The following is a 252,804-nucleotide window of genomic DNA, read 5'->3' as shown; positions in this document are numbered from 1 at the left end:
CACGTTTAGTGATCACCTAGAAATAAGGTTTATTTAATTGCTGGTTAAAATGCTACCGTACGGAATGGAGGAAAGAACTTGGTGCCTCAGCAAATCTGAGTTCCAATCCCAGACCCGTCACTTGGCAGCCTCGGTTTCCCCCAAGAAAACTGAGGATCGCGACATCTATCTTCCAGGGCTGGGGGAGGATACAAGGAGATGTGTGGACAGTACGTGGCCCGCACAGTAGGTACCGAATTAAACTCGCCTTCTCAGCACCTACCGGGGGACGGGCGCTACATTTAATCACCCTACGACTTTTGAGTCTCCCCCCTCCCTCCGAGCTGTGCTCTCCGGAGGTCTGGCTTGCGGTCCTCCCCCAGTAGAGGCCACCCCATCCGCAGCCGCGTAGGGGCCAGCGACCTCCTGCTAGCCCCGCCTTCTCGCCCGCGCAACCAATCAACACGAGGCTTTTAGGCCACTGCCCTCCGATTGGCTACGGCTCTGGCACCGCCCACCACCCGGCGTTGGCGTCCGGCGGGAAGGCGGTGGCTTCCGGCCTGGGACTGCGAGGTGGCCGCAAAGGCACTGTGGTCCAGAGCCGCGTGTGTACCGGCGGGGGCGTGGCGGCGGGAAGGGCCTCTCGGCCGTCACTCAAGGTCTCCCGGTGGCCGCGGCTTCCCGGGAGCCGGGCTCTCAGGGCACCGTGAGAAGGAGCGCAGCGGAGGGCAGGAGCCGTCGGGGGCCGGCGAGGTCAGGCGCGTGGCTGGAAGGACCTCCTCATCCTCCTTCACAGGCCCTGGAAGTTAAACCCCGGTTGGTCTTTTGCTGTGGTTGTTTAGTTCTTATTTCCTTGGTGGGGGAGTGCGCGGGATTGATCTGCGGAAATCGCCACTGACTGCAAAGTTTCCACATGTTGGGTTGGGGAGGCGAGTGCTGTGTGAGGAGACGTGGTTCCCCTTACCCAGAGCTTCTGTGACCCCCGTCTCTTTCCTCCACAGCCTTCGTCCCGCGTGGGCTCCGCCCCCAGCCCCTCATCTCCCGTATTCGATCCTCTGGGATCTCTCTTTCTGAGGAGGCCATATGGATACCTCGACGCCTTTGCCTCCCGTCCCCCCCTCCCCGATCTGCAACCCAGCCCCGCGGACGATCCAGATCGAGTTCCCGCAGCATAGCTCCCTGCTGCTGGAAGCCCTGAACCGCCACAGGCTAGAGGGCAAGTTCTGTGATGTGTCCCTCTTGGTGCAGGGCCGGGAACTTAGGGCTCACAAAGCAGTATTGGCTGCTGCCTCTCCTTACTTCCATGACAAACTTCTTCTGGGGGATGCGCCACGTCTCACTCTGCCCAGCGTCATTGAAGCCGATGCCTTCGAGGGGCTGCTCCAGCTCATTTATTCCGGGCGCCTCCGTCTGCCACTGGATGCTCTCCCTGCCCACCTCCTCGTGGCCAGTGGCCTGCAGATGTGGCAAGTAGTAGATCAGTGCTCAGAGATTCTTAGAGAACTAGAAAACTCAGGTGGTGGAATTTCAGCCCGGGGGGCGACCTCTTACCACACACTTCCTTCCACCACATCCTCTCCAGGAGGCTGGTGCATTCGCTCTTCCCCTTTCCAGACCCCAGTTCAGTCTTCCACTTCTACCGAGAGCCCCGTTTTAGGGGAGGGGAGCGAACTGGGCGATGTGTTACAGATTCAAGTTGAGGAAGAGGAGGAGGAGGAGGAGGAAGAAGAGGAGGAGGAGGAGGAGGACCAGGCATCAACAGCACCCTCCCAGACTCCTCAGCCCCCGAGAGTATCAGGGAGTTTTCCCTGCCCTCATGGATCTCACTCACTGCCCGTATCCACTACGCCCCGCAGGGTTCCAGAGGGCGAGAGTGCACCCCTCGAGCCTCCTGCCCCTCATACTGCACTACCCCCCAAAGTCTTCTACATTAAGCAGGAGCCCTCTGAGCCTAAAGAAGAGATATCAACAGGTGGAACTCAATCTGGAGGAGCAAAGGAGGAGACCAAAGTGTTTCCTGGAGGAGACGCTGAAGGGAATGGAGAGCTGGGGTTCTTGCTGCCCTCGGGAGCAGGGGCGACATATGGAGGAGGAGGAGGAGGGGGTCCATCCTGGAAACCAGTGGATCTTCATGGGAATGAAATCCTCTCAGGGGGTGGGGGACCTGGGGGGGCAGGACAGGCTGTGCATGGGCCTGTGAAGTTAGGAGGTACACCCCCCGCAGATGGAAAACGCTTTGGTTGCTTGTGTGGGAAGCGGTTTGCAGTGAAGCCAAAGCGTGACCGTCACATCATGCTGACCTTCAGCCTTCGGCCCTTTGGCTGTGGCGTCTGCAATAAGCGCTTCAAGCTGAAGCACCATCTGACGGAGCACATGAAGACCCACGCTGGAGCCCTGCATGCCTGCCCCCATTGCGGCCGTCGGTTCCGAGTCCATGCCTGTTTCCTTCGCCATCGGGACCTGTGCAAGGGCCAGGGCTGGGCCACTGCTCACTGGACTTACAACTGACTGCTGAGGCCATGCGCTAATTTCTAGTGCAGGAGAGCCACTGCTGCTGATGGACACTTTCCCCTCACCACCATTGCACCCCACTCTCGGATCTTGAAATCATGCCAAGAGAATAGATATATCTTGGACATCTTGTTCTTAAGTGTGGGCGTCGACCTGTCAGATTCGGGAATTCAGTTTTCTCATCTCAAGGTTTGCTAACCACCCCATCAGAAGGTGGTGTATAGGGCATACATAATTTGATCACTTGCCCATAATAGACCTTTCATACAGTAAACCAGATTTCAGATTAAGAGTTTGCTGAGAAAAGAGAGCAAAAAGACGTGACGATTAAATGTTTGGTCTCCACGAGGAGTTAAAGGAGCTGGTCTCCACGTAGGGATGGTCTCCACGTAGGGATGTTTGATTCTAAGGTCTAGTGATTCCAAAACTAATAAGCTCTGTGTTTTCGCCCTTGTCATTGCTGAAATGATTTAGGTAGAGTTCTTTTTATGTGCTTTCTTTTGTTAGATCTTTCCAGAAGCTCCTCAGATCATAACTTGCTCTCTCACCTTCCCAACACTTCTATTTTTAATGTGGTAGTTGAGCACTTTAACAAACTTGAGCATTCCAGGTGTCATTCCTAGAACCCTCTTTTTAACAGAGGGTATTCCCTCAACAGTCTGTGCCTCTTGTTTACCTGTGTCCACCACTGATCACCCATATATTGATCACAGTGATTGGAATGTGACCAGTGAACTCAGGAGGTGGCCACCGACCTAAAATGCTCTCAGGGTAGCACCACTGTTTTGAACAAGTGTCTGTGGTCAGAGGCTGAGACAGCGCATACAGAAGGCTGGAGAGTAACTGCACAGTAGGACCACACGCTCTTCCTTTCCATCCCACTCACACGATAGCCCCTTGAGAGAGAGAAGAGAGAAGAGTAGATACTGGAATGGGGAGATTTTCACAGTTACTTAATTTCTTCAAATAAACTTTGCCCTGAAATCTAAGCTGACAATGGACTGGATTGAGTAATTTATTGGGAGAGACAGCATGAAAACAGTTGCAAAAACTTGAATGTGTTCCTTATGCAGCAGGGCTATGTTGATGGGGGAAGAATGGGATGGTTTCACATTGGTGCAGAGATCATTGTCCTCGACCTCAGTGGGCCAGGTTCTAGGCCTTGACCTGCCACTGAATGATCTCTAGTAAGTTCCCTTATCTTTCAGAGTGTGAACTGGTCATTTTTGTTTTTTGTAAGGTGGTATATATCTCCTAACTGGTTCCCTGTCTTCTTACTTTTGAAGGTGTTGGTTCACATGATCTTTACCTGTACTCTCCCCTGACTTTTTGTATCATCGATAACATTTGGTTGTTTGGTTTGTTCTACATTTAGTGCATAGCACTGTGCTAGACCCTGATACCCTGACCTCCAAAAGTTCACAGCTACCACCAAAGCTAGACAAAAATGACAATGTAGTATGACACATCCATCAAAGGGGGCAGTGCAGGCTACTGTAGTGGCATAAAGGAAGCTGAGAGAAGACCTCTTGCAGATGAGCAGAGGTTTCACAAAGATCACTCTGTACCAGAGTATAGTGACGGTGTGGGTGGCTGCAATGATGTTGAAACGGTGAACGTGAATTGAAGTTAGAACAGTAGGGCCAGGATTGATGGCTTTCCCCAAGGCATGTTCCTTAAAATCTTACTGGGTATGGCACCCAGAAGAGGCTGAAAAATGTGACTTTATGGCTGAGAAGGTGAATTCGAGCAGTGATCTGTCAGCCCCTCTAAAGAGCCACGCCATGGTACCATCCCCATGGTAAGGACTGTGAATACATTGGGAAGGGGGTCAGGGAGAGGGCTACCAATCTTGGATCAGTTACAATCCCACCCACCTGCCATTCTTTTGGCACACATTCTGTAGGTGACTACAGACATACCTCAGCGGTATCACACGTTCGGTTCCAGACCACTGCAACGGAGCAAGTCAGATGAAATTTTTGGCTTCTCAGTGCATATAACAGTTATGTTTTTATGGTAACCTGTTAAGTGTGCAGTAGCATGAGGTCTAAAAAAATGTACATACCTTTAAAAAAATACTTTATTGCTAAAAAATGCTAATGATCATCTGAATTTTCAATAAGTGGTAATTGCTGATCACAGACCACCATAACAAATATATTAATAATGAAAAAGTTTAAATATTGCAAGATTTACCAAAATGTGATGCAGAGACCCAAAGCGAGCAAATACTGTTGGAAAAATGGTGCCGATAGACTTGCTCCAGACCTTTAATTGCAGGCTTTCAACAGAATTGCTACAGACCTCAAGTTTGTAAAAAAAACCTTTAGTTTGTGCAGTATCCACAAAGTGCAATAAAGTGGAGCGCAATAAAATGAGGCACACCTGTGTATCTATTGAGCAGGATCCTTTGGTTGCAAGCAAGGGAAGCTGGCTCTGACTAACCTTATTAAAACAGAAATCTGGAAGTATGTGGGGTGGCTCCTGGAATGGAAGGAAGGGCTCAAGGACCAGCCTTTGGAAGGATAAGACCTGGATAAGGATAAGCCCTGGGCGTTCAGGGAGCAGGAATTCCTGGAGGATTTTTGTAGGTCGTATGTTTTGGGATGATCCAAGAATTCTTTTATCTTTTATTTTTTAATATCTTCGAAGGAGAGAAAGAGAGCGGGGGAGGGGCAGAGAGAGGGAGACACAGAATCCAAAGCAGGCTCCAAGCTCTGAGATGTCAGCACAGAGCCCGACCTGGGGCTCGAACCCACCAGCTGTGAGATCATGACCTGAAGTCAGATGCTCAACTAACTGAGTCACCAGGGCACCCCAATCTAGTCCTTATTTCTTGTGTTACTTATCTCAAGATAAAAATTCCCGGAAGAGAACTCTGAGCCTCAGGTCCACCCTCTGGCCAGAGCACCCTGAACATATGTTCCATCAAGGCAACAAAGTGGGCATGTGCAATCCTCAAGGGGAAATTGAGGTACTGGAATAAGAGTGGGGAATGGTGCTAGTCAGCCCAGGGGAACAGAGGCCCACCCCAGGTAATCTTCACCTGTTGCCCATCTTGGGATCCTTAAGGTGTCAGATACCCCTGGCAGTTAATAGGTATTCAAGAAATGGTGAATCTGCCCAACTTCCACCTCTGCCCTCTGAACTTACGGCAGAATTGCTTCCTCCCTCTCCTCAGTCCCCATAGAACTTTGTTATTACTACTGCAAGCAAATTAAAATGCCATCTTAGAGTTTTATCGTTTTTAAGTCATTAGGAATTACACAAAAAACAAGTTCCATAACAAAAGATCTGGATGTAGACCCCTCGCCGTGCACGTGGAGCAGCCTTCCTCGGTCTCCTATGTAAATGGACTCCCTGGCCTAGCGTCTCAGTCCCTGGCACCCAGGATCGCGGGCCCAAGCCTACAAGGGGTTGCACAGAAGCTTCCACCAGGCCACAAGTGACAGCATGGCAACCATCCCTCCAGCAGCTCACTCACTCGTGGCCACCCACGACTATTACCAGCGCCACCTGGGTTCCACTTCCAGTAACAGCTTCTGTGGAATTGCCCAGTGTACTGGGGAAGCCATCCCTCACCACCCCTGTCTCCCCAGGGCCGACCTGGTGGGCACGCTTCTTTGGGAAGCCCCCTCTCCCAAAGTAGTTCATGGCTAACAGTGTTGGAGTCCCCAGCACGCTTGGAATCTCCCCCAGGCCTCCAATGGCACGATCACCTGTGACTTGACTCTGGAAGCCATGAAGAAGCAGCCTGGTGGCCAGCCTGGCAGAGCCAACACCAGGCCCCAATCCTGAGTGGCCACCACCAGGAGGTGCTAGGCTCTTCAGAACCCCTTCCCTCCCCTTAGGCTAGACAGGCTGCCTCAAGCAGAAGTGATTGGTTTCTTTTACAACAAAACAGCAAAACACCAAAAAGGAAGTTGACAGAACCCCAGTCTTTACTATCCAAGCCACAGGCAAGCCTTCCTTACACCCTGTAACCATGCGCCTTGCACCAAGTGGAAAATAAACTCCAAGCAGCCTTGGAATTTAGATCTAAGCATTTAGATTTAAGTGTTTAAAGATTTAAAACTTAAAAGCCTACTTCTCTGCCTCTGTCCATTCCTCCATGTAGTGGAAGAGGTGTCCCTACTACTGTCCAAGGCTAGCCCCCTTCCCAGAGCCCTTGCTCTTTTAATTGTCCCCTCTGTCCAGTTATCTTCACTCTCTGTCTGGAGTTCCTCATTAGCATTTAATCGTGCTTGCAGGTTTGTAAGAATTAATACATGTAAAGTGCTTACAACAATGCCTTGCACTCGGTAAACTCAATAGATGTTAGCTGTTATTATGAGTGAGAACATTAGTTCCCCACACCTTTACCAGGATCAGTGCTCTCAGGGAAGGGTCACATATATAAAGGGAAAGTATTTTCAACTGAGGGGGAAATGAAACATTACGGTACTCAGTAAGGATTAGATGTGAACATTATTTTTTACCTTTCTCATAAAGGTGAGAGTTCTTCAGGGTTCTCTTCGCCCTCTTCCACCTTTATATATTCCTGGGTGATTTTTATCCACTTTTCTGAGTTAAACCACTTAAATACTGATGACGCTTAATTTTATATCTCCAATTTTCCTGACCCCCAGACCCACTTAGATTTCCTTCTTTCCTTCCTTCAGCAACAAGGCCTGCTGTGTACCTGGCACTGATGAGAAGGGCAGGATTATCACCTTGAGAGGCAGATGTTTAAACCAGCTATGTAGGTACTTCATAGACCTCTCAAGCTCAGCATGCCTAAAATACTCTACCCCAGCTCAAGTCAGCTGCTCCATTGTTTCCGGGTTTAGTAAAAGCTCCCCCATCCACTTAAATGCACAAGACTGAGACCTGGAAGTGTTCCTGGGCACCTGTCTCACCTCCCATATCTGTCCTACCAATGCCATCCCCTGAATGTTTCAAATCGATGCATTCTTTTACTGTTACTGCAACCTCCTGTCTTGTCTCGCTTCTCTCTACATCTCCACACACACTATGGCCACAGTGTTCTCGCTAAAGCATAAAGTACTGTTTCGCCAGCTCTCCAGCTTAAACCTCCTGCTCTTTGATGGAGTCCAAATGATCTCCCTATTACTGCACTCTTGCCGTTCATGTCTCCCCCGGGCCTCTGCTTTTTCTGCTCATCGTGCTCATCTCTCTGCCTAGAATAGTTACCTACCTGGAAACAGTCTTCAGTGGGCTAATTCCCTCTCTCTTCAGTTATCAGCTGACACATCACTTTCTTTAGAAATCTGACCATGAGGCCCAGGTGGGACTGCTGCTGCGTGTTCTACTAGCTCTTATTTCACCTTGTCATGAAACTTTCCTGGCATTTCCTTTTCAGTAAGTATATGCCAATTATCCACTATTACCCATTATATGTGGGTACTATTTTAGGCATGATGGACAGTGCTTGCCCTCATAAGATTACATTTCAGTGCTCTAAAGGAAAATGAACCGGTAATAAGGGGGAGTGTGCCACAAAAGGAAGGCCTACTGTACACATTGATCTCGTATTCCAAAGGAGAGGAAAGACCCAGACAAGCAAAGCAGGGCAGGGGAAATGGTTCTAGTACAGTGTTCAGCAGATGCAAAGGCCAAGAGAGAGAACGAGGTTGGTATGTGTGACAAGGAAACCAGTGGACTTGGGGAGGAATGAGATGTCTTAGTCTGTTGGGTCTGCCATAATAATACCACAGACTAAGTGACTTATAGGCAACAGAAATGTACTTCTCACTGTTCTGTAGGCTGGTAAGTCCAAGATCAAGTGCCAGCAGACTCTGTCTGAGGACCTGCTTCCTGGTTCATAGATGGTCATCTTCCCATGTCCTCATGTGGTGGAAAGAGAAAGGAAGTTCTCTATAAGGGCACTGCCTTCATGACCTAATCGCCTCCCAAAAGCCATACCTTCTAATGCGATCACAGTGGGGGGTTAGGATTTCAGTGCATGAACTTTTGGGGAACACAAACGTTCGGTCCATTGCAGATGTGGTTGAAGAGGTGGGCTGGGACTGGGTTATATGGAGCCTTTCAGATCACGTTAAGGAATTTGGATTGTATTTGAAATGCAATGGGAAGGCAATAAAGAGTTTAAAGTAGAGGAGCAATGGCCTTTTAACATTTTAAAGAGATTCCTCCAGCTACAGAGGGCATATTGGATCATTAGGGGCAAGAGTGGAAGCAGGGAGACCAATTAGACTATTTCAGCAGCACAGACAAGAGGTGGATAAAAACAGCAGGTATGGAGAGAAGTAGATGGATTAAAAGCTATTATTACATTTGGAAGTAGGACCAACGCAAGAACATTCTAACAGATTAATATAGAGATTGTGGGAAAGTAAAAAATCAAGGAAGACCCCTAGAGTTTTGTCTTGATTAATTGAATTAGGCCATTTAATGAGTGGAAGACAGGAGTAGAAGGACTTGGGAGTGGATCAAGGGTTTTATCTGAATGGCTAGAAGCAGCTGGCTGTACTTGTCCAATGTTCTTCTAGACCGGGGGTTGGCAAACTTATGCTATAAAGGATCAGATAGTAAATATTAGGCTTTGCATGCCAAGAAGCAAAATCAAGGATATTATATAAGTACATGGAAATTAAAGAAAACAAATTGCCACAGGTTTTTTTTCCTGACAGAACTCAAAGTATAATGATTGAGTACATTTTTTTTTTTTTTTTTTTTTTTGGTAATACAGGTCTACTGCTTTAACTGGGGTACAAAGTTAGTGTTCCCTGTCATCAGAATCAGTTGCAAATGTTCATTTGCTAATGCTGATCTGTAATGAGATTTTACATATTTCATCTCTGAAAATGTCTTCACACAGATAGTACCGCCAACTACTGATATTAATCCAAGAGCATGTAATTTTAATTGAGCATATTCATCACCTGAAAGGCATTTATAGAATTCTATTATATTCTTCTCCTGATACTTGCCTTTTATCATGTCATTACATCTTGGATTAGTCACATCCAAATGAAGATTAGGTGGAAACTCCTCAATTGCACAATTAAATGAAATATAGAAATTTTCTTTGCACTTGCATTGAGGTTTGAAAAACACTGCTGGAACTGTGGTTCAAGCTCAGAAATAATATATGCTGCAAATCTGTGTGGGAATGGAGATCTTGCTGTTTGTTGTAACTTCTAATAGTGCAGGAAGTGTATATAGCAGCTTGACATTACCCGAGATTCAACAACTTTGATGACTTTGCTGCAGTATATGTTACTGTTTCATGGATACTGAGTTTCAGTTTGGGGAGATGGAAAGAAGTTCTGCAGATAGAAGGTGGCAATTGTACAGCACTGTAAACATACTTATTGCTCCTGACTGTACACTTGAAAACGATTTGGGGGCACCTGGGTGGCTCAGTCCGTTAAGTGTGTTACTCTTGATCTCAGCTCAGACCTTGGTCTCAGGGTCATGAGTTCAAGCCCCACATTTGGCTCCATGCTGGGTGTGAAGCCTACTTAAAAAAAGAAAAAGAAAATGGTTTAAATGGTCCATTTTATGTTACATGTATTTTACCACAATTAAAAAAAAATGAATGAACCACGAATGAATTAATGGATCTAGGCATTGGGCATCAGTGCAAACACCACAAAAAAGAAACAGCCAGACCATATGTGCCTCTATGGAAAACCACCACCACCACCTATGAATTAGTCTGGCCCCAAATATTGAACGTGGATGTGATCAAGCCTCAAAATATTAACTACAAATTCGCAGAAAATGCAGAGGGCAGGGGAACATGTTAAACCACACCACAATGATGTAGTCAGCAAAACTGAGACTGCAAGGAATTCTAAGAAAAAAACACCCCATTTTTTTCACAAGAAAAACTGCAAAGGGACAAGGGGGAAGGAGGGAAACCTGTAGTTTAAAAGATGTTATGTCTTGGGGGCACCTAGGTGGTCAGTCAGTTGAGCATCTGCCTCTTGATTTTGACTCAGGTCAAGATCTCATAATTTGTGAATTCAAGCCCTGCAACAGGCTCTGTGCTGACAGCACGGAGCCTGCTTGGGATTCTCTCTCTCTCTCTCTCTCTCTCTCTCTCTCTCTCTCTCTCTCTCTTTCCCTCTTTCTCTGTCCGTCTCCTGATTTCTCTCTCTCTCTCAAAATAAATAAACTTAAAAAATTTTAATGCAACAAATTCATGTTTAAACAAAATTTTTATGCTTTTTACATTTATTTTTTTAGTAATCTCTACACCGAACGAAGGGCTCAAACTCATGACCCCAAGATTAAGAGTCACACACTTCACCAAATGAGCCAGCCAGGTGCCCCCTAAAAGATTTTAAAAGACATATTATTAAGCAATCATAATGTGAGAATCTTATTTGGATCATAGTTTTTGTATTTGTTCCCTTTTTCCTTTTAAAAAAATTTTTTTATTTAAATTCTAGTTACTTAACATACAGTGCAATATTGGTTTCAAGAGTAGAATTCAGTGGTCCATCACTTATATACAACACCCAGTGTTCATCACAACAGTGCCTTCCTTATTTTAACTATCACCCATCTAGCCCATCCCCACTCACCTCCCTCCATCAACCCTCAGTTTGTTCTCTAAGAGACTTTTATGGTTTTTTTTTTAAATGTTTATTTATTTTTGAGAGAGAGACACACACACAGAGTACGAGCAAGGGAGAGGAAGAGACAGAGGGAGACACAGAATCCAAAGCAGGCTCCAGGCTCTGAGCTGTCAGCACAGAGACCTACGTGGGGCTTGAACCCAAAAACCATGAATCATGACCTGAGCCAAAGTCAGACGTTCAACCAACTCAACCACCCAGGCACCCCTATAAGCCAGTTTTATTTTTTTAAAGATTGAGAAATAAATTGGGGAATTGCTAAACACTTTAAGGATGTCTAATCAGAAATTTTATATTACAAACACAATTCTGGTTTGTGTGCTGGTCCAAGTTAATAAAACTTTGTGCTTGACTCTTAAAACCATCAATTGCTCAATGTATTGATGTAGAAAGATCTCCAGTATATTTTGTTGGATGAAAGAAAGCAAAGTGTAATATCCTATGTTTTGTATGAGACAGTGAGGGTGGGGAGGAAATAAGAAAGGTGTATTTGCTTATATTTGCAAAGCGAAGCACTACTAGAATAAATAAGAAAACAGTAAATATGGGAAAGAAGTTGAGGTAAAGATAGAAACATGACTACGTGGGGGCGCCGGGGTGGCTCAGTTGGTTGAGTGTCTGACTTCTGCTCAGGTCATGATCTTGCGATCTGTGAGTTCGAGCCTTGCATCGTGGCTCTGTGCTGACAGCTCAGAGCCTGGAGCCTGCTTCAGATTCTGTCTCCCTCTCTCTGCCCCTCCCCCGCTCATGCTCTGTCTCTCTCTCTCTGTCAAAAATAAATAAACATTAAAAAAAAATTAAAAAAAAAGAAACAAGGCTACATGTACTTGACTCCTCTATGTGTACTTTGAATCATGTAATTCCACTACATAATCAAAAAATAAGAGATTTTAGAAATTCTTTTGAGAATAAATGAATTAAACCATATTAACTTGGCAACATAATCACAGAGAGAATGAGTTCTAAAGACTACAACCTTAAGGGGATGTACTCTAAAGACAAAAAAACCTCCAGCTATAATTTTAAACTTTATTTATTTTAAAATATTTTAATGTACTTTAAAAAATTATTTTAAGTAGGCTCCGCGCCCAACGTGGGGCTTGAACTCACAGCCCTGAGATTAAGAGAGGCATGCTCTATTGACTGAACCAGCCAGGCACTCCTGTTTTTAAACTTTAAATGCTTAAATATTAAATTCTCTTAAAAAATTTTTGAGAGAGAGAGAGAGTGAGAGAGTACGAGCAGGGGAGAGGGGCAAAGGGAGAGGGAGAGAATCTTAAGCAGGCTCCATGCCCAGGGTGGAGATGGATGTCAGTGCAGAACCCCATGCGGGGCTCGATCTCACAACCATGAGATCATGACCTGATGCGAAAGCAAAAGTCGGCTGCTCAACCGACTGAGCCACCCAGGTGCCCCTAAACTCTCTTAAAATGTAAACTTTTCTCAGAAGTTCTATTGTTTGTAGTATTACCAGTAATAGAACTTTGAAAATATAGTATTTTCTTATAAATAGGTTAAAGGACACAAGAAATTATATTAATGTAAGAAATCAGAATTCTTAGGACAAGAGAAAAGATATGTAACCGAAGGAATGAAGTGAAAACATACCAATGTGAAAAATGAAAACTCAGTATGAATTCATGAGTTTTGAAATATGTATTTTTCTGTTTCTGTCCATGGAAATGGGTTAGAAGCAATGAGCAGCCCTAGTGCCCATGTTATGATCTCTAATACCATCCCCCATTCAAACAAAGCATGGCCTTGGACAGCATGGGGAATATAGTAAATACTAGTGTAGCAGCTTTGTATGGGGACAGATGGGAATAGACGTATTGTGGTGACCGTTTCGTACTGTATATACATATTGAATCACTATGTTGTACACTTGAATACAATATTATATGTCAACTATTCTTCAATTAAAAAAAATTTTTAAAGACTAACAGTGAAAAATAAGACAAACAAAATGAAAGTATGGTTTCTTTAGGAAACTGCTGATTCCAGGTCTAAAACAGGCATTTTTCAAGGTGTGCCTGGGACATGTTTTTGTGTTAAGAACAAGAAAGCTGGACACAGGAGCCCATGTGAAGGTGTCCCCACTGAACAAAGTTATGACATTCTGAACAACTAAAAGAATAACGGCTGTGGCACCTGGGTGGCTCAGTTGGTTGGGTGTCTGACTTCAGCTCGGGTCATGATCTCACGGTTTGTGAGTTGGAGCCCTGCCTCTGGTTCACTGCTGTTAGTGCAGAGCCGGCTTTGGGTCATCTGTCCCCCTCTCTCTCTGCCCCTACCTCACTGGCTCTCTCTCTCTCTCTCTCAAAAATAAACATAGAAAAATACTAATTGTATTGAACACACTGAATCAATGAAAATTCATTATTTTATAACAATACCCAAAATGAGAGTAGTCAAGGAGGCTCATTTATTATCATTTAAGGCAGCTATATTTTTTTTTAATTTTTAATGTTTGTTTATTTTTGAGAGAGAGAGCCAGAGCATGAGCAGGGAAGCGGCAGAGAGAGAGGGAGATACAGAATTCAAAGCAGGCTCCAGGCTCTGAGCTGTCAGCACAGAGCCCGACGCGGGGCTTGAACGCACAAACCGTGAGATCATGACCTGAGCCAAAGTTGGACGCTTAACCGACTGAGCCACCCAGGCCACCCAGGTGCCCCTAAGGCAGCTATTAGAACAACTTGGGGCACCTGGGTGGCTCAGTCGGTTAAGCGTCCAACTTTGGCTCAGGTCATGATCTCACGGTTTGTGCGTTCAAGCCCCGAGTCGGGCTCTGTGCTGACAGCTCAGAGCCTGGAGCCTGCCTTGGATTCTGTGTCTCCTTCTCTCTCTGAACCCCCCTCTTGCGCTCTGTCTCTCTCTCAAAAATAAACAAACAAACAAAAAAGAACAACTTACTTTGAAAGTTGGTAATTAAAGGGAAAATATTAAGCATTTGTTTTGCTCTTCCAGTAAAAATTTATTTTAGGATAACCGAATAGTTCTAGATAATGAAGAGAACATTCACGGAATGTTAAACAAGTAAGCGAAATAAAAGAATTAAAAAAACATAATTTCATAAACTCCAACAAAACTATTGACTCAGGCAAGGATTATCAATTGGCATTAAAACCAATAGAGGATTAGTTATTGTAAAAATTCATATAGAGCCAAAGTAACACCATGCAGATTACTTCCTAGTTTCAAGAGGGAAATCATTAACTATAAATCGGGTGATCATATGTTGCAATCCTAATCTAGGCATTCAATCTCAGCATCACTAAGGGTTAATCATAGGTGTCTTCTTTTTTTTTTTTTAATGTTTATTTATTTTGAGAGGAAGAGAGAGAGAGTACAAGTGGGGGAGGGGAAGAGGGAGAGGGAGAGCATCTTAAGCAGGTTCCGGGCTCAGCGTGGAGCCCGATGCAGGACTCAGTCCCACAAACTGTGAGATCATGACCTGAGCCGAAACCAATAGTTGGACACTTAACCAACTGAGCTACCCAGGCGCCCCAATCATGGGTGTCTTCTAGTGAAATGCAGCATTAACTATACAGCAGTATGATAACTATATGACTTTATTCATCCTAGTAACTTTTATTCTAGTTCAGGCATCCCTCAGAGAATTTTTAAGAATCCATTCTTAAAAACATGTTGGATAGTGAATTTTTAGGTAGTGGGAGCCTGTATGTCATTATTTTAAATTAAAAAAAAAAAAAAAGAAAGTATTCCCAGCACATTTAAAACCTCAACCAATTTCCCTCAGCGCTTGAAACACTCTAAAAATATATATATAACAGTCAACCAGGTTTTTCTGCTTAATGTAAACACCAGCTACTTGTTTAACACTTAATTAACTCATTAATGAGTTTATTTGTGCAGTAACATAGGATACCAACATTTTCCTTTTAACTTCAACAAATACATACTATAATGTAAATGAACAGTGAAATGATATGTTAAAGACACATAATGGAGGCAAACAACACTCGGCCAAGAGTGAAATAAGCAAGGCAAGTTTTAAAACATGGTTACTGGGGCGCCTGGGTGGCTCAGTCGGTTAAGCCTCCAACGTTGGCTCAGGTCCTGATCTCGTGCTATGTGGGTTCGAGCCCTGCCCCTGTGTCAGGCTCTGTGCTGGCAGCTCAGGGCCTGGAGCCTGCCTCAGAGTCTGTGTCTCCCTCTGTCTCTCTCTACCCCTCCCCCTCTCATACTCTGTCTCTCTCTCTCAAAAATAAATAAATATTAAAAAAATTAAAAAATAAAATAAAACATGCTTACTGAAATCGCAGGGTCTCCTGAGTGAGGTTGGAGATGAGAAGGAAATAAGGAGGTTGTAGTCACTGTTGCTGTTTAGTGGTGGATGAAGCTGAAAAAGAATGGACTTCAGAAGGAGTGAAACAGTAAATGTCTGAGCTTCATCCATGTCCGGATCCAAGAAGCTGGTGGAAGCTGCTCATTTCCTTGGCAATGAGTCTTCAAAAGTGGATGGTTGTGGATCGTCCTCCGAAAGTATTGACAAAGCACGACAAGAAACTTGCCCATTTTTAATGGGCAAGTGTCACATTCCCTTTGCCTGTGTTATGCAGCTTCTGATTACCCTACACTATGCTGGAAATTGCGTTTTGAATGTGATTTTTCTGCTCTTGTCATGATCATGATCTCTTATAAGCAACAGTGATCATTCTGTCTACATGATCTAAGATTTCCTTTAGGGGGACCTGGCTGACTCAGCGGGAAGAGCATGCGACTCTTGCTCTCGGGATCGTGAGTTCAAGCCCCATGTGGGGTGTAGAGATTACTTAAATAAAAACTTTTAAAATAAATAAATAAATAAATAAAGTTTCCTTCAAAGACTTCTCGTCAAATATTAGTGGCTCCTTGTATTAACGTGCTAGGGCTGTCATTACAAAATACCACAGGGCGTGTGTCTTAAATGACAGGTGTCTATTTTCTCACAGTTCTGGAGACAGGAAGGTCAAGATCAAGATGCCAGCAGGTTTGGTTTTTCCTGAGGCCTTTCTCCTTGGCTTGCAGTCTCTGCTACCATTCTCACTGGTTTCCTCACGTGGTCTTTCTTTGTGTACAGGCACTCCTGGTGTCTCTATTTTTATAAGGACACCAGTCATATTGGGTTAGAGCTTCACTCTTATGACCTAATTTAACCTTAATTACCTCTTTGAAGACCTTATCTTCAAATACAGTCACACTGAGCATTAGGGCTTCAACATACGAATGGGGGCGAATGGAATTCGGTCCATAACACTGCTCTTCCTCCAACTTAGTTCCTTCCAGCATTATTCCTTCCAGCTGAATGTGTTTCTTGGAAGACACACGGTAAAGCTCTCCAGAATGAACAACGCTTTAATAATTTGTCGTTTTCTCTCACACAGGAAATAAGGTATTCACAGTAAGTGGAAACATGTGCATGGGGGCGCTCGGCTGGCTCGGTTGGTGAAACGTGGGACTCTTGATCTTGGAATTGTGAGTTAGAGCCCCACGTTGGGTGTGGAGATTCAAAATAAAATCTTAGGAGTGCCTGGATGGCTCAGTCAGTTAAACATCTGACTGATTTCAGCTCAGGTCATGATCTCATGGTTTATGACTTCAAGCCCACGTTGGGCTCAATAAATAAACTTTTTTTAAAAAAATCTTAAAAAAAAAAAAAAGGAAACAAGTGCATGCATATATCTTTTTATGCTTTCACCTCTTAATACACTTTATCACTTCCAATATACATGTTTCCCTAGGTTCACCTGCTTTCTTGACAGTTTTTCCACTGTGGTCATTTTCTTTTCTTTTTTTTAACCTTTTTTTTCTTTTTAATTTTTTTTAATGTTTATTTATTTTTGAGAGACAGAGACAGAGCATGAGCAGGGGAGGGTCAGAGAGAGAAGGAGACACAGAATCTGAGGCAGGCTCCAGGCTCCGAGCTGTCAGCACAGAGCCTGATACGGGGCTCAAACTCACAAACCCTGAGATCATGACCTGAGCCGAAGTCAGACGCTTAACCAACTGAGCCACCCAGGTGCCCCACTGTGGTCATTTTCATTTTCTAATGTGAGGAATTGATACAGAAAACAGGTAACTGTCCCTGCACCAATGCCACACTGTCTTAAAGATGACAATATCCTTATGGTAAGTCTTGATGTCTATTAGTATAGGGTCTCTAACTTTGCTCTTTTACTCCAAGATTGTATGTGCTAGCCTTTGCCCTTTGCAATTCCATACATTTGAGATTCAATCTGACACTTTTCACAAAACACCTGCTGGGGTTTTGCTTGTGACTACCTTGAATCTGTTGATCAATTTAGGAAGAACTGATATGTTTATAATATTGAATCTTCCAATCTATGAATATTATATAGTTCTACATTTTTTCATCTTTACTGATTTTTTTTAGTTTATTTATTTATTTTGAGAGGGGGGAGTGCATGCATGAGCAGGGGAGGGGAAGAGAGAGAGGGAGAGAGAACCCCACGTAGGCTCCACACTGCCAGCACAGAGTCTGACGTGGGGACCAAACCCACGAACCCCGAGATCATGACCTGAGCTGAAGTCAAGAGTCTGACACTCAAGACTGAGCCACCCAGGCCTCTGGTAGTCTTTACTAATTTCTATGAAATTTTTATTGTTGTAAAATGCACATAATAAAGATGATGGCTGGGGCGCCTGGGTGGCTCAGTCGGTTGGGCGGCCGACTTCGGCTCAGGTCACGATCTCGCGGTCTGTGAGTTCGAGCCCCGTGTCGGGCTCTGTGCTGACAGCTCAGAGCCTGGAGCCTGTTTCAGATTCTGTGTCTCCCTCTCTCTGACCCTCCCTGTTCATGCTCTGTCTCTGCCTGTCTCAAAAATAAATAAAAACATTAAAAAAATTTTAAAAATTAAAAAAAAAAGATGATGGCTTCAGTAGTGAGGGGTGCTGTGGAGCCGCAGCGAGTACTAGCCCGCTGTGGCTTTTGCAGAAAACTTCCCTAGACAGTGGCCTCAAGAGAGCTGAGAGAACACTGCACATTCTGGCCACGTATGAAAGTGTACTGTACCCTTTGACAAAGAGACTGGATTTCACAGAGGCACGGATTGGATTCAGTTTTCTTCGGAAGAACTTCCCAAAGCACTACAACGAGAAAATTGTATTTTTGATGCAGTAAAGCTCCATATTCAAGCTCAAAGACCAAAAATTTTTCAAGAGGATCAAACATTTGATGAAGAGAAAGGTTCTTGAGACTATTATTACCCAGAAAATAAGCAAAATTGAAAAAAATACACATAACACTTACCATTTTAACTGTTTTAAAGTAATGTAGTGGTGTGAAGTACATCTAAGATGCTGGGAAAAAAAACAGGGAAACGTGTATATTGGAAGTGATAAAGTGTGTTGAGAGGTGAAAGCATCAGCACTATCTAGCTCCAGGAATTTTTCTCATCACCCCAAACAGAAACTCTCTACCCATTAAGTAGTTACTCTCCATTTTCTCATCTATGCAGTTCCTTCAATCTGCTTTCTGTCTCTATGGATTTGCCCAGTCTAAATACTTCATATTTTGGAAGCATACAACATATAGCTTTTTGTGTCTGGCTTATTTCACTTAGCATGTTGTTGAATGTATTGGTATTTCATACATTTTTATGTCTGAATAATATTTCATTGTATGTATATACTATATTTTGTATATCCAATCATGCATTGATAAACATTTGGGTTGTTTCCACCTTTTGGCTATTGTGACTAATGCTATGAGGAACATTGGTGTACAAAGATCTGTTTGAGCCCTTGTTTTCAATTCTCTTTTTTTAAGTTTTTATTTATTTTGAGAGAGAGAGAAAGAGAGAGAGAGAGCGCATGCATGTGTGTGCACAGGCATGTGCATGCACGCAAGCCAGGGAAGGACAGAGACGGGGAGAGAGAGAATCCCAAGTAGCCTCTGCAATGTCAGCTTGGAGCCTGATATGGGGCTGGAGCGCACAGTGAGATCATGACATGAACCAAAATCAAGAGTCAGATGCTCCACTGACTGAGCCACCAGGTGCCCCTCAATTCTTTTGACTGTATACCCAGAAGTGGAATTGCTGGATCATAAGGTAATTCTATTTTTAATTTCTTGAGGGACTGCTGTTCTGTTTTCCACAACAGTTGCACCATTTTACATTTCCACCAGCACTTTGGCCATTTTTCAAGTTGTGTTGTTTGTCTTTTGGTTGTTGAGTTGTCAGAGTTCTTTACATATTCTGGATACTAGACCCTTTATATATATATATATATATATATATATATATATATATATATATATATTTAGCAAATATTTTCTCCCATTTTTTTTGCAAGTATTTTCTCCCAGTCTATGGGTCATGTTTTCATGCTCTTGATAGTGTCTGATGCACAAAAGTTTTACATTTTGATGAAGTCCAATTTATCTATTTTTTGTCTTTTGTTGCCTGTGTTTTCAGTGTCATATTTCAGAAACTAACATATGCACAATGGGGCACCCCAAACTCCATCAGCTTTTATCTGGGAATGTCTTAATTTCTTCTATATTCTTGAAGGATTCATTTTGTTGGATATAGAATTCTTGGGTTGACAGGTTTTTTCCCAGCACTTGAATTATGTCATCCCACTGCCTCTGTCCTCAACGGTTTCTGATTAAAAATCAGCTATTTTTTTTAAAATTTTATTCATGGGGTGCCTGGGTGGCCCAGTCAGTTAAGCATCCAACTTCGGCTTAGGCCATGATCTCATGGTTTGTGGGTTCAGGTCCTGCGTTGGGCTCTGTGCTGGGCTCAGAGCCTGAAGCCTGTTTCTGATTCTGTGTCTTCCTCTCTCTGCCCCTCCCCTCCTCATGCTCTCTCTCTCTCAAAAAAAAAATAAACATTAAAAAAATTTTTTTAAGTTTATTCTTTACTTTGAGAGAGAGCAAGTAGGGGAGTGGGGGATAGAGGAAAAGAGAGAGAGAGAGAGAGGGGAGCACACTGTCAGCAAGGAGGCTGATTTGGGGCTTGATCTTATGAACCATGAGATCATGACCTGAGCTAAAATCCAGAGTCAGATGCTTAACTGACTGAGCCACATAGGTGCCCCCCAAATCAGCTATTAATAATTATTGATCACCCCTTGCACATTATGATTCACCTCTCTCTTCCTGCTTTCAAAATTTTTTACTTATCTTTGACTTTCAGCAGTTTGACTGTTTGTCTTAATGTGGATCTCTTTGAGTTTATCCTACTTAAAGCTTGTTGAGCTTCTTGGATATGCAGAGTCATGTCTTTTTTTCAAATTTGAGGGGGTCAGACATTAATTCTTCAAATATTCTTTCTGCCCCTTTCCTACTTTTTGGGACTCTCGTTGTGCATATCTTAGTATGCTTGATGGTGTCTCACAGTGTCTTAGGCTCTGTTCATTTTTCTTCATATTTTTTTCTTTCTGCCCTCAGACTGGATCATTTGACCTATTCTTGATTATTTTCTCTGTCTGCTCCAATCACCTGTTGAAACCCACTAGTGGATTTTTAAATTTCAGTTATTGTACATTTCAGCTCCAGAATTTCTATTTGGTTCCTTTTTATCATTTCTATCTCTATTGATGTCTACCTTTCCTCCTTCTGTGAATGGGCCATACTTTCTCGTTTCTTTGCATGCTTCATATTTTGTTGTTGTTGAAAACTGGACATCTTGAATATTATGAAAAAAGAAAAGGAAAGAAAAATTACTCTCTAGGTCTTTCCACATTGGCTCTGGGTTGCAGTAACTCCTTCAGTGCTTAACCATTTATGAGGCTTTCTTAGCCTTCTCGTCCTGCTGGCACTCAGCCTAAGGACCAACCAGAAATGAGTTCCTATGGTCTTCTCAGTTCTTCTCCGAGCATACATTCTGCACCAGACATACACGTGTGTGTATTTTAAGGTTCTCCAATATACATGAGAGCTTTTCATGACCCCTGCTCCCCCCAAAATCTCCCTAGCTTTTCCTCCCAGGTTTTTGTTGTGTCTATTGTTTGTTCCAACAGCTATAAATATATAACCCCAGGAGAGAGCAGCTTGTTCATTTGTCTTTCAGTATTTTTTTAAACATTTATTTATTTTTGAGAGACAGAGTATGAGTGCAGGAGGGGCAGAGAGAGAGGGAGATACAGTATCTGAAAGCAGGCTCCAGACTCTGAGCTGTCAGCACAGAGCCCAACATGGGGCTCGAACCCACAAACTGTGAGATCATGACCTGAGCCAAAGTTGGCACTTAACCAACTGGGCCACCCAGGCACCACATTGTCTTTCAGTATTCTTAAAGAATGTCCTCTGCATACCTTCTCTGCCCTGATAGAGTTCTGAGATAGGGCAACAAAGGTAAAGCTCTTACATCAATCCTTCAGAGAAACCCCTGTCAGGTCAAAACAAACAAACACAATTCCTTGGGAATAAAGTCCATTCTGTTCCCTCTGGAACCAGGTACACTGGGAAACAATCTGCCGTCTTCAAGACTGCCACCATACCAGGGAGAGAGTGGGCAAGACTAAGTTAAAACACCTCAAAGCTCCCTTGCCCTGTTACAGTGGACTTTCTCCTGGTTAAGCATTCACTTGGTTGCTGTAAGCCTTTCACTACCTTCCAGAATTTTATAATGTTGATTCTGACCAGTTTGGGGAGGTTTTTTTGGTGGTTCTGGGAAGAGCTGGCCCTCAGAGGTCCCTCCTCCTTTCTTGTGTTATTCTCAGTGATGTTTTGAAGTTTTAATTGTAAAGATCTTGTACATCTTTTGTTAGATATTTTTCTGGGTATTTTATGTAATTATAAATGTTCTTTTAAAAAAATGTCATTTTCAGGGTGCCTGGGTGGCTCAGTTTGTTAAGTGTCCAACTCTGGCTCCCCTGTGTCGGGCTCTGTGCTGACAGCTTAGAGCCTGGAACTTGCTTCAAATTCTGCATCTCCCTCTCTCTCTCTGCCAATCCCTTGCCCACACTCTGTCTCTCTCTCTCTCTCTCTCTCTCTCTCCCTCAAATATAAATAAGTGTTTAAAAAAATGTGATTTTCTTATTGGGTGTTACTGGTATATAAAAGTGCAATTTATTTTTAAATATTTATTCAGGGATCATACTAAATTTACTAATTCTAATAGTTTCTGTATAGATTCCTTTGGATTTCCTATTTCATCTGTGAATAATGACAGGTTTGTTTTTTCTTTCAAGTCCTTTTAATTATTTTTTTCTTGCCTTATTCTAAAGGCTAGGACCTCTACTACAATGCTACATTGATGTAGTGATAGTGAACATTCTTGTCTCAAATCTGATCCCATGGGGAAAACTTTCAATGTTTCACTATTGACTATGATGTTTACTGAACAAATTTTTATACCCTCATTTTTTAGGTTCTTATAAGTGCCCTTGATATGCTGGATGGAGAAAACGACAGGCCACAAATTCAGGTAAGCTGTGAGAGCCAGAATGTTGCAGCAGCAGTATTACGAAAGACTTGCATCTTCTGCAGCTAGAGGGAAGATTGAGCTGAAAGCCAAGCACAGGACTTGTTTGTGAGAGTAGCAGAATTATAGAGAAGGCTTAATTCACAGCCCTGTTAAGGCTCCTACATCAAAATCAGTGCCCTGATGAGGAGAGAATGACACTCTGGTACCTGGGATGGGGATAGTGTGTGGACATGCTTGAGAACCCTGATTTTTCCTAAACTTGCTAGACCTAATGAAATATCTCATTTCCCCTTTGTTGGAGGATAACAGCTTCCACATGTTCAGAAACTTGTGGAGGCAGATGCCTTGTAAGATGATACTTGCTCTCCTCAAGATTTGCCCCCAGCCTCCCATGGTTTCTAGGCCAGTAATTTGGACTATTTTTCATCATGGCCCAACTGGGGAAATCCTGACTCCACTTTAGAAGAAAAGAACTTATTCATGGATCTGGATATTATGTACCAATAGTAACTGGGAAAATATGCCTGGGTATGGGGATCTTGAAGGTGTTGGGCCAAGGGGATTGGGATATAAGACTGGATAAGGAGGAGTATATTAATATTAATATTTTTGAGAGAGAGGGTATGGGGAGAGAATCCCAAGCAGGCTCCACACTGTCAGCACAGAACCCGAAGTGGGGCTCGAACCCACAAACTGGGAGATCATGACCTGAGCTAAAGTCAGACCCTTAACCAACTGAACCACCCAGGTGCCCCTGCCTGGGGCTTTTTTTATTCAATGCTGAACATTTTGTATGAACAACTGTTGAGACTCTGGATGAGGTGACCTCTCTCCAGAGAAGACTTATTTTACTTAGCTTCTCTAGGCAGGAAGTTAGAGGTATGACAGATTAATTCAATCAGGAATTGAGCTTATTGAGCTTATTTGTGTCTGGTGTGCTCTGTAAGGCTTTTATCTATTTCTGATTTCTGGTCTTCCATTACTCCTAGGATTTAGACCTTATTTAACTGACAGCCTGGGGTTCACAGGGAACTCTCCTCCTTCATCAGCCTGAGCTCTGTGTTTTGTGTCCCTGGCACCATGAGACAGCCAAGAACTCTGTTAGATTCTCATTCTCTCAGTTTATGCTTTCCTCTCGGCTCCTATCATTTTTTAGGACTCCGCTTTCCAGGCTCTCGGCCCCTCAAGTCCTGGTTGTCTCAGGAGCCCCCTCAGCCCCACAAGACCATTGAGGGAGGTGCTGAGTTTCTTGACCTCTTAGTGGCCATTTTCTGACAAGCTTCTTACCCCTCACCCTGTGCCACTACAAACTAGCAGATACTTCTGGGTGAACAGTTGAGTAGAATTTGGACCTACCTCAATTATTTTTCATTCTTTCTGGAAACTCAGTCCCTCAAAATCTGGCTGTCTTGGTAGCTATCTGATGCCTGCAAATAAAATTTGTTTTGTGTCGTTTGATTTTTATCTAGGCTTTCTTGTTCTTGGTGGGGAGGTTAGCGTCCTGCTAGCCAAGCCATCACAGCTGAGAGAGGGGTATCTTCACTTGGCAGTCCTTTCTTGCTTGATTTTGCATATCATTTGTGGCCAGTTGACATCTTTTTAAGTTTGTTTAGTTTCTGTCTTCCCTCATTACAAGGTGGGCTTTGTGAGAGCAGGCAATGGATCTATCTCGCTCATGATGTGATGCTAGGATCTAAAGCAGTGCCTAGTACATAGTAGGAGATGAATGAATAGTTTTAAATAAATAAATGTTACAGGAGCCTTGCAAAGGAGTTGTAAAGATGTTCCTTTTTTTTTTCTGGCCCTACTTTTTTTTTTTTTTTTTTTTACTTTTTTTTTTAACGTTTATTTATTTTTGAGACAGAGACAGAGGATGAATGGGGGAGGGTCGGACAGAGAAGGAGACGCAGAATCCAAAAAAGGTTCCAGGCTCCGAGCTGTCAGCGCAGAGCCCGACGCTGGGCTTGAACCCATGGACCGGGAGATCATGACCTGAGGTGAAGTCAGACGCTCAACCGACTGAGCTCCCCAGGCTCCCCATTGGCCCTGCTTGTTTTTAAGCGCTATAGCAAAGTGATGAACAGCATTATGCCAGTTCTCAATGTATGAACTCTCAGGTCCAAATTCATCCTTCAGTCCTAGCTCGGCAGTCATGGACTGGACGACTTAAGTATTTCTTCTGTACAGTGAGCATGATGTAGAGGGCACAGGAGGACAGAAGAAAGAGGGCGTTTTTCTTCCTCGTTCCAACGTGCTGCATTCTGTCTTTGTTGCCCCTGCTCCATGGCCTAGCAGCAATGTGTGGACGTGTGTGTTTGTGGTGGCCGAGGGCGGGACCATCTGGGAGTGCTCCGCTCCAGCCATGAGTCTAGAGAATGCAGCCCTTCAGCTACCACGAAGTCCCAGTGGGCCCAGGGACTAGTTTGCTGCTGTCCTCCCGGGGCAGATACAGTATATCCAGGCCTCATGGCCCGTGGCAGTGCCCTGACCCCCTCTGCCTGCCCGCCCACCAGCCTCGGCTCACTTCGCCCCAGGGTTATTTCCCACAACCTTCTTGTGACCACCACACACTCCACATGCCTCGACTGTCTCTACATGTCTGCCCAGTAGCCTCCGTTCGCTCACACCCTGGAGGGTTGTCTCCCGCTTGTCTGGTGATTGCTGACTAGCTCTGGCCTGAGCAACCCAGCAAGCTTCTCTGCCACACAGTGGGTCAGTAAGGTCTGAACCAGAGGCTGGGGCACTCTCCCTCGGCTCTAGGACACTTCTGCACCTCTTTATGGTTACTAACCTACCATTGTTTAATAATTCCTTATCGTAAGCTACCCTATTTACATTACTGTGTGGCTTCTGTCTCTTGACTGGGCACAAATTAATGAAGAATTGGTACCAAGAATGGTCCCAGGAAGTAGGCCGATATAGGTGGGATTTGGGCGTTGGTTGGGTCACAGGCTCTGGCTTGATAGCAGTGCTGACCTCTTTGTCAATGACAGATGGGCTGCTAGTGGCCCACAGCATGCAATGGCACCACAATTAATCGGACTGTCATCTGTGGTTGATTGTGAAGTGCCAACTGAGCACATGCCTCGGGAGCCCATGTGGCTGTGGCCTTTCGCCGTTAAGCCATTAACAGTGATGATAAGGGGGCGCCTGGCTGGCTCCGTGGAGCATGTGACGTTTGATCTCAGGGTTGTGAGTTCAAACCCCGCATTGGGAGTAGAGTATACTTAAAAAAACAAGATCTTTGTAAAAATGACTTGGTTTCAGCTCAGGCCATGAACTTTCAGTTTGTGAGTTCGAGCCCCGTGTTGGGCTCTTCACTTACAGTGTAAAGCCTGCTTGGGATTCTCTCCCTTCCTTTCTTTCTGCCCGCCCCCCCCCCCCCACCTCTCAAAAATAAATAAATAAACTTAAAATAAAATGATAAAAAAATAAATTAAAAAATGACTAATGGGAGGCAGCTCTTTCTGCCCATGGGTCTGTCACTGTCACCCTGTGTGCTTTAATAAAATCACCTTTATCACCAAAAAAAAAAAAAAAAAAGACTTTAGGGGCATCTGGGTGGCTCAGTCAGTTGAGCATCCAACTCTTGATTTGGGCTCAGGTCATAATCTCACAGTTTGTGGGATAGAGCCCTGCATCAGTCTCCACACTGAGCATGGAGCCTGCTTAAGATTTTCTCTCTCTCTCTCTCTCTCCTCACTCTGCCCCTCCCTTGCTTACTCATGTGCATGCTCTCTATCAAAAAAATAATAATAATAATGATGACTGTAAGGACTGTGGTGTGAGACAAGTTGTTCTGAGTGTAAAGAAAAAATAATAGTTCAGGACTGTTAAGTCATGGAATGAGAACCAGAAAGCTTCCAGGATAACCCTAAAAGAACTTATTTCTTATAGTTCCAGGGCTGATATAGCTAACAATCAAAATCAAAATCAAAATTCAATTGTGTAGGTTGCTGAATTATAATGACTGTTGAATTAACAGTCTTGCCAAGGTCTTCATGTGAAAGTTAGGGCCCTGAGATCTGGAAAGAATGAGATCTGAACCTTGAAATTGAGACATCCCAAATGAATTGAGGCATCCAAATAAAACTGATAATCTTGAACTCCCAGGTCATTCTGAGCCCCCTTGCCAGTGCAAGTAGTTTGCCCTCTCGTGTCTGAAGATAATTGTTTTCCCCTACTTGAAAAACTTGTGATAACCTTGCCTGAGGCAGATGCCTTGAAAGAGGATGCCCCTTCTCCTCAGGATCCACCACAGCCATCCGCCTTTGCCACTAGGCCCATAAATAGTGTAAAACCTTAGCACACTCCAGAGGTACTCGAACACAAATTGGAACCCAGGAGAAAGTAGTATAGACATCAAAAGAATTGCAGGAATTTTCTTTTTTATTTTAATTTTTTTTAACATTTATTTACTATTGAGAGAGAGAAAGAGAGAGAGAGAGAGCATGAGAGAGAGAGCAGACACAGAATCTGAAGCAAGCTCCAGGCTCTGAGCTGTCAGCACAGAGCCTGACGCGGGGCTCGAACCCACAAACTGCGAGATCATGACCTGAGCACCCAGGCGCCCCAGGAATTTTCTAACATATATTGGTACTAACCTGAGGAACGTGTGTGGGAATGGGTTCTTAGGTTGGTAAGTCAAGGAGGGCGAGATAGAACACCATATCCAAAAAAAAAAAAAAAATGTTTTTAACACTCTATCAAGTTTTTTACGTGAATAAGCTTACCAGAATTCCAGATGTAGTCTGTTAGTTTGTGTAGCTAGAGGTGGCTCTAAACGTCTTATTTGATTGGCTGACTGAAACTTGTACTCAATATTCCAGTTTAATGAGGTCTAATTTAATGGGGTCAAGATGCCAGAGCTTTCCTGGCATGATGTGGAGGAGGAAATCCAGATGCGTAGGGAGATTGCAATGTTGGATTGCATCCATCATGTGTGACCTATCCCCTTACTATATTCTGTGTGAAGGGCCAAGAAGATACCCCCTTTACTAAGGCACTGTGAAATGTGTTTGTGAGGGGAGCACCTCTATGCCGGAAGAGTTCTGTGGTTTCTCTCCCTTGTGGGCCACTTATGACTGTAGGGGATGCCACTCTTAAACTGCACTTCTGATTTCAGTGAGAAATCAGATGATGATACTATTCCTTTGTAGCAGAGGCCAAGTGGAAGCACTTAACCATCAAACACAAGGTGGGCACTTCCACCATAGAGGGCATCAGGGATGTTTCAGTAATCAGAATGCCTTAGCCTGCAGAGATCTTTAGTGGTAACTGATCATCATCGTGTCCTTGGGAATGAAATAGATAATCAGCCTACTAGAATTACTTGATCCATGTAACAGGAAAAACTCTAGTCTGGTAGCCAAACACCTAACTTGAGTCACCATGGTAGAGAATCTCAGTTTCCAGACTGAAATCAGTTCACAGACCCAAAGCCCTTTCAAAAAGCCAGGTTCCCTTGAGCAAGGACCTTGCTCCACAAACACCTTAATCTTTCTGCAAGCATTCCCAAAGGAACCCACAACTATTTACTAGAGGAACTGTGCCACCGGGTAGAAGGAAAGACCTAGACCTTTCAGGGATTACTAGATGCTGGCTCTGAATTGATGCCAATTCCTTAGGATTCAAAATGCCACTGTGGGGGTGCCTGGGTAGCTCAGTTTCCAACTCTTGATTTCGGCTCAGGTCATAATCTCATCATGTGGGAGTTCAAGCCCCATGTTGGGCTCTGCACCAACAGCGTAGAGCCTGTTTGGGATTCTCTCTCTCCCTCTCTCTCTGCCATTCCCCTGCTCATGCTCTCTCTCAAAATAAATAAACATTAATATTTTTTCCCTTTAAAAAAAATGCCACCAACTCAAAAATGTGGCCTACCATTCAAAGTAAGGGTATATGGTGGACACATGATACAAAGACTCTCAACTCAAGTGTGACTCACAACAGGCCCAGTTGGCCCATGCACTCATCCTGTGGCTATTTCCCTGGTTCCTGAGAGTATGAATGGTATAAATGGAATAGATGTATTGGGCAACTGGCAGAATCCCCACATTGGCTCTCACCTATGGAATCAGTATGGGGTCTTTATGGTAGCAGGGCTAGGTGGAAGCCTCTGGAACCTCTACCTCCTGTCAAGAGAGTAAACCAGAAGTAACACTGCATCTCTGAGGGAAATACAGACATTAACATTCTCATCAAAGACTTGAAAGAAGCAGGGCGAGGGACTCCTAACCCTTCCCATTTAATTCACCAGTTTGGCCTGTGCAGAAGTCAAGTGTAATCTTAGAAAAATGACTGTGGACTACTATCAGCGTAACCTGGTGCAATTTCGACTGCAGTCACTGTCCAGATGCAAGCTGTAGTCCCTTTACCGTGGGATCTTTTACTGGACCTATGACTCATCCAGAAGTTGTGTGTGTGTTTTCAATGTGTAAAAACAGGGAGCCTTAAAAGTCTTCTTAAAAAATTGATTTCTGGGGCGCCTGGGTGGCTCAGCCGGTTAAGCGGCTGACTTCGGCTCAGGTCATGATTTCGAGGTCTGTGAGTTCGAGCCCCGAGTCGGGCTCTGTGCTGACAGCTCAGAGCCTGGAGCCTGTTTCTGATTCTGTGTCTCCCTCTCTCTGACCCTCCCCTGTTCATGCTCTGTCTCTCTCTGTCTCAAAAATAAATAAACGTTAAAAAAATTAAAAAAAAATTGATTTCTAACTTGATTGCATGTGGTCTAAGCATATTGTCTTATATGATAATAACCTTTGCAATTTGCTAAGACTTACTTTGTGTCCTGGTACACAGTCAATTTTTGCCATTTTTGCACTTGTTATGATGAGCACTAGGTGTTGTATGTAACTGATGAATCATTGAATTCTACTCCTGAAACCAACGTTGCATTGTATGTTAACTAACTAGAATTTAAATTAAAATTTTAACCCCCCCTTTTTTTTTTGCCATTTTTGCAAGTGTCTCATATGTACTTGACAGGATAATCATATGCAAGATTGCATACCTATGGTGTGCTAATATAGTTCTTACTTTGCCTACTTAATCTAGAAACTTCTGAGATGTTAAAATCATTGGCAATTATAAATATCTCCTTATAAATCTGTTAGCTTTTGCTCTTACATTTATAGACTATTTTCCTTTGTGCATATAATTAAGAATTTTAACTTCTTCCTTGTGAATATATCGTCTATGATTATATAGAGATCCCCTTCATTTCTTTTTAAGATAACTAGGTATTTTATTTTATTTTATTTTATTTATTTTATCTTATTCTATTCTATTCTATTCCATTCTATTCTATTCTATTTTCATTGAGATACAGTTGACACACAATGTTACATTAGTTTCAAGTGTAGAGCAGTGATTTTGACAAATTTATATGTTATGCTATGCTCACTACAAGGGTAGCTACCATCTGTCACCATACAACACTATTACAATACCACTGACTATCTTCCTTGTGTTATGCCTTTTATTCCTGCGACTTATTCATTCCATACAAAAAGCCTGTTTCTCCCATTTCTCTTTACCCACTTTGCCCAGCCCTCCCCCCCCCAGCCCCCCCACCCCGCTTCCCCTCTGGCAACCGTCTGTTTGTTCTCTGTGTTTATGGGTCTGTTTCAGCTTTTTGTTTATTCATTTGTTTTGTTTTTTAGATTCCACATATAAGCAAAATCATATGGTATTTGTCTTTCTCTGACTTATTTCACTTAGAATAATACCCTCTAGGTCCATCCATGTTGTTGCAAATGGCAAGATGCCATTCTTTTTTATGGCTCAGTAATATTCCACTGCATATATGTACCACTTCTTTATTTATTCATCTATTGATGGACACTTGGGTTGCTTTCATATCTTGGCTATTATAAATAATGATGCAATAAACATAGGGGTCTATATATCTTTTCAATTTAGTGTTTTCATTTTCTTTGAGTAAATATACGGTAGAATTAGTCATAAGGTAGTTCTATTTTTTATTTTTTTAAGAATTTTTAAAAAGTTTTATTTATTCATTTTGAGAGAGACAGAGATAGCACAAGCAGAGAGAGAAAGAGAGAGGGAGAGAGAGAGAGAGAGAGAGAGAGAGAGAGAGAGAGAGAGAGATTGAGAGAGAATCCCAAGCAGGCTCTACGCTGGCAGTGCAGAGCCAGACATGGGGCTCCAACCCACAAACTGTGAGATCATGACCTGAGCTGAAACCAACAGTCAGATGTTCAACTGACTGAGCCACCAGGTGCCCCGTTTTGCTTTTATCTGTTTTAAGAATTTTTTTTTTAAGTTAGATCTCCTGGGTGGCTCAATCGGTTAAGCATCTGACTGTCGGTTTTGCCTCAGGTCATGATCTCACAGCTGGTGAGTTTGAGCCCAGAGTGGGGCTCTGTGCTGACAGCTCAGAGCCTGGAGCCTGCTTTGGATTCTCTCTCTCCTTCTCTCTCTCTCTCAAAAATAAACATTAAAAAGGGGCACCTGGGTGGCTCAGTCGGTTAAGCATCCAGCTTCCACTCAGGTCATGATCTTGTGGGTTCGTGGGTTCGAGCTCCGCATCGAGTTCTGTGCTGATAGCTCAGAGCCTGAAGCCTGTTTCGGATTCTGTGTCTCCCTCTCTCTGCCCCTCCCCCACTCGTGCTCTGTCTCTTTAGAAAAATAAATAATAAACATTAAAAATTTTTATTTTAAGAATTGTTTATTTTTAATTTTTTGAAGAACCTCAATACTCTTTCCCCTTATGGGGTATATGATTTGCAAATGTCTTCTCCCATTCAATAGGTTGCCTTTTTGTTTTGTTGATAGTGATCCTCTTCATTTCCTTTTTTTTTTTTTAGTTTATTTATTTATTTTGAGAGAGAAAGAGAGTGTGCACACACATGAGCAGGAGAGGGGCAGAGAGAGAGGGAAAGAGAGAGAATCCCAAATAGACTCAGGGCTTAATCTCACTATGAGATCATGACCGGAGCTGAACTCAAGGGTTAGATGCCTAACCGAGTGAGCCACCAGACACCCCCCTCTTCATTTCTTTCTTTGCTTTTTAAAATGTTTTTATTTATTTATTTTTGAGAAAGAGAGAGATAGAGAGCCAGAGAGAGAGGAGCAGAGAGAGCAGAAGACAGAATCCCAAGCCCGATGTGGGGTTTGAAATCATGAACCATGAGATCATGACCTGAGCCAAAATCAAGAGTTGGACACTCAACCGACTGAGCCACCTAGGCACTCCCCCGCCCCTGCTTCATTTCTAATAATGCTTTCTTTTGGTTAGTTTTTGTCTGATATATATATATATATATATATATATATATATATATATATATATATATATTTTTTTTTTTTTTTTAAGTAGGTTCCATGCCCAACGTGGAGCTTGAACTTATGACCTCGAGATCAAGAGTCCCATGCTCTACCAACTGAGCCAGCCAGGCATCCCTTGTCTGGTATGTCTTTTTATATCCATTTATTTTAAACTTTTCTGTGCCTCTTTCTTTTATATCTGCTCTAGTAAATAGTATATAGCTTGATATTTTAAAATCTTCCAAACCACCAATCCTTGGAAAGATGGGAAAATTGTATCTATTTTGATTAGTGATACATTTGGACTTACTACTATTATCTTGTGTTTTGTGATTTTCCTAGGCTGCCTGCATTTCTGCTTTCCTTCTTGGATTTGGAATGATTGTGTTTTCTTTTTTCCTTTATTTCCTCTCTAGTGGTTTGGAAGTTATAATCCTACTTTTATTCTTTTAGTAAATATCTAATATTTTGGGGCACCTGGCTGGCTTAGCTGGTAGAGCATGTGATTCTTGTAAGTTTGAGCCCCACGTTGGGTGTAGAGATCACTTTAAAAAATAAAGTCTCTAATATTTTTTATGTTTATTTATTTTTGAGAGACAGAGAGAACATGGGGGAGGGGCAGAGAGAGAGGGAGACAGAGGATCTGAAGCAGACTTCATGCTGACAGCAGAGAGCCCAACACAGGACGTGAACCCGTGAACCCATGAACCACAAGATCATGACCTGAGCCAAAATCGAATGCTTAACCAACTGAGCCACCCAGGTGCCCCATCTTTAATATTTTAACATGCATACCTGACAGTTCAAAGTTGCTTAATTTCCGTACCTCCTTTCAGAACAATAAAGGGCCTCTGACAGCTGCTACACCGACACTTCCCTTCCATCTGGTGTGTTACAGTGTCCAGCATTCAGCTGTATCTTATTTTATATATCCCATATTTATGCTATTATTATTGCTTTACAAAGTCCACACCTGTTGAAATGTACTCAAGTCTTCAGCTGTACACTTTTCTCTGTTGTATCTCAGTGTCCCATTTCCTTCATCCTGAAATACATCCCTTAGGAATCTTTCACTCTGAGTTTTTCTTTGAATGAAAATTACTCTATTTCACCCTCATTAAAACAACAACAAAAACAAACTTACTTCATATTTTAAAAATCCAGAATTTTAGATGTCTTGATATCTCAATCATAAATATTTGTGTCTACATTTTAAAAAGAACCTTTGCTCACACAGGCCAAATGAACACAAACACATCTAACACCAGAAACAGTAATTCCTTAATATCAAGGAATGTCCATTCCATAATCTGATTTCCCCCATTATCCCAATCATGTGTGGTTTTCCAAATCAGATCCAATCTAGAACCAGACACTGTGTCAGTTTATTTATTATGCCCCTTAAGCCTCTTTTAATGTCAGTTCCTTTTTTTGTGACACTGATTTCCTGAACAGACAGGTCCGGTTGTCCTATGAAATATCCTACCTTCTGGGTCTGATTGCTTCCTTGTGGTGTTTAGCCTGTTTCTCTTTCCTCTATATTTCCTTTTAACTGTAGGTTAGAATCCCAGGGCTTGATTAGATTTAAATCAAGCATTCTGAGCTAGCTCATATCACAAGTCATGCACTATTCCCATCAGAATACATTACCATATTATGGGTCCACCTGCTATATGATAAGCATTCTTGTACAAAGTTCTACGCTAGGACTGTATCCCTCATTAATGGTTTGTTTTGGACTTTTTCTAGATAGGACTTATGTGTGATAGATTCCAATCACAAAATGATAAACAAGAGGCTGAGAAGTGTTGAAAACTGCACCCTGAGGATGGAGGGACATATACATTTGATGGATAATCAGCACACAGTGCAGTGGGACCATCTAACATATATCTCTGTACATATATCTCTGTACATCTAACATATATCTCTGTAAATTTTCTAGGATATAAACTTAAAAAGTCGCTATTGGTTCACAATCTCAGGAACTTTCCCAGTGTAATCTGAAACTGGCCCCCATACACAGAGGGCGGGGAGAGACCCAAGAAAGAGGCAGGCCACCCCAGATTGGTAGGTGTCAGTTTTAATAAGCAAGGGAATTTACTTACAAGGCTAGTCTTGGCAAGCAAGTAGATTTCTGGCACCAGCCCAACAAGTCTTAAAAGTTTATAGGAACACCTGGGTGGTTCAGTCGGTTAAGTTTCCAACTCTTGATTTCGGCTCAGGTCATGATCTCACAGTTCATGAGTTGGAGCCCTGAACTGGGCTTTGCACTGACAGTGTGGAACCTGCTTGGGATTATCTGTCTCCCTCTCTCTCTGCCCCTCCCCTGCTGGTGCTCTGTCTCTCTCAAAATAAATAAATAAATAAACATTAAAAAAAATTAAGTTAGTCCCCCCACCCCAATAAAGTTGATATAGAGGCCTTAACCTGGTTCAGTCACATATCCCATCCAGATGGTCTCAATAACACATGATCTCTCAAGGCTTTGTGTTTGAAAAAGGCTCCCACGATGCATACATTCCAAGCAGAGGGGAGTGGGTAAGGAGCCTTGAATTGCTGGGTCCAGCTCAAGGGTCAGCTGCCTGCCACATCATCTTGGCTACATCCTCCAACAGCAGCATCGATGGGTAGGAGGAAATTGCATATTGCACTTTACCACCCGATACCAAATCACTCTCCACTTAGCCAATTTATGCCTCTACGAGCAGTATATAGACCTTTCCTTCCCCCAGCACTTGGTATACTTGGTATTGTCAGATTTTTCTTTTTACTTTTGCCAATATGATCAGATGAAATACAAGCTCATTGTGGTTTTTGAAAAGTTATTACACACATTATGAAATTTCACCCCTAAATTCTTGAGTATTCATCTTATGAAAATAAGGACGATTCCTACTTAACCACAGTATCATTTTTCACTAACAACATAGTAATTCTTCATACAGTCTAATCCTATCTATATCCGTATTTCTTTAATTGTCTAAAAAGTTCGAAAGGATTTAGGTCAATCTAAACAGGAGCTGTGTACTGGTGCTTTGTTCAATTCACCTTTATTCTCACATGATGAACTAGCTGGGTGTGACAGTCCAAGTTTCCAGGTATTTACCCTAAGAACAATGAAGACAACATTCCTCTGCCTTCTAGTTTCTGTAGTTGCTGTTGGGAAATTTGCTATTTGTCTAGGCATCGTTGCTTTGTGGAAAACATGTGTTTTCTTTCTGGTTTCTTTTTTTTTTTAATTTTTTTTTCAACGTTTATTTATTTTTGGGACAGAGAGAGACAGAGCATGAACGGGGGAGGGGCAGAGAGAGAGGGAGACACAGAATCGGAAACAGACCCCAGGCTCCGAGCCATCAGCCCAGAGCCTAACGCGGGGCTCGAACTCACGGACCGCGAGATCGTGACCTGGCTGAAGTCGGACGCTTAGCCGACTGCGCCATCCAGGCTCCCCGCTTTCTGGTTTCTTTTAACATGTCCTCCCACCCTCACTCCCCTCCCATCTTTGAGTTCTTCAGTTTTTCTCTGATTTATTTGGATGAAGATTTAGTGTATCTTGGGATTGACTTCCTGAGACTGACAGTTCTTGTCCAAAATCAGCTCTGGAAGATGATCAACCACGATCTCTTCTCATCATCTCCTTATTTGTTGTTGAAAGAGCCTAAAATAGTGCCTGGCACACTTTAGGTGCTTATAAATAGTTGTTGAATGAATTTGTAAATAAATGAGCATTTCTCCATTCCTCCTCATTCTCTCTATGCTCTGATGCTCTGATTTTTTACAGACACCTCACTCTCTACCCACCATGCCTTTTCCTCTTTTATACTTTTCATCTCTTTATTTTTCTGTGCTACATTTTCTTAAGATTTTTTAAAAGTAATCTCTACAGCTAATGTGGGGATCAAAACTACAACCCCAAGATCAAAAGTCTCATGTTCCATCAACTAAACCAGACAGGTGCCCCATTTCTGTGCTACATTTTATTTATTTTTTAATTCATGATTTTAGCCATTTAATTAATTAATTAATTTATTTATTAATTTATTTATTTTTAAAGTAAGCTCAACACCCAACTTGGGGCTCGAACTCATGACTCAAGAGTCACACTCTCTATGGATTGAACCAGCCAGGGACCTCTTTTTCTGTGCTACATTTTATATAATTTTGCCAGATTTATCTCCCAGTGCCTGACTCTAACCTCAGCTACTTTTAATCCATCCACTGAGTTCATAATAATCATTTTAAAATTAATATTTCTTTCTTTCTTCCTTTAGAGAGTGAGCATGCTCACGAGTGGTGGAGGAGCAGAGAGAAGGGGAGAGAAAGGGAGAGAGAATCTCAAGCAGGCTCTGAGCTGTCGGGGCAGAGTCCAATGGCTCAGACTCACAAACCATGAGATCATGACCTGGGCCGAAATCAAGAGTTGGATGCTTAACTGGACTGAGCCACCCAGGCGTCCCTATAATAATCATTTGTAATTATTGATACCTAACCTTTTTTATAGCATTCTGTTCTTTCACATGCTTTTGATTCTTTGTCTTATGACTTCAATTATTTTTATTTTTTAATTTATTTTTTAATTTTTTAAAAAATATAATTTTTTAGTGTTTATTTCTTTTTGAGACAGGGAGAGAGAGAGAGAGAGACAGAGTGCGAGTGGGGGAGGGGCAGAGAGAAAAGGAGACACAGAATCCAAAGCAGGCTCCAGGCTCTGAGCTGTCAGCCCAGACCCCGACGCGGGGCTTGAACTCACAAGCAGTGAGATCTTGACCTGAGTCTAAGTCAGACACTTAATCAACTGAGCTACCCAAGTGCCCCTGACTTCAGTTATTTTTAACATACTTATAGCTTGAATCTTGTTATTCCATTGTCTGGGTCTAAACTTGCTCTTTGTTACGTAGGCAAATTCTCATTCATGGTGGATTACTTCCTTGTGGATTTCCCCATTTTGGATTGTGAGCTCATGTTCATGGCCTTGAAAGAGACCTTCACAGGCTATTGTGAAGATCAGATCAATGAACTTACATGAAGAAGGTATGTCTCAAGTTCAGGTGAAAATAAAATCATATTGTAAAGAATATACAGAAGGACAAGAACAGTCCACGAGGTCAGACTAAGTGTAAAAGCAAACAAACAACACAAAACCCCCACAAGACTGACATGCTTAAATCATTAAATCCTGGCAGGAATCACACTGGGGAGGGGCACCTGGGTGGCTTAGTCGGTTGAGCATCCTACTCTTGATTTCAGCTCAGGTCATGACCTCACGGATTCTCTCTCTCCCTCTCTCTACCCCTGCCCCACTCGTGCGCATGTGCATATTCTCTCTCTCTCTCTCAAATAAATAAATAAACATTTAAAAAATAAACTTATAAAATAATCATACCAGGGAATAATATTAAACACTTTTTCTCATGTGCCAGACACTTTACTCATATCTTTAACCTTCATAACAACGGCAAGGGTGGTGATATTCCCATCGGACAGAATAGAAACTGCAACAAAGGCATCAATTTAGAGCTAATTGGGGAACCCCAGTTAAAACCCAGGTCTGAATGATTGTAAAGTTCATGCTTGTTCAAATTCACCCCATTGTTCTTCAGAACTATTACTGGAAAAATACACCATCATTTGGACGACATATTTTTTCCCCGTTCCAATTTTAATTCAGGCCAGTTAACCCCACGGATCATAAAAACGTGTTAAATAATTCATGAAAAAGGAGAAAGAATGCATAAAATTACAAAAGAATTGCATTTTTTTAAAATTGCATTTTAAGTAAAGAAATTTTAGTTCTTCATTTTCTTTCATTTTTCCAATTTGGGATTTTGTTTATGCACAAAAAAGGCAATTAACAAGAAGCTTACTTGTGAGAAACCCCTGGAGCTCCCAGAAGATAATAAAAATGTATCTGAGCATTCCAAATACAACAAAGCAAACCAGTGTAAATTTAATCTCTTAATAAGGAGTTTGCAAATGTAACTTCAACATAAACAATTTTGCATCAGTAAACCAGGACACATTAAAGCCAGTTGGTGGCAACACATTTCAGTCGTCAATCCTTCATTACCCAGGCCCAAGCTGCAACGAGCCTGCTCACAACATGGGTTTCAGGAGACCCCTCGCCAGTCCAGCTCTTCCCAGGATCATCATCTAGGGACCAGCTGGAGTGTTCGAGAATTGCCATCTATCTTAAATATTATCAGCATAAGTTGTACCTAGTCATTTGGAGTTAGGGGATCTGATTTTAATGAGGTAGATTGACCACTTATTTAAAATGCTGGTCTAGGTTTCTTGATTTAATCAACTTTCAGCAAATAGTGTTTGTCATTTTGTGTGCGTGTGCCTGTCATTTGATATAAAATTTAAGTGTTTATTTATTTATTTTGAGCGGGGAAGGGCAGAGAGAGACGGAAAGAGAAAATCCCAAGCAGGCTCCTCACTGTCAGTGCAGAGCCCAACCAGGGGCTCAATCTCGAGAACTGTGAGATCATAACCTAAGTAAAAATCAAGACGCAGACACTTAACCAACTGAGCCACCCAGGCACCCAATGATATAAATTTTTTTTTCCTTCTAACTTTGTATCATCTTATTTATGTTTCTTGAAAGAGATTTTTTTTTTAATTTACATCCAAATTAGTTAGTATATAGTGCAACAATGATTTCAGGAGTAGATTCCTTAATGCCTCTTACCCATTTAGCCCATCCCCCCTCCTACAACCCCTCCTGTAACCCTCAGTTTGTTCTCCATATTTATGAGTCTCTTCTGTTTTGTCCCCTTCCCTGATGTTTATCTGTTTTGTCTCTTAAAGTCCTCATATGAGTGAAGTCATATGATTTTTGTCTTTCTCTAATTTCACTTAGCATAATACCCTCCAGTTCCATCCACGTAGTTGCAAATGGCAAGATTTCATTCTTTCTGATTGCTGAGTAATACTCCATTGTGTGTGTGTGTGTGTGTGTGTGTGTGTGTGTGTGTGTGTATACCACATTTTCTTTATCCATTCATCCACCGATGGACATTTGGGCTCTTTCCATACTTTGGCTATTGTTGATAGTGCTGCTATAAACATGGGGGTGCATGTGCCCCCTTTGAAACAGCACACCTGTATCCCTTGGATAAATGCCTAGTAGTGCAGTTGCTGGGTCATAGGGTAGCTCTATTTTTAGTTTTTGAGGAACCTCCATACTGTTTTCCAGAGTGGCTGCACCAGCTGGCATTCCCAATTGATATAAATTTTATACACGATCTTTACGCTTCAGGTTTGGCTGTAGGCTACATTTGACTATGGGGACTTTAAAAAATGTTAATCCCATTAAATGATTAATTAAAATCAATCATTAACTTCACAAATGTATCTAAAGAAATATGGAAAGATGATTTTGTTGATAAATTTAACAAAAATAGAGGACTTAAATAACTGGAGTCATTGGGAGATGAACCCTCTCCAGCTAATTGGTCAGTTTTGCATTTTGACCGAGAGTTTATTTTTGTCAGATTCTGTGAAGAGACCACCATTACCAAAAAATATACTGACATTATAAAAGTATTTTAGATTTTATTTTCCTAATAATCTGGATTACTTCTTCTATGCATTAGACTTTAACAAATTAAGTGATTTTTTTTAACACTATGACAGCAATACAAATAAAATAGTTAAAATTGTAATCACCTCAACATGAAAAATCACTTTGCCTTCCTATTTAGGGCCCCTTAGGGATGCCTGGGTGGCTCAGTCGTTTAAGCATCCCACTTTGCCTCACCATTTGTGAGTTTGAGCCCTGCCCCAGGCTCCTCACTGACAGTGCAGTGGAGCCTGCTGGGGATTCTCTCTCCCTCTCTCTCTCTGCTCCTCCTCTCCCCTCTCTCCAAAAATAAACTAACTTCAAACAAACAAACAAACAAACAAACAAACTTCTGCTCTAAAAAAACCATGCTGGTGGCACACACACGGTCACCCACTCACACAATCCCTGGCCACCAGGGCACATGGGTGCTGATGGCCACACGCTTAGTCAGTGGCACCCCAGCTCCCAGGTGTCAGGTTTGGAGTCTAGCAGCCACAGAAATTGGGCTTCCAGGGCACTGGACTGGAGCCTGATTTCCTTGTTTCCCAAGTTATCTTTGATTATATGCTGGTTGTTATATTTCAAAGATTATTTGTAGGAATAATTTGGGATGAAGGTAGCTTTCTCCACAGAGAATTTGTGTTTGCTGCTTTCAAGAGCCTGGGGGCATTGCCAGTGCTGAGCTATTCAAAGTTGAGGCTTGGGATGCCCTGCCGTAGCCCAGGCAAACAGAACCAGGCTGTGATTCTGGCAGATTGGTCCACTTCTAGTTTACCCTTAACCGGGCATATTGCGGGGAATGGGGTCTCCTGTTAGACTTTCCACCCGGAGCAGGCCTGGGGACATATTCATCTCAAGAGGCCATCAGTAGGAAAGTTCAACCCTCCGCTTCAGTGCAATCCTCAGGAAGGGACCAGCCTCTGGGCTCCTCACTCCTTGATCCCCGTGCCTTAGGATGCTGTCCTACCTCATCCCACCTTGTCAGCTCTTTACAGAGGTTATTTTCAACATTTTATCCAGCTTATTTAGCTGTTTCAGCAGGAGGGTTGCTGGGGAGAGTTATCCTATTACAGGAGAGTCCTGTTGTTTTAATTTGAGTTCCTTTGATTAGTGGCGGATCCCAGCCTCTCTTCTTACACCGGTGGCAATTCCAATTTCCTCTTCTGCAAAATGCCTGCTCATCCCCTGGGCCCTCTTTTCTCCTAGTTTCCTGCTTTTCTCTTGTTGATGTGAAGGTGTTCCTTAAATACCCTGGATGTTAATTCTGTGTTAATTGTATACATCTTTTCCTAGTCTGTTATCCAGCCATTGAGTGCCTTTCTGGTGTTTTACTGAACAGAAATCCTTGATTTTGATGTGGGCAAATTCAACATATTCTCCTCTAGAAGGTTTGCAATGTGTCAGTATCATCCTTAATAACTGCTGTTCAAAGCCAGCCCTTCCAGTGTCATTTGACCTGCACGAAGTAGAGGGGCCCTGACCTTCTGCTATTTGTTCACTAAGCTTGTATTTTCACAGGCTAAGTCTGCAGTGTTGGCTGGTGACCTTGCCACATCGCTGCTTCATTTGTTAGTTTCCAATATAAACCACAAGTCCCTGACGTATGTTGCTGTTAAACCGTATATCCCCTCATCCTGCGCTAGGGAAGTTAAGTCTTAGACCTACAGGCAGAACACAGATCTCTATTATTTTTCATCTTGATTCGGCCCACCGTTCCCGGCTGCTAAGTTATTTTTGGACCCCGATTCATCCAGTGCTTTGGCTGTCCCAGTTTTTTGCCACCTGAAACTTTGGTAAATATGTCATCTGTTTCTCTGTCCAAGTAACTGGAGAGAATATGGAGCACAAGAGGACTAAGGCCAGGACCCTGGACCGTGTCCCCAGAGTCCTCTCTCAGGCAGATATTGACTAATTAATGATAACATCCCCTGAGAGTTCTTGAGGAGCATCTAAATGTCTGAGCCTGGGCTGAGTGCTGGGGATGCAAGATGGCGGAGGAAACAAGTCCTCCACCCTCACAGGGCTCACACCCTAGTGGAGGAGGCAGAGGCAATTAACATATACAAATTACAACTTCCCCTTGTTCTTTTGTTTTTACAAAGAACTCCCTCACAGATCGTCTCTTTTGAGCCCTGTTCGGGATAGGCAGTCAACCAGGAATAAGTTTACTTAACCACACACCATCCTCAATCTTCCAAGTTATCCTTGGGGCTATTAGGAGATCAAATGCTTTGCTGAAATTCACGGGCATGGTGTCTGCCGTACTAGTGAAATGCATCAGACAGGACACAGGTCAATCTGGCAAGAATTATTCTTCACGAATGCACCCTTTGTAATCGCTTACTAATTATTTGTTCATAATTCACTGAGTGTCCCCCGGGGGCATTTCCTGAAAGGTCCATGAGGCGCATTCTTGCACTGTGCTGATCATCAGGCCCAGAAGATTCGAGAGGATTTTACAGTCTGCACTGTTTACCCTTCAGCCCAGCAACTCAGGGGGGCCGGTAAAGCCATCTTCTGGGTCCAATGTACCCCCTCCCACTGCCAGGAGGCGGTAACAGTGTTCCTCCAACTGTGTGGGGGGATTGGGGTCCTCTCCCATTAATGAATTAGGAAATGCATTTAGCAAGTCGTGACTAGCATTTCCTTTTAAATAAAATAGAATGAATAGAAAGTATCAGAGAGCATTGTAGGTGGTAAGGGTACATGCTGTTTTATGAAATTTTTCTTTCAGTTATATATTATACGTATGCATGCTGGGTTAAGATCTGTGGGTCTTGGTGGAAAAAGTTCGAAAGCTACCGGCAGTGATTAAGCCCATCCTCTTGAGTCAGCTAGAACAGGGTTCAGCTGTGACTTTGGGCGAGTTACTCAACCTAAGAGAATTTCACCGATAAAACAAGATTGTAATACCTATCTCCTTGGGCTTTTATGAGGATTAAATGAAATAATAAGTGAAAATTGCTTGGTTCAGCACCTGGAATGTAATGTGTTCAGAAGATGTGGTTATTTTCTAGCTTTGAAGATATGCACACATGGCCTGGTTTCCTTCTCATTCCCAGCGCTATTAATTTCACTTCCTCCTTTCTATTTTCAGCAGTTTGGAGAAGCAAGTCTGTGGCTTTCTAGCAATCCTGGATTTTATGGATATTATCTCTCACATCTCAGAGGGTTTCAAGGCTCATAAACCTGCTTCTCCTGCGGCTCGATGCCTGTGTTGCCTGCTGTTTGGGGGTGGCTCTGCGCGCCCCAGCCCACCCTTTTCCATCGGAGGCCAGCCTCCTGGGCCCCTCTGGTTACCAGCAGGGGCCGTGGGTGTTTTTAAAAGTAGGCTCTCTCCTTCCTTTTCCTCTGAGGAAAGGAAACCTTTTCCTGCTTGTCTCCCCAGGGTTGTAACCTCTCTTCCATTCCCCGGGCCTGGGCCTCTTCTTTTCCCGCCTCAGGTCACCCCTGCTCCTTGGCCAGGGGTGCGCTCAGCCCAACCGCTGGCCTCATTGCGGCTGCCCTCACTGTTCTCTCACCCGGGGTGCTGGAGCCATCTGCCGCAGGGGGTTTGTGGGGCCGCTCATCTCTACCCCCTCTCCCTGAGCTGGGGCCCAAGGGTCAGGGGGTGGGGGGCAGACTGCAAAGCCCACCTACTCCCAGGAACAGGCACCGGGCTGATGACTTTCTGGCCATGTGAAAACTCCACGCGCCTCACTAGTTCACATCAAGTACTGGAGGTGCTGAGATGACTAAGAAATGCTCCCGGAGTTCAAAAATTCAGTCTAGTCCTAGGTCTTTAATGCCACCCTTCAAAAAAGCAGCAGGTGCAGGGGTGGGGGGGCACCTCTAACAGTGGAAACTACCTACCTTAACGGTAGGTAACAGCTATGTAACAGCTTCTAGAACAACACAATCAGAATCAAAGAAATTGGAAGGCCGAAGCCAAGTTTGCTTTTGAAAAAAAGCCTGTTCCCATTTCAGGGATTTTCCTCCTCAAGTGTCTACAAAACAGATACCATTCTTGTTTTTCTTTTTAGATTACGTATTTAGTGCCATGGGTCAGGAGGGAAGTGGGACACCAGAGCATTGCTTCCGGGCCACACTGAACACAGCATCACACGGAGCAAACCCAGAGTCACAAAGTCCACTCCACTTCTGGAGACAGGTCCCTGAGTGACCGTGGGACACTCCCCTCTGCTCACAACTAGCAAATAAACATCACTTAGAGAAAAGTTTGTGATCAGTGCACCAGCAGGCAACAAAATGGATACTTTTCAAATATTCCAAGATTGTACACCCTTATCAACAATCAAATTAGAACTAGGCTTTAATTTTTAAAAACAGCTAAGATAGGAACTACTTTTCTACAACTTTCCTTTGGCCAAACATAGGTTATAAATGGTTTTTAATCTGTGCTTTACAAAATGGGGAGCTGATGTGTCAAAATTAAATTTCAAGAGAAAAAGATGTATAGAAAGATCAAGCTGAGCAGAGCCCTAATACTGAAAACAATCCTTAAAAAAGATTCTAGTAACTAATGGTTAGTAAACAGCCACACACATATTTTTTCAGTTTTTTAATTTCTCCTTCTGATTACAAAATACATTAGAGGCACAGGACATAGAAAATGAGTTTCTCCAGTAATTCCATTTCCAGTGTCAAACCTCAGAAACAGTTGTGTGTCTGACCCACCTTCTCACAGGGAGATGCCTGTGTGTGAACACCCCCAGAAGCGTGTGTAGAAGTAGAAATGTCTGCTTCCATCCACTCGTTTGAGGTACTTCTGCCTGGCGAAGGATGGGGAGCAGGGCCTCAGGCCAGTGCTGGGGGTAGCACACCTCTCGCCCCACCGTGTTTTCTCAGCTAGGGTTGTCCAAAAGACAGGGGAACATTGCGGGGGGGGGGGGGGGTAGAGGGACTCAAAGGAAACACATCAATGTGGCATTCTGCAGTGTGGGAATAAGGACATGGGACAGGAAGAGCTGGAAGTGGGAGGCAATGGCAACAGTGACAAAAGAGGCCGCTGGAGAGGCAAAGGTGCAGGGGGAGGGCGGCACCCCCTCCACCCTCAGTGAGTGACTTCAAGGGACCCCACCCCCACGCTGCACACCCTACTCCTGGTGGCTGTGCACAGAGCAGCTCCCACAGGCGGTGAGCGGTGGCGGTGCCCCTGGATGTCACCAGGCAACTGCTCAGGACAAAGCCCTCCCCAGGAGATGTGGGAGCCAGACGCTCTGCCTCCCCCTCTCCAGTTTATTCAGTCAGAGTTAGGAATGCTGGGCCAGTCCTTACCATTGTAGAGCTACACTCGCAGGCGGATGACACAGGAATAGGATGAGTTGAAATAGGGAACACAATTTACTCAGGGATGTCTTTCTGGAAAAGTTATGTTTCAACTGAGACTTGAACACATCCCCCCCCACCCTGTACCTGACCATCCTCCAGGCACTATCCCTCCAGGGAGTAATTTCATCCAGCCTGTCACCGTCACCGGCTGTCTACATGTCGCAACATGGCCTATCTGGCTATGGCCCCTACCTAAGACCCTCTGTTTAGTTCTCTTTTGCTCAAGGCTGAGATGACCTCAACTCACTATCCCCTCAAGTGCACCATTTGTGTTGCTGTTTAAGAAAGCCATACAGAGAAAGACAGATACCATATGTGTTCACTCTTATGTGGATCCTGAGAAACTTAACAGGAACCCATGGGGGAGGGGAAGGAAAAAAAAAAAAAAAAGAGGTTAGAGTGGGAGAGAGCCAAAGCATAAGAGACTCTTAAAAACTGAGAACAAACTGAGGGCTGATGGGGGGGTGGGAGGGAGTGGAGGGTGGGTGATGGGTATTGAGGAGGGCACCTGAACTGGGTGTTGTATGGAAACCAATTTGACAATAAATTTCATATATTTAAAAAATATAAATAAATAAATAAATACATACATACATACATACATACCCGGGGGGCAGGGGGAAGAAATCCTATGCCAGACAGCTGGGGTGAGCTTTTACCACCAGAGGTCTGGGTACCAGCCTGACGCCAAGTCTAACGAGGGCACCCTGCATACAAGACTACCTCCTTCTCCTGGAAATCTGGGGAGTGGGTTTCCTATGCAAGGACAAGTCTCTTGTGGCAATGGAGGACATGCCACTTGTTTTCTGGAGAGCTGCCTCAGTACTGCAGGTAACCTGGCTTCTGCGAGCCCTCCACACAGCCTTAAGGGCTTCCAGAAGTCAGGCCACTACAAGTTTCATCTCTTTTATATCCTGCCCGCCCCCCCGCCCCGCCGTTGGTAACGCTCCTCTCCAACCTCCAATCAAGCTCATGTGGCCCCTAGACTCTGATGCGACGCACCCACTGCAATGGCTGGTTCCAGAAAGGTCATGGCTGTGTAACAGGAATACTGTGATATAACTCCCCACCTCCTCCGGCCCCTCCTTCTGAGAACGTGTGTGCGGGGGTGAGGCATCCGACGCGGAGAGTAGGGTATAATAGGATCTTTGCTTTCATCAGGCAAGTGTGACTCAGTCTTACCCTCCAGCTCTAGACCTGCTTGCCGTCTGCGCTCTGCCCCCACTCTCTCCAGAACCGGCTCACATGCTTTGCTACTAGTGCTTCACCAGCAAAACCTGGAGTGCTGTCCCACAAAAGCTACATCCACATCCTAAACCCTGGAGCCTATGACTGTGAACTGATACAGAAAAAGGGAGTTTGCAGATGTAGTTAAGTGGAGAATCCTGAGATGAGTCCATCCTGGATTCTGAGGTGAGCCCTAAATCCAAACACAAGTGTCCTAAGAGACACAGGCAGCATAGCGGGCCTTGTGAAGACACAGGCAGAGAATGGGGTTCCACAGCCACACAAACCAAGGAGCCTCTGGAGCCCCAGAAGCTGGCAGAGGCAAAGCATTATCCCTGAGGGCCTGCGGAGGGAGCACGGCCCTGCTGGTACCTTGATTTTGGACATCGGGCCTGCAGAACTCTGAGAATTCCTGTTGTTTCAAGCCAGCCAGCTGGCGGTGGTGCATTAGGGCAGCCCCAGGGACCTAACACACCACCCTTAACAGACCCAGGGGCCATTCCCAGTCCCACGCCCACTCACCCCGCAGCAGCACTTGGAGGTGACCGTTCCGTCATCAGACACTGCCTTTACCCTGATTTCCTGGCTCCACCATGCCGTTTTCCTACCTCACAGGACACTTTCACAATCTTTTATGCTGAGTCCCTCACTTCTCCCCACTGCTAAATGTTGGACGCCCCTAGCTCAGCCATGAATCCTCTTCATGAAGCATCCTGTTCCACGGCTCTAAACACCATCCACACACTGACACTCCCAATTTACCTTTGCAGGATGTGGGCACAGTAGGGGCTCCAAAACTATTTGGGGAAAGAGTAAAATCTTTTCACATAAATCACCATTTCAAATGTGTTTACCATACTGGGGCACCTGGCTGGCTCTGGCTCAGTCAGCAGAGTGTGCGACTCTTGATCTCAGGGTGGTGAGTTTGAGCCCCGTGGTGGGTGTAGAGCTTACTTAAAAAAAAAAAAAAAAAAAAAAAAATTTAACAAATGTAATAAATGTGTTTACCACACTCACTTTGAAAGCACTTTCAGATATACTCTCTTGCTCTTCTCATAAAAGCCCTGTGGCTCCTGGGGCTCCTGGGTGACTCAACATCCAACTTCAGCTCAGGTCATGACCTCGCACTTCACAAGTTCAAGCCCTGCATCAGGCTCTCTGTCAACGCAGAGCCTGCTTCAGATCCTCTGTCTCCCTCTCTGCCCGTCCCCCACTGGCATGTTCTCTCTCAAAAATAAACAAACGTTAAAAAAAAAAAAAAAAGGCTTGTGGCTCTTAGGTGACTGGGCGCTAGTCCTTCAGCTATTCTGTGGCAGAACGCAGGTTTCTGGATCTTTCATGCCTCTCCTGTTGACCCTCTCACAAGGCTGGAGTATCCCCTGAAGGTTCTGTTCCATGGTCATGCTGTTCCAAGATTCCTCTGCAGAAGGAATCCAGTCTGTGACCCCACCCTCTGATTATTAAGGCTTCTTAAGAGGTTTTTCTCTCTAGAACAGGGGTTGGCAAAGTAGGACCTATGGGCCAGATCTGGTCAGCTCTCTGTTTTTGTAAAGAAAATCTTCCTGGAATACAGCCACATTCATTTGTGTACGTACCGTCTAGCTGCTTTTGTGCCCCAACAGCAGAGCTGAGTAGCTACGACAGAAACCATAGAGCTCATGAGCCCAACATATTTACTCTCTGGCCCTTTACAAAAACAGCGTGGCCACCCATGCTCCGGAATTAGCCACAGCGAAGGTCTCCCCTCCTTAGCGTGCTTGCACAATCTGTCTCCTGCGTCCATTCTGGGGTAGTCAGGTGTGATCTTTTCTGCTTTCCCACTCATCACACTCATGGGATTGGAAATTGTATGAAACCTACTACGTTGATGGTCCTCATGATTATCAACAACCTTTCTTCCTTCCTCCCTCCCAGTCAATGCCTCTTCCCAAAGTGGAGTCTTTAATGATCAATAAGGTTGGTATTCCTCATAAAGGCCTTCCCACATTCGCGATACTCCCAGGTTTTTCTCCTGTGTGGACTCTTTGATAGGCCCTTAGATTCATTTTGGCTTTTTCACACCTCTGGCACTCTTAAGGCTTCTCTGCAGTCTGAATAGTCTGATGGGTGATGACATGGGGCTGATTTCTGAAGGCCTTCCCACAATGGCCACATGTAAAAGGCTTTTCCCCAGAGACTACTCAGAGGCACCAAGCTTTGGGAGCTCTGATGTTTGTGGGGCTTCTCTCCAGTGTCAACTCTACAGCGCACAGTAATTATGTAATACATAAAAGCTCTCCCACCCTTGTTGCACACATATAGCCTACTAGGGGTGTGAACTCTCTGATACGTAATGTGGTATAACCTATTGCTTTACATCTTACGCAGCTTTTCTCTAGTGTGGACTGTGTAATCAACAACAAAAAGCAGCCTCCTGAGGAAAGGCCTCTCTGCACTCCTTACAGATATACATATACTCCTTCTAATCAGGAAGAAAGGGAAAAGGGGCCTCGTTGTCTTCGAAGGTTCTTCCACGCTTGGAGCCTTGTCTATTACGAAGAACTAATGAGCAGCTTGAGTGATTGGTTCCTGGTGATTCCTGGTGCTATCTCTCCACCCTCAGCTCTCAGGACACTTCTTCCCATGTGTCGGAAGCTGGGAACTAGAGCTGAAGGTCTTGCCACATTGCTTACATTCACCTGCCTTCTATCTGCTGCGGACAGTCACAGCCCTGGACACACAATTTCCCACACTTGCTGCAGGAGTGGGCTCTCTCTGGTGTGGGCACACTGATACACAAGAATCTTATTGCTTTTCGGTGCTTTCTCATACTCTGTATATCGATCGCACTCTCTTGCCAGTGCAGTTCCTCTGGGCTGCAGAACGGGACAGTGCAAACCTCTCTCCACTACATTTTCTGATACGCAGTAAGTTGTGACTTCCCAGTGGATCTCTAACTGCACTCACCATACTTGAAGGATCTTTTCTTCTAAGACCTCTGGTCTTAGAGACTCTAGGAAAGTCTACCAAATTGGATCTCTGGGGCCCAGCCTTTGGGAGTTTTCCCCACACCTTCCCTCCATACTCAGTGTGGTCAGAAAGACCCTGCTTTACTGCTGACTCCACCTTCTTGGCTCTGCTCTTACCATCTGACAAATAAAAACATGGCATGACCTGATAGCCACTGTGAGCAAAAACCAACCCGAGAACAGAACAATCAAAGAGAGAATAGGAGGGGCACCTGGGTGGCTCAGTCAGTTAAGCATCTAACTTTGGCTCAGGTCGTGATCTCACAGCTCGTGAGTTCGAGCCCCTCATTGGGTTCTGTGCTGACAGCTCAGAGCCTGCAGCCTGCTTTGGATTCTGTGTCTCCCTCTCTCTCTCTGCCCCTTCCCTGTTCATGTTCTGTCTCGGTCTCAAAAATGAACATTTAAAAAAAAAGAGAGAGAGAGAGAGAATGGGAGTGTGCAGCATTTACCCTCCCACCCCTTCACAGTAAGGTAGGGAAGGGGGCTTGAACAGGGACAGGAGCCAGCAAAGAAGGCCGAGTGGACTGGTAAACACAGAGCATAAGAGGGAAGGGACAAAGGACAGAACAAAACACCTAGGGAATAAATAGGAAAGTCAGCCAATGTATGAAGATGAAGTCAACCCCTTGAATGTAAGGGGTGAGAAAACAAAGAAGCAGGCAAAGGGGAATGGCTGAGGGCAGAGGTCCTCAGTGTCGTCACAGACAGACCAGGCAGAGGCATGGCATCAGCCGTCGTCCTCTGGGTGCTGATGGCCAGCCCCAGAAAGGAATGTGTGCCGGGTATTCCTGTGCCCATCAGATTTCCACCCGGCGGCTAAGAGACCAAGAGAAAATGAGGAATCCCCTAGATCCATGTTCTGCCTTGGGTGCAGCCATGTTTCAAAAGGCACGAGGCAGGGGTCACAACAAGGAGGGAGCGAATGGCCCCCCTCACTCACTGGTGCAAATGAAGTCCTCCGTCCCTCAGTGGCCGGCAGACCTGGTCCCCGCTGCGCTTCCCTTTGTTCTAGGAAGATGATCAGATTAGGCTGGGAAAAATGAAATTCTGTTCATAGTACTGAGATAGGAAAGGGGACATGGTAGACCAAAACCAGCCTTAGCCCTAAGCCATGAAACGGATATGGCAGGGGAGCCAACAGGCAGGCTGCTATCTAAGGGGATGACCATCTCATGACAGAAGTGAAACCCCCACGGGCAGGGTCTTCAATACAAAGGCAGATCACCTGGGTGCTGCAGAGGGTAGACTCGGATCACAGAAAAGGTGCCCATTCCCAGTGAGGGAAATATCAGAATCCAACATTAATGGGAGGCAGAACTAGCTCACGTTTCATCAGGAGGAACCACGGAGCTTACAAGGATCCAGAAAGTAAAACCAACTAACCTGAAATCTTTAGAGCATGCTGCTAGCAAATGGGTGGCAGCAATGACTTAGTTATAGCAATGGATGAACTGAGTCACACAGATTTCTGCCCCAGTCATATCACATTCCCCAAATTCTCCATCACATCTTAATGGAGACTCCTCTCGGAAGGGTCAGATGATGCCAGTCCCCATGAGTGAAGTGTAGAGCTGTGGCCTCACACGTCCTCGAAGGTCACCAATCCTGAAACACGTGATTTCTACTGCCACCAGAGGAATAATCCCTGAGGGGCACAACCAGATTCAGCAGGGTAAAGGGAAGGCTTTGAATCTATGTTTATACCTGACAAGCAAAGACAGCTATGGAATAAGACAAGGGTCAAGTTTAGGAAGACCCTTCCAGCAGGGAAGCGGTGGTCAGGGCTGCCATGGTTAGCAAATGTCACAGCGATGGAAGTGCAAGGGAAAACTGCGTTTCTCTCCCCTCTCCCAATACTTTTGGTCACCAAATGTGTGTCTATTGGGGGGCCAATGTGGGGAGGAGAGTGTTCCTACACCAAGCAGTTCTCTGACACCAGCTGGGTGTCCCACAGTTTAGAGATTTCAAGTAATCTCTATACCCAATGCGGGGCTTGAACTCACAATCCCAAGATCAAGAGTCACGTGCTCTACGGACTGAGCCAGGCAGGCACTCCAAGCGTGTCCCACAATTTAACTCAATTTTGACACTATGTGGAGAAAGCATCAGATCCTACAGGTTAAGGGCTCAGTTCCACTGGTCTGTCCCCACTTCAGACACCAGTCTTAAGTCCAAGTTGTCACCTGCACTAACTGACTGGCTATAAATCAGGTTCCTGTGACCCTCTCCTCAGGTTCCATTAATTTGCTAGAGGCGCTCTCAGAACTCAGGAAAACTGTACTTACTATTGCCAGTTTATTACAAAGGGTATTAAAAGATATGAATAAACAGTTAGATGAAGGGATACATAAGCAGAGCACAGGTGCCTCCTCCCCTGTGGACTTAGGATGTGCCACCTCCTGGCAAATGGACACGTTCTTGTTCATCAACCCGGAGGAGCTCATCAAATCTCACTGCCCAGCAATTTTTACAGGGCTTATTATCCAGCCCTCTTCCCTTCCCACAGATTGGCAGGTGGCGCTGAAAATTGCAACCCTCCAATTACTTGATCTTTCTGGTGATCAGCTCCATCCTGAGGTTATCAAGGGACCCTACCTTAAGTGCCCTTGTTAGCATAAACCCAGTGCACTTGGAAAGGGACTCCTGAAGAGTAGCAAGAGACAATCCTATCACCCAGGAAATTCCAAGGGTTTTAGGAGCTCACTGCCAGGAATCAGGGACAAGGACCAAATATATTTATTATACCACAGGAAGGAATGCAAACTTTAATTAATTAGGTGGCCAGCCAAGGTCTCAGGAAGGACAGCAGAGGGAAGCAAGGCTTCACAGACCCAAGTGGTAGGGCTGTGGCTGCCATGACTGGGCCTCAGGACTTTCCTCTGCAGAGGGTGAGTGCTTTAGGGCCACAACTGGCAGAGGATGGGGGAAAAGTTTCTGAGGGGACACACACACAGGCAGTCCTCTGCCTTGTGCCCTGACCAATTCCCAATGCCCAGGGAGGGAATATTTACAAGGCAGGAATGTTTACCAAAGGCGGAGTGCGCACAGCCCTGTAGTTCTGACCCTGCAACCAAACCTACTTTGGAAACCAGACTCTCAGGCAGCAATGGACAATACCCAACATCTCTTGTGTGGGAGAAAGACAGGCAGACCTCACTCTAGAATTTAAGACTTGTACAAAGTCTGGATGAAGGTATTCCAAACTCTTGAAGGAAAGGATTAAGAGGGGTATTCATTCACTCTCAACATTTTTTTTTTTTTACACAAAGAGCTTTATGAAAAACATCTCTCTCAAATTTTTGTATCATGTAAGATATAAATATAAAATGTACTTATTTATTGATGTTTAGAACAGTACAAAGATTTATTTCTCACTTGTGTTATAGAAGGGCTGTGGCTTTGCTCCATGGCACCCAGGCTGAAAGGACAATCCCCGAGACTTCCTCGTGGCTGAGCCCAACCAGCAACCACATTTTTTCTTTTTAAAATTGTGGTGCGATGTATAGAACTTATTTGCCATTGTAGGAATTTTTCAGTGGATAGTTCAGTGGCATTAAGTACATTCACACTGCCGTGCAGCCATCACCACCATCCGTCTCCAGAACTTTTCTCATCTGCCCAAACTGAAACTCCATGTCCGTTAAACAATAACTTCCCCCCAGCCCCTGGCAACCACTGTGCTACTTGCTGTCTCTATGAATTTGACTCCTCTAGGTACCTCATGTAAGTGGAGTCGAACAGTATTTATTCTTTGGTGACTGCCTTACTTCACTAACATGTCCTCAAGGTTCATCCATGTTGTAGCATGTGTCAGAATTTCCTTCATTTTCAAGGCTGAATAACAAACATTCCGTTGTATGTACACCGCATTTTGTTTACCCAGTCATCCCCTCGTGGATACCTGGGTGGCTCCCACCTTTTGGCTATCATCACTAACGCTGCTACAAACATGAGTGTGCAAATAAATACTGGAGTCCCTGTTTTTAATTTTTGGAAATATCTTGAAAAACAGAATAGCTGGGTCATATGGTAATTATATTTTAATTATTTTGAGGAACTGCCACACCATTTTTCACAGCAGCTGCAGCATTTTACATTCTCACTGGCAATGCACGAGGGTTGTGATTTCTCTATAGCCTCACCAACCCTTGTATTTTCTGTTTTTCTGGTATAATAATTGTAAGGGGTGTGAAGCGGTATCTCACTGTAGGTGTGATTTGCGTTTCCCTAATGATTAGGGATGTTAAGCATCTCTTCCTATGCTTATTAGCCATCTGCACATCTTTGTGAGAAATGTCTATTATTTAAGTCTTTGGCTCATTTTTTAATGGAGTCGTTTAGGATTTATTTATTTATTTATTTATTTATTTATTTATTTATTTATTTATTTAAATTGTAGGACTCCTTTATATATTTTGGATCTCTTTCAATTTTTAAAGACTTTCTAAAAAACTTTTTGCATGGAAAACATCTACAATTCAAGAATTTCTCACGGGGTGCCTGGGTGACTCAGTCGGTTAAGCGTCCAACTTCAGCTCAGGTCATGATCTAGTGGTCTGTGAGTTCGAGCCCTGCATCGGGCTCTGTGCTGACAGCTCAGAGCCTGGAGCCTATTTCAGATTCTGTGTCTCCCTCTCTCTCTGACCCTCCCCCATTCATGCTCTGTCTCTCTCTGTCTCAAAAATAAATAAACATTAAAAAAAAAAAAAGAATGTCTCAAAAATATCATTTACAGTTGGATCGGGATTTTCGAGATTATTTAGCTTTTTATTTTGAAATAACGACAGATCTACAGGACCTTAGATATTTGTATCTGGAGTTAAAATAGCATCACAGAACGAATGTAAAGGCTGAATAAATATGCAAAGCCAAGCAGGAGGGTCTCTCTTAGCCCATCTCTGCCTGCCCTTTCTCCCGCCGCAAAGGTCACATTTCACAAATCAGAATGGGAAAACTATAGTACACAGAATTTGTATCTGGGAAGGGTGACAAGGGCCATCAATTCATATATATTACTAAGTTACTCTGGTTTCACTGAGAACATCCCCAGAAAAGATTTTCCATATAGGCTAGGCAGTGGAAATCATTCTTTCTACCAAAAATGAATTGTGACAATTAACAGGACAGACTTTCAAAAAAGCTTTTTCAATGTGATCTGACCACTGTCAGAGGGTGCCAGTCACCTACCAACACCACTCTCTTCTTTCCTGCTAACAGAAACACATTTGTATCCAGGGTGACAAAGTGCTCAGCTAAAAAGGCCACATCTTCCAGCCTCCCCCATAGCCAGGGCTGGTTGGTTACATGAGAGTTCTGGCCAATGAAATGAAAGCCAGAAGTCACTAGATAGGGCTTCCAGAAAGCTCTTTAAAGCCCCGTTATTTAAAAATGTGACACTTTGTTAGAAATACGGAATATTGGGGGGCGCCTGGGTGGCTCAGTCTGTTAAGCATCTAACTTCAGTTCAGGTCATGATCTCACGGTTCGTGAGTTCAAGCCCCATATTGGGCTCTGTGCTGACCGCTCGGAGCCTGGAGCCTGCTTCAGGTTCTATGTCTTCCTCTCTGCCCCTCTCCTGCTCATGTTCTGTCTCTTTCTCTCTCTTTCTCTCTCAAAAATAAGTAAAACATTAAAAAAATAAATATGGAATCTTGGGTCCTACAGAATTGGGATCTGCGTTTTAACAAGATCCTCTGTTTATTCACATGTGCATTTAAAGTTCTGAGAAGTGCTACTTTAAGGGGAGTTTAGTTAGCTTCCTCTTTTTTCCAGCCTGGAATGTGAAGGTGGTGGCTGGAGCTACAGTGGCCATCTTTTGACCATGATGTGACCTCACAAAAGCCACATGCTAAGGAAGATAGTGAAAAAAGCAGGAGGGGACTGAGGCACTGATGACATCATGATCATGGAGCCACCACACTGCCTGGAACTGCCTGCTCCAGATTTTTCTTTTTTTTAAGTAATCTCTACACACAACGTGGCACTCCAACTCACAACCCCAAGATCAAGAGTCCCATGCTCTGCTGACTGAGTCAGCCAGGCACCGCAGCTCCAGACCTCTTTAACACAAGGGGAATAACCTCTACCATGTGTACTTACTACTGACAAGGAACCACTCCAGATGTACAGACTAGAAGAGATATCAGAAAGCCCGAAGCAAGAAAAAGGCACAGTCAACCGTTACTGGATCATAAACCATATAGAATCTTTTCATTTCAAGTTAATATATAGAGGCACATGTAAGTGTATGAAAATTTCCACAGGATGGAAGTATATACATCAACTGGGGAGCCTGGGTGTCTCAGCTGGTTAAGCATCTGACTTGACTCTTAATTTTGGCTCAGGTCATGATCTCACGGTTTGTGAGATTGAGCCCTGCATTGTGCTCTGCACCTGCTTGGGATGTTCTCTCTCCTCCTTCCCTACCCACCCCCCCCTCAAAATAAACTCAAAAAAAAAAAGTTCTCATCACAAGAAAAAAATTTAAAAAAAAAGTATATGCATCAAAATGCTCAGAGTGTAGGTGGTGGAATTAGGAGTAAATTTAATTTTCTTCCTTATACCTTCTGTTATTGACTGAATTTTTTACTGTGCATGAATTTTATGATAAGAGACATTGTTTAGAAAATACATGTACCTTACACAAAAGGACACCTTAACATGAAAAAAGGTACAATATTGAACAGGATAAAGAACTGCCAGGGTGCAGCACCTGGCTAGCTCAGTCAGTGGAGCATGCGGCTCTTCTTGATCTCCAGATTGTGAGTTTGAGTCCCACGCTGGGTGTAGAGTAACTTAAGAAATAAAATCTTAAAAAAAAAAAAAAAAAAAAGAGTTGCCAGGGTGCTTGGCTGGCTCAGTTGGAAGAGCATGCAGCCCTTGATCTTAGGTTGTGAGTTCAAACCCCACACTGGTGGCGGGGGTGGGGAGTTAGAGACTATTAAATAAATAAATAAACCCCTAAAAAAAAAAAAAAAAAAGAATTGCCTACTCTTGGGGGTGGGAGTGGGCTACCAAGAAAACAGTGAATAAAGTGAGAGAGACCTTGCTTGACTAATAATGACAATGGGCTTCAAACTGAGTATAATTTGCACAGTCTCTACTCCTACGGGCCAAAAAACTCCCAGGTCACATCACATACATTTTTTAATTTTTTTAATGTTTATTTATTTTTGAGAGAGACAAAGACAAAGCATGAGCAGGGAAGGGGCAGAGAGAGAGGGAGACACAGAATCTGAAGCAGGCTCCAGGCTCTGAGCTGTCAGCACAGAGCCCAACACAGGGCTCAAACCCACAAACTAAAAGATCATGACCTGAGCCAAAGTCAGACACTCAACCGACTGAGCCACCCAGGTGCCCCACATCACATATATTTTTGAATAAACATCTGTTCACCAGCTTGATTAATTCCTTGGGTTTTCAGACTCTACTAAATTAATGTCTGGCTATATTTCAAAATAACATGATCCTCAAGAGGCAACGAGCAGTCACACCTGAGGCCTACGTACATGTATCCACTTCAGAGGCAGCTCAAAAAACTCTTGTACAAGCACAGTAAAACTAAACTAAGTACAGCTTTCCAGAATCCTCCCTTTAAGGGGAAAATGTTCAAGCACACATTTAAGAAGCACTGAAGCATCTTATTGTGTGCACTTCCTTCTTACTGGACTCTCTACACTCTACATATAAGAACATTTCAAGAATTTAAAAACCCACTATTTAAGCTGTCTTTTGAATACAGTTAAGTTAAAATGTGAATACAACAATCCAAATAGGCAAAACTCACCCTAAACTAAAACTATAGCACAAGAGAGTGGCTCAGCAGAGATTACCATACTCATGCCACACAGTGAAATTCAGTAATACCCAATACCCTACTTCACTAGCACAGAAATTCACAAGGGAAGGGATTTTTTTCTTATTTGTTCATTGATGATCTCAAGCATCTAGAACAGTATCTGTCACATTTGAGGTGTGGGGGGAAAATGTGAATGACTGTATTAGCAATAAACAAAGTCTTCACTTAAATTAAAATACTACACACAGGGGTGTCTGGGTAGCTCAGTTGGTTAAGCATCCAACTTTTGATCTCAGCTCAGGTCATGATCTCACTGTTCCTGAGATCGAGCCCCAGCACAAAGCCTGCTTGGGATTCTCTCTCTCTCTCTCTCTCTCTCTCTCTCTCTCTTTCTCTCTGCCTCTCCTTCTCCTCTGCTTCTGCTCTCTCTCTCAAAATAAGTAAATTTTAAAAAATTACATTCAGACACACATTAAATCAATTTGCAAATGTCTCCAAGAGAAAAGGATGTTGAATAGTTTCCCACTAATCTATGCATTCACCTAAGAATATAAAGCTAATACAATTTTGTTAATCAAATACTTAGGTGTTACAAACACATGGCAATGAGATGTAAATTATGGTGAAAAGAGGGCAAGGTAGCATGTATACATGATAGATATCCATGTTAGATGTTCAGGCCCCATCCATGGGGATGAGATGACAGGCACTTAGGACCCTAGGAGTGGCAGGAGAGACAAGATAAATCACCTGCAGAACCCAGACACCACAGGCTAGCTCTAAAGGTGAGGATGAGAAGACTGACACACATGATTTAGGTTTTGTGTTTAATGTAACTTGGAAAGCTATGATGCAGACAACCTGATCCAAACATCTTCAAATGTGTATTAACAGACTACCACGTAGCTTGCTGATACTGATTATTAAGATCAATGCCCTTTTTTTGAATTCTATGACATAGTTTGACTTTCTATATCCTTTTTATAGGGAAAAGATGTGTGACCAACTTGCAGAAATAGTCTTGTTTGCTTGCCAGATATATTTCTCATTGTAAATTTGCATGCTGGCTAATTATAACAGCTTGAAAGTTACATAAATGTCCAACAATAGGGAATCAGTTAAGAATAAAATTCATTATAGTGCATATATATATATAAGACTACACAGCCATTAAAAAACATGATGTAAAAGTAGAGATTGCCATGGGAAAATGTCCACAAATAGAGGACATTTAGAAAATCAGGTTACAAAACAGATGTATCAAATAATCCTGGCTATGTTTAAAAAACTAAATAGGAGAGAAAAAAACCTGGCAGAACCCTACTAAGCATGGGGTTGTGTCTCAGGGTACAGCTAAAGACGCCTTGTTTTATACTGTAATTTTGTAAATTTAGGTCTCATTTTTCTGCATTTTCCAAACTTTCTATAATGAAAAATAATTGCTTCTATAATCAGAAAACAAGCAGCAATAATTTTGTTTTTCAATTTTCATTCAGATGACCTTAGGCAAGTTAATCAACCTCTCTTTACCTATAAAAATGGGGATAAAAGGACTCCTGCCTTTAGGTTACCAGGACATGTAAATGCTTACAACAATCCCTGGCAAGTGGGAGTTGCTCAGTAAAGGTTAGCTATTAGCTCTGAAATTCTTTCGAGTATGCATGTGTCCTGGAGGGCCAGGCCTGTCTCACGGGTAGGGTAGAGCCAGCCTGAGAAGCCAGCAGGCCTCTCCATCTAATTCCACAACAACTAACAAAGGTAGAAAGGGAAATTTAGGGCTGAGTTCACAAATTCCCAAGTCTTTAGACACCAGGGAAAAAAAGTAAATGTGAGTGAAGCAGCTGGGAGGCTGACAAGGAGCAGGGTGCTATGGCTCTGCAGAAGTGGCAGCGGGAGGGGGGATGCTCCTCAGAAGTACCTCAATTTGGCCTCTTTTATTAATCTCTATAGCCAACATGAGGCTCGAACTTACAACCCTGAGACAAAGAACTGCATGCTCCTCCGACTGAGCCGGCCAGGAGCCCCATTCCACTTATTTTAAAAGCCTGCAGGCGTGCCTGACTGGCTCAATCAGTTGAGCGTCTGATTCTAGATTTTGGCTCAGGTCATGACATCCTGGTTTGTGAGTTCAAACCTCACATGGAGCCCCTTGGGATTCTCTCTGCCTCCCCCCACTCCCATGTTCTTTCTCTCCCTCAAAAGAAATAAACTTAAAATTAATTTTTGAATAATAAATAAATAGCCTGCACTGGCCTAACAGCCCCCATCTACCCTGTAGCTGCCCTGATTTGTGCATTAAAGTATCCACAGAAAAGACCAATTTAAAGTGATAGGAATTTACAGGTTGTTGTACAGGCCATCCCAGTCAATGCTCCTCTTTCTTCAGAGTGTTCACAACTGGGTTTCAAGTTATTTGTCAGTGTTCCCTCAGGTAGGATGTTGTTAAAACACCAGCAATGAACAGGTTTGTTTGTTTAAGTAGGCTCCATGCACAACACGGGGCTTGAACTCATGAACCCAAAATCAAGTCACATGCTCTACCAGCCAGGCACCTCAACAATGAAGTTTCTATGCTCACGTGTCAGTCGCTGTTATCAATGATGGAAACCAACTGCATGACCAACCTGTGGTAAGAAAGGGATTCCAGTGTTGGGGGCGTCTGGCTGGCTCAGTTGGTGGCGCGTGCAACTCTGATCTTGAAATTTTGAGAGGTCCACGCTGGGTATAGAGAGATTCCTTTAAAAAAAAAAAAAATCTTAAAAAAAGAAAAAGAAAGGGATTCCAGGGTTACACAGTTGAGGGGTCCCGTAGGTAAGTTAGTCTGACTGCTTCCAGTCCAAATGACCAGGGAGGGAATTCAGAGAGTAGGAACTAATACTGGACCAAATGTAATCTGTCCTAGAATTTCAGGGACCATACGATTTATTGTCACAATGGGGATACTTCTTACTTCTGAGACTGGAAAGGAATGCTATTAATAATTCCACCAGAGGGGTGCCTGGGTAGCTCAGTCGGTTAAGCGTCCAACTTAAGGTCAGGTCATGATCTCACGATTTGTGGATTTGAGCCCTGCGTGGGATTCTGGGCTGACAGCTCAGGGCCTGCTTTGGATTGTGCCCCTCCCTGGCTGATGTACTCTCTCTCTCAAGAATAATAAATATACTTTAAAAATAATAATTACACCAGAGGGCGCCTGGGTAGCTCAGTCAGTTGACTTTTGATTTTGACTCAGTTCTTGGGATCCATGTCAGGCTCCATGCTGAGAGTAAAGCCTGCTTAAGACTCACTCTCTCTCCCTCTGCCCCTCTCCCCTGCTGGTGTTCTTTCTCTGTTAAAAAAGCAGGAGGGGGAAGAGGGCTGGCACCTGGGTGGCTCAGTTGACTATTGACTTCAGCTCAGATCATGATTTTATAGTTTGTGAGATCAAGCACTGTGTTGGGCTCTGCACTGACAGAGCTTCTCTCTTTCCCTCTCTCCTGCCCCTCCATTGCTCGCGTGCTCTCTCTCTTCAAATAAATAAACATAAAAAAAAAAAAATTGGAGCAGGACATTGGGTCTTGACTAGAATTGTCTCAAACAAATTGGGATGTATGGCTACCCAATTAAAATCATAGTGTTCCCTAAGGCCTAGGGTAAATTCCAGCTCTTCACTTGAAAACTATCTACTTTTTTTTTTTAAATGTTCATTTATTTTTGAGAGAGAGACAGATAGAGGGCGAGCTGGGGAGGGGCAGAGAGAGAGAGGGAGACACAGAATCCAAAGCAGGCTCCAGGCTGAGCTGTCAGCACAGAGATGGGGCTCAAATTCACGAACCACAAGATCATGACCCAAGCCCAAGTCAGATGCTTAACCCTGAGCCACCCAGGTGGCTCCACTCTCTTCAAACTACTGTGTACTAGTAAATAACCCAGTAGACTTATTTAAAGGGTTTACTACTCACAGAGGTTTGGGATCTTCCTTTCTGGAATGCTTGGATTGAAAGCCAAGAGTCTCTACAGCCAGAATGAGGACCCTGGGTCCCAGAGTTGATATACTGAAAAGCATTTCAGAAGGCAGTAGTGATTAGTTGATCTCTCAGTTACTGGTCCCTCCCTAGATCCCTGACACCACATCAGCCTCAGGGAGGAGAGACTAAGAGGACTACTCTGAGCAGCAGCTCCACATGAACACAGCAGGGTCAGGAGCTGTCCCACCAGCCACCCTGTTCCCTTTTCCTCTAGGGGTTATAGGTCGGCCACTGGCTCAGAAGCCACCAGGGCAGTAGTGACAGGAGACCATGATTACAGTCCCAAGACCATGTCCATGGATGAGACCAGCTAGGACTTGTACTTCATGTGCGTTCTACCTAACAACTATCTTCCAGATTCTACTGGAAAACAGGACTACATTACATTCCCATAGTCTGTTTGATAATTATCCTATTCAGCTCTTTTCCTTTCTACGTTGTGAATTTTTAGCTTCTCAAGTTTGCTTTCTTTTCCCTCCTCTTTTACTAATTAACAGAATTCCAAGTCTGGCTTTGAAACTACAGACCTTCCCACCTACTGGTGAAAAAAGTCTCAGCTAGATCAAAGGAAAAAATATTTCTCTGTTCTCCTACAGCTGCAGAAAAGCACGTACTATTCAATGTCACAAAAGTGTTCTTGTTAAGGTTGTTTTTAAGGAGTCCTTCAAGACTCTTGGACTTCAGAGATTGCTACCACATCCTGGGAAAGTAGTCTTTAACTTTTAAAGTCTATAATTCTGACGGACTTACTTAATTTGTAGTCTTGGTAGCACTATTTAAATAGATATGCTAGGTTTTTTGGCTCACTCATGACCACAAAGTGTGTGATTTTTCATTCTTAAACCAGGAGAGGATCATTATTAGCAACCTTCTCTACTCATAAGAGCATGGAAATAAAAATGAACAACAACGGCTTTATTGGATTTCGGTGTTTTGGTGTTTTTTTTTTAATGTTTGTTTATTTTGAGAGAGAGCGGATGAACTGGGGAGAGGCAGAAAGAAAGAGAAAGGGAGAGAATCTCAAGCAGTCTCCATGCTCAGCACGGACAAACCATGAGATCACGACCTGAGCTGAAATCGAGTGGAACGCCTAACTGACTGAGCCACTCAGGCATCCCTTATTGGATTTCATTTTCAAATAGAATTTGACAATCAAATGTTTGAATTAATTTTATCAGCAATAAACCTCCAACTACTTAAATGTCTGGTGGTTGAAGTTACTCTTTTTGCCCTTAGCAAATCTCTAAGATGAGTGACCCCACCTGTCTGGATCGGAGGGAGTACATCAATCCTATACTAGGGCCAGGGCTCACTCACTCAGCAACCAGGAGAGTAGAACAGGAATGGGCTCCTGGCCCTCCAAGCAACTAGGAAAGGTCTTCATCTTCTAGAGGCAAAATGGTCTGTCCTGTCAGCATAACTTTCCAGTCCTCTTCCTATTCCCTGGGATGAGAGGTCCCTATGATTTCACTAAGGGGACAGAGGGGAGAAAGCAGGGTTGGAGGTCCCATTGCCCATCACCCAGACACCTTTTCTCAGTCCAACCTCAGAAGAGGGGCCACTGGATTCAGACTGGAACTTATTTGAACATGAGGGTTCTGAGAATTTGAGGGGATCCAGATCCAAAGTCCTGTTCTCTACTCGGCTCCATTTCCAAGCAAACATGAAGATGCAGATTCTAAATAGGACACATAAAAACTGTAAATGCTAGGGGGGCCCGGCCAGCTCAGTCAGAAGAGCATGTGACTCTTCATCTCGGGGTTGCAAGTTCGAGCCCCGCTTTGGGTATAGAGATTACTTAAAAAATAAAAAAATGATTAATTAGTAACATAGGAAAAAAAATAAAACACCTGCAAATGTTACTACACTCTGCTCACTTAGAAATCCTAAGTCCACGGGGAACTGAGGAAGGTGGAAAGGAATCCACCTTAAGCCTTCCTTCACAGTACCTCTGAACCAGAGTTCAGACCTGGGAGAAAAGGCTGCATAACATTGGTAATAGTAAAATAAACCAAAAATAAATAAGTAAGATAAGGTAAGACAAAATAAAATTAAATTTAAAAATAAATAAATAAATAAAGTAATTAATTAATTAAAATAAGGGGGTGCCTGGGTGGTTCAGTTAGTTTAACGTCAAACTTCAGCTCAGGTCATGATCTCACGGTTCATGAGTTGGTTCCTGAGTTGGAGACCCACATCAGGCTCTGTACTGACAGGGCAGAGACTGCTTCGGAACTTCTGTCTCCCTATCTCTCTGTCCCTCTCCCACTCTCGTTCCCTCTCTCTCTCAAAAAAAAATTTAGAAAAAAATTAAATTAAAAAAATAAAATAAACCAGGAGAGAACTTACTAGAATGAATCTATATTCTTAACAAAAGAATTCAAAAGCCTTTAGAATTACTATGTAACAGGTACAAGTTGCAGGCAGAGCAGGACAGGGGCTCCTAAGGCCTTCCTGCACTCACCACACTATGGTTCTTTACCCAGCCCAGATACACAACACCTCCCCACTTTCCAAATGGCTTATCACTTCAGTTTTATAGACTGAAAATCCTATTCACAGGCAAGGGAAAAGAGTCAGCATGTTAAGGAATCAGGATATCAGGGCAATTCTCTGCTGATGAGCCCTCTAATTTCATGGCTGCAGTCAAGCTAACTGTCCTCCTCTGTTCCTGCCTCTTGGCTCCTTCCCACTGGCTCTAGATACTCCATTTGATTCCTTCTTTCCTCTCTTCTCATGACCAACTGTAGACTTTCCAGCTTTCCACTATCTTGCTGTCCACTCTAACCTAAAAAAAAAGCTTAGATAAAGGTTTTTCTGCTAAAAACCACAGAAATACAGAGAACCGGCAGTTAAAGCCTGGTCTGTGTTTCTGGTTTTCCTTTTTAGGTGATATTCTGGGAATCCCTTTTCTTTTGTTTTTTTTTTAATTTTTTTTTCAACGTTTATTTTTTTGGGACAGAGAGAGACAGAGCATGAATGGGGGAGGGGCAGAGAGAGAGGGAGACACAGAATCGGAAACAGGCTCCAGGCTCTGAACCATCAGCCCAGAGCCTGACGCGGGGCTCGAACTCACGGACCGCGAGATCGTGACCTGGCTGAAGTCGGACGTTTAACCGACTGCGCCACCCAGGCGCCCCTTTTCTTTTCTTTTTAATATTTTAATTTTTAAGAGAGAGAAAGCTTGGGGGAAGGGCAGAGAGAGAGGGGACAGAGGATCTGAAGCAGGCTCTACACAGAAAGCAGAGAGCCCAATGCGGGGCTTGAACTCACAAGCTGTGAGATCATGACTTGAGCCAAAGTCAGATGCTTAACCAACTGAGCCATCCAGGCACCCCTGGGAATCTCTTTCCTACCACACTTTCATTATCAAGGGTGGATTTCTTTTCTTTTTTTTTTTTTTTATTAAAAAAAAATTTTTTTTTCAACGTTTATTTATTTTTGGGACAGAGAGAGACAGAGCATGAATGGGGGAGGGGCAGAGAGGGAGGGAGACACAGAATCGGAAACAGGCTCCAGGCTCTGAGCCATCAGCCCAGAGCCCAACGCGGGGCTCGAACTCACGAACCGCGAGATCGTGACCTGGCTGAAGTCGGACGCTTAACCGACTGCGCCACCCAGGCGCCCCCAAGGGTGGATTTCAACTCCATCCCATTCATACATACTTTATCCAACACTTATACTGGGGGCCTCCTTTTTTAACTACAAAATATGGGGGGCTGGCAAACTCCAGATTGGAGTCTTCCACCTTAATGCCCCCCCCCATTTAATATAATTAAATCATTCTGATACAGGATTATAATGACAAAAGGAACTAGACTCATTTCACATATTTGGGGGAAGCTGGAGGAATATGCTCTCTCCGACAGACAGAACCTACTCTGAGGTGTGGATGGGCCCAGTGGGCAATTCCTTTTTGTGTGTCTGGGATGGAAAGATGACAGTGGCAGTGGGCATTCACCCTAGATACCTACCAGTCAGTCCCAGGCCTAAGATCCTGCTGTGGGAATGCTTACACAGAACTCCAGGCAGGAGAAAGGCAAGAACTGAGAACACTTAGAAAACTGCGCATTGTTAATGAATCTTGGGGTCCGGAGTTTCAGCCCCACATGGGGGGGTAGATTTTACTTAAGACAAGAAAAGAAAGAGAGAGAGAGAGGAGAGAAAAGAAAAGAAAAAAGAAAAGACAGAAAGAAAGAAGAAGGAATCTCTTGCCTCAAGGCCCAGCAGCACGTCAAGGCTCTCTCTGTCAAAAACACTGGGAATTAGGACCTGTACAGCTCCATCCAACAACACTTGCATCAAAAAAGGGCTTGGCATACCAATAAGGGACATTTCAAGCCAAGTCACACGCAAATTCCAAGCCTTTCGTCGGGCATAAGCATAAATACTATAAATTAGAAATAAATAAATATTGACTAAAACAAACACCAAAAACAGAAGAAGCTTGAGCTCAGCTATTCGGAAGGTCTGAAGCTCTGGAGGCTCTCCAGACCCTGAAGCGTTCCACCACACACGAGCGGGGAAATGTGGAGAAAGACGGAGCCACAGTTAGTGAGAAAACTGCAGTTAAGCCTTCCAGTCAGACCAGTCGGGTCACAGGAAAGTCCTTACTCAGCGCGCTGGTGTTTCCCTTAATTCTTTAGCATCAGTCCGTGTAAAGAGCCTTCTGGGTGCAGTCCAGGCGATTCCACTCTTCGTTTCCGAAGCCCACGTCCACATCATCGAAGGTCACCGGCCCCTGCAACAGGAGGTTTGTGCACTATGGTCCGGGGTCATCCCAGCACCTGCTCCTCGAAGGAGAAGCAGGGCTGGGAACTTGAGGAGCGGGGGAGACACGCGCTGAGAAGACGCGGTCGGGGGGCACCGAGAGTGGCAGGGCCCAACGACCCCGGGCAGGGGGAGAGACAATGCCGAAGTGGACCCCCGCGAGGGGGCTCGGGACCTGCACCGACTCACCTTAGGCGCTGGGGATAACAGAAAAGTAAAGTACACGCCATCCGCCCTCAGCAACAAGCTCCCGCCCCACACTCACTAGAGCAGTAAAACTCCGCGCGCTCAGCCCACCACGCGGGCCCCGCCCCTAGGCAACTTCGTGCCCTCTCTAGGCTGCGCGGAGGACCTTGCGTCTCGGTGGGCCGCTCCGTAGCTCGCTTGGGGAGCGCCGGTCCCGGGTTGGACCGGAAACATGGCGACCCGGGCCTCGGCGATTCTGCGAGGCTTGGTCCCCTCACTCTTCACGTTTCACGCGAATCATCTTTTTTTTTTACTTTTTATTTATTTATTTATTTTTCGATGTTTATTTATTTTTGAGAGAGAGAGGGAGAAGGAGACACGGAAGCCAAAGCGGGCTCCAGGCTCCAGTCTCTGGAGTTGTCAGCACAGAACCAGATGCAGGGCTCCGACCCAGAAACCGTGAGACCATTACCTGGGGCGAAGTTGGCCGCTTAAGGGACTGAGGCACCCAGCCGCCCTGCGAATCATCTTTAAAACTGCTTTTCCCCATTGTATTTCCTAGTGGACCACTAAAGAGGAAAAAAAAAAAAAAGGCGGTGTCACCCCTAATATAAGGAAATGACCACTGTTGCCATTTTAGAGACTTTTACTCCTATAATTTTCTACATAGAGTTTAATATTTTTGTGTTTTTGTCATCTCCAATTTTCCTACTTGATTTTGTCACGTTAAGCGCTCGCCCCTCCTTCCCACACTGTGATACCCATTGTAATACTACGTTGACTGGATTATCATCGCTTATTTATTCATTCTGTATCAAATCACCCACACTGAGCCCAGGAATACCAGCCTTCCACTGAATAGCACCACCGAAGTGGATCTCAGCCTGTCCTTAGGGAAGTGCTGTGAAGCTTGTTACCGTTTTCACCCCAGGGACGGTGCTCTTGTTACACAGTCCCTCTCTATAATCACTCAAAGGAGGACATTTTTATGGTCTTGGTATCAAGAATAGAGCAACGGGTTAGTTTTGGCCTATGGACCCAGGGAGTTTTGAATTTGAGTTGAGCTGGTTGTTAGAAAGCTAACAGCAAATCTTACCAAAGGATTAAGGGGACCAATAAATGCAAAGGTGACTTTCTACTCAAATCTGTTTATTCTCTGAATGCAGCCTGCTTCCATGTTTCTAGAGATAACATTCTTGCCTGGCCTAACAATAAGAAAATGTTGGTTTCCTTATTTTGCAGAATCAAGGTTTCAGTAGAAACCAGCCAGAACCGGTTAAGACAGCCAGCCTTCTCTTTGAGCATGCACCTGTGTCTGACGGATGAATATTTGATACAGAAGGGTCTAAAACCCCACCCTCGAATCATACCAAGGAGGCCATTCTCTGATCATAGAAGAGGCATACAGAAGATATGTGAAGGTACAGCCAATGAAATCACTTCAATCCTTCCCTTACTTAATAATTACCTTTAACTGATTTTGAAATCATGTAGCTCCTTTTCCCTATACCCAGATCCTTTTTCATTTACCTTTAAATATCCCTGACTCTCCCCCTTTGAGAAGAGGAATTTGAGGATTGCCCTCCCTTCTCCTTTGGTTTCCTCTTTTCTTTTTCTTTTCTTTTCTTTTCTTTTCTTTTCTTTTCTTTTCTTTTCTTTTCTTTTCTTCTTCTTCTTCCTCTCTTCCTCCTCCTCCTCCTCCTCCTCCTCCTCCTTCTCCTTCTCCTTCTCCTTCTCCTCCTTCTTCCCTCCCCCTCCTCCTCCAACTCCTCCTTCTTTTTTTTCAAGTAAGCTGGATGCCTAACCAGGGGCTGGAACACACGATCCTAAGATCAAGAGTTACAAGCTCCAGCTCATCCTGAATAAACCCTTTCCTTGCTGCATACTTGATGTCTCAGTTGATTGGCTCTGCTGCACATTGGTCCTACGAACCTGGGTTTGGTCACAAATTTGGTGAGCCAGCCAGGAACTCTTTGACCTTGGTTCAGTGGCCCCAGCTATTAATGGGAGTCTGGTGGTGAGTCTAAGCAGCTGCCTAGGCTCTTTGTCCTAGAGACCTTACTCTGGGGGCCCCACCCCACTTCAGCTCCACTGACCTTCAGGTGCTTAATTTAACTCTTGTGGCAAAGGAAACAGCTTTTGGTTTCAGTATGGACAGATATCTCTTTGGTGAGCAACCTCAGTACAAGTGACTAAATTCTTATTTCTTCCTCTCATTTGGTGGCCTCCAAATAAGGGGTTTTTGTTTGGCTCTCATAGCCTTTTTTTTTGTTGCTTGATTAAGAAAAGGTTGACTGGTTGGGGGGGGGGGGGTCGGTGCCTGGGTGGCTCAATGTGGTTAAGTGTCCAAGTCTTGATGGTCATGAGATTGAGCCCTGTGTTGGGCTCTATACTTGATGTGGAGCCTGCTTAAGATTCTCCCTCTCTCTCTCTCTCTCTCTCTCTCCCCCTCTGCTCCTCCCCCCCCCCTCAAAAACAAAAACAAAAACAAGTGGAAAAGAGAAGATTGGCTAGGAAGCCATTTGATTCAGTTGGTGAAGCCCTGACTTTTAGAGTGGAACTAGAGAACCTTTGTTCACAGAGGTACTCTTGGCTTCATTTGGCTCATTTGTTGCTGCAGCTTTTGGTATCTTTGCATTAAACTGGCTGTGTTCTAATTGGAAAATAAGAAATGACAATTTGATCCCTGCATGCAGCCCTTTGGGCTATATTCTCCAAAACTGGACAATGTTTAGTTATGAATCTATGAAAAGGAAAAAGATGATCTTTTGCAACAATGCTTGGCCACAATATTCATTAGACTCTGGAAAAAAAAATAGCCAATTAATGGATCCCCAAAGTGTAATACCATCTTGCAATTAGATTTGCTTTGTAAAAGGAAAGGTAAGTCTTTTTTTTGCTTTTGTATCAAAATAAGCCAGCTCAGAGAAGATGTAAAATTCTACTCCAACAAACCAGTGACAATAAAAAGACTGTGTTGCCTGATCCTCACCAGGGTGAGGAGGATGATTTATTGATTACTTTAATTAAACTCCTGTACAGCTCTTCCTCCCTATGGGGGCACTGGAGCTACTGTCCCTTCTCAGCAGCCCCAGTCCCAACAGCCTGAGCCCCTACAGGGCCCTAAACCAGGACCCTCAGCCTTAGGGGGTCAACAGGTAGGAATGGTCTCCCCTTCTCATACCCTGACTCAATTTGTTCAGTGAGCCACTCGTTCCCACGGAAGACAAAATCTGCTAAGGCAAGTCCCAATTGGAGGCTTAGATGCGGTGGGGATAACCTATAGGAATGATTTGGGTCCACTCTTCACTTGAAATTTTTTTTAATGTTTCTTTATTTGTTTTGAGAGAGAGAGAGAGAGAGAGAGAGGGAGAGCACAAAGAGAGGGACAGAGAGAAAGGGAAACAGAGAATCCCAAGGAGGCTCCGAGCTTTCAGCACAGAGCCCGACACAGGGCTCGAACTCACGAACCATGAGATGATGACCTGAGCTGAAATCAAGTGTCGGACACTTAACTGACTGAGCTACCCAGGCACCCCTGAATTTGTTTAATTGGAAAAACAGCATGCCTACTTACAGAGATGACCCCAAGAGGATGGAAAATCTGTTCCCATCTATTTTTGTCACCCACAACCCCACTTGGACAGGTGTACTAAATTTGTTAAATATTCCCTCATTTCTGAGGAATGCCACATGATGCTAGGAAAGGCTAGGGAAGAAGTTAACTGGCTACATGCTAAAACTCTAATAACTTCCTAAGAGCTAATGCCATACTGCCCACTCCTACTGTGGATCCCAACTGGAACATCAAGGTGGAGACTGAGGTAAGCTTGAACACTATCACGGTGATATTTTAGGTGGATTAAGAAAAGGGGTCCCTACTCTGTGCAAAAGTTTTTTTTAATTTTGATGTAGTCCCAATAGTTTAATTTTACTTTTGTTTCCCTTGCCCGAGGAAAACATATCTAGAAAAATGTTTTTATGTCTGACGTCAAAGAAATTACTGCCTCTGTTTTCTTCATGTCTTATGGTTTCAGGTGTCACATTTAGGTCTTTAATCCATTTTGAGTTGTTTTTGTACAGTATAAGAAAGTGGGGGCACCTGGCTGGCTCAGTCGGTGGAGCATGTGACTCTTGATCTCGTGGGGAGTTCAAGCCCCACGTTGGGTGTAGAGATTACTTAAAAGTAAAATCTTAAAAAAAAAAAAAAAAAAAGAGTGGTGCCTGGGTGGCTCAGTCCGTTAAGCATCCAACTCTTAATTTTGGCTCAGGTTATGATCTCACAATCGTAGGATCAAGCCCTGTGTCGGGCTCTGTGCTGACAACCCACAACCTACTTAGAATTCTCTCTCCCTCCCTTTCTCTCTCTCTCTCTCTCTCTCTCTCTCTCTCTCTCTGCCCCTCCCCAGTTCATTCTTTCTCTCTCTCTCTCTCTCTCAAAATAAATAAATTAAAAAAAAAAAAAGGAAGAAAGCATAAATGGAATGAGGACCCTTCAGACTTTCTTGAAAGAATTTTTGAGATCCTGGGTCAGCATAGCCATGGTGGCTGTGTCCTTTCCACTTGTGTCCGCCGACTGCCTGTGGCCTTTGTGCCGCTGCCCCGGGTCCCCATGCTGGCCGCAGTCCGGCCGCTCAGCAACACCCTGTACCCGCGGGGGCCCAGGGGAGGCCTAGGTTTCCGCGTCCTGCCTTGATGCCCTGCCTCAGTGCTCACACAGGTTCCAATAACACATTTGTGCCGCCAGTATAGTGATGCGCCCACTTTGACACTAGAGGGAAATCGAGGACCGTGTTCTTTACATCTGAAACTCTATGACAAGATCGACCCTGAAAAGCTCTCGGTAAATTCCCACTTTATGAAAGACCTGGGCTTAGACAGTTTGGACCAAGTGGAGATTATCATGGCCGTGGAGATTATCATGTCCACGGAGAACGAATTTGGGTTTGAAATCCCTGATACAGATGCTGAGAAGTTAATGTGTCCACAAGAAATCGTAGATTACATTGCAGATGAGAAGGATGTTTATGAATAAAATATCAGACCCCATTTTTTCACTGAGAGAAGACTCAGAAGATGCTGGCAAGTGTCTGGAAGTGAGAACGCGTTTTGGCATTATTGCTGCCTTTGACAGAGTAATTCTGTTTAGACTTGTATTTAAATTGCCTGTTTTGCCCTTTGAAAATAAATCTATAAAACCAAAAAAAAAAAAAAAGAATTTTTGAAAACATTCAACATGATGTTTTTTGGGCAAAATGCCCCAGCCATTCAAAAGAAACTCCAAAGGCTGGAGATGCATTAGGAATATCTGTGTCACAATTGGTTGAGGTTGCTTTAAAGTTTTTAACAGCAGAGACCAAGTGCAAGAAAGAAAAGAGCATTAGAAAATGAAATAGCAGGCTACCTTGCTGGCTGTTGCCCTAATTCAAGGGAAGCCAAGACCAGACTGAGGACCACGGAACAGGTCAAGGTCTACCCCAGAGAAGAAATTTGAGTTCCTTGGACCCTAAAGGATGCCCCAATTTGGGGCTTCAACAGTGTGCCTGTTGCAAAGAAGAGGGCCATTGGAAAGAGGAATGCCCCAAGCTCACAAGGTATCTTGAAGAGACAGAGCAACAAACCACCTGTCAGATGCCTGAATTGTCTGGTGACCAAGAATGAAGGGGCCCAGGGCTTCCTTTGAAACTTGGAAACCTGTCATCATTTCCCATGAGGAACCCTGGGTAACAATGGAGGTAGAAAAACAAATTTACAGACTTGTTGATTGATACTGGGGCCACATATTCAGTACTGAACTCCTGGCTCTCTCTGCTACCAAATCAAGCCATGGCTATAACGCGAGTATCTTACTAAACCTTCTTACAACCACTAGCCTGTCAAATGGGGCAAACTCACCTTAAACGTAGCTTTTTGTATATGCCTGAATGTCCCATCCTTTTACTGGGATGAAACCTATTAACTAAATTGAATGCTGAATCTACTTTAGCACCTGCACATCGATGTAAAAGTACCACCAGAGCAAGCTTGTGCCTTTCAAGCAGAGGTACCACATCAAGGTGGAGAAGTCCTATAAGAGCTGCCTGAAGAAGTTATCCAAAAGATAAGAATCAGATGTTTGGATAGATGGGAAGCTGGGGCGAGCAAAATCAGTGACACTTGTGTATGTTAAATTTTGTGATGGGATAAAGATTCTGAACTTCAGTACCTATCAAAGGAACAAGCCAAAAGGGGGCGTTCAGCCCATTCTCTGTGCCTTCTTGGAATTTGGCCTCATCGGCCCTTGCTAATCCCCATACAATTCACCTATTTTGCTTCTACAAAAATCAGGCATCCAAAACTGTTCACTTTGTGCAAGATTAAAGGGCCATGAACCAGACTGTGGAATATATCCACTCGGTGCTACCCAATCTATATACTCTCTTAAGAACCTCTCTCTCTCCCCCTCTCTCTCTGCCCCTCCCACTCTCTTCCCTCTCAAAATAAATAAATAGACTTAAAAAAAAGTTTCTTAAAAAAAAAAAGGCGGAACTCATTGCCCTAACAAGGGCCCTTCATTTAGGTAAAGGAAAAAGGGTAACTATACATACTGATTCTAAATACACTTTCTCAGTGATTCAAGCACATGATACCTTACTGAAAGAAAAAGGATTGTTAACTATAGGAAATAAAGAAATTAGACACACCCAAAAAGTTCTAAACTTGATAATTGCAGTAATGAAACTGAAAGAACGAGCAGTAGTTCATTGTCCAGGGCATCAGAAGCCAAGTAATTATATAGCTCAAGGAAATAATCAGGCTGATCAGGCCACCAACCTGGTAGCCCATATGAGGACTCCAAACCCTCTATGATGCCTTTAGTGGCAGACATAGACTTAACTAAATACCAACCAAAATATTCCTTGTAAGACCTAAGAAAAGCTAGGGAATGGGGGTTTGGGCAAAATGCTGGCATGAAAGTCAGCTGGAAATATAATTAAAAAGGAATATTCCTTATTCCAGAACATATTATGGAAGAAATAGTTATATTCACCAAAGCACCCATCATGGATGAGATGCTACTCTTTAGTGGATCCAAAGGTAAATTGTGGGCCCCAAACTCCAGATAATTATCCAAAAGATAGACTAGAAATGTGAAGTTTTGTGCTAAGGACACTCCTAGGACTGGGCCCCACCAGTTCTAAAAGATATAAAACTTGGGGGTGCTGGCTGGCTCAGTCAGTAGAGCATCCCAGTCTTGATCTTGGGATTGTGAGTTTGTTGGGTGGACATTACTTTATATACATATATATTTTGGGGCACCTGGGTGGCTCAGTCGGTAGAGTGTCCGACTTCAGCTCAGGTCATAATCTCGCAGTCCGTGAGTTCGAGCCCCATGTCAGGCTCTGTGCTGACAGCTCAGAGCCTGGAGCCTGCTTCAGATTCTGTGTCTCCCTCTCACTGCCCCTTCCCCAGCTCATACTCTGTCTCTCTCTTTCAAAAACAAATTAACATTAAAAATAAATAAATAAATTACATACATACATACAAACATACAACTTAGAGGCAATGAACCTGGAGAGGACCAGCAGATATTCTTCACCATTATGCAGAGAGTAACAGATAATTTTCAATATTTGCTAATATTTGTTGAACTTTAGAAGTTGAGGCCTTTCCATGACATTCAGAGAAGGCCTCAGAAGTTGTCAAAACACATTTTTTTAAAGTATGTATTTATTTATTTAATCTCTACACCCAACGTAAGGTTTGAACTCATGCCCCTAGATCAGGAGTCACATGCTAGCATGTATGGCTGGCTGAGCCAGCCAGGTGCCCCCTGTCAATACACTTTTAAACAAAATCATACCTAGGTCTGGATCACCACTGACACTTCAGAGTGACAATGGAGCAGCATTTGTGGCAAAAGTCACACAAGCAGTGTCCAATGCCTTAGGCTTTCGATGGAAATTACGTGTTTCCTAGAGACCCCAATAGACTGGGAAAACAGAAAAAATAAACCACACATTTTAAAAGACTTTATCAGAGGTCTGCCAAGAAACCATCTTAACTTGGGAAAAAGTCTTGTCAGTTGCCCTACTTTGGGTAAGAGTGGCCCCTAGAAGTAGGCATGATTTAAGCCACTATGGAATGTTACATGGAAGACCCTTTCTACACTCTTTTCATGGCTTAGGAGTTCCTGATGTTGCTCACATTAAGCAATTGGATACTATCAGGTATGTCCCAGCTTTAGGAAATACTCTAACTGCTGTACAGATTTACTTCCAGCAGTTCGATGTATCCCACAGATGTGCCCTTATACCACCCCTGGAGACGTGGGGTTGTTAAAAACCTGGGAGAGCAAGCACCCGAAGGACCAGCTCAATCCTCAATGGACGGGACCTTAGGGGGTGGCGTTGACCACCCATTCTTCAGTGAAACTGAAGGGAAATTCAGCTGCAGATTCCCACACTCCCATTGAACTGGTTCCACAGGAATCCACAGGTCCCCCACACTCTGCCAGCAAGGAGAACATAGAGGAGAACCTTACTACCAGCAAGCTTCTGACAGACCTGAAATTGCTGCTTAGAAGAACTGGTCTGAGAAACCAATCAATAAGGAACAAATAGCCTGTGACCTGCTAATAGCTTATATGTTATGAATGTTATTCCTTTTTCCCTTCCATCTTTCTATTGTTCACAGCCTCTTAAGCTTGAAACAACAGTTCCATGATTAGGATTTTTCAAACTTGGCCAAGGTTGGCAATCTTTTTCACTGCTCGATATGTTGCCCTAAGTCCCACTCAGTACATGACCATAGCAACCCAGTAGTAATGCCTATAACCAATCTTGCTCTGGTCATTAATTTTTTAATACATCTAAATCAACACACTCCATTAGCTTATAGAGTCAGGTTAATCAGGCCTGGCTCCCTCACTGCTCCCATCCCTTGTTTCTTCTTACCTATCCCAAAGCATGAGTATCTCACATTCAATGACTGGAACTCACCACCAGAAGCTTGCAGTTCCACTTATGCTTAAAATATAACCAGAACAATTATTCACCTCTTGTAAAATTAATTGAAACTTTTTCCTTTCACCACCTTCCAGAGACTTTTGGGAAATATGCTGTTTTCACAATAGTTACTCATCTTTTTCTACTCTTCTCTATACAATACTGAGAACAGAAAGAACTTGGCAATATGGCCCCCCCCCCGCCATTTCTCCCCGAATGCCCTCTTACCAGTTACACTAACCTTAACCATACTTCTTATTTCAAACAATACCTTCAGTGACCCTGCAAAAATGAAAGTCCTGACTCCCATAAATTAACAGGAGTGCTATGTGTATCCCCAGGTTATTTGTGTGTGTGAGTGAGTGTGAGTGTGTGTGTGTGTGTGTGTGTGTGTATTGTATGTATGTATGTGTATATATATATATATATATATATATATATATATATATATATATATATATATCACGGTCTCCCCTGGGGATAATGGTTGAATGGCTGGAGCATGGGAGGTATGTCTTTTAGGACTTTCGGTCACCTCTTATTCCATATATAATTCCAATGAAGTCAGTCATTGGACCAGTTCTCTCAAATTGTTCTATAGGTGAAAAAGAGAAGCCACAAGATATTCTGATTATCCTCCCCCAAATCAGGAAGATGTAATTCAGTACTTGTTCAAGAGAACCTTATTGCTATGGCGGGGAGTGGCCTTGCATGAACATATGATTGGAAACGTTTCAATAACTTTAGGAATCGTATCAAATGAAACTGTCCAAGCCACACCAGCCCAATAAGAAGCCTTAGACCCTTTGGCAACAGTAATCTTAGATAACAGAATTGCTTTAGATTATATTTTAACAAAACAGAAGGTGTTTATATGGTGGCTAATTCATCATGCTGCACATGTATTAATACCTCCATGGAAATTGAAGTTCATCTTAACAAAATAGGGCAAGTTACTTGGCTACAACAAATCTCCCCTAAAGCCCTAGACTCAGATTTTGACTGTTTTTCAGGGTTATTTTCGCAGAACTCCCAAGGAATTAGATCAGTTTTACAAGGATTACTCAGATGTGGATTATCCATATTTATTTTTATTGTTTTTATTTTTTTTTATTTTTAAGTAGGCTCCACACCAAGCATGGAGCTCAACTCAGAACTTGAACTCATGACCCTGAGATTAAGAGTTGGACACTAGGGGCACCTGGGTGGCTCAGTTGGTTAAGTGTCTGACTCTTGGTTTCAGCTCAGATCATGATCTCATGATTTGTGGGTTCGAGCTCCCCTTTGGGCTCTGTGCTGACAGTGCAGAGCTTGCTTGGGATTTTCTCTCTGCCCATCCCCTTCTCACTCCCTATCTCTCTTTCTCTCTCAAAATAAATAAATATTCCATAGGAATCTATCCCCAAAACCAAGATCACACTTTACCTGCTGTATGTTAGCCAATTTGACAATAAAAAATAAAAATAAAAATAAGTAAATATTAAAAAAAACAAAAAACAGGGGCGCCTGGGTGGCTCAGTCCGTTAAGCATCCGACTTTGGCTCAGATCATGATCTCGCGGTTCGTGGGTTTGAGCTCTGCATTGGGTTCTGTGCTCACGGCTCAGAGCCTGGAGCCTACTTCTCTGCTCCTCCCCTGCTCATGCTCTGTCTCTGTCTCTCAAAAATAAATAAATTTTTAAAAAAAAAGAAAAAAAAAGACGCTTAACCGACCGAGTCACCTGGGCACTCCAGATTATCCATATTTCTAATTCTTCTTTGCTACTTAATCATAAACTATGGTATAACATGTTGTACAAGAACTCTTAACCAAAGTACAAACATTTTGGTAATGCAGAATGTTGGATTTCAACCTGAAACTAAGGGATATTTCAAATATTTCAAATATTTCAAATATGCAAATAAATGCAAAAGGTTTCCTTCTTCTAACCCTGATCTCTGCCCCATTTTAGCAAGAAGTAGCTAGAGCGGTTCTCATCCCAATTCCCTTGAGAGTGAGGAATGGTCAAAAGATAGTATTGAAACCAGTAACCAAAGGGATAATGGGACTCATAAGTGCAACTGTTAGACTCTCTTAGATTCTTATTTCTTCTTCCTATTTGGTGGCCTCCAAATAGAGGGTTTTGGTTTGGCTCTCTTAGCCTTTTTTTTTCTTGCCTGATTAATAAAAGTTTGACTAGGAAGCCATTTGGTTCAGCCTGTGGAGTTCTGACTTTTAGGGAGGAGCTAGCACTCTCAAAGGTTCTCTGGGCTTCATTTGGTTTGTTTGTTGCTGCAGCTTTTGGTATCTTTAAATAAAACTGGCCATGTTCTTTTCTTTTGTTTTGGGTTTTGTTTTTTTGTTTTTTTGTTTTTTTTTTTTTTTTAGAGAGAGAGAGAGAGAGAGCGCACAAATCTTAAGCAGGCTCCATGCTCAACACAGAGCCTGATTTGGGGCTGGATCCCATGGCCCTGGGATCATGACCTGAGCCGAAATCAAGAGTCTGACACTCAACTGACTGAGCTATGCAGGTGCTCCTTTTTCTTTTTTAAAAATATTTTTATATTATTTTTTGTTTTAGAGACAGTGCATGAGCAGGGAAGAGGGGCAGAGAGAGAGAGCGAATCTTAAGCAGGCTTCACGCTTGGCAAGGAGCCCAGTGTGAAGCTCCCTCCCACCACCCTGGGATCATGACCTGAGCCAGAATCGAGAGCTGGATGCTCAACTGACTGAGCTACCCAGGCACCCCAAAACCAGCCATATTCTCATTGGAAGATGGGAAATGAGAATTCGATTCCCGCATGTAGCCCTTTGGGTTGTATTCTCTAAAACTGGGCAATGTTTAGTTATGAACCTATGAAAAGGGAAAAGATTATCTTTTTTTGCAATACTTCTTGGTCATAAGACTCTTTAGACTCTGGAGAAAAATGGCCTGAAAATTGATCCTTGAATTATAATACCATCTTGCAATTAGATTTGTTTTGTAAAAGGGAGATGTTTGGAAATTGGGTTTTTGATGTCCTTTCCATAAAAATTAGTAAAGCAAAGACTGTAATATTCTGTTTGCGTCTTGGTTATGTATCTCTGTGTGTTCCTATATGTTGTAAATGTGAGATATTTTCTCTACCTCTGAATGGTATTGCTAAAATTAATTCGTAAAAGAGCTCTATTTAGTTGGTTTAAAGACAAGTGCTTGTAAGAATTAGGCATTCTAAGACTCAGAAAGATAGAAGGTAACCCAGGGCACCTGGGTGGATCAGTTGGTTAAGCATTTTTTTTTTTTTAAGATTTTGTTTTTAATGTTTATTTGTTTTTGAGAGACAGAGAGTGAGTGGGGGAGGAGCAGAGAGAGAGAGAGAAGCACAGAATCCAAAGCAGGCTCCAGGCTCTGAGCTGTCAGCACAGAGCCCAATGTGGAGCTCAAACTCAGAGCAGTGAGATCATGACCTGAGCTGAAGTGGGATGCTTAACCAACTGAGCCACCCAGGCACCCCTAAGCATCTGACTTTCACTCAGGTCATGATCTCACGGTTCATGAGTTTGAGCCCCACTTCAGGTGAGCTCATGCCCCACTTTGGATGAGCCCTGCTTCTCTGTCTCTCTCCCTCTCTCTGCCCCTCGCTCACTTGTGCCCTCTCTCTCTCTCTCTCTCTCAAAAACAAAACAAAACCAACCAACCAACCAAACAACTAACCCAAATGTTTTTCAAGTTCATGTGATCTGGGAAAATATCTGTTATTAAAGCTAACTTGAGGTTGTTAGTTTAATTAGACATCTCTTTAGAGTTATCCACATTAAATATAAAACTTTTATGCTGCTGTATTTACTGAAAGTCAAATAAAGTTCATGTTATCTCCATTGCAACATTTGTCAGAAAAGAAAAAAACACTTAGAATCATGATTGACTTTGTCTAATGCGTCACAAAGTTTAACAGGTAATCTAAACATAAATGTTGAGAACAGATGAACAGATATAAATGAGATAAAAAGGTTTATAGGTAAACTTTTAGAAATGTATTTCTTTTCTTTTTTTAAGTTTATTTATTTATTTTGAGAGGGGGGGAAACAAGGAGAGAGGGAGAGAGAATCCCAAGCAGGCTCCTAGCTGCCAGCCCAGAGCCCAGTACAAGGCTTGATCCCATGAACTACAAGATCATGACCTGAGCTGAAATCAGTCAGGTGCTCAACCACTGAGCCATCCAGGTGCCCCTATAGGTAAACTTTTAAATAGCTTCCAAAATCTTTGCTAACTTGAAACTTTAAGGTGTTGCTCTGTTAAATGATAAGTAAAGTTAGATTCATTAAATATCCAGATCATTTCTAAATAAGATAAATTAATAAAACATAAGTTTATTAAAACATTGGTTTATCTGCTTTTGGCTTCCTATTACACAAAAACAAATGATATTTGGGTCTATTACTAAACATGTTTTATGTCATGCTGAAAAATTTACTATGAGAAGGTGCATTTTTTTAAATGTTTCTTTATTTTTGACAGAGAGAGAAAGAAAGAGCGCACAAGCAGGGCAGGGGCAGAGAGAAAGGGAGACAGAGGATCAGAAGTCAGCTCTGTGCTGAGAGGGGAGAGGGGGCTTGAACTCACCAACCATGAGATCATGACCTGAGCCAAAGTCACATGCTGACTGAGCCACCCAAGCACCCTAAGAAGGTGCATGTTTCTAAAAATTATGAAATGTATCCATAGATTAGCCAGTCTAAAGAACTGGTAAAGAAAAAGAAAAAGAAAAAGAAAAGAAAAGGGGAATATTAGGAATGGGAATACATTTATTTTTAATATTTTATTTTTAAACTGATAAGAACAGATACTACACTTGATCTTAGCCAAAAGGCCGAGAAGCGATAATATTTTATTTTTAAGTAATCTCTACACCCAATGTGAGGCTCAAATTTACAACCCCGAGATCAAGAGTGGTATGCTCTACCGACTAAGCCAGCCAGGTGCCTAGGGATAGGAATACATTTTTGTTGAGGGAAAAGAAAATAATTTTGTCCTAAAGTGAGACTGGTTATTAAAAATTTTTTTTAAATATTTATTTACTTTTGAGAGAGAGAGACAGAGAGACAGAGTGTGAGTGGGGGAGGGGCAGAGGGAGAGGGAGACACATAATCCAAAGAAGGCTCCAGGCTCTGAGCTGTCAGCACAGAGCCTGACTCCGGACTTGAATTCATGAACCCTGAGATCATGACCTGAGCTGAAGTTGGACGCTTACCTGACTGAGCCACCCAGGAGCCCCGAGACTGGTTATTTAAAGAGGGAAAACTTAGGACAAAATCTGAAAAAAAAGAAAGTTGTAGAAAGTTTGGAAGAAGAGAATCTTTGGAAAACAATTTTATGTATGGTCAGGATTGACTGAGACTGGAGTGAATGAATTTTAATATTGGAAGTACACTGATATAAGATTAGAATTTGTTTTTCCTCTCTGTTAAAATGACAAACTTTTCTTGGGTTAGTTGTCTGTTCTTAATAAGCAATCATAAGGGCACCTGGCTGGCTAAGTCATTGGAGCATGCAACTCTTGATCTTGGGTTGTGAGTTTGAGCTCCACATTGGGTATAGAGATTACTTAAAAAAAAAAAAAAGTAAACAAAGATTTTTTTCTTTAAAAAAATTTTTTTTAATGTTTATTCTTGGGGGGGAGGGGCAGGGAGAGAGGGAGACACAGAATCCAAAGCAGGCTCCAGTGGCTTGAACCCACAAACCATGAGATCGTGACCTGAGCCAAAATTGGATGCTTAACCGACTGAGCCACCCAGGGGCCACGATTTTTTCTTTACGTTTAATGCAATTGGTCTAGAAAAACAAAGTATGTTTTGTCTTCTATGTTCCGTGTTTGATCACTTAAGAAAGTTGAATCTTCTCAATATTAAAAGGGCTAAATGTTGATAACAACTACGTAACCTTCTGTATTTGCCTTTAGAATCTCTTATTGCCACCTTGGTTAAATAGATGATTAAGTATTAAGTTTTGTAATGATCTGTAATCCTATTTAGGCATGTGCCTAAAGCTAATATTTTTGAGATATTTGCCAAAATTCAAATTTTAAATGAAGTCTCCTTGACTAATTAGGCTTTTTTTTTTTAATTTGGTATATCAAATTACATGGGAAGCATTGTCAAATACATGATAACAAACCTTCTTGGGTTATATGAATGAATGCTATAACAGTTCCAGAAATTATGTAACATTGCCAAGGTTTTGATATGTCCTGGTATAAAGTCATTGCTTGTAATTCTAATTATTGAAGTGTTATGTGTCACAGAAATAGACAGATTTCCTTGTCACCTGCACCTGAACTCTCTTCAGATCTTTAACCACTTTAACCATTTTTGAGTCTTTTATCATTTCTAGTTATTATTTTACTCTGATGCTCTTGCAAATATATTCCAGCTGTGAGGAGATTCATGGAGAAGACTTTTGACAAATAAAGGTTTGTGATACCTTTACAATAGTAAATGAAACTGAGTAAGAATTTCCAGAACTAATGGGAAAACTGCACTCAAACAGAACAAGAATTAGTAACATGGGACTGAATGAATTGAGAAAGATGTTATATTTTTATGACTCTTATTTGAAACATTGCTGTTTCTCTAACGTTTGCTCTTCCACATATAAGGAAACTCTTTCTCTTATCTATGACTTAGAGATATTTGGTGAAATATTCCTTTGTAAGCAAATATGAAACATTTTTCTCCCTTTCTGATCCCTCCAGAATTTGGGAACTCTCAATGAGTATTTTTACTTTCATGGCAATTACAGTTCAATAAGAAATTGTTCTCCTTGTAACAGGACACCAGTGGAAATATTGGTCATATTACTAAAGGTTTGACTGGAATGTCACATTTGAGGGAGACATGCATAGTCTCAGATATGTCCAAACAGCTTTAAGGAACTAAGATAAACTTTATGGAGCCATTGATGTCCCCTTGGAAAAAATAGGGCTTGTACCTTGCTTACAGGGTTCCCAGTAGCTCTATGGGAAGTAGGGAAGATCACTTCTTGGCAAGCTCAGGAACCTCGGGATATTTTGGGGACCTCAAGAAGAGAGGAATTCACCCAAATCTATAGGTATTACAGGCAAAGTCTGATGGCAAATATTGGGCTTGGCTTCTTAGCCTCAAGAGGCTATTAAAAGTTCAATCTGAAATTTCTTATAAAAAGTTCCAGCAAAACAGATTTAAAAGAACCTATGTGGCTGGCCAATCACTATTGTTGCCGTATTTACATAAATAATTAGGCCAAGTTTGTTAAAACTGGACTAATTTTACAAATAAATTAGTCTTAATTTGGCCATCTTTAGTGGAAATGAGGGTGATTTTAGAGAGAAAAATTGTTTCAGTAACACGCCTTTGTGGATGTTAGATTCCAGTTCTAATTGTCTTTGAGTGTTTGTTAAACGACTGGGCTGGATACTGAATTCTTCTGGTTTCCTCAAATATCTGACTATGATTCTCCAAACCAAGGTTTCCTATTTTCTCCCATTCTCTTGAGTTGGAATCATTGAGAACTAAAACTGCCCTTTTTCCTAAAGTCTTGCAAACTGAAGGCAAACAGCGTGATGTAAATTTTAGAGAATTTGCCACAACGGTGATGTGTAGATGAACTTAGTGCCTGTTGCTGTATGGGCCACTCAAGAAGATGACCAGAGGGACACCTGGGTGGCTCAGTCGGTTAAGCATCTGACTTCAGCTCAGATCATGATCTCGTGGTCATCAGTTCGAACCCCACGTCGGGCTCTGTGCTGACAGCTTGGAGCCTGCTTCTGATTCTGTGTCTCCTACTCTCTGCCCCTCCCCCACTTGTGCTCTGTCTCTCACTTTCAAAAGTGAGTAAATGTTAAAAAAAAATTTTTTTTTAAAGAAGATGACCAGAGACATCCAAACTGCAAACCAGGAAAGTCTATCAGACAGCCACCGCCTACCCTCATTCCATCTGAAGATGCTTGAAGCCTGACATCTAGAAATCTTCTCACTGGCTTCTCACTGTCAGGACTGAGACACTGGATTTATAATTTGCCCCAACCATTAACCTGTGTTTTTCTTTTGTTTCCATAGAAATGCTTCTTCTTTTTTTTTTCTTTAAGTTTATTTATTTATTTTGAGAGAGCAAAAGAGAACCAGCAGGGGAGGTGAAGAGAGAGAGGGAGACAGAGGGTCTGAAGCAGGCTCTGTGCTGTCAGCACATTGGGGCTCAAACTCACAAACTGTGAGATCATGACCAGAGCCAAAGTCAGAGCTTAACTGACAGAGCCACCCAGACACCCTCCACAGAAGTGCTGCTTATTCATTACCTGATTGCCTCCATATTATAGGCCTGAGAGCCCCCACCTGCAGGACCACCTCCTGAAGTAAGACAGCTGTTTAATCGAACTAACCTATTCTCAAGACTAAGACTGGTTCATGAGATATGGATCAGACTTTGTATGTAAGGTCCAGAACAGAGCAGTTAAACTCTGGCTATGAGGGAATAATGTTGATCTGTGATGTTTTTCTAAGAAGAAAATCTTGGTCAAACAGGGGATCTTGCCATTACTTCTAACCAGCTCTGGGCTTGTCTATGTCTTGGCAGTTGGAGAGTAGGAGAGGTCTACTTGCTAGGGAATTTGGTTCCCCCTCACTCTGTTTACAATTCCAGTGAACTTTTAAACTTTTTATGAAGCAAAAAGGAAATCAACACCAGATAGGGATTACTTGCCTGGTTATCAAAAGGATGGATCTTGGTATTCATTTGGGAGAACATTTTTAGTTGGCCAACAAAACTGTTCTTGCCATTGTTGCCCAACAATAAGAAAGTAAATCTGTTAGCCAAGGTAGTGCTTGCTAAACACATTGCTTTGGACCATATTCTTCCAGAACAGGGTAGAATGCCACTGCTAACACAACTTGCTGTGTTTATATTAATGCTTCTGAAGTTTTATTTATCTTTGAGAGAGAGAGAAGAAACTGTGTGTGAGTGGGGGAGGGGCAGAGAGAGAGGGACACAGAATCCAAAGCAGGCTCCAGGCTCCCAGCTGTCAGCACAGAGCCTGATGCGGGGCTCAATCTCACGACTCGTGAGATCACGACCTGAGCCGAAGTCGATACTCAATGGACTGAGCCACCCAGGTGCCCCAGAAAAGGTGATTTTATTAAAGCATGGGGACAGGACCCATGGGCAGAAAGAACTGCACTAGGGTTGTGAAGATTGGCTATACACTGTGGAGGTGGGGGAAGTAAAGTTAAGAGGAAGTTTCTTAAAGCGATTTCCATATGCTAAAGAAGACTCACAGATTACTGGAGGTCTAGCTATTGTCAAGCTAAGGTTGTTTTTCCCTCTAGCAAAGCATTATCCTTCAAATAGTAGGAAGTTCCTGGAGATTCGGCTGTTGATAAGATTGCCCTTTTCATGTAATATTACTAAGATATTTGTAAACTGATGGAGACTCTTTAACCGTTTGTTTTCTGTCCTTTCCTTTGTTCTTGGGCAGCTAGGAGTGCCTGAGGAATGTCACACATATGGGGTGGGGGGGGGGGTGGTTGCTAGCATATGCTTTGTCCTCAGCTTGCCCTTATCACTTTTCATTTATTAATTGGATATGTACTAATCAAGTGTGGTTTCCAATGTTGCTCCAAAATGGCCAAAGAAGGAACTAATATTTTGGTTATGCAGAATGTACATATTAAGCCAAGTACCAGGGAATATTTCCAACAAAGTACAAAGTTGTTTCATCCCTCAGACCCTGAAACTGCACACTTTTCCAGCAGGAAGTAGCCAAAGCGATCGTTGTCCCAATTCCTTCAAGAATGAGGAATGATCATAACTTGGGGGGAATAAAAATGTGCCCCATAGGATTAATGAGGTTAAGACTAACAGGAAATTTAAAGCTTGTTTTTCAGAGATCTGTCTCTCCCTAATCAGCTATTATTTCTTTACAGATCCCACTAACAAACCCACTAGCTGTGTCCATAGAGGGCTGGACTGACATAAATGAAGGTCACTGATACGGTTCCAGCCCGAGAACAAGCAATGCCCTGCATTCTGTCCCTGAGATAATAAGCCCAAGATCCCATCCAGTGTATACCGGCTTTCAGAGCATGTGCATAACCCCTCTTGTCCTACAGATGACCTCCTGACATCAGGGGCCAAATTTTGCTTCATTGTAATGTTACATCTCCACCCCAAAGTGAACATGGGATGTATGTTACATGTACGTGTGCTCAGTGCACATGCTCCATCTTTCCTCATGAATACTCATGAGTTTACCTGCTGTTTGCATCGATATGTATGTAATCCCAACCCCTAAGATTATAAAAATTTATTCTACTCTGACTTGAAGGAGGCAGAGTTGAGCCAGTCTCTTCTGTCTCCTCCTTTTGCTGCCTCTCAAGCCATTTCCTTGCTGCGTACTGGACATCTCAGTGCTTGGCTTTGCTACGCGTCAGGCAGATGAACTTGGGTTCAGCTATACTATTTGCAGTTGCTTATGTTTAAATCAATTTTCAATTAATTAAAGTGGTAAATTTACAAACAGATTTTCTTTAAGTTTTTAAGTTTAACTTGCATAACTTGGATGTTCTATTTAGAAATCTTGTAATTTTTGTATAAAAATAAAAGCAATAACTTGTTCCTTGATTAATGTTCAATTAGCCCATGGGCTTGACATATTAAATTTGCTTGAACATTACTCTTGCCACTTACAAAGCTAGCTAATTAAATTCTCTTACATATTTAAGCTACATTTATAAATTTAATATACTGGATTTTTTCAAGCAACTCAAATTCCTCATAGGGCAAATTTACAAGTCAAACAAGAAAAAACCTTAAGCATGTAAATGACTCTCATAAGCCTAATAATTCAAGCTTCTAAATGTAGCAAATCAAGTTATCTTAAAGATTTCAATACTGTTTACAAACATAATCAAATTACTGATACCTTTCAGCTTCAAATTACAAGTCTAAGATAAATTACATGATTCAATTTGAAATCACAAGACTGATCTATCAGATTCTCTAACATGCCAACTTCTTTTAAATATTATACACATATTAAAAACACACACAGACTATCTCAATCTTCAAAAATCTTTTTCCTGACCTTACACAAATGAAGTAACATTATGGACTTACTTTACTTTTTTTTTTTTTTATTTAAAAAAAATTTGGGGGGCGCCTGGGTGGCGCAGTCGGTTAAAGCGTCCGACTTCAGCCAGGTCACGATCTCGCGGTCCGTGAGTTCGAGCCCCGCGTCAGGCTCTGGGCTGATGGCTCAGAGCCTGGAGCCTGTTTCTGATTCTGTGTCTCCCTCTCTCTCTGCCCCTCCCCCGTTCATGCTCTGTCTCTCTCTGTCCCAAAAATAAATAAAAAAACGTTGAAAAAATTAAAAAAAATTTTTTGTTAATGTTTATTTCTGAGACAGAGAGAGAGCATGAGTGGGGGGGGGGGGCAGCGAGGGAGGGGGACACAGAATCCGAAGCAGGCTCCAGGCTCTAAGCTGTCAGCACAGAGCCCGACGCAGGGTTCAAACTCACAGACTGAGAGATCATGACATGAGCTGGAGCAGCCGCTCAATCGACTGAGCCACCCAGGCGCCCCTGGACTTACTTTTAGTCATTTCTATTTTCCTCCTGGAGGTGGTGGTAGAATAAAATGTTTTCTGTTCATATTTTTCTTGCCATAATTCTACAATCATCTTATTGATTTTTCCCTATAACTAAAGAAAAGTCTGATAATTGTCCTTCTAAATGTAAAACTTGGTTTAAACAAAACTAATAAATGTATTAATTTATATTATTTATCTATGCAAAGTAACAAAAATAACACTTATGTTAGAGTGAATGATGCAACTAACCATTACTTTATACCATCCTGTTCTTCCTTTAGTAAACTTTTTTTTCTTCATCTGTAAAATGGGAATAGTAATTTCTGTCTTAGAGAGCTATACAGCCAAACGAGACATCTGTCATAAGTATAATAACTCAACACATGTTCATTTCCTCCTTTCTCCTTTTTTGCCACTACAGCATTTCCCGAAAACTCAGATTAATGTGGAGAAATCCCAGGGTCTCTCTTTCGTCTAAGTGTAATGGGTAGGGGACATATCTAGGAGGCGTTTTGTGAGACGGAAGAAAAACGACTTTCTCTGGAGAGGAATCCCTCTCCTCACTCTGATCCCTCCACTGTCCACAATGGGGTTTTGAGATGATTTAATGTTTTAAAAAATAGAAATAGGGGTGCCTGGCTGGCTCAGTTGGTGGAGCAGTGACTCTTGATCTTGGGGTTGTGGGTTTGACCCCCACGTTGGGCATAGAGATATCTTTTAAAAAATGAAAATAATGTGGATACGGTATTTATATCTTTGTTTAAAGGATGTGTTAAGGATTCTAAGTCCATATGAAGACAGTCTCTTCTATTACACTACATGTTATACTATACACTATATTACATATCACTATATAAGGGGGGGGCGGGGAGGAGGGATTGCCCCACACCCTCACTAGGGTAGCACTTTGCTCTGAACCTACACAGAACTCTTCTCTCACACAGCCCAGCAGCATTGTTACTCAGGATCCTAGAAACCTCGTTCTTTTTCAGTAAACACGGGAACCCATATCTCTAAGCCCAACCCAGAGCTTCCCTTGCACTCTGATTCACAACACCCCCAATTCAGAGATGCTGGACGGTGCCAAATTCACCCCATCTTTCCCTGGTGTGGTCCACCTGAGAATTTTACCAAGAAAATGATCCCATTCTAGAGGAAGCCTCACTGCCTGCCAGAAATGAATTGGAGAAGTTTCTCTCAGTAAAGTCAGAGGTCAGGTGAGAAAGGGGTCAGATCCAAACATGAGAAGGTTGGTGAGTGCAGCCTGTGTGGGGCCAATCATCACAAAAGTCTGAATGTTGCGAAGTAGTTTCACTGTGTGATGTGGTGAAGCAGGCAACTTTGAAGAACTGTCTTCCTGCTGTGTTCTTAGACAAAGCTGGGAAAAGTTGAAGCATTAGGCACCAGGAATGATTCCAAGATTGCAAAGCAAGAGTTGAGATAAGTGGAGCAGAGAGTTTTTCTGATTTGCATGTTGATTTCAACAATGGATGCCTACTCAGATGTTACTCTCCAGATGTCACTTGCACACCTTCATGCTCTCCCCTCCATTTGGTTGCCAAATCCCATACTCCAGGTGGAGGGAGATTCTGTGGCTTTAGCCCCTTCAGCTATTAAGTGATTTTCTCAGAAAAGTCTGTTTTCTGCTCATATTAGTTCATCACCTGACCTTGGTCTTGTGAGGCTGCCCCTCTACTGGATCATTCATACAGTTTGCTGGGGATCTGCTACCTGTCCTATGGTCAATAGGCCAGATCACTGCTTTTTGTTCCCTTATTATCCGGTGGGCTGAATTTCACCTCCCCCACATCTTTGATATGCCATAGTCTGGTGTTTACCTTTTTAACATGTCCAGCAATTGGTGAACATGCCCCAGAAGCTGGGTTTGCTGGTTTTCTGGTTCCTGACCTTTGGACACTTCCAGCAATCTTTGGTAACTCCATTCCATCTCTCCCTGTCAGGCACGCGCGTGCGTGCGTGCGCGCGCGCACACACACACACACACACTCACACACAGGATTAGAGATTGAATTAAATCCATATTTTACAAGTGTCTTTGATCGGGGCCTTTACATCTGAGGTGGGTACAACTGGAGAAGGATATGGTGGTGGTTTTATTTTAATTAATGAATTAATTTTAATTTATTTCAAAGCTATTCAGATGGTTAGGTCATAAACTTATTCATTTCACTGAGTGGTTTGGGCAAAGGAAGGATTTTGTCTGGATGGACACCTAGTGACCTGAAATAAACTTTTTTCAGACGAGGTAAACTAGCAGACACATGAAGGTAAACTGTGGGGTGGGGCGGGGAGGCAGGGAGATGCCGGGTACAAGGCCAAGGTGGATTTCATACCCACACCGCTCAACTGAGCAGACGACACCCAAACACGCTTCTCTCCCGGGGCTGGACTGCCCCAAATCACTGGCCCCAAAGACTCAGGAATCTAGACCTCTTTGATGGAAACGAAGCTACGATTTCAGAAGAACCACCATTTTGAGAATTTAACTTCCTTAATACCTGCCTATCCATCTGCTCCCCTGCACCCCCATAAACCCCTGCCTTATCCTATGCCTCCCAACTTCTCACGCCTTCCTTTCGGCAACCCCGGAATGCACTTAGATTTCGGTTTTGGAAACTTCATTCTGGAGGAATAAAGGGTGGAGTGGAGGGGACCAGGGTAGACTCCAGCCAAACGTTTTGGGGCTCCTCATGCCTTACAGGATAGAGTTCCAACTCCTTCCTTACAGGGGCAGAGACCGCCACAGTTCGCGCCACTGCCAGCCCGCCTTCTTCCAATGAAAGTCTTCCAGCGGTTCTCAAAACCCAGTGGGGAGGTGCGCCCGGGGGCCCCGCCCACCAGAGGGCACGCTGGCGTGCTCGGTGCGGCGACGGCCATCTTGAATTCGGGCAGCCCGCCCGCCTCCACGGTCTTCTGAGCCTTGGGGCGGTAGTGCGGCGGCTGCGCGCGGGGGTTAGGGGGAAGGATATACCCCCTCCCCGCTGACCCCTTGGCGGGCCTGTGCTGCAGACCAACGGCCCCGTTCCCCACCTGGTCGGCTTCTACGTAAAACTTCGAGCCAGTACCCTGGTGGCAAGTGCCAGCTCCCGCCCATTCTACCTGGTGACTCTGGGCAGGTACCTCAGTTTCCTTTATATAACTGTAAAGTTGGGAGTTTAAAGCCCCAGCCCCACCTCCCAATCCCCCAGGTCACCAGCTATAAAACCTACTGATTGGGCGTGGATGATAAATTCTCCGCATAAGGCGTGGCTCGTAGTATGTGTTCGGTGTAGGTTGTCTGTGAACTTTCCCTGCAGATTGCAGGCTGCTTTGTAGCCACCACCCTTCCAGCTGCAGGGGGGCGGGATATCCAAAGGTGCAGTCTGTACTTGGACTGTCTGAAGACCAAGTCCAAAGGGAGAGGGGATTGGCAAGACCCCCTCAGAGAGTGCAAGTGAAGCCCCTAAATCCTTTAGGACTTGCACGTGACCATTTTGGAAAGGTGTCAGAAACACAGACCAGGGTGCCCAGGACTGGAAAGACTTTGGAACATTTGAACGACCCCGTGCTTGTTATTTTTATCACTCCTAGCTGCCTTTTCCCATAGGGACTCCTATGTAGCACAAAATTCCTGGAATCAAAAGCCCTGTGTGTGCTGGTTGTGGGGGACATGGGGAAGAGAGGACTGGGACACTGTGTCCCAGGCAGAGCCAGGTGTGGGGGTGAAGGGCTTTTTGGGCCAGCATGGATGGAGGCCCCAGGGAGAGAGGCATTCAAAGCAAGCCTAAGGTGGCCTCTAGGAGTCCCCAGGCATATGCAGAGGCTCTACCAGCCAGAGCCCAGCAACTTGGAGTCTCCCAACTTCCTAAAGGGTGGGAAACTTGCCTGGGACACAGAGATGAGAAGTGCCTGGAGAAGGGGCCAGGAAAGGTGGGGAGGGGCCTAGGCCTTGTAGGGGGCTGGGGCCTGGGAAAACCACACCCAGCCCTCTACTGGATTCTGGAGGCCTAATATGAGCTTTTATCCAGTAATAAACCAGGTAAATGCGAGGCTCGCCCAGGCTCCCCCAATCCGAGGGACGGGTAGCAGAGGATATAAAAATTACCAAATGGGAATCAGAGATTGCAGTTTATTTCAGACACACTCAGAAGGTGGGGGCTGGCCAGTGGGTTCCGTCTGCATCCCCTCCCTGCATTTGGCTTAATCTACCCCCAAACCCCTAGACTGTGCAAGATAGACAAAGCATTCCCACCGCACCCACAGGAGGGGCTTAGGCAGGTGAGGAGTGTGGAGAGTGGGGGGTCAGGGGGGTGTAGAGTTCAAGTATTCACAGTTTCCCCATCCACACCCCCGGATTACACTGTGCCCAGGCCGTGAGGGAAGATCCCAACCCCAGGGTTCCTAGTGGCATTAACAGCTCTTTTCTCAGAAACCTCAAGACGAGTTCCTTACCCCCTTTCCCTGACAATAACAAACCAGTCCTAAATTCTGTAGGCTGGGCAAGGAGGGAACCTCAGCACTCCACTTACCCAAGACCCCTCCTTCCTTATTTGGAGTGATGGGGGCAGGGTGGACTTCACTTGTAGTGAATAGGTTGGGTTTAAGTGGTAATAGATGAGGGGAAGGGAGAGAACTGAGGATCTTGGGAGGGGGGCTTGGGGGCTGCTGATGAGGTTCTGACAGCTCTGGTCTGCACCCTCAACTCCATCTCTACCCCACACTGAGGCCCAGAATCCCTGAGAGTCCACTGCAACGGTGATATGGGGTGGGGGGGAGTGGAGCAGGGGGAGAGCTTAGGAAGGGCCAGGGCTGGGCTCCAGGCCCAGCAATCAAGCTCTGACCTTCTAGAACACCTAGCTGAATCCTGGGGAACACAGGGTAGTCTACTAACTCCCACACCCAGACTTCCTGGCGTGGGGAGAATGGTGGGAATGGGTGGGGGGAGGGTCCTTCCAAGGGTATTACATAAAGATATAACCATTAAAAATTTTGAGGGAGAGTGACTCTTAGCCTCTTGCTTCCCCAAGTTGTAAATCTCCCCAGTGCCCAATAGATAGGGCTGAGGGTGTCCCAGAGAGCTGAGGAAGAAGGCTATAGCCCCTCTCTGACAGGATGGGGCCCAGAGAGGGGGCCCATTAGCACCATGCAATGTTGGGGCACCCCTGGCAGCCTAACTGACCCCCATGCAGGGGCCCTCCCAAAGCTGGAGTGTCCACTTGCTAAAGCTTCTGTATTCTTGAGGGGGGACCCCTGTAGAGAAGGGGGGGATGGGAGACGGCTTGGCTAAAGCCCAGGCAGGGGTCTCAGCTAGGACCCCAAAGGGCCCCTCTGGGAGTCATGATTTGAAGAATCTTCGTACCACAAACTGGCCCAACAGAACCACAGACAGAACTATCAGCACGTTCACGATGGGGCCATTTCCCAAGTTCAGGGCTGCCACCTGCCAAGAGACAGAGATAGAAGGGCTGACGGCACATACAGGCACTCCAGGGCTGGGGTGGGGCTGGGAGAGAGGCAGCCCAGCAGCAGGGAGGAGGCTGCCGACGCTTGGGCACTTACCCAGCCGCCCCTCTGCGCAATCCACCGGGCAATGCAGTGACGCAGCATGACGTCGACCACCAGTTTGGTCACCTGGCCCAGGAAGCCGGTCAGGCCGTGCTGGTAGATGTGTAGAGCCAGGCGGTAGCCAAAGCCCAGGAGAGCCACCACTCGGCCCCAGTTGATGCCGCTCTCAAATAGACTGCAGGTAGAGTGTTGATATTGTCAGTGGAGACCCCCAGAGGGCCCTTCAGCCTGCTTCTTCTCTCCCACCGTCCGGTGGCAACCCACCCCGCTCCCAGCTGGAAAGCAAAATGGCTTAGCTGTGACTCAAGGTGGCAGAGGTTGCCCCAGCCTGGCCTCAGTTTGGGAAGAACCTGCATCTCTGTGAAAAGAGGAAACTCAGAGGGCGTCTGAGCGGGGTGCTGCCGCCATGTTGTGGCCCCAGCGCCACAAGTGCAGAGGGGCAGAGAGCAGGGAAGGCAGAGCAAGCGGACGGAAGCAGCAGGGAGATTACCTGTGGGTGTTGCTGCTGGCCTGGCAGCCCGAGAGACAGCAGAGAGAAAAGGACAAAGAGGAGGTTAGGACAGGACCTGGAATCAGAGTGGAGTGGGGAAGGCCTCGAAGGACAGGGGCAGGATGTTTCAGCTCTGGGCGCTAATCCTCGATCAGTTGCCTCCTCCTACCTTCACCCCAGCTTCAGTCACCTCGACGCTGACTCCTAACCCAGGCGTAACAGCAGATGACACCTTTAAGTCTGGACACTGTTCTAAGCGTCTTTCCTCTATTTTACAGATGTGGGGACTGAGGGCCATAGATTCACAAAGCCGGTAAGTGGCAAAGCTGAGATTTGACCCAGGCATGTGGGCTCTCTAGCCACACCAGATGGCCTTTCGGACACCACACTGTAGCAAAGGGAAGCCATTTCCAGGGCATTAGCAATCTGACCATTTTTGGTATGAAATATGGTTCCAGATCAGAAGGCCAGCTGTGTCTCAGCTGGGCTGGGGAGCTCTGGGGACATCCCTACTCCGGCATCTCTATAGTCCTGATCTATCTGGTCCAGTCCCGAGTGCCCAAGCTCACAAGAGCTGTGAGCTTATATACCAAAGAGGGGCAGTCTGGGGCCCAGAGAGAGAAAGACAGGGCCCGAGGCCATGTGTGAGTCAACAGCAGACAAGGGGTGGTGCACATGTCTCTTGACACTGACAGAGAAGCGTGTATCTCCCATCCCACGGGCAGGGCACAGTGCGGGGGTGACAGCGCAGCACAGAGGCCAGGGCCAGGGCTACCTTGAGGCAATCTTGGTGAAAAGTTCATAGGCGTTCTCTGCTGTGGGTTGCAGGCGCTGCAGCATGGCCTGGAACTCTGAATCGTAGCGCTGGTTGATGTTGTCCCCAATGATGGCGAGCTGCCGACCCACCTGCCCCATGGTGCTGGAGAACAGGAGGCAGGTAGGTGAGCAGGCAGAGGGCGGGCAGGGCTGGGGCCTGGACTCGGGGAGAAGGGGTTCTGCCCAAGATGCCCCTGGCCTTGTGGACCCCTCCTTGGAAGTTCCTGACCGTGTTCTCAGACATGAGGGCAGAGTGCAGGATCACGGGACAGGCATATTCTATAAAGGGTCCAAGATCCCCGATCGGGGGGGGGGGGGGGGGGTGGGCAGGGGCAGGGGGGAGCCCCAAATAAAAAGGGCCTCCCCAGTTCCCAGGACCTGCACAGCGGCCCCATGTGAGCCTCCGCCTCCTTGAAGATACCCCCGTGGGCCCAGAGGGCCATTGCTCACCTGCTAGGTTCTAGGGGCAAGGTGACTATTTCTGGGTCAGTAGGCGCAGCTGCCCCCTCAGCCTCCTGCTCCTGCTGATAACGGTGAAAAACATAGCTGCGGAAAACCTCCTCGGTGTCCCGGGCTACCTGCTCCTCTGAGGATCAAAGCCAGGAGTCAGGGAGGAAGGGCTGGACGGCCCCATGCTTTGTGGATGGGTCTTTCTTCCTCAAGGCCTCGGCTGTCCTCACCCGTGAACAGAAGTGTCCCTACTCCAGCCCTTAGTTAACAACTAGTGCTTATCGCGTATAGGATATTTTTCTAGCACGTTTCACTGAAGCCTCATAATAGCCTTGTGAAGCAGACGAACACCCCAGTTTACAGGTGGGACACTGAGGCACGGGGTGTTTACATAACTTGTACAAGGTCACACAGTCAAGAATGAGCAGTGGAGCCAGGACATAATCCCAGGCATGTGGGCCCCTGAGTTTTAGTGTGTACAGGCTGGGTAGCCCTTATGGCTCGGGGAATGTGGGAAACAAAATTTAGAATTCCAGCTTTGGGTCCAGAAGAGTTACATAGGGACACAGTGACATACAGGGGACTGAACCCAAAGCCCAGGGAGCAGTCTGTAGTGGGCTGGGAATCGCAGCCCTTTGATGGTCCCCTTGGAAAAGGGAAGAAAGGCAGCCATCTTACTTCCTCCCCAAAGTCATAACAATCGCTTTCACCAGTCAGCAGGGCTGCCGGGGTGATAAGCCTAGGAACTTCCTTCTTTCTCCTACTGTAGGAATAGAATAGCCACGCCCCACTCTTCATTCTTCTCCTCACCCCGTCCTGCCTCTCTTCCTGGAGATGGCGTGGTGCCCACCTCACGCTCACTCCCAGGCCTCTCCTAGCCTCTGCCCCCCACCCCCAGGCCCAGACTCCTCCCCACTTCCAGGGCTTAACCTGGACGGCACTGCAGCTTCTGAGGTCACCTGCACACACCTGCACTGGGTGGGGAGATGCTTTCTGCTTTACCCAAGGTGAGTGAACGGGGGGCAGGAGAGCCTGCCTGTAAGTCTGGCCTGGCCCTGTCCACTCCTGCTCTCTCCATCCTCTCAGACAGCCCTGGTGGCTGTGGGATGGGGGAGGAGGGCAGAAAGACCCTTACCAGAAGTAGCAGACGGGGCAGTCTCTTCACACTCCTGCCTGGGAGGACCTGGGCCTTGCCCGGATGCCATTTCTCAGGTCCCAGTAGAGGGCAGCGCTATCCTGTGGGGACGGGTGAGAGACAGCAGAGATGGGGACTGGCAGGGCTGTTGATGAGGGGGAGGGTCCCCCACTCCCCCAAAAGACCCCTCCATCCTAGCTCCAGCCAAGTCTCATTTCACCACCCTGGGTCCCTGTGGAGTCTGTCGGCAGAATCAGAACTTACTGAGCATTTCACTAGCAAGAGAGGGCGAGAAAGGCAAGGCAGTCAGGATTTGTACCTAGGGACCTGGACCCCGCAGCCAGGGCCCTGGGGAGGGGTGGTTGGAGTAGTGCCCTCGTGGGTCTCAAGTCCTCTTTCACCTCGCTCCTGGGTAAATGAGGCTGGTTGCAGAGGCTGGGGTTCCTTCTGCTGCTCCTGGGGCCTCCTGCACCCTCCCTAGCACACCCTTACCACAGGATTACCACCTTCTAGCCAATGACCCATGAAACTTGTGCTCGGAGGTCCCACTTCCCCTTGGCTGGTCAGAGCACCCCTGTTTTCCAACTCAGGCCTGTTAGCTACGAACACTTCCTGAGCACCTATGGTATACTTCTACTGCTCCCCCAGGGGTGTCAGACACTGAAAATGCACATTAACCCAGCAAGGTAAGCATCATCATGCCCCTTTTACAGGTGGGAAAAGTGAGGCACCAAGAAGTTGGGGCCCGAGGCCACATAGCCACTCAGGGAGTCAGGGTGGTAATCTGAATTTCCATGAGTTCATACGCTCAATACTCACATAAGATTTACTTTCCAGTTTGTGGACCTCAGAGGTTACCCTTTCAAGACAATCACCTGTTTACATCCTACCTTGGCTCTTCCCATTCCTGCCTTGCCGTGAGCTGAGGAAGTCTTCTCCACAGCTCTCCCACCCCGCCCCCCACCTGACATATGTATCCCCACCACATACCTGCTGTCCTGTCCCTGGCCCCAGTTTTCCTCTTTGCTCAATCCTGGCCACAGCCCTGATCTGCTCTGTGAACCCTCAACAGAGGGAGTATTTCCTGGACGTGAGCTGTTTCACTTTCAATTCTCACCCCTTCATACCCACCCCAAAGCTGCCTCCATCACTCTTTGGGGGAAGTGGCCTTCCTCCTGCCTCGGGGGAAGGCCCGGTCCCACCCTGGGCTGAGCACAGCCACCGCCTCCTCAGTCAGGGAGGACCTGACTACCCTCCTCCCCGCCCAGTCCTCCTGCCTCTCAGGCCTGGGGCCATTTTCTAAAGTGCCCCAAGGCAAGAGCTCTCCGGAAGGTGTGGAGGAAGGCTCTCCACCCCTCCACTTACTGGGGGCAGGGATAGGGAGAAGCCCGACCCTCCCTTCCTCTGTCCCTGGGCGCCAGCTTGAAACAGATCTTTGCCTGGCACACCCCCATCCCTGCTCCTTCCGGAAGATGCCGTTCCCTCTCCCCTGGTCCCTGAACGAAACCTGGAACTCCCAGAACAGCAGGGGGGTTGCTGATTGCACCACCAACTCTCTCTGCCACTACCTCAGGGGCTCACTGCTGGGGAGTAGGTGAAACATCAGAATGGCCCCCAGGGCCAGAGGCCTATGCTGACCTGGGCCTACCCTTGCCCTCATCCAAGTGGCCTGACTTCCTGGTAAGGGGAGTCCATTGCTCTCTACTTGCTGGGCTTAGAATATTCCCCAGGGGGAGATGCCTGGTTGGGCTGCAGACCCAGTCTAGGGCTCCTAGGGCAGCAGGAAGCACCAGGAAAGTTCTCTCCCTGACCTTGACCTTGGCTCCGATCTCCACTCCCACCCCCCACCCCACCCCGCCCCAGACTGCTAAAGGACCTGGTTCTTTGGCACCCGATTTCTTTGACAGGAAGGGCAATGGGGGAGCTGTCTGAGGGGAAGCCAGAGGGAGCCCCGGCTGGATCAGGCCCCGAGCAGACGTTGGCGGAGCTGCCCAGGCAAGTCTCCAGGCCTCCCTGTCCCCACCTGGCTGCCTGCAGGCTCCTTGTACCCCCTGGGCCTGGGGCTGCCGAAAGCTGGGAGGATGGGCAAGACCCTCCCACCTTACCTGCCAGGACCCTCGCCCAGGCCCGGGATGGCTCACAGGGCCAAGGCCAGAGATCCTGAGGGGCCAGCGGCTGCTCCTGGGGGTCGGGTGCCCAGGCCCAGCTTCCTGGAACAGGCGTCAGTACAGTCCCGATGTCTGGACGCGGCTTCTGCTTGCCCCAGCTTGGCCCTAGGGACCCGCGAGGCTGCCCGGATCCTAGACGTGCCGGCTCTTCCCGGCTCCAATTAGCTCCCTCTAGAGGAAGTCGCTGTGTGGCCGCCGGATGCTGATGAAGGGCCTATAGCCTGGGGGTCGGTCTGGGCTCCTCCGCAGAGGAGGTGCTCCACCCTTTACACTTGGCCCCGGCCAGGTGGCAAGGCTCCCCTTCTCCCACTTCTGATTTCCAGTCCCGGTCTTTGATCTTTACCCTCTTTCGTGAATCAATACCAATAAAAAAGGCAGGATGGCTTAAGCACCACAGTGTGCCTTGCACTTTAGTTACCATTCTCTCATTGAATCTTTTTTTTTTTTTTAAACAGTATGGTACTAGCTTTATTAATTTATTTGGGGGGGGGGCGTGCACGCGCGCACATGCACACACACACACACACACTCACACGCAAGCAGGGGAGAGGCAGAGGGTGAAGGACAGAAAGAATCTTAAGCAGGCTGCACACTCAGTGTGGAGCTCAATGTGGGGCTGCATCTCACTACTGTGAGATCATGACCTGATCCAGAGTTGGATGCCTAACCCATCAGGCCACTCAGGTGCTCTTACTGAATGTTTTCAATAACTCTTGGAAGTAGACGCTGTCCACTGCACCCGTTTTACAGACGAACAAACTGAGGCTCAGTGAGTGGGCTGAAGGAACTCGCAGGGTCACTAAGCTGGGTTTATAATCAAGTCTATAGGTGTCGTGGGAAATAATAATACTAACTTGAGATTCAACGTGCAATTAAGACGGGCGCACAGGCACCCTGGTGGTCTCTAGAGATTTGAAATCCTAAAGGTGACAGGCAGATAAACAGAGATGAAAACAGGGGTGTCTGGGTACCACCTGAGGATGTGCAAGTGGATGCTGAGAGGCAAAAAAAGAGGGAGGATAGACACTATCTGGCTGTGAGGAGTGGATTTGAAAGACAAGCCAGGTGGAGAGAGTTGTGTGCAGAGGCCCCAAAAGCCCCTGCCCCATTCCCAGTCCAAGGACCCCCAGCTTCCTCTGCCTGCTCCCCACCCCCATGCCTCCTGGAGCCTCATTAGCCACCTCATTAGCCTCCAGTCTGCCTTCCCGTACCTTTTCCCCCTGCCTCATCGACCTCCTGCCCTCTCTGCCCCCAACGAATCCCCTCTACCATGTCTTCCTCCCAGGCTCCCCATCACTCCCCTGCCCTCCCCCCGCCACCCCCGGCCTTTGCCTTCTAGAACTCTTGGAAGTTTCCAACTGGAAGTTTTAATTTGAAAACTCCTCCTGTTCTTAAGCAGTTGGTGGGGTGGCTGTGACGGCCCCACCCTTCGAGTCAGGGTCTCTCTCGGGATGGAGGCCCCAGCTCCAAACCGTCAATCCCGAATTTTGGGCCGCTCCTCCATGTTCCGCTTTTTCCGTAGCCTGGTGGGGAACAAGGGCAGCCCAAAGAGCTCTGACAAGACCCCGATAGGGAGTCGGACATGCCCCTTGCGAGAGCAAGCCGCCACCCCATTGGTGATGAACCGTCATGGAGGGGTGGGGAGGAAGGAGCCAAAGCCATCCACCACACTACCCTACATGCTGTCTGTGGCCTTGCCACGGCAGGACCCCTTGGGGCTAGGGATGGGGGACACAGGGGCCCAGACCCCTACCCCCACGGAAGTCCTGAGGGTGGGGGCCCAGGGTGTAGAGGTGAAGCCTGTCCTGCCCAGGAGAAGCCAGGAGGTGCTGGGCAACCTGTCTGGGAAAGAGGAAATGGAAGAAGAGAAGGAGGAGGCGGTAGGGGAGGCCTCCGGGGATACAGAGACCTCAGACAGGTGAGGGACCGGGCTGTGGATGGCGGGCGGGAGCCTGGGATGGGGGTACTGGGGCAAGGATATGGGAGGACCCCAATTGAGGAAGGCCTGGGAATGTGGGTCTTCAGAGGGGTAGAGGACTGGAATAAGGCACGGGGGTTGATGGAGGGACAGATGTATCAAGGATGGGAAGGAGCCTGGGGGTGAGAGTATTGGGCGGGGGGGCAGAGATGGGGTGGGTCTTCCCACAAGTCAGGGGATGTGGGTGGAGGCCAAAGATAGAACAGGCTGGGGACTGGGACGAGAGAGTGCCAAGGTGAGCCAGGCCACCATGGCTTCCCAGCTCCTTCCTGGTCCTCACTCCACCCTGCCTTCCCTCCCCACTCTCTCCCTCCTCATTCCCACTCCCGTGTGGACCTGGCACCACTCCCTGTAAGGAAAGGGCCCCCCTCCCCCTCTGCTCCCCACCTTCCTCCTCACTCTACCTTCAAGGGAAGATAGCCCCCTGTATGATGAGGACCCCAAAAGGCCCAGCAGGGAACTGTTGGAGGCAGGAGGGTGGAGGGGGCTGAGCAGGGCCTATAGGAGGGCCCTTGGGGACTTTGGGGGGTTTAGGGAGCCTTTGCCACATGTCTGGGCTCCGCCTGCTACCCCCATCTGACTATGCTTTGGGATCAGGGGCCACTTTGCCCAAGTTTTGGAGTTGGAGCAAGGATGCCTGCAGAGGGCCATGGGGCCACTGGAGGTCAGCCCCGAGACCTTCACCAAGGAGGAGGAGAAGGAGTGTCTGCTTGACGGTGAGTGTGGTGGCCACAGCCAGTGCCAGAAATAGATCCTGTTCCTCAGACTCCTCAGGGGTGTGGGGCCTGGAAGGACACAGGATAGTCTGAGGGAATGCTGAGGGCAGGCTGCGTGGATCGGAGTCCATTCCATTCCCTTATGCCAAGTCGTGTGATAGTGGCAAGTTGCTCCCCGCTTCTGTGTCTCAGTTTCCTCATCTGAAAGGAATGAGACCATAACAGTATCTATCTCAGAGGGCAGTTGCAAGGAGTCAATGAAATGTCCTTTGCAAAGTGCCTGGTACTGTGCTGAGCACATAGTAGGTGTTTGCTAAAGAAAATGAGGGAACCTCCCCCTCACTTCAGCCTGCTCAGTGCCCTTGCCCTCCTCGGCCTGGGCCTGGGCCTGGGCCTGGGCTGCCCCTTGTTCCTGTCAGCCTGTCAGTGACACTGCACCTTCATAGGAGACCTCAGGCTGGCCTCTTCGAAGGTGGGGACAACTCCTTGGAACCGCCGCCTCCTCACCTTGTACAAGCAGCTTCAGAAATCAGCCGTCGCCAAGGTCTGTAGAACCAGGCTGGGGCAGTGGGGGGTGGGTGAAGCCTGGTTGGGGCTCCTCCTCGCATTTGGCTGGGCCCCAGGATTTGGGGCTTGGGCAGACCCCTCTTAACCTGGTGGGTTCCCTCCTGCTTTTTGTTTTATCTGGGGGTGGGGCTGCACACTTGGGTCCCTGTCATCCTCACCTGCTCAGTGGCCTGGCATGCCCTCAGTTTCCTCTCAAGGAAGGCTTGCCTGATGAGGAGAAAGGCAAGGAAGAGGAAATGGAGGAAGAGGACAGCTCATTCAAGGTCTGTGTCCCAGGCATTGTCACCCTGCAGTCACCGCTGCATAAGACTTTTAGGTCAACAGATACAGTGGGTAAGTGTGGCGCCCAACCTGCCCTCCTCAGGCCAAGGGGGCTCCACTCTGGCCCTGACTCATAGGTGTGATACCAGTTCTTACCACCAGGTGGTACCAGAGGACCTAAGATGACCACTGGCGAAGGGGTTGCAGGGGGACCAGTGGGTGGCTCAGCAGGAGCTGCAGGCTAGGTCTAGCTAGAGTCCTCCTTTCTCAAGGTTTGGGGGGCAGTGAGGTGGGGATTGTGACTAAGGCTTGCGCTCCAGAAGCATCACCCACTCCCAACCCAGAATTCTAACTTGTTCAGTGGGCATCTCCATCCCCAATTTTCCCATCACACCCTGCTGTTGACGGTGCCCCAGCACTACCCAGACATTGTGAGCAGATGACTCAGTGGTAGCGATATGACATGATAACATCACATGATCATTGTTGACATTCACATAGCCATTACTATGGGCCAGACCCCCTTCTGAGCACTTTTCGTGAAATACTACTTCGCAACTCTGAGGTAGGTCCTATTATAATCTCTACTTCGTTGTGAGGAAACTGAGACACAGAGAGGTTAAGTAACTTGTCCAAGGTCATACAGTAGTAGGTGGCAGAGCTGGGATTTGAACCTAGGCAGTTTGGGTAGTTCCAGATCCTTGCTCTTGAGTCTGTGGCTGGTGGAGAGTGGAGGCATATATCTGCCCCTTGCACGCTCTCCCCAGGAGGGGAATAAACTCACACTCATGCAGGTGGGAGAGAGCGCTTGGCAAGTGAGTTTGCTGGCAAAGTCAGGGAGGTGGGCGGGTAGTATCTGGCTGGTTCCAGGTAATGGAAAACATAAGGGCTGGGGCTGGGGGTGACCAGGGACTGCACACGGCTGGGATGAGGTCTGGAGAGCCGGAGCCGCCTGCCTGTCCCATGCTCATCTCTCTGACTCTCAGGTTTCGTGGAGTCGGAGTTAAAGAAGCTTTTGGTAGTACAACGGGAGTCCCGCCTCTGGAAGATGGGCAGTCATGAGGGCCGGGAGCTGCTGACCCAGCCAGAGATCACCCTGGAGGAGGCAGGCATTGTGGACGGCCAGGTAGGCCTGGCCTGTCCCGACCACCACCCCCTGCGTGAAGGCACTAGAGAGAGCGGGGCCTCCTACCTCCATCGGCTCCTGGCCCTGGCTCCAGCCTCCCACTGTCTGGGTAGGGAAGGCACAATCCCTTCTTGGTGGTGGTATTTCTGAGTAGGACCTTGAAGCCCTGTGCATACACACACTTCTCCATCAGTCTCTCTGTCTCTCACTTGACCCAGAGTCCCAAAATCCATTAAAATTAAAAAAATAAATTTTAATGTTTATTCATTTTTTGAGAGAGAGACAGACAGACAGAGAGACAGAGTGCCAGCGAGGGAGGGGCGGAGAGAGAGAGGAAGACACAGAATCCAAAGCACACTCCAGGGTCTGAGCTGTCAGCACAGAGTCTGACAGGGGGCTTGAACTCACAAACCATGAGACCGTGACCTGAGCCAAAGCTGGACGCTTAACCCGACTGAGCCACCTAGGTGCCCCCACTAAAAAAAAAATTTTTAATGTTTGTTTATTTTTGAGAGAGAAAAGAGAAAGAGTATAAGCAGGGGAGGGGTAGAGAGAGAGGGAGGCACAGAATCCAAAACAGGCTCCAGGCTCTGAGCTATCAGCACAGAGCCCGACACAGGGCTTAAATCCACAAACCATGAGATTATGCTTGAGATGAAGTTGGACACTTAATTGACTGAGCCACCCAGGCACCCCTAAAAGTCCATTTTTTTTTTAAGTCTTAACTTTGCCGTTCACTTGCTGTGTGGCCTTGGGCAAGTCTCTTCCCCTCTCTGGGCCTCAGTTTCCTCATCTGTACGATGAGGCGTTTTGTCTAGGTGGCTTTAAGTCTTCCTTGTACATCTGTAATTCACATAATGTTGCTTTTATTATATTGCTTTCTCTCCCATTCACACCCACACTTACTCCCACAAACACACATATAGGTTACCTGTCTGTCACACCAAGGACCACCCACTGCCCACCTTCCTTGACACTGGCCTTCGAGGTCAGGCCTGTCCCAGACTCTCTTGAGCGCACATGGATGAATCTGTTGTGAAAAAAATGTGTCCATGTCCTTTTTGAATTAATTTTCATTCATTCATCCACCCGTTCTTTCATTCGGTGGACATAGGCCCCTGACGGTCTGTGTCGTTTACTTTTGTGGGAAAGTAAAGGAAAGAGAGTCAGGTTCAGAGGCCAAAGCCTTTAGCTGAAGCCCTCCTCCGGCACTGACTTGCTCTGTGACTTTGAATGCAGGCTTTGGCTTCCTGTAAGGAAGGGGACACTGGTGGAAGGATCAGACAAGATGGAGAGGGGCTGCCTGCCAGCCTCCAAGGGCACTCCAGTGTTAGGGATATGACTTACCCCCTTGGGGGAATGAATACCAGAAGCGCATGCCCACCAGGCACTGAGGGGCAGCCCTCTCACTGTCCTAAGCCCGCATGCCTGAGTTACAGGAGCCCCTGTGTGCTGTGGGGAACAAGGCCGTGCACCTCACCCTAAAGTATACAGCTGGTCAGCTCTGACAGGGGCTCTTGCTTTCGCCTTTTCACACTACAGGGATCTCATCACCCTTCCGGCCCTCTTCTCCTCCCTCTCCCTTCCAGAACCACCCCTGAGCCAGGGGCCACAGTCCAGGGGGTAGCCTGAGCAGAATTGGGGGGCCCTAGGGAGTTTCTGGGTGGTGGCAAGTTGGGTCCCAGCTCAGTCCTCACTTTGGGGACAGAGCTGCCCCAGGAATATCTTCCTCCTGTGGGTGTTTCAAGGGTCCTATCCTCATCTCCATCCCCCACTCTCTCCTTATCTGTCCTCAGGGACACCAAGCCGAGGGGGAAGGAAGCCGCCCCCCAGCCTTTGGGGAATGCTGGGGACCTAGGGGAGGGGCGCTGAGGCAGCTGAAGCACCACCCTAGGCTGGAGGGAAGGGTGCAGCCCCCCTTGGTGTGGTGGCCAGGACAGAGGTGAGGGAAGGGAGAGGTTCGCTGGGGTGCCTGACTTCTGGGGCTTCCAAGGATCCCCCCCAAGTTGGAGGGAGAAGGGTCCCTCATTCAGTGGGAGGGAGGTGGCTCAGGGCTGGTGGACTGGGGGCCAGCTGGGCGAATATGAGGGAGGGCCTGGCATGGCCTCAGGGTGCTTATCTCTGGGGATATGAAGGAATGTTCTGGGGATACAGAGCAGGAAGGGAGAGCCCAAAGATGCTGAGGCACCTTTTTTCACCCACTTCTGCCCCCTAGCACCTGCTCCTGGAGGAGATGGACGAGATGGGAAACTGGCCTCCAGAGTGAAGCTGGTGCTGGCCCTGAGTCTGCCCTGCTCCCAGATCCCTTCAACCCGAATAGAGCTTTAGCCTCCCTCTTCTGAGGGCACATCCAAGGAGCCCCTGGGGCCAAGGGGTCTTGATATAAATGGAATCCATGTGTCTGCAGGGTGGGCCTGCCCAGCAGAATGTTCCTACCCATCAGACTCAGGCCTGTGATAGTAATAAAACCCACTTTGACTTTTTGGCTTCCTTGGCTATGTGTGGAACCCTCCCTCCCCCCCCCCCCCCACCTCATCCTCAAGCTAGGAGCAAGCTCACAAGCTCAAGGCTATCCAGGGTCTCAGTCTAGTCCCCAGTGTGGCAGCCCCAACTGCAGAGTCCTGGGTTCCAGTGGAGGGGCCCCAGTGGGGCATCTGAGCTGGAGGGCAAGAGGATTGGTGCATCTGCCCTGGGGGTGGGGAAGGACTGGTGGCCCAGAATGCCAGGAGAGCCCCTGCTCCCACAAGACCAGACCCTGTTGGTAGGAGCATCCCTGACTTCCCTCCCTCCTAAGTTCCCAGGCCAGGCTTGTGGCCTCATGGGGAGGATCCGGGAATTCTCCAGCAGGAACTTCCTGCCCAACCAACACAGGGACAAAGCCAGGAAAGCGGCCCTGGGGCCACAGGGACCCGCTTGGAGGGCTGGCTGGGGGACAGGTAGGAGGCCCTGGGATGATGCCTGAGGGCCCCTGCTACAGGGGTGGGGGTCAGGGCCTCAACCTGCTGCCCCTGGTCATGGCCCCTCTATGCCATGCTCACTGCCAGGTGCCTCTGGGGATCCTGGTCAGAGGGAGGTCCCGACATCTAGAAGACCCAACTCTAAATCCCAGAAGCAAGGATAGGCTTGAGTTGGGGGTGCACGATCCTGTGCCCTTACTGGCCATGGAAGGGCACACCCTCATACCTGGCTTTTCAGGGATCCAGCATCAGGGAGGGCGAAGCCCAGTTTGGATACCAGGAGGTGTTGCTCACCTGGAATCCTTGACTCAGGCTCTGGGCTGGGGAAGATCCTGATGGAAAAGCCCATCTGACTGCCCCTGCCTGAGTCAGCCAGGAAGCAGCCTTGTGACCCTATGACTCACCTATGCCCTAATTATTTCCTCCAGAGTCTTGGCTATGGGGAAGGGTGGGGGCCTTAGACAGTGGCCTGTGGGGGTCCCCTGGTTCCACCTGGACCCCCGATCTCCCCCGGCACAGATGTAGCACTCCTCACTGACCCCATGGAGAGGATATTTCCTCTCCCTCCCCCATCCTAACAGGCCATGACTTTGTTCCAGGCCATGCCCAGGCTTGAGTGGGGAATCCCAGGGCCCAGAGCGCTGCAGGACAGAGCTCCTGCCCTCCCCCGTTGCCCTGTGGGTAGGGCCAGCCAGTGGAGTACACAGGCAGCCCCACATTCGGTTGGGGTAGGCTGGGTCCCCACTGACAGCTCAGGCTCCTTGGCTGCCTGTGTGAGCCAAGTGTCCACTCATAGGTCACCTGTGCTCCTGGGGAGGGAGCATTTCCTTCTCAGCCCCCACAAGGGTATGGCTGCTGGGGATTGAGGCGGCAGGAATCTTGATTTAGTATGGGAGACTCTTAGGTGATGGCTCCCCTCTCTGCTTCTCTCTTGCCCTTTCTGCTGAGGGAGGGTCATGCCCCCACCCGCCGGGGACGGGGGCGAAATTCCTATGAACTACAGAGAAGAAGGTCTATGATGCTAGGAGGTGGCCTATGCGAGCAAGAAGGGGGTCTGTGCACTGGCACAGGCATGAGGGCCTTGTCCTGGCCCCTGGGAGTCCTGGGCTGGTTTCTGTGGGTGGGACTGGTTTAGGCAGGGGTGACATGGCCCAAGGACCTGCTGTTAGGGAAGCGCCAGGGGGGAAGTGCAGAGGGCTGGGTTCAGGCTCACGGCCCATGGGGAGAGATCCTGAAGTGTCTGAGAGGCTTCCAGGGACCACTGTATTGACGCATCTGCGGGTCAAACCTGAGGACCCGGTGTCATTGAAATTTGCCTTCCCTCCTTGGGCAGATGGCAAGGGAGGGCTGCTCTGCACTGCTCTGTGGGTTGGGCCCTGTACCAGTGTGCTTGGCTCAAAGGCCAGAGGGCTCTGGAACTCGACCAGGGTGCATCTCTCTAATTCACTCAAAAGGCCCTATTGGGTTGGCAGTGGCCCTGGGTTGGGCTGCGGGTTTGAGTGGAGCCATTATTTTGGAACTTGTCAGGTCTCTGCTCTTTTGGGTTTCTCATCTTTCCCATCTTCTCCTGTCTCTCTCCTGTCTCTGCATGTGTATCTCTGGCTTGTGCTCCCCCACTCCCCCACCACGCTTTCTTTCTGTGTCACTGTCTCTATCTCGCTGTATCTCTGGGGGGATAAAGGTAAGATAAGCAGCCCCCAGATTATTCTGAGGGTATTTGGGGGGCCCACAGGTGGCTGAAAAGAAGGGGAGAGGAGGTAACTGGGGGAGGGGGTAAACAGATGGTCCCAGGGAAAAGTGGTCAGGTCAAAGCTGGGCCTGCCTTCCTGGGGAGATGGGGCGGGGGGGGGACTCTCTCCCTGTGGGCTCCTGGGCAGGTCCTTTGAGGAGAATGCTGCCTTGGGCTCTGAGTCACTGGTTGTCAGTCTTGCCTATCCTGGGACAAGAGAAGGGTGAAACCACCTGTATTCTTTTCCAGGTAGGACACGAAATGGAGAACAGAGAGGCAGAGAGGAGAGACTCACTGGGTTGGAGCCTGGAGCCTCAGCTCCAGTGCTGGTGGAGGGTCCCATACCCCTCTGAATCTCAGTTTCCAATTTGCACAATGGACAAATCACAGGGCTTCTCTTGTGGGCCGAATGAAGTGCTATTTGGCACAGAACAAATATTTATTAAGCTTCTACTACATCCCATTCCTATTGTAGGCACTGGGGAATAGAGCACAGAACAAGATGTACAAAACCTTTTTTTTTTTTAGCATTTATTATATTGCTAGTAGGAGAGACAATAAACAGATAACACATTAGGGAGCGACAAATACTATGAAGAAAGATGACGCTGGGAGCTGGGGAATGGGACGCTGTTTTAGATAAGAGTGTTGGGGTGGGAAAGGCAGCTCTGAGGGGATCACGTAGAAGCAGGGGCCAGGAGGAAGTGAGAAAGAGGGAGCCTTGGGGGGGTGGGGGTGGGGAAAGGGCATTACAGCAGGGGGAACAGCAAGCGCAAGTGCCCTGAGGCAGGAGCAGGCACAGGTGTTTGAGGAACTGGAAGTAGACCCTTGTGGCTGAGCCAGAGAGGAGTGAGTGGGAGGGGGAGTAAGAGGTGAGGTCAGGAGTTAAGGAAGTATTTTGCCCATCTGGGTTTTTAGGGCTTATTTGGTCAGAGCAAGGAGTGACATGATATGGTTTACAGTTTATAATTTATTTTTTTAATTTTTTTTAATTTTTTAATGTTTATTTATTTTTGAGAGAGACAGAGACAGAATGCGAGTGGCTTAGGGGCAGAGAGAGAGGAAGACACAGAATCCAAAGCAGAATCCAGGCTCCAAGCTGTCAGCACAGAGCCGGATGCGGGGCTCGAACCCACCAGCTGTGAGATCATGACCTGAGCTGAAGTCGGACGCTCAACTGACTGAGCCACCCAGGCGCCCCTATAATTTATTTTTTAACATTTATTCAGTTTTGAGAGACACAGAGAGACAGAGCGTGAGCGATGGAGGGGGAGGGGCAGAGAGAGAAGGAGATACAGAATCCGAAGCAGGCTCCAAGCTCTGAGCTGTCAGCACAGAGCCCGACTCCGGGCTTGAACCCACAAACCTTGAGATCATGACCTGGGCTGAAGTCCCTCGCTTAACCATCTGAGCCACCCAGGTGCCCCAATGTGGTTTACAGTTTTTAAAAGTCTTCCTTGGCTGCTGAGGGGGGAAGAGACTATAGGGGGCAGGGACTGAAGCTGGGAGGCCACTTAGGTCGTGAGGCAGGTGGCCTCACCGGCTGCTGTAATTATTACAAGGGTCCTGGGCGTCGCTAGGGGTGGGGGGTGGGGGTCTTTCTCACCAGGGAGCGCCCCCTGGCCCGCACCTCCGTGCAGTGTTCAGCCAGTGGCTCCCGCGGTGGCACCTCCCAGCCCCGCCCCAGAGGGCGGAGAGGGGCGGCCCGGGCATGGATCCGGGAAGGGCCTGCGGAAGGCAAGGAGGCGGCCCCGGTCACGTGTGGGCGATTGCAGCGCTAGGACGGGAGGAGTCCGTTGGCGCGGGCCGCGCGTTCGCGCACCGAGGCGCATCAAATGCAGCCCGGCCACGACACCCCTGCCATCTGGAGGCCCCGGGGCGCGCCGACCGTGCGCACCTGGGCCAGCGCGGGAGCCACTGAACCGCAGGGTGTTTCCGCTCCCTGAGGCCTCGAGGCCTGTCCGGGCTACCTCTGCTGAAGGCAGTTTGATTTAATTCATCAGGAGACCAAGGATAAAAGACACCTCCCTGGGGCGCCTCGGTGCCTCAGTCGGTTGAGCGTCCCTCTTTGGCTCAGGGCTTGATTTCACGGTTTGGGAGTTCGAGCCCCGCAAGGGGGGCTCTCTGCTGTCAGCGCAGAGCCGCTTGGGATCCTCGTCTCCCCTTTCTCTCTGCCCCTCCCCCACTCGTGTGCTCTCGCTCGCTCGCGCTCTCTCTCTCCCTCTCTGTCTCAAAAATAAATATAAAAACAAATCACTGTAAAGAAGATGCATAATTAATAGGTAAAGGACTATATCTTGGAGAAACTTAAGAAGAAAAAAGACACCTCCTTGCCTACATGAAATTCACAGTCGGAAGTGTGGGGTAACATCGGACCCCTGCCATAAAATCAGATGATAATATTCCTGTAACACCAGGTTTGGAGAGCACAGAGGAGGGAGATCGTAATTCCTTCAGGGAGGAATCCAGAAGGCTTCAAGGAGGCGGCAACCATTTGTGATTTGGGCTTGCAAGAGGAGGCGAAATTAGATAAAGCAAGGGGGGAAGGGCATGCCTGCCAGGAGAACCCTGTGGTGAGGGGAAGGTGTTCAGCCTGCACCACAACCCTGCTTTCCACCTCCCGGAACCACCCTGGACTGCTCTCCTGGGCCTCCTTGTTCGGTCCACCTGTTCATGCTTAGTCCTTTGTTCCTCGCCATCCATCCCTCTTCACACTGGCTCTCTCAGGGCCTTTCCTGGGGCCCCACATCACAGACACATCTTCCCCATCCTCTCAAAGCTTCTGCCCCACGACTGCTGGGTCTTTTCTGCTTCCTCTTGACAACTCCTGCCCATCCTGTACAGCTCAGCTCCAACACCTCTTCTCCTGGAGCGCTCACATCTCCCTGGCCAGGGACAAACAGGACCCGCGAGTTCACCTGCTCTCCCCAACCCTGGACACATATACAGTGAAGGCAGGGGTCTGGTCTCTCTGTCAGCAGTGCCCACCATGGTGGCTGGCACACAGTAGGCTCAACACACGCTGCTAGACTGAATGGTGGGGGCCAGTGGGAAGAGAGGGTTCAAGGATATTGCCAGAGAGATAGGCAGGAGCCGGATTATATAGGACCATGAATACCATCCTAAATGGCTTGGCGTTTATCCTCAGGGCACTGGGATTCATAGATCGCTGAAAGCTGGGAGAGTGGTATGGCAAGATGCACCGTGGGGGATGGAGTGGAGAGGACAGGGGGCCGCCTGGCCAATTAGGAAGCTGTCACAATCGTCACAGTGAGAGGGGTGTGGGCCTGAGCTGGGACAGTGGCAGATGGGGTGGACAGGAGGACACTTGGGTAGTCGTTCTGGGTTGGGGGCAATGCTGTCTGCCAGGAACCATTTGGCAACGTCCGGAGACGTTTTTGGTTTGTCACCAGTTGGAGGAGGGTGCTACTAACATCTAGTGTGTAGAGAACTCTCTCTGGTCAGTTTCCTCATCTTTAATAAAGGTTATTAAGATTAAATGGGCTAATACATGTTTGGTGTTTAGAAAAGTGGCTGATACATATTAGACACTATGTAGCATGAGCTATTGTTATTTTGAAAGGTAAATCCTCTGTTCGGAGCCCTGCACTGGCTCCCCATCACCTGAGTGTGAGCCAGAGTCCTTTCCCCAGGCCGATGAGGCCCCTCCTCATTCGGCTGTCTGTTGGTCTCTGACCCCATCTCCTGCTGCCCTCCTTGCCCTATGTGCTCGGGCCTCACTGGTCTCTTTGCTGTGCCTTGCGCAAAATCATCTTGCTCTGGCTTCAGGGCCTTTGCATTCGCTATTCCCGCTGCCTTGGAGGATCTGCCTCGAGGAATTTAGGTGAGGAACTTCCTTACATCCTTGAGGCCTTTGCTTAGCGGTCACCTTCTCAGGGGATATTTCTTTAAAAAAAAATTTTGGGGGCGCCTGGGTGGCGCAGTTGGTTAAGCGTCCGACTTCAGCCAGGTCATGATCTCGCGGTCCGTGAGTTCGAGCCCCGCGTCGGGCTCTGGGCTGATGGCTCAGAGCCTGGAGCCTGTTTCCGATTCTGTGTCTCCCTCTCTCTCTGCCCCTCCCCCGTTCATGCTCTGTCTCTCTCTGTCCCAAAAATAAATAAACGTTAAAAAAGTTAAAAAAAATTTTTTTTTTAAACGTGTTATTTATTATTGGGAGACAGAGAGAGACGGAGCATGAGCATGGGAGGGGCAGAGAAAGGTGGAGACGCAGAATCTGAAGCAGGCTCCAGGCTCTGAGCTGTCAGCACAGAGCCTGACACGGGGCTCGAGCTCATGAACTGTGAGATCATGACCTGGGCCAAAGTTGGTCACCCAACCGACTAAGCCACCCAGGCGCCCCAGGGGGAGGGAGGGAGGGATATTTCTTAACCACCGTATGTTGAAAAAAAAATCATCTCTTCCCCTTCATCCCCTGCACCTGGCTCTCTCCCTGTGCTCCTGCCCTGCTTTATTTTCTTCAGAGCACCTTCATCATCTAACATATCGCATATTTCATTTATCTTTGTGCTTATTGTCTCTCAACTGGGATGTAAGCTTCATGAGGCATGGTTGCCTGTTTTGCTGGCTGCCATGTCCCCAGGGTCTAGAACCTTACTAGCACCTTCCAAGTCGTCCTTAAATGTTGCTTAAATGAACCAATGGAGCGAGTAAGTGAAAAATCTAATCAGGAGTCAGAGAGGTAGGAGACAAATGGAGAGAAGGTAGAATTGCAGAGGGGAAGGGAGGGCCTGAGTGGACCTCTGAGAGGGGCCCCGAGGTCCTGGCATGGCCTGGGGCACAGAGCCTTGTGAATCTGCCCTCTCCAGGCCTTCCATCCCCGTCTGTTTGCTGGGGTCTGACTACCGGGAGTGCCTTGCTCTGCCTGCCAGGCCTGAACAAGGCGCCCCCAGCCCAGGCAGATGGCCGGGCCTGAACAAAGTGTCCTTTCCCCTCTGATAAGCTGCCTCCTTCCAGAGGCCTGTAGGGCTGAACATGTCTGCTGCCTGGGAAGTGGCTGAGGACCTGGGTGGGTCTCTGGAGAGGGCTAGGGAGTGGCTGCAGCAGCCACCCTGCCTGGAGGCTGAGCGAAGGAGCAAGGGCCAGGGGCCAGGGCAGACCCCAGCCCCACACCAACTCCAGCATGCACCTACTCCCCATTCAATCAACAAATGTCTGTTGAGAGCCTGTTGGGAGTCTGGCTGTGGACAAGTCCCTGCCCTGGAGGCGATGAAAGAGACTGGGTGACAGGCTGCCACACACTGGGACACTGGTCTGCCTTGGCTGCTTCGCCTTGGGCTACTGTGGTATGGGCTACTGGAGGCCTAGAGCAGCTTTGGGGACAGGCAGGGTACTGAAGAGGTGTCTCACCTCTTGGCCTCAGGGTGGGGGCTGAGGACCATGGGCTTCTCCAGGCCTCCCTGACCCCTCAAGTCTCCACCCTCTCCCAGCAGGTGCTTCCCTGTGCTGCCAGGAAACTGTCAAGGGTTTCTGATGATTAGCTGTTGTCAGCTTCTTGGGAGCCCTGAACCCTGAGACCCCAGGACCAGAGTCTTAGCCCCTCTGACCCCCACAGGCCTCTTTCTTGCCCAGCACACACTCTTGACTTGGCCCCTTCCTCCTGAAGCCCTTTCCTCCCTATGGTCCTGCCTCACCTTTTCCACTGCACTGCAAAATCTGGGTCCCTAGAAGAGGGGAGTTTGCTAACAAGGCACAATAGTAAGTAAGTGGAGTGATCCTCCCCTGTTCATCCACACATGCCAGTGCTTGTACACACGCATGCACACTCTTACATACCCCTTGGGCATATGCATTCCCCCACAAGCCTCTCCAAGTCCCTGACCGGGCCTGGGCCTCAGGGCCTGAGCACTCCTTGACCTTCACTGTCAGAGACAGGCAGGATGGGACCAAGGCACGTGCTGAGAGCCAAGCTCTGCACTCCCAGGACCCCAGTCTTCAAATCTGTAGGATGGGTGCTGGCCTAAGGTCTCTTGCTATCCCTCAGGGCCTATAACCTGTGAGGTCCCAGTTAGCACAGGGAGAGACCCATTCTGAGATGTTACCTCTAGTAGTTTAAAAGCATGGTCCCTTTAAGAAACAAAACAGATGAATACATGGGAAGGCGGAGAGAAGTGGAGAAGGAAACCACATGAGGCTCTTAAAGACAGACAACAAACGGAGGGTTGACAGAGGGAGGGAGGGAGGTAGGTGGGAGAAGGACGAGATGGGTGATGGGTACTAAGGAGGACACTTGTGATGAGCACTGGGTGTTGCATGTAAGCGATGAATCCCTGGAGTCTACTCCTGAAACCAATATTGCACTGTATGTTAACTAAAATTTAAATTAAAAAATACATAGGGGCACCTGGCTAGCTCAGCTGGTTAAGCAGCTGGCTTCGGCTCAGGTCGTGATCTCACAGTTTGTGGGTTTGAACCCTGCATCGGACTCTTTGCTATCAGCTTGGAACCCACTCTGGATCCTCTGTCTCCCTCTCTGCCCCTTCATTGCTTACACTTGCACGCACGCTCTCTCTCTCTCTCTCTCAAAAAAAAAAGCATGGTCCCAACGTCCTTTGGCACTCTTCCCAGGGAGTGGTGGGACCTATGTCCTTCTCCCCTTGAATCTGGGAGGGCTGTGGCTGCTTCCACCAATAAAACACAGTGGAAGTGCTGCTCTGTGACTGTGGAAACTACGTTATAAAAGGCCACCTAGGTTCCTCCTGCTTCTCTTAGGACAGTTGCTCTGGGATAAGCCAGAGCCCATGTGAGAAGTCAGACCACCCTAAGACTGCCAATGTGGCTGGAGAGGCCACATGGCAGTAGCCTCATCCACAGCCCCAGCTGAGCTCCCAGCCATGGGAGGGAACTGTCCTGCTCAGCCAGCCCAGCTGAGCCTTTCAGATGCCTCCAGCCCCAGCCAACATCTGATAGCAATCATATGAGACCCTAAGTGAGAGCTGCCTAGCAGGCCTTTCCCAAATTCCCGACTCATAAAACTCTGAGCAAAATAAAATGGTGGTTTTTTTCACGCTACGGAGTTTTGGATAATTTGTTACGCAGCAATAGTAATCCAAACGTTACCCTTAAATTGTTCCTGATCCTTCTCTTAGTCCCCTTCCCACCTTGTCACCCAGACTGAGCTCCTCCTCCACTAGACCCAAAGCCAGGAGGTGACTCCCTGGGCTCTCAGAATGCACTGGGGAAGCTGAGACAGGATGGCACCCCCTCCCTCTGACCCCAAGAGGTAAATAGGAACTACTTGGCTTAACCTCATGGCCATGACCAACCAAGCACCTGACAGATGAGCTGCTGGGTGTCACCTCCACCCTGGTCCCTATATGGCCAGGGCCAGGGTATCCTTGGTGCCTGCCTCATCTGGGTCCTGCCCTCAGCCCTCGGCACTCCATGTCTCCAAGACCCAGCCTCCTGATCCCCCGTCTGTTGGCCGAGCAAGTCTGGAGCTGGATGAAGACAAGAGAGCCCGTTACCAGAGCTCTGAGCTGCAGGAAGCTGGGGCCTTGGACATGAGTCAAGGGTACATCAGAGATGTCTGTCATCTTGGCGAATGCTCACCACCATCCCCTATGGTTGGTACTTCATTATCCCCACTTGACAGATAAGGGAACTGAGGTTTAGGGAAGTTGTCTGTTCAAGGTGGAGAGCTAGGAGGTGGCAGGTTGCCCTGGAGAGCCTGGTGGTGGTCCTTGTGCATTGACTGCCCTGCGGAGAGCAGAGGTCCTTGGTGTGACCTGTTGGGGAGGGGGACACTTAAGCTGAGCCCTGAAGGATGAACAGACATTGGGAAGATGGAGAGTTCTGGAAAAGGCCTTGGGCCTTGGTTTCCTCACCTTTTAGGTGGACATAATAGCAGTGCCCCTTCCCTAGGGCCACTTGAAGATCAAATGCATTGATAGAAGCATAGAGAGACCGTAGTAAGGTTCAGGAAATGCTCATTCTTATTGGCTCTGAATGTGAACAGTGTGAGCTGCTGGGTGTGCCCTGGTCAGAGGTCTGAACAGGTTCTGGAGGCAGCCTTCCAGTTCCCATCCCATCATTCAGGCCCTAAGGGGAGGGAGCTGGAGAAGCCAAAGGAAGCTAATTAATTTGGAACCCCTGAATTTGGGTTTTTACTCGGGCAGCCTGGCATATTCCTCTTTTAAAGAACTCCACAACCTCTGTCATCCGGGGTCCCTGCATCTTCCATCTGTGACAACCTGGAAGTCCTCCCTGATGTCTAACTTCTTTCCCTCCTGCTGTGCATTTTGTCTGTTGGGACAATGGGAGAGCTAATGCATCATGGTGGTTGGTGCTGGAGTCTGCAGGAATCAGGGCAGGTGCCGCCTGCATGTGGCCCACAGACGGTGGTGCTCAGAGAGGGCCCATCCTGGGGCATGGAGGCCCACCTGGCTCAGGATGGAGGGAGCCGGACCAGGCCCGCTGGACGGTGAAGTCAGAGGAAAGATCTAAATGGAGGGACAGGCCTTGGTAGGGTCCCTGTCCCAATGGCGAGAGGCTCCTCCCAGCCACCACTGAAAAGGAGTTCCAGGCAGGGTCTGTGAGGGCGTAGGAACCACCCTCTGCTGAGCAACACTCATGAGTGAGCAGATTCCCCTCCCAGATTCCTTCTGCAAAAGGAAAATTAAGCCAGGATGCTCTGGGGGTCAGGCAGGCCTGAGCTTGGGTCCCAACTCTGTCACTTACTAGCTGTGTGGCACTGAGAAAATCCCTCCACCGCCCTGAGCTTTCCTTATCTGCAACATGGGGACACCTTACCAGCTGTACAACCTTCACCAGCCACTTAGATAGTCGAGTTTCCCCTCTATCTGTTGAATGGGAATGATCCATTAGCTGTTTGATTGCCTTGAAGTCCCCTTGGCTGTGCAAGCCTCAGTTTTCTCATCTGTAAAATAGGGCAGGGAGGAGGCCGGAGTAAGTGCACTCATGCAGCCATAGCACCACCTAGGGGTGGGCAACAGGTGTTGGCAGCAGTCTGTCAATAGTTTCCCCTTCCTGGCTCCTGCTCCAAGTGTTGGGAAAGCCTTCCTCTTAGCTACCCCAGCCAACCCTGGACAAATACTGAGGGCTGACTGATGTGCTGGGGGCTGCTCCTGGGTGTGGCTACGTTTAGAAAGAGGGTATAGAATCTCAGCAATGCCTACCAAAGAAGGAGCTGCTGAGGTTCAGCTTGCCCAGCCCATGTTTGTCCAAGGTCTGCTCTGGGTCAGGGGCTGGGCAGGAGCTGGGTGCCATGGCGACCAGGGTGCTTAGGCCCTCAGGGAGCTGTCAACCTGCTGCCCCTGTAGAATGGCCAGCACAGAGCACAGACTCAACAAGTATCTGTCAAATGGCTGAACGCAGCCCTCCTCACCAGCCTGCCCTGAAGGTCTGAGACTGGGTTTGCTCCCTGCAGACCAGGAGGGCCCCTTCCAGAGAAAAGCCTGTCCAGCTTTGACCACCCAGACCCAGAGAGTTTTACAGCATCGGTGCCTCAGGAAGGCAGCACCTTGCTCAACAACTTGGGGTGCTTCTGAGCACCCTGGGACTGCCTCCAGATGTTCTGATGTCTGGGTGGGAGTGGGGGCTGAGCTTCAACAGGCCTCAGTAAGGCTCCTCTCTTCCTTTTGGGCTGGAGAGGAAGAGAGTCCCGGGAGTTCAGTGGGGGTGTGGGAGGAAGAGGCTGATTGCTCAGCCCAGGAGTCCCTCCTCTCCCCCGGCTGCTCTCCATCTGGCCAGAAGCCTCCCCCGCTGCCCCAGGACAAGGGCCCTAGTGTCTGCTCAGCTCCTGGGCAAACAGCAGGCCTTTCTGTCCCTCCCCTCTTCAGAGCGCCTCAGCCTTGACCCTTCCCTACCCCCTTGGGAGGGCATGGCACACCCCTTGCTGCAGGACCTCTTCCTTCTGAATGATCCAGAAACAGAGGCCGGCAAAGCTGGCATAGGAGCAGGTGAACCCCTATATTTCAGTCATTCCCAGTTTTGGCCAGGCAGCCCAGGCAAGGGCCAGCTCGCAGGGCCTGGGTCCTGCCAAGGTGGGTGTGGGGCGTGGCTGGAGGCCAAGACCCAGCCCAGGTGGACTTGACGTCATCTTGTTCATCTCCTGCCAGACAAAGGCCGCTCCTGCCTGGTCCTGGCCCCCGGGAGATTTTCCATGCTGGCCCCCTTTCCCAATAGGATCACTGGGATGATGTCCCCCCTCTCCTTCCAACCGGCCTCCCTTGTTGGCAGGTGAAGTGCGGAGGCCCGGGCATACTCACAGAGGCCTGTGCAGCTTCCCCACAACGGTGTGGGGCCCTTTTCCCAAATCTGGAAAGAGGCAGAATTGCCAGAGGCCTGCCCTCTTCTTGGGGGCTCCAGCATGCTGACTTGGTCATACGGATGGGGTGACCTGGCAGAATGACTGGGGATTGCAGTCAGCCTCCACTGTAACGTCCACCACTCCCGACTCTGACTTCAGGAGGTTTTGAGCTCAGTCCAGCCTCCTGTACTTCCTCCTCCGGGCCAGTGGGTGTGATGGGTACTCATTAACTGATTATTCAGTTGGGGAGGGGACTCAGGCATGATTTGTGGAGAGCTTGATGAAATCTTCTGCCTTATGAATGTTCCCTCCTTGGCAATCCTGTAAAACAAAATCCACCATTAGACGGTCATTTCTCTGGATCCACAAGCACTTCTCTTTATTAAGACCCTCAGGACGATGCAAATAAAGACAGTTACAGAGAATATTTGCTGACCGCACTAAGGGCTTTACAAAGTAGTTCTTTATGCTAGATATTCTCCATTCACGCCCTCCCCCCAGGGCCACTGACCACTCTTCGGTGCTTGCTCTGTGCCCTGGGAGGCTGACCTCTGTGGCCTGAATTACTTAGGCTCCCTTTCCCTCGGAGCAATGAGGGGCACTAGCAAAACTGGAGCACAGGAGGGGAGAGAGAGGTCTGGGCGTTTGTTCTGTCGGCTACTGTTCGGGCGTGGAGTGGTAACAGCTCTCTGCCGTTGTTAGCGTCCCTTCTTGGGGCCCTTGACCCTAGTCTCACATCCATTCATTAACTTCTCTTTAGCCCCTCGTCGGGGATGTTGGGGATGCGGTGGCGGTTTCCTGCCAGGATCTTACTGATACGGTGCTGTATTCTTACTTTACACACAAGAACACGGAGGGCCAGAGAGGCCGACGGCTTCTCTGTACAGCTGGCGAGTGGTTCCAGCGGCCTTGCTCCGGGACTTGTGCTCTTCGCTGTTTGTGAAGGTGCCCGGGGACGCCTCACACCTTACCTGCCAGCACACCTCGGGGCAGAGGAGGAGGGAAGACCTGGCGTAGGGGCCCCTCAGTTTCAGGGCTGCAGAACCAGGGTGCTTCTCCTGCAAGAGGTCAAAATTAGAAGGAATCACGCTTCCTTCTGTGACCCGCAGGAATCCCAGAGCAGATTCTTTTATCTCTCCCTTCAGCAGCCCAGGACCACGTGTTAGGGTTAACTGGCCGCATTCTTACAGCCGGTTTCCTCTCTGGTCCCTTGCATGTCGTAGGTGGTCTGAGACAAATAGATATGGCCTCAAGGACTGGGGCGTGGGGGTGGGGTGAAGGCAGACAGAGCAAGTATTGTTTCCTTTCAGGCTTCCTGAGAGGGTGAGTGCGTGAGTGTGTGTGAGCGTGTGGATGAGGGTGTAGGAGTGAGGGTGTGAGCGTGTGAGTGTGTAAGCATGTGTGAGGGAGAGTACGTGACTATATGAGGGAGAGTGTGAGTGTGTGAGGAAGAGTGTGTGACTATGTGAGGCGAGGGAGGGAGAGTGTGTGAGTGAAGGCTCCTGTGAAGGCCCCCGGTGGTGGCTGAGCGGTTACTGTGGGCCGGGGTGCCCGCCCAGGGCAGCTTATGGCATGGGGAAGGAATTCTCTGGGAACCCCAGAGGGCTTGGGCTGGCACCCCACCCACGGCGGGTGACTGGGCTGGGTGGTTGCTGCATTGAGTCAGTCCTTCTGGCCCCTCCTCTCCTGGCCCTGCCTCCATAACAGGAGTGAGAGGCAGAGGAACCCCTTAAGAACTACCTGTTATTCGCTCCAAACCACAAGATGGCACAACTAACGTGGGGGGTGGCATTCCTACCCCGCCCCCGCACCAACTGCGGTCCTGGAGGGCCAGAACAAAGTTAAAGAACAATCAGAGCCAAGGGTGAAATCTGGGAAGGCGATGCAAACTCTGTTTACAAGAAGTAACCTGAGGCCCAGAGAGGTCTGTACCCTATGCAAGGTCACACAGCAGAGCTGGGAAGGAGTCTCCAGGAGGCAGTTGAGGTGGGGGCATATGGGTGAAGGAGGACTAGGGTTCACAGCTGGTAGCCAATTGTCTCCCTGCCCGCCTCTCCAGTGTTCCATCTGAGTCCAGGGAAAGGGTCTGAGCATCACCATCCTTTCTTCCCTCACCTCTTCAAGCCCAGGTTGGACAGACAGTGGAGATAGGGCTCCTGGAAGTCTTCCTGCTGGCTCTTGGGGGTGATGCCTTATTTTATAACTTTACATTTTATCATTATAATATGCTTTATTTTAATAAATAGCATCTTTATTCTTATATTAGAAAATGTTTTATTTGTTTTGAGACAGAGAGAGAGAGAGAGAACACCCATGTATGCATGAGCAGGGGAGGGGCAGAGAGAGAAGGAGAGAGAGAGAGAATCCCAAGCAGGCTCTGCACTGTCAGCTCAGACTCTGGGCTTGACTCACGAACCGTGAGATCATGACCTGAGCCAAAATCAAGTGTCAGATGCTTAACCGACTGAGCCACCCAGGCGTCCCAAACATCTTCATTATTATTTATGTTCGCTTATAGGCTATATATCCATGTTGTCCGAAATTCAAAAGTTAAGAAAAGAGATGGCAAAAGGTAATTTCCCCCAACGTAGCCCCGCCCCCCAGGTCCCCCTGGGAGGTCCCTGCAATCACTGGCTCCCTGTGCAGCCTGAGTTTGGGATTTCTGACTAGAGTATCTCATCCACCCTGTTTTCCCTCTAGGAGAGGCTCCCATAGGAGGTGGGTGCAGGTCCCCACCTCCACTGAGGTTGGGGCCTGGACTAGGCAGACCATTTGCCTTGGGGACGTGCTGGTCTCCCTCCTGGGCATGAATTTGGCCCCAGCTTAATAGAATCCTGCTCAAGCCACTCAGGAAGGGTGGGGCCTGTTGCTTCTCCTTTTCAACTGCTTAAAGCATCCCCAGAAGCTCTGTACCCTCCACCCATGGGATCCAGGCACCTGACACCCTGAGCTGGGGCTCCCACAGTCTCCTTTTATCTCCTGGTGTAACTTAGATACTTTCCTCACCTTCCTCTTCCTTGACAGTTCAAATCTACACAGACTTGTGGCTGGCTGGCTCAGTTGGCAGAGCATGTGACTCTTGATCTGGGGGTTGTGAGTTCGAGTCCCACCTTGGGCGTAAAGCCTACTTAAAAAAAAATCCACACGGACTTGTCAGGCACCTACTATGTACCTGCCCTGGTCTGGAGACACAAAGTGAAGAGCTCACAGTCGGCTGTGGGAGGCCAGAAAGGACAGAGATCATTACAATTCAAGGTAGCCCGTGATATGTTCCATGGTAGTGGTGGGGGAAGTTAAAAATTCCACATTAAAGAGTCTGACAATACATAGTGCTGGTGAGGGTGTGGTTCAGCGGGCACAGTCCCAGTGGCTGGTGAGAGGGTGAGTTAGAACAGCTACATTGGTGGGGCGCCTGGGTGGCTCAGACGGTTGAGCGTCCGACTTCGGCTCAGGTCATGATCTCACAGTTTGTGAGTTCGAGCCCCGCGTTGGGCTCTGTGCTGACAGCCTGGAGCCTGCTTTGGATTCTGTGTCTCCCTCAATCTCTGCCCCTCCCCCGCTCACACTCAGTCTCTCTCTCTCAAAAATAAACATTAAAAAATATTAAAAAAAAAGAATTTGGCAATTCTAGGAAGGACATACCCTGTGACCCAGCAATTCCACTTTTCAAGTTCTCACTCTAAAGTAGAGTTTTTGAAAATTTTGACAGTATTCTCAGTAAGCGTACACTGAGCCAGAACACAGAGACCACATGCTCAACTCTACCTGCTGTGTGACGCACACTATTTTCTTTTTCCTGCTATGAATATATAGTTGCAGTTTAATGCACGTTGTTTTCTAATCAATTTTGAGTTTTATTTATTTGTTTATTTTATTACTAATTATTTTAAGTAGGCTCCACGTCCAACATGGGGCTTGAACTCACGACCCTGAGATTAAGGGTTATGTGCTCTACCGACTGAGCCAGCCAGCCAACCCTGATTTTGAGTTTTAAAAATGCTGACCTTCAGCCACGAAATTGATCTGACCTGTTAGTAGGTCTCAAGCCATAGTCTGAACAATGCTCTCACGTGTATGCACAGAAGAAGGCTGAGTGCAACATTGTTGTCATAACAAAAACTCAAGTGGGGCTTTCATGATCCACGAGCAAATGGATGAACAAATTGTGACATGGTCAGAAAGTATCACACTGTCACACCACAGCTACATGTATCAAAAGATAGACACAGGGTGAAACCATCTATATAAAATATAAAACCCTACAGAGTGATGGCATATTATTTTATGATTATGATATACCCACATTATTTACGAATACATCCTTATGTAGCATAAGAACTGCACAAAGTGATACCCACATCAGGATAGTGGTTATCTCTGGTGGGAGAGGGAGGGGAAATGGAGTTGGGGTGGGGGGAGCATAAGGAACTTCAATTTTTCAGGTTCAGTTCTTTAAAAAATATATTGGAACCAAAATTTGCCAAATATTAACATTTGATAAAGATGAAGGAAAGATACCGACCCTCACTCTGTTTTTAATATTTTATTTAACATTATTATTTCTTAAAATATTCTGTGGTAATACTTATAGGACATCAGGAAAGGAGTTTTATTCTGACTGTGGGAATAGAGAGAGGGAGTGTAGAGGGAAGCGCATGAGCCCAGGCGCAGGGGTAGGAGTGGATGAGGTCCTGGGTAATGAGAATGAACACCTAGTCCTTCCTAACTGGGGACCCTGTGCTGATGGATGGCTTTATCCCACTTCCCTCACGTGTCGGCACCACACTCTTCCCATTTAACAGATGAGGAAACAGGGGCCTTCCTATTGAACAGATGGAAACAGAAGCTGGGATTCGAACTCAGGCCTGTGAATCAGAGCCTGCGCTCTTGAGCAGTCTGCACCATGGTTCCTCCTTGAGGAGCCATCTTTGTGTCTGCCCAGGGGGCAGGGGTGGGGAGGGGTGGAGACAGACAGGGTCTGGTGTGCTGAGCTAAGATGTGTAAGCATTATTCCGTCAGGGATGAGGAGATTCAGGAGGATTTCAAGCAGGGGAGCAGCAGAGTGAACTCACTGCAGCTGTAGCATCTTCTTAAAAAAAAAAAAACCTTTTGGGGGGATGCCTGGGCAGCTCAGTCGGTTAAGGGTGGGACTCTTGATTTCTGCTCAGATCATGATCCCAGGGTCTCAGGATCAAGGCCCGCATTGGGCTTCCAGCATCTGTGGGCTCTATCAGTGGAGGCCTGACTTCTGGAAGCAAGAAGAGCTGTTCCAGCAGGGCTCGCTCCAGGGATGGACATCTCCAGCTCCAGTGCTGTGTGGGGGTACTGGAGAGACTACTGGGCTGCCAGTCAGGGGCTGGGCTTCTGGCTCCAGCTGCCATGAATATACGTGTGTGACCTTGAGGTTTGGTGCTCCTTCTCTGGGCTTTTGTCATCTCTTTTTGGCAGAGAAGTCTGGATGAGGTTTTTCCAAACTGCAGTTAAATGTTTGGTTACATCAAAAAAAGCAATTAAATGGGTCACAATCAGTATTGAAAAACAAAACAAAATACAGAAATAGAACAGAAAATATCAGAGTGCATCACAGGTCACAAGGGTAAGTATTGTTTTGTGAAACTATTGTTTCACTTACATATAGGGGGTAAGGGGGTGGACTGCTCTGATGTAAAATGTACTTATTACTATGGGTCCTGATAAGAAACTAAAACACTGAACTCAGCAGTCCTGGAGGTATTCCCCCCCACCCCCCAATTCTAGGGGTCTTTGTGAAAAAGCCACACACCCAGGACTCTTCTCTTCATTCCCCTGGGTCAGCAGCTGTCTCTTTGCTCTTAGCTGCCTCCACCCCTCCCTGGGTCTCTCTTCTTCCTGCTTCAATCCAGTCCCCTCCTCCCTTTCTCCCAGGGACAAGCCCCCCTTCACCCCCCTTCCCAGGAAGTCCGGGTGGGGATTTCAGAAGAATAAATGTGATCCAATGGGGGTGGCTGTTGGCACTCTGTGCCAGGAGTTAAGATAAAAGGACTAAGAAGCAAACACCCAAGCACCCAGGAACAGAACAGAAAGTAGGCGAGCTGGGGACGTGGGTTTGAGGGCAGGACTTCGTGAGCAAGAGCTCGGCGGCGACACCGCAGCGGGTCACTCCCAGAGGGCCAGCACCGGCCTTGTCATTGTTGGCACTCGGTGCGCTATTAGCGAGAGAAGGTAGCTTTCTCTTTCGCCATTTCCCCACCCCCCTTTAAAAAGAAAGACAGAAGGAGCCAAGAGTTTGGGAGCCAACTCCTGGAGAGGGAGCGGCCGAACTGATTCGGAAGTTGGATCTCTTTGTACACAGGAATGTGGAGAGAAAAAAACAAAACCCACCCCATTGCTTCATTTCCCCTCCAAGCCCAAGCACTTTCTATTGTGCAATGAAAAGGCTTTTCACGTTGAGAAAAATGAATCCCGATTTGCGCTGCAAAGGAATGAGCGCGCCTCTCGGTGCGAGACGGCTCTCAGCTGGGACGCTCCCGGGTCCTCTGCGCGCGGTTCAAGGTAGCGCCCGCAGGGGCGCTGGACCCCCTTCCGCCGGCGCCCGCACTGGCTCTCACCGACCCGAGGGCAGAGGAGTAGAGAGCCCGGGGAACCCCAAGGGGAGAGAGCCCCCATACGGCTGGGCCTCCCAGGGATGGCGGTTCCGCGAGTCTGTCTAGGGAGTCGCTGGAGCTGGAACTCCGAACCCGGGAGCCAGCGGGAGCTCCAGGACTCCTCGGAGTAGCGCAGGGCAGGCGGCTGGTTCGGCGCCCGGGAGGCCTGGCCCCGGACGCGCGAGGGGCGCAGGGCGCGGGGAGGCGGGCAGGCGCACATGGGTGCAGACGGGCCGGCGGCGGTGGGGTGCGGGGGGGGGGGGCCGGGGTGTGGCTTCCCCGCCTCCCGGGCGGGATTTGCATGTGTGTGTGGCGGCCCCAGACTTCCTGCTCCTTCTACACTGCAGGTACGCGCGGGCCGGGCCGGGCGGGCGGGCGGCGGGCGCGCCGAGACGCGGGCACCTCCTCACCCGGACGCCACCAGCGGCTCCCGGGCCGCGCCGCCTTCCGCTCCGGTGGCCGCTAGCCCGCCCTGGCCGCGCCGAGCGCCCTGCTCGCGGGTGGGGGCGCGCCCCTCCGGCCTCCACGGTCACCTCCGTCCTCTGCACCGAGCCTGGCCTCGCGCCCCTTGGCGCTCTCACCGCCCCGGGTCCCCGGAGGGCCGCAGCCATGAGCGAGATGTCCAGCTTTCTCCACATCGGGGACATCGTCTCCCTGTACGCCGAGGGCTCCGTCAATGGCTTCATCAGCACTTTGGGGTGAGTGAGCCGAGTTCGAGGGGGGCGCGGGCAGGGAAGGGGCGCCATAGGCCCTGGTACCAGTTGCGTGCGTCCTGCCGCCGCCCCCCGACAGAGGACCTGGAAGTCCCCAGCTTCAAGGAGCGGGGTAACGGCTCGCCTCCTTCTTTTAGAGAAAGGAAGTGAAATGTTTGCCCAGGTAGAAGTCGGGCACGCTGCGGGAGTTGGTAGGAGGCGCCCCTTAGGCGAAGCCTCCACCCTCGCGCGCTCGACTTTCTTCGGAGCCGGAGGAAAGGTTGAGACTTCCTCTGCAGGTGGTCCCGGGGCGGGGCAGGTGGGTGGCTGGGGCCTGAGTTGGGGAAGGCATCCGGGCCTGGACGTGACTGGCTGGGGGGAGGGGCGGAGCTGTGGGGGAAGGCGGAGGCAGCTTGGAACCCGAAATCCTCTTGTTAGGGTCCAGTCGCACCTTTGAAGGGTCGCATCTTTTCCTTCTAGCTCTGTCCTCCCCTGCCCCCCTTAAGTAGGAGTGCCTTCTCAGCCCTCCCCTACTAAGAATCCTAGGTCCTGGCCCCTTCTCTCCGCCTCTCCCGGTCAATTTCCTGCGCGGCTCATCTGGCGCCCCTTGGTCCCCGGTCCCAGGATCTCCCGAGCTCTCTACAAACATTAATTAATTCTGGCCATCACCCCCCAGGGTCTGGATAAGCAGGGAATCTATTCAAGTCCCTGGAGAGGCCTAGGCCTGAAGCAGGCATAGGGCAGGAAAGGAATTAGGCAGAGCCAATAGGTTTATCTTCAAAGGAGTAGTTGGGTGAGTCGCAGGGGCGGTGGGGGCGGGGGGCAGGGGGGGAGTGAGGAGGTAGAGTGGTTTCTCCACCTCTCCAGCCAGGCTCCAGGGCAGGTCTTGCTCCCTTTGTCCCATGTTCAGTCTGGGGACTTGTGTTAAGTTGGCTCATCTTCCTACTGCCCCCCCCCCCCCCAACCCCTGGCTGCCTTTAGGATAAACGCACCCTCCTCTGCTCTCCCTACGCATCAGGACACCCGCCAGCCACAAGGTGCCTCCTCTCTGGGGGTTTTGGAGGACAGCCCTGGAGCCCTCAACCCAGGTCTGGCTCTGGACCTGGCCTGGCTCACCGCTAAGTCTGGGAAGTGGGAGTCACCTGGTTCTCTTGATGTCTCCCAGGGTATTTGGGAGTTTGGCTTTAGTCCTGTAGGAAGGGGAATCCAACAGGACTGGGGCTTGGAGGGCTGGCTCTGCCAGCAGAGGATTCTGACTGGGAACTCCAGCATACCGGCTCTCCTTATCCTTCTTGGTGCCTCTCTCGTTCCCCTCCCCGTTCAGATGTGGAATCCCCAGCCACATGTCCTCACCCTCACTAGATTTGACTTCTCTTGCTCCTTTCCCCAGAGGATGGGGGTGGAACCACATCTGGGCCAGCATCTGTGCAGGCCTCCCCCAGAGAGCACGGGGGGGGGGGGGACCCCTTGCTGCTGCTCTGGCCAGGGCTGCTGTTTGAAACTACTAGCCTGCACATAGTGTGCACACAGTAAACACCTCCCATAATGCTGAGGGAAGGAGGAGAGAATGTGGGGGAATTGGGGGCAGACGGAAGCCCCCCACCTTGTGTCTGAACATCACTGGGAGCTTTTGGCAAACGATCATCTCCACTGTTGCTTAGTGCCTGGTTCAGGGCTGAGCACAAAGTGGGTGGGGTTTAAAAAAATTTTTTTTAACATTTATTTATTTTTGAGAGACAGAGAGAGATAGAGCACAAGCAGGGGAGGAGCAGACAGAGAGAGAGAGACACAGAATCCAAAGCAGGCTCCAGGCTCTGAGCTGTCAGCACAGAGCTGGATGCGGGGCTTGAACTCATGGACTGCAATATCATGACCTGAGCTGAAGTCAGCCACCTAACCAACTGTGCCACCAAGGCATCCCCCCCTTTTTTTTTTTAATAAATGTTTATTTATTTATTTTGAGAGAGAGAGTGCAAAGGCAGAGAGAAGGGGAGAGAGGGAGAGGATCCCAAGCAGGCTCCAAGCTGTCAGCACAGAGCCTGACCCAGGGCTTTGATCCCACAAACTGTGAGATCCTGACCTGAGCTGAAATCAGGAGTCGGATGCTTAACCGACTGGGCCACCCAGGCACCCCCGAAGTGAGTGGTTTTTAAGTATCTATGAGATCTGTCAGAATCAGGGGAAGGATCTTCTGCCCTCCACACAGCCCTCATCCCCTCAAAACAGATCTGTCACCTCCCAACACAGCTCCCTCCTGCCTTGGCCCTTCCTGCCCCCAGGAGCGCTTCCTCCAGTCCATTTTGACCCTGGGGCAGGACCTGGTGACCTCCGATAGCACTTCTACTCCAGGGTGCCTGTTCCCTATGCAAACACCTCCAACAGCTCCTGACTTTCCACCGATGGATGCCCCCCTCCCAGCTTGGCATTCTGGCGCCCTCACTTAATTTCCTATTTTTTTCCCCCATTCACACCCTCTGAAGTTCTAGGTGCACGATACTACCCTGATTCCTGGAACCTACCCCACGCTCTAGGTCTCTTTACCTTTGCTCCTGGGTTGCCCCCGCCCTTCAGCCAGTCTCCACCTGGGTAAATCTGACCCACCCTTAAGACCTCATGCGAAGTGACCTTTTTTGAGAGATCCAGCTCCTCCTCCCCCAGCCTGGCAGAATTAACCCTTCTTTCTCTGTGCTTTGCACTGCTTAGCACAAACTCCTCTCTGGGATTGTGTTGCTTCACGATTAGTTGGGGATTTTTCTGTAGGGCCATCTAATGCTGGGCAATTTGCCAGGATTAACTAATTCATTACACCATTCATCCGCTCAGGCTGTCCGCAGGCACCGTACTGGGCACGGGGGGCCTCTGTGGCGAAAGAGGGAGCCTTGTGTCTCACCTTCTTGGAACTCAGTCAATGAGAGAATGATTTCTAAGCACTGCTAAGTCCTCCCTACTCAAAGTATAGTCCTTGGTACAGCAGCAGGAGCGTCGCCTAGAAGCTTGCTACAAGTACAGAATCTCTGACCTCTGCCTGTCCCTCGGAATCTGCCTGCTGATCCCCATGGGATTTGGTGCCTTAAAGTGTGAGCTGCACTGCTTTAAGTCATTCTCTCTCTGCCCCATCCTCGCCAGAATCTTTCTGGTGGCCCCAGAAAGGGGCCCCTTGGCTTTCACCCTGGCTGTGGGTGCCCATGTCTGTGATTTGAGTGAGTTCCCAGGCTAGTCCAATGTTTGATATCCAGGAGGTGCCCAGTAAGGGCTGGATGAAATGAATTTGTTGAAGACAGGGGCCCCCTTGGTGGGCAGAGGAGCTGGTCAGCTGGGAGATTGGGGGGTGGGCGGCATGGGTGGAGGAGGGAGTCTGGGGCAGCCTTCAGTTTCTGGCCAGGCACTACAGGGCAAAGTGGAGGAAGCTAATTAGAGCTGCCTGAATAATTAGAGCTCCTGGTGAAGATTGTACATTAACTCCAGGTTGAGAGGATGGGAGGGGTCTGGGCAGCAGATCCTGGAGCAGGTCGGGACCTTGGCAGGGAAGGGAAAGCAGGCCCATACCTGTTCTTGGCAAGAGAGTGTGGCCAGGACCACTGCCTTGCACCTCACCCTGGGTGGAAGGCAGCAGAGGCCAGGACTGGAGCGACTGATCAGGGCCAGTGAAAGGTGGAGGATTTAATGCGACTCCTGGCCAGTTGCTGTGGGGAACTGGCCCTGAGTGTGCAGGGTGGGCCCCTCAGTGTCTGACATCCAGTTCCTTGCAGGTCTCTCTGAGTGGCCAGAGGGGTGGGCCTTGGCCCACAAGGAGTAAGTTGGGGAGTGCAGGTGAACTGGGTCTTGAAACTGAGCTCCCAACGTTTGTCAAAGTGCCTTCCTTGCTTGGAGTTCCATTTGGGGGCTTTCAGGGCCTCCGAACCTGTATTGCCCAGGGCTGGGTGATCACAGGGAATAGGGTCAAAAGACACCCCCCTTGGGGTTCTCTGTCCACCTTCCAGCCTGATTCACTTCCCCAGAAGGGTGGGCACTGGAGGTCAGCACCCAGAAAACATGGAGGTAAATATGGAGGAAGTCCCAGGTCCCCAGGGTCAGGACCCTTACATCAGTAGTCCCAGGGGCAGGGTTCTCCTGCTTTGTCACTAACTCTCTGGTTGATTTTGGCAAGACTCTGCCTTCTCAGAGTGTGTTTCCTTCAGCCTGATGTTCTCTAAGGTGCTCTGCACCTGAGAATCCCCTGGTATCTTTAATTGTTTTTTTCTTTACATCTTATTTATTTTTGAGACAGAGAGAGAGAGAGCACAAATGGGGGACGGGCAGAGAGAGAGAGGGAGACACAGAATCTGAAGCAGGCTCCAGACTCCGAGCTGTCAGCACAGAGCCGATGCGGGGCTCAAACCCATGAACCGTGAGATCATGACCTGAGCCGAAGTCAGTTGCTTAACTAACTGAGCCACTCAGACACCTCTCCCCTGGGATCTTTAAGAAAACATTTTTTTTTCCAGCTTCCAAGTCCCATGTCAGACCAACTGGGGTCTAAGGGTTGGATTTTTTAAAAACTCCCCAGTGATTTTACCTGGGGTGGGGATCCCTGATCTAAGGGCCCTCCTAGACTGACAGGCTGTAGGGAAGCCTACCTGGTCCAGAGGACCCATCTCTTCACCTTCATCAGACTTCTTTTTTTTTTTTTTAATTTTTTTTAACGTTTTATTTATTTTTGAGACAGAGAGAGACAGAGCATGAACAGGGGAGGGTCAGAGACAGGGAGACACAGAATCTGAAACAGGCTCCAGGCTCTGAGCTGTCAGCACAGAGCCGGATGCGGGGCTCGAACTCACAGACCTCGAGATCATGACCTGAGCCAAAGTCGGCCGCTTAACCAACTGAGCCACCCAGGCACCCCTCATCAGACTTCTTTAAGCCATTTAACAAACCTTTATTGAGCACCTACTATGTGCCAGGCACTGTTCTAGTCACTGGGGAGTCAGTAGTAACCACGATAGAGTTCCAGCCTGTTCCAGTCTATACAATGGGGAGCTGGGTGAGATGGTTTATAAGGGCCCTTTGAGCCTTAAGTCTCTGAGACACATGTAATTCCAGGGGGGAGGGCACTGCCCCTCCCGTGCAGACTACATTCCTGGAGCAGATTTCAGACCTGCCTTTGGCTTTCATTTAATTGTGATTTCACTGGAGATGCCGGACTCCTTTCACCTGGAGATGCCCTGGGGCACAGGGCAGGGTCTGGGCCTCAGCTAGGCCAATTCATGCAACTCGTTTTTTGAAAATACATATTTTTTTGTTAAAAAAATAATATATGGGGCACCTGGGTGGCTCAGTCGGTTAAGCGTCTGACTTCAGCTCAGGTCATGATCTCAGTTTGTGAATTCGAGCCCCACATCAGGCTCTGTGCTGATAACCCAGAGCCTGGAGTCTGCTTCGGATTCTGTGTCTCCTCTCTCTGCCCCTCCCCTGCTTGTGCTCTGTCTCCCTCTGTCTCTCAAAAATAAATAAATAAATTTAAATTTAAAAAAAAAGTTAAAAAATATATATATGTTCCACAGAGAACACTGGAAAAACTCAAAAAAATGATCTGTGATACCACTGTGACTTATATTAACATTCTGCATGTGAATCTTCAAACCTTTTATTTACACAAATAAACAGTTACAAAATGATGTCAAACCACACATATGGCTTTGTATCCTGTCATACACGGGGGTGGGTATGTTAAGCTGTATTTTCTTATGCCCACACGCCATTGTTATAGCTGCATAGTGTCCCTCGGTAAGATGTATCCTCATTTATTCAAGCAACTCTAGTATCGGGCATTCAGGTTGTTTCTAAAGTTTTGCCCTTATAAACAATCCGCACTGAACATCCTAGTCCATACATGCCCTAACACTTGTCTGGTTTTCCTCTCAGGCTAAATTCCCAGAAGTGGAATTCTGAGATCAAAGAAAAAGCGCATCTTTACATCACAGGCTCTCTCAAAACTCTGCCTGTTTCTCTGGCGGTAGAGGTACTGAGAAGGTGACCCTGTGCCTCAGGGGCTCTATCCCCCCTTCATGTCCTAAGTTTGGGGGTGTTGTACTAGGGAGTATGGGGAGAAAACCAGCTTCCACCCTCAGAGTTGGGCGTGGTGACCGTGATGGAGAGAGGAGGGATGAACTGGAGAGAGGGGCTGTGTGGGGGTTGCCTGAGGGCAGAATCCAGGGTTCCATGGGGAGGTGGGGGCAGGGACGCCAGGGACCCAGGCTGCATCCAACTCTCAGCCTTAAAGAATCCTGCTGTAGACACTTGCTCACACTCTGCCCTGCCCTACATTCCTGACCCTGCATCCCCTCCCGACTTGGCCCAGTGGGGCTATGGGGTGGGTGGGGCAGTGGCTTGGGTTGGGGGTGGGGTGATGTGCTGGATTTTAGGGTGAGGCCACACCAGCACTCTGCTCTCAGCTCAGGGGGAAGTTTCTGGGTTTCGACTGCCCCTGGGCCCGCATATGGAGCCCCTGCAGTCCACCCCGGGCCTGTTGTCCACGCAAACACCCCATGTGGAGCTGGGGGGCTCCTCCCTGGAAGTGGGGGCTGTGAGAGGAGGGAAGGAGGTCTGGGAGAGGGGAGGTGGGCAGAACCCAGACCTCCAGGAAGTTCATCTCAGGCCTCTGAGTGTGAGTTCCGAGTCCCCCTGAATGTGTCATGCTGGCAGTGGTACCCAGCACAGAGCCCCTGCAGTCACAGTTCCCTGCATGAAGGCCCCTGGTTTAGCAAGGCTAAAGGACTTGCTCTGGTTCCCGTAGCAGGGGCCTTTCACACTGGAGACTGGGCACAGAGATGAGGCTAGGCCTTGACTACACAGTGAGCCCAGGGTGTGGGTGGGGGATGGGGCTGGGGCGGGGTGGGGGATGGGGCTGGGGCTGGGTGGGGACACACTGCAGAGGGCTTTCCACCTGGGGAGACAGGCAGGAGGGACTCCTCAGGGGACAGAGCAGAGGAGCACAGTGATCACAGTGGTGTGTAAACGTAGGTATTTTTTTTGGCTATCAGGTGGGCAGAGCCAAAAGAGGCAGTGAACATGAACCTCAGCCCTGGGGGCAGCTGCAGGTGCTGGGGCAGTATATTTGGTTCGCAAATCCCTCCCATTACTCAGCCAGCCAGCCGTCACCCGCTTCCCCCAGCCTGTAGGAGAGCTGTCCTCTCCAGGCTGGGAGTCTAGAAACCGGTGACGGGAATGATCTAGGTCATGGAAGGCAGAATTCAGTCTGTGTCTCAGAGATGCTGCTGCTGCTGGCAACGGGGAGACTTTACAGAGCTTTTACAGTGGGTGGCCTTGGCCTTCACTTAGGCTGTCACTTTGGTCCCTCACCTCCAGCCAGAGGCACACATATAATTCAAAAAAAGTAAAAAGAACCATTTAGAATACCCATAAGCCCGCTACTTAGACGATAATTGCCCACATTTTGCCATATATGCTGCATCTATTTTTTGCTGAAGTATTTTATGGTAAATTACATAATTGCATGTTTTCGCCTCTAAATACTTCATTACACATCTCTAAGAAATAAGGGTATGTTCCTGTGTAACCATAGTACTGTTACCACACCCTTCAATAATTTCCTAATAGCATCCAATGCCCAGTCTGTAGTCAGATGTGCCCCATTGTCCTCAGTCTGTCTTTGACCACTGGTTTCTTTAATTCAGGATCCAATCAAGGTCCACATGTTACATCTGATTCTTATGCCCCCACCTCTTTCTTTCCCACGATGACACCGAGTTCCTGACAAGACAGGGTGGGTTATGCTATAGACCGTCTCACTTTCTGGATTTTGCGGCTCTGTTTCCCAGAGAGCTCTGCGGCAGTCTGGAGCCAGGCAGGCCAGGCCTCAGGGCCTGCCCTGCTGAATCCTAAGGCCTCAGTTACTATGTCAAGCAGGACAGGACAAGTCCAGTTCCGGGTTATGCAGAGCAGGAGAAAGGCTTGGGCCAGCAAGGCCAGTGGGTGAGGTGAAGGCCGACCAGCGGGACAGCCCCTGTTTAAACTTTTCTGTCTCTTCTCAGCTTTCCCTCTTGTCTCTCCAGCTCTCCATCCCTCTTCTTAGCCTAACAGATACATCTCCCTGTGTACCGAGCAGCATTGTTGAGACCCTGGGACTTACCAGAGTCCACCAATCCTGAAAGCCAAAACCCCAGGCCTGTGGGCAGAGGCAGCGCCCTGAAGGCTTGCACATTTGCCCGGGATCGTTCTTTCTTTCTTTCTTTTGTTTTTAAAGTGTTTATTTATTTTTGAGAGAGAGAGAGAGAGCAGGGGAGGGGCAGAGAGAGAGGGGGAAAGAGGCCCCAAAGCAGACTCTGCGATGATAGCAGAGAGCCCGATGCGGGGCTGGAACTCACAGACTGTAAGATCATGACCTGAGCCAAAGTCGGACACAACTGAATGAGCCACCCAAGTGCCCTGCTCTTTATTTCTATTGGACCAAATTTAGTCATTTTTACCACCTCCATTATCTCTGGAAATATTCTTGGAGTTCACTGAGTGTGTGGCTCTCTGTCCTTTTTAGACTTATGCTCTCTGAAGAGGAAGCCTACCTTGCCTGCCCTTAGGTCCAGGGAGTCTATCTCTTAGCCTTCATCAGACTGCATTAAGTCATTCAACAAACATTTACTGATTCATGCTTGTTTTAAGTTCCATATACTGGGCTCTCTGGTGATACATGGTGGATCCTTCATAAAGAAAGATATGTAGAGGTGAAGTAAATGGATGTTTTTATAGGGATGCAGAAATGAATTTCTTTTCTCCGATGAGCCAGAGATCCGAGCCAGAGATCCATCCCAGCCAGTGAACCTGGTTTCCTCTTCCAACATTCCTCCCCACCCCCACCTAGTGGGTGGGACTTTGCTGCCTATTTGGAGAAAGGGATTCTAAGGCCCTCATCCACCACCAGCCAATCCCAGTATTCCAACAGGGCCTGCATTGGGAGAGGGCTTCCATGGATCTGGCCTAGATTTTTGGGGTGGTGGCCAGTGTCCTGGTCTGGGAGTCAGAGATCTGGGGTCTGGAACTGGCTGTTCCTTTAACTTGTTGTGTGACCTGCTGCTCAGTTTCCCCTCCATGCCTCAGTTTCCAGGCCAGATTGGGAGGGGCTGACTAGAGTCCCTCAGGCATTTCCCAGTCTATGATTTCCCCCTCCTGTGGCTTCTGTGATAGTGGCCATGTTGGTAGGTGCAGGTTTTGATTCAGGTTCTTCTGATAGTCACCTGACCCACTTCTAGGTCCTTTCTTCCTCCTCCTTATCTAATCTTTCCAGAAAGCATTGACCCGCCCCACTGCCTTTTCTATGACTCCCACCTGGATCTCAAAGTCCAGCCAGGGCAGAATGGGGCCACTCTGGTCCCTGGATGCATTTGCCTTCCTCTCTTCCCTTAGATTGAGGTCTGGGGGTGCAGACCCCATGGACATTTCAGGGACGGCAACCTCCGCTACAATTGTGTAGAGCAGAGTTTTCAACCATCTCTTCTTCAGAGGGTCCAGGGCAGCCCTGAATACAGGCCTCCGGCCAGACCCCTCCCCACTTGTGCTCATCTCTCTCTGCCCACTTGGTGGATGCCCTGTTGGGCCCTGCATGGTGCAGGCTCAAACTGGCTTTGTGCCTCCCAGCAGATGGAAGGCTCACAGTAGGGACTGTCTTCAGGGCTGCTGAGTGTCCTCTGGGCTGGCCCTGAGGTGGGGAGATGCAGGGGTCTAGGACATGACTCCTGTCTTCAGGTCACTCAGCATGTTGGGTATGAGCTTCCTGATGGTAGAGATGACACCCAGCACCTAATGGCTTCTCTGTAAGGTTTTGTTGAACCCATGGAGACCTCGGTTGTACACGTGCCACCAACTGACCAGCTGTGTGTGTGTGACTGGAGCGGGTAGGGTGATGGTGGTGTTTAATTTCACTCCTTGAACCACACACTGGACTGTCGTAAGAACAGAATTAGGTATTGGATATAAAATATACAACAATTTACAACGTGTTCCGCACACTGGAAAACTAGTTTTTCTAACGTGGTCGTGGCTGGGGTGTCACCTGCTTTTAGATGAGGAGCGATGTGGTGGGAATGGGCAGGGAACTCTGCAGGAGTCTAAGCACAGCCTTGAAAATGGCAGGGCTTGGCAGGACTCGGACAGGGACAGGGATTCTGGTGTGCAAACGCCTGGAGGTGGGACGATGAGATCAGCGGGCTGGCGGAGGGTGGGAGTCAACCCTTCCCGGGACCTCAGGCGGAGACGGAGACGGAGACGCGCTCGGGAGAGGTCAGGGGTGGGGTGAAGCGACGCCACCGCCACCTCCCTCTGGAGAGCTCGGCTCTCCTTACAGCGCCAGGTGCGCACGCTAAGCCGCGCACCTGTGATCGGTGTCCGGCTCCTTTAATCAACGCAGATTCCCCCCATGAGGAGAGTGCTGGGGTACGGCCCCCGGGCGTGGGTGCCACCGGCCGGGGAGGGGTCCGGGGGCAGCCGGGCAGCACAAGGGAGGAAAGCGCGGACGCAGCGCACGTCACCATCCCGCCCCCGCGCGCGCCTGCGGTCGGAGGCAGGCCCGGGCGAGGCGGCGCGGCCGGGTGACGGCCGCACGTGGGGCGGCGAGTTTCGCCGGGCGGTGGGGAGGGGGCGGGGCCTGGCGGCGGGGGCGGGGCGCCGAGAGCGCACTGCAGACGCCGGGTAGGCGGGTTCCGGGGGAGGGGCTGGAGGGGCGCTCGCGACCACCGTCTGGCCGGCGCCCCCGCCCGGACTGCCCTCTGAGGCGCCCCCTCCATCAGAACTTACCGGTCGTGGGTCCCGGCCCTCGGGCCTCCTTCTGGCCTCAGGTCTACCTGCAGCCCATCTGATAAGGACTTTCCTGCTTAATCTGTTGATGGTTTCTCGAGGCACCCCTCCCGCCCCTCCCGACTGATAGCCTGTTCAGGGGTTGCCTCAGTTTTAATGAGTACACACAGAGGAATGGAAGGAGGCTTTCGCGGGGGCGCTTGGGGACATTGGAGACGCTAAACATTCTGTTGACAGCTTACAGGCTAGGCGGGGAGCTCCCCTATGCATCAGATGGGAAATAAAATGCTGAGTAGGGCAAGGTGCCATCCCTTAGTTGTTCCTGGGGAGGGGTGCGGAATGTAGCCCAGCGTTCCCAGGAGATGTTGATTCTGCTACTCCGGACCCACACTTTGAGGACGGACCCACACTTTGAGGACGGAGGGGGTGGAATGTGAGAGCCAGGAGGAACCTCTGAAAGTCCGTCCCATCTACTGACCTTGTTTTCTTGATACCTCCCGGGAACACCCCTGCCTCTTTTATCCTCCCACATGGCTTGCCTCTCTGCTCTGGTCCCTCCTACAGACCGCTCCTGCCCTCTCTCAGCTGCAGGTGGAGGATGTTTTCCTTCCCAACCTTGTTGAAGTTCTCCTCCTGGAGGCCATGCTCCCCTCCTGATCAATCCCTCCCTTTCCCTGTGTGTTTTTAGCCTGCACTCCCGCACTCCATGGGGCACTGGGGAGGGGCTGAGTTGGAGAGATCAGGGCTTCAGAAGCTGTGCCAGAGTGGGTGGGGACAGAAGGACATCCGCGTAATGACAGGGCAGATTTGTGCCAGGGGGATTAGGAAAAGCACGCCAGGCATCCGAATTTACATGTGTTTTTCCTGCACGTGTGGCCCAGACAAGGAGTCCCCAGGGGAGTCATGGTGGGGTCAGGGCGAGGGTGGACTTTCCTCAGACAGAATCTCTGAGGAGGGGACCACCCCAATGCCTTGAGCACTGGACAAGATCGGGGCTGTTGGGGGCTACCCCAGCCTCTCCTTAGCCACACTGACTTCCATGACGCCCTATGGCTGTCCGGCACCCCCTGGCCCCCAGTCCTGGCCAGTGCTTCCTCCCCTCCCCCATCAAAACATATCCATCCTGTGTCCCCTTCCTTCAGGGCTTTGCTAAGAGGCAACCAGATAATCTGATTCACTAATGTCTGACAGGAAATTCTATGAATTATTCAAGGCTCTGTACAGCTCCTGCCTCTTCTTTCACACCTCTGATTGGCCAAGCTCTGACCTGTTCCTTCCCTGAATTTGGACAAAATCCACAGTTGGTACCACCAGTTGGCACTCATACATATTCTTTATATCATTAACTCCTCTGAGTATGTGCTTTGTCTTCCCAATGAGAGTTTAAACTCCCTGAGGCAGGGACCTTATCTTTTGCTTCTTGTATACTTTCCCTAGCAGCTAGCGAAACGAATTAATTCGCTCACTATGTAGTCCATGTGTGCCTGCCCTGTGCCCGGCAGTGGTCTAGATTCTGGGGATACAGCAGGAAGCAAAACAGACACATCCCTGTCTTCATGGATCTTCCATTCCAAGTGAGGGGGGTGGTGACCAAAATAAATAAGTAAAATATAGAGCAGGCCAGGTGGTGAGAAGGACTATGGGAACAGTGAGGCAGGGAGGTGCATAACGGGTGTGAGAAACAGCAGTTTCCAGTTTTAAAAAGAATAGGGAGGGAGGGAGGAAGGGTGTTCAGGGGAATGGGTCATTTGAGCCGCCATCTGAAGGAGGTGAGGGAGGGAGACAGGAGGGTGTCATCTGGGGGCAGACAAAAGAGCCAGTGCCAAATCTCCTGGAAAGTTTGAGGAGCCTGGAGGAGGGCCGTGGGCTGGAGCAGAGTGGGCAAGGGGCAGTGGGAGGAGATGAGGTCAGAGAGGTGAGGGCTGGGTCATGTGGGTTTAGGCCCGTGTGAATTCTAGGCTTTTACTCCGAGATGGGTAGTTCTGGAGGATTCTGAGCAGAGGACTGCCCTGATTTGACTCACCTTCTCAAGTAAAGGTGTGTGTGCTGTGTGGGGAACAGGAATTAGGGGGTTAAGGGGGGACATCAGGAGATCAGTGAGGACGCAGTTACACATCCAGATGACTGCGGGTGGTGGCTTGGGCCAGGTGGTGGTGGCAGTGATGAGAAGAGGTCATAGTCTGCACGTATCTTAAAGATAGAGCCCACAAGGTTTCCTCACAGATTGGGTGTGAGCGTGGGTGGAAGAGGAGCCAGAGATTGGTCCAAGGTTTTTGGCCCAACCAATCAGAAGGACGGAGTTGCCATCAACTGAGATGGGGAGGACTTTAAGAGGAGCACGTTCAGGTGGCAGACCAGGAGTTCAGTTTTGAACATGCTGAGTGTGAGGTGCTATGGGCATCCAAGTGGAGGTGTTGGGTGGGCAGTTAGATCTGCGATCTGGAGTTTGGGGGTGAGGTGGATATGGGAGTCATTGGTGAGTGTCTAAGTGGTCTTTGGAGCCCACGAATGTGGCTGAGATGCCCAAGGGTGTGCGTGCAGATGGAAGAGGAAAGAGGGCCAAGCCCTGAGCCAGTCTGGGAGCTAGCGAGAGGGAAGAAGACCAAGGGGTCCTCACAGAGCAAGTTGCCTTCTCCCCTCCCTATCATGGCGAGGTCCTGCACAGCATCCACTCTGACACTGAGCGGCCTGGCTTCAAAGCTCAGCCCTTCTGCTTGCTGGCTGTTATGTTCCTGGCCAGATTGTTTACCTCTCTGTGCTCTGGCTTCTCGGCCCACCAAATGGAAATAATAATAAAGCAGATTTAGAAAATTAAATAACAACATATGAAAACATTAGAAACAAAATCCTGCTTGCTTTTATTATTCTTATGGATCACACTGTGCAAAGTGCTGGTGATGCCAAAGGAAAAACTGGGGTCCTGTCCTCAAGGAACCCATAGTGTAGACATGGCAACCAGTTGCAGTAGGAAGAGGCATGGCAGTAGGAGAGACCGGGACCAGGTGCTGTGGGAACACGGGGGGTGGGGGGGGGTGGGGGGGTGGGGTGGGGGGGAAGGAGGCCCAGGGGGAGGGAGGGCGCTGGCCAAGGAAGGTTTCACAGAGTAGAGAGAGGGGCCAAGGGTGGAAGAATAAATGAGGTCTGCTAGGCCTGGGTCTTGGTGAGGAGCCAGGGAGGGCTGAGCATGAAGGGCATTGCAGGCTTCCAGGACCACCTATTTAGAGATGAGAGCTCCAGGGACCTTGGGATCAACTGGAGGTTTAGCATGGTTGGAGCAGAAGTTGTGAGGCCAATTAGGGAGTGGGTGGAGTCAGTCCACAAAAGGCCTTGTTAGCCAACCTAAGGAGGGGAGGAGAAGGAGGTTTTGGAATCAACTCTGTGACTTCAGGCAAATTATTTCGCATTCAAACTCAGTTTCCTCCTCTGTAAAATGGAGTTAATGAATAGCCCCTTGTGGGGAAGTTGGTGAGAATTCAGAGGTAACAGTTGTGAAACGCTGAGATAAGATCTGGCTTCTGAAATGATGGATCATCATCATCACTTTATCCTAGAGGCTAGGATGGCATTGAATAATTTTAAATGTAGGAACGGGTGGGTGGATGGATGGATGTATGTATAAGTGGGTAGTTGGACGGATGGGTAGATGGATAGATGAGTGGGTGGATAGATGGATGGTTGGATGGATGGATGGATGGATGGATGGATGGATAATTGGGTAGTTGGATGGATGGGTGGATGGATGGATGGATGGATAAGTGGGTAGTTGGATGGATGGGTAGATGGATAGATGAGTGGGTGGGTAGATGGATAGATGAGTGGGTGGATAGATGGATGGTTGGATGGATGGATGGATGGATGGATGGATGGATGGATGTATAATTGGGTAGTTGGATGGATGGGTGGATGGATGGATGGATGGATAAGTGGGTAGTTGGATGGATGGGTAGATGGATAGATGAGTGGGTGGGTAGATGGATAGATGAGTGGGTGGGTAGATGGATGGATGAGTAAGTGGGTGGATGGATGTCCTCCAGAGATTCAGGATTAATCACAGCTGTGGCTTAAGAGATTTTAGGCCCCAGGATAGGCCAAAAGGGAGGGTATGGAATGGGGCCTGACTGAGGTTGAGAAGGTGCAAGGTTCATTGTCCTGTCTTTGAGACCAAAGGATGGTCCTCCTAGTTTGGTGTCTCATAAGCTTTTCCCATTTGTCCATCTGTTTCTAGTCTCTCTCTGTCTCTGTTTGTATCCTGCTTATTTTTCTGACTCTATCTTTTCTGCTCTGCTTTCTCTGTCTCTCACTTCCTCCCTCTCTGAGTTTCTCTGACTTTGTGTCTCTGTTGGTCCTTTTCCCTTGCCTTCCTACACTGCCCACTGTCCCTTAGGTCTGGGCAGCAGTGTCTCACTCAGGGCTTTCATAGGATTTATATCTGCAGTGTGCAACAGCCCAGACTGGAGGCAGACCCCCTACAAGACAGCTCCAGCCCCGTGAAGTGAGGGGTGGGGGTGGGAGGGTCGGGGAGCTGGATGTGTCTCTGTGCTTCTTCTGGGGTCTCCCCATCCCCACCCCAAAAGACCTTGCCTTTTAACAGCGGTGCCAGGAAAGGGAAAGACTTGATGGTGGGGGGGGGGGCGGTTGACAGCCATGGAGAGGTTTTTTTGGAGGTCTCCCCAGTGCCCTGGAATCCCCTGCCCTGAGGGAGGCACGCCTGGGGAGATGGTCTCTTCTGTCCCGCTGATGGAGCTGCCTTGTCCCTCAGGTTGGTGGATGACCGCTGTGTGGTGGAGCCCGCGGCAGGGGACCTGGACAACCCCCCTAAGAAGTTCCGAGGTAAGACCTCCGCTCTCGCCGCCAGCCTCCCTCCCAGGCTGCTGAGTCTTGGCCCTGGGACAGAACTCACTCAACTCCATCCAGCCCCAACAGGCCGGGTTAGACCAGGAGCTGCCCTGCAGCCCTCCTACTACTCTCTGCGGAACCCCCATCAGGCTGTGCTGCTGCTACCTCGGCCCAGACAGCTTCTGCCTTCATTTCCGGGGGGCCACACCCCGCTTCTCAGGGGCACACCCGCATCTGGCTGGGAGCCGTTCTCCCCCGAACTCCCCACCGGCCACAAGGCCTTCTTTGTTTGCATGACTGGGCATTTTCTGAGGGAGCAGGGGAGGGGAAGAGAATTTCCCCGGGCTTTAGGAGGCCCAGGGTGAGAGCCCTTCCGGGTGCCGCAGTCTCCTTATCCTCGTGGTGAGGGGATTGGAGCCAGTGATCTCTGGGTCCCCGCTCCTGACCCTGGCGGTGTCCCCAGGCCCGGGCCTTGTGGAGGACTCCCGCCCGAGGGGAGCTTGTGGAACCCAGACCTCGCTCTGCTGAGTGACTTAGGCAAGGGCCTTTGCTCTCGGGGCCTCTGTGTCCTCTGTGGTCAGTGGGCTCCTCAGCCCCACCCCACAGGCCCAGGGGCGCTGAGAGAATGAAATGACACCCTGCTGTCACGGTGCCCAGCCAGGGTAAAGTGTTATTGTTGTGATTACCTGTGAGGCTGAGACCGACAATCAGACAGATCCTGGGTGTGGTGGGCAGGGTGGGAGCAGGTAGGAACAGGCCGGGCTGCTGCCGCCTGGTCTGCCCACGTGGCTGCTCCTCTGGGGAGAGATTAGCTGGGATTGTGCTCGAGGGGGATGCTGGGAGGCGAGCGGGGTTTAAGATAATCCTGAGGCATCCTTGACCGTCTGTCTGCCCGGGCCTTGCCCATCCATTGAAGGGTGGAGGAGATGGAGGGGGGCCCTCCCAGCTGGAAGAAGGGCCCCACACCTGTTGTTGTGCTTCTGCTTGTACTGGGGGCCTCTGAGTGGGGGCTGAGTCTGGGGGTCTTAGGCCAGGAAGTGCCCTGGTATGTGGGAACTGCCTCTGGCACTGGACATTCCTCACCACCGTAGACTCTGCGCTGCGGAGTCTGGCCCCGCTGCCTCTCTCACCTCATCCCCCACCCCTTGCCCCCCTCTCATTCCCTCCAGCCACACCACCTCCCTGCTGTTCCTCATATTTATCAGCCAAGCTCCCCCCCGCCCCCACCTTTGTACTTGCTGTTCCTCTGCTTGGAAGGTTCTTACTCCGCATATTCACCTGGCTTGTGCTTCAGGTCTCATATCCTTGGTGGGGCATTCGTTGACCACCCAGTATCAAATTGCACCCCTCATCTCCCTTCCCTGCTTTCCTTTTCTCTACAGTGTGAATCTGATGCCCCATGCATTCTAGTTATGTGTTTATCGTCTGTGGAGCTAGAATGTCAGCTCCGCCAGGGCAGGGATCTCTGGTTGTTTTGTTCTCTGTTCTGGCTGCAGCGTCTGCCACATAGCGCGTGCCTGGTACACATCTGAGGAATAAATGCAGGCATCAGCCCCTCCTCAGGCTTCCTCCCGCCCCTGCTGCCTCTCTCAGGCCTGGCTGCTCCTGTTGCTGTGACCCGTCCAAAGTCCCTAGGTTGAACCCAACCTCGAAAGCATTGAGCCTGGGCTTTGGGGGTTTCAGGGTGCTGGTGCGGGCCCCCTGCTTGGAGGCCCAGCTCTGACCATGCCTGCCCCTCAGTCCTGAAGGTTGAGAGTGAGTAGTGATGGAGCCTGGGCCTTTCCTGGAGCCAGAAGTAGGAGAGCTTTGGAGCGGCTCATGGAGGGGCGGATTTCTACTCTAGCTGGGGGATTTAGGTAAATTCTTGGGAGGAAGTTAGTAAGGGTGAGGGTCCCCAGGGTGGGCTGTGCCAGGGCAGGGAGGGCACTGGAACAAAGAGGGAAGGTGTGCACAGTCAGCTTTGTGGTGTGACAGGTGGTGGCAGGCAGGTGGGTGTGGCCGAGGAAGATTTGCTCTAGAGTTCAGTGGACAGAGTCTGGGGCCAATTTTTGGCAACAAAAAAATCACTACTCCCTCCTTTCTTTTCCTCTCTGTTTTCCCAAAGCCTGTGAGTGGGGCCCTCCCCAAGATCTGGGGGTTGCCCTGTTGTCCCTGTGGTCTCACTGTGCCCAGCCAGCTCAGAGAGGGGGAAGGGGGGACTCAGCCTCCAGCTTCTTCCGTGCCCTCTCTGCCCCAGGTCCTGGCCCGGGGTGTCTTGATGAGGCAGGCAGAGGCCCCTCTGAACTCCCTGTGGCCCCATTTGAACCTGAGAAGAGCCGACCTTTGGGACAGAACCAGGTCTCTGTGCACCCCATAGCTGGCAGGTAGTTGGGAGTGTGAGAACTTGGACAAGAGACATGGCCTCCCACTACTTCAGTTTTGAGACTAACGCCCAGAGAAGAGGAAAGCATAGCTTGGCCTCAAACCTGGGAGTCCTAGTTCTCATTGTTCCACATCCCTCCTGTAAACACCCTGTAAGGCACTGGAAGGAGGTCCCCAGCAAGGGTGTGGGGGCCATGGCAGGCATGTTAGAAGTTGGCTAGATGTCATCAGAGATGGCCGCTTCCTGAGGCCCCACAAGTGCAGTCACAGCATCCTGGGTGGGCCCAACCGTTGCTGGGAACTCTGGTTTCTCCCTCTGTCCCCCAAAAGCTTGGTTATCCTCACATGCTGACCCTGGAGGCCCCCAGGCCGGGCTGGCAAAGCCCAGTGAAGCTCCCGACCAGCCTCCACCAGTCCCTCATAGGCTTCTTGTTTGTGGTTTCAGCTCTAGCCATCTTCTGAGGCCATTCCAAGCCCTAACACGTTCTGGGAATTCTTTCCAGACTCTGCAGGGCCCTGGAAGGCCCAGGTTGCTGGTGCCCCAATGTGTAGGGCACCCCATGCCAGCCCACCCTCCCTGACCTTTGCTTTGCCGTAGGGGTCTTGGGGTTATGGCTGCTCTGAGTCTCACACTGCTGACTGGGCCTGGGGTCTGAGCAATTCTCTCCTGTGAGCCCTTTTTCTATCTCCATTTCCACTTGGGGGCCCAGTACAGGGCTTGGGGAGCTCTTGTCTCCCAGTCTACCTTAGGGAAGCTCAGAGCCCACATACCTAGCTATGGCAACCCCAGGAATGTATGTAGTGGCCACTTACCCACTTACCCACCCAGACTGGGTGGAGCCCATGCAGGGGAGAGGCTGATGAAGTGACCTCCCCGTGCTTATATGGCTGGGGGCCCCCCACCTCCCCCAAGGCTATGCCTCTGCTCTCCCTGTCCCACCTTCCAAGCCCAGTTTATTGTTATTTTTGTTATTATTAAGACATATTTCAACTCTACACAAAAGTCAAGAGAGCTCTATCAGATCCTTCTTGCCACGTTTATTTCAGACCTTGTCATTTTTAAAGCATCTTATGCCTGTAGCTGAAGCCCTTTGGGTTTTTCCCCTGATCCCTTTCCCCTCCCTCTCTCTCCAGAGGCAAACACTCATCAGAAATTGGTGTGTACCATTCAGGAGCCTGTTTTTATACTTTTGCTATTAATACATAGGGCTGTATTCATGAACGATACAGGGTACGATTTCCCATTTTTATAACCCCGCGTATTAAAATCTTTCCACACATTTTTAATTCAGCATGGTTTTTGAGGTTTCTCCATGTTGACACATTTGGCTTTAGTTCATCTGGTTAATTGCTATGTAATATTCCATCGGGTGAATAAACTGCAATCCACTTATCGGTTCTCCTGTTGATAGACATTTAGCTCATTTCCGGCTTTTGGCAGCTGCCGGCCATGCTGCGGTGGGCACTGCCATACCCGTCTCCTGGGGCTCATGTGCAGCAGTGTCTTGGGTGTGTCCCGAGGTGGGGGACACCTGGTGCAAGGGAGCTCTTCTGAGCCTTCCTGCAGGGCTGTGCATGCTCACCCCCCCCCCCCGACTATGGGTGCGTCCCCCCTTGCTTCCACCCCCCCCCCCCACCCCGCTGCACTTGGTTCTGTCCCACTAAATTTCTTCCAGCCTGCTGGGTGTGAAATAGTTTTAATTTGCGTTCCTCTGACTACCAATGAGATGGAGCATCTTTTCATATGTTTATTGGCCACTTAAAATTTTGTTCTTATTCCCTCCCCCCCATTTTATAAAAGTAATGCGAATACAGGCTCCAGGTTCAAGATGAAAGCAACATTGCCCCCCCACCTCACCCTCACTCACCTTCTGCCCCCTTTTCTGGGGGCAACGGTATAGAAAAACAGACTAGGAAATTATTCATATATGGAAACATCAAAACATTGTACAAATAGGCATAGAGAGTCTACTCCCACCCGCCTTCTCCCCCTGCTTCGCTCCTCTAGTGTGGTCCCTTCAGGGGACCACTTTCCTGAGCTCCTTATGCATCCTCCAGGGTTCCTTTGTCAAATACAAACATATACACTCTTCGGATTTCCCCCCTTTTCTTAAAAGTAGCATTCTGTATACACTATTCTGTTTTTTTGTTTTTACTTTACAAATCTTACTATGGATCCTACTGGGGACCTTTTCATATTAGTATATAGAAACCTTGAAATGTCTCTGTTTTTTTGTTTCACTTAGAAACTCATTTTTGGGTGCCTGGGTGACTCGGTTGAGTGTCTGAATTTTGATTTCGGCTCAGATCGTTCATGATCCCAGGGCTGTGAGATCGAGCCCTGTGTCGGGCTCCGAGCTAGGTGTAGAGTCTGCTGAAGATTCTTTCTCATGCTCTTTCTGCTCCTCCCCAACTTGTGCTTGCGTGTGTGGGCGTGTGTGTGCACGCGTGTGCACACGTGCCACACACACACTCTCAAAAGAAACAAACAAACAAAACAAAAACCAACTCATTTTTGTTCTGTATCCTCGACAACTGTGTGAAAATAGTGTTTCTACTACTTACATATATTTAAAAAAATTTTTTTTAACGTTTATTTATTTTTTTGAGACAGAGAGAGACAGAGCATGAACGGGGAAGGGTCAGAGAGAGGGAGACACAGAATCTGAAACCGGCTCCAGGCTCTGAGCTGTCAGCACAGAGCCTGACGCGGGGCTCGAACTCACGGACACTTAACCGACTGAGCCACCCAGGCGCCCCTACTTACATAGTTTTAAACGTTAAAAAAAGTATTTATTTTTACATTGTGGTAAAGATCCATAGCATAAAGTTCCCCATCTTTAGCCATTTTTAAGTGTACAGTTAAGTGTCATTAAGCACATTCTCACTGTTATGCATCCATCACCACCTTCCGGCCTCAGAACGCTTTTCTTCCCAGAAAACTGAAAGTCTAACCTGTTAAATAATCACCACCACCAGCCGTTCTCCACCGCCCCCCCCTCCCCGCCCCCCGCACTGTGCTGCTTTCCAACTCTGTAAATTTGACTGTTTGAAGTACCCACGTGAGCGGAATTACCCAGTATTTGCCCTTTTGTGACTGGCTTCTTTCACTTAGCATAATGGCCTCACGGTTTACGCACGTGTGGCGTGTATAGCGTGTGTCCGAAGTTCTGACCTCTGTCTCTTACACCTGCAGAGCATTCCATTATGCGGTTCTGTTGGGCAGTATTTAACCAGTCCCCTCCGATGGACACTTGGGCTATCCCTAATCTCCAGCTTTCCCGCCAGTGCTGCAGCGAAGACCCCTGTCCCTTGTCATTTTGTGCAAACGCAGGTGTGCTCTTGGAAGGCTGGACCAGTGGCGAGGCTGCTGAGTCGGGGGCAAGGGCATCTGGGCTGCTGATCGAGTCTGCCAGCTGTCCCCCACTGGGTTGTACCACGTTATGCCTCCTCAGCCACTTCGGAAGGCAGTCCCTTTGAACTCTTCGATGTTTCCGCTGTCGCTCCCAGGTCTTTCAATGCTCTGCTTATTCTAGGAGAATTTAGCTCCCCTGGGCCGCTCGTCCACTTCCTCTGCCCTATCCTCCTGAGGGCAGCCTGTCTCGACTCTCGACTGTCACCTTCATAAACCTGATGATCATGGTTCCGCCTTCATTTCTCGGCCACCAGCAACCCCAGCGCTGACCCCCGCCCCCTCCCTCCTCTGCCAGGCTCACTTTCAGTTTTACATCAAGGCTGAATGACCTTGCCTTCTCTTCTGTACACACCCATGGAGTCTTGCATGTTTTGTTCGACAGGTTGAGTCTAAACGTTGACAATAATTAAAAGCAGATGTTTACGTGATTTACACAGGGCTTAGATGTTATTGTGACTGTAGAACTTTATTCCCTGTGCTGTGTTCGCATCTCGAGTTGTCTGCACTGGTGCTTTTCAACCTGGTTGGAACAGGAGGACTATTTGGGGTTGGCGTGCCTTTACAAATGCATATCCCAGGCCTCGCCCCAACCTGCTGAATCTACAGGGGACCTGGGAGTTTGTATTTAAAAAAATTTGTTTTAATGTTTACTATTTTGAGAGAGAGAGAGAGAGAGAGAGAGTATGGGCAGGGGAGGGGCAGAGAGAGGGAGAGAGAGAATCCCAAGCAGGCTCCACCCTGTCAGCGCAGAGTCTGACACAGGGCTCGAACTCACAGACCGCGAGATCATGACCTGAGCCCAAACCCGGAGTCAGATGCCTAACTGACTGAGCCACCCAGGCGCCCCAAAGGAGTTTGTATTTTTTAAGCTCCTCCAGTGGCAGTGGCTTTTGGAGTGTTACATACCTTAGTTTCAGGGAAGGTCACTTGACTTTGTTTACTAGGTGAACATCCTCTTGTCTGCAGCCTCACAGGCAGTGGTGCTCCCTCTGCCGCGAGCATGTGTCCCCCAGCACACGCAGCCCTTACTGTTGGAAACCTGCCTGGACCCAGACTTATCTCTTGGCCTTTGAGGCTGCAGCTCCCGTGTGAGCCTGGTCTCCCCGCTCCCATCCCACTCTTCCTCCTCACTGCCCTTCTGCCCTGTGGTTTGGTGAGAAGAAGCATTCTGGCCTCTTCTGGGGTTCTGACAGGGCTGCCTCTGGGCAAGAAAGCACAGCATTGTAAAAGCATGGAGGTGTGCAGAGAGGTGGGCCACAAATATTTTAGAGGACTCAAGTCATTTATTCATTCAACAAGCATCTTCTGACGTGTATTACAGGCAAGGCTCTAAGGGACCATCTGTGTGAGAGAAAAAGGCACATTTGACAAGTTCTAGGTAGTCAGTTTCCAAGACAGAGATGAAAGAGTTGGGAGCAGGGAGGGATCAGTGCTGGCTTACTCCCACTCCTGGGATGCTCCAGGGCAGTGTGCTTCATTCAGCCATGGGCTCTGACCCATTAGTGGGCTGTGAAGTCCCTTCAATGGGACTCAACCATCCTTTAAAGAATTGGATAGAATTGAATTCGAATGCGTCTTAGAATGCATGGTAGTAAGAGTTGTTAATGTCTCATTAATTCTTCCTTCGGCCCTGCCTAAGCTCCTGTTCCCCTGTTAAATACTTAAGTGAGTTTTAAGTGTGGTTGTTGAAGCTTTTTTATTTCTAGAGATTCTATCTGGTTCTTTCTCAGCCTGTGGTGTTACTTTGTACAGTTTCCCCTTCTAAGGATCCCTTAGGCTTTTGTGGATTTAGGCAGGGTAGGTGTAACTGTTCTACGGATGCCTGTGTTTGAAGTCTCTTCAACATCTGTTTCTACTGTCTGTTTTGTGGGTTGGTTCTCTCTCATCACATCTAGTTCCCAAGAGTTCCTGGTTGTTTTTCACTGTACACTGGATATTGCATTTGAAAAATTTGGTACGGAGTGCCTCGGTGGCTCAGTTGGTTGAGCATCCAACTTCGGCTCTGTTTTGAGCCCCATGTCGGGCTCTGTGCTGGCAGCTCAGAGCCTGGAGCCTGCTTTGGATTCTGTGTGTCCCTCTCTCTCTCTGCCCCTCCCCCATGTGCGCTCTGTTTCTCTTTCTCTTGAAAATAAATAAACGCTTAAAAAAATTGAAAGATTTGGTATGAGTCGTTGTGGACCAGGAGGAAGTTACCTTCCTCCAGAGAGGGTGTGCATATCCTGTTACTGGACTCCTGGGGCTCCACCCATCCAAGACCGCCTAAAGCCAGGCACGAATTTTGGGTTTCTTGCACCATCCAAGGGATTCCAACAGGGCTCTCCTTGCTGGAAGGAGCTCTTTTCACCTGGGGTGTAGCCCTTTGGGGTCTTAGCTTCCTGAGTGGAGGGTCGCCTGTTAGACTCCCACCTTCCATGGGCCTGGGCTTGGATTTCTGTCCCTGTCACCTGATGGAGTCATCCAAATAAAAGCCTGTGTTTTCTGGAATCAGCAAATATCCTCAGGGCAAAAGTAGCTTGGGTGTTTCTGTATCTCTGAACTTCCCTTTGATCTTCTGTTCGGGCCCAATAATTCTTCACTGTTTTGTCAGTTCTTTAAGAAGTCTTAAAATAATATCCATTTGAAAAACCTGGTTGCTTTAGTTGTTTTCTGGTTGGGTTGGTCCAAAAGACATGATAATGACGGTTCTCAGCCCTGCCCTGTCACAGCCTGCCCCTATTACCAGGGACAGAAGTCCCCATGTGGTTTCACAAAGTGGTGATCCAAGAATGTATTTCGTAGGCCAGTCAGTTCAGAAAGGCTTGAGCCCCTCTGCTGTAGGGCGACCCAGGGCAGCATCTGTCTTTCCTTCTGTTCTCTGTTCTGGATTGGGAGTGGGAGGGGGTGGTGGGGAGACCAGGGAGCTCATGACTGCCAAGACCTGTGGGCTCCAGGCTCACTCAGACTCCTGGCCCTGGCCCTCCTGTCTCAGTTTGCCTGACCCCAAGTGTGACTGGCTGCTGTCACTTCACCTCCTCCTCCGGCACTGTCTTGCCCTTCCCTCCACTTGAGCGCCCCATCCCTTTCCTCCCTTCTAGGCTATAGATTCAGGCCCCACGTCATCCACGTGAGGGACTCATTTCTAGATTCCTGTGTTCATCTGGCAGATATTCTCTGAGACCTGACCTGGTGCTGGAGACACGGGGAAGGTCACGTGGCCCTGCCAGCCTGCAGATGAGCCTGTCAGATCCAGAACCCCCTTTAATATTATTAAGTGGAATTCAAAAATAATACAATCTATGCATGTCTATATTTATGTAACATAAAATGGGGGGGTCCAGGGCCCGGATCTGACTGAGCTTGGAGCTGGGGGGAGGGAGCGAGGCCAGTCTAATACCTTAAGTGTGATAAAAAAGAGACATAAAAGGAAAACAATTTATAATATAGTAGTATATGTTTTAGAAGTCGATGTTGGGCACAACTAGAAGACCCAAGGAAGCAGTCAGAGCTTGCCTGTGAATCATGAAGACGGCAGCCACAAACGCAGGCATCTGGCACGGCCATGAGCGTGATGCATTCTCTGAAACAGCAAAAAGCTCCTGGTCAAGTTTGAGCAACACAAAGAACAACACAAATTCCCTCAGTTTCGAAACGAGTCGCATTCCTGAAAAATTCAGTGTTTGCTAAAAACTGTGCAACAAGTACTTTGTGTTTCTGTGGGCCACTCTGGGCCCAGAGTGCTGCTCTCAGCTGTCCACCTGCACGCGTGTGGCAGGACACTCTCGGCAGGAGTCATGCCGGACAGTCTTTATGGTGCAGGTGTCCAGCGTCCCTGTCCTGCCCACTAAATGCCAGCTGTTACCTCTATCAGGACAACCACCCTCCCATTTTCCAAAACAATTCCTGGTATGCTCCACTTCTCTGACTTCTCTTGGGCACCAGTGGCCTCTAACAAGGCAGTGCGATCGATGTGGTAACCAGGGGACCTGGGGAGCCCTGGGAGCTCCAACCCAGCCTGACGAAGCAGAAGGACTTCTGGGAGGCGGTGACACATGAGCTTCTTCTGGAGGGCTAAGCAGTTCCTTGTAAAGACATACTCTCTCCGACAAACTGAGCACTTATTTCTAAAAGTGATGCCCCCTCATGCTGGTGGTGCCAAGGTGGGCTAGGCAGGGCAGGCCTTGGCGGCTCCATCTACGAATAGAATTGCCATTTTTTCCTTCCCTCTGTCTTTGACTCACTCGGTCTGTCTTCCTGATGGCACCAGGGGCCCTCTGCCTGCTCGTGGGCTAGATAGAAAATCCAGTTTTGCTTTTAGTTGCCGGGGGCTGGATGACCAGTTTGACCAGAGCAGGCACCTAGCCTTCCTTTGGAGGGTAGATGAGAGAGCTTGAGGGGCTCTCCAGCACAGCCATCCCTGTCCTGGGCTCCATGCGGCTGGAGAGGCCCAGTACTGCAGCGTGAGAGGGGTCTTAGAGACCATAAGCCCAGCGCCTTGTCCAGGGTGTGGTTCCCTCCTGTGACGGGGCACCCACTGCCTCACAGGACAGCCTGTGCTGTTGTCAGGTGGGTCCATCCGCCTGGGCCAGCACGTCACCATGACCCAGAATCCCCGATCCCCTCCCACCACACTTTAGAATAGGATTTTTCAACTCATGCTTCCTTTTGATAAATAGAAAAATCTGATGCCCTCTCTGGAGTGGGGGCTTATGAAAATCATAAGTGTTTCATCTGCTTTCCAAAAGAAAAAGAGTAAAAATGAACCTGTTTCTGGAATTTTGATTGGGCAGGTTTTAGGTCAAGTTCCCTGGAAGCAGAGCCTATGACAGGAAGAATTATTGAAGAGGGGTCTCAGGGGAGACCTCACTGACTCAGGGCAAGGGAAGAGCCAAGCAAGGATGTGGTTTCAGGCCAAACAGAAGCGTCAGCCGGATCGTACAGGGAGCTGGGGAGTGACCAGCACTGCGGACAGTCATCTCCAGAGGCCAGACTATCCTGTGTCTGTGCCAGCTGCTCCTGGGGGTGGGGAGGGAGAGGGATGCAACTTCCCAGGCATCTGTGGGCAAGATGGCAGTGGGCCAGAGGAGGATGCAGGTATGAACTGTCAGCCACCGATGTCCACAAAAGCTGGCACAGACAGGGCATGGGGTGCGGGCCTGAGAGCCTCTGATAAATCTCCCGTGGGGAAGAGGGCCTGCGTCTGCCTCCCAGCTGGGATCCTGCTTTCACACCTGCCCCAACTTCTTCTGGGTCCTTCTTACCACTACCTCTCCATCCCAGTGGGGCAGGAGGATGGGGAGAGTGGAGGTGGAATTTGGGGGGTGGGGCTGTAGGCTGAGCCCTCCATGAACTGATCTCCCTCCCTTGGCCTGCCCCACCACAGACTGCCTCTTCAAGGTGTGTCCCATGAACCGCTACTCGGCCCAGAAGCAGTACTGGAAGGCCAAACAGACGAAGCAGGACAAGGAGAAGATCGCTGACGTGGTGCTGCTACAAAAGTTACAGGTGTGTATGCGCACAGGCATGCACCTGTGTATGTGCCTCAGGAATCCGGGTGCACACACGGGGGCCGCTGCCCATCAGAGCCAAGAGGGGCCCTGTGGCTGAGTGGGAAACCCCAGGATGCAAGAGATTGGTATGTGTGGGTGTGAATGAGGTAAGAGAGAGGAAGTAGAGTGCCTTCCCAGTGATCCACTTGTCTATATGACCCTTTGTGCCAGTTAGAAGAAGGTGCTCCTTCCCCCAGGCTGGCATAGCCCTGATGCCCTGGGCACATGGCTCAGTAAGTGAAAGGTGGACTGGATTTCAGCTTCCACCCAGCCCTTCAGCTGGACGCCATAGTGCAGTGAACAACCTGTACAACTGTACCTGGAGTTACCAGTAGCCCCTGGCGACAGTGGCTCCAGGGAACCTGATTTGAAAACCAGTCTTAACCTCCTTCCTCATTTTATAGAGCTGGGTCTGGGACCATTAGAGGGGGCTGGGCAGTCCGTGCTTTCATCCTGTGAGTTTGTAGTAGGGCCTGAACGGCCCTCAGATCTCTGACTCACCTTGGGTTTGTTGGACACAGGGACAGTGCACAGTGCAGAGGCCTGGTGGTTGCTCATGGACCTCTTGGGGGCAGTGGCTCAGTTGACATCCTAGCAGTCCCCTCCGGACAGACCTCAGGGCCCAGTCCCCATGAAAAAGAGAGTACGAGGTTTTGGCTGTGGTCAGCAGCTTGGCACTCTGTTTCTGAGACCCTCCCTCAGGTCTGGTGTCCCAGCCCCTGTCCCGTAGACCTTGCTTCCCTGTGTCCCCTTCCTTGAGGAGGTGGGTGTAAAATGGGGGAAGAGTGGGCTTCACCCCATAGCTATGAACTGGGCTGGAAAGAGGGGGCTGAGGGTGGGCTGCCTGAGGTCTGTTACAGATAACCCATCTTTCTTCCTGGGCTGGGGGCTGTCACAGGCTTCCTTGCTGCTGCGACACACGCCAAAGCTGAACCGGGGATCTGGCCTGGGTGTTGGGCATTTACATGTACACAGACACACACACACATGTGTAGTCACACTGTGGGTTTATGGGAAATCATGTGGTACACGGCCAGTTTCCCTAACAGCCACCCTTGCCCCAGCCTCCGTGGTGAGACCTGGCTGAAGGGACTGAGGAGAAGAACCGGGTAGAAGGGCCAGTGCTTTCAGGGAGTGCCAGTCTGATGGAGGAGACAGAGCCCTGTCTCTAGGACCCCCCAATCTGATGGAGGAGACAGTGCCTATCCTTAAGCAGCCTCCAGTCTAATGTGACAGAAGTGCCTAAAAACGTGTCCTTAATGGGAAACCAGCCAAACCCTCAAGGCCCTTGGCGTTGGATCTGTCAGAGTTGGATCTGGGCCACCAGTGAAGACAGTGGCTAGGAGCACACACAGTTTTGGGAGGGAGGATCATAGAGGAGTGGGGTGGAGGGGGATGGGAAGGAGGCGGAGGAAGTAGCACCAGGCGCGTCTGTCAGGTTTTTGGGCTGGGGGAGGGGTTCCGTGATGGGGGCATCAGGAATCGGCTGAGTTGGGGGTAGTGAGGCACAGCTTAGGTTGTCTGCTGGCAGTGTCAGACGGCACAGGGAGTTCAAGGGCCTGCTGGCATGCCTCCTCCAGATGGGGGGAGGGGGCAGGGGATCGGGGTTCGGGTCCCTGGGCTGCAGGCTGTCTGACCTCAGGCTGCCCCTCTGCATTCTGAGTCTCAGTCCCTCATCACCTGCGGAGGGAATGGGCTAGATGGCCTCTGGGGGGGAGGGGGTCACTGGGTACAGTGCCAGAAGCTGTGTGTGTGTGTGCACACCTGTTGGGGGGGGGGGGGGGATGTGGCCCTCCAGGAGCCGGCTTCCGAGCCTGCGTTCCACCTCTGCGTGTGTCTGTGCAGCACGCAGCCCAGATGGAGCAGAAGCAGAATGACACGGAGAACAAGAAGGTGCACGGGGACGTCGTGAAGTATGGCAGTGTCATCCAGGTGAGACCCACCTGCATCCCCCCCTGAAGAGGCTGGGCTGGCGTTGGGGAGAGGGGTGCCAGCTGACATGCCCTCTGGGGCGTGTCCCTGTGACTGCATATCTGCTTCTGGGTGTGCCTGTTTCTGTGTGGCCTGAGTAGCTGTGTCCGTGGGTGTGTTTCCAGCACAGTGGTCACCGGCCGCTGGAGCCTTATGGTCTGAGTTCAAATCTTGACTCTGTGACCGCGGGCAAGTTACTTAACTTCCCAGTGTCTTTGTTTCCCCATCTGCAAAATCAGGCCAATGATATTACTTCCCTTTTGGTAGTTGTAAGGTTATGGGAATGAATACATGGGAAGGATTCAGAAATGCTAGCTGTTTTTGTGTTCACCTAGGCTCCTGAGAGTGTGTGTGTCTGTGTGTGTGTGTGTCACACACTCACGCGTGCGTGAGTGACTGCACGTGTCTCAATTCGTGTGTTTATGTCTGTGTATCTGACACTGTATGTGTGTCCAGCTGTGACCAAGGTCCAGTGGGCTGCCCAGAGTCCCCGTCCTCGATGGGCTGGCCCCCTGGGGCCCGGTGACCTCACTTGCACCCTGCCTGCCCCCCAGCTCCTGCACATGAAGAGCAACAAGTACTTGACAGTGAACAAGCGGCTGCCAGCCCTGCTAGAGAAGAATGCCATGCGGGTGACACTGGATGCAACAGGCAACGAGGGCTCCTGGCTCTTCATCCAGCCCTTCTGGAAGCTGCGGAGCAACGGGGACAATGTAAGGACAGGGCCCGGCTGGAGGGGCCTGGTGGGAGGTGCGGGCCGCAGCACCAGAGGGGTTTCGACAGGGTCTTTGTTGTGGGGACTGGATGAGGTCTTGCCCGTTTCTCAGAGGGGCAGACCGAGACCAGGGAGAGGCCTGGAGGCCTGGCCCTTCCCACCTTCACCCTGTTCCGCCTGTCCCCATAGGTGGTGGTGGGGGACAAGGTGATCTTGAATCCTGTCAACGCCGGGCAGCCTCTGCATGCCAGCAATTATGAGCTTAGTGACAACGCTGGCTGCAAGGAGGTGAGTGAGGTGGTGGGGCCAGCCCGCAGTGGAAGGGCGTCTGAACATCCTTGAGGGCACAGAAGGGCCCCTCCCCACCATGGTCTTTTCCTCCACTCCCACCTGGCCAGCTGGGTGAGCTGGATCTCTATGTCTGCCCCATTCTTTGCCCCACAGGCTGGCAGCCCCAGGGCAGCTGGCTGGGGCCTGGGGGCCCTGGCTTCGAGAAGACACCTCCTCTCTGTGCTCTGATGGGAGCTGGGCTGGTCCTCCCCCCACCCCCTCACCGGGCCTTTCATGCCCCACTCTCCAACCGCTGGCGGTCCACCTGGCATCAGGGTTCTCTCTGCCCTTCCCCAGGTCAACTCTGTGAACTGCAACACCAGCTGGAAGATCAACCTGTTCATGCAGTTCCGAGACCACCTGGAGGAGGTGTTGAAAGGGGTAAGGACTGGGAGCCCACTGCCCACTGCCACCTGCCTGCCGGCTGCCCAGACCGGCCCTGAAGGTCCCCCTTTCTGCTTTCCCTCACCTACCCTTACCCAGCCCTGCTCTCTGTCAGGCCCTCCCCTCCGTCCCCGCCCACCCCCCCCCCCCCCCCCCGCCGCCACCCACCGGACCACCCCATCTTTTGTTTCTAGCCTCCCTGCCTCAGTCTCCATCTTTTCTGGATCCTGGCGAGCCTCGAATTTTCCTCTTGCTAAGGGTGTGTCAGTGGATAGGGGTCCCCATTCCCTCATCTTGGAGAGCCAGATCCTTTGAGCACTCTGTTTCCTCCCCCACGCCTGCTCCATGGATCCAAGCCAGGTGCACTGCCCTTTGCCCTATGCCCTCTTGGGCAAGGGCCTGAGGCTGCTGAGTCAGGGCCTGTGCCCCGATTCCAGACAGGCTTGGAGGGCACACAGTACTGCTGGGAAACACTGCGGCAACGACTTAGGGAGGGACCAGAGCAAGGGGGAAAGAGGGCTGGAGACACCATTAGACAAGCCCTGAAAACCAGGCATCCAGAGGTTCAAGTGGGGCTTCAGGGGATGGAACCAGCCTACTGGGGTGTGGGTTCTATGTGGAGGGGCAGTTGGGAGGGGCAGATATGGGGGTAGCAAAGAGGGTGGGGCTCCTCAGCTAGGGGAGTTGGCAGGCATCTGACCATGATATCTGTTAAAGGGACAGGGGACAGGCCCGAGAGCAGCCCCCTAAGGAGGCTGCCCTGTGTTCCCTGCATCTTCCCCTGCATAGAAGCCTACAGTGGCTCCCTTGACCCTCCGTTCCCAGCCAGGCTGCTCCATCAGACTTTCCTGCCCCCCTCAGGCTGCCTCAGCCTATCACTCTCCCTCTCCCGTCTCCCAGGCTCTTTCCAGTTCACCCACGCTCTGTTCAAATGCCTTTCTGTCTCTCCCTGAAGCCTGCGCGTCATCCACATATCAGTCAAGCCTCAGCCTGTGTGCCACCTCCTCCCAGAAGCCTTCTCCGATTACACATTCCAGCCCCCAATCTGTGTGGCACTGAGAAAATGAAGCACCATCATCAGGTCGAACCCCGTGGTGCTGCCTGGACTGGTTTCGGTGAATCTGTCATGGCTTTGATGTTAGTGCCAGGCAACCTGGAAGTGAGATCTGAGTGTGCAAAGTCCACCCCTTTTTTTTGTTCTCAACCCTGCGCCTCATGGATACAAGGGTCACAAGATTCTGCCAAAGCAACTGACATAATCTGTGTCTAGTTACTCACTCGTGTGTTCACTCCACAGGTGTTAACTGAGAACTTTGTGTCCAGCGCAGTGGTAGGGAAGCCAGATAATGCTGTTAGTGGTCGCAACTGGTGGTTGGAGTAATAGATATAATATTACTAGACGGTAATAGACGACCCGCTGGTTGTAGGTTCGTTGCCGGAGGAAGTGTGGTGGAAAGATAGGGGCTCTGGAGCTGCAGCACGGATTCATGTCCCATTTGTCACTAGCTCTGTGACCCTCGGCAGGACGTTTACCTTCTCCGTGCCTGAGCCTCTCCACCTGTAGGGTGGGGATAGCGATGTATGTACCCAGGGAGTCAGTGTGAGGAGGAGGTGAGAAAGTCCACGTGAGGTGGGCACGCAGAGGCTGGCACGTGCTAAGCGCGCAGGGTGACTCCATTATACAAATTATAATCCTTGCAATCTCTGCAAGGAGGTCATAGTAGCCCCGTTGTACACGAGAGGAAACTGAGGCTCGGAGATGTTAGGGAACTTATCCAAGGTCACACAGCTTGTGAAGCAGAGCCAGGACCCAAAGTTGGTGTCTGTGTCCAAAGCTTCGGAGACGAATAAGCCAGCTGTTCTAGTTCCTGTGGGAGCAGAAGAAATGGGCAAGAACTACCCATGTTCGGGCAGAAAGGGCCCTAGGGAGGTGCAGCCACGGGCCTAGAAGGGCCCCAGAAGGTGACATCCCTCCTGCCTTCATTGAGGGGGTGACTCGAGATTGGCCTTTAGAGGTCAGGTGGGGTTTCTAGAGATATAAATCCGGGAAGGAGACAGTCAAGGGTGGGTTTGACATAGGAAGCTGGGGAAGGATCTGGATAAGAGCCTGTCCCGCCCCAGTCATCTGGACATCCTGGATTTGGGATCTGGGCAGAGCGCCTGGCTGAGGGGCCAGCCCCTGGCCCCGGCCACCCGCTGGTGGGACCCAGTACACATCTCACCCTCTGCTTGCTGGCTCTGGGAGGAGCCACGGGGGCCCGGCCAGCCGCTCCTGCATCTGACGCAGGTGGGGCTGGCCGTCCTGAGCCCGTGACCCACACCTACAGGGAGACGTGGTGCGGCTGTTCCATGCAGAGCAGGAGAAGTTCCTGACGTGTGACGAGTATAAGGGCAAGCTGCAGGTGTTCCTGCGCACCACGCTGCGCCAGTCCGCCACCTCGGCCACCAGCTCCAATGCCCTCTGGGAAGTGGAGGTCAGAGCTTGTGTCTTAACCAGGACCCAGCCCTGGGCTCCCCCCTTCTTCCCCCATCCCCCTGGAGGGTAGAGCTGGGGTGGGGGTGGGGTGTCCAGGTGCCACTCACCCAGAGCTCTCCAGGCGTCCAGAGTAAACTCCTCCAGGCCTCCCCAGGGTCACCCCTCCCTGGCCAGTCCTCCTTCCTGCCTCACCCCTGCACCCCTCAGGTGGTCCACCATGACCCCTGCCGTGGAGGAGCCGGTCACTGGAATGGCCTGTATCGCTTCAAGCACCTGGCCACGGGCAACTACTTGGCTGCCGAGGTGAGTGGGGAGGGAGAGGGGGGCATCCTGGGGGCTCAGGGTGTGTGTGCGTGTGGGCATGTGTGAGCGTGTGTGCCTGTTGCACGTCTGCACACACAGACACACGTGACTGTGGACACTGGTTTATCTGCACTCTTGCATTTAACAAATACTATCAAGTAAGTGCATGAATGTATATAATTGAGTATTATATGAGTATATACGAGTATACTAATGAGTATTACTGTGCCTTTGCTATGTGCCAGGAGCTAGTCTAGGCCCTGGGGATACAACGGTGAGCCAAATCCCCAGCCCTTGTATAACTTACATTCCACATTCATGTCTGTCCAGAATATGCAGGCTGGTTATATTGGAGCATTCGTGTGTGTGTGTGTGTGTGTGTGTGTGTGTGTGTGTGTGTATTCATCTGTGGGTGTCCACGGAGAGGGGAATGAAGGGCAAGGCCTGGGGGCTCTCATTGGTGGCTTCTTCACGAGTGACTTGGGTTTAAGTGCTGGGGTGGGTGCCCCTGGGAGGGTGAGGGCTATTTTGGGGTAGACCTTGTTTTGGGGTCATGTGAGCATAGCTCAGTGTCCAATAGCCTTCCCCATCTCGTGTCTCTGTCCAGGAGAACCCCAGTTACAAAGGCGATACCTGTGAGTCCAAGGCAGCAGGAATGGTGAGGACCAAAGTAGGGCTCTGGGGCCGGGGGAAGAGGGACCACGGGAGGGTGGCCGTGAAACCCTGGGAGGTGAGCTGGAGGGAGAAGGCCTCTCAGGTGGAACCCCAGGTGGTTTCAGGGTGCCTGAGAGGAGGGAGGGGCCTCTGCCTGAGTGGGGGTCCTTACCCCAGCGTGCTCAGGGTCGTGCAGGTCGCCGGAACGCTGGGGAGAAGATCAAGTACCGCTTGGTGGCTGTGCCCCATGGCAACGACATTGCCTCCCTCTTTGAGCTGGACCCCACCACCTTGCAGAAAACTGACTCCTTTGTGCCCAGGTGAGTAGGTGCCATGTGCCTGGGGGCTGACGGGAGTCTCCAGGCTGGGCCATCCTGTCTCTGAGCTCCCTGAATCCCACACTCCTCTGTCTTCCTGAGGTCCTTTGGCCTCAGGACCTGCATGTCCCGTCCCTCTGGGGATGGAGCTCTGAGAGCTGTAGGCAGCTAACCACCAATGAATGCTTGCTGTGTGCCTGGCCCTGGGCTCTGTGCGTGTGGGTGCTGCCTCGTGCAAGTTGCTTTATCAAAATGCCTTCTCTCCAGGGATCTTTATCAGCCACCTGCCCCCGTTGGTCTGCCTACTCAAGCTCAGGCTGCACGAGTTTGTCCAGGGCGCACTGGGTGGGGCTGGGGCTCCCCAATCTTTAAGTTCTTCCCCCAACCCTGAGATTCTGGGCCATAACATCAAGCAACTTCCCAGGTGTCCATCAGGCTTTAGTGTTTATTAGCTGTCTGACCTCAGGCAGCTTACTTCATCACTTTGCCCTGATTTCTTGATCTGTGAAGTGGGAATATCAAGTCTACCCATCAACAGGACTCATGGGAGAAGTAATTGAGTCGCTACAGGCCCCCACGATCCCTTAGCTGAAACTCTTGGGGCCAGGTGCATTTTGAGATTCAGATTGTTTTTCATTTCAGAAAGGTAATGATATTTCATAATCAGAGACAAGAGCGTTTCCGCTATGAAACACATGCATCTTGACACTAAGTGGGATAAATAGTCTAAGTGGTTCCATTTGTCCAAATGAGTCTTGGTTCCAAGTTTACAAACAAGCCAATTTTGGGGAGTGCGGGTGAGGCACGTGGGCCTCGGTAAGGGCAGCAGGGGGCCTGGGGGCTGTTTGCTGGTCACTCTTCTCTGGCTTGGGCTCCTCGCCTGGAGGGGAGCAGTTCCCTGTCCCGTGGGTGTGGAGTCAGGTGGAAATGTGGAGCATCGGGGGTAGAGCAGACAGCCGGGACGCGATCCGAGGCCCCATCCCTGAGCCCTGACCCTGGCCCCACCTGTAGGAACTCCTATGTCCGGCTGCGGCACCTCTGCACCAACACGTGGATCCAGAGCACCAACGTACCCATTGACATTGAGGAGGAGCGGCCCATTCGGCTCATGGTGCGAGGCGCCTGGGGCTGCGGGGCTGGGGCTGGGGCCTTAGCTCGTCCCTGGGTGCCCTGCTGACCCCTGTCCCTGCAGCTGGGCACCTGCCCCACCAAGGAGGACAAGGAAGCCTTTGCCATCGTGTCAGTTCCGGTGTCTGAGATCCGGGACCTGGACTTTGCCAACGATGCCAGCTCCATGCTGGCCAGTGCCGTGGAGAAACTCAGCGAGGGTTTCATCAGCCAGAATGACCGCAGGTGGGCTGCAGGGCGGGGTCATCGAGGTTTCCTGAGAGGCCTTGTCCTCCAAGGGTCTGCTTTTCATGGACGAAGGAGTCACAAAGCAGAAGCCGGGCAGGCGTGGCTGGGGTGGGGGAGACAGAGGTGGGGACTGGTTTCTGCAGGCCCTGGTGGACCCGGGCCCTTGCCTCACTGCTTGTGTACTGCCAGAACTAACCCTGATGATGGGTTGAGGCTCAGAGAGGTTAAGAGACTTGTCCATGGTCACACAGCTAATCAGTGGTGGGGCCAGGGCAGAAATGCGGAGCCCTTCACATCAAACACCCTGCCTTGTGCCCAGTTGTTCCTTTCCAGACTGAAGTGTAATGAGATTCTTTGTCTTGGGGGCACTTTGGAATCCAGGGCGGGTGGGGCGAGAAGTGTGTTTTGAGAGCCGTGAAACTGGGGAGAGAAGTTGAAGGCTGATGATGGGCTCTGTGCTTTGGCCAGCAGGGTGGGCGGGTGACTCGATGAGAGCGTATTTCAGGCAGGGCTGGTCGCCCATGAAGGGCATGTGACGGGTGTGTCCCAGGGGTGTTTCCCAGGGTCGGTGCCTCATGCTTGTCATCCCTGGCGTCCCTTTGTGAAGGTTTGTCATCCAGCTGCTGGAGGACCTGGTGTTCTTCGTCAGCGATGTGCCCAACAATGGGCAGAATGTGCTGGACATCATGGTCACCAAGCCCAACCGGGAACGGCAGAAGCTGATGCGCGAGCAGAACATCCTCAAACAGGTGCCTGTGCACAGGCGTGGGGAATGGGGCGGACCCCGTCTGGGACCTGCAGTGGCCTTGGGGACCGGGCCGGGTGTCCAGGACAGGAGCCATTCCCATCTGCAGTGGACCTTCTGTGTCTGCAGCTTCTCGTCACCCCTTTTTCCAAAATGAGTATTTGTTGAGCACTGACTGAGTACCAGTGCCCTTGGCTCAGTTGATCTTCTCCACCTGGGGGAGGTAGTATTATTATCCCCATGTTACCCGTGAGGAGACTGAGGCATAGAGGGTGGAGTAACTTGACCGAGAGTTTGCAGCTAGGAAGCAGCAGGGCCAGGATTTGAACTCAGGATGTTGGGTCTAGAACTTGTGCTTTTTTTTTTTTTTTTAAGTAGGCTCCATGCCCAACATGGGGCTTGAACTCATGACCCCGAGATCAAGAGTCCCATGCTCTACTGATTGAGCCACCAGGTGCCCCCAGAACTTGTGCTTTAAAAATATTTTTTTCTCTGGGGCACCCGACTTACCCAGTGGAGCACACGACTCTTGATCTCGGGGTTGTGGGTTCGAGCCCCGTATCGGGTGTGGAGATTACTTTAAATATTCTTTCTAAATTTTTATTGTGAAAGCGTTCAAATATGAGAAAGTACTGAAAGAATAGCACAGTGAACACTACAACCACTGCCTGAATGCACTTGTTACCATTTTGCCGGTTTGGCTTTACGTAACCATGCATCTATACATCTGTCCCTCCACCCATGTGTCTCCAAACAGGGTGCACCTCACCCCTAAGTTTTTCAGTGTGCATCTCCTGGGATAAACACAATACTGTCATCACACCTAAGAAAATTGGTAATAGTGCCCAAACCATAGCAAGTTTCCCTACTTTTCACCCAAAATGTTCTTTTAAAGGTTTTTTTTGTTGTTGTTTCTTTTGAAGCAGGATCCAATGAACGTTTTCTCATCCCATATGGTTGCATTTCTTTGGTTTCTGTTCTAGAACAGAACCCTCACCCAATCCCTGCCTTTAAAAATTTTTAAATTACATTAACATTGTTTTGATGAGGCAGGCTGTGTCCGCCCTCCACAATAACCACAAGCTCCTGGAGAAGCACATTACTGAGACCAGAGGTGGAGACCTCTGGCCACACCTGCCTGACCTGCCTTTTCTCTTAACCTCAGACCCCTGAGCTGTGGCAGCCCTGAGCTCTTCCCCCAGATGCTGAGCCTGGTCCAGGATCTGAGCTGGGACTAGTCATGTGGGGATGGGTGGGCTTAGGCCAGCATTGGAATCCTGGCCAGGAGAAGGGGGTGAGAGCTGGAAGAGGGGCCGTTGATGGGGGCTTGGAGGTCTCAGTCCAGCTTAAAATCAGCTTTGGGGTTCATGGTGGTGTGGCTTTGGGGCAGAGTGAGTTTGGGGCTGAGGGTTTCTGGGATATTGAGGGTTGCAGGCAAGTATAGGGGAATCCCTTCTCATTCTCTCTGCCCTTCCAGATCTTTGGCATTCTGAAGGCCCCTTTCCGTGACAAGGGGGGTGAGGGCCCCCTGGTGCGGCTGGAGGAGCTGTCAGACCAGAAGAATGCCCCCTACCAGCACATGTTCCGCCTCTGCTACCGGGTGCTGCGGCATTCCCAGGAGGATTACCGTAAGAACCAGGTGCGCTGCTCGCCCTGGCCTGAGCCTTCCTGGCCCCGGGGGTCTCCCCATGCACCTGCTCACTGGCTTGCTCTCTTGCTCACTCCTGCTTTTGTTTGTTCAGCAAATATTTTCTGAGGCACGCTCACTGCATGACAGGCACCGTTTTAGGCCCCGGGGATACCGTAGGGAACCAGGCAACCCGGCCAGCTTCATGGGTGTGCAGAGAAGGACCTCGAGCTGGCTTTAATGCTCTGCGGTTGCCATCTTGAAATTCTCAAATTTTGAAGAAGGGTCCTGCTATTTCGTTTTTGCACAGGGCCCCACAAATTATGTAGCCGGTCCTGCCCGATAACTTCCTCCCCTGCGGAGGCTTCACTCTGGTAGGGAGACAGGCTGGGAGCTGAAGAACTAGATTACGTAAACCTACTCTTCTGCCCGGTGCCAGTTTCCTCTCCTAGACTGCCACCTTGCTAGGGTCGGGGTCCCCCGCCTGTGGGAGGGACCCCTGTCTCCACGGCTAGGGCGGGGTGCTGGAGCAGAGCCGGGCTCCCCACGACTCAGCCCGTCTGTTCCCCAGGAGCACATCGCCAAGCAGTTCGGGATGATGCAGTCCCAGATCGGCTATGACATCCTGGCAGAAGACACCATCACTGCCCTCCTGCACAACAACCGCAAGCTCCTGGAGAAGCACATCACCAAGACCGAGGTGGAGACCTTCGTCAGCCTCGTACGGAAGAACAGGGAGCCCAGGTGAGCCCGCCCACCCCCCACCCCCCACCCCTCACTGCACCTATGCCCTTCTCCTTGCCAGTCCTCCGGGGGCACAGAGTCCGCTGCAGCTGCTCATTACAAATAGTGAAAAACTATTGCCTCCATTGGTAAATTGCCACCTCTCTGAGACCCTGGCCTCTGCCGCCCCTCTCTGGGACCCCTCCCAAATTTGGCCCAATCTAACAAGAAGAGGGTCAATGCCTGATATAGCAGAAGGCCCAAGACCCTTCCCTGGTGACAAAGTCGGTGCCCGTATTGAACCAGTTGTTAAATATTTTGAATATCACTCCTGTCCTTGTGCCTCCTTTACCCTGACCCCTTGGACCCCCAGCTACCCTCCCCCCGCTGCCCAGGGTGATCAGGGTGATGCCCATGACTGTCTCTCCTTGGGCAGCTGGGAGTCCATCGTGCCCATACCCCAAGCTTTGGGGTAGGAGCAGAAGCAGTAAACCGGTTTTAGGGAGCCGGTGCCGTCCGCTGGGGAAGGAGGACGTTGGGCTTTATCCCCACCAGGGACCAGCCTCTGAGCCCCCTGGCCCTCCTTGCTGTCACCACCCCAGGTTCCTGGACTACCTCTCTGACCTGTGTGTGTCCAACCACATCGCCATCCCTGTCACCCAAGAGCTCATCTGCAAATGTGTGCTGGACCCCAAGAACAGTGACATTCTCATCCAGACCGAGTGAGCCATTGCGCTGCCTCCTGCCCACATCCAGGGCTCCGCCTTGCCCTGTTCCTCAGCCGCCTTGGAGCCTGGGCCCCGTCGGCTAGAACTGACACCCTCGCGGTCTGCAGACATGTGCCCTTGCCTGCTGGGTGCCCAGCCCTGTGCTGGCGCTACGTGAGGAGGGAGGCCTAGGGGAATGAGCCGGATCCTTTGTCCTTGAGAAGGGCGTGGCCTGAGGAAGTTGTCTGAGCTGGCACTCAGCCAAGCTCCAGGAGGGGTCCGTGTGGCTGGGCATGCTCGGGGAGGGCTGTGGGCACGCACTCCGGCCCCAGCCCCCTGCTCCCTGTGATGGGTGGCCCTGGTTTGCAGGCTGCGGCCGGTGAAGGAGATGGCCCAGTCCCACGAGTACCTGAGCATCGAGTACTCAGAGGAGGAGGTGTGGCTCACTTGGACCGACAAGAATAACGAGCACCACGAGAAGAGCGTGAGGCAGCTGGCCCAGGAGGCACGGGCCGGCAATGCCCACGACGAGAATGTGCTCAGCTACTACAGGTGCGTCCAGGGCCAGCTCCTTCCCCTGCTTCGTGCCATGCCACCCGTGCCCTTGGGCCTTCTCGGAAGGCCTTCAGCCAGTCCCTGCTTGGGGATGAGCCCCAGCAGCCTTGCAGCCTTCCTCAGGGAGGCAGAGTGAGGGCAACTGTGTAGCTAAAGAGCTCAGCACAGTGACTGGGCCTGAAAGAAACCCAAACCTGTCTCCAAACTTATTGATTTAGAAAATGAGATACTGGGTAACACGTATCAAATGCGGGCCATGTACCAGGCACTGTTCAAAGTGACCTGGCCACTCACTGATGCCCCACCGTAACCCTGTGACTGTTGTCACCCTCGAAGTAGGAGCGACAGCACTGAGAGTTAAAGAACTTGCCCAAGCTCACACATCCTTAGTGGTGGGCCATCTGTCGCCAGGGCCCACGGCAGGTAACGCGGGGCTCTGAGCAGGAAGCCGAGGGCGTGCCGCCACCCTGGGGCAGAGCAGTGTCGCCTGCAGCCGCCATTTCTGTAGCTCTCACATCCCGGGCTCACACCCTGCACCCCCCGCTCTGCCCAGGCTGGTCCCCCTACCGCACTTCCCTCCCCTTCCTCTCCCAGCCCGTCACTCAGCCAGCCCTCTTCCCTGTGAAGACCTGGGCTGGCTGAGCCAGGAAGTGCTTTCCTCCTTTCCTCCGCAGCAAGGAGCGGGGAGAGCTGCAAATACGCAAAACTCCAGGCTGTTTTCCCTTTCACCGCGCTCACTCAGAATTGTGTCCTTCCTATTATGCGGGCAGATGCCTGGTTTGACCTACGTCCCGTTGCCAGTTTCCCAAATTCTCAACCTGCTCAGGTCCAACTGCTAGTAGCCCTCCAACTGCTAGCTGGCCCCCGCCTGCCGTGTCCTCACCCTCCGCCCTGCCCTCCCTGCAGGTACCAGCTGAAGCTCTTTGCCCGCATGTGCCTGGACCGCCAGTACCTGGCCATCGACGAGATCTCCCAGCAGCTGGGTGTTGACCTGATCTTCCTGTGTATGGCAGACGAAATGCTGCCCTTTGACCTACGCGCCTCCTTCTGCCACCTGATGCTGCACGTGCACGTGGACAGGGACCCCCAGGAGCTGGTCACGCCTGTCAAGTTCGCCCGCCTCTGGACTGAGATCCCCACAGCCATCACCATCAAGGAGTGAGATGGGTAGGGGAGGGTGGGCCAGGCGAGCGAGGCTGGGGTGGGAGGATCTCTCGGACCCTCATGCCTCACTGCCTCCGCCCCCCAGCTATGATTCCAACCTAAACGCCTCTCGAGACGACAAGAAGAACAAGTTTGCCAGCACTATGGACTTCGTGGAGGACTACCTCAACAATGTGGTCAGCGAGGCCGTGCCCTTTGCCAATGAGGAGAAGAACAAGCTCACTTTTGAGGTTGGCTGGGCAGGGGGGTGGGGGGGCTGGTGCTTGGCGGGGGGCTCTGGCGGGGGGTTCCTCACTAGGCCTCAGTTGCCCTCTGGGGTGCGTTGGGGGCTCCATGACCCCCACCTTTCCTCAGTGCCCCAGCCAGTTCAGGGAGACTGCATGGACCAGTGGGATTCCCCAAGTGGGAGGCTTTCCTCTCCCCTGCTACCTGGGAGAGGGCTGGCTCCCCCTCATCCACACACCCCTTCAGCCCCACCTGGCTCATAGGTGCCTGTGGGAGCTACCCCCCCCACCTTCCTGCATTTCCGCTCTATCCCCACCGCCCCCCACCCCCCTGGCACAGTATTCTTCCTTGTAGGCCTCACTTCCTTATCAGCCCACTAGGGCACAAGGGTGGCTGTGTCCAGGCTCCCCGAGATCCTGCCTTTACCCAAGAACTTAGTCACACCCTCATTACACCTGCTCAGCCCTACTTTCCCGCCCTGGCCCCGCCCTTCACGAGGCCCCGCCCCACTCACCTCGGCCCCGCCTCCTCCTCCCGCAGGTGGTCAGCCTGGCGCACAATCTCATCTACTTCGGCTTCTACAGCTTCAGTGAGCTGCTGCGGCTCACTCGCACTCTGTTGGGCATCATCGACTGCGTGCAGGGGCCCCCGGCCATGCTACAGGCCTACGATGACTCAGGCGGTGAGGCTTTGTGGCCAGACCCCCACCCCTGGCATTCTCCATCTCCTCCTAGTGCCAGAAGTCCTCTGATCAACACCCTGTGCAGCCTGCCTCCTGGCCTCTGCTGGACCAGAGGGGCTCCTGTCCAGGCTCTGTGGAGACCCCGGGGCCTGGGGGCGTTGCCTTCCAAGGCATCTTGGTCTTGAGGGGAGATGATGAGGGAGGAGGGGAGACACATAGGCCCTGCCTGAGGGGCCCCCATCAGATGGGGAAGGTGGGGGAGAACAGCCTTGCCATCTATTGTCAGATGGCCGCCTTTGCCCTGGCCATCCCTTCTTTGCCCAGATTTGGCTTAAAGCTCACCTCCCCCAGGAAGGCTTTCTGGGTTAGCCCTGCAGCTGACAGAGACAGAGTCAGACTGAGGGGTCCTGCTGTGCGCCCCCTGTGATCCCCATGTGCTTCCCACTCCGCAGGCAAGAATGTGCGGCGGTCCATCCAGGGTGTGGGCCACATGATGTCCACCATGGTGCTAAGCCGAAAGCAGTCTGTCTTTGGCGCCCCCAGCCTGCCTGCTGGCTCTGGTGCCACTGAGCCACTGGACCGAAGCAAGTTTGAGGACAATGAAGACATTGTGGTGATGGAGACCAAGCTGAAGATCCTGGAAATCTTGCAGGTGGCTGGGCCAGAACAGTGGTGGGAGGTGTTGGGAATAGGGGAGGAGAGGGGAGACTGGGACAGGAAGGTTGGTGGGGTGAACTCCCACTCAGATTATAAGATCCAGTACTGGAGGGCTCCATAGTGATCGGCTGTGTAGCCCAGTGGTTCTCAAAGTGTGGTCCTTGGACCAGCAACCTCAGCCTCACCAGGGAACTCAGAAATGCATGTTCTCAGGCCCCGCCCCAGACCTACGGATCAGAAGCCTCTGAGGCAGGCCCACGGCCTGTGCTGTGACAAGCCCCCCGGGTGATTCTGGGGTGCACCAAGACCTAGCTCCGTCCCTCCATTGTACAGATGAGGAAAGGAAAAGGGGGGAGGGAACTTTCCTGCCATCACACAGAGATTCTGAAGCAGAGCTAGAGTCTTAAGAGCCGTTTCCTGGTGAGGCAGATATAGTCTTTCCTGCTCTGAGTCTTGTCTGAGACCCCCTAGTAACACTTGGAGAAGGGGCTGGTAGGATCCCAAGGAGTGGTTGCTTGCTTTTGCCTTACTGTCAGCAGAGGACAGGAAGGGTAATACAGTGACCTCCCTGGGGACCCAGTCTGGGCAAGGCCTGGTCAGGGGAGTCAGAGGAGGGGAGTCAGAGGAGGGGGATTCTGATTCATCTAGGGGCTAAGGGCTTCCAGATCTGTGTTCTGGGGTATGGCCAGAAGCTCTCTGTGCCCCATAAGGATAGAGGCCAGTCAAGGGTGTCCTCAAACCTTGTGTCTTCACCCCTCACCCCACAGTGGCCTCTCCTGCTCCCCCTCAGTCTTCAATTCTCCACCCGCCTGCCCCCCCCAGCCCCAGGCAGAGCAAGATTGGAGGATGAGAGTCGGCCTCTGGGCCTGGGGAGCTTCCTTCTCTTTCCTGTCAGTATCTTGCCTGGGAAGGAGGAGCTGAGTGGGCTGGGACGGGGCAGGGGGTGTCTCTGCCTAATTTGGAGAGGAGGTGTCATCCCTCATCACTGGGTCAAGAGTGGAGGAGAGGGCACCCTGGACCTCCCTGGGGAGAGGAGTCTTGATTTTTTAGGTTTTGATAATGCTGGAGCATCTGGAACGTCTATGCTGAGATACCCAAGTGCTAGAGCTCATTCAGGGTACCACCTTCCCCCCACCCCCGGGGCACAATTGGCCCTCCGACCTCAGTCCAATCACCACCCCGTTCCTCCCCACTTCTCCAGTTCATCCTCAATGTCCGCCTGGATTACCGCATCTCCTACCTGCTGTCCGTCTTCAAGAAGGAGTTTGTGGAGGTGTTTCCCATGCAGGACAGCGGGGCCGACGGCACAGCCCCGGCCTTCGACTCCACCAGTGAGCCCCCACCGCTGCCTTCCCCACCCCTGCCTTCCCCCGCCTTCAGGCTGAGGCTATGTGACTTGCCCAGGGGTACACATCAGTGGGGTGGAGGCTGAGGGAGACCTTGGGGCTGGATCCCCAGCCCTGCCTCTGTTTCCCAACCTGCAAAGGCCTTTCCTCCCTAGTATCTCATTTATTTGCCACGGTAAGAGGCAAAGGCAGAGATCATCCTATTTCCCAAATGGAGAAACTGAGGCCCATATAGAGGGGCGGGGACTTGCCTCAGGTCACAGCCAGTCAGAGGCTGAACCAGACCAGGACCCAGGTCTCCGGATGCCCAGCTCAGAACCCTGCTCACCCCTACAGGGCGGTGGGGCTGCTCTGAGAAGGAGCTTGCAGGTGGGGCTGCTACCCAACAAGTGCAGGGAACGAGATGGTTTGGGGATCTGCCTGCTCCCTCCCCCTGTGATCCTCATCTTTCCTGGGCATGGACCGGCCACCTGCCCCCATCTGCCTACTCTTGCTCCCCACAGCTGCCAACATGAACCTGGATCGCATCGGGGAGCAGGCGGAGGCCATGTTTGGAGTAGGGTGAGGCCAGAGTTGATGTGGGGGGTTGTGTGTGGGGTTGGGTGGGTGATGCTGACAACGGTGTGAGAACCCCCGTCTTGGGGTCTCCAAGGCTGGGTTTCCCAGGGCTGGGGCTGGCCCCTCCTCCTGGGTCATACTCCCCGCAGCCCCTTGCCGGGCTCTAAGCCGGGGGTCTCCTTGGCTTTGTGCTTTTGCCCTGTCAGGCCTCCCCGGCCCCAGTGATATAGGGGCCGCTTGGACCTTAGTGTCATCTTGGTCATTCCCCTGCCCTCACCCAGGGCTGTTGTGCTCCTGTTTGTGCATTGGGATTTGGACCAGGTAGCTGGAGGGGAGCAGGGGGAGGTGGGGGGATAGCCCGCTGTACAGAGGGCTGGAGGGGGAGGGCTCCTCCTGGGGGTTGGGGGCTCCTAACCATTTCCACGCCACACTCTTGGGATCTAGCGAAGGCTTTGGACCCCTGCTCAGCATGGCATTTTTAAATTTATAAAATAAAGCACGTGAATTACAAAGGAAAGCAAGTGCTTTGAGATACAGCTATCAAAATATTGAAGAAAACAAATTAGACACGCCAGTTAGATATGGGCCTTTTTATTAACACATTAGATAAAAAACTGGGCCAGGGCTATAATTAGTACCACGATTTCCAAGTGGCAATGAACGTACCTGGCATTTCGCGATTTCTGTAACACCCATAAGGTGATGTGAAAACATCTGTGATATGTAGTGGTGACCGAATCACAGGTAGTGCTGATTTTTTTCTCACTGAAGGAAATGCTGCATTTTTAGTTAGAGGTTGGTAAAACCAAAGCCGTGGATTTTGCCCGCCCTCTGTCCACGGCCCCGGCCGATCTCTGCGAGTCCCTGGGGGGTGTCTGTGGGTCCCGTGTGAAGAGTCACCGCTTCGGCTGCTTAATCAAAGGGAACCCGGGGATCACTCAGGGAGCTCAGGGTGGTGGCTGTTTACACACTGGTGAGAAACCATCACTGCTTTCAGCAAGTATTGCACTGGGCGCTGCCTCTGCCGAGGGGGGGCGGGGAGCACGCTTTTCCCTTCGGCCGGCAGGGAGCTCACGGGCCGCCCGTTCCCCTCGCCTGTGCTGTAGGAAGACAAGCAGCATGCTGGAGGTGGACGACGAGGGTGGCCGCATGTTCCTACGGGTGCTTATCCACCTCAGCATGCACGACTACGCGCCGCTGGTCTCGGGGGCCCTTCAGTTGCTCTTCAAGCATTTCAGCCAGCGCCAGGAGGCCATGCACACCTTCAAGCAGGTGCTGCTCCTATCTGAGCCCCCTTGCCCTTGGGGAGGGGGAAGGAGGCCCAAAGGGGCTTCCCCGGGGGGGTGGCCAGAGGACCACCTGGCCCCGGCACCGAGCAGGCAGGTGCGCTGGCCGGGCGCTGGCCTGTGCTGGGCACCGGGGGGTTGACCGTGACGTAGATGGTCACAGCTCAGGGGAAGTTCAAGATGCTTCTCTGGGGTTCTTGGCCTTGCTGAGCTCCTTAAAGGTGAAGGCCAAGTCTTGGGCCATCTTTATTCCCTCTCAGCCTGACTCAAGGCCTGTCACTTTTTATGATGTGGATGGCACTTCATAGTTTAACAAACTACACCACGTGCACGTTTGCTAAGTGCTTCAAATCACGCCCGGCGTGCAGTCAGCCCTCACTAAGGTGACTGGTTGTGTCCTCGCCATGTCGTGTGGTCTTGACAGTTCCCTGGGAAACGGGACTGGCATTTAGCGAGGGTGTGCCAGACACTGAGCCTTGGCCTCATGTTAATGGAATTCTCGGGGCAGCCCTGGCAACGTGGTTACTACTCTCCTGTTTTTTTAGAGGGACATTGAGGCCCAGGAAGCTTTCCCTCCTTACCCACTGACCAGAGAGAGCGAAGTGGGAGCCGAGGTTCAGATCCCTCTTTCAGGCAGCATTCAGTGATGCCAGGATGCTTTGTCCTGCATTTGGGGTCTGAGTGACCAAGTGACAGGCCTTTGCAGCACAAGTCAATGAGTCGCTGAAGCCAGGTGATGGGGCAGCTCATGCCAAGGAGTGCAGGGAGGCCTTCGGCCATCAGGGAAGGCTTCCTGGAGGTGGTGGACTATGGCAGGGCCATACACATTGAGTGGGAGCAGAGGCAGAATGGAGATGCCAGGACCAGAGGCCGGGGCATCAGGCACCGGGGTTCTTTGCGAGGCAGTGGACCTGGGGGCACCCGTCTCACCAGGCAAGCCTGCCTTCAACCTTCAGGTGCAGCTGCTGATCTCAGCTCAGGATGTGGAGAACTACAAGGTGATCAAGTCGGAGCTGGACCGGCTGCGGACCATGGTCGAGAAGTCGGAGCTGTGGGTCGACAAGAAGGGCAGCAGCAAAGGCGAGGAGGTGGAGGCAGGTGCTACCAAAGACAAGAAGGAGGTGAGCGAGGTCATGGGGAGCTGGGGAGACAGAGCTGGTGAGGGTGGGGCCTGGCTGACCCCCATTCCCTGTGTCCACAGCGGCCCACAGACGAGGAGGGCTTTCTGCACCCACCTGGGGAGAAGAGCAGTGAGAACTACCAGATCGTCAAGGGCGTGAGTGGCTGGGGGCCCCGAGGACCCCCTGGAGGCTCTGGGGCCTGGCCTCTCCCGCCTCCCCACTCTGCCGGCCACCGGTCCTCAAAATTGACATCCTCTGGCTTTTCCTGTGCATTAAAAACAGCCCTGCCGAAGTCCAGATGGCGTTATTTTAAAGCTGAAGGAATTTAATGAAATTCCATTTCACAGTCATATTGTTCTATTTACTTTTATGGGTGGGATTGGGTTTTTAGTGCTTCCCTGCCTCGTTGCAGTGATCTGACTCCGTGACCGCGGCCTCCTTCCCCCTTCCTGTCCCCAGCGTGAGCTGGGACTTGGCTGGGGTTGGCTGGGGACTCCGACCAGCCTGAGCGGAGCCCTGGGTGGAGGGGGAGCTTGAGGAGGAGGGGAGGGGCTCTGGGCTCACCCCCCGCCCTCCCCAGATCCTGGAGCGGCTGAACAAGATGTGCGGTGTTGGGGAGCAGATGAGGAAGAAGCAGCAGAGGCTGCTCAAGAACATGGACGCCCACAAGGTCATGCTGGACCTGCTGCAGATCCCCTATGACAAGGTGACCTCTCATCCCCCGGGCATCTTCACCCTGAACTCCAGTCTAACCCAAACCGCACCCTAACCCCTGATGCCAACCTAACCCTGACTCTTGATCCCGACCCCAGCTTCTGTTTCCCTCTCTGGCTTCATCCTGATAATCTCAGCTTCACTGTAACCTTTGGCCAGCCTCCCCTTGGTCCATGTGACCCTGGTCTCCCCTTGACCCATGATGTCAGCAGGCTGACCCCTGACCCCTGACCCCTCATACTGACCCCTGACTTGGATTCCACACCCTGGCCTCGCTCTGCCCTCCTACCCCGACCTGGTCCCTGACTCCAAATTGAGCCTCATTTCAACCTTTGACGCCCACACCTCCCCTTGACCGACCTTGATCTTGATATGTCTCAAGCCTCACACTAACTTGAGCCTGACACCATCCCAGCGTTCACCTGACCCTGACCCCTCAGCCTTGCTTCCCCGCTCCAGCCTCGCCTCAGCCGCTGACCCTCAGCCCCTCACACATTTCCTTGTCCTGACCTGGAGGCCCAGCTTTCACCTTGAACCTGGCCTCCTTGTGGTCCCAATCCCGAGCCCCAATCTGCCCCCACACCTGTTGAGCTCAGGGACCAGGCCCGGCCTCACCTCGTTCCTCCCCTCTCCGTGCCCAGGGTGATGCCAAGATGATGGAGATCCTGCGGTACACGCACCAGTTCCTGCAGAAGTTCTGCGCGGGGAACCCCGGCAACCAGGCCCTGCTGCATAAGCACCTGCACCTCTTCCTCACACCAGGGGTAAGGACGCCAGGTGGAGGCGGCTGGGTGGAGCGGGGCCCAGATCCCCCTTTCTGACGGATGCCTCCCCGCTAGCTCCTGGAGGCAGAGACCATGCAGCACATCTTCCTGAACAACTACCAGCTGTGCTCTGAAATCAGCGAGCCCGTGTTGCAGCACTTCGTGCACCTGCTGGCCACGCACGGGCGGCACGTTCAGTATCTGGACTTCCTGCACACCGTCATCAAGGCCGAGGGCAAGTACGTCAAGAAGTGCCAGGACATGATCATGACGGAGGTGAGGATGAGGCCGCAGGGCACATGGGAACTCATGGGTGGTGGCCACAGAGAGGGAGCGCTCAGGAGGCAGGACCCGGAGTTGGAGGAGTCAGGCAGTGGGGTCACGAGAGGAACGCTGAGGGTGCTGGAAGGAGGAGGGAAAACTAAGGTCAAAGAGGCCGGTCTAGTAGAACTCAGACAACAGGCCTGAAAGAGCTCAAACACGCATTCCTTTGTTTATCCTTCTATTATCATGTACTTAAAAATCATGAAGCACCTGTTCTGTGCACGTGGGGGAAGGCACTGGGGTGTGAGCTCAGGGCGGGGGACCACATCCTTCGTACACGGGCCCCAGCATCGGGCACATCGTGGGTACACAGTAGGCCCGTTACCTGAAGGTGTGAAGGGCCGAGGGCTGAGTCTACATCTGGAACAGACGTGGACTCTGCCCTGGAGCCTCTTACCGCATGGTGTGGGGGCAGGGGAGAAAGGAGCCCGGTGAAGTGAGATGAGGGACCTAATAAATGAGACGCCCTGTGCTGGAAGTGCTGTGCGATGCGAATTATGAGTTGCTGTTATTATATTACTGTGAATAACATAATTGCTGACACGAGAGGATGCAGCATGTGCTCTGTGAGCCTTTAAATTACACACTGTGGGAGCACTGGTGGGGGTAGGGGGGGTGAGCCAGGCAGGGGTGGGATTCGCAAGGGCTTCCTGGAGGAGGCACCTCTGAAACATGCCTGAGTGGGACTTCTTTCCTTAGGGGAGGAGGGGGGCACTTTCTGGGTCCAGGGTTTGGCCCTGATGGCAGTGGGCCCGAAACATTAGCCTACGGCCTCGAGGGCCAGGCAGGGGGGTGGGGTTTGCCTGAATGTCAGGTGAGGGCTGAGGTCAGAGTCCCCATCTCTCTCGGGTAAACCTAGGGCCTGCTGGACTCAGGGGGTCTGATGGGGCACCCCTCCTGCCTTCAGCTGACCAATGCAGGTGATGACGTGGTCGTGTTCTACAATGACAAGGCCTCACTGGCCCACCTGCTGGACATGATGAAGGCTGCCCGGGATGGTGTGGAGGACCACAGCCCCCTCATGTATCACATCTCCCTGGTGGACCTGCTGGCTGCCTGTGCGGAGGGCAAGAACGTCTACACTGAGATCAAGTGCACCTCCCTGCTGCCCCTGGAAGACGTGGTGTCTGTGGTGACACACGAGGACTGCATCACCGAGGTCCTCTGGGGACTGGGAGAGGTGGCTGGGGTGGGTGGGGACGGCCGGGGTGGGGGAAGGGTAGAGCCAGGCCGAGGCAGCCTTTCAGTCTTGCCATGGCAGGGCAGGAAGAGGTTGGTGAGGGAAGTGGGGGAGTGGCAGACATGGGGGCTGGTAGGAGGGGTGTGGGGAGAGGAGCAACGGAGAGGTCAGGGGAGAATCCGAGTGCAGAGAGGGAGAGCCTGGGCCGGCGGTCTTGCTAGCGCCCCTGACCTTGCTCTGGGCTGTGCAGGTGAAAATGGCCTATGTGAACTTCGTGAATCACTGCTACGTGGACACAGAGGTGGAGATGAAGGAGATCTACACCAGCAACCACATCTGGACACTCTTTGAGAACTTCACCCTGGACATGGCTCGGGTCTGTCCCCGGGGGGTGGGGCGTGGGCTTGTGGGTGCGCTGTGCTGGGCAGGGGCGTGGGTGGGAGCCCTGGCAGCCTTCGGGGCGGGGGGCAGGAGCGGTGGGGCCCCCCAGGCATCTCTCTCTCCCACCCCAGGTCTGCAGTAAGCGTGAGAAGCGCCTGGCTGACCCCACCCTGGAGAAGTATGTGCTGACTGTCGTGCTGGACACCATCAACGCCTTCTTTAGCTCTCCGTTCTCGGAGAACAGCACCTCCCTGCAGGTGAGCCGCTCTTGCCCGCACAGCTTTTGTGTAGCGAAGAGGGAAAAGAGGGTATATATTCCCGTTTGCTCGTGGTACATAAAGACATAGCAGAAGGACATATACAAGTGTGTTAATTGCATATGCTGTGTAACAAATCCCCCTAGACCTCTGCAGTTTAAAACAACAAACATTTATTCTTCTGTAATTTCTGCGGGTCAGGAATTGCAGTGGGAGCAGTACCCTAGAACAGGAATTCGTAAATTCACTAGGTATGACGGATCCCAGGGTGGCGGGGGGCAGCTGGCAGCACTTACTCCCCAAAGACAAGATGGTCATGCCTACCTCAGTGGACAGCAGAGTCAGAGCAGTAATCCAGAGGGTCCGATGTACAGAGATCTTTGGTGTTTGGCTTAATTGATCAGGTGCCCCTAGGACTGAAATAGACAGCCTTTTGAAGTCTTACTTACCTGTATCAGCAAAAAAGTTCTAGGCTAGCGAACAGGAGTTTGTCTTAAATCACTGGAAGAGTCATGGCCCCTTAATCGATTCCCAGATTCTCAGATGTCATAGCCCAGAGCCTCTTGAAGGAAGGAGAGGCAGGTTCCCTTTAGGAGGGAGCCTATGACAATACCTAAATCCTAAAGAAACACTGGATGGACACACAAGTGACCAAGAAAGGGGCTACCTATAGATGGACTGAGGGTGGAGCAGGTCCTGGTCTCAGCATGGGTGGGTTTGTTTTGACACACATATGTTTGCGCCCTGGGGCCTCTTTGGGACTATGGGTAATTGTATCAATTTTCCCCACCTCTCATGAGCCCCAGGGCAGAGTGTGGGAGAATGGAGCTGATGGGGTCATGGTTGGCTGACACTTCTCGAAGTGTGCCTTTTCATAGCATGCTTTGGGTTTTGAACCATGTAAACACATCAACTTTCCACAATATTAATTTATTAAAAACTTTTTTTAGAGGAAGGAAAAGGCCAGCAATAGGACTAGAAGTCCCAGGTCTGGACTTTGGGGAGTTCTCACAGGGCTGCCATGTACAGTCGGGCAGGTTGTGCACTGCCGAGAGGAAAGGGAGTACCTTTTTCCGATTGGCACAAAGACACATGGTATCTGTTGGAGGCCTTCTTCCTCTATCGTGCCCATTCTCAGTGGGCCCTGGTCACTGGGCCTGGGGCTTTCCAGGTTGGAGGGTGGGTCGGGCTGTAGCAGTAGGCGTATTGCCTCTTGCAGACACACCAGACAATCGTGGTGCAGCTGCTGCAGTCCACCACACGGCTGCTCGAGTGTCCGTGGCTGCAGCAGCAGCACAAGGGCTCCGTGGAGGCCTGTATCCGGACCCTCGCCATGGTGGGTGAGTGCGCCAGGGGCACTGGCTAGCTCCAACCACCCCTCCCCTCCCTTCGCCACAGGGACGCCTGCCCTCAAAATAAACACGTTATTCCTAAGCTCACTTGTCGTCTGCTTCCAGGTAGTTCTCAGTAGGTCCTTCTTGGTGTCCGACTAGCATCTTAGCAATTGAGAGAAGCTGTTCTCTGCTTTGAGCCGGTTCCCCAGAGGAGAATGCTGGGGGACATTCCCCAACCGAAGTTGCCTGTGCTTGCAAATGGTTCCAGGCAGAAGGGCAGCCTGTAAGATTGTTAGGGAGCATTGGGGAAGGGGAGGGGTCAGAGTGGAGCCAGGGTAGAGTCAAAGAGGCAGAAACTCCCTCTTTTTACCCAAAAAGGGGGAAGAGGGCACCTCAGCCCAAGAGGGGGCCGGCGTGTACCCCAGAACCTTGGTTAGTTCACCCTGTGCCCTGGTCGAGCAGCCCTGAGCCTGGCCCCTCTGGCTGGCTGAGGCCTCCACCTGCCCCCCCGCCCCCCGCCCTCCAGCACCCCTCCTCTCTCCCCCCAGCCAAAGGCCGGGCCATCTCACTGCCCATGGACCTGGATGCACACATCAGCTCGCTGCTCAGCAGCGGCACCAGCTGTGCAGCTGCAGCCCAGCGCAACGCCTCCAACTACAAGGCGACCACGCGGGCCTTCCCCCGTGTCACGCCCACCGCCAACCAGTGGGACTACAAGAACATCATCGAGAAGCTGCAGGTGGGTGTGGGGCTGCCTGGCATCTGCCACGAGAGCTGCTTTGGAAGGGCATGTTCCGGGGAAGCATCCCTTCCTGTGTTGCCCCCGCTCCCCAGGAAGGAGTCCTCTGCTAAGGGCAGGCCAGGGGCCAGGGACTGAGGGGCATCCTTCCAGGGGAAGCCAGGAGAACCCAGGCACCTGCTAGTGGGGTTGGTGCTCACGGAGGGGGTCAGGACAACTCTCAGTCCTTATAGCCCCTTCCTGTTTGTGCAACACATTATTGACACACACACTTCTGGGGGGTGTGGTGGCTTGCTATCCCCACGTGGCGGGAGACCGAGGCTCAGAGAGGGTGAGGGTGAGGGGTTTGCCTGGGTCATACAGATAGACGAGGGGCTGGGTGAAAGGGCAGGGCTTGTGGCTCCCAGCCAGGAGCTCTGGGCAGACAGACATCCTGCATTGTTCAGGGTGGTTCCGTGGGTCCAGGGCCCCTCAGACAGGCTCAGAGAAATCCGTGGGGCCCTTTGGTGTTGGGATGTGGGGAATGGCGGTCAAGCCTCACTCATCTCTTGGCCCTGGATGGCCTGCACCTGCCCGGTAGTGACTGTGCCGTGTCCGCTCCAGGACATCATCACGGCCCTGGAGGAGCGGCTGAGGCCCCTGGTACAGGCCGAACTGTCCGTGCTGGTGGACGTCCTGCACTGGCCCGAGCTGCTCTTCCTGGAGGGCAGTGAGGCCTACCAGCGCTGTGAGAGTGGGGGCTTCCTGTCCAAGTGAGTGCGATGCCAGCCCGGCCGGTGGGGGGGGTGGCAGGTGCGAGGCAGCCTGGGACAGGGAAGGGCCCTGCGGGGACTGGACAGCCTGCGGGATCAGAGGGCCGGGTGTGTTCCCGCCCGGCACAGGGCAGGGGAAGTGCCTGGAGGGAGGCATCAGAGGCTGCCCCATGTGTGCCCTCCTTCCTCACTGGCCAGGCTGATCCAGCACACCAAGGACCTCATGGAGTCGGAGGAGAAGCTGTGTGTCAAGGTGCTGCGGACCCTGCAGCAAATGCTGCTCAAGAAGGCCAAGTACGGGGACCGGGTGAGTGGCCAGGCGGGCTGGACACCGTGCAGGCCCGGCCGCAAGTGCCAGGGGCTCGGGGCCAGGACTGTCCGGCCAGGGGTTAAATGGTGAAAAGTGCCACTGTGGGCTCTCGCTCCCTGTCCTCCAGGGCAATCAGCTGCGCAAGATGCTGCTACAAAACTACCTCCAGAATCGGAAGTCCAGCTCGAGGGGGGACCTTCCGGACCCCATGAGCCCTGGTCAGTACCACCTGCCCCCTGGCTGTGCCTCTGGGTGACCCTTTGCCTAGGCCCTGGGCCCCCCTTCCGCTCCCCTGCCCCACCGGCTCCCCTCACGTGGGTTCCCCAACTTCAGGCCTGGACCAAGACTGGTCAGCAATTGCGGCCACCCAGTGCCGGCTGGACAAGGAGGGGGCCACCAAGCTGGTATGCGACCTGATCACCAGCACCAAGAATGAGAAGATTTTCCAGGAGAGCATTGGCCTGGCCATCCGCCTGCTGGATGGTGGCAACACGGAGATCCAGGTGTGGACTGGGTGGGGGTCCTGGGTGGTGCCTTCTACGAGGAGGTACAGTGTGCCCCGTAGCTGGGGCCGCAGGGCTAGGTGCTGGTGGCCGGCACGAGTCTGGCTACCCGTAGGCAGTCCCACTTCCCATAACTGCCCCCCTGTCATGTGGCCTCTTTTCTATCCACGCAGACCACCCTGTTCAAGCCAGGCCTGAGCCTGTCTCCCCACCATGCTGCCCACATCACATCCATAATTCCTGCCTCTTGGCCTCTGCTCAGGCTTGCTTCCCTCCTCTTCCACATCCTCCTCAGCCTTTGGTGCCCAACTAAAGGACTGCCTCCTCTGAAAAGCCCCCTCTGATTGCTTTATCCCCATTCATTCATTCATGCATTGTTTCAGTAAGTCCGCACCGAGTGCCTTCCATGGCCTGTCAGTGTTCTAGGCACTGAGGATTCAGTAGTGAACAAAAAAGACAAAATCCGTGTTCTCTTGGTCCTGTATCCTAATGAGGACAACAGCCAATAACCGTAATCCCCACATAACATGGAGAGCATGCTGGACAGTGATGATGGAGGCGAGGGGCCTAGGGAGTGCTGGGACAGGGATCAGGGTCGTGTCCTGGAAAGGGGAACATTGGACCCAGAGGTGAGCATGTGGACAGGCGAGCGCTGTCCTGGGAGAGCAGGCAGCAGGTGCAAAGGCCATGAGGAGGAAGTGGCTGATGTGGCTGGAGAGGGCAGAGGAGTGGAGAGTGGTGGGCCCTGGGGTCAGAGAAGTGGCAGGCCATCGTGTGGCCTCATGCGAGCTGTGAGGCGTGGCTTTTCCTGTGAGTGAGATGGGGCCGCTGCAGGGTTTCAGGCAGAGGAAATCCGAGACTTAGACTTCTGAGGGGCGTCTCTGCTGCTGTGTGGGGAGCAGACAGAGGGCCAAGGGCAGATGCAGATGGGGGTGAGGAGCCCGGGGTGGGCCTCCAGCATCACATGGACAGCAGATACGGACCCTTCCCCTCTGCCTCCACAGTCCTGACTGACCCTGCCCCAGCCTTAGTCCTGGGGTACGTTAGGGGCTTGTCTGTGGTCCTGCAGGTGCTTTTCCCTGCAGCACAGGATAGAGCCCTCCAGGGACCCAGCAAGGGCTGCTCAGAGCCAGGCCCGTGCTGACGCTGTCCCTCATCTCACCTTCTGCCCCAGAAATCCTTCTACAACCTGATGACAAGTGACAAGAAGTCAGAGCGCTTCTTCAAGGTGCTGCATGACCGCATGAAGCGGGCCCAGCAGGAGACCAAGTCCACGGTGGCCGTTAACATGAATGACCTGGGCAGCCAGCCGCGCGAGGACCGGGAGTCGGCAGACCCCACCACCAAAGGTCAGAGGTCACAGCAGTACAGGGTGCTGTACTGGGTGCTGGGCCAGGGTCAGAGGCTTCAGGGTGAGGGGGGTCACAGGGTGAGGGGGGTCACGGGGCGAGATCTGCAGGCAGGGGCCTGGGGGTGGGAACGCAGGGTCCGGTTACTTCCAGCAGCCCCAGCCTTACCGGGCTTCGCCCTGCAGGTCGCGTGGCCTCCTTCTCGATGCCAGGCTCCCCATCCCGCTATTCCCTGGGCCCCAGCCTGCGCCGGGGGCACGAGGTGGGTGAGCGCGTGCAGAGCAACGAGATGGGCACGTCCGTGCTCATCATGCAGCCCATCCTGCGCTTTCTGCAGCTGCTGTGTGAGAACCACAACCGAGACCTGCAAGTGAGCGCCTGCCCCGCCCCTCCCCCAGCCAGCACGTGGGCCCCCGCCCTCCCCGTCGGTCACGCCCTGCGGCGCTCACCGTCGTGGTCCGTGCAGGCCTCTGCCTCCCTGCGGGAGCGGTGCCATGTCCACCCTTCTGTGCTCTGCAGAACTTCCTGCGCTCCCAGAACAACAAGACCAACTACAACCTGGTGTGTGAGACACTGCAGTTCCTGGACATCATGTGCGGCAGCACCACCGGTGGCCTGGGGCTGCTGGGGCTTTACATCAATGAGGACAACGTGGGCCTTGTCATCCAGACCCTGGAGACCCTCACTGAGTACTGTCAGGGCCCCTGCCACGAGAACCAGGTAAGTCGCCATGAGAACCAGGAGCAGCCGAGCGGGAGTGTGGAGGTGTGGGTGGGTGGAGCAGGCTGGGCAGGGGAGACAGTGAGCCTCCGAGCGCCACAGTTCTGAGGGGCCTGGGCCCCGTGTCTCCCACTGCCTCCTGCCAGACCTGCATCGTGACTCATGAGTCCAACGGCATAGACATCATCACGGCCCTGATTCTTAATGACATCAGTCCCTTGTGCAAATACCGTATGGATCTGGTGCTGCAGCTTAAGGTGGGGCCCGTGGCACTCCACGTGAGTGTGCATGGGATGCGTGTGCACAAATGCACGTGACGCGACCTGTGTTGAGTGTGCGTTCTGGGGTGTGTTGGCATGTTTAATATGTACGTGTCAATATGCATACGTAAATGAATGTGTGAGCAAGAGTGTTGGACGTACACTCTAGGAGCAGACGTGTTCTGGGTTTATCTGAGGGTCTCCCACGTACGTGTCCGCTTTCTGGGGATTGCATCTGCTTGCCATGGGGTGGCGGTGAAGACAGCTAGTGGGTGGGCTGGATTTGCAGGACACTTCTCAGCAAGTCCTGGGGGCCAGCGGGGATGGGAAGGTTACGGTGCATCTTGCAGGCCAGGAGAGGCTATTATGGAGTAGACGGTGGAAGAGGTTGTTGGGGGACATCGTAGGGGCTCTCAGACTGTGGCCTGTCCCCCTCTCCCCACCTCTCCGCAGGACAATGCCTCCAAGCTGCTCCTGGCTCTGATGGAGAGCCGGCACGACAGTGAAAACGCTGAGCGAATCCTCATCAGCCTGCGGCCCCAGGAGCTGGTGAGGCTGGGGCCAGGGGTCAGGTGGGAAGACGTGCCTGGCTGGGGTGTAGGGGAACCGGGATCGGGGCATTCCCTACGCGCCAGGAAGGCGGCAAACAGGCCCTGCCCTGCCAGGTGGACGTCATCAAGAAAGCCTACCTGCAGGAGGAGGAGCGGGAAAACTCGGAGGTGAGCCCACGGGAAGTGGGCCACAACATCTACATCCTGGCGCTGCAGGTACCAGCCTCACCCCTGGCTCCGCCCCCGGCGGTCCTGCCCTCCCCCCCACCCCAGCGACCACGCCCCGTGACTGCGCCGCCCTCTCACTCAGCTCTCCAGGCACAACAAGCAGCTGCAGCACCTGCTCAAGCCCGTGAAGCGCATCCAAGAGGAGGAGGCCGAGGGCATCTCTTCTATGGTGGGGGCGCGGGGGACAAGGCTGGGTGTGGGGCGGGGCTTAGGTCTAGGGGCGTGGCTTGGCGAGAGATTGGATGGGCTGGTATCTGGGGGCGAGGCTAGGAACTGAGGGAGGGGATGAGGGCACTGCGAGATCGGAGGGCCGGTTGGAATACGGGATGAGCCCGGGGGCAGGTCCAGGAACTCTGGGCGGAGCACGACTCGGGGGTGTGGCCTGAACCTGAGTAAAGGGCTGGAATGGGGAGGCGGGGCTCAGGGTGGGAGGAGCCGGGAGGGTGGGCGGTCCGGGGTGAAACCTACGGGTAGAGGTGGGAGCCGGGTTGTGGGACTGGTCTGGAAGCCTGGAGCTGGAGCCGTGGGTGCTGAGGGGCCTATAGAATTGTTTCGACAGGCTTCTCCCCCCTTATCCCCTCTTTCTTTTGGGCTGCATCCTAGTTGGAGTAGGCTGGGTCTCGTCTGACAGGGGGGGCACCTGGAGCAGGTAGGGCTCTGGTGTGAGGTCTAGCGGTGGAAAGTTGTGGGGCCTGACCTCGGCGGCCCCTCTACCTCCAGCTCAGCCTCAACAACAAGCAGCTGTCCCAGATGCTCAAGTCCTCCGCGCCCGCACAAGAGGAGGAGGAGGACCCCCTGGCCTACTACGAGAACCACACATCCCAGATAGAGGTGGGGCCCGAGGGCAGTAGGGGCGCTGTGAGTGAGGGCCTGTGAACTTGGCCCTTGAGGGCTGAGGCCTAGGTGTGACCACATGCCTGTGTGCACCCAGATCGTGCGACAGGACCGCAGCATGGAGCAGATTGTGTTCCCGGTGCCTGGCATCTGCCAGTTCCTGACGGAGGAGACCAAGCACCGGCTCTTCACCACCACAGAGCAGGATGAGCAGGGCAGCAAAGTGAGCGACTTCTTCGACCAGTCCTCCTTCCTGCACAACGAAATGGAGTGGCAGCGCAAGCTCCGCAGTGAGGACCCCCACGGGGCGGGAGGGCAAGGCCCCCTGGTGACCCCTTTACCAGCCAGGGGGGGCTGCCTCACCCCACCCCACCCCAGGAGGGCTCCAGTCACGTTTTCCCCCTGAAGCGGGGCCTGGAGCTTGAGCAGGTGCTGGGGGCCCCAGAGGGGGAGGCCATGTGGGATGAGGGGACAATGTTAACCAGAGACCCACCCACATCTCCCCCAGGCATGCCACTGATCTACTGGTTCTCCCGCCGAATGACCCTGTGGGGCAGTATTTCCTTCAACCTGGCAGTTTTTATCAACATCATCATTGCCTTCTTCTACCCCTACATGGAGGGCGCGTCCACAGGTGGGGACACAAGGCTGGCAGACTGTGGCCCTGGAGACCACCGTGCCTCCTCCCTGGGTTTGGGCAGAGCCTTGTGGCCAGCCAGGCTCTGAGGGGACCAGATGCAGAGTGGGGGAAAGGCACCCCTGCACTACTTTCTGGGCTTTGCACCCCATCATGGGGGGAGAGACAGATGGGGTCCAGTGCGATGACAGGGTCCTTGACCTCGAGACAGTACACGTCTCTCTCATACACACGGGCACACGCGCATGAGCCAGAGCTCAGCTATGATAGCAGCAGCTGGATAGGGCCTCTCCTGCCTTAAGCCTAGACATGCAGGTGTGGTGGTGCAGGAGAGGCCCTAATACCAGGTGACCAAGAACTTAATAGGGAAGGTTTCCGGGAGGAGGTGGCTTCTCGGGGGTCTGTTGGGGCTGTGGTGGGCTTCAGAGACCAGTGCTCACCCTGCACCCTGGCCCCCAGGCGTGCTGGGCTCCCCACTCATCTCACTGCTGTTCTGGATCCTCATCTGTTTCTCCATCGCGGCCCTGTTCACCAAGCGCTACAGCATCCGCCCCCTCATTGTGGCGCTCATCCTGCGCTCCATCTACTACCTGGGCATTGGGCCCACACTCAACATCCTGGGCGCCCTCAACGTGAGTGCCAGAGGGAGCCCTCACCCTAGACCACCCTTGGGGCTCATGGCGCCATTGGACCTCGGGCTGGCCTGCTGCCTCCCGGCAGCCACTGCTCTGCCCTAACCCCCTTGTGCCTGTGTCGGGATCAAGCTTGTTAAAGCTCCATGGTTAGGGCCGTTCTGTGCCTCCACTGTCTCCCGGGACGGCCTGGGGGCAACCGGCACTCAGAGATAGCCAGCCAGAAGTCACTTTGGGGCACCAGCTTCAGGGCTGCTGTGTAGACGGTGTTAGTCGGGCACTGCCCAGAGGCACTGTGTGTACTGTAGACATTAAAGATTTGTATATTATGACAGTTCCTGACAGCTGGAAATAAAGTACCCAGAGCAAGGTGGGGGGAGACCCCTTTTCCGAACTTACCAAGTCACCGTAGAGGCCAAGGTTGGTCTGCTTGGTCTGACTCTATCTGTATCTCACTTTCTTCCTGGAACCAGGGGCCCACGGGGCTCCTCCCCTGTTCTATCCAAGAGTCCAGGTACATTTCTGGAGGCATTTTCATTAATGCTGAGCCTGCCAGGTTGAGCAGGACCAGCTCAGATCCACTCCGGGCAAGGGCTGGCCTCCGAGCTGGTCACTGGGCGGGGCAGGGCGGCAGGGAGTGGAGATTCAGGGTGGGCCGTGGGGCACTGATCCCCATGCCTTCTACTGCCCCCAGCTGACCAACAAGATTGTATTTGTGGTGAGCTTTGTGGGCAACCGCGGAACCTTCATCCGGGGCTATAAGGCCATGGTCATGGACATGGAGTTCCTCTACCATGTGGGCTACATCCTGACGAGTGTCCTGGGCCTCTTTGTCCACGAGCTCTTCTACAGCATCCTGGTGAGCCCTCTGGGGGCTGGGGCTGGCAGGGGTGGGGGGGGGGTGGGGGTGGTCGGGGCTTCCCTCAAGTTGCTAGTGGTTCCCCAGTGCCAGTCTCTCTGTCCGGTCCTCTTGCTGCTGGGCTGGGAGGGCTGGATTTGCAGAGTCCTCCTCTACCTGGCCCCAGCCCAGCCTTCAGGGCCCTGATGGCCACTCCCGGCCCCCATCTGGCTCATCTCCCCTGTCTGGTAGTGGTTTTAAGCTTGGACTCGAACCAGACTACCTGGGTTTGCATCCCAGCGTGGCCCCTACAAGCTCTGTGATTTGGGGCAAGTTTCTTAACTGCCCCGTGCCTTCACTTCTTTATCTATAAAACGAGGATGATTAACAGCACCCACCTCCTAGAGTGATTGTGAGGCTGGAGTGAGCCAACGCACACAAATCACACAAAAAATTCTTCCCCCGGGTGTGGTGTTTGCCTGCCCATTCGGCCCTCACACCTTCTCCCGGGCCACTCCCTTCCCTTGGCCTTAGAACTCCAGGTGCCTCTGAGCAGCCTTCCCCGCCAGGCCCACTAGGCTGGTTCCACCTGCCCAAGCACAGACCCTCCTGGAGGAGCCTGTGGGAAACCACTGGGAGCCGGGCAGCCCTTGGATCCAGCGGCGTCTGCAGCCCCTCAAGGCCCTGTCCCTGCCCTGCAGCTCTTTGACCTCATCTACCGGGAGGAGACGCTGTTCAACGTCATCAAGAGTGTGACTCGAAATGGCCGTTCCATCCTGCTGACCGCCCTGCTGGCCCTCATCCTGGTCTACCTCTTCTCCATCGTTGGCTTCCTCTTCCTCAAGGATGACTTCATCCTTGAGGTTGACCGGCTGCCCGGCAATCACTCTGGAGGTCTGGCGGCTCCTCTCCTGGGAGGGTGTGGGGGCTGAGAGGGGCTGCACAGATGACCTGTGTCAGGACCAGGCGCCCTGCCTCAGTTCCTCCTCTTGGGTCCTGGGGCGGGGGTGTCTAGTTCACAGCAATCTGCCTCCCTTTGCCCCGGGACACACCGAGGGGGTGGGAGAGCCTTGGTCTTCTGCTCCCTGAGGAGCCACCTGCTTGCAGACCTGGCATCCATCTGAAACTCAGTGTTTGCAGGGGCTGCCTGTGTGCCAGGCTCAGGGGTGTGGACCCCCCCCCCCCCTTCCTGTCCTTTGTGCATAGCAGGGGCATGAGGACCCTTCACGTGTAGCCTGACAGGGGGGAGCTCGCAGGATCAGGGAAGGCTTCATGGAGGATGTGGGGCGGGGGGCACAGCGAAGGGAATGATGGCCATTGGACTTCCTGGTGACCTCACCCACGTCCTCTCTAGCCAGCCCCCTGGGGATGCCACATGGAGCTGCCACATTTGTGGGCACGTGCAGTGGGGACAAGCTGGACTGTGTCTCAGGGGTCTCAGTGCCTGAGGTCCTGGAAGGTGAGGGCAGTGTGTCTTGGGCGCCTGGGGCAGGGGTGCAGAGGCGGGTGGCTTGGCCTGGGTGTGAACACATACTCCGCTTGTAGGGAACGAAGAGCTGGAGAGCACGGAGCGGGCCTGCGACACGCTGCTCATGTGCATCGTCACTGTCATGAACCACGGGCTGCGCAATGGTGGTGGCGTGGGCGACATTCTCCGCAAGCCCTCCAAAGACGTGAGCATCCCCTGCCGCGCTCCTAAATCCACGTGGCCTGAGCCCTGGCCACGTCAGCCACTGCGAGGTCCTGCTCTCGGGTCATGGTCACGGCCTGGGGGAGCAGCTCGGCCCCCCTCCCTCTCCGATGTTGCAAGCCCCCACTTCGCATCCCCTCTCCCTGCTTGGCCACCGGGTCCAGTGCGCGGTTACATGGTTGTTGAGCTTCCCCACCCCCGTCTGCTCACGCCTCCCCACCGGCTCCCTGTAGTTGCTCTCAGGAAAGACCTTGGCAGCCGAGCTTTGCCCAGGCTGGGGAAGGCGTGAGTCAGACACCGGGCGGATCCCCGGCTGCGCTGGCTTCATCTGCGAGGCAGAGCCCCGGCCCACAGCAGGGGAGGGCAGGGTGGGGAAGCTGAGTCTGCTCCGTGAGGACGCCTCAGGATTTGACTCAGGCAGCCAGGCATTACCAGTACTCGGTCTGTCCTCGGCCACATGGGAAAGCCGCTTCCAAGGTCAGACAGTGTTTCTAGAATGTGTGAGGCCAGGCGTCCTGAGGGTGGGGCAGAGGCGTTCAGAGCTGGCTCTGTCCCCAGCCCAAGGTTGGGGCAGAGACAGGCCTCGACCTGCAGCTCAGTGCCCCATGCCAAACTCTTATCACAGGGTGCCGGCCTCGCTGGTATCCTTTCTGAGTCCGCTGTCTCCTAAGCCACACTCAGGGCTTGTGATTGTACTTCTCACTGCCCACAGTGAGGCTGGGTCTGCTCTGCCTCCCTCAGGGCCCCGGGAGCCGGGGGCCTTAGTCCCCCTCTGCTGAGGGCCAAGCCTCCTCTGTCACAGCCCTGACCCCTGCCTGAGTCTGGCTTGCCTGGGCGATGGGGCCCAGCCTCCCTGCTTCCCCCCCTGCAGGAGTCCCTCTTCCCAGCCCGTGTGGTCTACGACCTCCTGTTCTTCTTCATTGTCATCATCATCGTGCTGAACCTCATCTTTGGGGTGATCATTGACACCTTTGCTGACCTGCGCAGCGAGAAGCAGAAGAAGGAGGAGATTCTTAAGACCACGTGCTTCATCTGCGGTGAGGCCCCCTTACACCTTCTCAGTTTCCAGAGGAAACCGAAGCCCCCCGGTCTCTGTCCAGGGCTTTTCCCACTCCTGGTGTGAAGTCCCCTCCCCACCCACTGCAGGCTAAGGAGCGGGTGGCACCTGCAGGACAAATCCCTTATCAACTGCTCCTGCTTGCTGGGCTCTTGGGATTCTGGCCACCGTGGTGCTGAGCTGCCCCAGTGGGAGGCTACAGCTGTGGCAGGGCGGGGTCACCACGGCTAAGTGGCTGGTGCTTTAAATAGAAGTGACCTAAATAGCCCAGGGTGGGCTGTCACATGCATTCACCAGTCCTTTTAGCCCGGGGAACAAATGCCCCCACTGCCCCAAGAGGCGGGTGTTTACTCTGCCAGGTGGCCCCACGGTGGCTCTTGGAGCCTGATGGTTTTGTCCTCACCCTCTGCATCGTCAGGTCTGGAGAGAGACAAGTTTGATAACAAGACGGTGTCCTTTGAGGAACACATCAAGTTCGAGCACAACATGTGGAACTACCTGTACTTCATCGTGCTGGTCCGCGTCAAAAACAAGACGGACTACACGGGGCCTGAGAGCTACGTGGCCCAGATGATCAAGGTGTGGACCCCGCCCGGGAGCAGCGGCCGCGGGGGGGGGGGGCGGACAGTCGCGAACCCTTGTGGGAGGGCCAGCTGAGGAGCAGCTGGGGGCAGCCCTCACCGGGGCCCCGCCGGCTGCCCGTGCTACCTACCAAGGGTCCTCGAGCTCTTCTGCATGGCCTCTGTTGTCAGGGAAAAGCCCACAACAAACCTGTCAGCCCCAAAGGACGTGCGTGGTGTCCCTGGGCCCGTGGCTGCCCGATACCGAGGAGGTGGGGGAGCAGGCAGACCCTGTCCCGGGACTGCTGCTTGGGGGACCATTCTGAGGGAGCCTTTTCCAGCTCGGCAAGGGGAAGGGCAGCTTCCCAAGAGTTTGGATGGTCCAGGCCGAGAGGGAGCCTGGAAAAACTTTCAACTATCAGACTTCGGAGGAATCAAAGTTACTCCGTCCAATTTCTGTAGTGACTAAAAGGGAGTGAAGGCAGTGAACCAAAAAAACAAAAAGGTCTCGTAGCTTTTCGGGTAAAGGAAGCCCCATCAGTTCCATTCAATGTAGTGCATCTTCAGATTACTGCACATCAGATAAATTGCAGGCTAAAAGGAAAGACCTATTGGGGGGGGGGAGTTCTATTTGTTTCTTGAGTGTATAATTGGAACTGATCTTGGAGTGCAGGTTTATCTGTTGGTCTGAGAACTCCCAGCTTGTGACGAGGAGCCAGAAAACTGGTGGCCCCCTCCCGCTCCTCCTCGGTCGTGGGAAACGTGGCCTTGCCTCTGAGACACGTGTCGGATGCCAGCCATCCCCGGCGGCGCCTCCCCTCCCTTAGTGTGCCATCTGTCCGACTCGCATCTTCCTGGGGCGTGGGGCGTGCGTGGCGGGGTGGGGCGGAAGGAAGGCAGGCGCTTCAGGGTCTGCTGCAGAGCCCTCCTCCACCTCACAGGGTGTTCCGAGTGTAAACAGATGGTGCTGATACTGGCGAGACTTGTAGCCGGCTAAAGGAAGTTAGCCTGTCACAGCGTGGTGGCCTCAGCGCCCACCGAGGGTTCACTGCCAGCTCATTCTGGCTCCGGGGAGGACCCCAGTCAGTTCAGATTTTCCCATGACACAGCCCTGGGGAGGAATGTGTCCAGGGTGTGACGGCGGGTTCCCCCTCCATGACTGCTCTTCTAAATGAGGCCTTCCTAGCCTGGGCCGGAGCTTGCTCATCCCACCGGTGATTTTTTTCAGAACAAGAACCTGGACTGGTTCCCCCGGATGAGGGCCATGTCCCTAGTGAGCAACGAGGGGGAAGGGGAGCAGAATGAGATCCGGATTCTTCAGGATAAGCTCAACTCCACCATGAAGCTGGTGTCCCACCTCACCGCCCAGCTCAATGAGCTCAAGGAGCAGGTGTGCACCCAGGCCTATCCTGGCCCCATCCTTGGGGTCCCACGCTGGGCAGCTCCAGACCAGACCATCCGTGGGAGGTCATAGCCCAGCCTGCCATGGGGGAGAGGGGGAGGGGACTGGGGCCTTCACGCTCCTTCCTTTCCTTTGTGGGTCTGGGGTGGAAGACAGGTTCCAAATACGCTCTCTCCCCCATGGGAAGTTAGACTGAGGTTGGCAGCTCCTGAGTCCACCAAAAGACATGGCCAAGTGGACCTCTGCTACAGGTGTGAGGGGTCCTCCCCCTCGTTCACCCCTACTCCCAGCAGCTGCTCGGGGGCTCTCTGAGGGGCTCACCGCTGATAGGGGATGTCAGGGCACCCTTCCACTTCTCAAGATCCCCTCTTGCCCAGAGCACCCTTCTCTCCGTCCGGAGTGACTAAATGAGCTCAGGCGCCCCTCTTTTAGGTGGGGTGTTTCCCAGCTGCACCAAATCAGGGGTTTGTGACGCACTAATTGAGGACAAGCGTTTGGGGCTGACATCCTCAAGGCACCCTGGGGCGGGGGGGGGGGCTGTGGCCTGCTGCCAGGGCTGAGCAGCAGCTGGGTCTGAGGGGCAGGGTGGGGGGGGGGGTGAGGGGTGGGCACCAGTCCCTCCCCAGTGCCCATGGAGAGAGGGCTCTGGGCTGCCTGACCCGACCTGTGGGCACCCGTTTAATCCCAGATGACAGAGCAGCGGAAACGCAGGCAACGCCTGGGCTTTGTGGACGTCCAGAACTGCATGAGCCGCTGAGAGCCACCGGACGCCCCAGCAGGGGATGGTCATCGCAGAGAGTGGTGACCGGGAACACTGCCCCTTCCTGCGGGTCAGGGGGCCCGGCCAGCCCGCCAGCCTCTCAAGGCCAGGTGCCCACTCGGCTTCCAGCTCCCATTCTGCCAGACACCCCCCAAGCTGTGCCAGGCTCTGGCCAGCATGGAGTGGGGAGCCACAGAGCTGACAGTCCTGCCTAGAGCCCTTAGAAACGACTCAGAAACTTACGGGGACTCAGCTTACCTTAATGCCTTAGAGGAGAGAAGTCCTCCGGAAGGACAATTGCTTTGTTCCTTAAAGCAGTAACTGACATTCTCTTGTGTTCCTCCATGGGATTAGGAGTGGGGTCGCGTCTTTATTCTAAGCACTACATTTTGGTCTCTGCCTGCTCCTGAGGGAGGTGCAGTAATGCTGTTGTTGCTAGTGATTTTAGGGCTTTTTATTTAACTTATTCACGGGTGCCGTGTTCAGCCCAGGCCACGGCTCCATGGCTCCCTCTGGGCCGCAGATCTGCTGTAGACCGCGTGTAGACCTCATCATCCAGGCCACCCCTCCAGCTCGGCCCCAGGTGGACTGGTGACCCGAGGAAAAGAGCCTTGCTCCTGGGACCTGCCTCTTCTAGGCCTCCTGAGAAGAGTTGCTGGCCCAGAGGGCAGGGCTGGGGCATGTTGGAGCAGCTGGGTTTCGACTGTTTTATCTCCTTTTGGTGTAACGTTTTACAAACCCTCTGGCCTGAGAACTAATATGTTAACTGCCTTAAATAAATTAATAGAACGCTAGTCCATGAGAAAGGGATGCTGTTTCCTACACTCCCCAGGGGCGGTGGGGGCTCCTGTGCCCACTGGCCCGGCCTCACCTCGGGCTCTCGGTAGATGCCCTGAGCGACATCCTGTCTCGCAGTGATTCCTGGACAGAACTATATTGCAGTAGAACTGGTCTGTATTTTGTTGTATGTATTTCAAAACATACTGAGGAGTCCAAGGACAAAGGAGGTTAAGAGCTCACTTTCACTTCCTGGTGAGGGGTGCCTGTCAGCCCCTGCCCTACCTTCTCTCAGCTCTGTTGTTGACAGAAGAAATGCTCAAGTGGGGACCACGAGCATTTACAACTAAGGTTCCATGGGATGAGGTGACCGTGTGTGTGTGTGTGTGTGTGTGTGTGTGTGTGTCCCTGGCCAGGGGGCTGGTGTCCTGTGGCCTCCCACAGAACCTGCCTAGGGCGCTAAAGCCGCCTGCAGTCTGCAGCCCCACTTGGCTGAAGACCGTCTGTGTCTCTACTCTGTCCCTCAAACCAACTTGGAACATGGGTTTTCTGCAAGGTCAGGGGCAGAGGACCGGATCCGTCCTTCTGAGTCAGTGGGAATGACGGCCAAGCAGCCTCTTCTCATCTCTCGGCCACACCACCTCCTGCTTTCTGTTTGCAACAGGATGCCTTCTTCAATGTTTACCGCTATTTTTGGCTATCCCCCAGGAACTCCAACAAAAGGGAGCCTGAGAATCCTGCCAGGAGCCAGCAGATCCCCCCTGGCAGGTGGGGCTCCTGGGGCTGCACAGGAAGCACCTTGCCCAGAGGCCCCGTCACCTTCCCTTCTCAGGCCCAGACGGAGACCCGCATTTCCTCTCCTCTGGAGACTTCCCTACCCTGACCGGCGGGTGGGGGTGGACGCTCCATGGCATCCCTTCTCAGGCAGAAGCTTTCTTTAGAGCAGCAATGGCTTTCTTTCTGTGAAGGCTGGGTGAGATTCCTGAACCGTGAGGATGGGGAAATCAGGGCAGTTTTATTTATGATGGCGATGTACAAGACTCCACGCTTAGGTGCGCGGGCGAGATAAGGACCGGGCCCAGGCCTTCTGCTTCTCCTCGGGATTCCTGGGGGCAAACTTCTCCTGCAGCTTCTTCCACATGCCTTTATTCATTTCCTTAAATTCTTCTAGGGTGTCTGCAAAAGGGGAAGACAAATAAATAAAGAGACTGAAGTCTACAATATGAATATGTAAATTGGCCCCATCCGAGCACACCCTGATTTTTACACAGTATGTTCCTGAAAGAGGGAAGCGTGGCCCCCAACTTCTGATAAGCAAATCAAGACAGGGTGACAGAAAAATAACTCGTGTGGATGCAGCACTTGTGCAGCAGGCACCACATGAACATCCTGCCCCTTCCAGTGGTCTCCACCCAGTGCCAGAGAACAGCAAAGAAACGGTATTGCCCTTGTCAGTGACGTGACCCACGGGCCCTGAGACTTTCTCTCAAAACTTGGCCTGTAACACACAGACCATACTGTCTCCACTTCTCCGATGTAGAAGTGAAGGCGGAAGGAGGTTAGGTAAGTTGCTCAGGTCGCACAGCCAGGAAGTGGTGGAGGTGGGATTTGAAGCTCTGCACCACATCCAGCGGAGCTGAAGAGGCACTGGGGAAGGAGATGGACTGGAGTCCCCACCGATCACTTCCTCTCTGGGAAACAAGTGATTGAACCCTCTTAGCCTCGGGCTCCTCATCTGTAAGGTGGAGATAAAAACGCCTGCCTCAAAAGTTCCAGACTAAAGGAAATAATAGAGGAATCTCCCTGGCAGCTGGCCCACACTCAAGAAGAGGCGGCAGTCTTCATAGCTATGAAGGCAGCAGGGAGCCGGTGAGAGCTGGCGGGGCCCTTGTGTAAGAACACACGCACACACACACGCACACGCTCACGCCCCAAAGGAATCAAAACCAGCTTTCTCAGTCCCGGCACTATTGACATTTTGGGCCAGACAGTCCTTTGCTGTGGGGCTGACCTGCGCATTGTAGGATGTTTAGCAGCAACCTGGCCTCTACCCACTAGGTGTCAGTAGCAGCCCCCACACGGCCCCTAGCTGTGACGTCTGAAAATGTCTCCAGACGTCCTCCACGCAGGACTGTGGCAGTTTTGCCCCCAGTGGAGAACCAACAAGTCTCTCTAGGGCTAAAGTTCTATGACACCTAATTTTACCTGTATTTTAAATTTAGATTTTCACATAATCTTGTTTAAATTTCATAGCCTAGATTTTCATCAGTTAGCAAAACTTCTAGAGAAAAAAGAACAGCTCTTCTGAACAAAAAGGCAGCTTACGTTTATTGTCAGTGGGCTCTTGACTAAGTCAGGACATATGCTATACCTCAGCCATGAGCCCAACATCCCACCCTGAAACCTTTCCAGGTTTTCTCGTGGGCGTGAAGTGGGATGCTGGGCGGTCCCTGTCCACTCACAAGCCACGAGGCCTCTTTTAGAGTCTCCCATGGCCCCAAGCCCAGGTGAACATGCTTGGGACCCAGACCTTGGTCACATTTCAGACTCGCTAGGCCCTCAAACACTGCAAGGTGTATTCTTGCCCTGTCAGAGGAAACAATCAGTAAGCCCGTGCCACACGGTCGCAACAAAAATAGGAGGCTTACTGTGAAAACGAACCATCAGCAGGTTTGCTGGAGCTGAACTTCTGGCCAGAACAAGCTGCAGCACAGGCCAGTGGTGGGGAGTCTTCCGTGCCGCCCTCATCTGCTGCAGCCTGCTCTCCCCCAACTCACACAGGTGTCCAGGGGCCAACAAAGAAGGTGGAGGCTGGGCCTCTGGAACTTATTTCCATTCTAGTTTCAAGTCCAAAGTTTGCTCAAACCCTCTAGAGCCCTCAGAGTGACCCTGTGCACCAATACCGGTGACTGCATAGGCCCAGAAACATGGGAATAATTCTATGTGTACATTTGAAAAAACTGTCGATAAAGGAATTCCAAACTATCCTTACCCCGGTTTTCCAGAGTACTGTAACAAAAAATAGGATCAGAGTTGACACACAATAGCAGGTGATACCACCAGGTTTTATCTGTTCAGAAGGTAAGAGTTGTCTGGAGGGCCAAATCCCCAAAACTTGGTTGCTGAAAGGCTGCCAGAGGATTAGGAGAGAGAAATTTCTAGAGTACCCAAAGGCAAATGTTTCAGGGCCATGCCCTTGCAGAAAAGGTTAGCCTATTTTTGTATACGGTATCCTTGGCAATAAAAATAGTAATTTTCCAGAACCTGCCTACATCAACCCAGGGTCCCCCTGCCACTCCCCCCATGTCCCTGTCCAGTGACAATGGAGGTGGGGAAGTAAGGAGGGGATGGGCTAGGTAGGGTATTTCCTTTCTGTTAATCGAGGTCTGTCAACAACTCCCAAACACACCTAGTTAAACCCATGTCTAACCCACAAACCATGTCCCCTGGGTCAGATAACTCTCAGACGGATATCCCCATACAAGTGTATTGAATGGCTTTTTGTTTTAATTAAAACCCTCATTGTTTATAAAGCCCCCTTAGGACCATAAAAATAAAATTATTTTCCTTCCATCTTGATTTCAACTACTTCCATTTGGCAAATACGTATTCCCCGGTTCCCTGCCGCACGCTTTGAATTTAAAAGCTCTGAAGATGGATTTTCTTTTTTAAATAATGCCTTTGACCTTCTCCATATTTTATGGCCAAAAAGCATGAGCCCCGAAGCTTCAGAATTTCCTCTGGGCTATTCCACAAGAATTTCCATCAAACAGAGCGGTCTTAGTAGACAATTCCCCTTGGCTGCTCAAACTCAAAGAATCATTTGCAAACCAACCAGAAAGGGCAGCTGTGCTGTCAATACCTGTGGACAGGATCAGCTTGTACTCTTCCACGGACAGGCCACTGAAGCTCGTGTCTCTGGGGCGAGGGTACTGGTCACATGGGCCAGAGAGGAGAGAGACGGTGAGGGAGAGATTAGTTTTGCAGCACAACCTGAGACCTGATGATCCTGGGGGAAGCCTTGCTCCCCCGGCAAAGTTCACCAGCCTGGGCCTCGGGAAGCCAGAGACCGGGCTGGGAGAAGAGCAGCGCCACCTAGAGGTCAAAGACTTGGCCTCGCTTGAGCGTACGCAAGAATCCTCTTGAAATGTAGCCTGTGATTCAGGAGGTCTGGGTGTGGCCCATGATTCTGCATTTCTTCTTCTTTTTTTTTTTTTTTAATTTTATTTTTTTTTAAATTTACATCCAAATTAGTTGGCATATAAGATTCTGCATTTTTAACGTGCTCCCAGGTGGCGCCGGTGCTGCTGCTCACGGACCACACTCTCAGTTATGAGGATTTAGAAGAAATCCCTTTTCCCTGTAGGCTAGGCATTTGGCTGTGTATATTTCTGGAGTCACTTGAACACATTTTTCAGGCTTGGGAAAAACCACACTAAGTGGAATTTGACAGTAATCATGTCAGGGCTGAGGAAAAGCCCAGCTTTGTCTGACAGGACTTTCCCAAAGCACCCAACTTTATCACTGGAGTGTGAGGAAGTACGAGTTCCATCAGAGTAGATGCGAAAATATGTGTAAGACCCAACGGTTGTCAGATACACCCTGGGCACGCACTGGCATATAAAACACATGGCCTTTATTCGAAATTATAAATAGCTTTTATTTAGGTGACCTAAAAGCCTCTACCAGGCGCCTTTGTTGGCTTGCTTGAAATTACTGGTTACATCTGAAAGTAGCAAAACCACAATCCTTTACAAAGGATTGTATAATCAGATTTTCACTCACTCTCATTGGTCATTTCCAGTCCGAGGGCTGGGGATATAAAAGACTGGCCCACTCACCTTGTGTTTGTAATAGTTTGAATGGAGTCGTGCTAAGCTCTCATACATCTGATCACAGGCCTCAGGCTCGGCGATCTGAAAAACAAAGAACCCCCCAAGGAAGTAGGCAAATAAGCCCCGCCTCTCAGGCCGTGTCTGCATCACTGGGTAGGACCCCGCTTACAGAAGGCTTTCGCACTGGCTTCTTCACTCCATGGGAGGCAAACCTGGCCTACAGCTCCAGCTATTAGAAAGCTATTAGAAATCACCTTTTTGTAATGGCTTCACCTCACCAACTCCCCAACCTGCAGAAAAACTCCATCCATCAACTGGCATCTGGGACCTGTGTACCCCCACACCGGCTGCAGTGGGATGCACCACAATCAAAATAGATGATCAGAAGGGTGGATCTCATGACAGGGAGTGGTGGTGGAGAGTGTGGGCTCCAAGGAACCAGAGGAGGGGGAGTTCCCGTGCTCAGTGTATGGTGGAAGTGACACTAAGCTGGGTTCTGGAGGATGCAAAGGAGTTGGGGAGCAGAAGGGAGAGCTGAGAGGCCTTCCGGGTGGGGGGATGGTGTGAGCAAGAGGAGGCAGGAATGCTATCTATGCTTCAGACCAGACCAATCTGGCTGAGGGCCCGAATATGCAGTAAGAACCTGGGTGGGAGAAGGAGCTTTTTGAGTTAAACCTTCAATATGAAATGTATTAAATATTCTTTTAGGAAAGGCAAAAAAGAAAAAAGAAAATCGTCTGAGCGCTCATCTGTGGTGAGCCGCTGCAATTTTATAAGGAAAGAAACATGAAGAAGGCAGTATTTTAAGATGAGACAGTTGAATTGAGGAGAACCAAGAGGGAGAGTCCAATTAAGTGCCGCTGGAAAGGATAGGGCCCGAACACTGAGGCCTTGTGAATAGAGAGGGGAAAAAAACAAGAAATACCCTTGGTGCCCCTGCTGGAAATTCCAGGAAAGACGGGCACGTGCAGATGCGAAGTGTTTTCTCCCCTTTCATACCTCTTTTTAGTTTTCCCTTCCTTCTGCTCTTGCTATTATTTATCTACAGTTCCTTATATTACTCTGCCAAGAATTCTGAAACCTCCCCAGAAAAACAAAACAAAAACAAAACTTTCACTTTTATGTTTTTTCCCCAGAATTCAAATGATGGATTTTTCCAACTTAAATCCTTTCTCCAAGAAGGCAAAGCATAAATAAATCAGTAGTTAAGCGTTTTAATAAGGCAGCTCTGCTTCTGCCTCTGTGTGCGTGTCAAATGAGGTCTCCACTTTATTGCCAACAAAAAAGACGATCCATCACTTAGTTTAACTTGATCCATCCCCGGGTTGAGGCCACTCATCACGAGAATGCCCAGGTAGCCACATCAGAAGAGAGAGGATTCTGGGCTGGGGAGATAGCCAGTGTTCGCTGAATAATGATCAAAGTCTTTCTTTGAGTGGATTGGCGCTGAGGGAAGGACAGAAAGAATGGATGGGGAAATGTGCTACCAGAGATCACGTTCTGACCCCTGCGGGGCAGCGCTTCCAGGGAAAAGTCCAGCTGGAGCAGAATTCTGCAGGATGCACTTTGGAGGAAAGCACATGGAACATCCCGGCTTCAGCAGAGCATGCGCGACCAAGAGCTAACACGGAAGGTAGGGGAACAGAAGGTACATGACACAAAAGGAATGAGAACAATGCCAGCACAAAGTTTTGAAGAATATTCTGTCAATTATCAAAAGAAAATCACGCATTTCATCTTTTGCTTGCTGTCTTCGTTCTTGGGAGGATGAGTTCACTTACACATGTAAAGATCGCATACCGAGAACCCGCGGCGTGCTCGGCCCTGTGTATGAGCAGGTCTCCGTGGCTGTGGAGAGCAGTAGGGTCACACTGCCTAGCTTTGAATCTTGGCTCCTTCACTTATCAGCTAGCTACAGAAGGTTGGGCGAATCGTGCAATTCCCCCTGCCTCCCACACTTTAGAAAACATTTGCCACTAAGTCCGTAAGTAAATAAATATGTATGAATGAATGAATGGATGAATAAACAAACAAACAAATAAATAAATAAATGGGTTCAAGCCCCACATCGGGCTCTGTGCTGACAGCTCAGAGCCTGGAGTCTGCTTCGGATTCTGTGTCTCCCTCTTTGCCCCTCCCCTGCTCACACACGTGTGCACGCATGCTTTGAGAGAGATTTTCTCTCCCAAAAATAAATTTAAAAAATTATAAAGAAAACGTTTGCCACATTTGCTTTATCAGTCTCTCCATCTCTATGCATTTTCCTTCTGATCCATTTGGTAGTAAGTTGGAGCACGATGCTCCTTTACTCCATAATATTTCAGTATGTTTCCTAAGAACAAGGACGTTCTTTTACATAACCACAGTTCAGTGATCAAATACGGGACATCTGACATTGATATGACACTTTTATCTAGTTCATCATCCATATTCCAATTCTGTCAATTGTCTCAGTAATACTCTTTACAGGAAAAAAAAATCTTTTTGGTCCAGGATCTCCTACTGCATTTATCTGTCGTGTATCTTTCTCCTTTCAGCTGGGATGGTTCCTCGTGCCTCGGCCTTTCTTTTGTCTTTCAAGCACTGACATTTTTGAAGCATACCCGCCAACTTAACCTTTCTTTTAAAAGAAAAGATAATAATAGCCCCTATTTCTGAGGGCGGTGTGAGGAAAAATGAGGTAATGCCTGGGCTGCTCTGAATTTGGGGCCTGGAACACTGATAAATGTGAGCGATCAGCTTTTGTTAATATTACTGGTAGTGAATAGTTGTAGAAGGAAGCACAGGCCTCTAGCTTGCAAACTACAAGAGGAAAGAGCAGAACAGTTCGGGACAAACCTGGAGATAGATAATCCTGGTGACAGTGGCATGAAGGGTGCCGTGGACACTGCCGGGGAAGACTGGCCGAAGGGTCATGGCTACAGAAGGGAGTGGGGGCTTTCCAGGCCCAGGGCAGGCTTAAGCACATGTCCAGGGAAAAGGCAGTGATGGCATTCTCGGTGGATCAGTGATGCCAGTGTGATGGCTGGGGCGTGGCTAGAGACGGAGTAATGTAGGCAGGGAAAATCGCCGCACCTGACCAAACCACCGGCTCTGACCTGTGGCTCTCGGCGGTCACCAAGCATTCTGCGGTCAGCTCGCCGGGGATGAAACACCAACCCTCGGTCTCTGCCAAGTGAGCAGTCATCTGTCACACTTATTCTTCACCTGGTGGCCGCCCATCTGGACCTTCCCCTCTTACCACCATCCGACCACCTTCCCACCCAAGTGGAGGAAAGGGGTTCCCACCTTGGACTTGCCCTCCTCGGCCACCAACGCAGCGCTTCCTGATCAAACCCCCATTCTGACCAGATCCTCACCCTCCAAAATCTTGCCCATGCAAGCTCCCCTCCTGCTGCTCCTCCAACTTCTCTAACCGTGAGAATTTGCTACAGGGCTACTCAGCTACTTCCTACCACATACACCCTCAAGTGGGTGACAGGTGTCCTCTCCCTTCCTGTCCTTTCCCTTCTTTGAAAGGGCAGAGGAAGGGCACAGGAGGAGGCTGAGGTCACCCTTGCAGAGCACTGCTCCTGGGAGGGCAAAGAGCACAGGGTCTGAGTGCAAACAACAAAGGGATCCTCTGAGTTTTTTCCATCTCTTAAAATTCCTTCAGTAGTAAAGACACAGTCTCCTAGATATTTTACATAATGCCTGGTACTCCATTAATGATCCAAGAAGGAACCAAACACCTGACAATAACCACCAAAAAATGAACTTGTCACCCAACTTCTGATTTGAAGTCAGAAGATGTCTCTATCAGGCTGTAAAAGCGGCTTGACGGAGGCGATGAGAACTAGGTATGCCAACTTCTGGCCAGATGTTACTGCTTAAGGAGAGAAGTGGCCATGGCCAACTCTGAGTCCCAGGCACAGCCAACCCAAGCTCAGCAATTAAAAAAGTCTCAGTTACTGCTTAAAAGATTATCGAGAAATATCTTTCTAATTCCGGAAGCCTGGCCACACTTGTACATCGTACACTTTTATTCGCAGATGCCAGCACAAACATTTCTGAATTTTGAAATATACAGTTTTCCTGATGAAATGTACTGTGCACTTTTAGAAATATTCTTACAGACAAGCTTTAAATTACCTGATTTTGCATTCACACCTAATGAGATTACAGACATTTTAGGACTAATAGCAGCTCTGGGTTTGAGAAAGGCAGCAGTGGGACATTATGAAAAATTCAGCTCTGCTCCCTAAATGTGAATAAAATAGATGTGCAACTGACACAGTGTCCTTTATGGCTCTATTTTTGCTCCTTTTGCATTTCCCCTGCTCAGTCGTCAGTGTATTTCTCTTTACCATATTAAACTTTTATACATACAAATCTACATCAGTGCCGCAGGCACTGATTTCGATTTTCAAAATTGAATTTTGGGTGGTGACTGCAATTGGTACACACGGCGGCCCTGATTCTAGTCACACAAAGGGACGCATAAGCACTTTTGGGAAAGGGTGTCGCAAATTGCTTTGCTAATTAAGGTAGAGCTGGATTCAGTCCAGGAGGATCTATGAAAAAAGGTTTTCATGGCTTGGTAATGAACTTCTGAAATGAGTTCATTCCGTTATGGGAGCCTATTCCCTTCAGTTGCAAATCTATTTCTTGAGCACCTACTATGCAGAATGCTCTGCTAGGGGCTGTGAGGGGACATAAAGACCCAGCCTCGGCCTTGGAGAAGTTGGCAATCATGCTGAGGAGACAAGACATGCGCGCATTAAAAATCAAACATGGCTCCGGGGTAGCGTGTAACTGAGAGCCAGAGTTAACGGGAAATCAGAGGTGGGAGCGGGTCACCAGGCTTGGCTAACAGGGCAGGTGTGGCAGGGGTCTCAAGTTTCACCGCGGGTGACAGTTCACAGAGCGAGGGGGAGCCAGAGTCCCGCACTGAGGAGCATCCTGGCAAGGCTGGGACTGAGCCTGGGGTGGTATACGGATCAGAGGAATGGCTGGCAGGACGCGTGAAAAGGCAGGGGACAAGGATGCATGGGTCAAAGACAAGCAGGGTCTTAAGCTGAGCCACCACAGGAGGGCCTGGGAAGGCAGCAAACCTTGGCAAGCCTTGTGTGTTTGGGGGGCGGTGTCCACAGTGCACGAGATCCTCAAGGGTTAAGAACCACTTAACGTCGTAGCCAATTTGGGAGGCAAGAGAAGACACCCTACGCCAGGGTACGGTGCTGGGGTGTGGTGCGAGGCAAAACTCAGGCTGGCGCCAAGGATCAGAGGACGGTGAAGGCCTCACAAACCTGCCTGCCACTTGTCCAGAGGGCAACAGGCAGACCCAAAGAGCTCTGAGTAAAGCGGAGACCCACTGAAAGTGGTCAGTAGTTTGTCCCCCACCGAGAAGCACCTGCATCCTTAACCAAGCACAGAAGACTGCCATCCCCAGGTCTAAACACTACCTCACCCCACTCTAGCTCCACCTGGACCTGGGAGAGAAGGAAAGATGGAGACGTCTGCATTCCGCCTCAGAGATGATTCTCCTCGTAACTCCTGTTTTGCAATGGGTTCAATATTGCAACTAAAAACAGCATGATCTGTCCTCAGCCCATTCCTCAAAAACCTGCCTTCGGGGGGCCCACATATGGGGCGGGCAGCGCTGAGGCGGCGTCACCCCTGCCAGCACATGCCAGGAAGCTGGGAGCCAGTCCCGGCCACACAGGAATGCCGAAGACCGGGGCTCTGCTGGATGACCGAGAAAACAGAATTCTATACACACTTTCACATTCTCCTCTGAGAACTGGAACTAGCATTTCCATTACCGCAAGCCTGAGAACACAGTTCAACTTTTTTCCAAACGAGGTGGGTATGGTATCAACCTGGACATAATACAAGAACTCACTGGTGGGTGAGCCCCTTCCCGGGTGGCTGTATTTCCAGGCTGTTCCTCACAGCTGTGCCCCATGCTGGATTAGTGGGTGCTGGTGTGCAGTTGGGGAGCTTAAAGGAAGCTGCTTGGGTACCTAATGAACTCAGTAGAAGGATTTGCTCCTTTCCCTGTACTTAAGTCAACAATTACGGTTGTTTTGCCACCTTCCCCCACATTGAGGTTCTTTTATTAAGCTCTTGGTGCGGCAGGGTACGTGTTTCTTGAAGAAACTGTATTCAAAGTGGGCAAAGCCCATAACCATTAACTTTGAAAAAACTGTACAAAAGGACAGAGGGTGTAAGAGGCGTTGAGTGTGTTCCTGCTTCTTCCCACCACACCTCCCTCTTGGTGGGTTTTGGGTGGACTGTGAGACTCCCCAAAGGGCATCCTGAGGTGGAATAAATGGAGGCGGTGCTTTCTGTACACTGCTTTCAAGCCTGAAGGGCCCGTTTGCCTTCCAGCGAGTCTGGCTCTCCTGCACTGCTGTCCCACCCGAGGGTCATCTTTCCTCCCATCCACACTAGGGAGGTCATGGCCAGGGCAAAGAAAAACAGGTGGGTAAACACAGGGAGGTATTTAATTCTTTGGCGAAACTGTCCATGGTCCAAAAAGGCTTGAGCAGGGCACGAGGGAAAAGGAGTGGTTTGATGTTTGTGGACCAAGGGGACTTTCTAACAAGAAAGAACTTGGGAGAAATGGCAGCTGAGGAAAGATCAGGGCCAGAACAGCTGGGTCTGCTGCTTACTTGTCTTGCCACCTAACTCCCACGGGACCCTGAGGAGGTTGTTTTATTTTTCTGGTTTTGTTTTCTCATCCGTAAAATGGGAATAAGCGATGGCTGCCTCAGTCAGCTGCACTAAGGATTAAATTAAATGAGATGATGCATGCACAATGTGCCAGGCACGTATTCAGTGTTATTGTTAAGACGCAGGAAGCCAAGAGGCCGAGAGGACTGCCTGCCTCTCTCCTCTACAGGAACAAAGAGGCTGCGGACTAGAGCTGCCTCCCCCTCCAGTCCTGTGTTTCTGGCAACTGGCATAACCAAGGAGAAACTCCACACCAATCAGCCAACCGGGTCTAATGCCTGCTGCCGGCTGCCAACTTAATGAAAAGTCTACCAGAACCACCTCTCTTTCTCAAGGTTTATAGATGACCCGGGGGCGTCAGTGGGAGCGACTCACAGTGCTGTTCTCAATTCTGGCAAGGGGCTGCTCCCTCTGAAAATTATCACCAAGATTTACGAAGCCCAGGAGCATTCTCAGGTGACATCAGGATGAGGTACCATGACAGTGGTCCTGAGTAATGTGCTCGCTGCCATTATGATATACTGGGTTGCTCTACTAGGGATGCATTCATCAGCTGCTCCAGAACCATCAACAGAGCTATGACTTGCATCTAAAACCGTGACTCAAATTTGTGTGCGCCTTCGACTGATTAGAACTATCTCCCCAGGTGATGACAAAGGATGACAACTCCAAAAGAGAAAGCTCTACCCTCCTTCTCTGGCTCCTCTTACACTAAGTCAAGTAGGCGAACATCACACTTCCTCCCCAAGGCTCCAGCCTCTGTCAGCCTCACTGCTGGCTGGTTTTACCACTTGGATTTCAGTAGCGTAAATTGCATATCTGCCCGGCTCTGTCTTGGTGGTAAGGACCAGGCTGTGTCCCTCTTCTGGAGTTCCCACGGTACCCCCCACCCCCCTCTCGCACAGCAAGCTCTCAAATTAATTCTCACCACTCAGGACACAGAATTATTCCTTCTCTCTCTTCACTACTTCTGTCCATCTAGTTCTGCCACATCTGGAACCACATTCAAATGATTTTTACCTCATGAGCCATAACCAATCAGTCATTTATTTGTTTATCCAGACACTTACTGATTGTCTTTTATGTGTCAAGAAGTATGCTAGACAGGGGAGAAAGATAAAAATGGCACCATCTCTTTTCTCAGGAAGCTCACACTAAAATGACGTAGGGAGCAGAATCCTAGAAAGTCTATGGAGTTTGCAGAGTTGGGGCGAGGTACAGTTCTTGCTTTCAAGATCTTTATACGTCAGACCAGTGAAGACCGCTGTAAAAGGCGTGTCAGTGTAGTGCCCTACTCCTCACAAGCCCTGAACCAGACACTCCATCCATGCTCTCTACCCAACCTGGAATCTGATTTCAACGATGCCACTGGCCATGTTCCTGCTCCGTTAGGTGGGCTGGCTTGGCTCTGTGTTGGGCTAAGTTGCAAAAAAAAAAAAAAAACATGTCCTTGCTTTGATAGGTCTTGGCCAAGTTTGGCAAAAGTTCAGGTTGTGTGTTTATGTATCCCATTTCCTCCCTCTGACCTCTTGCCTGAGCCCCAGGCTCAAATATCTCACTGACTACTTGACATTTCCACTTGGAGGTAAGTCCACTTGGCATCTCAAATTTAACATGTCTAACACCGAACTCAAGATGTTCTTCCCACACCCCACCTGTTCCTCATCTAGTCTTTCCCATCTTGATAAACGGCACCTCCTCCCACCCAGTTGCTCACGCCAAAAAAATCTAGGTGTTATCATTGGTTTCTCTTTTTTCCTTTACGTCACATCCACTATATTAGCAAGTCCTGTTGAAGCAACCTTCACTCTGCAAGCCAAATCTGGCCACTCCATCTCCTGTGCTGCTAACTTCATCCAAACCACCACTGTTTCTTGCCTTTTCTCTAGCCTCCTTGCTTTTTTTTTTTAAATGTTTATTTATTTTTGAGAGAGAGAGAAAGACATAGAATGCGAATGGGGGAGGGGCAGATCAAGAGAGGGACACAGAATCTGAAACAGGTTCCAGGCTCTGAGCTGTCAGCACAGAGCCCGATTCGGGGCCCGAACTCACCAACCGTGAGGTCATGACCTGAGCCGAAGTTGGACGCTTAACTGGCTGAGCCACCCAGGCACCCCTGGCCTCCTTGTTTCTATCCTTGCCCCCTATAATTCATTCACCACACACAACCAGAATGATCTTTTAAAACAACTAAATTAGGACACTCAGTCTCCACAAACTTTGCCAATGGCTTCTCACTGGCCTTATGAGAAAATCCAACTCCTAGCCAGTGCCTTTAAGACCCTACTGTGCCTGGCTCCTGTCCTCCTCTGACCTCAACTCTTAGCAAACTCCTTCCCACTCACTCTTCGGCCACTCTGGCTTTCTTTCGGCTAACACATCAATCTGTTTCCTGCCTAGGACCTTTGCCTGGCATGCCCCTTCCCACCTAGTATCAGTTCAGCTCATTTTCCCTTATGTCTCATCTATGTGTCACCTCCTGAGCAAGTCCTCCTCTACCATAACTAATAGTACCCCTTTATCATGCTACTGTTTTACACCCAGCATAGTACTGATCTGGACTACTTTACATAGGTCTACTTCCTTATTGTGTCCCGAACTAGAATTTAAGCTTAACTTTCACGCTGAGATGCAGAGAGGACCTCATCCGTCTCCCCAGCACCCAGCACATGGTGGATGCTCAACGAAGATGTGTTTTATGAATGAGTCCCAGAGCTGCCGTCACACCAACCTGGAGGATAGCAAGAATCAGGTCTACTACTTACACACAGGGGCATGGGTTGAGGTCCCAAACCTGCTGCACGGGCTAACAGGGGCCCAGGTAGCACACAAAGGCTTAGCTCAGGCCCTACAGAGGTCCCGGAGGTTCAGCTCAACGTCAGTGCACAACACTGCGAGGTACCAGCACCGTGTCGGGGGAGCTATAAGCCTGCGACTGTCACTGTCTACGACTGCTGCTGTGTGTCTCAACCCTGGCTGCACCTTGAATCATCTGGAGAACTTTAAAAAATACTGAGGCCAAGGCCCCACCCCCAGTGGTTCTGATTCAGGATGGTCCTGAGCATTTAGATTTTTAAAAAGCTTTTTCAGTCACTCCAAAGTGCAGCCAGATGAGAGCATTGAATAAAAGGCTGGGTCGTCGCTCTCTGCAGTTCCCGGGGGTACAGGAGGGTCCGCGCGCACGTGCGACCGGGGTGGGAAGGCACGCGCATGCGTGAACACCTCGGCAAGCCGCTCGTTGGCCCCGTCCCTGCCTCGTCCTTTCCTCCCATCGCCCCAACCGCCTCCCCGCTGCAGGAGGACCCCACAGTCCGGTCACCTGGGTGTTCTCTCCCTCCCGAAAGGCCTGTGCCACCCGCTGCCGCAGGTAAGCGCCCAAGTCCCGGCCCCGTTTGGTCTCGTCCACTGGCCATTCCTCACAGAGCTTAAGGAAGCGGCGGTAGCGGCTGGCCGCCATTTTGGGCCCCGCTTGTCCCCGCCCTCATGGGAGGAGTCGGAGCGGCCGGTGGCGCTTGCGCACTTAGGCTCTCCGGCTTCCCGAGGAGATAGGGTGGGTGGGAGGAACGAGCATGCGCGACCTCGCGGGCGCCCTGGCGCTCTCCGGATGGGGGCGCTGCTCTCCTGTCTCTGCTCGCGGAGCTAATTCAGCCTTCCTCCTCCTGGAGCCGGCCCAGCTCCCAGGGGCAAGTCAGACGCGGAGTACCCCAGGGACAGGTTTGCTTCTCTTTTTCAATGACTGCACAAGAGCCAGACTAAAAAACTTCCTCTGAGACCTCTGCTAATTTGCATAAACGAATACATTTGCATGTAAATACGGGTTGTTATTCGATGAAGATGTGTTTGAATTTAATCATGTAGCAGGCACAAGTTGTTCGCCTCCCCTTCTCTCTTCTCACAGCCCCTGTACCTGTCACTACCACTTGCTACTGCTCCTTAGCTTTTGTTCCTCTCTCCCAGCCATATTAGTATCCCTTCATAGCGCCCCCCTGCCCACGCCAGGCACTTTTCCATGGGAGGCACAGATTTCCCAGCTTGAGTGAAGTCAGCTGGGTTGATTCAGCCTCGGAAACTTGTTTTACCCAGTCTTCTCTTTTACATCTCCAGCTGCAACATCATGTGGAATGTCATCATTTTTTCCTTTTCTTTTCGTTTTTCTTTTTTTTAGAGAGAGCGTGAGCAGGGGAGAGGGAGAGAGGGAGAGAGAAAGTGAATCCCAAGCAGGCTTTATGCTCAGCGCCGAGCCCGACAAGGGGCTCCGTCCATGGACCCTGGGATCATGACCTGAGCTGAAATCAAGAGTCAGTCGGTCACTCAACCGACTGAGCAACCCAGGTGCGCCCATCATTTTTCTTCCCAAGATAACCCCACCAGTTTCCTTAAGAAATCCTCAGCCCTGCTCTGTAGCTTCACTGTCCTGGCATTTAGCCAAGACCATCCTCTGCTTACAACACTCAGCTTCTCTGAACCTCTTTCTTCTTACCTGCCCACTTTGTAAAGGTGAACCCAGGAGACCCTTGCCTTCAAGGAGTAGAATGTGGAGTAGTGAATACGCAACCCAAAGTTCAAAGTCACGAGGGCCTTACTTGAAATGTTAGAGGATGCTGGGGAGTTTGGAGAAAGAAATACTACTTCTAGCTGTTCGGGGGAGTGAGGGGAGAAAGATCGGAGATGGCTTCTGAAGGAGATGGCATTTGGGCTGGACCTTGAAGGCTGGTTAGAATTTGGATAAGTGGGGGGGCGCCTGGGTGGCGCAGTCGGTTAAGCGTCCGACTTCAGCCAGGTCACGATCTCGCGGTCCGTGAGTTCGAGCCCCGCGTCGGGCTCTGGGCTGATGGCTCAGAGCCTGGAGCCTGTTTCCGATTCTGTGTCTCCCTCTCTCTCTGCCCCTCCCCCGTTCATGCTCTGTCTCTCTCTGTCCCAAAAATAAATAAACGTTGAAAAAAAAATTAAAAAAAAAAGAATTTGGATAAGTGGGAATGGAGGGACATGAGCAGTAAGAGCCAGGCCTGGGGCAGAAATGGGAGAGAGAAGAGGAGGGAGGGGTTTAATTGAGTAAAGATCAATGAATGATTTTAGCAAGGATCAGCTTTGAACTGTTCTGAAGGCCTTAAGAGTAAAGACCTATTGAACGAGGACCACTGGGGACCTGGGGTGTGCAATGCTCACTTGAGGTAAGTGAGTTCAGGGGGTGCCTACCTGAGATTAGAAGAGCTCAGGAGGAGTGGAAAAATGAGGCTTTCAGGGGGCACCCTCACCTCGTTCCCGGTCCAACAGTACCTCCCTGCTCTCATCATCAGCTGTATTTATAGCCACATAGTTTTGATGGCCGACCCCAGGCCTAAAAGGTCGAGGATTGTATCTGTTTACTGTCAAGTTCCAGGCGCCTAGGGCTGTGCTGGGTGCCCAGAGGCCTTGTCATTCTGCCTGAGGCCTGACCACAGCTGTGGCTTCGAAGAGCACATGGCTGGCTGACTCCTAGGAGGCAGGGTCTGAGGTCCCTGTTTCATTCAGTGAGAGGAAGAGTAGCATTAGGTGGCATTAAATGGTTTTCACCCCACTTGAGGCGCAAGTGGAATGAGAGATTGAGAACAACTAGACATCTAGGAAACTCAAACCAATGTCTGCTTCTAAGGCTCTCCCTTCCCCATCACAATGTCTTCTAGGCAGGCTGTGGTTGCCCCTGGTTCAGACTGCTCTGCCCACCTCTCTTACCCCCACTGGAATCTTGTTGGGCTTGGTTCAGTAGTGAGGCCTCGGAGTCTTATAGACCTGGGTTGGAATGTGGGCTTGTTCATTCATTCATTCATTCATTCATTCATTCAGGACTGTCTACACGATTTGTGGGGGACCGTTGCCAAATGAAAATGTAAAGTTCCTTGTTAAAATATTATTAAGAATTGTAAGACCATAACAGCAGAGCATTAAACCAAGTGTGGGGCTCTTCGGAGTGCAGGGCCCTGTGTGACTGCACAGCTCACACAGCCATGAAGCCAGTCCTGAGTTCCTTCCCCATGGTGCACAAGACGGGCGAGGGCACAGCCTGGCTGACGCTCAGCTTGGTATCGTCCCAAAGCTGCTTCCGCCTCCCTCCATTCCCCCTTCCGGATCTGTGGGTTTTACATTTAAGTCAGACGAGATGGGCAACAAACCGAACACATGTCCTATAACGATGAAAATAGTGCTTTTAAATGTGTTAAGTCATTTAATAAAGGAACAAGATAATTTCATATACAGTAAGTGCTAGGGAGAGATTCGAGGCAGGGTGCTGGGTCCACAGCGATTGGGGCAGGGGTGGGGTCTGGGTGGTCTGGAGGAGCCTGTATTTGAGAGAGACCGGAGTCACACGAGGGGCAGGAGTGGCTTCCAGGCACAGGAGCAGCAGAGGTCTTTGGAGCAGCCAACCTTGGGTGGGTTATTTAATCTCTCTGAGCTTCAGTTCTTTAAAAAATGGGAATTAAAGTGATAAAGTAACACTCACTGAGTATTTGCTGTGTGTCAGGCACACAGCAAATGCCTTACACAATACTGGCTATTTTGTCCTCATAATGGCGCTCAGAAGTACCACCATTGTCCCCATTTTACAGAGGTGGAGACTGAGGTACAGAGAGGATGAGGACTTGCCAAGGTCACTAGCTGGTAAGTGGCAAAACCTGGACTTGCACCCCCGCTGAGTGGCTTCCAGAGCCCCCGCTCTCACCCCCTCCATCAGGATGCCCCTTCCGGCCTCTCTGCAGTGTTACCGTGAACTGCATGTGTGGTGTGGTTCAGGACACACTGTAGTTTCCCAAGGGGCTTGGGTCCTCTCCAGTCTTGTTTTACCTGTGCCCTCCACCTTCTCATGCCTGTGGGTGGCTGGAGCCAGAGTCTGAGCTCATTGGCTTGTCAGTCACCCAGCGCCATTCTGGACACATTAATAGGCAACCGCCTGGAATGTGACTTGGTTAGTGCCAGTCCTCAGAGAGTTGATGACCATTTTAACACCCACCTGCCGGCTGTCACTCACTCCACACCGAATGCGACCTCCCCTGGCTTCTTGAAAACCTCTACCAGGGCTGTGCCTCCTGATCCATTTGGAATGGGTATTTGGGCTCCATGGAGTCCCGGTTGCTCCTTATAGAAACCGGCAGCACAGGGGGAGGAGAGGAGGGAGTGAGCGTTGCTTCAGTTTTTCAGGTTATAATGATCCCAGTAATTGAGACACCGAATTGCAGATTTAAATCGCTTGAAAGTAAAAATATCGTTTTGTAATGCCGGTGTTAATAATGTAAACATTAAACACGAATTAAATACTTAGCTGTATTGTGGGGCACGATCGCCTGATTTTTCTTCCTTCAACTTATTCAACCAGAGAAAATGATTGGCTGCAATATGCAGATATGTTACCACCAAAAGTGGGTCTGGATTTGCCTGGGAGAAGTTAGTCACTTAATGCCCCTGCATAGAGGTGAGCCCGGGGAGGGTCGGGCTGGCAGTAGATTGCGGCCCTTTTCCGGAGGTGAGCTGTTTACCAAGATTGGCGGGTGTTTGAGGTGTGCTGGGGTAGGCCTCGGTGGGGTCCTAAATCACAGCCCAGCATACCTAGAGCCCCTCCGCTCTGTGGAGACATCTGTCCTCTGCCCTGGGCCCTGCCTCCCTCCCTTCACTCTGCTCTAGTGGATGTCACCTCAGAGAGGTCCTCCCTGGCCCCCAGTTCAAGGAGTGGCCCTGCCACTCTTGGCCCCCGCAAAACACTAGTCACTATTCGACAGCAGGCCCTGGCGGTACAGTCATCTCTCAGTAAACGATCTGAAGAGAACAGACGGCATTAGAGTACAGACCCGGGTCCCCTGGCCTGCCAGGCCCCACCTGACGCCCCTGTAAGATTCTTCTCTTGAGAGGTCTGAAGGAGAAGGGTGAAGGGCAAATCAGGAGCAGATGGATTTCTGGATTCGGATTAGCCCTCAAACTTCCTGTCCCTTTCCAGGGCAGCCGAGGAACAGAAGAGGGAAGTTCTGAGCGATGCCTAATGAAAAGGACCCAATCTGGCCACAAGTCAGCCCGGCCTGGCTGCTGCTCAACTTGGTATTGTCCCAGAGCTGCTTCCCCCTTCCTGCCTCCCTCCCCTCCAGTTCTTGGCACCCACACCTTCATTTCAGTTCCTTCCCTCATCTTCTGTTTTCTGTTTTTGGCCACAGTGGATGCAGATTTAAATCAAAAGTCAGAAGTTTAGATCATTTTGAAGAGCTGCTGATGAGTGGCCTTGCCTGGCCATTTGTTTTATTAGACCGCTTCCTGCGGTTTCCAGCATGGGCTACAAGGCTCCAGGCAGCTGGGAAGAGCGATGGGACTGCCAGGGTGCTGTCCAGAGGCCCAGGGCTTCCTGATGACATTGCGTCATGGAAAAGCTGTAATAACACTCTGTCGCTTCTTCTTCAATCACACCACGACGACAGAGGGAGGAGGCAGGGCTGGGTGACTGGCTCCCAGGCTGCCCTTGTCCCCCCTTGGTGGGAAGGTCAGGAGAAGGTTATTCCTCTGCATCACCTGTCTCGAGGACCCAGTGAGAGCTCCTGGGGGCAGATGAGGCAGCTGAGGTAGGGAGACGTGAACCAGGTCCACCAGCGCTCTGGGCTCACCCTCACTGTATGAGGACATGGCCAGGGGAAGGATCTGCTCAGGGCCCGCAGCTCTGGCACTGCCAGGCCCCTGTTGCCCCCTGTTCCCCCTTATGTGCTCTTTGTGTCTTTCTTTCTCCCTCCTTAAATCAGGTATCAATTTGACACGAGGATCCTGGAGGTTATAATAGAGACTGACCGGGGTCTTGTCAAACCCGTTTTCAGGCACACAAACTACATCTCAGCCTGCTGGCATCTGGGCAGGGCCCATGCATGGCTGGTTCTTGCCTACAGAATGTGTGCGTGCCTTCTCTGTGCTGTCTCACTCTTAGTCCTTGAGGCTGATTGAAGGTGGTGGTGTCACAAGATGAAAGGTCCCTGGATGACTGTGTGGAGCGGAGGCTCTCTGCTGACCAAACCTGATTGTAACACGAAGCTCCTGTTATTGGGGAGCGTTTGTTATAACGGTTAACCCACCCTGACTAATCCCTGTATGTTTCTCAGTTCAAGGGAGAAGAGTGCTCCCCAGCGCCAGGAAAGGGAAGCCAGCCAGGAGGCCCTTCTGGGCTTCCTGCCAAGAGGGAGCAATAGAGGTGGAAGGTTGGGAGGTCCTTCTCAGTCCTCAAGTGCTGGGCTTTCTCCAGGTCTGTCTTTATCTCTCTTGGTACCTCTTCACATCAGCCCCTATGGCCCACACCCTCCGCTGCTGTTCCCTGAGCAAAACCCTCGATTCCTATTCCCACGCTCATCGATAATACCAGCCTTCTTAATCACCTCTCAGACTTGCCTCCCTTTCAAGGCACGGCTCAAACACCTCCATGATCACCCCACATGGCAGTGAGCCCTAACTGCCTCTCCTCTCCTGGGTAGCACTCTGTATGGCTGAGCAAACGGCTCCCATGCCTTGTCGAAGCCGCCATGGTATTTTCATATGAGAGGCTTCACTTTCTTATGAAGTCATAAGGTTCTTAAGGATAACGACATGATCCTCACACTTCCTTGTTTTCTACATCGGCCCTGGCACTGTGCTGTATGTACCAGGCACTCAGAAAGTATTTGTTGGATGGATGAATGGAAGGAAGGAAGGACAGATTAATGAAATCACAAACGAATGAGCTACTCAGCCAGATTTTCAAGTGTCTCTACCATCTGGGCTCACTCCACTTCTCTACTCTTCATTGTACTACTCCCAACCACAAAATCCCCATTCTGGATGGTTTGGCAGACTCGTGAGCATGCTGGACTTTTCCTTGCCTCCACTCAGCCAACCCCTTCCCTGTTCTTGTCACCCTTGAGCACCCAGATGAAGTCTTACCTCCTCCGACAGTTTCTATGATGTGTGTTGTCTGTCAGCCGACCTTTTCAACTCTTAGGATTGATCATCTGCACCACACAGATGAATCCTCTGTATCATTGGGTACTGTCTTATGCGGTTTGTCATCAGTTCATGTGTCTTATTCTTGCCCCCTCAACTAGAATCTATGCTCCCAAGAGCTGGATCTTCCCCAGTGCTTAGCAAAAAAGATGGACAGGGGAGAGCTTCTCAGGTCGGTGTACCCTTGCTGGTTACTAGATATTCAGGGCTCCCTCACCCCTCTTGCCATTTTAAAGTAAACTCCCATTGGAGATCAAATACATACATGGCCGCCATCTTCTCTACTTTCCGTGCCTCTCTGTTCTTCTCCTTCTGTCCGGGTTTACGGTGCTTGGGTTGACTCATTCAGCTGGGTCAGCAAAACCTCATATACATTTCAGACAGCAGCGACCCCTGTGAGCCCCGTGGTCTAGGACGCACAGTCTAAAACCACTAGCCAACTTTGCCCCTTGCGACAAACTGCGCTTTTGTTGGTGACATCTTCAGGGGTAGGTGGGGATTTGGGCTGGGGCTTGAGTGATTGGTGGAGGAGGAAGAAGTCCTCATATGAAGGGTACTGTCAGATAAAGGAGTGACTAAAGGGAAGAAGGGTCACGTGGGTAGGAGCGAGCACAGCGATGGCAGCACAGTTAGTGACATGGGTGGCCAGCCCTAAAAGACTTGTATTCTAGCTGATCATCCCCCTCATCCTCAGGCAGGTCCCACAGGACCCAGGGCTGAGAACGGGGGCAGGAATCAGAAGCGAAGGCAGGGAGCTTTGGACTTGGTGAACCAGATTTTCAAGCAAGGAAGTGGCCTAGAAAAAGCAGCATTTAGGGCTCCATTTTATCATTAGCAAATATTTAGTTTTCGGCTGACTTCCTCTTGCCACCCAACATACTTGGACTCAGTTCTCCCACCATGGGTGCAAAGCATGCAGGTTAACACATCGTTACCTCAGCCAAACCTAATTAGGGAAGTTAACTTGCTTTGAAATCTATATAATGTATCCTAAAATTAAACAATGTTTTTGTTTTTTTATCCAGGCCACTCTTTCCTTCTCTAAATGTGGATTTTGGAAAGTTGCTGGTAATTAGCCATGAGAATACAGAAATTATTTAACTCTGCATTGTCTAAAGTTCAGATAAAAGGACCACCTACTTCCCAGGCCTGCTACCTGCCTTGTAGATGCATGGAAATATTGTATTAGCCACCATTTCCCACCCACGGATCCCCAAAGGATTGCAGGAAATCGGTGAACTGTTCTTGCTGTATACTCTAGTCAGCCATAAATTGGAACTTTCGTGCACTGTGATGATCAGAATAAACAAACAGAAAGGGTAATAAGGCGCACCAAATAATCACTGGTGACCTCAGCAATTTTATTAACAAATTTATTTCCCTAATTGGGTAACGTATCTTAGTGCTCGACTCAAGGGCATTGTAATAGGTTTCCACACTGCAGAAGAAGGAATTAATTAGAACTGTTTGCTCTTTGTTCCGTATTTACACTTGTCCACCAGTCTTGTAAACATTGCGCCTGGTTTCTTTGGCCCTCCAGGCTTCTCTCTTCTGACTCCCCCACCCCACCCCCAAAATAAATAAATAGAAAGCGGGGAGTGTAATGTAACATCAGTGGCTCATTCTTTTGTGCAATCCACCCCCACCTGGAAGCTGCATTTCATGGTTAGAGCCATTTTGTGGCCAGATTCTGGCAGAGTCATCACTTCCAATAGGTACCCGGAAGTCTAGAAAGAGACCCTTATCTCCACGGGAAACAATGGAGAACGTGGGGTCTTGATTTGCCTGGGCTGTATCTGGATTGACCTTGTCCATTCAGACCCTGGGCAGGAAGGTGGTGAGATGGGCAGATCTGTCTCACTTCTTCCTGCCCCACAGAGAATGCCTCTTAAGAAGGTAAGAGACAGTCATTCATTATAATGTTGTATCTGCCCTTGGAGTGGGCAGCCCATGCGAGCAGACAAGCTATACATACACTCATGAACTCCCTCTTCGAGTCTTCTTCAAGTAGAGTTTTTTGCCTCACAGCTTGCCAAGACTTCGGCATGACAACAAAAAGCATTTTTAAATGCGAATTCTCCAGAATCTCACTGTAATGCTGGCTTCTCACTCAAGCTGCAGCCTTCCAGTATACTCTAAAATGGTGCCATTTCACACTGCGTGTCCAGCCTCTGACGACCAGCATTAGCATAAGATGCCAGAGTACATGGAATTATCTCCAGAGCTGGTTTCTTTAGCAGCCATTAATATGCCACGTATGGCTTTCAAACATGGATATAATGATTACAAAGACCTCTAACAGTGTCTAGAGTACCCCGGCTGCCAATAGGTCCCTTTTGATATCTGCGCTCCAGAAAAATCTGGATAGGCGCAACAAGCCTCATTCTCCCTCTTGAATATCCTGCAGGATCTGGATGAGGTTTTCCAGGCCAAAAATATAGCCTGGATCTGGTCCATCATAAGTGGTATGCTCATTCCAGGAGCCTTTGTATGTTGTGTGAGCAAAGTCGATCATCCGGATGTCAACTTTGGAGAGGCTTCCAGAAGAGCTGCCGTGGTCCGGCTGCGGAGCCTCCGGAGGATGCAGGCCCTCTGAGGTCCTTTCTGGCAGCTCCTGCCCATCATAGATGATGAGGAGAGAGCTGGAGTAGAACCGGTACGAGCTCTGGTTTCGAATGACCGAGAGGAGGGCCCGAAGCTGGCGCTGGATGGGTTCCAGGAGCTCTGTCCGGAGGCGGGTTCCATCATGCAGGAACTGATGGAGGGCTTGTCTGAACCCCTCAACAGAGAGTTTTCTTCCATAATACTTGTCTCTGCAGAGAAAGTGCTTCTTATCAATTTGATAAACCTTCCAATAAAAAGAGAAAGAAAATGTGAAGAATTGCCAACTTAAAAAAAATATTGTCCCTGCTATGGTTGCAGTGTTACAAGCTAACGTGATATATAAACAGATTTCCGGGAGATGCAGGGCAAGAGTGGCTGAAATGAATGGAAGGATGATCTTTCATCAAGCACCAGTGGAACTTTCACATTTTAAAATGCTTTCTGTGCAGGCCTTTAATAGGAATCCAAGGTGTAAAGATCCTTCAGCCCACAGAGGTGACCCTCCACCCATGAGGAAAAGCTTTGGATTGCCTTTCTTGTGAATTTCCAATGTCATCCTCCAAATCATGATTTAAACCCTGGCTTCTGGCCCTCTTCAATTCAAATATTAGCAAACCCAAGCTAGTAAGCTTTAGCAGGAATCTGAAATCACAGCCAATGGCCTTGGAAAGCCAACTAGATTCAGTTTTCCCCAATGAAGTTTATAAAGTCCTTTCTCTGCAGATTCTAAGGAAACAGTCAGAGCTCTTGGGGAGAGCAGGGTGACTGAAGAGAAAAAGATAAAAAGATGGGCTCGATCAGGTATGGATCAGCCAGTGCAGCTGAGGGGAGTCTGGACTGGGTGGGTGGGGGGCAGTTCACAGCAGCTCTGTGGGGCTGGTGGGTCCTCCTTGGCACCAGCTCCTCTCCCCTCCCCTGTCATGTCTTGGCCACAGGAAGGGAGCAGATGGAGGAGATGCTGATGGGGGGACAGTGGCAACCGCTCCCATTTCATTCAGATGGCAGAGGCTGTACCGAGGCCAGTGGCTGGCATGGCCATGACTTGGCACACCTTTCCCTGGCTCACCTGGGAAGGGCAGCCCATACCTGGCCAAGACAGTTTCTCAGGTCTTTCCTGCCTTCAGATTATGTGATATGTTTCTACCAGTGTGGGAAAAAATCAGAAAGATATGATAGACTTGCTTTGGAGGGCTGGAGATCGGCTGCTAAATTAGCCGTCATAAATACATGACGGGTGTCACTGTCTAAATAGATCAATCAGAAGATTTGAGGTCCAGAGAGAGATTCCATTTACACCCCAAATCATCACACTGCATTCTCCTGAGGACTGCGTTCCAAGCCTCCCAAGGGACATCTGTGCAACAAATTTATAGACTCAACTTCCAGCTTCAAGGGGTGGCAGTTTCAATTAAGGAAAGCTTGAACGTGTACCGTCAAATCGGTGTCTGGTTTTGCTTTGAGGAGATAGACTGTAAGAGTGAACGCGTGGGGAAAGTTTATTTCTTCCCGTTCTGCAGCCCCTCTGCCACAAGCCACATCAGAGCTGCAAAAAACAGGGTAGAGTCTGGGCAATAAAAAAATTAACCGTTCCTTTGCCTCCGCTGAACAGGTTACCACCTTCCCGCTTCACTAACCAGAACAGGCAGCGAAAAGCAGAAAAGGTGGAGGAGGAAGAAGGAATGGCTAATAAGAATTCAAAGAGCAGAGTGCCTCAACAGCCCCTGAGAAGGAGAGGTTCGACTTTATCATTCAAGTAATTGAGGAAGCGGAGTGCACCGAGTGAGCGAGTGAGCGGAGAGGCTCCTTTTCAGCTCTTTCCTCAGCCCCTGCTCACACGCTGCGGTCAAAGGTCTGCTCTCACTGTGGGCAGGACCCACGTGGCCGCCGGGAAGTTCAGCTGCCAGAGACCCTGAGACCGAGTTTAAAAAATGGTGGATTTTTGACACCACTATCCTGAAAGGGTCTCTTAAAAAAAAAAAATCCCAGCGTGTCACAGACCGGGATATGCATTTCCGGGGCGGAAGGGCTGTGCCCGACTGCCTCCTGTGTTGCTTCCCAAGCGAAGGGCTCCGTGGGCTGTGGTGGCAGTTGGGAGACACCCTTGCCCCACAGTGGACGTGCCAGGACGCCCCGCCCTCCAGCGGGCCCTCTGCCACCTACCTGCATGCCGCAGATGCGGACGCCCAGGCAGGCTGATGTGCTTTGAGCACACTTCCTCATGTGACGGGCCTTCTTCTCCTCGGACACATCGTCCCCGTGCTGCCGGGTCCCCATCTTCAGGTCAAGGATACAGGGGTACTTGTACTGTGACACGACGTTTTCCAGCAACAGAAACCCTGGTCACGCCAAGTTCAGGAAGGCTCCGAGGACATGAAGGCCCCCACCCTGAGTGCCAGTCCTTCTCTCCCTTCTCTCCTTACAGACAAGTCCGGCGTCCCTCTTAAGAATTCAAGGTATTAGCTTTGCAGGCTGCTTTAATAAGTCCATTTACTTAGGGGGAGTTTATGAGCCTGTGAGCTGCTTTTCCTTTTCCTTTTTGCTCTGAGGTTGAAATTTAAATGCGGGCGTGAAATCCCTGGCAGGCCATGCCCAATTTACATTTTATGGCAGAAAATCATAAGGCTAAAACCTCAAGTCACTGAATGGGCCAATACCTTTTGGGAGAAGTGGGTTGATGTTAGCTTTGGAGATGAGTTGCAGGAATATTAATTTCAGCGGAGTAATTATCCTGCAAAAGCTTCTTAGGGATTAGGGTTGCAGATGTGTCTTAGTAAACACTGTGAAACCAGTCACTCGTTTGCAGGAAGGAGCCCGGCGCTGACAAAGGGGCATTGCAAGCCTAAATGTGCTCGCTGAGAACATGGCAGCCTGAGGATGAGGGGGGAGTGACTCCTCTAAGAGTCCACTTAGGGGCACTTCCCTAAGGGGGGAGCCACACCCCCTCACGCCATCAGCTCCACAGGAAGACATCTGCAGGGAGGATTTGGAGGGATAGAAGAGGGGATGGGGTGTGCCGCCCCCACCCGGCGTGGCAGTCATCATTCCTGTCTGCCCCCAGAGACCCCTGGCCCAGCCTGTCCTTGCTTCCCTGGGTGGCAGAGGCAGCGGCCTGACCAGATCCCAGTCTGACTTCCCCATCCGCTCTGATTTTTTTTTGGAGAGATGAGATTTCTTCTAGGTCCTAGGCTTGAGGGCTTGTGCCTCAAAGTCCCCTCACGTGTCAGTCTCTGTCTCTCCACCCACCCCTCCCCTGGCCTCCCACCTCCGTCGGCATGGCTGTTCTTAATCCCCACCCCACCCCACTGGGGGCAGGGAGTGCGGGCAAGGATACGATGCAGCTGGTTCTCCGGGTACTCAGTGCACAGGCGGGTCAGGTGGGCCAGGTGGCACTGCAGACCCCACGGGTTAAAGCTCCTCCTCTCGGCCTGGTTTCCGTTAGCATCTTCCACCAGCGAGGACATGTGGCCGTTGAGGTGGAACTGTGACCTCAGGAGTGACGTGGCTGAGCTGTGGGCGAGGGAAGCGCAAGACAGTCAGGGCACTGGTGCCTGTCCCTGTGACTGGGCTCTCCTGGGCTGGACGCTGAAGTGCACTGTCTCTGGCTACTCTCCAGGAAGCCTGCGGGGCCTCGGAGAGTCCCTCCTGCCCCATTCAGGCCCTGGGCACCAGATCAGGCCACCTTGCCGCCCTGGCAGGGGGTCCCTCTAAACCCCAGAATAATTCATTAGAGTGTGTCACCTCATCAGAGGGCTGTGGTGGTTTCAGTTCACTTGTAAGTGATCTGGATTACTCTCGCACTATTGAGGCAACATAGCACGGGGGCGGCGACCCTGCCTGGAATTAGAAGTCTCGGGGTTTAGGCTGTTTGTGTGCCGTGTTGTTATTTCCTCGAGACCTCAAAATGCCAACAGGGGTGGGAATCAGGGATCCTTGTCCACCCTCTCTCCTGTCCTGTGCACCTTGGCTTCCCCATCTGTGAAACGGAGATAATGTGTACCCGCTTCCTGATGCTGAGCCAAGAGGTTTAATTACATCCGCTGTGCTCCTTGGGGAAGGGAGGTATTTTCATTGTATTAGCTCCCTTTCGTTTCCCCGTAAATGGTTTATAAGTCCCCAGGGGTGCTTTCCATCTGAGAAAGGTCAGCTAACAGTATCAGAGGTTTTGGAGACCTCTCCAGGACCTCGGGTGCCCTGAGCTGCCTGCGTCTCCTAGGTCCCGCAGGGTGGCTGTGTTGATCTCTCTCCTCGTCCCTTCCTGGCCCTTAAGGAAAGGTGATTTCTGACTGCCGTTAGCCACTTGTCCTTCGTGTCAACTGTTCTGGGTCTTTGCATTCCACCCCCTCCCCCCACCAGAGACACTTCATGGTCTCAGTGAAACAGGTATGTAATTAAACAAGCGTGTACTAAATGCCTGCTCTGTGCAGGACTCTGCATGTGCGGCAGCTGCTGAGAGAAAGGCATCGGAGTCCTCCCTCTAAAATGGCATGAACGGAAGTCCTTTCGTTTCTTTGGTCACATTGGTGTTTCTAGATGGAGCCTTCATCTGAATTTCTCACTTTCTTGGCCCCATTGGGGAGCTGCTAGGCTTGGCCCAGGTGGGAGTGGTGCTGATCCCCAGTGGGTTTCTGTCATCCTGCCAAGTGGCCCTCACCTCTCCTTGAGTGAGTGTGCCAGCTGAGTGTGCTGCCACTGGGCGAGGGTGTGGGCGCCACCGCTGCCGCTGGTGGTCTGCTGGAGAGTCTGCCATATTGCCACTGCCGCCGACTCCGTGGAGACCTTGAAGGGCCCCCGGTTCTCCTTCAGTGGGTTCGCTACCAGGCTGAGATGGCCTCGGCTGTCTTTTCGGAGATGCACCGTGATGGTGCCTGCAGAGCACACGGGGGGAGGGAGAGGAGGGGAAAACCAGATGGAATTTACCTGGTGGACGCGTGACAAGGGGTGACATCCTTTTGAATTGTAGTTCTAATGGCACTGATCGACCTCTCCACTTCCCTAACTCTCCTCTCAAGGAAGAGCTATGGGGACTGTTCCAGAATGAGCCCAGGGCCATGGAGCCTGCAAAAAAATAGCCTTGGGCTGATCTGGGCACAGCCTCTGCTTTATTGCATCTCTCTGTCCTTTCATGCTCGCAAAGCCGGTCCTGTACATTTTGTTCTCGCCTTCTGGTTCCTCTGTGCACAGTGGCACCTTCCCAGTGACAATACCGCTCTTCCAGAGGGGCCCAACTTTGGGTCATCAGAGCCGGTCCTCTGCAAAGAGGGCCCCCTCTCCCAGGGTGGCTTTGCGGGAAGTTGGGGCCCATCCCGTGCCTCCCCTTTGCCTCCTTCATCATCCTTGCTCTCCCTTCCTTTAATCTATGTCTGACCAGCTCCTGCCAGGAAGCTCGCCTCAGCCTTCTGGGGGCTCTGCTTCTCTGTTGCCTTCATTTATACCTTGTCCCCGCCCCATCTCTGGCTTTAACACTGATGCTCACCATTTCCTTCAGTTATACACATAGCACATGAATATTATTGACAGAACATGGTTCTTTGATATAAAACAGAGGACTGGTGGGATTTCTCCAGCTATGGTACCTCCTGACCATCGGTGTTTGTAATCAAGGCACGACGGCCTGCTCCAGTCACTGCTTATGAGAGTGAAGAGGGTGAGGAGACCCAGTGAGCAAATGTGCTAATTGGGCTTCCCCTCCACGACGTCGGCCAGGTCAGGTAGTTAGCTCTGGTGTGTATGTCAATGCCTCTGTGTGCACCCCCTTTTGGATTTCTTGCTCAGGGGGCACAGCCCAGGTCTTTCTCCGTGGGGCTCAGTATCAGTGGGTGCTCAGCCTCGCTAGAGTTCTGGTGGAGGTGGAACCCTATTCTCGGTGGTGGCAGGAGACAGCCATGTGAATGGTTTTGTGAGGACTGGCTCTCTGGAGTTCTTAGTTCCCTGTTCTTCTGTAGCTGATGCCATGAGTATTCAGTTTGCTCCTCCTCCCACCAAGCTTCTCTCCGCCTGTCTCCAACCTGCCTTGTGCCTCAGAGGCTGACCCCGTGGGGTGCACCAGTGGCTTCCTTGCCCCCCCCCCCCCCCCCCGTTTCCCATGGGTTTGGCCAGTGGAGGACTGGCACTGGCAGGAGATGGGGCGGGGCGGGAGAGAGGTCGAGGTACTTATCCCAGCGGCGCCCTCCCTGCTGCAGCGTCATCCTGTCCCTCTGTGGCCTTCCTCTTGCTGGGTCAGTGACACCACTCCCTGACTTCGGCCCTTCAGGTCTAGGGATGGTTACAGCCTTGCAGTGGTGCTGGTCCCTGGGTGCCTCGTCACCCCCAGTTGTTCCCTTAATCCTGCATGCCCTTCTACAAGCAGTCCCTCTAAAAATTCTCTTCACTTAAACCCCTTTAAACACACCGCTCATTTTCTGCTGGGACTCTGACTGAGAGAAGGTGGGTTGCATGTGATCATGTCCTCTCAGGTATTCATTTCCTCCCCCGACCACTTGGTCACTTTCTCAGCACAAGTGGTAATTTCTGCTGAACCAGCACTCAAGGCAGCTGACTTCCCTGCTCGCGTCCCTGCCCGGGCTGGTCAGGGCGGACGCTCATTTTCAGGGCTGCTCTATAATTCAGCAAGTCGCTCTTCAGGGCCATCTGCGTCTGGCTCAGCGGTCTCTCTGGGCCAGTCCTGTCATCTCAGATTCCCAGCGCCCTAATTTTGCAGCCTGACAGTGACATGCAGTTTTTTTCCAGTTCCTTTAAAAAAATTCTGCTCTGCCTCAGCATCTCTCAGGCCCCTGAGTGCTGTGAACTAGTGATGATACTACTAGTAATACTGTACCTGAACCTGGCATTTTGTAGTTTACCTGCACACTGGCACGCATCTCTCGGTGGAGCCCGCCTGAGCTGTGCCGCTCGTGAGAACAAGGGCTGATGCAGGTCAGGGCAAGAGCTACCATAGTGATAATCTCTGCCAGGTGCCAGCATTGCGTGCTTTTGCTTTGTTTCCGCTGAGTGACAGTTAGCCTGTAAGGTGCTTGCCTGTGGTCACCGAGACCCAGAGAGCTGGAATAACTTGCCCGAGGTCATACAGTTTGTGAGCAGTGGAGCGCTGAGAAGGCCACACCAGGTGCGGATACGGAAGAAGGAACAAGCTGTACCACGGAGCCAAGGACTTCATCGGGAGACTCCGGTGTCATCATGCTGTGTTTACTTGTGTGTAGACGAGGGTCACTCCTGCTGTGTCCCTATCACATTTGTTTTGGCCATTCTGTTCCGTGGGAACAGACAGAGAAGCCATGAGGCCACCAATGTGTGAGAGGGTCATCAGTACAGAGGGTTGGGAGGGCCGAGAAGCCTGAGGACATGGTGTTTACATTTCCATTCCTGTTTTCTCAGGCAGGAGGGTCTCTATGCATGATCTGGGGAGGAGGACTGACCTAGAAACCAGCACCAGGCCCCAGAGCCACCACTCCACAGTGGAGAAAGGAGAGCACCGGCCTTGGTGCTTGTCCTTGAGGAGCTTGGAGTCTCCTGGCTGCCTGGGGGAGCCCTGGATGGTGTGCCAGCCAAGGGCAGGGCCCTTTGGGGACTTGTAAAATTCAGCTCACCGTCTGGCCTCTCCCATCTGTGGGACTATGGTGCCAAGCCTGCAAGAATACGCTGTCTCAGGGAGCCTCAACCCCGGGAGGCTTCCCTGGAAGGACAAGAAATGTGACCTTCATCCGCTTCCGTAGGCTCCAGCTCTTGTCTGGTCTCATCAGATCTGAGTGTCTAAATAAATGGAGGCGAGCAGAGGTGCAGAGAACCCAAAACCAATAAAATCCAAAAGGCATTTCTATTTCTCATGTTGTCAGAGCTACACAGCCAGACTCCAGGTCTGTGCCTTCTTGCTCCGGCTTCCTGCACGCCTCTGGCTCTGTGTCTCCATCTATCTGCCTTCCCTCCGTCTCCCACATCACTCTGCAGCTCAGCCCAGACCTTCCTTCTGAAGCCTGAGACCCATAGCAGATAGCTGCCTGGCCGTCTCAACATGCCAGCTCTTTACTGAAGCAGTGTGTCAATGGAATCCAGACTGCTCGGGGCCTGGATTGGTTTGTAGTCAAGAATCATTTTGGGCCCGGCCTGGCTTTCCAGCTTGCCTTGTGTGTCCGTGGGAACTAGGCCTCAGAGGGCCATGGGCTCCCGGCACTCTGCCGCCTCTGCCTGGCCAGGGGAGCCCTGCCTGCCTGCTCACCAGCCCTCCCCAAGCACCTCAACCTGCAGCCCTGCCAGCTGGGCAGACAAGAGTGCTTTCGGCCCAACCGCCATGCCCGGAGCATCTCAGCAATTTCGGTTTGGCCAAGCAGCTTCCCCAGCCTCCATGAATATACTGTCATGCATTTATTTTTAAGCTCGTGAGAGCATTTATTTGCCGGTGTCTGTAATATGAATCTGGCTCATCCGTCAACCAGCTGGACCTAGAAGTACGTCCTTGCTCACTCAAAGCTGACAGGTACACTGGGAGGCAGAGGGATGCAGCCCCTAAGATGTCATGGCCAAGGAGCCCAGCAGGAGGTCAAGGCAAGCTCCTGGCATGAGGAGGCTACCTTTGGGAGTGATATCCCTGCCTAACACTCCCTGATGCCACCACAGCACGGGGCAGTGAGAAGGGAGAGGGTGTGCTTCATGGCATTGCAGTGGCCACTAGAGAAACAACCCCTCTCTCTGGGGCCATTCCCATGGGGGAGAAAAAGGGAGACCCCCCTGTGGCAGCCTTGTGGGCCTTCGAGCCTCCCTGATCTAAGGTCACTAGCTGAGCGGATCAGGGCAAGTCACATCCCCTCCTTTGTTGGGCTCGATGAGCCCCTGAGCACTGGCATGTGAGGAGCCCATCTCTTGGGTGACCGTGCTGGTGGAGCGGGCCTGGGTGCCCGAGAGCCCACGCTTGGGAGCCAGACCTCGGAGCTTTGAATCCTGGCTCTGCCTCTCACTGGCTGTGTGGCCTGAGGCAAGTCATGTCACCTCTCTGTACCTCAGTTTCCTCACCTGTGAAACGGGGATAATAATAGTAGCTCCGTCAGAAGGTTGTCGTGAGGATTGAGTTAACACGTGGAAACTACTGAGTGAACACCAAGCTGACACCACTTTTCTTCTCCGGTGAAACAAGAAGCCCGCGCAGCCCGAGGGCCCTTGTAGGGACTGTTTCCCATCTAAAACCGGACCTCAGCAACCTGTTCCAGGCATCTGAGAGTGTGAGGGTCCTGGTTCGGCGCCTTTCTCTTGTGTCTCCCTAGATGTGTGTTTCCTTAGGTGGTGCCTGGCCCGTGGCACCTCGTGGATTGTGTTCTGGCTGTTGAGTGAATCCGTGTTTCTGCATCATTGAAACCTCATGTTTGGGTGTCGCCCCAGTGTGGAAGCTCTGCCTCACCTTCAGCAGGGCTGTGTGGTCTCGCCGGAGGGTGTCATGTGTTTCCCTGACCAAGTCCCCTCCTGACTTGTGTGGAAACAGCATCTCCTAGGGGAAGGCAGAGACTGAAGCATGCTCTATGGCCATTGATACACGTAGCTGTGATGCCTTGGCTGAAATTAATCTATCAAGTCAGCAGGGCCCTAAGGCAGGCAGTACTGGGGATGGGCCCAACTAGAACTGGGAGGCAGGGTGGAGTAGGGGTCTGGACAGTAGACCAGTGCCTGAGGGTGCCTGAGAGTGGTGCCATTGTTCTCCTGCCCAGAGGAATGGGCACGTGTAGACACGTGGGACACAGGCAGAGCATCAGGATGGGGTCCTGCAGACCAACCAGCCTCCTTCACTTTCCTGCCTTGCCTGTGGCCGTCCTGGCAGTCTGTCTCAGCTTCAGAGCTGTGTCCAACAAGCGTGAAGTGCTGTGGGCAGGAGGCCACCCCACGCAAGATCCTGCCACCGCTTTGCTAGGTCGAGTTTAGTTGCAAAAGGACAGACATTCATTCCAGTGGGTGCTCTGACAAGATGGGCAGTGACCCACAACTGATGGGCAACACCGGCCTACGGCCCCAGAGGCCTCAGGGGAGGCCCACACAGGCTGCACACCACCCGTCCGCCCCTGTCTCTTAGCGTATGATGCTCGTGGGTCTTGTCTCAGACTCTCAGAAGGTCTTGGCAGGCTGGGGCTGAAGCAATGCCTAGGGCTCATTGACCCCCTATCAGTCAGTCTCAGTCTGGAACACGCTAAATACACATTCCTGGACCCTGACCCCAGGGGTTCTGGTTCACAGGTCTGGAATGGAGCCTGGGAATCTGCATTGTAACCCACACACCAGCAATTCTGGTAAAGTTGGTCAATCCCAGGTCACACTCTGAGAAACACCCATATAGATAAGCTCCATCCTTCCCAAGTATCTTCATCATTGAAATGCAAGTGAATTTTTGACTGACTTATTTGGAGATTATCATCACTTTTACTACAGATGCTTAGATAATGAGGGCAGAAGCTTGTAGTCACAACATCTAAACACCTTTAAAAGAGATTGTTGGGCACTCATCCCATTGAGGGGCTGGAGGCTGGCAGAGCCCTGTGAACTGCATTTACTGAAGGCTGGGTGTGCACAAAAAGCCTGCCCCATGGATGCTGGCCGGCTGCCAAGAGTGCCCCTGCCTGGAGTCCCACAGACGGCAGCCCTCCCCACCCTGCCTTCACTCCCCAGAACCCACCTTGTGCTCGAATCTAGAACATACACTGCTCTGTACCCAGTTTCCCCAGCTAAACCTCAAAGGCAACCCATGGCCCTGGCTTTGCCACAAGTTGAGGGCAGGAATTCTGGTTTTCTAAACCTGTCAGATCCCAGCTCCTTCATGCCCTGACCCAGGCCTGAGGCTCCTCTCACCCGCCTGGGCCTCCAGAGGTGAAGGAGGCCTCAGCCCGTCCTGTCTTTCCCAGCCCTGGTCACGAGACCCAGCCATGGCACTCCCGAAGCACAGACCGGATACCCTAGCAGAGCAGGGTGGGGCTGGGGTATCATTTTATTCCGTTCTCAATTCCTCGAAGTCTGGTGGCTTGCGCTAATTTGTAGGGTTGCCAAACGGCATTAGACTGCAGGCCCAGAGGCTTGAAGGGTTCAGAGAAACTAGGACAGTGAAGGCCAACCGGGCTGTGGGAGGGGGGCGTGTCTCCGTGGCAACTCTTACACACACCACCCGGCAGGCACGAGGAAACGGCGGGCGCACGCGGCCAGGCCTCCCCCAGTGTGGCAGGCACAGAGTCGTATCTGGACACTCACCTTTGTACTGAGGAGTGAACCGCTTCATGGCCAGAGGCAGGGATTCGTAGAACCTCTGCTCCCGGGAGACGAGGGGCTTGCACACAGTGTGCTCATCATACTTCATCACGCTCAGGTGCCCCCCGACCTGGTGCAGGAAGGGCTCTAGCTGCACGCCCACTCTGGCATCCCCGGCATCCGTGCTGTCCTGCACAACCATGTATCCACAGGAGGAAGGCCTGGGGTAGGGGTATCGGCTCCTGGACAGGAGGCGGGCTGTCAGCGTTCCCCAGCTTTCTCCTTCTTGGCCTTCGCCACCGTCAGGGCACAGCTGTCTCTCTGTGAGCCTGGGAGGGGACCCCTGAGAGCAGAGGAGGAAGGTAGAAATGACGTGAGGGAGACGGTGTGCTGGGGGAAGCAGAAGGACCCACGGTTCCAGCCACGACCCACTGGTAGTTGAACAAGACTGTAAAGAGACATCAATCACTTCCAGAATAATCTGTTGCAAGAAACTGGTAACAGTGATTACCTCCAGGGAGCCAGGATGAGAGGTAGACTTCTGTAAATACTGTTCTGTGCCTTTTGAATTTAAATACTGAAACAATTAAAAAAAAAATCAAATAATACACACAACTGTAGGCTTCCAGAATGCAGAGATTGTCTTGATTCCTGTCATGGTTCCTGCCTGCCTTTGGGAACGTCCGTTCCAGGCCCAAGAATAGAGCAGAGTCCCCGCTGTTGGGGCACTCGGCCTCTTGCATGGATGGGCTTAGGGGGTACAGGAAAGCTTCAGTTTTGTACGGCACAGCTGTGCACATCCGTCTGCATCATGGCCTCACAACATAATTGCTGTGTGACCTTGAGAAGTTACCAAACCTCTCTGGGCCCCACTTTCCCCATCTATAGAAAGAAATAGTAAGGATACCTACCTCATGGACTTAGGACAAAATTGACATAAAGCCCATGAAAAGGTTAGCTGAAGGCCCAGAGTTAACTACTCAATAAATGTGATTTATCATTATTATTTCTAGCATTATTGCTGTGGCGGTCGTATTTTCCCAACAGCTCTGGGTTGTAAGAAAGGGAGCCTTTCTCACTGCCGCTTTGCACGTGAGGGAAGCGAGGTGTGAAATGCCCTACCTGGGCTCTGGTGCGGACCAGGAGCGAGGCAGGAGCAAAGTGGGGACCGCCTGTCTCTGGGCCTCGTCCTCTGTTACCTGCTGTTCCCTTTCCCTCCTGAAGGGTGGGCTTGCTGGAACTCTGGGCTGGAAATGCAGCCCCCAAAGACTTCGTGACTTTGTCTCAGGAGAGTGCCAAGGAGACACTGTGAGGGGAGGCTCTTCTGGCCACATACGTCCTGTCCTGTGTGAGAGGACATTCTCACAGGGGTGCCCATCACCGCCGAGTTATTAATTCTCTTCTCCGCTGGACTCCTGGCCACGGATGCCACCGAGCTAGGCAGGACTGGACATGATTAACATTCTAAATGACCTTCAGTCCAGACCATGGGCACGGCCAGCTGGCTGCATGCACAGAGTACCTATCAATTTGTTCAGGACCCCAGCCCAGAGACACCCCCGCCACCCACCTAGACCTCTGGCACCAGGTGGCAGTGAAAGCCTCAGCCCAGCCCATTTATACGCCCCACAGCCCTACAAGGGCCTCTTTCACGTTGGCTACTGTCTTTCAGGCCACAGAGTGCCCCTTTAGGAAGGGTGAGGCGTTTTGTCTGGTATGTGCCTTTGCTTTGCTGGATGCAGGGTGAAGCTTCTGAGAGCTGCCTGCGTGGCTGGAGCGTGACTGGGGAGGTTAGGGCTGCGGGGCCAGGCGACAGGTGTGTGTGTTGTGGGGGTGGGGGCTGAGGCCCGATGGCAAGGGGCCGAGCTGACACAACAGCCTAGCCCTTAATCCCGTCTGCTCTAAGACGGCACAGACAGAGCCCCATTTGGAGCCTGGTCCACAAGCTGGGAAGGTGGTAGGAGGCATCTAGATGCAGAGGCAGATCACAAATTGGCTCGGGGATCAGTTGGTATATGACAAGATAGCACAATTGTTTGGCAAACCCAATTCTGCTTGTAAATTTGGTGAAGGCAAGAAGGAAGAAAGAAGAGAAAAACCAAAGTGGCCCAGGACCACCAACCAGGCCTGGGCTTGCTGAGCAAGCACTGACAGGTCCAGCTGGTATCCCAGGCAGCCGCGCTGGGCGGCCCACGGCCCTTCTTCCCCACGCTCCTGTCTCCCTAAGGAGCTCTAAGGACATCAGTGTCACTCTGCCGTGGTGGTGTGGGGAGGAAATAACAATAAATGGTGATAAACTCAGAGTGCTTTCTGTGTGCCAGGTCTCTGTTATATAGATCAAACCAGTTAAGCTTCACAACTACCCTATGAGGTAGTGTTAGCAGTCTGTTTCACGGATGGGGAAAATGGGGCACAGAGAGGTTAAGTAACTTGCCTATGTGCACGATGCCGTTAAGGACGGGGCAGGGATTTGAACCCAGACACCTTAGCCCCATAGCGCATTTACCCGCCATGCTGTGGGGATGCTGAGGGCTGCTGTGGATCCACTTTGACAGTCAGGAAACTGAGCCCCAAGGAGGCTGGGACTTGGCCAAAGTCGCCCGCAAGTCACTGGCTGTGCTAGGACGGAACCCAGGTTTTCTTGTCCCCCAGGCCTGGTCTCTCCTTTCCTGACCATCCCTAGCCTTCCTCCTCCAACCTGGTGAAGTAAGTGCTTGTCCTAGTGGTGGGTGGGCTCCGTACCTCTGCAAAAACCATCATGAGGGGTCCAGGGAGGTCTACCTATAAAGCTGGGGCTTGAGGTACTTTCTGGCTAAGGATGTCAACAAGACCCGAGAAGCACTGGCATTCCCAGATGTTCTCAGGAGCCCTGGCTGAACTTTCTCAGAGAGCGCAGAGCGAGCCAGGAAGACCCTGGGTCTCCGAGGCAACCCATGGCACAGCAGTGCAAACTTAGGGTGGGTTGTAGTGATGGGGAGTCTGATGGGTAGTCAGCCTGTACTTTAAAAAAAAATCTAGACTTGGGACACCCGGCTGGCTCAGTTGGTAGAGCATGTGACTCTTGATCTTGGGGTCATGAGTTTGAGCCCCATGTAAGGCATAGAGATTACTTAAAGAAAAAAAAGTTAAAAAAAAATCTAGACTCAACAGATAGGGCAATGGAGATCCTTCCTCTCGAGGGTCTCCTCAGGGTATAGAGGAGGTGATAGCATAGTACAGTATGATCTGGGGTTCTGACACAGGTTGGTGCGAAGGGGCAGAGGGAGGCTGGAGGGCAGTGGCATCCACACCAGAGCACCTGCCTGAGCTGGGCAGGTGGGCTTTGTGCTGCTCAGGGAGGCACGCTGTGGCTTCCCCTTGACACTGATGCCGACCTTCCATTCCCAAGGAAACTCAGGATGTCACTGTCTTTGCGTGCAGCCTCCTGCTCTGTGGGAATGAGCGAGGGAAGACCTCCGTTCTTCCCCATCCTCCCTCAAAAGTCCCGAATAAGTAATTCAAGCTGACAGATCTTTCTCAACCCAGACCTTCCTTTTGCCACATGCAGGCACGTCTGTCATTGGCGTGAGCCTTGGCCTTCGATCAGTGCCTCTGGGCCCTGTTCTGTTTCCTCAGAGCACTGGGCAAGGAGTCCAGAGCCCACATCTGTACCAGGCATTCCCACTAGCTTGCTGAGGCCCCTAGGACGAACCGGTAACGTTCGTCTGAGTCTTGGTTTCCCGCCCACTGCCATAGCCTTGTCACGATGCTCAGATGACAAAATGCACAGCATTCCTTTGTGGAGTCCTCTCCCCAAGCGTCTCCACCACTTAAGGCTTGTCACTGCGTGGGTTGTTCTCGGGACTGACTCAGCTTGGGTGCTGGGAAGGCAGGTGAGGCGCCGCCTGAGACAGGACCTTACACCCCTCTGACACACTTGCTGAGAACGCTGGGCTCTCTCGAGTGCGTCAAAGGGAGACAGGTGTCACTCTCTCCAGCCCACGCCTGCCCCCAGAGGCCCACAGCTGCCCCCCTCACCCAGCATCCTGCCCTTGTGTTCCTTGGGGAGGGAGGAGGAGAGACCGAGGGAGGGAAGAGGGTCAGATGCCCCCAGCCAGAAGAGCTCAGCTTAAAGCCCCCTCCCCCTGGAGTGGTGGACAAATGACCCCAGGTCCCTGTGTCCTCCTCCCCTGTCGCTGGGTTATGTCCTGAATGAAATAACTCTGGGCTCACTCCAGGAGACTCAAGGGCTAAATTCTCTGATGGGCCCCCCATCCAGCTGGTTGTTAAATGCCTGTGTCAGTGTAGCCCCAGGGGTCCTGAGTCAGCCTGCTGTAGGGTTGCAGGACACTCCCTGGGCTGAGGGGGGGGGGGGGTCATGGACAGCAGGGCCTGCAGTTGTATTTGGCTTCCAGAATGGAGACAGATGACAATACATGTGATGCTAGGGACAGTGACAGAGGCCACCATCAAGCTGAGGTGGATGAGTGCCTCATGGCTCATCACTACCAGTTGGCACGTTTTATTTCCTGAGAGTCTGTGTGTGCGTAATCTCTCCCTACATACGAAACCCAAGTTCGTTAAAAATTACAGAAGATAGGCCTCTTTTCAAGCTTGCCACTGCCATTTTAGAGGAAGATGGCAGGCGAAACCACAAATCAAACTTGTACCAGTGCAAACTTGGACTAAATTGGTCCTGAACTATATCTCATGAAAGCCTGTCAGTTCCTTATACCTGGAAACAAGCTGGCTGACTGCGGTCATTGTCAGCGCTGTTCACAAAGAGTCCAGTCTTTCCTGTGGGAATGTGGGATGATTGCACTTCCCTTGCCCTTTGGAGGTAAGTACAGCCACGTGATTTGCCTCCACCAACACAACGGGAACGGGAGTGACATACATCACTTCTGGTGGGAGCGGTAAGCAGTTGCACGCTGGCCCTGGTCATCTCGAAAGCACGGTCACTCTCTGAGTGACTCTGCATGTTGGATACGCAGCCTAATAGAGAAGTACATCTGTGCTCTAGTAGGCCCCTGAGATTTGGGGGTAGTTTGTTATACAGCACAGCCTGGTGCATCCTGACTAATGGACCCACTCACGGCCCAATCCCCAGCATGGAGCCTGGAAATGGAAAGCAACCTCACTTGAATTGGGCCCTCAGATACTTCACTGCACAAATATATCCTATATGATGGTAGCTACTCCTGTGAATCACTGGCTTTATCATCCCCATCTCTGTTTCTGAAGAGAGTCATTTTCAGGTGGAGAAACTGAGGGTCTGAGACGTTAAAGAGCTTCCTCACAGCCCAGAGCTAGTGAGTACTCTAGGTGGGATTCAGCCATAGGGGGCCTGTCAGTTCTAAAGGCCTGAGGGTCAGGGTCCTGTCCGAGGCCCTCTCCACGCTGTGTGCCTTAGTGGCCAGAAATGGGGGCCTTCCAGGAGCTTGCACCCGGCTGGGCAGTGTGCTGCTGGTGGACGGGGTCCGACGGGGTGCTCAGCGGTGTGGATTCGCAGTGCCGAGGGTGAAGGCCCCCTCCTGTGGGCCTCCTGTGGGGCCAGTCTAGACCTTCCCCAAGCCACACCACCATCCAGCATCGTCTTCCGGCCGGAACAGTAATACCCTTGGAGCACGATAACTTCTCAAATGTATATAAACACTTTGGTGATTACCAAAAGACAAATTCGTTTAAAGGCATTACTGAGTTCCTAGTAGTTTTTATCAGCATCCATTTTCTCAATCAACGGATACTAAAAGTATAATGAGTATCGCAGGGAGACTCGTAGGGAACAGATTATGTTGAGATGGAGCCCTGGTTGAAAAGGTTGGGAGGGATACTGCTGTCGGCTGAGGAGGGGTGGCGTCACAGGTCCAGGATGGGGTCTGAGACGGGGAGAGATGCTGGCTGGGCCGGGGGAGGGGGGGAGGTTGAGGAGGGGCTCTGAGTGGTGGTAAGTCTCAGGGAGGGGATGTGCAGGGAGCAATAGGGAAGAGCCAGGACCAGCCAGGAGACCAGAGGAAAGGCTCTGAGTGGCGGTAAGCCCGGCCTGCTCAATGCCCTCCGAACTGCTCTAGTCACTGGACTAGAGAGGGCCTGGCCACACGCACTGGAGGTGCCCATCTGGCTCCTGCTCAGGCCAGGGAGGAGGGGGCTGCTTGAGACCGTGAGGTGTGGAAGCCTTCCAGACCGCATCCCCATAAGTCTGATGGGGGAGCATTCAGGGTAGGAGATAATTATGAAACAGCTTGTGTCAAAAGCAGACCGCAGTATGAGATGTGTCAGGCTGCGGACTCAAAACCAGCATGGTTTATGGGTGCCCTCTCGCCTCTGAAGCTCTGCCGTACATTTCACGGGTCTCTCGGAGCCAGAGGTTTGGTACAAGTACCATTCAATGTCTTTGCGATGCCCAAGGGAGCATTTTTTTAATCTATTAGAGATGAGAGGACCCCGAAAACCGTTTAAAACTGCTTAGGTCGTAATGGGCAGAAGGATTTTGGAGTTTCTCATGTGGCAGAGGGTTGTGTATCATCCGGGGCCATCCAAGCCGGGAAAGCACAAGATTATTTTCTGGGGAAAAAAAAGTCGTGTTTTAAAATCCATTCTAAAAATGACTCAAGGGCTGTAGGATGGTGTGTGCCCCCCCGTCTGCGTGGTCCCCCACCCGATGGGATCAATACCGAACACTGGGGGACTTCACACATCACCTTCCCAGCCGTGGCTGAAGTATGTGGCTTTGCAGAGCTTCTGTTCCCCAGGGAAGGCTTGACACCCAGAACCACAGAGCAATGCTTCATATTCCCCAGTCACACAGACTTATTTCGGGGCTGATTTCATCCTTTGAGAGAAGATTTTTTTTTCTCTCTTTCCTTTTCTCTTAACATTTAAAATCTCCCAATGTTCCTCCAGTTTGAGGACCAAATGCGATTTTAATACAGCGATTATTAGTTTAGAAGCCCTTCAGCCACTGACAAATGTCCTTAGCAGCAGCAGCAGCAATGTTCCGAGCTTGCTGTCAGGGCGGGAGACGCATGGGCCAAAGATGACTCAAGAATCCAAGTGCCCCTGGAAGGCCTGCTCTGGGAGAGGCAGAGGCTGGGAGGCTTCTCCCTCCCCAACTCCTGACACATCTTGACCTCGTGACAGCACCACGGGGCCTCGGCCACCTTGCGCCTGGCTAGTTATGGCTGCACAGCATCTTCCAACTCCCTGCACCCCCTCAGGACCTCACCCCCTTGAAGCTGCATCCAGGATCTTGGATACTGCTCACCACCCAGACCTGCACGTTTCCCAACCTCTGGCCCCCTTTGCCACCTCTCCCCACCTTTCTCTTAAGTACTACGATCAGCAGCCACCTGCCTTACATAAGAGGCCTTTGAGCCAGAGATAGAAGGTTTGTCAGTGGTTAGCATGGCAACTTTGTGGCTGCAGGAAGAAACGGCCTTTTAAGGTCAAAATGCGATAATGGGTGGAGCAAGCGTGTGAGCGTGTGGCCGAATGTGTGAGTGCGCGTGTGTGAGTGTGTGGTCCCCACAGAGTGGGACTGGCCAACTCTGGTGAGCCAGCCTGTTCAGGGAGAACGCAAGCCGGCGTCTCCCCAGCAGAGGGCAGCAGCAGGCATGCCAGAATCGCCCAGAGAGGGAGTCACTGCGGCCCACACTCCACAGCCAGCCAGCCCCAGCCCCCGAGGGGGGACACATCCCGGACCTGGGTTTGCTAGGCCTGACCCCACAGAGCCCAGAATGGTGGCTGAAGGGCCTGCCTTACCCAGGGCCGGTTTCTCAAGAACTCAGAAGTTGGCATCAAGGTCAATGCCCCTCCACATTCCCTCCTCCTCTCACTGCACCCCACTTTTTCTAAGGGGTATCTTGCCGGAGGAGTGGGGGGAGCTTCCCGCCCTTGGTGAGGCATGTTCTGAGAAGTGGCGTGCCCGGCTCCATTCACAGGGTGAGGCCAGGTACAGGGCTTGCCAAAGAGGGACAGGGCACAGGAGCTGGAGGGCACCTTTGAGTTGAGGGGAACTTGGTCCTCGGCCTCTCCGCTCCACCAGTCCCTCCCTGGGGCGGCTGGACCCCACTCCCCCTGCAGCTACAGGTGCCCCGGTCCTGCTCGATGAGGAAGAGTAACCAGCACTCAGTGAGCCCCCGCGTCCCCCATTCCTGGAGCTCCTCCCGGCCTCTCATCTCACTCCCCTGAACAACCCAACGCTCGTGAAGTTGATTGCTGTTCCCTGTGGCTGCTGGTGAACAAGATAGCAACCATACGGCAAGGATTTATTCAGGTGCCCTGCTCCCAGCAGGAGAAAGCAGGGGTGGTGGGGTGGGGAGCCATGGGATGGCTCAGCCTGGCCTGCCGCCCCCAGGATGCCCTGGGACAGAGCACTGGGAGGCTCCCAGGGGCCACAGGCCCTTTGCAGAGGAGGAATTTTTCAGATCTCTGATAAGGAGATCTGAGGGAGTTCTGGGGGAGCACAGCACAGGAGGGGACCGGGAGACCTGGTTCTGCCTCAGATTCCCTGTCCCTTTCTCTCTGGGCCTCAGTTTCCCTTTCTGCACTGAGAGCTCTCTGACCCAGCCATATTCTCACCCTCCTGTGGGACAACTGGCCCTTCAAGTCAGCAAGGTGGGTTGGGGGTGGGGGTGGGGTGGGGAGTGGCGGGGGGTGGTTGGCAGGGCCGCTTTCAGATTAAAAAGGACTTAGAAGACATAGTGACCCCGTATACCTTGATTAGATCCTGGTGTAAACAAAGCAATATGAAACATCTAGGGGGGCATTGGGGAAATTTGAATATGAACTAGATGTGGCCGTTCTTTGGGAGTTGTTAATTTTGTTAATGGGATAATGGCATTGGGGTTGTGTAAGAACTTACTGAAGTACTTTGAGGGGATTGTGGTGATGTCCATAAACAACTTCAAATACCTTGGCCTTAGAGTAGTCGATGAAGCAATTATGGCCAAGGTCAAACAACCGTGTAAATCCTGGTGTAGGATATGCAAGCATTCATGATATCATGTCCTCAACTTTTTCCTGTAGGCTTAAAGTTTTTCATAGTAAAAAAGGTTTAGACACAAATTGGTGGCTTTTAAAAACTGGAGAAGCCTGGGTCCTGCCCCATGGGATCAGAATCTTTGGAGAAGGAACCTAGCGTGGATGTTTTTAGGTCCCCAGAGATCCTGAGGACTGTGACAGGCCCAGACAGGTTCAGGTCTCAGGTTTACTGGAGGGCCACGAGGACCCAGGGCAGGGGGGCCCCTGGTGGTGCCAGTGGTCTACCGACACTCGACGGGGGCACCCCGTACCCAGGCCATGGGCTACTGCCCACAGGCCCTGACATCATCCTAGCCTCGCACACCGCCCCCACCCTGCGGAAGGGTGGGGCTGCTGGGACAGGACACACCGTTCTGGGAGCCCAGGGGGCATTGCCAACTTCTCCTGGGACAGCTGCCGCTGTTAAGGGTTAAACGGCGGGAATCATTGGCTCCAACCCCTGTACCTGCCACACAGCTTCCTCTACAGTCCCAGCGCACCAGAACCCTCCCAGCCTTCGTGCAGGAGCTAAGGTTAGAGACTTCTGGACACCCTAGGAAGGGTTGGAATTACTCTAGGGGAAGGGCACAGAGATGGGAGAAGAGCAAACGACAGAATTTCCATGTCCCTGAGCCGACCCAGCACCCCCTCCATATACACAGGTACGCACAGATGTACAGACACACACAGACAGACTGGCACCTCCACTGGGTGGAGCCTTGTCGGGATGTAGGGGGCTGCCCTGTCCTGCACGGACCCTCAGGCGCCGTCAACCAGGCCCTCCCTGCCCTATCCCCTGGGGCAGCACTCACCAGGGCCTCCTTCCTGGAAGGGCAGCAGGGAGTGTCTGGAAGGGAAGATCCAGTGGAAAATAGTCTCTTTTTTCAGTGCCTGTCTGACTGCAGGCCCTGGGCAAAGAAAAGGCCCTTCCCAGTGTCCAGCACAGAGAACTCACTGTCCACTCTAGTGCTGGTGGAGAGGTCTGCCTAGACTCAGGTCTGCCCAGCGGCCCTGGGGAACGGAGGTCACCTGACCCTCGGGAAGGGCTGGCGGGGGCTGGCATGCCCAGCTGTCAGCTGGTGTATGGCTGCTCTGAGCAGGGCCTGAGGGCCTAGGAGGGAGGGGGGATGAAGAGGAGGAAGAAGAGGAGAGGTCTGAGAGAGAAGTGTTTTGCTCCGCTGCCTGGATGGCAGGCCCTGTGCATCAAGGGCCAATTGCGTAAGGACCCTGGCTGTTTTTTTACTCCTGGAGGTAAGGCTAGGCTAGGGGATCGTGTTCTCCCTTCCCTTCTTCTCTGTTCCCCCAGCCTGTTCCCCACTGCCAGTTTGTCCCATGCTGTGGCCTCCAGTGAGAGGGAAAGTCATGTAGGAAGACAGTCAGCTCATCAACACTCAATCAACTTGAAGACAGTTGAGTAGTTTTGGAGGCCCTTCTGTTCCGGATGCTCCGCTAGGCTGACCCAGGAACCTGCCAGACCATGACTCTTGACAGGGGATTACAGTGGGGGTGGAGGAAGGGGTGTTCAGCAGGTTGAAGGGCAATCCCAATGCATTTGGTGGGAGAACATGGAGCTTAGGGGGGGCCCCTCACCCAGCCTTGGGGGGAGCAAGGAAGGCATCCTGGAGGAAGTAGCCATCAGAGACCCGAAGGACAAATGGGGTCATCCAGGTTGGGGTGGGGAGAGGGTGGTGGGAAGAGCACTCTAGCTAAGGGAGAGCATGTGCAAAGGCCCAGAGGCATCAGGGAAGAGGGTAGTCAGGGAGGTGGAGGCACTCAGAGCACTGGAGCATGAGAGAGGTGGGGAGTGATGACAGGTGAGTCTGCAGTGAGGGAGGTGGGTCTCACAGGCCTCTAATCTGAGCTTCTCAGGAGAAACAGAAGGGCTTTGTATCAGAAAGGGCCAGGCTCAGGTTTGTGTTTTGAGCACATCCATTCTTATTTGAGGAGGAGTGGATCAAAGATGGGCAGACAGGTTATGAGGCTGCCAGATACTGCCTTCCGGGTGAGTCCAGCGTGGTGGGGAGAAGAGGCAGTGGAGTGGAAGGGAATGGTAAGTTCGTGAGATGTTGAGGCAGGTTTGACAAGGTCTGGTGACATGTGGATGGGGAGAGATGGGGTGTGGGTAAAGGACAGGGGCTCGTTAAGCGTCAGGCCTCATGTCTGAGTGACTCTGGACCAAGTATTAGAAAGATCTGAAGTCTGCCCTTCAGGCGACTCATACCCCGGACTTCTGGCTGCCGTTGTCTGGGGCACTGGGTGCCCCACTGGCCCAGGACCTTAGGCTGGCCCTGCCCAGGCTTCTCCAAGTGTGGGCACTCAGCCCCTGAGGCTCAGCCACAGCCGTGGGCTCGGCCTCCTCCAGCCGGGGGCTCTGCCCAGACCCCTCAGGCCCAGCTTGCCCCTTGGTCTGGTCCAGCCTCTCTCTGACTCCAGGCAACATCCCCCAGGTCCTTGCTTCCCTCCGGGCACCCTCACCTATCTCCTGGTTCTAACAGGGTTCTCCCAGATTTGTTGCTGCAGCGCTAAGCCACGATGACTTTTCAATCTCCTCAATCACTGCTCACGCATGGAGCGGGTGAGCCACAGGCTTTGATAAGGTGCCAAAATGGGAGAGGAGGCGGGACTAGAATGCTGGTCTCCTGGCCCCTGTCCCAGAGGACCCTCTGTCACAATTCCTGCGGTGTGCCGTGTGCCCATCCTGGGGCCTGGCATGCAGGAGCTGCTGGACAGATGGGTTAGCAGCACAGGACAGAGTGTCAGGGGAAGGCCATAGCAAGCCTGGGGGCTGCCCTCTGCTGCCCTTCCTGCGGCCAACCTCCTTTCCTATCCCCGTCCTGAGTCCTCCCCCATACCCAGACAGGGCAGCGCCCTGGAGGCATGACAGGGATTCCTGGGCACGCTGAGGCTGGGTTTAATGGGGTGTGGATCCCATGCCCCTCCTTGCTCCCCAGGGCAGCAGATCACATTTCACCAGGGAAGGCAGATGGTCAGGCTGCCCTGCGAGCCTCCTGTGCGCTCAGTCCCTCACGCTGCCCAGTTATGTGCTGGGCTCCGGTTACCTGGCCCTGGGAAAGAGGGTATGACCTCCTTTCCCCCCAGCTCTCCCGCACCTCCCCATTCCCATCTACTGGACTCAAATCCCTGTTCTGGGAACCCTAGAATCAACACAAGGCTGAGCCCGTAGGCCCTTGGGGGTAGAGGAGAAGGGACCTCCCACCTGAGCCATTGGGCCAGTGAGTAGCCAAACCCAGGGCCTTGGGTCTGACTGCGTCCCAGTACTTGCTTTCTTGTTTTGTTCTGTTGTTGTTGTTGTTGTTGTTGTGAAGAGCAAAGTTCCATACCAACTTCCTTTCCATGTGTTTCTTTCACATCATTCTTGAGCCCCTACTATGTAATCTGAGACACATGGCAGTAAACAAAATGCACAGGGCCCTATGGTCACAGAGCCGGTGATCTGGGGCTTTCTGTTATGCAATCAAATGAGCCACTCTGTTTCCGTTTATGACTACGGCCAAATTCTCTTCATGCTCATTTTTCTGAAGCTCAGCTTCGCCTGCAAGATGCTTGCAGCTAAGCCTCCTTCTACAGCCATGTCTGGGACCACCTCTGCCCCCACGACAACTCCCCACCCACCCTCTGGGCCTGATCCTGCCTCTCCTTTAGGAAATCAGCCCTGACCCACAGGGCCCCTCTGTGGACACAGCACTCCAGGTCAGCTCTTGGTTGCCACCATTTGGAGGCAGAAAATGCCCGGGGCTCATAAGCACACAGCCACCCTGCTGGCTCTAGGCCACAGGGTGCTCTCCCTTCACCCCCCATACCCGACTGACGTTTTAGGACCTCCTCCTTCATTGCTGCATTCCCTGGCAGTTTATCCATCATCACATCCTGTAAAATTTCAAGTCCCAAACTGGACTCCTTTTCTGTGTCTCCACAGCCACCACCCTGGCCCGCTGCCCTGCCATCTCCCATGGTGACTTTGGTGGTTCCTCACGGTACCCTCCTTTCTCATTGCACCCCTGCTCCTACAATCTATTCTCCCCAGAGTGATGCTTTGAGACAGTCCAGGTCCTGTCACTTCAGTGACTCCCTGTCCTTAGAATAAAGTCCAAAGCCCTGCCCCTACCCCTGGGGGACACAGCCCTGTCCACCTCCCCAGCCCCATCTCGCGGGGTGCACCCTCGCCTTCTGTGGTCTAGCCACACCTTGTGCGGGGCCTTGGTACCTGCTGTCCCTTCTGCCTAGGATGCCCTTTCTTCACCTCTCTGCCTGGCTAACTCCTCTTCCCCCTTCAAACGCTAGCTCAAGTGTCACCTCCTCCAAGCAGCCCTCCCTGACCCCTCTGACATGGTCTGCTACCCAAGACCTTCCTTTCGAAGCACTCGTCCCAGATACAGTTGCACTCTTACTTATGTGATTATTTGCTCCCCGCATGTTTCCCTTCCATGAGGGCAGTGATGGGGATCGTGTTGCTTCACACTGTGTCCCCAGCATATAGCACAGTGCCAGCTTCCTAGTACCCGTTTGGTGAATGAATGAATGAATGAATGAATGAACTCGTTCTGGGTCTACGACTTCCCTCTCAAGCCTCCCGACGCCCTGGCTTTCACAACTGTGGGTGTGTGGGCTCATGAGCCACCACAGCTGGTATCAGGGGTGCCTTTCCTCTTCCTGGCCTTGGGCATGGAGGCCCTGCCTGCTCTCCATGGCCCAGTCACCCTCCCCCTCTCCCTCTACTGCCCCCATGACCCAGGTTTCCCGCTCTAGAGCCAACATGTTCCAGGACATATCATCACCCCCTTCTCATGGCATCAACATCGTGGCTGCTGCGGTTGTTGCTGACCCGCCCGGGTTCCAGCAAGAGCCCCTACTCCCCTGCGCCGGGCCCATCTTGCCACACCCCAGGTTGGCATACCGCCCTCTCCTTCCTTCTCCTCTTCCGCTCCTTGGCCCCTCCCCAACCCTCCCCCACTTCCGCTCTGTGAGGAGACCCATTTTCCAGGACCGGATGTTGAGGCTCAGAGAGGGAAGGCATCTCAGTTTTGTGATTCTCTCAACAAACTCTTTTCTTCCTCCTCCTTTTCCTGCCTGTTGGTTGTTTCCTACGCTGTCCTGGCTTTTTCTGTCTCTGGTTTTTCTTTTTTCTCTCACATTCTCTCATCACCTTTTCTGTTTCTACTGGTACTTCTTGTTCTCACTGTGCTGTGTTCAGGCCATGTGTGGGTGTGTGAGCGCCTTGATATGGCAGAGCGCATTGGGCTGAACAAGTATGTCCTCATTAGTGGGCCTTTGGCAATGGGTGCTCTGGGGCGGACAGGGGCACGGGATTCTTCCCAGAGACTTGGGCACTGAGGGACCTGTCACAGGTGCCTCGAAGGGAATCCCGGAACAAGGTCTCAGGGATGGAGCGCCTTGGCTTCCTTCACAATGGACACATTGCTCTCCCCTGCCCCCCAGTCGTCCAGAGCCTCCCTGGATGGCAGCGACCTGGGCCCTCTGGGGGTCAGCTGCCTCCTATCAGCTGCCGCCCCGTTCCCTGGAAAGCTCAGGATGGAGCACACACAGTAAGGCCCCTGTCCAGCCCCTTGCAGTTGGAGGAGGGCTCACGGCTGGTGGCTGGCCGCTCGCAGAGGATCGAGTGCGACCCGGCCCGACCCGGCGCTCAGCTCCTGGCCCCACCTGGCAACTTCTAGCCTGGGCATTGGGACCCCGTCCCAGAGCCTGCCTGGGCTTGTGTTGGGCTCCCAAATGGCTGATGAGCTAAGACCCCTCAGAGAGGAGGGACCAGGCCATGGCAGCACTTCCCCCTTACTGACCTCCACCTGCCTCCTGGAAGCCTGGAATCTGAGGAGATGGACACGGTGGGGCAGGCGTGACACCTTCTGTAAGTCAGATGGACTCCTGGACTAGGAAGCTGCGGGGTGTCATCAACCAGGACTGGGAGTGGCATCAGGAACACCCAAGATGCCAGCCAGGTGCTGGGGCGGGGGTCAGAGCGCTGGCTCAGGGCAGTGGGGGGTGCTGAGGGAGCCACCAGAACCACCTGCAGGGACAGCAAACATTCAGGTATATGGTGGCTCCCTGTTCTACACACACACACACACACACTCTCTCTCTCTCTCTCTCTCTCTCTCTCTCTCTCTCTCTCTACCTCATTTGATTCTCACAGCAGCCCTGTGAGAGAGGGGCCTTATTACTCTTGTTTCACAGCTGAGAAACAGAGACTCAGAAAGGCCTCATGTCACACAGCTATTAAGTGGCAGAGCTGGGATTTGAACTCAGGGCCCCCATTCCTAACGACTCTGACTCACCAGACAGCCCCACAGACACACACCGATGCAAGGCCACATCCCCACGCCAAGGGGGGAAAGCACAGGGTGATCCCTCCACTTTCCCCGTCAAGCCCACGGGCCAGGTATGGGCTGGGGAGGTGACAAGGAGGAGGTGTTGCTGGGAACCCGGCTTGGGGCTGGCTCTCCCCACAGCGCGGCGTTACTGGCCGCGTTCCCCAGCTCACATCTGGCCAAGGCTCAGAGAGGACGCCTTCCCAAGACAGCTCTCGGGAGAAGGAGCTGACGTGTGGCACGGAGAACCCAGTGCTGTCAGTACTGCGGTGCGTGTCTCCTCTGCTCCTAAACGACTGTAGTCGCAGGCGAGCTGAGCAGGCCTCCCTGGGGGCGGGCATCAAAGGCCATAAGAGGAAGGACCCTGACCGGCGTGTGAGTGCCCACAGAACTTTGCCACCATTGCTAGGCTCAAGAACCGTCCTCCTCCAGACAACAGGCAGCCTGCCACCTGCTTCCGGAACGTGCCCGGGCCCCTCCCCAGAACATTCCTGGAGGATGAGCTCGCCGCACCCCCCCCCCCACCCCAGCCCCCAGCCCATTCCGGCTTTGTTGGTTCCACTGGGCTGGTTAGAGCCGTGCTTCACAGAAAGAAGTGGAATCCCAGAGCATCTGTGCTGGAGGGTCCCCCGGAGGCCACCTGTTACAATCTTCTCATTTTACAGAAGGTGAGAGACAAAGAGAAGCTACAGCAGAAAGGTGCCCAGAGTCACACGCCACACTTGAACCCAAGTCCGGAGACGGCTAGTTCTTCTTGCCGAACGGGCAGAGAGCAGGCAAAGACTGTGGACTGTGGGTGTGGACACACCTGGGTTTGAGTCCCAGCCCAGCCTTTTCCTGGTGATGGGACCTTGGACAAGCATCTCAACCTTACTGAACCTCCGTTTCCCCATCTGCAAAGCCGGGATAATTTTCTTAGGGTTATTGTAGTGTTTAAATGAGATAATGCAAGTAAAAACCGATTAGCACTGTGTGTGACACAAGGCCTCCAAGATATTGGCTACTGTTACGATTATAAATGGTTAGACCTTGTGCAGATGGGACTCAGGGAGGGGAACCACAGTGACTACACTTGCCAACCCTGAAGTGAGATTCGTACCCTGACATGGTTATGGGCACAGCGGCCCAGAATATTTGATCCTGGGATAGTCTCCCATGTGCAGAACCTGTAGGTACCACACAAGCGCCTAGGATACTGTGGGAGTGGGGTGCCTGGGTGGCTCAGTGTTAAGTGTCCGGCTTCGGCTCGGGTCACGATCACACAGTTCGTGGGTTCGAGCCCCACATCGGACTCTGTGCTGACAGCTCAGAGCCTGGAGCCTGTTTCAGATTCTGTGTCTCCCTCTTTCTCTGCCCCTTCCCTGTTCACGCTCTCTCTTTCAAAAATAAGAAAACATTAAAAAAAACCAAAAAGGATGTTGTGGGAGTGTAAGGAGGGAGAGGTCATTATGCTTGCCGTGGGGGCAGACTTCAGGCCTTCCAGGGGCGACGGAATCCAAGCTGGACCGTAAAGGGTGGAGAAGCGAACGCAGGGAAGAGAAGTGAATGCAGGGAACAGCAAGGGGAAAAGCACCCACAAAGGCATGGCGGCTAGAAGAGCAGGGCACGTGTGGAAGCCTGGAGTGGAGGGGCCTGGAGAGGAGGTGGGGGTGCAGGCAGGTAGAGAGGACACCTTGTCTCACCTTTGATCGTGCCCACATTTTGACTGTGAAGCCAGGACCACAGCTTCCTACAAGGGTAATACTTCACAACTCACATAGAATTTTCTGTCATTTCACAGATGACAGAGGCCTAGAACGAGAGGCCTGCAGGAGGAAGCGGCCCCCAGAGATACACGGGTGGGCATGTATTGCCAGGAGGGGCCCAGATCTGCCAGCTCTCAGGCTAGGGATTGACTTTCGGATGTGGGCCATGGGAGCCGGGGAGGATTGACTTGGGGGACAGGGACGCCCGCGGCGATGGTCCTGGGCTCGCAGACAAGTCCGGCCTGGGCCAGTGAGTGATGTGCAGGGATGACAGCCTGGGGGGTTGGCTGATGTGGGTTATTTATGGCTGTTTCTCTGTGAGTCCTTCAGGGCCAAGAAGGTAATTGAATAAGTGAGCGTGAGCAAACTCGAGCGATCATTTAATTGTGACAGAAAATGAAGTTGGTTGCAGCTGGGGGCCGCCAGCCCATCACTGCCGGCCCTGGTTTCTGCTGAGTCGGGCAAGCAGGGCTGGAGTGGCCATCCGTCCTTGGTCTGTCCCCACCCTGTCCCCTGGCAGCCATCCCTACGCAGGCAGGGCCTGGGGGTGTTGGTGGTCAGGGAGTTTGTTCTCTGCAGGCTGCTTCCCCCTTCCCCCTCCCCTGCCCCAGGAGAAGGCTACAGACAACGAGGGGAGGGGCTGGGAGGACCTTGGAGCCCCAGGGGGTACGGGGAGGGGGGAGGCTTGTGTGGCCTAGGGGTGAGAGTAGGGGCTCAAATCATGATGTTTGGAATAGCAACATCAGCAGATACAAATGAAGCCCTTGTTATGTGCCAGGCACTGTTGTAGACAGACCCTAATTCTCTCAATTTAGTTAACCCTCCAGTCACCCAGAGTAATGGAGTAACAGAAGTGCCATTATTATTTCCATTTCATGGATGAGAGGACTGAGGCACTGGCTCCCAACTCAATGTACTTCTCCTTGAGAAGCCCCTGGGAGGCACTGAGATTCTGGGGTACAGCAGTGAGCCAGGTGAGGTGCAGTGAGGACCTGGCCATATGGATCCCACAAGGCCCTGCAAACTTCCCCTCTCACCTCTGGTCTTACTTTGGCCCAGCTGGCCACCTGGTGCCTGCCCTTCTAGGAAAGACCAGGTTGGAGGCTCGGACCCCAGGTTCTGGGGCTGGAGAAGTCCCTTGCAGCCCTGGACCAGCTTCGCCCCCAAAGCCCTGGCCCTCTGACCTTGCCTCCTCTGGCACTCTTTCCAGCCCTTCTGAAGAAGCAGATAAAATTAGGCCTGCTATGTGAGAAGCCAGTTCACCTTCCCAGGCTGGGGTAACACGGTGGCCCTAGGGCTCTGCTGGGAAGGGCAGCCCCAAGCTGACTGGAGGGTCCAGAGCAGGGGTGGGCTTGGGTCTAGACCCAAACTGCAGATGACCTCAGTCAAGTCCCTGGCCTGGGCTGCCTGCATTTTGTCTAACACCCCTAACCACGGCTCTGAGCCTCAGTTTCCTTACCTGTTAGGCAAGATGTGAATGCTCCTTGCCTCTCTCACTAGGTGCCCCTGTTGTGAAGAACTGGAGAAACATCAAGAGGGGTTCCTCTTTTGTTCGTTCGTTCATTCATTCATTCATTCATTCATGGGACACCTGCTATGTACCAACCATGAAACACCATTTGATTTTAAAAATGATGCCCGTGTGTTATTTTTATAAAAATTAAACTTAGGGGCACCTGGGTACCTCAGTTGGTTAAGGGTCCGACTTAATTTCGGCTCAGGTCATGATCTCTCTCTCTCTCTCTCTGCCCCTCCCCCACTTACGCACGCACGTGTGCACTAGCTCTCTCTCAAAATAAATAAATTTTAAAAAAGAATTAAACTTACTTTCAAAGGAGAGGATATTTTCCCACAATTAAAAAAGAAGAAAGAAGGGAAGGAAGAGGCACCAGGTATATTTGGCCCAATGTGCCAAAGTGGCCCCCTCCCCTTGCCCTGCTGAAGCCTATAAAGAAATAACTGGTGCAGGAGGGTTCGTCCAGGTGGAACGGGCTGAACACTCAGGGAGGGCGGGAGGGATGCCTTAGGAGCTCTGAGGCACCTGTTAATGTGAAAAATTCACCCTCGATAATGGGTTGATCTAATGGGTTAATCTCTCCGCCTCTCAGATGTCAGCACCTTCTTGCAAAACCTCCATAAATACTCACTGGCTGCAAGCTTTGACCCTAAACCAGAAAGCAACTGCTTGGCGGGATGTAGCTCAAGGCAACCGCCCCGGGGGGGGGGGGGTGTTGGGAGGGACAGCAGAGACCCCACCCTCCCCTCCCCAACAGGTGTTCTGGGCCCAGAGTTTTCCTGGACCTGGAGGGTAGGTGTGGTGATGGGGGGTGGGGGGCATGATTGCCCATGTGCACAGGTACACATGTTTACACGCTCGTGGGGGCGTGTGCCTATGTGAAAGGTGTCTTTGGTTGGAGGGGTATGAGTCTCTTCTGTCCAGTCTCACTCCCTGGACACGGGAACAGCACCGGGACACTCAGCTTCCTTCCCCTGTAGGTGTCTTTAGAGCTGGCCCTGGGCCAAAGCTCTGTAGCTTTGTAGTAAAGTAAATCCTGGGAAACCCACCCCCACTGCTGCTCTCCGTTGGCCTCCTCACGGATGCTAGGCATTCTCTCTTTCCTTTGACAAACCTACTTGTAGGTGAGGCTCTGATAGGTTTGCATTTTTAAAAAGGACAAAGTGTTAAGCTAAAGGAATGAATCTTTAATGGTGGAATTTCAGACCTTTTTCTCTTAGGAGAGGTTTTATTTATTTTGGCTTTGGCTTGGTTTTGTCAGGGAAGCTTCCCTGTGTCCCTGGAGCCTCCCTGAAGCCCCAGGCTCCCCCCTGTCCTGCTCTGTCCTGGTACACCCTCCCCAGAGGGAGGTGGGGGGCACTCTGGGAGCCAGGAGGGACCTGCACCTCCTCCGTGGATCTGGGGCTGGGCAGAGGACACCAGCCACATCCGAGTGTCGTGACCACTGTTATGCAACGTCAGCTCTTACCTGGACCTAGCTCCCCTTGCCTCAGTGGAGACTGGAGCCGCTTTCCCTGAGTGGGAGGCCTCAGTGGGCAGGTGAAGGAATGAACCCCTCACCCTCCCTCAGCCCCAGGTGGGTGCCCCCAACAGCCAACTGGGGGCTTCACGCACCAGGACAGGCTGCAGGGGACATATTAGGCTCTCCCCTTCCTGCCCACTCCTTGCCCCACTCTGCTGCCTTTCTCCCAGAGCAGCCCAATCACAGGCCCCACTCTTTGGTCCTGGAGGGGGAAGAGGGAGAAGCACCATCTTTAGGGATCTCTGGTTGTACCAGCTGGGATAGGGTCTGGGGACATGGCTGAGTCCCTGGCCCTCCCCAGCCCGTCTACTCATCCTCAGTCTCCTAGCCCTGGGAGGCCCCCGGTGGAGCTGAGGGAGGGCTCAGCACTGGGGGTGGGGTGTGATAGGCACTGTCAGCCCCACTGTGGAAAAGAGAAGGGAAGAAGGCCTCAGCCCTCAGACAGAGTACTAAGGAGGCTTGGGTAGAGATGGCTTGGCGAGCAGGCCCCAGCTCTGGTCACCCGAATGACCCTTCTGAAGGCCTGTACCTCGAGCTTCAGATCCTGGGCTGCCAGCACCCTGTTCTGGCCTCTCCAGTCTGCCCAGAGTCCCCTCAGGTGCATTGTGCCTTTGGCCTCAGGGATCCTCATTGGAAGCCTCAGAGTTCTCCTTTCCCATCACCCCTGCCCAGCCTGCTGGGTGTCAGGACTCTGACCTGACTTTGCAGGACACGCCACAGCCTGGGCGAGATCCTGTGGATCCTGTCTGCCTGGAAACAAGGCAGCCTGATCCAGTTTTCACTGCTGTCCCCAGAGCTGGGCCCGGGGGGGTGGGGGGGGGCAGGGGTTGGCTCTGACCACCCCTCCCTTCCATCCTGCTGTATTGCTGACCCCTGCCGGCCATCTTCACACACACCCATCCCTGCACAGGCATCCCTCCCCAGAACACCAGTGCTTGAATACTTCCAGGGACGGGGGGCTCACCACCTCATGCAGTAGCCTGTTCTAGGCAGAGATGCTCTGCTTCTTAGGAAAGTTCTTTGTAGTAGCTGAAGTCTGAATACTGGTGACTGTTTATAGTCACACCCTCTAGAGTCACACATTTTATTTAAAATAAAAAAATTTTTTTAACGTTTGTTTATTATTGAGAGATAGACACAGAGCATGAGCAGGGGCGGGGTAGTGAGAGGGGAGACACAGAATCCAAAGCAGGCTCCAGGCTCTGAGCTGTCAACACAGAGCCCGACGTGGCACTTGAACTCACGAACTGTGAGATCATGACCTGAGCCAAGGTTGGTCGCCTAACCAACTGAGCCACCCAGGCACCCCTAGAGTCACACATTAAAAAAAAAAAGTCCATTTATTTATTTTTGAGGGAGAGAGCGAGCACATATACAAGCAGGGGAGGGGCAGAGAGAGAGAGAGAGAGAGAGAGAGAGAATCCCAAGCAGGCTCTGCACTGTCAGCGAGGAGCACAACGTGGGGCTCAAGTCCATGAACTCGGAGATCATGACCTGAGCCCAAATCAAGAGTTGAATGCTTAACCGACGGAGCCACCAGGGGCCCCTAGAGTCACACATTTTCATCATTATCATCACCATGTACTGTCTATGTACTAGGTGCCGTATAACATGTCATTTAATCCTTTCAACGCCTGTGAGGTTGGTACCTGGGTCATCCCCGTTATACAGATGGGAAGCCCGGGCTCCAAGGAAGTGTGTCGCCTAAGTACTCACAGAACCTGGGTTTCAAAGCCAGAGTCCATGCCCTTGCCAGCTAGGGATATCCCCATCTCATCCCTGCGTTCTGCTTGGCTCCCCCCTCCAGCTTGTTCTTCCCTTTCCCCGAAGCCCTGCTGCCCCACATAAGCTTACACCTTCTCCCCAGAACCTGCAGTGGATTCACTCCTCCTCCAGGAAGTCCTCCTGGACAGCTAAGGGGTAAGGAAAGAGCCTTCTCCCCCAGGTATCTTCTCACAAAGAGAGGAGAGGAGGGGAGGAGATAGGGGGCCCGTGTCTGCAATATGGGTGAGTCTGTGGTGACACAGTGGGGGGGGGGGGGGTCTATTCCTACTGCTCCTCTTCCCTCCAGACCAGATTTTGCTCAAGGACCTGATGCCCCTCCTTGGTGGCTGGCAGGACCCCAGTAGTCAGCACTTGGGAGGCCAGTCCAGGCCTGGTCTCTTACTGACCCTTGGCAGGATGGCAGGGCCTGTGGCAGTGGGGGTGGCATCCTTCTGCAGGCCCGTGGCCCCGCCCTGCCTGGCCCACCAGGTTCTGGTGGGGTGTCAGCGGTGCTTGAGGGCAGGGGTGGGGGTGCAGACTTCATTACCCCTCAAAGGACAAGGAGCAGAGAGGGGACACGGAGAAGCTTCCTGGGCTCTGGCCAGCCCTGCACGGTGAGAAGTTGCATGGCGGGGGACACAGGACACTCTGATTACCTGGGGTCTGGAGTCTTTCCCTTCCTTTGATGACCTCTGGCCACCTTCTGTGGCCACAGTGCCCTCATTCGTACTCAGACACCCTCATCCCTGGCTGCCACCTTAAGCTCCTTGTCTTACTATTGAAACCCCAGGGAGCAGCATTTAGAAGGATTCCCATGGATGAAAAACTCGGTCAAGCTTTAACGAAAAGCATCTCAGTGTAGGGCAAGACTTTCAAACTCATCTAGTCCCATCCATCCATTCCGTGCCAGCATCTCTGCTGAGTGCCTGTTCAGTTTTTCTGCTTACATACCTCCAGTAACATGAGACTCATTACCTTTCGAGGCAGCCCAAGACTCAAAATAGTGAGGACCTTCTTTCTCCTACAGAGCTACGGTTTGTCTCCCTGAGGCTTATACTCACAAGGCCTCAGAACCCCCCACACCCTTATGATGTTTGCAGCAAGTGACCATCTTATTGTTGAATCTTGTCCCCAGCCAAAGTCAAGAGAATAGGCCAGTAAGAGACCCCTCTGAGAAACTGGGAGGTACCTATCAAGGGGAGAGGCATCTCATTCCCAAGCCTCAGCCAAGCTGCTGAAACTCCCAGCCCAGTCCTGGCAGCTTTGAGTGGGGAGTGGAGAAGGTTCTGGGCAGAACCCACATGTGTCCCCCGCAAATGTCTCAGAGGCCCAGGCCTGACTCTTGGTGGCACATGTTTGAAAGGTGAGGCTGCCCTAACGGTTCCCTGGCCCGAGGAGGAAAGGAGAGATGGATTACAGGTGGGTGGCATGGAGGGAGGTCGGCCTTTGCTGCCCAACAGGACAGCCTGACCACCCCGGACTTCAGATTCAGGTGCCCTGGCTCCCCAGTCCCCGCTACCCTCCTCAACCTAGATGCTATACCTTTACTGATGCAGCCTCAGACCAACCCCACATTGCTGCCTGTAGAACCGACCATCATCCCTAGACCCCCAAGCCCACCCTGGAGCTCAGCCCCCGACCCCCTCCCCAACCCCGGGTCTGTGCAGTCAGGTCTGTGGTCCTGCGAGCAGTGTAATTTCACCTCTGCCTGTGAGCCACTGTTCCTTCCCCGTTCCTCTGTGCATGGAGGCAGGGCACAAACAGATAAATAAAACGAAATAAACACGTTCGTCCCTGTTAAGTTTCATCTCGTTAGATCCACCCCATCGCTCTGGCCTGTCAACTTCTCTTTAGATCCCAGCTCTGTCATCTGGTGTATTTGCCATCATCCCCCCCAGCTGTGTGGCATCTGCAAATCTGATAAAGTACATGGAGCGTGTTTGTCTCAGAGGAAGCCCCCTCCCCTCGTTGGGTGGCTGGAGCACAAGCGTGCACAGGCATGTGTGTGTACGCACACACACGCGTGCACACACACACACGCACACGCACACACTTTCCTCCGGCTGAGATTTGTCAGCCCTTTTCAGTCACTTGGATCCTGGTGGGGATCCTGGGCACCTGTGTCCCACAGGGGGTTTAGCACTCAGCAGCCGCTTGCCGTGCACGTGTCCCTGTGGGGGATGGGACGCTCTGGCTACACCCACGTGTCCTCACCCCCGTTGGCCTCTGTTTAAAGAGCTTCTGACCTGGCCATGCCCACTGGCCTCTTCCACCGAGCTTGGGGCCAGGCTGGTCCAGCCAGCATGGGCCGGGGCTCTCCTGGACAGCTGTGTGGCCCTCCCTCTGCTGCTAAACACACAAGTCGCGGTGCCTGAAGGCGCAGCTCTTTCTCCTCTTGGCTGTGGCTGCCAATGGTGGAGTCAGCACCACTGCATGGGGTGAGATCTCCTTCTTGCCCGTGTGCCCACTGAGTGATGTTCCTCTGATCCTTCTCTTCACGGGACCCCAGGCCTTCTCTTTGCGGTAATTGCATAGCAGGGCTAGCCAGCTCAGAAAGATCCAGACCTTCACTACAGAGCCTGCCAGACATTGCCTCAATGGAATGAACAAGATCCCAGGGTCTAGACAGACCTTCCGGAATCTTCTAGTCCATTCCCCAGCCTCCAGGCACTGGCTGTTGGAACACAGAGGATATTCCTATAGCCCCCCTCATGCAACTGTTTGTTCTTCCCTCAGGGAAGGTGGCAGAAGCTAGTTACTTGCATCAGGTAGCTGATGTGAGTAACAAACCACCCCCAATGCTTGGCAGCGGCTTCTACCCACCTACACTGAGGTCTTGCTCACGCTACTGCACTGGGGGTCAGCTGGGGATTCTGGTTCCAGCCACCCTCGCTCCGGGACCCAGGCTGAGGCAGCAGCCCCAGCTGCAGCATCACACCAGGGCAGAAGAAAAGAGATCACAGATCGCGTGCTGGTCTTAACGTTTCTGCCTCCGCTTGCCCCTTGTCACTTCCATTCAGCATTTCATTGGTTGAGGCCAGTCACGTGGCTGTGCCTAATTTCAAAGGGAGTAAGGCAGCCTCATCTTTCCTAGTGCCAGGAGTTCTGGCAAGTGGCCTTAGTGACTACTCTGCAGACTAGCTGCTCCTGTCCCTCAGGGCCGTCCTGTGTTCCCGTCAGACCACTCGGACGCTCATTCTCTGAGTCTAGTGTAGAATGTTCTTCTACTTCCACGCAAGGGTCTGTGTGATGATACACACTCCTGGGGGATTTTGTCCATACCTGGATCAGCTATTCATTATGAGTCATAGACCATCCCAAAACTTAGTGGTTTCATGTGACAAAATTCCATAGAACTACACACACACACACACACACACACACAGAAGAAGTGTATGTAAAGCTGGTAAAATCTTGGGGGCGCCTGGGTGGCTCGTTGGGCATCCAACCCTTGGTTTCAGCTCAGGTCACCATCTCACAGTTCAGTTCATGAGTTCGAGCCACGCATTGGACTCCACCCTGGCAGTGTAGAGCCTGCTTGGGATTCTCTGCACCACCCCTTCATGCCCCTCCCCTGCTCATGTTCTCTCTCTCAAAATAAATAAATAAAGTTGAAAAAAAGAGCTGGTAAAATCTAAATAAAGTCATGCCTGAGTTAGTATTGTATCGAGGTCAATTTCCTGGTTTTGACAACGTGCCACAGTTTTGTGGGATATTGTCACTGGGGGGAGCTGGGTGAAGGGTACATGAGAAATCTCTGTACTACTTTTGCATCTTCTTGTGGATCTCAAACTGTTTCATATTAAAAGGTGGTAATAACAATAATACGGACAACCATGCACTTACTCATGACCCTGCCATTTGGGCAGGCTGGGTGGGAACTGGTAAAAGCAGCTTCACTGAGGCATCTGGTGTGCCAGCTGGGGGCAGGTGGGCATCTGTTCCCCACAAGGTCTCTCCGGCAGGGCAGCTGGGCCACTTTACGTGGTGGCTCTGGGCCGCACGGGTGGCCTCGGGCTGGAGCTGACCAGTGTCCCCCTGACCATCTTTCTCTGGTCAAAGCAGTCACAGAGCCAGCCCAGATTCAAAGGGCTTGATGGGAGGGGTGGCGGAGAGCGTGTGACATCCTCAGCTCATTGTCGTCCCCAGGTGTGTCAGACCATTTGCCCCCCCCCCGGGCTCCAGTTCTGCTCCCTCACCTGTGATGTAGGGATGGAGGCTGGAGAAGGGAGAGGGTCACAGATTTAGGGGCAGAGCTGGACTCCCACCCCGGGGCTCAGCCCGCCTCGCCCCTTCGAAGCCCCGGGCTCCGTGTCAGGGCCCCCCTCACCAGCCTGGCATCGATGCTGGGGGTTCTGTTTTGCACGTGCTGGTGTTTGCAATCAAAAAGTTCAGCGGCCCTTCCAAGTGTGCTTAAATTAGTCCCCATGAAAACCAAATCATTTCATTTGCAGAGAAGGGCTTAATTGCAAGGGGAAGGAGGCAAAGGGAATTCTGTTGCCTGTTTTCATTGAAGAAAATTACTGTACTTTCCCCTGTCTCCTTACTAAACAGAAACGGCTCAGAAATTGGGCTGTAATCACCAGTGATACCTCTTCTCTCCTTTCTTCTCAGAGCTTGTTCTGTTCCTCTGCTCCCAACTCCCTGCTCCGGACCGTCCCTGCTCACAGCCTGCGGGAAGTGGCCCCTCCACGGTGGCCTGCAGTCTCACCACACGCCACCACGTTGAGGGGTTTGTCCTCCAGGTCACGGGGGCCTTAGCCCTGCATCGGCCCCGGCTCTTGGCAGGAGGAAACGTCTGTCTTCCTTTGAGAAATCTCACCGAATCTGCTCCAAGCCCTCCTCACTCGCCAGGGCCGCGGAGAGGTCACAATTAGGATGCAGGGCCTGGCCCAGCCGTGTCTTACACAAATCCTGGGCTGGTCTGCTTTGGTGCCTGGCCCCTAGACCACCTTCACCCTGGGGCCTTCTGTCACATGGTGCGGTGGGCTGGAAGGTCCTGGGGGCTCTGTGGCATGTTAGCTTATGACACGCTCATAGGGAGCTGTAGCCCTCTCTGTGTGACAGCCCTGCCCCGGCTGGGACAGTCCAGCCTGATTGGCTCTGTGGCCAGGGTCCCCCTGGGGAGGGGGATATGGACACTTCAGGGAAGCAGGTAGCAGGCTGGTAAGTTGCAGGGGCGGGTGTATGAGTAAGCACCTCCATTAGGAGAGACAAAAAGGTGGGCGGGCCCTAGATGTGCGGGTGAGGGGCGCAGCTATGACTCCCAACAGGACAGTGGTCTGGAGGAGGGGGTGGGGAGCACGTGGGGACTCAGAGGCTCGGAGGCAGCAGCGGCGGGTCTGGTCAGGGTGGGGGCAGCAAGGCGTGTGGCCTGAGCAGAGGCGGGGCAAGCA

The 252,804-nt window shown here is 50.9% G+C and overlaps 6 protein-coding genes, 3 long non-coding RNA genes and 2 pseudogenes across 18 annotated transcripts; 6 read left to right on the top strand and 5 right to left on the bottom strand.

The window, feature by feature from the left end:
* The first annotated feature begins 505 nt into the window (after positions 1-505).
* Positions 506-2,865, top strand: ZBTB9 (zinc finger and BTB domain containing 9). The gene is made up of 2 exons (XM_015073506.3): positions 506-795; positions 981-2,865. The coding sequence occupies exon 2, from the start codon at positions 1,063-1,065 to the stop codon at positions 2,485-2,487; it is 1,425 nt and encodes a 474-aa protein (XP_014928992.3). The 5' UTR covers positions 506-795; positions 981-1,062; the 3' UTR covers positions 2,488-2,865.
* Positions 2,866-44,125: 41,260 nt separating this feature from the next.
* On the bottom strand, positions 44,126-65,776 carry LOC106976106 (uncharacterized). 4 transcript variants are annotated; one of them, XR_008298647.1, is made up of 6 exons: positions 65,693-65,776; positions 65,348-65,474; positions 59,351-59,462; positions 49,869-49,958; positions 46,775-46,873; positions 44,126-44,723 (listed from the first exon to the last, which is right to left on the bottom strand). It is a non-coding gene; the product is annotated as an uncharacterized LOC106976106 (long non-coding RNA). The 4 variants fall into 4 exon arrangements; XR_008298646.1 differs by having other exon boundaries at positions 46,775-49,958; XR_008298648.1 differs by lacking the exon at positions 49,869-49,958.
* Positions 65,777-65,892: 116 nt separating this feature from the next.
* LOC128315657 (uncharacterized) lies at positions 65,893-67,574 on the top strand. Its single transcript, XR_008298649.1, has 2 exons — positions 65,893-66,816; positions 66,932-67,574. It is a non-coding gene; the product is annotated as an uncharacterized LOC128315657 (long non-coding RNA).
* Positions 67,575-68,953: 1,379 nt separating this feature from the next.
* Positions 68,954-70,907, top strand: LOC106976078 (acyl carrier protein, mitochondrial-like; annotated as a pseudogene).
* An 8,505-nt stretch (positions 70,908-79,412) lies between these two features.
* LOC113599007 (uncharacterized) lies at positions 79,413-79,517 on the bottom strand (annotated as a pseudogene).
* A 10,844-nt stretch (positions 79,518-90,361) lies between these two features.
* BAK1 (BCL2 antagonist/killer 1) lies at positions 90,362-96,955 on the bottom strand. Of its 2 annotated transcripts, none has more exons than XM_015073499.3 (6): positions 96,814-96,955; positions 94,709-94,809; positions 93,574-93,709; positions 93,083-93,226; positions 91,812-91,992; positions 90,362-91,692 (listed from the first exon to the last, which is right to left on the bottom strand). In XM_015073499.3, the coding sequence occupies exons 2-6, from the start codon at positions 94,776-94,778 to the stop codon at positions 91,588-91,590; spliced, it is 636 nt and encodes a 211-aa protein (XP_014928985.2). In that variant the 5' UTR covers positions 94,779-94,809; positions 96,814-96,955; the 3' UTR covers positions 90,362-91,587. The 2 variants fall into 2 exon arrangements, with proteins under 2 accessions (XP_014928985.2, XP_026913778.1); XM_027057977.2 differs by lacking the exon at positions 96,814-96,955 and adding an exon at positions 95,699-95,836.
* Positions 96,956-98,232: 1,277 nt separating this feature from the next.
* On the top strand, positions 98,233-104,007 carry LOC106976099 (gametogenetin-binding protein 1-like). Of its 2 annotated transcripts, none has more exons than XM_053222926.1 (6): positions 98,233-98,794; positions 99,452-99,570; positions 100,017-100,114; positions 100,323-100,470; positions 101,385-101,633; positions 103,740-104,007. In XM_053222926.1, exons 1-6 carry the CDS (start codon positions 98,328-98,330, stop codon positions 103,850-103,852), a joined length of 1,194 nt encoding a protein of 397 aa, XP_053078901.1. In that variant the 5' UTR covers positions 98,233-98,327; the 3' UTR covers positions 103,853-104,007. The 2 variants fall into 2 exon arrangements, with proteins under 2 accessions (XP_053078901.1, XP_014928984.1); XM_015073498.3 differs by having other exon boundaries at positions 98,239-98,794; positions 101,385-101,524.
* Positions 104,008-123,468: 19,461 nt separating this feature from the next.
* ITPR3 (inositol 1,4,5-trisphosphate receptor type 3) lies at positions 123,469-190,204 on the top strand. Of its 3 annotated transcripts, none has more exons than XM_027057972.2 (58): positions 123,469-123,819; positions 139,355-139,425; positions 150,567-150,688; positions 152,578-152,664; positions 153,258-153,416; positions 153,608-153,706; positions 154,046-154,129; positions 156,460-156,606; positions 156,816-156,911; positions 157,519-157,569; positions 157,752-157,885; positions 158,894-158,993; positions 159,075-159,235; positions 159,846-159,987; positions 161,461-161,622; positions 162,182-162,354; positions 162,936-163,055; positions 163,410-163,592; positions 164,502-164,753; positions 164,845-164,989; positions 165,525-165,666; positions 166,119-166,318; positions 167,525-167,654; positions 168,173-168,230; positions 169,334-169,499; positions 170,470-170,634; positions 170,715-170,789; positions 171,215-171,340; positions 171,990-172,112; positions 172,188-172,388; positions 173,344-173,595; positions 173,867-173,992; positions 174,129-174,254; positions 175,474-175,594; positions 176,137-176,327; positions 176,931-177,079; positions 177,278-177,386; positions 177,517-177,607; positions 177,723-177,892; positions 179,067-179,241; positions 179,427-179,611; positions 179,761-179,961; positions 180,108-180,218; positions 180,675-180,770; positions 180,887-180,988; positions 181,083-181,169; positions 181,721-181,831; positions 181,932-182,124; positions 182,343-182,468; positions 182,931-183,103; positions 183,798-183,962; positions 184,643-184,835; positions 185,296-185,400; positions 185,487-185,614; positions 186,503-186,668; positions 187,107-187,267; positions 188,477-188,638; positions 189,339-190,204. In XM_027057972.2, exons 1-58 carry the CDS (start codon positions 123,731-123,733, stop codon positions 189,405-189,407), a joined length of 8,007 nt encoding a protein of 2,668 aa, XP_026913773.1. In that variant the 5' UTR covers positions 123,469-123,730; the 3' UTR covers positions 189,408-190,204. The 3 variants fall into 3 exon arrangements, with proteins under 3 accessions (XP_026913773.1, XP_026913772.1, XP_026913774.1); XM_027057971.2 differs by having other exon boundaries at positions 157,743-157,885; XM_027057973.2 differs by lacking the exons at positions 184,643-184,835; positions 185,296-185,400; positions 185,487-185,614; ... (2 more) ...; positions 188,477-188,638; positions 189,339-190,204 and adding an exon at positions 184,476-184,625 and having other exon boundaries at positions 157,743-157,885.
* A 977-nt stretch (positions 190,205-191,181) lies between these two features.
* Positions 191,182-205,243, bottom strand: LOC106976076 (ubiquinol-cytochrome-c reductase complex assembly factor 2). The gene is made up of 4 exons (XM_027057975.2): positions 205,059-205,243; positions 195,029-195,103; positions 194,050-194,119; positions 191,182-191,363 (listed from the first exon to the last, which is right to left on the bottom strand). The coding sequence occupies exons 1-4, from the start codon at positions 205,194-205,196 to the stop codon at positions 191,236-191,238; spliced, it is 411 nt and encodes a 136-aa protein (XP_026913776.1). The 5' UTR covers positions 205,197-205,243; the 3' UTR covers positions 191,182-191,235.
* LOC113598908 (uncharacterized) lies at positions 204,835-213,317 on the top strand. Its single transcript, XR_003419669.2, has 3 exons — positions 204,835-205,106; positions 208,324-208,375; positions 212,734-213,317. It is a non-coding gene; the product is annotated as an uncharacterized LOC113598908 (long non-coding RNA).
* On the bottom strand, positions 213,029-235,525 carry IP6K3 (inositol hexakisphosphate kinase 3). Of its 3 annotated transcripts, XM_015073497.3 has the most exons (6): positions 235,330-235,525; positions 225,521-225,860; positions 218,964-219,177; positions 217,644-217,819; positions 216,473-216,648; positions 213,029-214,556 (listed from the first exon to the last, which is right to left on the bottom strand). In XM_015073497.3, the coding sequence occupies exons 2-6, from the start codon at positions 225,717-225,719 to the stop codon at positions 214,089-214,091; spliced, it is 1,233 nt and encodes a 410-aa protein (XP_014928983.2). In that variant the 5' UTR covers positions 225,720-225,860; positions 235,330-235,525; the 3' UTR covers positions 213,029-214,088. The 3 variants fall into 3 exon arrangements, with proteins under 3 accessions (XP_014928983.2, XP_053078900.1, XP_026913775.1); XM_053222925.1 differs by lacking the exon at positions 235,330-235,525 and having other exon boundaries at positions 225,521-225,873; XM_027057974.2 differs by lacking the exons at positions 218,964-219,177; positions 235,330-235,525 and having other exon boundaries at positions 225,521-225,660.
* Positions 235,526-252,804: the final 17,279 nt, after the last annotated feature.

The sequence above is a fragment of the Acinonyx jubatus genome, chromosome B2 (genome assembly GCF_027475565.1).
Source record: "Acinonyx jubatus isolate Ajub_Pintada_27869175 chromosome B2, VMU_Ajub_asm_v1.0, whole genome shotgun sequence".
NCBI lineage: Eukaryota > Metazoa > Chordata > Mammalia > Carnivora > Felidae > Acinonyx > Acinonyx jubatus.
This window is presented reverse-complemented; position numbering and strand designations above follow the sequence as displayed.

Coding starts and splice junctions, on each gene's coding strand:
- ZBTB9 (XM_015073506.3), top strand. CDS start 1,063: ATGGATACCTCGACGCCTTTGCCTCCCGTCCCCCCCTCCCCGATCTGC.
- BAK1 (XM_015073499.3), bottom strand. CDS start 94,778: ATGGCATCCGGGCAAGGCCCAGGTCCTCCCAGGCAGGAGTGTGAAGAG. Junction 93,710..94,708: donor TGCCCCGTCTGCTACTTCTG/GTAAGGGTCTTT, acceptor TTTGATCCTCAG/AGGAGCAGGTAGCCCGGGAC. Junction 93,227..93,573: donor TTGCCCCTAGAACCTAGCAG/GTGAGCAATGGC, acceptor CCTGTTCTCCAG/CACCATGGGGCAGGTGGGTC.
- LOC106976099 (XM_053222926.1), top strand. CDS start 98,328: ATGGAGGCCCCAGCTCCAAACCGTCAATCCCGAATTTTGGGCCGCTCC. Junction 98,795..99,451: donor GATACAGAGACCTCAGACAG/GTGAGGGACCGG, acceptor CTTTGGGATCAG/GGGCCACTTTGCCCAAGTTT. Junction 100,471..101,384: donor TAGGTCAACAGATACAGTGG/GTAAGTGTGGCG, acceptor TCTGACTCTCAG/GTTTCGTGGAGTCGGAGTTA.
- ITPR3 (XM_027057971.2), top strand. CDS start 123,731: ATGAGCGAGATGTCCAGCTTTCTCCACATCGGGGACATCGTCTCCCTG. Junction 163,056..163,409: donor GACATTCTCATCCAGACCGA/GTGAGCCATTGC, acceptor CCTGGTTTGCAG/GCTGCGGCCGGTGAAGGAGA. Junction 168,231..169,333: donor GAGGCCATGTTTGGAGTAGG/GTGAGGCCAGAG, acceptor CCTGTGCTGTAG/GAAGACAAGCAGCATGCTGG.
- LOC106976076 (XM_027057975.2), bottom strand. CDS start 205,196: ATGGCGGCCAGCCGCTACCGCCGCTTCCTTAAGCTCTGTGAGGAATGG. Junction 195,104..205,058: donor GGGAGGGAGAGAACACCCAG/GTGACCGGACTG, acceptor TTTGTTTTTCAG/ATCGCCGAGCCTGAGGCCTG. Junction 191,364..194,049: donor CAAGCTGATCCTGTCCACAG/GTATTGACAGCA, acceptor CCCCTTTTGCAG/ACACCCTAGAAGAATTTAAG.
- IP6K3 (XM_015073497.3), bottom strand. CDS start 225,719: ATGGTTGTGCAGGACAGCACGGATGCCGGGGATGCCAGAGTGGGCGTG. Junction 216,649..217,643: donor CCCGGAGAACCAGCTGCATC/GTATCCTTGCCC, acceptor TGGCGTGACCAG/GGTTTCTGTTGCTGGAAAAC. Junction 214,557..216,472: donor TCCGCATCTGCGGCATGCAG/GTAGGTGGCAGA, acceptor TTTTATTGGAAG/GTTTATCAAATTGATAAGAA.